Here is a 212,271-nt window from a genome sequence, read left to right as displayed (position 1 = left end):
ATAGCTGCCAAGTCTCCCGCTGAAAAATGCGGGATCAGCAGCGGCGTGGCACCGGAAGTCGCTTCTACACATGTCTACAGCAACTTCCGGTGCCGGCGGCGCCCAATTTCTGGTGCTCATACATGGGTAGCGCGGCACCGGAAGTCGCTTCTATGCATGCCCGGACATGCGTAGAAGCAACTTCCGGTACCGCTCTGTCTGATTTTCAGTTCCCAGGCATGGGCGGAGCGGCACTGGAAGTCGCTTCTACGCATGTCCGGACATGCATAGAAGCGACCTCCGGTGCCGCGCTACCCATGTATGGGCACCGGAAATCGGGCAGCACCAGGACCCAAAATGGAGCCTCCCTGGTAGGTAGGAAATCCGGGGGATTTATGGGATTTTTTCCAATCCGGGCTGCCTGCGGGAAACGGTTTAAAATACGGGGTTTCCCCGTGAAAAACGGGAGACTTGGCAGCTATGCCTTTGTTGCTGCTGGTGTCTTGTCTATGTTTCTGAGTACTCTAATCACTGGGTTGAAGGAACCATGTGGAAATGTGTTTCCCCTATCATTCAGCATGTGCAGGGAAGGAGTTCTCAAGGGTCAGGTAAGTGCAGAAGCTCTTGCAGCTTGACTAAAGCTCTAGAATATTCTGTGGATGGTTTGTGCCAGTGCAGAACCCTCTTATTGTAGAATGTACAGGTAAACCATCTTTCTTTTGTTGCATAACAGCCACCTCTGCTTTTAGATATGAAGGCAGACAGCTGGTAATTTTACTAAATTTTTAGGAGTATCCTGTTATGTTTTGGTTAGCTTTTCCTAGTCTTGGCACAAAGAATGCATTGGGTGTATCAAATTAAGCTTTGTTCAGAACAGCCCCATTTAAATTGATGGACATGGCTAGCTGGGTCCAGTAATTGCCATGGCTGTTTTACCATGTAGAACTTAATAGGATGCAACCAACTGTCGTGTTATAATTGACACGTACTGACGCGCAGTGTAAATTAATAACACAGAGTTTTCTTCAGTAAAAGAATAAAAGCTTTACTGAGTTAAAATAAACTTGTTTGCAAATAACAGCGTAGTGAACAGAAGATTAAACTAGCTTCAGAGCATACACAGAGTTTCCCATTGAGCACACACACAGACTGAGGCTGACTGAGTGAGAGAGACACTGAGTCTGCCTGCAAGCAGCTACAATACGTACTTATACAGAGAATGAGTCATCCTCAAAATGAGTCTCAGTGATTCAAGCACACTAAATGATTCTGCAGCTTTTCAGCATTTCACAACATTTCTAGACTCCTTTATTGCTTCTGCTCTCAAATACCTTTGTCACATGACACATACCAACATGCAGGTATTCTCTATAGCTGTAATTCCACATGCTGCAGAAATCCATCAATATTTTTTTTTTAAAAAATATTTCCTATAGGTGGAATTCAATTGTTATGCTATTTACAATGTTCTGTTTGCCCAAGCATATTGGCTTGACAGGTGAAATGATCTCCCCTCCCTCCACCTGCTGTTTCCAACCCCACCCAGCCAACTTTTTCTGGTGGGGAGGTGTTGCCCTTCTGTTCATTAAGTGAATCCCACCATAAATGTAGGGGGATATTTTTTTTTTGAAGGAAACATTCCTTTTCTGCCATCTCTTCCCTTGGAACATCTTTCATAAGAGAGATAGCTTTACAGCTAAGCTTGTTATATAAATTTTAAAAGGCCAATTTTTGACACACACCCCCAAAAGCCACCTTAAAAAATCACCATACCTTTAGTATGATATTAGGAGCTTAAAATAAGTTAGTTTCCTTCCAGAATTAACCTTAAAACCTTAATCCTGCTAAATCCCCTGTTTTATGTCTTTTGCCAAATTGCAGAGTTGCCTTCTGAAAAGCTTCCAAATAAGTTTGACCTGGCAGAATGCCTGTGGGGATTTTTAAAACCAAGTGTTCCTTGTAATGAGGGCTTAATGGCAGCTACAACAATGGTTCCCTGTTGGCACCACGCAAGTTCTTCCCTGCGACTTCAGGTAGACATTGGCAAATTATATTCTGGATTACATAAAAAATAAAAAGGGGGGAAATGTGCTGCATAGTTTCAATGAGCAAAATTATTTGCTATCTAAATAATTGTAGGTTAGTGGGGAGCTAGCGCCACATTGCTTATATACTTAGCAATATGGGATGATTTTGCATCATTACAATTCACAAGGGAATCTATGGGCAAATCTATGAGCTTAGAAAAACTGGCGTTTAAGTTCTCTTGCTGGGATCCATAGAACTGCTTAGCTGGTTGTACTAGCTCAGTGGGATTTTTCTTTTTACCTCCAGAATGTATCTGAAACTAATTTTGAAGTTCCCCTCTAGTTCATAACCACTTTTTTATGTAGCTTAGGTTGCTTCTGTTTGAGAAAAACAAATATAAAGCTACTTGGCTTGAAATTCAGGGTTCTTGGAAGCCTGACCCCTCTCCTTTGATTACTTGGCAGGATTCTATTGGCTCAGGGCTGGCCCACCCATGATGCACATAGCTGCCAGGTTCCGGATAGAAAAATCCGGGACCAGAAGCGGCGCGGGACCGGAAGTCGCTTCTACGCGATTTCCGGACACGCGTAGAAGCAACTTCCAGTGCCGCTGCACCCATTTCCAAAATGGCCGTGGCGCCAGAAGTCGCTTCTACCTATGTCCGGGAGTGCGTAGAAGTGACTTCCGGTGGACTGTGCCCATTTCCAAAATGTCTGCAGTGTCAGAAGTCGCTTCTATGCACTTCCGGACATGCATAGAAGCAACTTCCGATGCCGGCGCCGCCCGATTTCCAGTGCCCATACATGGGCAGAGCGGCACCAGAAATATGGCTGCCGGCAGGAGCTGCTTTCTGGGGGATTTACGGGATATAAGTCCATTCGGGAGACCAGCGGGAAATAGTAAGAAAATACGGAGGTTTCCCGGGAAAAACGGGGTACTTGGCAGCTATGATGAGGCAAGATGAAGCAAATTCTTCAGGCGGCAGAATCCACAGGGGCAGTAGATCCCTATGTTGATCTTTATTCCCTCCATGTTCCTGGGTATAGATCTTCACTCATCCCTTCTTCCCTGGAAGGGAGGTGTGCACCATTTTGTGGTTCACCTCAGATGCCAACATGTATTGGGCCGGCCCTGTACCTGTTGGATAGTTAAACTCAGCATCTCTAAAACATGCCAGCTTTCAAGTACTGGGAGAAGTCCCTTCAAATAAATAGTGGGTCCAAAATTTTCTTACTGAGGGTCTCCGTTATGGCCTCTTAGAGAGTCATTTTGCTCTTATGTGGAATCCATACTTTCTCAAGTTTGGGCCTTCTAAAATGTGCAGTGTCTGAGTGATCCATTGAGGTATAAGTGGGTAGATTTTTGCCTTGTTAAGTCCCCCCCCCCAATTTCATCTATATTGGGGCTGGAGTGGAGCTCTGCTTATTGGGCACTGCTGTGGGTGAAAGCTGGGCAGGATATATATTTTAACCTTTCACCCCACAGCCACTGTGTTCCCCCCAATCTGCTTTGGAGGTTTGGGGGAACCCTTCACAACCAGCCGGGTCCTGACAGGGAAAGGGGGAATGTTCTGGAATCTCCTAGAACTACTGTATAAATTTGAACAGCTTTAACACAATGTATAATCTTGGAATCTACTATGGCAACCATTGTATCAGATGTTGGTTCAAGTTCCTCATGTTGTGTATCCTCAAAGAACCCAATGTTGACCCCAGTGCTCTCTGCTAGATCTCGTATTCAGAACCTTATTTTCCACCCAAGCAAACCCAGCTTCAGAGCAAGCCTCTCAACTACATTGTGTGTACATTTTTGATGTGGTAATATGCAACAAACAGTTAAAACACAGTACTGTATGTCCAGACAGCCTTCACGGACCTGGGGCCCTCCAGATGAATAACAATAAATAAATAAAAATACAGCTTCCCTCAGCTCCAGCTAGCATGGCCACGTTGACTGAGGTGGATGAGAATTGAAGTTCAAGGCATCCGGGTTCGTGAAGGCTGTGGAGAAATGCTGATGTGCTTGCTGTCCAGGAGTCCTTTGGGAGGAAGTGTGGGGTAGTAATTCAATAAATAATAATGAACAGAAAATTGTGGCTCGGTATTCTTTTAACACCATGAAGTAGCTATGCTTGCATTTTGGACTGTGTGGTCATTAACACCAAGTATTTTTTTTTATTCTGTACTTGGAATATGAACCTTGTCTCCCCACCCCACTCCTTGGTAAATAGAAACAGATGGCATATATCAGTAAGTTAAGCACTGACATTGCTGGATACAAACATCAGGTCCTGCAGACAAAACATTTCTGCCTCACTACTTCAGGAGATCAAGGAAGCCAGGGAATGATCTAGATATTCTATGCTGTGTCATGTTGACCTCGCAACTAGGGTTTCAGCTGGCCCTGAGGCTAAACAGCTGTTTGAGTAGGAAACTTGATATACCCTTAGTACAAAGACACTTCTATGGCTTTGCTTCAGGGCTCCCTTTATTCCTGCTGTCACTCGCTGTTCCCCTTCCCCATGTTCCTGACCTTTGGGGATAGTGACCTATTTAGCTGCCCGATCATGCCAACTGGTTAGAATTCTGACAGCAGAATTAACTCCCCCCAGGCATGTCCAAAGTCCATTTCGGGGGCCTAAACTGGACACCACTGATTTATAACTTGACTCTGACTCATTATTAGGAAGGATTCATCCAGACTTGAACCATGAACTCTACCAGTGTAGTTGACAGTGGGTTTTTTTTAAAAAAATAGTCACAATTTTTTTTAAAAGCCTTGCATGTTCTAGCCAACTGTACATGCCATGAATATTTCAGAGTGGAAGTGGTTTTTTCCCTTGCTTAACAGTTCTCAGGCAGGACAGGGTACAGTGGGTACAGGCAGGACAACATGAGAGACTATAAACAAGATCTCCTAGTGAATAGGTGCTACACTAATTATTCCGTTGCAAGTGAGCAGCCATCTGGCTACTGCTGCTGTTATAACTACCAGGCACTGTTTGGCAAAATTCTACTACAATTAGAAATCTCTATGTGGGACTCTATGTGAGAAATCTCTATGTGGGACAAGAAGCTACAGTTAGAACTGGATATGGAACAACTGAGTGGTTCAAAATTGGGAAAGGAGTACGACAAGGTTGTATATTGTCTCCCTGCTTATTTAACTTATATGCAGAATTCATCATGCGAAAGGCTGGACTAGATGAATCCCAAGCCGGAATTAAGATTGCCGGAAGAAATATCAACAACCTCAGATATGCAGATGACACAACCTTGATGGCAGAAAGCGAGGAGGAATTAAAGAACCTTTTAATGAGGGTGAAAGAGGAGAGCGCAAAATATGGTCTGAAGCTCAACATCAAAAAAACCAAGATCATGGCCACTGGTCCCATCACCTCCTGGCAAATAGAAGGGGAAGAAATGGAGGCAGTGAGAGATTTTACTTTCTTGGGCTCCTTGATTACTGCAGATGGTGACAGCAGTCACGAAATTAAAAGACGCCTGCTTCTTGGGAGAAAAGCAATGACAAACCTAGACAGCATCTTAAAAAGCAGAGACATCACCTTGCCGACAAAGGTCCGTATAGTTAAAGCTATGGTTTTCCCAGTAGTGATGTATGGAAGTGAGAGCTGGACCATAAAGAAGGCTGATCGCCGAAGAATTGATGCTTTTGAATTATGGTGCTGGAGGAGACTCTTGAGAGTCCCATGGACTGCTAGAAGATCAAACCTATCCATTCTTAAGGAAATCAGCCCTGAGTGCTCCCTGGAAGGACAGATCGTGAAGCTGAGGCTCCAATACTTTGGCCACCTCATGAGAAGAGAAGAATCCTTGGAAAAGACCCTGATGTTGGGAAAGATTGAGGGCACTAGGAGAAGGGGACGTCAGAGGACAAGATGGGTGGACAGTGTTCTCGAAGCTACGAACATGAGTTTGACCAAACTGCGGGAGGCAGTGCAAGACAGGAGTGCCTGGCGTGCTATGGTCCATGGGGTCACGAAGAGTCGGACACGACTAAACGACTAAACAACAACAACTACAATTAGAGAACATCCACTGATTTTTTAAAAAATATTGCTGGCTGCTAGGCATATCTACCTCCTCTCCTCATCAGATAGCTCTCCCTGTGTGCAAACAGTCATCATTCTTGCACAACCTCTTTTTGCAGCTAAGCATGTCATTCAGCAAGGTCTTACTGCTATGTTTTAGGTACACAACGACCTGGTTTGTTTCCTATATGCTAGTCATCAACATGATGTACCGTCTTCTCACACGATCTTATTTCCTAATCCTGTGCTATAAATATCTCCTAAGATTAAATAATAAGCAGGTCAGACTTTGAAGGACGTGGTGGACCGCCTTGAAGATGTAACTAATTTCTGACACCGAACATTGCAGGCAGGTTCTGGGGTGGAAAGATTTTTACCCTTGCCCCAATAGTGTTACAGCGCCCTCTACTTCCTTCCATAGAACCAAATGGTCCCCACTAACTTGTATGGCTGAAAGTAAATATAGCTCATTCTACCAATAGGCTTTCCCCACCCCCTCCTCACACCTCAATAAAGTGGTGTAACGGTTTCTACAGAGTTGTAAGACCAAAGTATCACAACATCATTTCAGGGTTGCTGATCCTAGCAAGGCTTTCATTTAAAGTCTGGATTCATAACCTTCATAATAGAGGTGGTTGCAAGCGAGCAAATGAAGAGTGAGGTGGGAAAATCATTGTCTTTTTGATTGTATTAATACTGTAATCCATTTTTGTACTTGCCTATATTGAGGTGTGTGTATTATTACTTATACTAATGGTCCCAATCCAGCAGGGTTCTTCTTCATCTTTTCCTGCCTTCCTTCTCCATCCCTGAAAGTTTTTTTTAAAATGCCCTTTTCTAGTAAAAAAGCTGGCCATTATTTTTCTTACTTTTTAGTGAAGGCTGAGTTTTCATCAAAATCACTGTCTATTGCTAAAGTTTCAGCTGAGGGAGACCTCTGCTGTTAGCTTTGAGCATCGGTTCCATGCCTCCAATAGCAAACAACGGACTGGAGACCCAAGATATGTGCCTGCATAGCAGTAAGTGAATTAAATTACTAGCTGGCTTCGAAACACTCTCCAAGCTGGAAGGCAGCCCAAGTGCAAACAACATGACATGGTCTGAGCTGCTGAACAAGGCTGGCAATTCCTTGTAAAACCACAAAACATATAATGAAATGAGGACGTATCCTATAAAAGGATCAAGGATTGGCATATAGCGTGTATATAAATAAAGGTCTTGTGATATTAGCAAACTCAGCATGCTACACAGTTAAGCACTGAGTGGATGGCCTTTGGTTAGTGTTAAGTCCCCTCCATGGAAAGGTGGGATCATTGGTTGGGCACCCTGATTCCTGACCATTTCTCATAGTCACTTCAAACCTCTCACACACCTGACACTTTGGAGACTATAGGTCAGGCATCCCCAAACTTCGGCCCTCCAGATGTTTTGGACTACAATTCCCATCTTCCCCAACCACTGGTCCTGTTAGCTAGGGATCATGGGAATTGTAGGCCAAAACATCTGGAGGGCCGCAGTTTGGGGATGCCTGCTATAGGTGAATGTAAAAAAAGAAAGGAAAAAGTTTGCTATAGGTCATAGTCCTGTGCACACTTCCCCAGGAGTAAATCCCATTGAACTCAGTGGGACATACATTGGATTAGTCTATTCAGCACTAAGAAAATGCTTCAAATACCATGCCCTGGAAAGGATTACTAAACCAAATTAGCAACAAAATCCTTAGAATGTAGGGTGGCCGATTTAGATATGCAATGACTGGCAAGATGTGTACCGTACAACTACTGCCCCCCCCCGGGCAATCTTTCCTCTCCTGCTGATTTCAATTCCCTTTTTTCAAAACTATCATCTGGGATTGCTAATGGGTTGTGCATCTTGAATTATGCACTCAAAGTGCAACATGACATAACCTGGAAATCTGGATTCTTCTTTGAGAACCAATTAAGCCATTATCCATATGTATGTTGTCTTCATTATACTAACGAATTCTAGTAAAAAAGAAGAAGAATTGTAGTTAAGCATTTGGGAAAACAATTTTGGAAGGGGTTGTTGGCCTCTTCCTGTCTTGATAGTGTGCCTCCGGGGTGAAGCCAAACAGCCTAGCTAGCAGCAGGAAAGTGACCTCCCCGGGGCACAAGCCTGGACAGTGTATTTGGAGCTCCTGGGCTGCCCAGACAACAAGACCACCCTTCTTGGCCTTGCTGATGTGATCCAAAGGAAACAAAGTGTTAGGTACTAAGCTTGGGTATGTTTCACAGAGCAATACATTTGGTGCCAGCTTAGCTGCAGGAGTTGCCAAAGTAGCCTCGTATAAGTTGCCATCCAACAGTCTTAGGGACTCCACTCTGGATTTGTGTAGGGTTACTCCTTAGCCTTTTCTTCTCCCAAAGATATCCTGCAAGGCAGCAGAGGTTTAGGACCAGAGTTTTCCCTTTCCTAGATGGTCTCGGTGGAGGGTTGATGGAGTGTTAGGGGGGGGTATTGCCTCTGGTGTGGGACACGGCATACTTCTTCTGCAGTAGTTTGTTGGAAAGGCTAGAACCAGGCAGAGGGCCTTCTCAGTAGTGGCGCCCACCCTGTGGAAAGCCCTCCCATCAGATGTCAAGGACAAAAACAACACTCTGACTTTTAGAAGACATCTGAAGGCAGCCCTGTTTAGGGAAGTTTTTAATGTTTGATGTTTTGTCGTGTTTTTAATATTCTGTTGGGAGCAGCCCAGAGTGGCCAGATGGGCGGGGTAGAAATAAATTATTTATTATTATTATTATTATTATTATTATTATTATTATTACATGAAATCACATATATGGTACAGAGGGTTCATCCATTCAGGACTTCATTGAGGCACCCATCACCTCTGATGGGAGACACCAGCATCCAGCTTCTGGATATCACATCAGTTCTTGACCTTATAGGTGACAAATCTGTTTTGCTGATTCTAAGCTTTCCGGTCCTCATGGTTATTAGCCTGTGGTGTATGTGTGGAAACTAGAAAATCATATAGACTGGACCAAGCTTCAGCAAAACCTGAGGGCCACTTGGGGGAGTGCAAATGAAGAGGTGCCTAGGATGCCACAAGGAGCATAATAACCTTGACTTTTTGTGGTGTTTGGTCTGAGTCTGTATGTTGCAACTTTCCCCCAGTAAATCAAACTGAAGCAGAATGATTTTGGCAGTTTACTCAGTAGGTGGCAGCATTTATTTAGGACTTGTGCTATTAATCCAGACAAGGCTATTTGCAGAGGGAAAGACCTTTCTACATACAGATTAGATCTACTGGTGCTCCTGTACAGAGAAACCCCTTTGCACTCAGCACCTAGCCTTGCTGCGCCCATCCCATGCAAATATGCACCCCCAAAGAAACCTCCCTCAGACTGAAGCCATATCAAAGGTGAAATCCCAGTGTTTCACAATAGGAAAAGTTATTTCCAGTTTTTATCATCTATTTACAAAAAGCCCTGAGAAGTAGGTCATAGTTATACCCATTTTACAGATGGAAAAAAGCATCCCAAACAGAGCAAGTGTTTACTAAACTAGATATATATGCATATAGTAAAAGGCTAGCAATTGAAACCAAAGTACTTACATGGATGGTGAAGTGATCCACCCACACCTTTTACTTCCACGAAGAGTTTCAGCAAATGTAATGATATTCCATGGGGCTTTACACATCTCTGGCTCACCCATTGCATCCACACTAATAATGGGTGATGGGTGTTTGTGAAGTGCTTTGAGATCCTCAGATGAAAGTCGCCAATGAAATGCTCCGCTGCTGCTTTGATATTTTCGCTCCTTCAGCAAACCTCCTTGTTAATGAGGAATTGCCAGAGCAGATCATCAATGGAGAAGAGCAAGTGGGAGGAGATGAAATTTCACATCTGCAGACTAGAAGCAGACTATGTGGCTCACTTCATCCCATGAAAGCATACTTCTGCTACCGAGAGGATCGCTGTCTCCGCTTCGCTTCTACAAATCTTTTGGAAATGCTCAGGGTTGTATTCAAAGCAGTGCTAATGTTCTGTCAGTGCAAGGAATGTGTACAAAGGGCAAATCCAGCAAAAGGAGGCTTTCAAAAAAAAATGTTATTCACTTAGGGGGCAACCTTTGGCAAGAACCATTGGAACGAGCTGTTGAGGATGTAGATCCTCAGTTCCAGAGGCGGATTTAGGGCAGTGCGACCGATTCTGCTGTACTGGGTGCTGAACCCAGGGGATGACACAGGGTGTTACAACTATGACAATTGAGCAGAATGGAAGGCAAGAAGTGGGAGGGCACTTCTGAAATTTGAAAGACCAAAGTCTGCCCCTGGCAGTTCAGCAGGCTACTTCCTGGTTCAGCCAGTGTAAGTCCCCCCAAAGGGAGATTATGGAGGCATGGCATGGGACCAGAGAAGCAGGACTTGGGCTGGATCTGAAGCATGTGCAGCTTGGCCATGTGACCTGACAACCCAGCACTGAGCACTATTTAAAAGGTTTGATTCCCCTCTGCCAGGCCTAGGCAGAGCAGCAGCAGAAGCCCCAACTGCTGAACTGGTTCTGGATTTGGTATAACTTTACACTGGCTCAGTTTACACCAGCTTCTGGTGTATAGGATTGCTCCTTTAGCAAGGGACTCCAGCAAGTACTCCTGTCTTGTGTTTAAAGGGTGGGGGCTGCATGAGCTGTACAGAGAGAAACTGTTCATGCAGTGAAGAGCTTATTAAAACACATTTTATACCCTTTGAAAATTCCAAGAATTGTGTGGGCTTGGGAAAGGAAGTGTGTCTTTCAGCATCAGTGACATCACAGGTGCTAGCCAGTCAGGGGGCTTATGATAAATCACCCAGCCACCACTTTCACGGCAGTTTTTTCTTGCGCTTGGGAATCAAGCTGGAGGGAGAATCTGATTGAAGCAGAAACCACAAAATCACGCCGGAGCATTGGGAAAACAGCCTCAGGGGCACAAGTTAGAAGGAAGTTGCTTCTCCTGGAACCACATAATTGTGGTGGTAATACCGTCATCTCTCACAAAAACGCAGCTACGGAGTGAGGTGCGATGTGAATAGTGGTGTCATTTGGCTCGACTGTTTCTCCCACCAGGGAGTGTGCAAAGTATGTGTGCTACTCTGCTCTTTCCATCTCTCAGAACCTAAAATAGGACTTGGGCTGGAAACATGTGGTGTGCTGCTTAACTACAGCCGTTTTGGGTTCCTCCAGGTGAAAACAGCCAAGCTGGAGTTTCCAAGTTCCTGCTGCAATGCAACTTGGGGAATGCCAACAGGGTAGATAGATGACGACATGACCAGAGGGCTTCCATTGGAGAAGAAGGGTCTGTTGTGAGGCTGCCGCAGAGTTCCTGACTCTAGGTTAATAATAACAACAACAACAACAACAACAACAACAACAATTTATTATTTATACCCCGCCCATCTGGCTGGGTTTCCCCAGCCACTCTGGGCGGCTTCCAACAGAAATATTAGAATACACTAGTTTCTTAAAGATTAAAAGCTTCCCTAAACAGGGCTGCCTTCAGGTTGGATCTCAATGTTCCCTTCCTCTGACGTGAGGAGTGCTTCCCCCAGTGAAAAGACTCTTTCTGGTTGGAGGAATTCTGCCTGTCTTATGGGACAAAGAAAATGAGCTGATTAATGATAGAATAGTAGAGTTGGGGGAGACATCCAAGGTCATCTAGTCAACGGAGGAAACCACTGATAGTTTGGCCATGCAGCCTTCTGTTTTCATTACCCTAGTTTTCACTTATTGGGTGTATATATCTTATCATTAGGCTGGTGTGTTTTGGTTGCTATGTTGTTGAAAACAATGACATTTAATCGAAATTAATGCATGTTACAGTTTTAAAAACAAAAACAAAGCTCAAGCCAAGGAGACAGATTCAAAGGTTGAGGAAAGACAACAACAACAACCATTTATTTATACCCCGCCCATCTGGCTGAGTCTCCCCAGCCACTCTGGGTGGCTTCCAACAGAATAGAACATTAAAATGCAAAAGTCTATTAAACATTAAAAGCTTCCCTAAACAGGGCTGCCTTCAGATGTCTTCTAAAAGTCTGGTAGTTGTTTTTCTCTTTGACATCTGGTGGGAGGGCGTTCCACAGGGCCTTTGCCAACGGAGGAGTGTGCCTTTGGGAATGAAGTCAAGCTGTTGGAAGGTTTCAGCACCTGCTGTGGCTGTAGAGACCGGTACAGGAGAGACATGTTTTGTTGCATCTAGGGCAGATGAAGGCGTCCAGTTGTGCTGCTGCAGATGCACCATGGCGTTTCTTCTCTCTGCGTTCCTCCAAGCGGCCTTTTCTCCTCTGGTCACTCACTCTGGATACACAACTTGACTGCCTGTCTCCAGGCAGTGTGGTCCATCTGCAAGGGATTCCCACATGCCAGGGTTGATGTTGCCAGCCTTCCTGCCATGTTAGTAGACATCTTTGTAATGCAGAGTTGGTGTGCCAACAGGTCTGGTGCTGGAAGCCACCTCCTTGCGGTGTAGGAGGGCTGCTGATATAAATGTGCTTCAACTCCCTGTACGCATGTACCTATGTCTCTTTAATTCCCATAGAAGCAGCAAAGCTGAACTGAGCATCTTTCAACCTGCCATTGTCGCTTTCAGCTCAGGGAATGGGAATGCTGGCAGACAGTGCAGAGAAACTGAAGAGCTACAAAGCATCTGCTTTGCGTACAGGAGGTCCAAAGTTCAATCCCGGCAGGAATCCATCTATCTCCAGGTAGGGTTTGGAAAAGACTCTGAAGTCCTGGAGAGCCACTGCCAGTCAGTGTGGACAATACTAAGCTCAATGAAGTTGATACTAAGTCAGCTTCCTAGGAAACCTAGTCAGAAACCAGCCCTGTTTCGCTTGTTGTCAGCACACCCAGAAGCCAAGAGTTAACAGGGCCGAAAATCCTTAACACGCAGCAAATTCACAGCAAAGAGAAGCATCTTTGTTCCAGTTCACTTCCTGAATGCCCTTCTTTCTCCTGGAACCAAACACTCTGCAGGCATCACAAACCCACACAGCTGGTTTACTTTAGCTCCTCAAACAATACCTCCATGGTCTGCCGGTTGCTCATGCTAATGATGGAGTTCAGCAATTCCACCGAGAGAGAAACACGAGCCAAGGAGACAGTCGGAAGGGGAGCTGGCTCCTCTGGGGATTACTTAGTGCCACAGAGTGGCATTAGCATAAAATAAGTGTGCTCATACCTACAGAGCAAGGCAGTTACGTAATATTAGACTGAAGAGAGGAGCCCTTCTTTAGTGTGCTTAACTTCACTGACTACAAAATGTGGCAAGGCCTCCTGCCGTTTCTGCCCCACAGTCCTGTCCTGACTGCGCCACTGGAAGCAAAAGAGGCAGGTTGTCTTTTCAAGTCAACAATGCTAGGGCTCTGGGGTTACCTTAACGCAGTCAGTAGCACTAAAACCTTTCATTATGCAGATCTGCAAACAAACAATCAAACGCCACCACAAGCTACACTTGCCAATTCCATCTGCAGAAATACAGTTTCAGGGCTTGTGCCGCGAAGATCTTGCTCCGAGGCTGAGACCTAACCAATCATGTAACCTGGTGTCAGGGTTGTTGTGACTACTCTTGAGTAACGACCTTCCACATGCTTGTCTTTCAGACGTTTTTATTGGTGCACATTATTTACAGTGTAACGGATTGCTCATTTCATGTCTACCCGCTGGAGTCAGATTCCTGCACTGCCCCCCTCCGCGTTCGGGACCAGCATAAAAGCCTCAGAACTGAGCAGCGCCTCCCTTTCCTCCTCCTCCTCCTCAATTCCGGCGTCGGGGGGATGGGTCTTCTGTCTGACCTATTCCTGTCCACTCTTTCCGCCTCCCTCTCTTCCTGCCTATGGAGCAGGGGCTCTTTGATGTTGCCAGACTCGTGGCACTCCTTCTCCATTTCCTGACTCACCCCTTCAGACCCCTCGCTCTCATGACTGCTGCGAGACGGGCTGCTTCTGATGAGGGGGGAGGGTTCTCTATAATCCCTCCCCCTTACACCCGGCATAGTTTATTTGATCTAACCATGCATGCTCAGGTGCCAGTGCTCCTCTTCAAGCATCCAAGAAAACAGGGCGGTGCAATATCAGTCCTGGCAAACACCATGCGGTTCCTGGATGGGCCAAGCTCCCTAGGAATATTAGATGCCAGTCATAAGGGCATAAGAAGAGCCTGCTAGATCTGTCGGCTCCGCCTGTCATTGGCTCTGGCTTATGGGGTGGAGTTTGGGCTTTCAAATTCCAGCAGTGCCCTGTGTGACGCCAAAATTCAGTGCCCCCTGGCCTCTAGCCTTCCATGGTTCATCCTTGTTGTGACGCGCTCTGCAGTGCCCTCTTGGCTCAGTGCCCAATAGGGGGTGAACCAGTCATGTTCTGCTAAATCCACCTCTGATGCCACAAGTCCCAGAGGGCGCCACCAGCCACCCCTGGACACAGGGCTGGCCCAATGCATTTTGCTGCCTGAGGAATAACCGTAATGGCACACCCCTTCCTCTGTCAAGGTGAAAGGTACCAAACACTACCCAGGTGATTTTGGCATCTGAGGCAGGAAGTCTCACAAGAACATTTCTCCCTTTCTGGTGGTAACAATGCCATCATAATAATTTACACGATTTACCATTTGCTGCCCTTTAATGACCCAGGTGGCGCTGTGGGTTAAACCACTGAGCCTAGGGCTTGCTGATCAGAAGGTCAGCGGTTCGAATCCTTGCAATGGGGTGAGCTCCCGTTGCTCGGTCCCAGCTCCTGCCCACCTAGCAGTTCGAAAGCACATCAAAGTGCAAGTAGATAAATAGGGACCGCTCCGGCGGGAAGGTAAACGGCGTTTCCGTGCGCTGCTCTGGTTCGCCAGAAGCAGCTTTGTCATGCTGGCCACATGACCCGGAAGCTGTCTGCGGACAAACGCTGGCTCCCTCGGCCTATAGAGCGAGATGAGCGCCGCAACCCCAGAGTTGGACACGACTGGACCTGATGGTCAGGGGCCCCTTTACCTTTAAAGATACCTAAAATGAGCTGTCTGAGGCAGATGCTTCACTCTGACTAATGGTCAGGCCAGCTCTGCCCATACAAATGGGCAAGTATCAGAACGTTTGTAAGATTACTTCCCCACACCCAAATCCCCTGGAATGCAGATGGTGCCCTGACCAGGGAGGAATCTTGTTCAGTCCTGAGTAAGTCTATTGTGTGGTGTATATATAAAAAGAAAAGTTAGCATTCAAATAGCTTTCATTCTTGACATGCTCGTCGAGTTTAGCATATATGTTCATTTTTCACCTCCCTCCTCCCCATCTGCCATCTGGGGTAGATGAAAAGGGAATCTGAGGTCTAAGGGATCAAATCTGCTGATCTCTATAATGGGACTTTCGTAAACCCCAGATTATGCCGCTGCCCATCAGGGTGAAAGGAAAGGAAATCCAACTGGGCTACTTTGCAGGCATTTTACATCTTAGCAGTTACATTTTAAGTTTATAGTCAGAAGACAGAACAACCACTTTCTTTTTACCCTAAGACTCTCTAAAATAAAGTAGATCCCACATATATGGGGTGGGATTGGGGTGTGTGGCAGTCAGTCAGAGGAAGGAAAAGACTTTGGGTTAATCCAGACGTCTGCTTGTCTCACGGCTTTCTCCCAGAGAAGCTCAATGTTTACTGCTGTATCGGAGCAAACATCAATCAGGTTTCTAGGCACAGGAAAAGCAGAAGTGTGGACGAACCCTTTGAGTTTGGCATGTTTCATTTTAGAAATCAGTTCTTAATTTATAAAATGAAATATGCCAGAACTCAGACCTGGGAGATGTAGCATGCAAGAGACTACATATATGCTTTTTGTTATATTTCTTTGTGTTCCTATGGATCAAAGTACACTCTTGTAATGTCAGGTAAAAGGCTGAGCTTTCATTCTGCAGAACCTGGGTTATCTTTTGTTCTTTCCATATCCATACATCATTTTTATCCATTATCCACACACACACACACACACACACTGCTTTCCCATTGCACAGGAGTTGCTCAATGTGGCACAAAATATAAAAGCAAACAGGAAGACCAAACTATCAAGCTATTAAAAGACAAACGATAAAAACTATAAACAGCAGTGAAAGAAAAAAAAAGAAAAAAAAGGAAAAAAAACAACCACCAGGTGCACAAAGAAGAGTGCTTACAATCAATACAGTAAGGCAGAGGGAGCCAACCTAGTGCTTGCCCGATGTTGCTGAACAACAGTTCTCATAATCCCTGACTATTGGCCCTGGTGACTCTAGTGGATGGGATTTGGAGTCTCAACAACGTATTCAGGTAGCCAAAATGGCTTGTTTAACAAGTAACATTTCCAATTGCCAGAGAAACCCAGGTAAAGAAGGAAGGTAACTTAACATCTTGGGGCAGGCAGTTCCACATACAAGAGGCCACCACAGAAAAAGCCCTGTCATGCATTACCACCAGTCTTGCCTCACTAAGCCAGTGTTTCTCAACCTTTATTGGGCCACGGCACACTTGTTCCGTGAAAAAAATCACGAGGCACACCACCATTAAAAAAGTTAAAAAAATTAACTCTGTGCCGCCCTATATTATAATTATGACTGTAAGAAACACTTGCCAAATATTGCTTTCCGGCGGGTCAGCGCTGCGTATTGGCGGCTGCCAGGCTCGTTTGCACTGAGCTTTGGGAAAGAGGAGGAGAAATATTGCTTTCCGGCGGGTCAGTGTTGTGCATTGGCGGCCGCTAGGCACGTGACAATGCAAATCGCCCTTCTCGTCGCCGCACGTCGCGGCACACCAGCCAGCGTCTCGCGGCACACTAGTGTGCCGCGGAACAGTGGTTGAGAAACGCTGCACTAAGCAATGGCACACACAAGGGAAGGTTAACAGCTGATGTTAAAGCATAGACAGATTCCAGTAGGAAGCATAGGGCCACAAGAAGCTGCCTTCTGCGGAATCAGACCATTGGTCCATCCATCTAGTTCAGTATTGTCTCTACACTGACTGGCAGCAGCTCTCCAGGGTCTCTCCTAGACCTACTTGGAGATGTCAGAAATTGAACTAGGGGCCTCCTGCAGGCATAGCAGATGCTCGTCCAAGGAGCGAGGACCCTTCCCCGCAATAAGAAGAGACAGTCCTTCAAGCGGCTTTGTCTAAGCTGCATAGGGATTTATAGGCAATAACCAGCAGCAACATGAACGGCACCAGGAAAGAATAGCCAGTGACTCTTGTTTATGTTTAATCATCTGCCTGGTAATTAGTATATATAGTATGTACAGTACATGAAGCTGCTACTGAAATCAGCTATGAGCTCAGACGGGCGAGTCATAAATAACGCTCAGCTTTACTTGTGGAATATCCTGGGGGTATTCCCATAGCTGTTCGAATCGCTATGAATACGCAGCAGCGAATCAAGAAGACACGCCGCCGCCATCCCTTTCCTTTAATGGATTCATCATCACCATCAAATTTATACACTGCTTGTTTAAAAAAACAAAAACGAAGCACCAAAGCGGTTTGCAAAAGATAAAAAAAGAAAATTCACGACCATTCCTGAAAGCACTAAAAAACATATTCATTTTTTAAAGTTAAAATAGCCTACTAAAGCAGATTGAAATCAGCTCATTTTATAGACCCTTATACCCACTTTGAATGGGGAGCTGCTGGGAGAACCCCGCTTAATTTTTTATTTTTTTTTTTAAAAAAAATGACACCAAGGCCTGACTCGCAGCACGAGCGATCAGATTTCCCGGGCTGGCCTCGCTCGGCGCCCGGCGCGGCAGCCAATCGGAGCCCGGCCAGCCTTCCTCGCGCCGCGGCCCCGGTCCGCGAGGACCGCCCTTCTTTGTTGCGGCGGCCAATGGGGGCGCTCGGAACGTCGGCGGCTGCCGGGTAACATGGTTCCATGTCAGAGAGCAACACTTGATCATGGAACATGGGCTGAGGCCGGGGCGGCCGAGGCAGCTGCAGAGGCAGCATCAGCCGCAGCCGCCGGGAGAGGATCCGGTGCAATGAATCGCTGCGCGAGCAGGTGAGGCGGGCCGGGTTTTGCAGGGAGGGGAGCCCGAGGATGGGTGGGGTCGCCTGGCGGCCGAGAGAGGGAGGAACCGTCTGCTTTTAAAAAAGGGCTTGCGGTTGTCGCAGCAGACAGGTCCGCCTTCGTCCCTGCACCTCTCCAAGTGGTCCCGGGATCCCGAGACCGGTGCCAGCTCGCCTGCATGCGTGCATGCACCCAGCCTTCCTACCTGCACCATCCGAGGCTGTTTGCCGCATGCAAGCCCCGGAAGAACGAAGCGCGCCGCTGCTACTGCTGAACGGCAACGGGGCTCGCCGGGATGCTCTGCCGGATCCTCGTTCCGACGGCCTTAGCGTTTCCCTCCGCCCCAAGTCAGGCTCCATCCAGGCGCGGAGCCGGGTAGCCAGACACAGAAAGCAGGGAGATCTGGCGGAATCCAGCCTCGCTGTGGGGGTGACAGATTTATGACCACCCGGGACAATGTTATGCGGGAAGAGAGGGATCCAGCTTCTGCAGCAGCAGGCTCCCGCTTCCTTTTGTGTGACAGTTCCCAGAGGGTTATTCCAGGGTGTGCGTATAAATGTGTAGATGCGTGTCCTTAGAGGGAGATCAGGATCCCTCTTGCCTTCTGCCGCCCTCCGGTGAGAGAGAACCTGAGGGGGGGTGCTGAGGAAGAGGGGGATCTGAGGGTCCTCCTCTTTTGTTTCATAGGTGTATCCGGTAAGTGTCTCTGCTTTGATTATTGCTGTTCCATTGTTTCCCATTTCTGGCTGAGAACAACGGGAGCCTCTGCCTGATGCATCTCGCTTGGTAGCTCTCCTAGTGGGAAACGGGCTGTTTCGTCTGACCATGATACTAACATGTGCTGTCTTGCACCTTCTGTTGTTATTTTCGAATAGATTCTGCCTGCAAGAGGAGAGACCCTCCGGTGATCTGCTTGGCTGCTGTTAGCAAGCAACTTCATGCCAACCTGATTCCTTGGGGGGTGGGGGAAGAGGGGATGGGGAGTGCTACCTGTTTGGGACACTGAGCTGTCCGTCTCTTCCTGCTTTGCCCCGGAGAGGTGCCTCTCGTCCCTTTGAAGGCTCAACGATGACGGGGTCCAGCACCAATGTTTCCCGCCACCCTAAAGGAGACAAAGGGGGCCGTTCGAGGAGCTCGCATGCCCGGACGGTTGGCCTTGCCAACAGCGGGGGCTCGGAAGAGGAAGACAAAGATGGAGGGGTGGCTTTCCTCGTCAACAAAAGTGGCTTCCCTATTGATGGGAAGACCTGGGAGAGGATGTGGGGCCACGTGGCGAAGGTGCATCCGTCGGGCAAAGAGATGGTGGAGACCATAAGGAATGCTGACAACCTTGCAAAAGTAAGTTATGACTGCAGCTTCCTTTGTCATGGGCTTTATTCTGCGGCAAGGGTCCGCAGATTCTCTAGCCCAGACAGGTGGCTAGTCTATAGATCTCCCAATGTTGTTGGGCTCCAAATCCCATCAGCCCCAGCCAACATGGTTGATGGTCAGGGGGATGATGGGACATGGAGTCCCAGGCGGCATCTGGTGGGCCAAAGGTTAACCAACTCTGCTCTGGCCAGGTGTGTGAATCAAGCTCATGGGTGTGTGTATTTACTCATTTGCACAATCATTTCTGCTTTCCCCAGTGAGGGTTTCAAAGAATGGTAGAGTTGGAAGGGACCACAAGGGTCATCTAGTCCAACCCCCTGAATTGCAGGAATCTTTTTGTCCAACGTGGGGCTCGAACCCACAACCCTGAGATTTAAGAGTCTCATGGTCTACTGACTGAGCTATCCCTCAGGCTAATTGAGGGTTGGTAGCTCTTTCTTTTGCAAGCAAAGGATTAACTGTAAGGAAGCCAGGCATTGGGTGAGGTAGCCATGGAAATGGGAAAAAGAAACCCCAATTAAATTAATGGACATTACTATGCTCATGCGTTCCAATGGGTCTGCTCTGAGTAGGTCTAACATTTGACACAACCCACCAGCTCTAAACAGGGCACTGAAGTCTTGCCTAGGGACCAGAGCATGCCTTGCTCAGCCTCCTGTGGTCTTTGAGACTTTGCCTAGGTGCCTACGTTTCCAGGCCTTTCCTGTACCATGAGGACTAGTAAGTTGCTTTAAAAGAAGAAGCTTGTACCAGTTTGTATGCATGCGTGGAGTACTGTGGTGTAGTGTAGAATATTCCCAGCCTTGGTTATACTTGCATTAGTATACCTTTGAGACATCTATAAACGCAGCCCAGCAGCTGTACATTTTCATCCCTGGAGGAAATGCTTGTAGTTGCACATTAGAGCGGAGGCCAGAGGTGGTTAACAGCGACAGTCATCTGGGCATTTCCATGCTAAGCACTTAATTTTGAGCAACGAGAATCACTTTCCATGCATTTGGAAATGCCGGGTCTCGTCTTTCCCTCCATGAACAGTTGTGAAAGTTTGCAGCTCTCTGCTAACAGCTCTTGTGATGAAACGAAATCGCAGGTGGCACAACAGCTGCAGTTTGGCAGGAAAAATGACACTCGGCTCAGGATTGTGTTGAATTTCGGATTTGATGCGATGCAATGAGAAGTCTGTAAAAACCCTCAAACCCAGGCAGTTTGGATGGTTTCACTCTGACCAGCTGCTCCAAGCTTGTTCTGTGCACTTACAAGTACTACAAGAAGCTGCCTAGGCCAGATCATCGAGCTAGTCTTGCCTACCTTGACTGGCTGTGGCTCTCCAGGATCTCAGAGTCTTTCCTACAACCTAGAACTGGAAATGTTGGAGATTGAATTTGGGATCTTCTGCATGCAAAGTATAGACTCTACCAATGAGTTATGGTCCCTTTTCTATCAGATGTGCTCTGCTAATGAGCTACAGTTATCTTCAGAGGCTGCCCTGGAGAAACAAAATTGCACCGTTGGTGAGCAAAGAGGCTTGCAGTCATGGCAACACTAAGGATGACGGACTTCAAGATGGATTAAACCCTATGCAAGGTCCTCCACACATACCCAGCGATATAAGTTGTTTGGAGAAGTGCATTCAAATGGCCTCCAGGAGTTCCTTCAGAATTAGTTAAGAACTCCGTGTAACATTTGGGAAGCGGTATTATCTATTTATATATCACATTTATAACCCGCCTTTTTCTTCCAGGAGCTCAAAGTGGCACACATGGTTTTCCCTCTCCTCATTTAATCCCCAGAACAACCCTGCGAGGTAGGTTAGGCTGAGAGGCAGGGACTGGGCCCAAGGTCACCCAGGGAGCTTCGTGGCTGAGTGGGCATTTGAACCCTGGTCTCCTAGGTCCTAGTCCAGGCTTCCTCAACCTCGGCCCTCCAGATGTTTTTGGCCTACAACTACAACTCCCATGATCCCTAGCTAGAAGGACCAGTGGTAAGGGATGATGGGAATTGTAGTCTCAAATCTGGAGGGCTGAGGTTGAGGAAGCCTGTCCTTGTCGGACACTACTAACCCACACGGGCTGTATTTGGACACTACTGCAATCCTATGCACATTTAATTAGGTGTAAGCCCTATTGTGCATGAAGAGGATTGTGCTGTCAGCTTTCCAAGAAGCTGCATCCCAGGACACTAAGTTATCCTTAGAATAGACCCATTGAAATTAATGGACTTAAGTTAGCCCTGTCCATTTCAGTCTACTTGGGGTAAGCTAACATCAAATGTGGGCTGCGGGTGGCGCTGTGGGTTAAACCACAGAGCCTAGGGCTTGCTGATCAGAAGGTCTGTGGTTCAAATCCCCGTGATGGGGTGAGCTCCCGTTGCTTGGTCCCAGCTCCTGCCCACCTAGCAGTTTGAAAGCAGTTTGGAGAAATAGGTACTGCTACAGCGGGAAGATAAACGGTGTTTCCGTGTGCTGCTCTTGTTCGCCAGAAGCGGTTTTGTCATGCTGGCCACATGACCCGGAAGCTGTATGCCGGCTCCCTCGGCCAATAACATGAGATGAGCACCGCAACCCCAGAGTCGGTCACGACTGGACCTAATGGTCAGGGGTCCCTTTACCTTTACCTTTAACATCAAATGCAACAGGCTTACATAAGATGATTGCATTATGACTCTACCAATAAGTAGGATATATTTACTAGTCCTCAAAGAAAACCTAATGCCCTACACCTCTGATGCCATGCATGCCCCTCCCCAATGAATTTGGGGCACTTAGAATCATAGAACCGTAGAGTTGGAAGGAACCACGAAGGTCATCTATCCAACCCCCTCCAATGCAGGAATCTGCCCAACATGGGGAGCTTGACAAAGACTTTCCTAATGCAGCAGGGATTTTAAAGTGGTTTCTACCCGTGTCTACACTGAATTTTAATCTTATACTTTGTATAATCAATTTCTTTTTAACATTCTATGTACACAGCTTAGAAATTCTGAATATAAAGCCACATATAAATGCCTTAAATAAATAACAAAAATGAAAATATAGTCCCTTAGCCATACTGCCCAGAATCTGTTGTGTATTTATTTCAGGATTCCCCTTTGCTTTGAAAAATGAGGGTGATAATTAGGGTTGCCAACTGACCAGAAAAAACCCCCGGCCTGGCTTTCTCTTGTACCTGTCACGGCAGCTTGAAGGGCATTGAGTGAAGCATCATGCAGATAAGCATTACCAGCTATAAATGTATGACAATCAAACCAGTAAAGGCACAGGAGCAACACTGGGTTGAAAGAAAGAGCTGGGTTTTTGTTTTGTTTTGTAAGATGGTTGGCAACCCTATTTCCAATCCCTCCATTTTAATTCATCAGCTGCTAGATCCAATTGAAATCCTTGTAAACGGACTTATTCAAAGTAAGTGCTAAATTGCAACGTATGGGAATCTGGCATATGCCACCCAAATTAAATCTGTAATTAGTGATGATTTTCTTATTAGCGTGTCAGAGGCACGCTATTTCCTCTTGGCCAGAAAGGAATCGGGATTTGGGTTTCAATGAACATCCCAGAGCCCCAGTTGCTCTTGCAGGCGGTCAAGGCAGATGCTTCCTTCCCTCAGCTTTTTCCATTCTGAATTCTAATTCTGCACCATGTGACTTGTGGCTGGCCTGCTGATTGATGAAACAGCTGGCGACGGAGACAACCTGCGATGGAAACTCTCCAGGGATAGCTGCCCTTCCAGCCACCTGTTATGTCTGCAAGGCTAAATACTGTGGGGCCCTGAGGAGACTTTCCTATTAAACTCCCTTGTGTTTTAGCAGTCGTGAGCAAGCATGTCATCTGTCTGGACAGGTTGGCATTTTGTTATGTGCCACAGAGTTGCTCTGACCATTTGTTTTTTTTATTTTATACAAATAAAATAAAAAATCGGAAACCTGGTCTGATACCCACTGGACTGCCTGATCCTACAGTAGATCCCTGGGTGGCAAACTAATTTTTAAATATCCTGTGCACATCTGGGCAAGGCAATTCCAGTGCAAACCAGGAATTTACCCCTTCTGTCACCATGCCTGGAAATCTGCCACATCCCGGATCAGAGTATTTATTGTGATGTCAGGTGATTGACAGGTGGGCACAGTTGCCCACCATCAAACTTGGCCCCCGGGGGATGGGAGAAAAAACAAATCTGTTACACTGTCAAGATCCAGTACTCCATCTCTGGTGAATTCAGTCGAGTGCCTGTGGTCCTCTAGTCAGGCACCCCTAAACTTTGGCCCTCCAGGTGTTTTGGACTACAATTCCCATCATCCCTGACCACTGGTCCTGTTAGCTAGGGATCATGGGAGTTGTAGGCCAAAACATCTGGAGGGCTGCAGTTTGGGGATGCCTGCTCTAGGTGTTGTTCACCTACAGCTCCCAGCATCCCTTGCTGACTGGGGCTCATGGGAGTTGGAGTCCAGCAAAAATAAATATGGAGGGCCTCAGGTTCCCTGCCCTGGTCTGCTCTGACTAGTAGGTGACCTTCTCTTCCTTAACGAGCCAGTGTGGTGTAATGGTTAAAGAGCGTCAGAATAGAACCTGGGAGACCAGGGTTCAAACCCCGACTCGGCCATGAAGCTCACTGGGTGACCTTGGGCCAATCACTGCCTTTCAGCCTAACCTACTTCCTAAGGTTGTTGTGAGGGAAAAATGAGGAGGAGGAGGAGGAGATATAGCTATGCTATATCACCTTAAGCTTCTTGGAGAATGGGATGCAAAATGCAATAAACACAAATAAAGAAGTTATAACTTCCTTAAACAAAATTAGCACCCTGGGGGAACAGAACAGCAGCATCTAAGGGCTGGGGCAATATTTAACATTTTTGGAAATCGGGTGTCCCATTTTTAGGAAGAGGCACGATGCAGAGCTGCGACAGTATTGGAATGCCTGACTGCTGACATCAGATTGTTAAGAGCGGGTGCTCGGCATTCTTTTGTAAATCTGTTATGCAGCTCTAAATGGTAAACTTCTTTAAGAAGTTGTTCATAAACCAAGCATGAGATTCTCGTGGCAAAGGAAGCTTGTCTGTGTTTCAGACATCTGGTCACTGGCTCCTGTCACATATGCCAGCAGTCCGGCTGTTGAAGGCATGTGGCCATGTCCGCTTGCCGATTGCTGGCACAGAAGAGTGACATGCGGCATCATAACCAGCTCCCTTTGACAGTGCCACAAACAGCTGTGGTGAATATTCTGGGGAAAGTATGGCGTAGGGAGTAGTGCTGAGTGATGGGGAACTGTCTTCTGTGCATTGCAAGGCCAAACTAAGAAAACAGTTACTTGATTTGGCAGAGCTGGCCTGACACTGGAATGAAGACCAAACTGAGCTTGGAGAAGTTGGCTCTTTGCAGCACTGAATGTGTACATTCTGCCCAATCTTATTGTCACGAATTGGCTGGAAAGAGAGAGGAATGGTGGGAGGCTGAGGAACCCCAAAGGGGAGAAGGCCCCAAACCTGGGGATTGGTGGTGGGACGCCGATGAGTGGTCAGAGGGAGCAAACTGGGAGGAGGAAACTGAAGAGGTAACAGGGCTCAGTGAGAAGGGAGAGTCTTAGGTAAAGAGAAGTTCTGAATTGGAAGCTGCAGGATAGAGGGATGAGGGGAGCCAAGAGGCAGAGATGAGTCAGGGTGGTGAAGAAGCTTCCCCCTCCCTGGTCTCCCAGGACCAGGAGAGGCATGAAGTGAGAGAAGTAGAAGCAGACATGCCAGCGTAGTCTCAGATTGCTTGGGACAGACCTGGGAGAGGATGAGATTTTGACAGTTGTAGGAAGGTGGGGATCCTCAGTCTCCACAACTGCCTCATAGGGGCAAGACCTACCAAAGAAGAATTGCTGTGCTCATTAGACCTGGGAGACTATGCTTTTAATAAAGAGTTAACTTTGCTTACTCCATATGATTTATTGCTGGCTGGCTCCTGTCACTTATGCACTTGCTATAAGCCAGGAGTGAAGAATCTGTGGCCCTCCTGATGTGGTTGGACTCCAGCTCCTATCATCTGTGACCATTGGCCATATTGACTGGGGATGGTGGGAGTCCTGCCACATCTACCAGGCCCTAGACACCTAGATAATCATAGGGTCGGACTGCATGAACTTCCTTAGTGTAAACCAGTGGTGCTGCTGGCCAGTTGGGACATGAGGCTCAGGAGCCATATATCTGCATAAATGGAAAGTGTGTCTTGGTGCAAATTTGAGAGTATGTGGCTAGGGTCTTCCTGGCATTGATGAAGGCCAGTAATCCTGTTGGCAAAGCATTTTTTTTATTAAGAGAGCATTTGAGGAAGAATGGAAAATGTTTAGAGAACTTTGGAGCAATAGTCAGAGAGATGGTTAGTTGGACAAGACACCTTTTGCAATTTTATGAGAACATGGGAATATGATACTTCTTCAACAAAATATCATAAATGTATACATTTATAAATCAAAGGGCCCAACCAATACCTCCCCCTATTAACTTTATTAAGTATGTTGGTTTCTTTTTCTTTGCTCCCCGCCCCCCCCCTTTTAAATTTTTGTCCATTGATATTGGTATTTTGGGTTATAATACAAATCATAGTTATTTAATGTTGACTTGCATTTTGATGTATCCTGTCTAAACTGTGCAATTATTGTGTGCTTGTTTCCATATCAGTACTTGCATTTTCAATGTACTCGAATATACCTATCCATATAAATAAAAAACAAATAATGGTAAAAAGCAGGGAAGCGAAGAGTCAAGAGATGTGGGGCCGCAAAAGACCCAGGGCTTGAGCCACCCCATAACCGGATCTCTGGTGTGAGCAGAACACTGTCGTTCTGAGGTGATTTCAGCTCTGCCTCCTTCCTGCTTGATTAAGCAACAACCTCTCAACATTTCTCTCTCTCTCCTCGTTCACAGCCTTTAATGCCATCCTTGCCAAGCTACAGGGCTTCCATGACCATCCCTGAGTGGCTTCAGGCAATACAGAATTACATGAAGATGCTGCAGTATCCTTTTTATGTGTGTTCTGGAGACCCAAATCTGCAATATTAAGCTTTTCCATTGAGCTATTGAAGAATGGAGGGAGGGAAGGAAAAGGGTAAAATGTGTCATGAGTATGGAAAGCGAAGGAAAGGTAAAATTCTCTTTGCTACCTTTCCCCGGCACTAGGGAAGATTTGTGAGGCCCCCTAAGCCTTGGCCTGCTTCGCTTGGTCTTGAGGGCCATGCAATTAGCTTGTGCTGACACTGATGAGGATGTAATTGAAGAGGGAGATTTAGCACCCAATCGATTGAAAATGCCCTTTGTGAACTCTGCTTCCAAGGTCATTGGGAAGAGAATTTTCATGTCTTTGTGGTGATGAATTGCTGCTGAGGAAGAGAAGGTGGTGCTCATACCTTTGAAATGCCGGAGCGGCTTGTATTGAGCTGAAGGGGGCTGTGAAGCCTGAGGAGCTTGGTGGGGTAGATCATTAGATGGAACAAGTGAGATCTGCAACAAAACGTTGCTATTCGCCTACACCCCCAATCAGCACTATTCTGTGACTGCTGAGCATGCTCAGTACTCCTTGAGCTGCTTCTTGGGTTCCCTGTTTTTGCAAATTTTGGGTTTTTCTCAAGCCTACTGGTGCTATCCTCTTGTACATGAGCAGTGCCATAGCGGTTCACAGCCTGGAAAGAGAGGAAATGATACAATTTAGCAAATTGGAGTCCTGTAAGAAGGACGCTGAATTTTCACCTAAGGAGAAACCCACACCATATATTTACAGACCATGGCGCTGTAGTTTGTTAAGGGTGTGGTGGGTTGGAGCTGAGTGAGAAGAAGACTACAGCATAGCTGTCAAGTTTTCCCTTTTCTCACCAGGAAGCCTATTCAGCATAAGGGAATTTCCCTTAAAAAAAGAGAGAGAACTTGACAGCTATGCTACAGTTCCCAGGATTCTTTGGGGGAAGCCATGTGCTTTAAATGTACAGTGTGGATGTGCCCAATCTATCTCAGTATTGCCTACCCTGACTGGCAGTAGCTCTCCAGGGTTTCAGGCAGGGCATCTTTCCCAGCTCTATCTGGAGATCCCGGGGATTGAACCTGGGGCCTTTTGCATGCAAGGCAGATGCTCTACCCCTGAGCTACAGCCCTTCCCCAGATAATCGCCTGCAATTCAGACTAGCATATTGGAATATATGGATTGGAGGGGGAGAAGTGTGCGTTAAGTATACAAAGCATTAAAGATGTCTTGAAATATGAGTGAACTTTGTTTGATGTTGCAATGAACCTGACCAGCTTTTAAATAAATTGACCATTCTAAACCTCCTGAGGATCTTCCTTACAAAAAAAACACAAAAAACCCACTCTAAAGCAGAGCCAGCTCTCCAGTTTCCCACGCATCTAAAACAGCAAATTAACCTGATGCTTTGCTTCCTTTTTGACACATCGCTCCATTACAGTTCAGCTCTCCATGCTGGAAACAGATGTTCCCATTGGGCTATTAAGAGGCCGTCCTATGTCTGGCTATTAAGCTGCATCTCTGAGTCAGAAAGTGATTTAAAACACTGCCAAAAAATAAACCACTGTATTGGCCACAGCAAGGGAACTGCCAGAAGGCCCTCAGAGCTGGACCTCAGTGTCTGGGCTGAACAATAAAGGTGGAGATGCTCCTTCATGTATATAGGGCTGAGGCCGTTTAGGGCTTTAAAGGTCAGCACCAACACTTTGAATTGTGCTCAGAAACATACCAGGAGCCAGTGTAGATCCCTTAAGACTGGTGTTATATGGTCCCGGCAGCCGCTCCCAGTCAACAGTCTAGCAGCCGCGTTCTGGATTAATAGCAGTTTCTGAGTCACCTTCAAAGGGAGCCCCACGCTCATTGTCAAATACATCTCCATTGTGTGTGTTTCTAAATCTGTGATTACACTGAAGGTAATAACTTTTAATAGGTGGTCTGCATTTTTAGAAGTGATGATGGTCATATCACTTGCTCAAACAAATCGTTTTCTCCTCCCTGCTTTGCAGTTCCTTTGCCTTAACCAATAAAACCCAGATACAATCACACAGGGACTCAATTTTTTGAAATTAGGAAATCAAGACCTCTAAGTGGGTAAGTAACAATTGGGCTCATGCTGGGTGCTCTGGTGGGCTTGGGTTCTTTGATTTTTAAAGAGAGCTCCTAAGGTTGGGCAACTTGTCTGCATGGATAAAACAGGATGGTCCATTTAGCCCAGCATCCTGTTCTCACAATGGCCAACCAGATTCCTATGGGAAACCTGCAAGCAGGATGCAACCACAAGAGCCTTCTCCTCTCCAACAACTGTTTCCAGCAACTCAGAAACTTTGGCATGTGAACGGAGGCTGGGAGTGGAAAGTTACAATCTGGTCAGGTCTGTACCACTGACAAGGCCGGTTGCCTAGCCAAAAATGCCAGCTTGTAGTTGCTTCATCATGGACCAACACTATGTGATAAGTCATTGCATGAATTGCCCCAAAGACTGCATTATATGGCTCATCTGCTGCAGCAGACAGATGTTGGTTATGACTAGTGGTGTATTAGTAAGTTTTGAAGTGTAGGAGCTTATGACAGCCCCATAGCCCTGCTTTTGAGGAGAGACAAAAGCACGGTTTCTGTTACACACCCACATAATGGCATAATACCTAGTCTGTTAGATCAGCAGCCCATGCCATCATATGCAGGACTTCCTAGGAGTTAGCTCCAATGAACTCAGTAGTGTTTACTTGCCTAGGATGCATTCAACGTGAGTTACTTAGGTCTGTTAATTTCACTAGGTCTACTCTGCGTAATAGTTCGCTGTAACTATAACCCGTAGGCTCATCTTGAAAAACACATCGAGACAAGGTTTAAACCAGGCTTCCTCAAACTCGGCCCACCAGATGTTTTGAGACTACAATTCCCATCATCCCTGACCACTGGTCCTGCTAGCTAGGGATCATGGGAGTTGTAGGCCAAAAACATCTGGAGGAAGCCTGGTTTAAACAAAAGATCCCCGTCTGCTAAATTGCAACCTCTTTAGCTTTTGATTGGAAATGCAAACCATCCTGCAAAGAAGGGTTTCCATTTAAACTGCTAGGGAGAAGTAGGAAAGGAACAGAAAGAAGAATCCAGCCTCTCCTTGATTATTTTTATTCTTCTCTGGCCTCCTCTATACTAATTTGTCACAAATAATCTTGGAGACCCCATTCACTTGCCAGAGCAAGAAGACTTCATTAATTACCCTGCTTCACTGGCCAATGATATCACTGCTCCTATCCTGAAAAAAGTCCAGAGCTGCACTCCTCCGTATTTCCCTTCCACAGTGCTGCTGTTTTTTTGGCTTTAGAATGTAACTCTGTTGCTGGATCGATGGTCCCACAATGGGGCAGAACAGTCTTCTTTGTGGAACGAGTGGCAAGCATTTGTTCTGCTGACTTCAGTAACAACCCCAGATCACTGGATGGAATAATGCTTTAATTGCTTTTACAACGTTTTTTTAACTAATTGCTTTGATATGTTTCTAACTGTAATTGCTTTTAGAAGCTTTTAACTTAAATATATATATATATTTTCATTACTGACAAGTCCGGCAGCAGGGTATTATATCATACCATATAAAAGTGTTTAACAATTTTTAGAATGGTTTTGCTTTTGCTTTTTAAATTGTGGATCTTTGTGCCACCCTGGGTTTTTCTGGGGAGGAAGGGTGAGATATAAATGAAGTAAATCAAATCAATCCATCAATATTTGTGCAAGTATTGTGTGACCTGACAGACAACATGTGTCTGCTTAAATTAAGCTAGCAAAATGCCTGGCACCTTGGATTTTTAAAATCTGCCTTCGGTATGTTGGTGAGCGGAGGATCCAGATAAGTGAGGTCTTGCACTGGAAATGGAGCATACATTAAAACATGAATTTGGTATTTCGACAATAAGGAGGATGAGTTGCTGCTTGCCTTTGCTCTGCTCAGCTGGTGAGGACTGTCAGGCACTGAAACCATTAATATTCTGCCCACCCTGATGGCTTCAGGAAGCGGGGATAATAATTACCATGTTGTAAAACCTTGTATTGAAAAGCTGCCAAGACGCGCTCCTTTTTCCCAGCTAGCAAGGAGACTGTTGCACATGGCTTTGCATGCGCATGGCCTGCTGCTTCTGAGCCTGGTGTCAGAAGTTCTCAAGGCAGGGGGCTCTGAAGCTCCCTGTGGAGATCCGGAAGGTCAGCTATTATTTATCCTTCCTAGCATGTCTTTACCCAGGCAGGAAGCTGATTGACAACTAGCCTCTACTTCCTCCCAACTGGTGTAATAGAAGAGCTTTAAACTTCCACCTCTCATAGTATTTCTACTAAGTACATACTGTAAGAAGACGTCTGTGCTGGGATAGATCAAAGGACTACCTGGGTAAAAAGGTAAAGGTAAAGGGACCCCTGACCATTAGGTCCAGTCGTGACCGACTCTGGGGTTGCGCGCTCATCTCGCATTATTGGCCGAGGGAGCCGGCGTATAGATTCCAGGTCATGTGGCCAGCATGACAAAGCCACTTCTGGCGAACCAGAGCAGCACAAGGCAACACCATTTACCTTCCCGCTGTAGCGGTTCCTATTTATGTACTTGCATTTTTGACGTGCTTTCAAACTGCTAGGTTGGCAGGAGCTGGGACCAAGCAACGGGAGCTCACCCCGTCACAGGGATTTGAACCGCCGACCTTCTGATCGGCAAGCCCTAGGCTCTGTGGTTTAACCCACAGTGCCACCTGGGTCCCTATATATAGCAAAACTGTATAATATAAAATAGAACCACAGAGACTGGGAAACTAATGTCTCTGCAGATGAATGTCATCCTTGGACATTCAGTGGCCTTTTAAATATGATTGTGGTGGTTGCAGCGGTGGGGTTATTGTTTTGTCCTTGTCCTTGTTTTTGTCTTATGTATTTTGTGTTCTTATTTCGAATTTTTATGTTGCGAACCTCCCTGGGATCTTCAAATATTAAGGGTGGTATACAAATTTAATAACTAAATAAATAATAAATGCAAATAGTAATAGTAATACTACTACTACTACTAATAATAATATAATTAATAATTTTGTTTATATGATGGAACATTGCATAAGACACAGCAGTGTAGATGTCTCAGCTCTGCAGGGTCCAGCACTTATTTTGCCGTTTTGGTTAAGTCTCAAGACAGGACTGGCTGGAAGACATTTGTAGGAGACATATTGTTCAGTGTTACTTGGGGGGCCTGTTTGTGCCAGCTCCTCCCAGCACAGCAGGTTGCTTGTCTGTGCTTTAGCTGCTGTGTTTCCTTAGTGTGATCCCTGATCTATGAATAGGAATTGTTGTGAACATGGTGAGCCAGTGCCTGTAGCAATGCTCAGAATGGGGACCTTGAAAAACGCTGAAGCTGTGTCTGTAAGCAGCTTTGGCTGTGATGACAGATGGGATGTGGGGGGCGGGGGGGGGGAGAGAATTGTTTCTCTGTCTCCCTGCAGGGGAGATGCAGACATGCCTTTTTTTTTTAGTGAACTGGAGAAACACATGGACAGGTATTTGTGCTTCCTGTTCCTCATGCATCCTTGTCACATCTGAAGCTTCTGTGAACAAAAAACACATTGCTGTCTAGACTGGGCTAGTGTGATAACTAAAACAAGGCTTATTCTCCAACTCCACCTATCTACTTACAGGGAGCTTCTCTGAGATGTCCTGTTTGGGGACTCAATTGTTTACTGCCATGACTTTTGTTAGTATAGAGCTTGCTATACGCCTAAAGCGTCCCTTATGAGGAATGGTTGAGGGAATTGGGTATGTTTAGCCTGGTAAAGGGGACGTGGGTGGCGCTGTGGGTTAAACCACAGAGCCTAGAGCTTGCCGATCAGAAGGTCGGCGGTTCGAATCCCCGTGATGGGGTGAGCTCCCATTGCTCGGTCCCTGCTCCTGCCAACTTACCGTAGCAGTTCGAAAGCACATCAAAGTGCAAGTAGATAAATAGGTACCGCTCCAGCGGGAAGGTAAACGGCGTTTCCGTGTGCTGCTCTGGTTCACCAGAAGCAGCTTTATCATGCTGGCCACATGACCTGGAAGCTATACGCCGGCTCCCTCGGCCAATAAAGTGAGATGAGTGCCGCAACCCCAGAGTTGGTCAAAACTGGACCTAATGGTCAGGGGTCCCTTTATCCTTTACCTTTAGCCTGGTAAAGAGGAAACTGAGAGCAGCTATGACAGCCCTCTTTAAATATCTAAAGGCAGGGTCAGCAAACTTTTTCAGCAGGGGGCCGGTCCACTGTCCCTCAGACCTTGTGGGGGACCGGACTATATTTTGAAGGGAAAAAAATGAACGAATTCCTATGCCCCACAAATAACCCAGAGATGCATTTTAAATAAAAGCACACATTCTGCTCATATGAAAACACACTGATTCCTGGACCGTCTGTGGGCCTGATTTAGAAGGCTTTGGGGCCGGATCTGACCCCCGGGCCTTAGTTTACCTACCTATGATCTAAAGGGCTGTCACCTCGAAAAGGGAACAAGCTTGGTTTCTACTGCTGTGGAGGGAGAACCCAAACCAATGGCTTGAAGTTAGAAGAAAGGAGATTCCAGCTAAACCTCAGGAAGAACTTTCTGATAGTAAGTGCTGTTTGGCAATGGAACACTCCTTCTTTGAAGGTTTTAAAACAGAGGTTGGATGGCCATCTGTCATGAATGCTTTAGCTGAGATTCCTGCACTGCAGGGGGTTGGACTAGATGACCTTCAGGGTGCTTTCCAACTTTACAGTTCTATGATGCTATGAAAAGAGGGAATTGCTATTTTATGCCTGGAAAGTGGCACTCAGTTGAATGGGAATGTTACTTCCTGCACTACAGCAACTATGCAACAGCCACTGGTATGAATAGAATCCAGGGGGATGAACATAGGGCAAAAGTGCAATGTGCAGAAAGTCAATTGCAATTCAGCTTGCAGTGAAAGAGGAATGTTTATGAGCACTAGGAAACTTCCCATCTGGAAGCAGACAAGGTTCAGCAGGCAACCCACAGAGACGTCAAGTCAGAATTGCAGGACTATAATTAACATAAGAGTATAAAAAGAACCTTGCTGGGAAAAGCAACTGGAGCACTTTGGGAATTGTTCTAACTTTTATTGTGTCTGAAATTTGTTTAGCTGCAGGAGTTCTGGTGTGCTACTTTAACAAACAGTCTCCATTGGGAATTAAACTGACTAGACCAGAAAGGGGTGAAACATAGGAAATGGTCTAGCCAGCCCGATACTGAATGTTTTTTGCAGCCCAAGATCTACATTACTTTCTGGGCAGCCTGGGCAGAGCAAGGAATGCAAATGTTATCTATGCAACACAGCTATGCCCTCCTTTGGCCAAAGAGAGCAACAGATCCCCAGTGGCGAAGCTTCATGCGCCGGCACGGGAGTGGGACTTGGAGGGCAGGCACGTCCTGGGGGCATGGCACTGATCCTGGGGGTGTGGTGCCCAGCGCGGGCGGGGGAGCAGCTGCGATGACACCCTGCTGGGGGAAGTTTGCTCCTCCCGCACTCCTCTTCCTCCGCCAGTGATATTCCCAACTGGTTTGAGGACACGGAGCCTGTTATCACTGCAAAATGTGAGGCCCTTGTGGACTACAAGGGTGCGCCCTGCGAAAAGGCACTTGCCACACCGAGAAAGGCCCAGCAAGATTGCCAGACAATGTGCCAATGACTACTGGCTAAAGCTTTGCACAGTAGGCTGGCCTCTAAACACCCACCCACCCCACCCAATTTATCCAGACAAGCAAGAGGCATCATCGGAAATCAGGGACACATCTCAGCCAGGCAAAAACATTCAGGGTGCAAAGCAGCGCTGGTGAGGGGGCTGGCCTGGGGAGAGTTCAGAGGGCCAGAAAGAGAGGATTGGAGGGCCACATTTGGCCCACAGACCTGAGGGTTCTTCACCCCTGGTTTGCAGGGTTTCAGACAGGGTTCTCTCCCAGCCCTGTTTGGAGATGTTGGGGATTGAAACTGGGGCATTCTGCATACAAAGCGATGCTCTGCAACTGAGCTGCCATCCTTGCCCTGGCAAGCCAATACGGTCGGTTTCACAACTCCAGTTACTTATGTGGAACTAAGTCATGATGAGGAATGAGTAAAACAGTATAAAACAGGCTGCCCGCTCCACAGGACTCCTCCACAACTCAGTTGGGTTTGTGTAGTCATGAAGTCATCAGTGCCAGAACAAGAAGTTCTTAACATTGTTTTCTTCTGAAAGTTGCTTTCTCTGAGTGACTATAGCACATGGCCATGGATTTCAGGCATAATGATTCTTGGTCCAACATTTGTATAAATGATTTGTTTTCTTTTTCCTCCCCTGCTTTTGTAGGTTAATGGAATCAGCAAAAGAAATGACCAGGGAATCTTTACCTATCAAATGCCTTGAAGCAGTTATCCTGGGGATGTATCCTTTTATCTACAGGTTCTTTGCTCGGATCTGTTGTTGTTGTTGTTGTTGTTGTTGTTGTTGTTGTTGTTGTTGTTGTTGTTAATAATAACAATAACAACAACAACAACAACAACAACAACAACAACAACAACAACAATAATATAATGGTAACCTACACTTCTTGGATGCTGTGTAACAACACCAACCAAAGGTGAGTTTAAACAGCTGATTTTGGGAAACTGCATCCTTCCAGATGTTGCTGGACTACAGTTAATCACTCCAACAACATCTGGGCTACACATCTGTGAGGCAGAGGATTGATGGAAGCTTGACTCCTTTTCAATATGCTTTGAAACATCTCTAATGGCCTAGTTTTCTTAGATTACCTAGGAGCAAAGCATTCATTTTAAAATAAAGCAGGGAATTGTGATGGAAAACCCAGGCTTTTCACATCAGTCACTTTGTCGCAAATATATTTCCCCCAAATATGGCATGGTCCAGAATAAATCCACCACTCAGTGCTAGGGGCGTACCTAGGAGTTAGGTAGGTTGGTCTCCACCAAGGGTGAAGTCTCTGGGGTGGGGCCCCCACAAAAATCGCATGTTTCTACCCTGGCTTGGTGTCACAGCATTCCTGAGGGGGCGCCTCCCCGGCTGGCCGGCAGTGCTATTAGCTCCTTGTCAAGGTCAATACACTATTATTGCACACATAACATGTTGCAGGATATATCCATCAAAACGCACCAGTCGGGGGGGGGGGCTTAGTCAGCAAGAAATTAGCACTCCCCTCCTTTCTGAATGTCAAGATCATGACTGAGCTTCCCGAGACCCTCTCTCCTTCTGTGGAAATAAGATCCAGGCAGTAATAACCTCATTACGCTGACAGGGCTCGCTGCTGCTTGCATTCGGGGCAGGATCACGCCAAAGCAGCAGTGCTTAAAAAATACGGGAGCTTCCCAGTGCCAAGCAGATTACTGAGTTGTCATTTTAATCAGGTCTCTTGACAGCTTGCACTGTCAGCTTTTACAAGTGATTTTCCTTCTTCTTTTTATATAAAAAAGATCACTTCTGTAATCTCTTTGTGTGTCAAATTCGGTTTTGGAGCACCCTCTTCCTGCTTAGAAGCCTCTTGAAGTTTTGTGAGGCGGTGAGTTGAAGCACTCAATTCACTGCAAGATCTGGGGTTGGTTGAAGGCACAGCTGATGAGTCCTTATCAGACCTCCCCCCTCAGGATATCAGACTCTCAGTAAACAGAGCAGGGGAGATTATATGGGACTCTCAGTAAACAGAGCAGGGGAGATTATACGAGTTGTCTGGCTAGAGATTTCTAAAGGAATCCAGACAGCTTCCTCTCCTCATCTGCTTGTTTGGCCCGCTAAAGGTAAAAAAAAGGTAAAGGACCCCTGACAGTTAAGTCCAGTCGTGAACGACTCTGGGGTTGCAACGCTCATCCCACTTTACTGGCCAAGGGAGCTGATGTTTGTTCGCAGACGGTTTTTCCGGGTCGTGGGGCCAGCATGACTAAGCCGCTTCTGGCAAACCAGAGCAGTGCACAGAAACATTGTTTACCTTCCCGCCGGAGCGGTGCCTATTTATCTACTTGCACTTTAACGTGCTTTCGAACTGCTAGGTTGGCAGGAGCTGGGACCGAGCAACAGGAGCTCACCCCGTCGCAGGGATTCGAACCGCCGACCTTCCGATTGGCAAGCCCTAGGCTCTGTGGTTTAGACCACAGCGCCACCCACGCCCCAAAAACTCTCCCCCAATCATAGCCCTCTTGAGATAACAAACATGCTCAATTTTGTTTAAGAACACAAGAGCTCTAGTCCAACATCCTATTCTCACGGTGTGTTTCCTTTGGGAAACACGCAAGTGGGAACTGAACCCAATAGCACGCTCTCCACTTCTGAATCCCAGCAACAGGTTCCCAGAGGCATATTGCTTCCGCCATGTCTTCCCCATGTTGTGCACTGGCCCTGAACTAACAACAGCCATGCAATCTTTGGATTTCTTTATACTAACTTGGATCCAACCTTTGGCTTCTGCAGAAAAAAGGCTTTTGATCCAATGTAGGGATCTCACCAGCAGAGTAGAGGTGGCTTTTGCTGATACCTCCCCTTCTCCCTGCAGTCCCCAGTGCCACACCAGCCCACACCAGCTTTTCCCAACCAGGTGCCCTTCAGATGTTTTGGACTGTAACTCCTATCAGCACCCGCTACGCGCATAGCCTGTGGTCAGGGATGATGGGAGTTGCAGTTCCAAAAACCTGGAGACCACCACCAGATTGGGAATGCTGCTCTGTTCAGTTGTGGAGGGCTTCCCAAACCCTGGACACATGTGGAAGGCGGTGCTGGGAGCTGCAGGGGGAATGGGAATCCATCCAATTCCTACCCCCCTAGGGTGCTAAGTCTAGATACAATCCTCTGCATTAAAAAAATAAAATATTGCATCCTTCCCTTTTTTAAAAAAACCCAGGCAAGACCATTTTCATTCTAAAGCAAGATAAAATGTCACTAAAATTGAAGTTTAATTCAAAATCAAACTTTTGAAGAGAAGCAACCAGAAGTTCAATCAGCAACCAATGCAGTCATTTCAGGCAAATATACTTACTGAGCCAAAATTGAGCCGATAAAAAGGCTGGCAGTGTAGGTGAGACTTCACTATTTTCTGGAAAACACAGGGGGGTTGTGGCTTAGGCAATGAATCCTGTATTTGTAGAGCAGTTACGAGCAGTACTCTGCTCTTCGGTCCTTCCTGATCTTGCGTCTTGGCTAAAGGAAGCACAGAACAATGTCCCTATCTTGAAGTTAGTGTTCATGAATGCTCACGCAGATAAATATCCCCTGATGTGCACAGCATCAGACTCAAAACATGTCCAAATTTATAAGGTTACTATCCGTGCTTTCGACGTCAGCCGCAAATTCTGGTGAGCTCTTGGGCAAGACGGTCACATGGAACTCCACCCTGTTCTTCACATCTATTCCCTTGCTACAGCAAGTGCAAGGGGCTCTTGTCAGTGGGGCCCATCTGGGGGTATGGGTCCTCAGCAGATGCCTAACTATGCTGACCCCTTGGCGCCATCCCTGAGTGGTTTGTATCAGGATCACCCTGTCAATCATGAACAGTGAATGAGAATGGATGCCCTCTGCCCAGCAAAAGCCACAGAATTGCACTTACGACCAGCTGAAAATTCTGTACATTTCTGAGACAAGCCCCATATGGGTGGAGGGCTAACTTTACTTCTGTTTGTGTACATCGTGCAGACACAACATCAGTGGGAAGCAAGCTTTCTTTCCTGCCGTTGCTGTTTCAGAGTAGGCTCAGGCTTGCTCTGTGTCTGGTTGTACTGTATTCATTTCATTTTTCGTTTCAAAAAAGAGGTTGACCCCGGCCATTGATTTCACTAGGTAACAAAGCTTCCTATACCTGAAAGTGCCCTTCTCTGGCTATTGTTTCTGTGGTACACAAGAGTGCAAAGTCAAAGGTGGTTCTCCTCCTCCTAGTTAGAATTTAATGGGATTAAATAACAAGGACTTGAGGAGCTGAAGGCTTTATGGCTCTGACACAAGGGCAGATGGCGATAGGGGGCAGCTGTTTAGACTTAACAGAGATCTGCTTGTAGTCAAATGGAGTTAAATTCTTTTGAGATGCAAGGAACAATTGCAACGGATCAGATCAGTGCCTGAAAGACTTGATAGATGCTAACAAAAGAAAGGGCAGATCTAGAAGTTGGTTACATAGAAGAAGAAATGCAACTGGCTTCAAAATTTATCCCAGATGAAGTCTGCATTTACTTGTCTTCTGGTGACCCCAAAGCACTTAAAGTTCTAATTAGCAAGAAGGCATTTTGATTTTAAGATCCTAAAACTAGTTGAGAGCTGTATGAGAGGCCTTTGCAGGCCGCTTGAGTTCTGCTTCGCAAGCAGAGAGTGAGGTCTCTGCATGGGACAAAAGTAATATTGCTGGGTGTGTGTGTGTGTGCGGGGGGGGGGGGTCTGCCGACAGAAAACTCTCCCAGCATAATGTCCCATCTGTTGTGTCCTATCAACAGTGTGTGTGTGTGTGTGTGTGTGTTTAATGGTGTCAGAATGCTAATGGATCTGCAGGATTCAAAGCCTCTTAATTCCCCCCAACATACAAGGTTGACCTGAAAGAACGCCAAGCATATTCTGTTTGGGTATGTGTTGCTATTCAGTAATTTGCTTTCCACACCAAGTGAGCAGAGCATGATGATTATATGTTTCTGTGCTGTGTAGCTTTATCTTCATCCCATAATCACTCCTCCCTTGCCCTCCGCTACCCCCTTTTTTTTTGTTCTGGGCATGTGCACAGCTATTTCTGTACCTCAGAAGTGTACAAGAGCACAAGAGCAGATGTTACCAGCCATTAGTTATCATGTTTCACAGTAGACAAAATGAAGGCTTGGGCTCTCCTCCCCTATATCCATTTGGTGTCTGTGGTTTTTTTTAAAAAAAGAATATTTCGGTCCTGTACCAGAGTGATATAATTTCACTATCTTGATATACTGCTTGCTTTGGTGGGGACTGGGAGTGGCGGCACTATATCTCCCTCAAACTAGGAATACTCTATAGGCCCCCATAGCTATTAGGAGCACAGCCACGCTTCTCCCCCACCCCCAATCCAAAAAACACACCAGCAATGAAGTTCTGGAATTCTGATATAGAGGTTTTGTGCAACATCTCCAGATGTCTGTGTATGTGTGTATATATGCACACTTGTCTTGATGTATGTACTGTGATTACCGTCTCTGAGGTAATCCACCACATGTGTGGAGATCCTGAGTGTTATAAGAAAAACTGCTCCCTTTCCCTATATGGACCCAAGAGTCCGTATAGAGTCCTTATGTAGGTTCTCTATCGCTAGGAGAAAATAACAGAAGCAACCAGAGAATATTGAGAAGCAAAGCAGCTAGTAAGCCTGATTTTTATTAAACTATTGCAACAGGGTGCTCACCCCACCCCCACCCCCCATGCAGGAGGGAGGAGGAACCCAGAACAATGGTGTGCAAGCTCTTATACAGTGGTACCTCGACTTACAAATGACTCGACAACCGAATTTTTCGACTTACGAATGGGGGCAATGGCTGCGCGCTTACGAATGTCTCGGCATCCGGAAAAACCCCACGGTGGTTTTAGATAGGGATTTTTCGACTTTCGAATTTTTAGATAGGGTTGCTTCGACTTACGAATTTTTCTGTTTTCAATGCATTCCTGTGGGAAATTGCGTTTCCAATGGCGTTTTTTGACTTACGACGTTTTCGACTTACGAAGGTGCCTTCGGAACAGATTAAATTCGTAAGTCAAGGCACTGCTGTATAGACTTTTGAAATTGCCACCCTGTAGCTCAAGACCACCCCGCAATGCATTTCAGAAGGGGCGGTCTACAGCAGAATCGTGTCTGGCAGGAAACCTGGAGAACCTGGCCATTATTTTGTGATGATAAATACTTAATTCCTGAGTCCAGGTCACAGGCGCACCCTACTGTGCCCTTATGTGCCCATAAAGCAGGATTTATGAGCACATAGACAATGGGGAGGCTATTCCCATTCGCGTCCAAACTGCAGAGGAATATTTGAGGTCACTGAAAGAATCAAAATGGCTTTAGGACTGTTTTCCTGTACTGTTTCAGACATGTGGTTTATATATATATATATGTATGTGCTTGCCTGGTACATTTATGAACATTTATTTTATATCTTAAACCTTATAACTCTCATAACACTGAGAGAACAGTTATTCTGAACTGAGAGGTGTGGCAATAGAACCCATCGAAACATCAACACACAGACGTGGTGCTCACCCCCAAAAATGTGCTAAAGAGCTTCCACATTAGTGGTGACTAGGGTTTCATAACAGCTTCTTTTTACTTGCTGGACTTTCTGTGCAATGGGGAACCTCTGAGTAAAAAGGACAGGTTAGCATTTTGATGCAGATGATGTTATGTGGATGATGTGAAAAGCCTCCACACATGAGCCGTATCGATTCCACAACCAACTCCTGCCTGGAAGCAGGCATGTTTTTGCTTCTGATTTGATGTCGGATCTGGGGTTGCGGTGCGAGATGAGCGCCGCCCTGGACCTAATGGTCAGGGGTCCCTTTACCTTTAGCTTACCAAGCCTTGTAGGTCTATCGATAACCTTAAGTGACAGAAGGAGGAAGGACGTGTTTGTCGAACTATGACGTATCCTGCATTCCCTGTAGCCTTTGCTTAAGGATCAGTAGGAGCGATGTTGGAAAACCATGACTGCAAATATTGCGGAGGCCTATAAATTGGTTCTGATGTGTCCTAGAATGATATTGTGCTAGCAGTGGCACACAAAGATTAGTGTGCACATGACACATATTGATCTGGATAAAAAAAAGTCTGCTGAAAAGTCCTTCCATTTTTAAGTGCTTTCCTGGCACTTTGGGAATGCAGAAGAAAGAGCTGTTCATGTTTATGTGAGAATGGATTGGAGGGCAGGTTTCTCTCAGCTGAGTTCCATGCCATTTCAGTTAGACAAAGCCTACTGTTGTTGTTTTTCATTTTGCAAAGGCGTTTTGCAATGTGGGGAGTGATGGAAACGCGTTAGCTCCTGAGGTCACTTTTTTGTCTCCTTAGAGTGTACCTTGAGTGTCATAATTACCCAGACCCTCAGCTGGGATAATTACTTGGGGAAGTAGTGTGTGGGTGAAAAGAGGTTGCGCAGAGTGTTTTAACAGTACAATCCTTGTACTGAGCAAATATACATGGATATTAAAAGGCTCTGGGTTCCCTGGGACTTGCTCTCTACGACTGCAGCCCAGTCATCTTGATAACTTTGAATTCTAAAAAGATGAATAGAGCTTCAGATCAGAATTTGGCCCTCATAGAAGCTGCATTCAAAAGGCAACAGTTCCTTTGCAAACTCCTTTGAGGTGAGGTTAAAGGCAGATAGTAGCTTACAGACAGTTGCATATAGACTATGCATTTAAAGCACACATCCCCCACAGAATCCTGGGAACTGTAGTTCACCCCTCACAAGTCTCAGCATCCTTGACAAACTACAGTTCCCATGATTCTTTGGGTGGTGACGGAATGTGCTTTAAACATATGCCATGTGCAGCTAAGGATTAAAAGTGGTTTGGCAAGGGCAATGAGACCACACTATACACATAAAGGACCCACACTATGCTTGTGCCTGTGTCTTGTTTTAGACTGTTGTGATATTCTACTTTAAATGGTTGTAATGCACCACAGGACCTTTCAGGAAGGTAATACATAGAAAATAATAATAATTTTTAAAAATAATCTTTTGTCCCATAGCCTCTATTAAACTGTTCTTGCAGGTTTCATTTATACTGTTTCATACTTTTATAAAACCTGTTTAAGCCGAGGTGAAAGAACTACCTGTGAGGGACAATCCTTTCTTGAAACTGCTTTCCACACTCCATTAACCAGCTGGTTCGAAGTGTTTCCAATTAGGTTGGAGAATATACATCTCTCAGAACTGATGGAGTGATTGTTGCTCTTGAGACCCCTCTGAACATTTTGTGCTTTATAGAACAAACACCATCTTTATAAACTTCCTTCCTGATTTTCACTTTACGTACGCTGTGATCTTGAGTCCTTTCAGCAGCAGAAGGCTAGGGCAGACTCAAGCATTTTGGCAACTGAGGTATAAAACCCAAGTACTGACCCCTCATATAGTTATAAATTGAGTGATACCATCTCTTTAATGGTGGTTAAGATTTGCTGCCAAACTGCCTAAATTGGTTGCCCTGTAGAAGGTAATTGGCTCCATTACACACACATTTCATGTATTGTAGAAGCTCACAGGTTCAATCTCTGACATACCCACTTAAAAGGATCTTCAATGCTTAGAAAACCCTTGTGTCTTGGCGGGAGAGGCATTGCTAATTGGAATACGGTAGATAATATAGGGCTAGAATGACCAATGGTTGCGTTCAGATGTCACAATAAAATATGGCTTATTGTGACAGGAACAAGCCTAGGAAAGCACTGGCATTCTACACTCCTCTCCTCTCCTTTCTTCTCCTCTCCACCACCTGTTTTTATTCTAACTACAGTTTGTGATGTCATCTGACACAAGCCACCTACAAGCCGTGGGTTATGAAGATGGATTGTTTCAACAAAACACAGTTGAGAGGTGAACCATCATTTGGATGTAATGCTAAACTGTGGTTAGCTGAAATGGCTTCTGATCTCTGGGTCACAGTAGGAGGGAGAGTGTATGAGCTCAGGGCTCACCTAGGTTTGTTCCTACTGCAACAAACCATAGTTGATCATGGATGTCTGAACACAGCCCAGTATATGCAAATGTTATATGTGTATCATATGCAGCATGGAAAACATTTCTCTCAACAGAGGGTCTTTGTTGCCTTGACGGTAGCCTTGCCAGATACTTAACTAATGGGCAGCCTTCAGTGGAACGATTCCCAATCAGTTTTAAATCCCACTTCTCAGGGAACAATTTTCATCATGTGGTGCTTGGAATTTATTTCAATGGTCGATATGGATCTCTGGGCATGAGCAGAAGATCGGAGCTGATGGACAAACCTTTGATTTTCCGAACTCTGAGTGACCTCATCTTTGAATTTGAAGATTCCTACAAAAAGTATTTACACTCTGTGAAAAAAGTGAAAATTGGATTGTATGTCCCCCATGAACCGCACAGCTTTCAGCCCATCGAATGGAGGCAGTTGGTGCTCAACGTGTCAAAGATGGTGAGGTCAGAGATAAGGAAGGAGCTGGAGAAATATGCCAGAGATATGAGAATGAGGGTATGTGCCCATTTTGTGCGATGCCTGGAGATGGTGTGTGTGCAAGGGAGCAAGAGAGAGGCAATTACATATAAAACAATTTTAAAAAACCACTGACGACAATGAAGTATGTATATAAAACCCAACAGACCCCTAAAATACACCATATTTTATGGTGTATAAATGCTGAATGATAGCCCTCCTTTAAGTCTTTATATTAAGGTTGTCCACCAAAAAGAGCACAACTAAGGTAAAACTAATAAGCAGAGTCCATAGAAGGCTGCGGAGATCACAAGCTGAATCACAAGCCAGCAGCAGATACATTCAGAAGAACCCCAAAATACCCCTTTGTCTTTGTCAGAGTAATCTGTAACAGAATGGAGAAGAAAACATTCAGCTGTGTTAAACCACAATGCAGTTTCATAAATGAAAGGTGCACTCTCTCTCCTGTCCAACAATGAACTGCTTGCAAGGGAAAACTTTTCTTAACCCACCCATTTCCCTCTTTCAGATTTTGAAGCCCGCAAGTGCCCAATCTCCAGTCAAGCAGAGAACACGGGGGAAGTCCCTCTCCCCCCGAAGAAGGCAAACCAGCCCACAGAGGCGGGCCTGCCGAAGAGACAAATCGTGAGTATAGTCATGTTGAGTTTTGCACTGCTGACTGGGTCAGATATTTGTGGAGAATATGACCTCCAATGCTTTTTCAGGCTATATTCTGACCTGGGAAACCCTGAGCCTCCTTGTAAACTTCTCAGGTGTTCTCAAACAGAAGTAGTGGTAGAAAAATCTTTGCTGGAAGACGGCTTGCCTATTAATTAAGATTTAAAATGCATTGCATGCCTTACTTCCATGATGGAATTCATGTTGAAAAACTCAGGTGGTTTCCCATCCTAGCACTGAATGGCTGGACTTCAGCAAGTTTGCTTTCTCCTATACCTTCAGACCAAACCTCTCCTCCACAACATGCAAATCCAGAGGGGCAGGGAAGACTACATTTTAGGGACGACATGGGCAGAAGTTAGACTTGGTTCTGCTGATGGATCTCTAGGGAATTAGCTGTAGATCAAAAAGAGTTTCTGAGTCCCAGTCATATACTAGCAGTGAGCTCAGATACTGTCCCGCATTTCTGCCCCACCTTGCTTCCATCACTGAACCCAAGGCGGGTTCTGACCAGGCCTGGATATGTTTAGCTTCAGCAAGGTGGTGGCCTCATAGCCTGGCTGATGACTATGTAGCTAAAGCTTGGTTGCTGACAAAATAGGAGGCATCAGCCTGCTTGTGTGCACTCCAAGGTTTGCTGGAGTCATATACAGTGGTGCCTCGACTTACGAATTTAATCCGTTCCGAAGGCACCTTCGTAGGTCGAAAAATTCGTAAGTCGAAAAGCGCCATTGGAAACGCGATTTCCCATAGGAACACATTGGAAATTCGTAAGTCGAAGCAACCCCATCTAAAAATTTGTAAGTCGAAAAAAAACCCTATCTAAAACCGCTGCGGTTTCCGTTCGGATGTCGAGAAATTCGTAAGCATGCGGCCATTTGCCCCATTCGTAAGTCGAAAAATGCGGTTGTCGAGTCGTTCGTAAGTCGAGGTACCACTGTATATGAAAAACCTAGGAGGCAAGTGCCCTTTCCAAAACAGCCCAGTGTGGAGTCAACATGCTCAGTGGCCACAGAATGTGAAGCATCTGTTGCAAGTGGAAAATTGGAGTTTCCTGGATGGTGGAAACAATGAATGGGTGCATCCCACACCACCATTTTGTTGCTGTTCTGAGTTGTTTAATAATAGCAACAACAAAAAGCTCCTCCCACCGGAATGTTCCACAGTAGACAGATCTTCTGAAAACCAAACTTGACTGAACACCAAACTTGGTTGCAACTTAATGCTTTTCTTAAATGGTGCCCGAAGTTGAAGCTGCTTGAGTTTAGTTACACTTCAGACCTAACCTAATTTAATTTAATTGTCGTAGAGAGAGAGGAGAAGAGATGAAGTTTGAAATTTCAGCCTTGTGCATAATCACTTGGGAGTAAGGCCTACTGAAAAGAATGGACCTTACTTCTAAGTGTACATGGCTGGGACTGCGCTGAATGTCGCACATGTAGTGGATTTAAAGCAAAAATATGCATCCCACAGCAGATTGTGCTTTCTTGATCTTTTTAGGCAGAAACTGAATCCTATCCAATGGACTGGAGACTTCAGGTATCTCGTGACATCACAGGTTTTCATAGTGAGAATGTTCAGAGGTTTGGAAGAAAGAGGAGATCAGATACAGCCTTAATTTCTAAGACGAAAAATGCCAGGCAGTTTGTCTTGAAGTTGTACCCTCTGATTTAAAAACCCTTATCACTGCTTTCTCTGACGCAGAACTGGAGTCAGCACCTGGCATCCTTGGTTAGCTGCCAGGGCCTATGGCTGGTGCCAGTCCTGGGCCCCCTTGAATTATTTTTCAGGCCCAGCTCTTCTGGCAACGCCAGGCTGCCAGATATAGCCATGTTCCAATTTCCCACAATGCACCTGACCTAGCATTGTTCTACTAAACTGAAAGGGTGACTGGACCCATCTGGCTAGTACTGGCTAGAGCATTGCCACCACAGCCAGGTATGCCCACTGTTAAAGGAGGGGGCCCTTAGAGCAATGCCATAGCTACGTGGGGGGAGGGGGAGGGGAGGGCTAGCCGGTTTTATTTGACCTGGGTGAAGCCTCCAGAGGGGCGTCACTGGGACTCCCAACCTGTGTGTGTGTGTGTGTATGTGCAAATGCACACGGTGTGCGTGTGCCAAACTGGGTCTTTGACCTGGGTGAAATAAAGCCTAATTTCGCCCCTGCCTCAGATGATGCTTTGCCCAGGTCCCCTTCAAACCTTACCCAGATCCTTGGGGTTTGATAGGACCTTTGCAGAGGTGAGAAGAAGACATTCTGCATGTGCTTAAAGGCTCCCTTCTTACAGTTTACACCATATGTCTCAGGTCTAAGGCACTGGATTGAAATGACTCTTCAACGGAGGCAGGGTGCCTTTGAGGGATTTGGGGCGTGCCAAAGCGGGTTCTGTACAAGGCTGCGCAAGTTGAAGCGGGCAGCCCTGAAGCACTTTGTGGTGCTTTGGCGATCCAGACATTTAAAAAATGCCGTGTGCGAGTTATAATGCGTCTCTTAAGTTTACAATGCAAGGACAATGTCTGGGTACAGGGGCTTTGCAAGAGCGAAACTTATTCATCCATTATGTATTAAGGATATTTTTAACCAGCTGATCCCAGCGCAGGCTACAACATCCCTTAAACCAAACAGCAATCTACACTTAGAATTGTTTCTTAGAAGTAGAATTTCCAGCACACCCAAAGCAGCAGTGGAGTAACACCCGCAAATGCCCGGGGGCATATTTCAACCCACACCGAAATGTTAGCAATGGTCATATTACAGGGACACCTGAAGGGGGACAGGTTGCAGAAGGCTGGCTTATTGTGATGCGATTGAGCCACAGTAAGCCTCGGCCTTGCCCACTCTCCTCTGCCCCTCGCCTACTCTGGTGAGGATTTCCTTGCAAGTTGGTTTATTTCAAAGCTGTAGCAAAGTGAACACAAGGCAAATTGGCCATGCTGGAGGAGGAGACAAAAGGGGAAGGGAAACTGTATAAGCCTGGAACTCACTGAGGTTTGTTCTGGCCCTTCCATGTCTTGTTAAACGATGGTTTAGAATGACATCTGAATGTGTCTGTTAGGTCCATAATTATTATCATTATTATTATTTATTATTTATACCCCGCCCATCTGGCTGGGTTTCCCCCACCAATCTGGGCGGCTTCCAACAAATACCGAAATACATTAAAATATCACAGATTAAAAACTTCCCTAAACAGTGCTGCCTTTAGGTGTTTTCTAAATGTCAGGTAGATGTTTATCTCGCTCGGCGGGCGCCACTACCGAAAAGGCGGCCTCTGCTTGGTTCCCTGTAGCTTTGCTTCTTGCAGTGAGGGAACCACCAGAAGGCCCTTGGCGCTGGATCTCAGTGTCCGGGCAGAATGATGGAGGTGGAGACGCTCCTTCAGGTATACAGGACCGAGGCCATTTAGGGCTTTAAAGGTCAGCACCAACACTTTGAATTGTGCTCGGCGGCCGCTCCTAGTCACCAGTGTACCTGGTGTACGATAGTTGCATTTTAAGTAAGTCTGCGGAGGGGTCTCTTCGCAGTTTCTTAACAGCGAAAAGTGTTACTAGACTGTCTCTCTAAATATACCCCAACGTTCCTCGCAGCTGTTGAATTAACCACACGCTTCTATTTCCCCCCACGAATTCATACTATCGCTGCGCCACCAGCATTCTTGGGGGCCTCTCGGTAGGAGTGCCTGGCCTCCTTTAGTGTCTGGATAATTATAGTTGTCAGAGGTTGCAAATCTCTGTGCGAGCTCCTTCCTCCTGCCTCATCGCGCCTACTTTAGCGGGGTATTTTGATCTCCCTGTTTCTGTGGCTGTTTCCGCAGTTGCTAGGGTGGCACAAGTGTTCAAGGGGGAGGTGTGTGTTTGACTAAGATGTGTCAGCTGAGCGCCAACTGCTGAGCCAAATGCCAGGTGCACTGTTGCTAGCTCCTTTCCTGCTTTTAGATTTCCCCCAGGACAGGGGCAAGGGAAATTGAAACCCATCCCTTGGCATGGCCATGGGTTGCAACACTTCTGGCCCGCAGGTAGGCTGAGGGGCTGCTTGGCTCTTGCTGGTCAGCAGCAGGGTCAGAACTCCAGAATAGTGTGTGACTTAGTTCAGCCTTTGTGCAACTCCCAACAGCAGCTCTCTAAATGTTCCTGGACTACAGTTCCCATCATTCCTGACCATCAGCCATACTGGTTGGGGCTGATGGTAGTTGTAGTCCAAAACAGCTAGAGTAATGTTTCCCAAACTTGGGTCTCCAGGTGTTTTTTTTTTAACTACAATTCCCATCATCCCTAGCTAGCAGGACCAGTGGTCAGGGATGATGGGAATTGTAGTCCCAAAACAGCTGGAGAAACACTGAGCTAAAGGGTGAAGACTGTTCTAGTCCTTAGAAGCAAACGTGACAGGATCCTATGGCGTATTTAAAGTTTTAAAACAGTTTTGGAGTAGGATGAGCTTGAGGATCATGAGCGAGGATGGGGAACCTGTGGCTTTGTAAAATGTTGTTGGGGACTTCAGCTCCCATCTGTCACATTAACCAGTTGGACCAATGGTGAGGGGTGGTGGGAACTGGAGTCCAACATCTGGAGGGTTCCCCACCTTTGCTGGGATGGTCAAAAGGTCCATTTCACCCAGAATTCTGCTTTGATGGCGGCCAGCAAAATGCCTCTGGGAGACTCATAAGGGGACTCTGAAGGCAGCAGTACAGTAGTGTTGTGATTTACACGAAGGCCCACCAATTGGCTCTGTGCAAATCCGGCTTCCATGAAAGCTAGAAAAAAATAGTTCTCCCCTAGTTTCATTTGAGCATGAAAGCTGTACAAGTGTTTAAAAGGTACTGAGTACACTGGACTTGCCACTCGAATGATAAACTTCTGGATGCAGCCTGTAATTTTCCGTCTACACCCCAACCAAAAGGAAGTGAAAGTAGACCCAAGCATGTTTGTTTTTGCTCACTTTCATGTCTTGGCTCTCTTACGCATCCTCTCTCTTTCTGTTCTCCTTCCCCTTTGAAATGTGTAAGCTCCTTGGAGCAGGGATCTAGTGCTCTTGGAGGCAGCAATGCGTCTAAATACCAGTTGCTGGAAGCAGCAGGAAGGGAGAGTGTTCTTGTGCTTGGACCACTGTGAGAATAGGATGTTGGGCTACTGTGGATAGATGGGCCATTGGCCTGATCCAGCAGGCTCTTCTTGTGTTCTTATGTTATAAGCCAAATCCCATAATGGTGCTAGTTCTTAATTTCCGGATACCTGGTATATCAGAGTGGCTTCAAATTCCTAATCGGATGGTAATCATTTTCAAGCTGCCTCCTTCAGGCCCCTTAACCCAGAGGGGAAATCCTTTAAATGTAAAGGGATTTAGCAAAATGAATTAGGAGGATGCTGTTTCCTGGTTCCCCTCACTGACGCAGCTAAAATAATGAATGTCTACCAAGGTTGCTTTGCCTCCTTAATTATGTTTTTTTTAACTTGGGGATGCTAATTAAATCTGATCAAGTGACAAGGTAGGAAACAGGCCCTCAGTCAGCACTTTCCCCGCTTTCCCCTGGGCTGCATAATTTCATTGGCAAGGGCTGAATAACAGACTTGGCATTCCCCACAGGGAAGCTTCACCTTCTTAATGGAGAGCTGTGATTAGTCAATGCCTTTTGTCAACAATTAGATTACGTAAGCCTCTCTCGGGGCCAACATTCACGTTTCCATTTTTTGAAAACCCAAGTACCCGTACAAAACACGGCAAGCCTCTTATCAGATACTTTTGTGGACTCTGGCTGCCAGACAGCCCTGTAGGAAGCCAGCTACACCTTCTGGCCTTATCTGGTAGTTGCTGCCAACACTACCTTGTGAACCCTGCCTCCCCATGCCAGGAGGGACCTGGGGTTGTCCAGTTAATGACTAGATCTTAGGATCCTGGACCAACACATCTTGCAATTCCAGCCAATACTTTATAATTTACTTAGAGTATCTCTGCTCTGGAGCAGCTTCCTGGTCTTTACCAATGTTGATATTGAATTCCACGTTGTAAAGACTGGTCTCTAACACCTCCGATGCTAAACTCTGGGCTCCTCTACACTTCATCCTGTCCTACTGCTTTCCGCTGGGGAAAACCGCTCTTTAGTGCTCAGTCAAAGCAAACAGCCATTTGGGTTTTATCTGGATTGATGTTTGCTCCTATTTAGCACTAAAGTCCCCTTCATGGATCAATGCCTTTTCGTGGTGAAGGGCTTGAATAACTCAGAGAAGCTATGAGCTATGCCATGCAGGGCCACACAAGATGGACAGGTCATAGTGGAGAGTTTTGACTAAATGTGATCCACCTGGAGAAGGAACTGGAAAACCACTCCAATATCCCTGCCGAGAAAACTCCATGGGCAAAGACAACAGGCATATAAAAGTTATGACGCTGGAAGATGAGCCCCTCAGGTCGGAAGGCGTCCAACATGCTACTGAGGAAGAGCGGAGGACAAGTACAAGTAGATTCAGAGCTGATGAAGCGGCTGGGCCAAAGCCAAAAGGTCGCTCAGTTGCGGATATGCCTGGAAGCAAAAGGAAAGTCCGATGCTGTAAAGAAAAATATTGCATAGGAACCTGGAATGTAAGAACCATGGATGGAGGTAAGCTGGATGTGGTAAAAAATGAGATGACAAGAATAAATATTGACATCCTGGGCATCAGTGAACTAAAATGGAAGGGAATGGGCGAATTCAGTTCGGGTGACTATCATATCTACTACTGTGGGCAAGAATCCCGTAGAAGAAATGGAGTGGCCCTCATAGTCAACAAAAGAGTGGCAAAAGCTGTACTGGGATGCAATCTCAAAAATGACAGAATGATCTCGATACGAATCCAAGGCAGACCTTTTAACATCACAGTAATCCAAGTTTATGCATCAACTACCAGTGCTGAAGAAACTGAAATTGACCAATTCTATGGAGACTTAAAACACCTTCTAGAAATGATACCAAAGAAGGATGTTCTTCTCATTACAGGGGATTGGAATGCTAAAGTAGGGAATCAAGAGATAAAAGGAACAACTGGCAAGTTTGGCCTTGGAGTTCAAAATGAAGCAGGGCAAAGGCTAATAGAGTTCTGTCAAGAGAACAAGCTGGTCATCACAAACACTCTTTTCCAACAACACAAGAGACGACTCTACACATGGATATCACCAAATGGGCAGCATCAAAATCAGATTGATTATATTCTCTGCAGCCAAAGATGGAGAAGCTCTATACAGTCAGCAAAAACAAGACCTGGAGCTGACTGCAACTCAGATCATCAGCTTCTTATAGCAAAATTCCAGCTTAAACTGAAGAAAGTAGGAAAAACCACTGGGCCAGTAAGATACAATCTAAATCAAATCCCTTATGAATACACAGTGGAAGTGAGGAACAGGTTTAAGGATTTAGATTTGGTGGACAGAGTGCCTGAAGAACTATGGATGGAGGCTCGTAACATTATACAGGAGGCAGCAACGAAAACCATCCCAAGGAAAAGGAAATGCAAGAAAGCAAAATGGCTGTCCAACGAGACCTTACAAATAGCGGGGGAGAGGAGGAAAGCAAAATGCAAGGGAGATAGGGAAAGATACAGGAAACTGAATGCAGATTTCCAAAAAATAGCAAGGAGAGACAAGAGGGCCTTCTTAAACGAGCAATGCAAAGAAATAGAGGAAAACAATAGAATGGGGAAAACCAGAGATGTGTTCAAGAAAATTGGAGATATGAAAGGAACATTTCGTACAAAGAATACCATAATAAAGGACAAAAGTGGTAAGGAAGTAAAAGAAGCAGAAGACATCAAGAAGAGGTGGCTAGAATATACAGAGGAATTATACCAGAAAGATATGGAGGTCTCGTACACCCCAGGTAGTGTGGTTGCTGACCTTGGAGAGTGAAGTCAAATGGGCCTTAGAAAGCACTGTTAATAACAAGGCCAGTGGAAGTGATGATATTCCAGCTGAACTATTTAAAATTTTAAAAGATGATGCTGTTAAGGTGCTACACCCAATATGCCAGCAAGTTTGGAAAACTCAGCAATGGCCAGAGGACTGGAGAAGATCAGTCTACATCCCAATCCCAAAGAAGGGCAGTGCCAAAGAATGCTCCAACTACTGCACAATTGCACTCATTTCACACGCTAGCAATTCTACAAGGCAGGCTTAGGCAGTATGTGGACCGAGAACTCCCAGAAGTGCAAGCTGGATTTCGAAGGGGCAGAGGAACCAGAGACCAAATAGCAAACATGCGCTGGATTATGGAGAAAGCTAGAGAGTTCCAGAAAAACGTCTACTTCTGCTTCATTGTCTATGCAAAAGCCTTTGACTGTGTCGACCACAGCAAACTATGGCAAGTTCTTAAAGAAATGGGAGTGCCTGATCACCTCATCTGTCTCCTGAGAAATCTCTATGTGGGACAAGAAGCTACAGTTAGAACTGGATATGGAACAACTGATTGGTTCAAAATTGGGAAAGGAGTACGACAAGGTTGTATATTGTCTCCCTGCTTATTTAACTTATATGCAGAATTTGTCATGCGAAAGGCTGGACTAGATGAATTCCAAACCGGAATTAAGATTGCCGGAAGAAATATCAACAACCTCAGATATGCAGATAACACAACCTTGATGGCAGAAAGCGAGGAGGAATTAAAGAAGCTTTTAATGAGGGTGAAAGAGGAGAGCGCAAAATATGGTCTGAAGCTCAGCATCAAAAAAACCAAGATCATGGCCACTGGTCCCATCACCTCCTGACAAATAGAAGGGGAAGAAATGGAGGCAGTGAGAGATTTTACTTTCTTGGGCTCCTTGATCACTGCAGATGGTGACAGCAGTCACGAAATTAAAAGACGCCTGCTTCTTGGGAGAAAAGCAATGGCAAACCTAGACAGCATCTTAAAAAGCAGGGACATCACCTTGCCGACAAAGGTCCGTATAGTTAAAGCTATGGTTTTCCCAGTAGTGATGTATGGAAGTGAGAGCTGGACCATAAAGAAGCCTGATCGCCGAAGAATTGATGCTTTTGAATTATGGTGCTGGAGGAGACTCTTGAGAGTCCCATGGACTGCAAGAAGATCAAACCTATCCATTCTGAAGGAGATCAGCCCTGAGTGCTCACTGGAAGGACAGATCGTGAAGCTGAGGCTCCAATGCTTTGGCCACCTCATGAGAAGAGAAGAATCCTTGGAAAAGACCCTGATGTTGGGAAAGATGGAGGCACTAGGAGAAGGGGACGACAGAGGACGAGATGGTTGGACAGTGTTCTCGAAGCTACGAACATGAGTTTGACCAAACTGCAGGAGGCAGTGCAAGACAGGAGTGCCTGGCGTGCTATGGTCCATGGGGTCATAAAGAGTCGGACACGACTAAATGACTAAACAACAACAACAAGCACTAAAGAGCAGGAGGATGCATGAAAAAGCGCCTGCAGCTGCTAGGTGTCAGCTGTTAGATGGGGAGGCTGAGCAGACTAAACAGAGCCCTGCTGTGCCTCCAGTCTCCTTGGGGCTTCCTCTGCCCTCTTTGGGCTCTGGGGAGAGTCTCCTTGTGAGCCATGAAGACTCTCCAGCTCTCTCCCACCATTTAATTGATCTATTTATTTATTTCCTGGTGCCACAAGTGTATGTGGTCATGCGCAAGTCGATAGTGGGGGAGGGGACACCTGTCTGTAAAGTTGGGTTCGCAAGCTCTTAATGCTCGATGGTGCTTATATACCGAGCACAAGAGGAGCCTGCTGGATCAGGCCCATCTAGTCCAACATCCTGTTTTCAGCGGCCAAGCAGATGCCCATGCAAGGACATGAGCGCAGCAGCACTCTGCCCCCTGCGATTCCCATCAACTGGTATTCTGGCTGTGGAAATAAAAGGTTGCTGCCACTTTGTCCAACATGGAGACAATTGAGTATGGCAACTTCGATTGCTTGAGGCTTGATACCTGTGTACTGTACCTGTTGACTAGCAACAGGAACGGCTGAAGGTGGGGATACAGGAGACCTCTCGTGAACTGGGATTCATTGGCTTCCATTCCATTTTCAGTCTGTGTGTTTATCTGTGATTTAACTCCGCGACTTTGTGGTTATAAAATCAGGCAACGTTCTTCTGTTATTAATCTTGAGAACTGGAAGTAACAGCATCTCCAGCCGCAGCTGCTTGGAGAATGTCACTTAGCAGAATCGATTATCTTCACATTTGATTCCAATTGAAGTTTTGGAAATGCATGCTTTGGGAGTGCGACAGCAAAGTGAGCTTCTGCTTAGATTGGGTTTGTTATGTAAGGTGGAAAATATGTTCCCCCCCCAACCTTCTTTGCTTCAAGCTATTGCATGTCTAGGAATGATGACCCTGTGTTCTTCTTGATGGAAAAATTTACGAACAGGGTGGGAGAACCTTGACCCTCTGTTGGACTCTAGCTTCCATTGGCCTCAGCCAGCATGGCCAATGGTCAGAGATGACTGGAATCATAAACCAGATTCCCCTCTCCTGATTTACAACATCAGTGCCTATCTGACAAGTTGTGTGCATGTGAGTGATTGCTATATATACCTATTTATAATCTCATACGAGAAGGATAAATCACATCAGTGTTGTGCAAGTGTAATAGAAATAAGGCATTTAAAACTTCATATGGGGTGCTATTTGGTCTAGGGCTTTGTGCTCAAATCCTGCTTGTGGTTTCCCCATAGGCATCTTGTTAGGCCACTGCGAGAACAGGATGCTGGACAGAATCATATAATTGTAGAGTTGGAAGGGACCCAAGGGTCGTTTAGACCAACCCCCTGCAATGCTACAGCATCCATGACAGATGACCATCCAACTTCTGCTTAAAAACAATAGCCATTTGAAGATGGCTATCTTATCTCCTCTTATCCAAGCTAAACATACCCAAGATGAGCCATTGGGTTGATACAGAAGACTCCTTGTGTTCTTATTAATACCCAAAGTTGGCATTATAATCCACTCCCATTGGGAGATGCTGTTTGGTGGAAATGTCACAGATGTGTGGTGAAGTAGAGCATCCTGTTAAGATTGGTCAGGGATGATGGGAGTTGTAGCCCAACAACGACAAAAATCAGCTGGAGAGCACCACATTGGCTACCCCAGATTTAGATGGCCACGATAGCCCCCTGCTGGTGGTATAGACTGGAAGACCGCAGGAGCCCTCTCACATTAATAAATGACTTGGTGATGTTTGGTGTTTAGGAATAGTGGTGCATAACTCACCACCTGAAAACACCACCACCATACATTTAAAGTACTCATGTACCACTTTAGGAGTCATGGAGAATCCTGGCAACTGTAGTTTGTTATAGGTGTTGAGAATTGTAGAGCTGAGAGGTCACCTCTTTTTTTGAAAATAAAATTAAATCCATGACTGTTAAAACGGAATACAGTCATACCTCGGTTTAAGTACGCTTCGGTTTGAGTACTTTCAGTTGAAGTACTCTGCGGACCCGTCTGGAACGGATTAATCTACTTTCCATTACTTTCAATGGGAAAGTTCGTTCCAGGTTAAGTACGCTTCAGGTTAAGTACAGACTTCCGGAACCAATTGTGTACTTAAACCGAGGTACCACTGTACGAGTATTTTAAATATTTGGTGGGGATATGACTTTCAGATACAACTCTGAAACGCTGCTGGGAGTGGTCTCATCCTAGGGAAATCTAATCATTTGCTTTTGAACATCTCCTCTTCCCTTCTTGATTCTAGGCCCGCTGCGCTGGATAAGAAAGTGGGCGATCTCTCAACACTGAACGATGTCGGCTACCAGCTCCGCATCTGACAAAGCCAGAAGCCAAGCGAGACAGCTTCCAGGGTGCTTTTTCCTGAATTTTACCCTGCGATCTGTGGACAAAGGGGTGGAAAGAGGGAGCTGCGACTATTTATTATGAACATGAGGATTTTATTTAAGATCCTAAGAATTAGGGATCCTAGTAGTGACAGTGGTGGGTTTTTTTATTTTTATGTTTTATTTTTCAATTCGTGAAGTAGGAATCAAGGAAAAAGGGAAATGGGGAAAACTGTTTTTTTTGTCTACAATAATGTTGTTACTCTCCATCAAGCTGAAAAGGGGAGAGGTGATGTGGTTGTGTGGCTTTGGTCCGTCCCCCCCACCCGGTCTGGATTGGAATAATTGTTTCCATGGTGGCTGTTTTGCATTGGAGTTCGGAGTGTTGTGTGGTGTCTGTAGAGTTTTAGAAACCGGCGACGACGAAAGTATATCCCCCCCGCGGTGTTGGAAAGGGCTGGGGTGTGGTCGGTTGCTTGCGAGTCAAAGGAAGCCATAGTCCAGCGGGAACTTTTGTTGCACGACTTCCATTGGAGTTAACGGGATCTGAGCAACCCCCTCCCCATTTCAGTGGAGCTCAATGGAAGAGGAAGAGGCCAGCAGGCTATTTGTCTCTCTGGTCTGGTGTTTAAATGTGACATTCAGCAATAAAAACAACAAGAGCAGCAGTCCGGAAAAGTTATGCGAGTGGGTTTTTCCTCTCTTCGGAATATCACTATTACCTCAAGAATCTTGACAATAGATATGCAAAGCTGACAGTATTTCGATTTTATAATGGATTTGTACTGTGTCCCCAGCTTTTCTGGTAGCAGAGCATTCACTGGGCCCTTTCTGACCCCACCTCTTCCGCCTTACTCCTCGTATGTGCATGTGTGTGACAAAAGAAAGTATCATGATATGCAAGGGTTTTCTTAAGAGCTCTGAAGTCTTACAATTATTCTGTTAAGGATGCAGCTAACTGTTGAAGCAACTGTTTGCCTGCCATAAGGGTAGCCAATGTGATGACCTTCAGATGTTCGTTGACCATTCGCCATGCTTGGCTGGGCCTGGTGGGACTTGCAGTCCAGACACACCTGGAGAGCATCATGGTGACTTCACCTGCCTAACAAATGACTGATACCTGGGTTTGTTTTTTAAAAAAAAATGTTTTGAAAATATTTTGTGTCAGGCTATGCAGGGGTAGCCAATGTAGTCGTGCCCTCCAGATGTTGTTGGACTACAATGCCCATCAGCCCCAGTCAGCAGAGCCAATGGTCAAGGATGATGGGAGTTGTAGTCCAGCGATGGCTGGAGGGCAACAAACGTTGGCTATCCTTAGTCTTTAAGCACAAGTGGAATGGCCCAGTGGTTCTGGTGTGTATCTGCGAGCTGTCAGGTTTGCGTTTTGCTCTGTGCATGCAGGTGCTGGCCCACTGTCTTCTGTGCAATGGTGAGTCCTCTGCGCATGCGATGAGCATTGCCCATTGTGCTTGGGGAGCATTCCCAAGGGAGAAAAGACTAGGGCGTCTGGCTTGTGCCACAGAGCCCTAGGGACCTTTGGGTCACGCCGAAGAACCATAGATGGCTGTTTTGTACAGATGAGCCTTCTAGTAACAGTCATATCAGGTATATGTGTTGAACATTCTTAAAAATAATGTCAGAATCTATGGGCTTCCCTCAAGAATGTACTCTTTTCCCTCTGTTTGTATGCCTATAATATTATTATTGATAATAATTGTTTTCAAAAGGATGGACACTTCCAAGCTGATGATGTCTTGGCATCTTATATTAAGATCAGACATCCTGTATGCAGTTATGGCCAAAGTATTAGGGGAAAACAGCCATCTGTACCGAGAAAAATGAATGAGGGAAGAAACCCCTGGCCAAGGAATTGTCTTTTAGAATGCACCTTGCATTTGGACAAATATTTTGTTTTTTGCTTATTGGGGTTTGGAGAGGAGCAGGCTGCTGGGAATGACTCTTTGGCCTGATGCAGAATAACACTCTTGGTCTTTTAAACACAGTTAAGAGATCTGTCGCTTCAGTCCAGTCTTCCCTGGAATTGTCCTCAAATCTGCATTGTCCTCAAACCTTATGCATGCTGACTTGGAGGTAAATCCCAAGTTCATGCGTAACAGGATTGCAGCCTATGAGCAGGACACCCTCTGGCAAACTCTCTTCCTTTCTCACCTTTCCTCTCGGATTTAATTATCACCTGCCTTCCCAGCATATAAGGCACTGTTGCATCCTGACAAATCAACATTATTTAATGGGAAACTGCTTCCAAAAATGTGTGTATTAGCCAAACAGCACACAAAAATCTGCGCCAAAATGTTAGTGAATTTTTATGCGGATTTCCCCATGCCCCTGAAAAACAATCCAAATTGCAGGGATGTAGAAAACTGAATTTAAGATTGGGAAAATGAGAAAGGGAGAGAACCAGAACGGATGTATTTGTCCAGCCCTAACGTGGAACCGGGATGCGGGTGGCGCTGTGGTCTAAACCACAGAGCCTAGGGCTTGCTGATTAGAAGGTTGGCATTTTGAATCCCCGTGATGGGGTGAGCTCCCGTTGTTCGGTCCCTGCTCCTGCCAACCTAGCAGTTCGAAAGCACGTCAAGTGCAAGTAGATACCGTAAATAGGTACTGCTTTGGCGGGAAGTTAAACAGCGTTTCCGTGTGCTGCTCTGGTTCGCCAGAAGCGGCTTAGTCATGCTGGCCACATGACCCGGAAGCTGTCTGCGGACAAACGGCGGCTCCCTAGGCCTATAGTGAGATGAGCACCGCAACCCCCCCCCGAGTCGTCCGCGACTGGACCTAATGGTCAGGGGTCCCTTTACCTTTAATGTGGAACCAGGAGCATGGCGACAAGGGAAAGGAGGGAGAGCAATTGACCTAAAGAAGGGATGGAGCGGTGGAAAGAAGCATGCCAGCTTTTACCCTCTTAACTAAGGTTAAGAGATCAGCAGTGATGTGTCTGCACCAGATCTGTGTGATCATGGAAGAATCTCACATTCAAGGAAATGGCCAGGTGTGTCGCAGGGTCTCACCCAGTGTAGCCCCTGCTGAGAGCCAGCAGGTGGAAGGGAGAGGCTCAGTGGACTTCCTGCTTTGTGACTGCATTCCTGAAAAGCTTAGCCTCCCTCAATTCAGATTTCTTGGACTACAACTCCCATCAGCCTCAGCCAGCATGGCCTGTGACCAAGGACGATGGGAATTGTAGTCCAGGAAGATCTGGAGAGCATTCACACCAATGTGTGTGGGCTAAAAGTGGAGAGTGGGCAGGGGGGTGCGCACGTGTCCTGCACTCAGCACCCCCACATGCTCATGCATGCCCTGCCCCCAACAAGCTCACCTGGGCGAGCTCTGCATGAGATCTTCCCATGTTCTCCAAGCATGCTTAGAAGATCCTTTCAGATCTTCCATCTCAACATAGAAGTTGTGTGTTTGGGGAAGGCTGGAGCATGGCTTAGGTGCTCATCCTCCTGCCTGAATTCTCGTTTTTTAGCCCACACCCCTTCACCCTAAATGCCTGAAGAGGGCTGCTGTCGAAGGACAGATTTCCCCCCCAATAAGTGTTAAGTACCACTGAGGGCTGATTAAACGTGACACTTTTCTTACTGCAGTGATTTTTTTAGCAGTGAAATGCAGAGTGTTTGGATTTCAAAATAAAATAAAAAAGAGGCTGTGTGTCATAGAAAGAGCTGGTTCGCATGATTAAATGAACCAAGCTATGGCTTAGTGGGACCATCTGAGTGTGGGGGCTACTGGAGGAGTTTTGCTGTTCCCTGGTCCTTTTTACGATCGTGCTGCGCCGAGGACAAATATGGTTAGTGAGGAGTGAGCTTAACCACGGGTCCGTTTGGACGATGTGCTGCAACAAACCCTGGTTTAGCTAAGCACAGCAGTGGAAGACCAGGAAGCAGATAGAGTGCAAGCTTCTCTTGGGACCCCCCATGCTTGTCTGGGCTTGCTAAACCATAGTCTGGTTTACTGTGCTGTAGGAACCAAGTCCCATTCTGAGTCTGGGTTTCCTCTGTTTTTTTCTAAAGTACTATAATGTATGTCTCTAATATATGTGAAGTGTTTGGGGCATGATCCACCATGAACTTTACTTGCATTTGTTCTTGAGATGAACACAGCATTGAGGGTTTGCACCATCCATTTAAAGTACGTTCAGCACACACGGACCCCGCTCCCCAAAGAATCCTAGGAACTGTAGTTTTACTCTCCTTGAGCTTTGGTTCCCCAAACCCTTAATAAACCAGTTTCCCAGGATTTATGGGGTGGAAGCTACGTTTTAAATGTGTGTTGGTTCTGCTTTATTTGTATGGTGTCAATCTGGATTTAGCCCCCCCGTCCCCCATCCTGGTCCAAACCTCCCAATGAAACTTTTCTAATGTGGATGAATTATTTTGTATCCGGGCATTGTTTTCCTTACGTACAGATGAATCCTATTCTATCACAACACATACCTGCGATTTTGAAAACTTAGTAACTGTGATTTCAATGACTAGGTTTCTCTATTGCCATAATTTTTTTTGTCAAATGCTGTTCTGGGTGAGAAATGTGCATGATTTCTTTTTCTGTTTTTCTCCATCATTTGTATGTTTAGTGCAGCATGGAACTTTAATAAAATATCTTTAAAGTCTTGGGTTTTTTATAGCCTCTTGTGATTATTTTTTTTAATAAAGAAAACCAACTTATCCCACAGTGACAGAATTTGCTGATTAATGTTGGCTAGGAGACACCAAATGGTCCTGATGCAGCTGAGTGTGCGCTGTGGTTTGTTTTTTTAATGCAGTAACTGTGCCAAGTATTTTATTTATTTATTACATTTCTATCCTGCCCTTCCTCCCAAAGGAGCCCATAGCTGCAAACACAAAAACATTAAAACAATACAACAGGAAGAGGAACTAAATCCAGCTCTCCAACCAGGTGATCAGTGGGGTTACTGCTTTTTAAAGAAAGGCTCTTTCTGTAAAAGAAAGGGGAAGCCCTCTAGCTGTGGTTTGGACTACAACTTCCATCAACCCCATCCAGCTATGGTCAGGGATGATAGGAGTTGTAGTCCAGCAAGATCAGTGGGCCAGTTTCCTATCCAAGCTTTGCAGAGACCTAGCAGGAGGATTGAAAACATATGCGTAGCTCTTGTTGCATGCAAGTTGTCAGGAACCTCTGGCCCTCCAGATGTTCTGGGACTCTAGCTCCCCTTAGGCTCAGTCTGCGAGGCCAGGTGTATCAGGGATTATGAGAGTTGTAGTCCAGCAATTAGAGCTGGGCAATCGATTTGATATATCATCCAAAACTAGTATGAAACCCATATTGTGATAATGGTTTCATAATTTTTGACCTGGCAATGTGGGAAAAACCATGAATGAATGCAGCTCTCCCCCGCCTCATGTAGGAGGCAGTGAATCACAAGAGTAGGCGCCCCAGCCAAAATCACGATGCAGGAAAAACCTTGAAGCCAGCCAGTGCCTCTACATAGCTCCATCCTTATTTCAGACACTGTGGTATATCGGTATATCACGATGTTTAGCTGGTGATACACAGTCACAGGGAAAAGAAAGTATACCCTCTTTGAATTCTGTGGTTTTAACAATCACCTGTTCCTTAGCAGGTCTTAAAATTAGGTAAAAACAAGCTCAGATGAACACCACTACATGACATATTACACCGTGTCATGCTAGAGCCATGTAGACAATATTGAGCTAGACAAGCCGGTGGTCTGACTAGATATATGGCTGCTGTCTATGTCTTGCGTGTGTTCTATTAAGCCATTAGCATGAGGGTTATTTTTTAAGCTGCACTGCAGAGTACAGAGTTATAACTATACAGTCGTACCTTGGTTCTCAAACGCCTTGGTACTCGTCCGTTGCGGCTCCTGAACGCCGCAAACCCGGAAGTGTTCCAGTTTGCGAACATTTTTTGGAAGCCGAACGTCCAGCGTGGCTTCCGATTTGAGTGCAAGGAGCTCCTGCAGCCAATTGGAAGCCACTCCTTCGTTTTCAAACATTTAAACTAATGATTGAACTATGATGATTAAACTAATGAACTGTGCTTCCATCTGTTTGTTTCAAACCTATGGAGAAATGCAGTCTTGGTGTTTGGTTTTCTGCCAAATGCAAAGGTTATTTCAGGTGTATTCCTCATTGCTTCATGTGCAGTTAATTAGCTACTCTGAGCTCTCTCCCTCCCTTTAAAAAGGAAACGGAAAGTCAGCAAAACCTGCAGGGACATTGTAGAACATTTGTGCTGAAGAACGGCTTCCAAGGGCCAAAATAATTGGAGAATACAGCAGAACTGCCAATCAGCACCCCCCCTGCTTCTAGTAGAAATCAAGTTCTAAGTTGATGGGTGATACGGCTGCCCCAGATTTATTTGCAAGGCAAATATTAAATAGGTGTGGCTTTGCAAATCGCTGTGGCTCTGTGCCAGGGACAGACACACCCTTTCCATTTTTACACACACAGCTGCCCTCAAGGCCTAATTGTATCTTACACAGATTTGTGAAGGAGGATTTCCTTATATTTGACCCTTTGTTTCAGGCTGTTTACCTGATAGAAAACTACATTTTGCACCCCTGCCACTATGAGCTCCACGGACACAGGTTCGAGAAACAGGCACCCAACCCACTGCCAAAGTTAGAAGAGGCAGTCAGACCTTTGGGGAACTTCACGAGAGCAAACTCAGGTAGAGACCCTTTAGGAACATGGCCGCAACCACAAAGTGCTGCACTTGGATGTCAGAAACTCAAGTTCAAATCCCGGGCACAGCCCTGAAAGCCCATATGGTAGAAAGGGGTTCTCTTTCATTACCACACACACCTCTCTGGGCTACTCAGAGGATGAAAAGAGATAAAGATATAATGAAGCCCATCTCCTTGGAAGAAAACAATTAAATCAATGTCTAGAACAGGCATCCCCATACTGTGGACCTCCAGATGTTTTGGCCTACAACTCCCATGACCCCTAGCTAACAGGACCAGTGGTCAGGGATGATGGGAATTGTAGTCCAAAACATCTGGAGGGCCGAAGTTTGGGGATGCCTGGTCTAGAAGAAATGCTTGCCTGTAGGATTAAGGGAGCTCCATGAAGGCTATAGCTGCAACGACGTGTGATGGTTTTTACTTGTTTTATTGTTTTGCTGCCTTGTTGACTGTTGCCCTGGACTCCTTTGGGAGGAAGGGTGAGAATCAAAATATTAAGAAATAAAAATCTGATCATTTCTGTTTTAAAAAGCACTTTATACGATCTCTTTGATGAACAGTAAATATATATATATTTAAAAAAATTACTGCACAAATGCTTTCCATTATTAAAAAAGGAATCCCAATGTAAAACTCCAATTTGCTTTTCTTTATATCTGAGTAGCTGTGATAATTTACAATATATATATATACCTGTATTTAAAACCCATCAAGGAGACATGCACTCTCCAGTCCCTTTTGATGTTGTAGAATTAAGGAAAAGGAAAGTGGAACGATAAAAGACAGGTGGGTCATCATTATTTTGGTGTTACTCTTCCAGCCTGAACTTGGCTAGGAGAGGGAGATGGTCAGAGGAGATGGTTTCATTGGGAAGCCCATTGACAGCCCAGAGATCTTTTTCCGTCACCAGTGATAATCGGCCAAGAAGGTTCAGGCGTCCGTCAAAGGCATGTTCAGCTCCTGCGACAGAAAGAAGAGGCTTTCAGGTGCCTGTGGACAATCCAGAGGTTTAAAGAAAGGTACGCAAGCAAGTAAATTACATCACACAACTGAGCTGGCACCAGGGCCTGGATGCATCATCATGCTGTTCTGAAATAAGCAAGCAGGGAATCACAGTTCCCCAATTGGGCTTTACAGACCCTACATTCTGGGGAACTTTCAAGTCGACGTAAACAATACTGAACATTTATACGATGCTTTCAAGTGTTCAAAGCGCTTCACATGCACTTCCCCAACTTGCTCCCCTCCAAATATTATGGACTTTAATGCCCTATTCCTGACAATTGGGTCATGTTGGCTGGGGCTTATGGAGGCTGTACTCCAACATCAGGCTGGGAAAAGCGACATGATCTACTTGTTTCATAGTTCAGTGTCTTAGGCACTCTGCCACACCAGCTCTCCATTTAACTCCCAGGTGTGTATGTGTGTGTGTGTGGGGGGGGATGTGTGATCCTTCCCCAAATATAACATGGTTTACCTAAGGTCAGTTTCATCACTGGGTTGAAATCTGAAGCGAGAACGTCTTTGTTCGCATCACAGTCTCTTGGCCAACATGTCCTGCTAGTTCTCCTGATCCCCCCAGTTTAAACAAACACAGACTTAATATTCCATCCAGTGGATTTTGCAAAGATGCACAGCGTTGAATATGTGCAACCAAGACAAGCTTCAATCCTGACTTAGCCACCAAGGAGATCAGCTTGAAGGCACCTTTAGCATTATGGCACCATCTGGTGAGTTTTTGCTGTAACTGCTATTGCTTATTATTATTTTTTTAAAAGGAGCTTGGCGTAGTAATCTTCTACATGGCACAATGTTGTCAGGTAAAATGCATGTAATAACGTGAGCATAGGCTTTGCCACACTGGAATGGTAAACTTTTAAAAAACAAACTGGTCCTGTGCCTTTTCAAGCAGTTTGATCTTTAGAAATTAAATGGAAATGTGGTATCTCTTAGCAGTGAGAAGCTCCACTTGCTCATCTCTATAGATCCAGTTTATGTTAAATGCATGTGAACAGGCTGGGCTGGTTTATTTGTGATCCACTGGCAAGCCTGAAACTGAACTGTGCAGAGAGGGAAGTCAGTTAGCATTACAAAGACAATGATGCAAAGAAGATCTGTTGGCGCAGGCCACAAATGCAGGTAGTTAAGTGGTGATAAACCTTCTGGTAGGGAATGCAGCCTTGCCTGAGCTAGCCAAGCAGCTTCTATATTGGACTGAGCTGTTCGTTCAGTCAGCACTGAAAAGCAAGAGAAGTCTGCTGTCCAAATCAAGTCCCTTCTCTTAGTATTAGTGTTTTAAGAATGTGGAATAAAGAACACCTGGAAGCAACAAAGAGCCATGTGTCTTTATGTGTGGGTGCTTTAAAGAGGCTTTCCTGTGCTGTAAAATTTTTGCCCATTGTGCAGACTGGGTGAGCACCCAAGCTAGCCAATCATTAGTCACCTATCTGCTCTAGAGTCACTTGCCTGGTTCTGCAGCTCTGTTCTCCTTTGCCGCAGAATAGAAGATGTAATCCACAGTGACTGCACTCCTGGAGTGGCAAGTGGTGACTTCTGGGGTTCCGCTGCCTGGCAGATAATGAGTGTAGGCCGAAGACAAGGGAAAACTGTGGTGCAAATATGTGGGAGACCTAAAACGGGACAAGTGTTTCAGAAGTCACCAGCGTCTGCTGAGACAAAGGATCACAGATGAGGCCACGCTTACAGCAGGGAGAGTCTGCAGGCTACTGATGTTTCAGATGTTCCACTCACAATTGTCCATCTGGCCCAGAGCTGCTGTGTCTTTTGTACCCAAGCCACATACTTTGACATGACAATCCAGACTGAGAATGCTATCGCAGCAAGGCAGGGCCACAATTGTTTAACAAAGGAAACATTTGTCCTGCTATTGCTCTTCATCCACTTCATAGTGGACATAGCCTAAACCGTGCCCTTCATGCTTTAAATACAATGCTGTATTTTATTCCTTTGTTAATTTTATATCCTGCCCTTCCTCCCAAAAAAGCCCAGGGTAACAAACCAGAGACCAAACTATGAAAAATATCTTAGAAACAGTATCCAGTATCTCAGAAGCAATTCCAAAGGCCCAGTTCCTATTTCGCACAGAACAAAATCTCTGGTAAGACAGTATCTGCAAAGTTTGCAAAGTTGCTAAGAATTATATCCAGGTTAACCTCCAGCTTTGCTCACACCAAAGGCAAAACCAGTTTGGTAACAGGGGCACAAGACTTGGATGGTGTGCTCTCCTTTATCCCATCAGAATGGCCATATGGAGATTGGAAGCATTTACTGTTGCATCCAAACCTGGTCAAAATATGGTTTTAACTATGGTCTCTTTGAAGAAGCCAACTTTGAACTGGGGTTGGTTTGGCTAAACCATGGTTAACCCTAACCACCATATGTTGGATATTCACAAACCATTGCCAGTTGCAAATTTCCAATCTCTTCTTCCTTAGTGTGTTGGAGGATGAAGTGGGTAGTGCATATATAGCATTTTAGTGAGTAAGACTTTCAGCTCCCTGTTTATACAGGTCCAGAGTTGTAGGAGCTGATGCCTGCAAACAAGCTGACAACCGCAGTGATGTCAAAATTTACCGTTTTGCTACTGTCATGACCTCTTCTGGATTTTCCAAGCTTGCTTCTTTAGTCTCTTTTCTCTCTGAAAACAACAACAACAACAACAATCATAGAAGCCTAGGAAGCTGCCATTTGTTCATTTAGTCCAGTATTATCTAGTCTGCTTGATAGTGAAGTCACCAGCAAGACACTTTCCACCCCTCATCTGTTATCTGGTCCTTCTATAACTGGAGATGGCAGAAATTGAATCTGCAAAACAGATGATCTATGTAAGAGCTATGGCCCCTACCCTATATGAGAGTATGTGCACAGAACTGCAGCTGCTGCTTATCCATTCAGCCCAAACTTGCTCATGAGTTGACCTGCAGCTGAGCGCTTGGAAAGAACCAATGTGACCAGTCAACTCTACTAAAATCACTTCCAAGGCTTTTGTAAACACCCACAAAAACTTTTCACCTACTGATGAATTCCCAATGACTTTGTATTTTTAGCTTCTCTGGGGTCAGACACCGCCTGTAGGACTTGAACTGCCAGCATTGTGTGATTGAATTGCTGAAATGCCACACAAAGGAACTGCTAGGTTAAATTCAACTGTAAACATCTGAGGGGAAGTAACCTTTTCGGAAAAACACTTGGGTTATCTGCACTGAAATTTACCTCTCTCTTTTTCTAGCTGCTTCTGTTGCTCCTCATACATACAGTCCTGAGAAATGCCGAGGCTTTGAGGCCAAATGGGGATAGTGAGTATCCTATTGCCCCGTGGGGACTGTTCCTGGCCAGACACCTTAAAAAGCAAGAAACAAAACAAAACCACCAAAGAGAAATATGTGCATTTCTAGAAGATGCTCGACAGTGATTTCTGCTGTAAACCAAAACCCACCTACGTAGAAGTCATTTACTTTACAAACCTAAAAAGGTCTACTCAGAGGTAAGCCCCATTAACTTCAATTGGACTTACTTCTAGATAAATGATTTTAGGACTGTAGTCTTAGGTTAAGCCATCTAGCTTGGAGAGCTATTTCATGGTAATTCATAGTTAGCTTGAGATTTTAGCTTTCAAGATAAACCATAGCTGCCAAGTTATCCCTTTTTTAAAGGGATTTTCCATTATGCTGAATAGGCTTCCTCGCGAGAAAAGGGAAAACTTGGCAGCTATGAGATAAACTAGCATTATATATTACCTTACTGTTCACTCTCAACTCTGGATCAGTTTTGAATGTTAAAGAGCACCTGTCTTAACACAAATCCTTTCAATGACCCAACAGTTTATTTCTACTATTGTGAGAGCTGCCACGTTTATTTTTAATTTTTGGCTTCCCATTTAGCTGCTTTTTGAGCCATAAAAGAACTCCTGCGCCACAAGTACTCAGTTTTGGAGTCTGGTTGGTGAGAGAGCTGGCAAAAACGTAATTACTTTACGTTTATTATGTGTTTGTATGTTCCTGTGTGGTACCACCCCCATTTCACCCCCATTGGTACCACCCCCATTTCATGCAAAAGCAACAATGCTCTAGATGATTTTTAGATTATTTACTGTGCTACCAGTCAGCTGATCAGCAGCACCTGCAAAAGCACTATGAAAAGCATTCCACAATACCCTTGGGTCTTCCTTTGCAAAGAGGCTCAACAAGACCAAACTACCAGCTGACTGACGGGTCACGTGGAGTACTTTGCAAATTGCTCTGCAAGACCCATGTGGGCAAAAAAAGGGTCACCTGATGCCAGGAGACATCAGGTGATATACAAGTGGGTGGCCCCGTTACCAACCTGCCAGACCTGGCCCAGAAGGGGCAGGAGAGAGAATGATTCGGTCTGCTGGTTAGATCCAGTTCACCACCAGTGTTAGAAACTGAGATATGAAAGCTAGGAGCTAAACGGCAACTGAAACATAGGTTATGGGCACCGCAATGGAGTGTTTAGGTGTGCTTTTTTATAATGAGTACAAAGCTGAAAATGAATGAACTGCTGCTAAAATCTTATGTTCATTTTTCACACTGTCCAGTCCTCATCTGAAGACTGCAAAAAACAAAGCCATACTTCCCCTGCTTGCCGCCCTCATATTCTTATGAGGGTCCCTTCTCCAGTCTTCAGAGAGTGGCTGGAGGTGGGGAGGCAGAAAAAGGCCATCCTTTTCTTCCAGCAGTGTCAGTTTTCATCTGAAATCTTAGGTTCAGTACTGCTCCCAGAGCTCAGAAACTGCTCACGCTAATGAAATTCCCTGTCACAAAATGCGCTAAGAACAATGGGAGTTTCAAATGCTGTTCACCACCCCTGCCCAAAGCAATGCTTTGCAAAGTCCTACTCTTCAATGAACACATCCTACATCACATTTTCCGCATCACCTTGTCTACTGCGGAACTCCTCAGCATCTGACAGAGAACCTCTGCTCATCACAGGAAGAGGAGCAGCAAAGGCATGTTCCAAGGCACTCAGTGTCTTAGAAACATTGGCCTCACCACAGTCCAATGGTGGGCCTTGGAATGTCTTCCACCCTCTTGTGGGCTGAAAGCTCCAGATTAATGGCTGCAACAAACTACTTCCCAAGAACACAGTTTGAAAACCTCACACCTGCACTGGCTTTGGACCACACAGCATATTTTAGAAAGAACAGTAATGCAAATTATCATCATGGAAACTCCACAATGTTATAGGCAGGGACATCATCTTTTGCGTGTTGTCTACCCATTATTTTTACACACCAACTTGACAAATGGCTACCTACTTTCCCTATCGCCAGTCCTTCGTAATTCAGCTTGCCTTCCCTTAAGAAATTGTACAGGGGAGAGTGAGGGACGGAATTAAAGTCCCCGCAGATGATGAGGGGGCAGAAATGCCCATCTTCCTGCATAGCCACGCTGGTAATTTCCGCCAGCAGCATGGCAAGCTGGGTGAGCTTAATGTCCCCCCGCCTCGGGTTATACAGCAGGTGTGTGTTGGCCACGCAGATGGCGGCCGAGGGGGCCTTGCAGGAAAAAAGAGGCTGCAAGAGAACCACCAGGCCCACGTTATCTCTGTCCAAGAGGGGGATGTTGCGCCGAAAAAATTCCACTGGATTCGAAGAGAGGAGATGGAACTTGGAGGCCTTGAAGCAAATGGTGCAGCCATCTGGCTTCCTTCCTGTCCTCATCTTGTACTCACAATGATAGCCTGGGGAAGGGAGAAAAAAGGTGCTTCAAAATGTGTCTCCTTTATACTCTAAGTACACATGTTTAGTATGTTCTGGTCCATTTGGCTGTATGCCGGGAATGGGGAACAAGCGGTCCTCCATAAATTGTTTGATGAAAACTCCCATCAGCCCCAGTCAGCGTAGCCAATGGTCAGGGAAGGTGTGAGTTGGAGTCCGACATCTGGAGAGCCACAGCTTCCCCGTCCCTCAGCTACACAGCAGGGGTGGGGTGGGTCTACCTCTTATAGCAGGGATGGGGAATCTCCTGCCCAAAGGCCAAATATGGCACACAAGGCTATTTCCACCAAACCATGCACACCTGCCCTGTACTTGCACATGAAGTGTGAGACAGGTAAAGATGCAACTGGATTGGCTGTGTTATTGAATTCATTGTGAGGAACTTGATTGCAGAGCGCACCCCTTTGGAAAGCAGGCTTGAAGTCATCACCAATCAGCTGACAGGTGGTGATTTCAAGCCTGCTGATCCGCAGTACCTCAAAGCACTGTGAAGGGCTCTTTCTAAGGAAGTCCCAACCCCGCCTGCCTACCAGATTTGGCTTATGAAGGATTAGGGAGATAAGGATTTTGTCTACTGGCAAGACTGTACCTTGGTTCTCCCCATACCTTCCTGCTGTCAATTTGCTCATGGAGATGGTCTGGGGTTAAAATGGCCAAAATCAGTGAACCGTAGGGAGGTTAGCTGGGGAAAGCATGTACTGTATTTTTCTGTGTATAACATGCCCCGCCCCTGTGTATAAGATGACCCCTATTTTTGGGGACTCCAATTTAAGAAAACAGGGGGAGATGGCCCAGAGTTGTTGAGATTTTTTTGGGTGGGGTGGGGTTGTTGAGCTTTTTTTGGGGGGGGTATGCCAAAAATCACTAACCCGACTGACAAACGCTATAAATTGCAAGCGTCGCCGAAGCCACAAAGCGTCTGCCCGCTCACCAACAGCAGCCGGCAATCGCATACCCAATTGCCGCAGCGACAGCCAATCCACAGCAGCCCTTGCCACAGCCACCAATCACCCACCAAATCGCCGCTGACAAGCTCCTGCTCACAGCTGCAACCAATAGCCCGTCCCCCCTCTGCACTATCCATGTACTGTATAAGACGACCCCCAATTTTAAACATTATTTTAGAGGGGAAAAAACCCTTGTCTTACACATGGAAAAGTATGGTATACTGGACAGTTTATACCTAAGGCTTCCAAACTTGGCTTGATCTCTATTCTGTAGTGGTCTTCCTGTACCTCTTGCAAACAAAGTACCTGTTGGGAGGAAAACAGGCGATCAACAGTAGCATACTTCCCAACAAAACTTGGCTGACTTAATTTTAGAAACTGGCTTACAACTTTCAATAACATTTCTAAGAAGAAATAATAATGGTAATGCTGCAACTGAAAATAATTTCAGGTTATTTCGCAGTAAAATTATGTATTGTAAGACTGTGTCAGATTCAGGCAAATTCAAGCTTTTTCAAGCCACACTGATTCCTGATGCTTAGCTCTGCCAGTGAAATCAACGTGCTTTTAAAAGGAACATTAACGTTATAAACTGATGCATGTCTTGGAAGTAAATACCATTGTATTTCGTTCAGCCCAAGGTTGCAATTTTATATTCACTTGAACTAAAAATTATTTACTTCCAAAGAAACATGCAAAGGACTGGGATGTAAGAAAATAAGACCAGGTCAAAAAGGGGTTTTTTTTAATAGAAGGAATCTGAATGGAGAGACATGGCACCAGGTACATGTTCACTATACCTAAACATGAAGTACATGAAATAACCACATGCTCACTTATGGCAGGTGTGGGAACTTCTTGGCCTCTGGATGTTGATGAACTACTATTCCCATCAGCCTCAGCAAGCATGGTGAATGGCCAGGGATAGGAGTTGTAATTCAGCAACATCTGGAGGGCCACAGGATCCTCATGCCTGGCTTACAGTCTGTAAAAGATTTGTCCTCCTATGAATTGCTTTTTTATTGCCAACTATGAGGTAAGCTTCCCACTTACATCTGCATCCAGCCGTTTGATGTCTGCGAGAATGTTGGGAAAACGATAGTTCCAGGCTAGCACATGCCGTTGGCAGTGCCTATACAGGTGAGAGTTGTCTTCTAACAAGTCTTGGGAAAGGATGTTGTATGACATTATGGTGAAATCAAACTTCTCCAGTGTGTCTTGACGATCCTGGTTGATCAGCTTATCCTCTTCAAGGACCTTCATCTTTTTACTTTGCTGGCAAAAATATTCCCAGTGTCTCTTGACCACACCTGCTGAAACACAACAACCAGGCCAGGAGTGGTAGATTGTTTGCATTCATACTTTTGCCTTGAGCTTTTAAAGTCCTGTACTGTACAAAACAATTTAAATCCTGTTTTGGGGAGCCTACAAATTAAATATGAACTGTCCAGGTCTACATTAGGGCTTGTTCCCCTTCTGAGATCAGGCGTGTACTGATCAGCAAGGCAGCCTCCTTAGTTGTAGAGTTCTGCCTAGGTACATCTCTGCTCAGAAAAAATCTAGGAGGTAGCAGGCTAAAGCCTTTTTCTTTCTGATAATTTTGTTGAACTGCTGCATTTTTATCTCTCTTTGGGAAAGCTTTCTGAGGGTTGGGGTGTACCGTGTTTAAAATAAGAATAATAATTTTAAGTGTTTCATTAAGCAGGACTTCTAGTAATTTGGCAATAACATTGGCACCTCTTTAAATAGGAAGTACCTCTGTTCTTGAATTGTTTAACAACAATAGTACCAAAAGAGACCCATCTCTCTCAGGAGTAGCTTTAGTATATAACAGAAAAGAGGGTCACTACACAAAAATGATCACTCTAGTAAATTTTGTTGGCTTATTTCATCAGTTGTTGTCAACAGTGCAAAAGAAAGGTGTGAACAGCTTGTTCATAGGACCATAAGCTGAATATGTGTGGTTTCTGAGCAAGTTGAATTCAGCATATACTGTATAATAATATCACACTTTTATCTCATCCTTTCTCCAAGGAATTCAAGGCACCACAAGAATCCAATGATGTAGGTTAGGCAGAGATATTGACTGGCTCACTGAGTAAGCTCCATGGCCGAGTGGGGACTTGAACAAAGGAACCCTAGACCACATTGGCTCTCTTCTCTCCTAGAAAAGTAACACAACCATGTAAATATTAAGAGCAAAGGATCAAGGGAGTAAGATGCCACCATACCTCTTGGTTTTGGAGTGCTTCCTTCTTTACACTGAGGTTGAGGCGGAGACCAGGATGTTTCATCTGAAGGTGAGGTACACAGTTTTTCATTAGGGCTGTGACAAATGTCCTGATCCCCACTATGTCTTCTTCGCTTTACACATGGCTCATCTCCCTCAGCTTTCATTGTAGCAGGACAGAGATGGATGGAAGAGTTTTGTACGAGGCTAGGAAGCTGCGTGCTCCAGAGCAGAGGAAGCCTACAGCTCCCTGGGCAATCCCAAGGGTTCAAGGGTGAGTAACAAGCCCCAAAACAGGATGCGATTCTCTTCATATGCTGGAAAGCTTGACCATCCCGGAAAAGTCTCTGAGCAACATTCCATTGGCAAACCCAATCTCTGCCAAGCCTCTGTACACGATGGGACAGCATGGGATATCTGGAAAGAAAGCAATGTTAGGACAGATCCTTTGCAGATCTATACAGAAATGACAACTAGACAAAGGCCTTGTTCTTACTGCAACATGGCTTCCCATCTGGAAATTGCATCCTCCTGGCTATCTCGGATGCTGCAACATTACACTCCTCCATTACTTGAAGTCTGCAATTGGCTTTATCCTCAAATTACAAATATTTAATCTCATTAAATAAGGGCATTACGTTTTCTTCAGGAGAAAAGAAACTCTGTCCACTAGCTATGAGCCAGGCCTTGATTTGGTTTCTTAGATGTCTCTACCAAAAACACATTAGGCTGCAATGGGCAAATGCTTTATGCTGCTTTTTGTTTCCAGGTGCAGTTGGTTATGACACAAGGCTGATGAATTTTGCCATATAGAAGCAGAAGTGAAACAGAAAGCAGAGTTTGAGAATGACTGGCAGATACCAAACATATTCACTAATGCTCAAGTTCAATCAGCTACTAACTTAAACATCCATCGCCACCATATCAGTTTACCTTGCCCTGAAGCTTCCTATGCTCCTGTGCCTTTTTAGTAGATCCCAGAAAGCTTTACTCCCACCCTGCTTTTTACTTTCTGAATAATGCTACCTGCATTGTTTATATATTTAGATCTTATACATACTGTATATATACAGGGACGCGGGTGGCGCTGTGGGTTAAACCACAGGGCCTAGGGCTTGCCGATCAGAAGGTCGGCAGTTCGAATCCCCGCGACAGGGTGAGCTCACTAGGTTGCTCCTGCCAACCTAGCAGTTCGAAAGCACGTCAAAGTGCAAGTAGATAAATAGGGGGAATGTAACAGCCGGAAGGTAAACGACATTTCCGTGTGCTGCTCTGGTTCGCCAGAAGCGGCTTAGTCATGCTGGCCACATGACCTGGAAGCTGTACGCCGGCTCCCTTGGCCAATAAAGCAAGATGAGCGCCGCAACCCAGAGTCAGTCACAACTAGACCTAATGGTCAGGGGTCACTTTCCCTTTACCTATATATACAGAAACATCAATGGGCTTATCTCTGGACTTCTCATTAATGGACTTTCCCCTGTCTAAATGTTTTGTCAGCAAAGCAAAATGTGTAACACTGAAATCCTACGATCATTTCTTTGTTAGTGTGTATACTGTACATAAATACATACATACAAGGACATGAAGGCAGCAATCCTCTCTTGTTGTTTGCCCCTAGCATCTTAATACTCAAGATATACACATTATGCATATGGACGCTTCACTTAGCTATCATGATCAATAGCTGTTGATAGACTTGTATTCCATAGAGTACCAAGTTCCAGGGTATGACTGAAAGCACTTTGCTTAAGCTATGCAGATCTGGGTCTGGTCAGTGCTAAGAACAGTAACAGAAAACGTCATGTATGCTGCCTTTCATGACAGAAGAAAGGTCAAGTGCAAATGTAATTATTTGAGCAACATTTACACGAAACGATGACGTCAAGCGGTATATAAAGTATCAAAATCAAGAAATGTCCCTTTCTTTCTTTCACGGGACAGGTAAGCACAGGAGGTCCTAATGCTCCTCACTGCCACCCTTCAAAACCAGGGTGGGGAATCTGTGGCCCTGCCAATGTTGCTGAACTCTCCTCACCCTCGGCCACACTAGCTGGGTTCGACAGGAGCAGCAGTTCAGCTACACCAGGTGTGCCAAAGGCAACACCTGCCTTGCAGCCACGGGTGGGGTGGGGAACCTGTGGTCCTCCAGATCTTCAGAACCTAAGAGGAGCCTGCTGGATCAGGCTCACCTAGTCCAGCATCCTGTTGTCGCAGTGGCCAACAGCGCGGGAAGCCCAGGAGCAGGAAAATCCAAGTTAAATAGCGCTCTCCCCACAGGCAGCTTTCAGAAGGATGGCGTTTTTATACCGCAAGCTGTCTTGTGATCCGCAGATGAAAGGCGGTATACGAATTCCCTAATAATTCTGACACTGAAGGCGGAATACAGGCACCAGGGTTGGCAGTCCCTGGCCGCCGTTTCCTCTACGAGCTTGTCGAATCCTCCCATGTCGCCAGTGTCGGGGATGATTCGGAGGGCCACAGGTGGCCCCCTCCAGCCTTAGGCCGCCCACCCCGGCTGAGCCGCCGCCGTTACCTCCAGGTGGGACACCTGCCCTTTGCCTTGCCAGGCGGCCCCGGCAGGTTCTCTGCTCCCCGCTCCGGCCCCGCAGAGGGCTCATCTCAGAGGGCCGTGGCCGGCGACTCCTTCACCACACGCGCTCCAGGTCCGGCTTCCCCCGCGCAGCCGCATCCAAACAGGCCGGACTTAGCTGTCGCTCCTCCCCTCACGTAACGAAGGGCCCTCTCGCTTTGGTTTCCGCGGGGGTCCATGGGACTTCTAGTTTCGCTTCCGCAACACACGCTGCCCTCGCCGGCAGACTCATAGATTTATAAATAGACCTACTGAACACGAAAGACTTCCGGGTTCCTTTAGACTCTTCCCTTTAGAACCTGCTGCGATATTGCGCGAAAACGGGGAGGTTCCATTTCTCCTGCGGCGGAGACCAAAAACTTTGCTTCGTTGTTTTCTATCAATTGCCATTTCCGTGGGACGAGTTCTACTCTAAAGGCGAGTTTGGAAGCATCTTTAGACAGAACTCCGCACTCTAATTTTTCCTATCTCTATGGTCCGTGGATAGATGTCGTCGTAGAACGCTTCAAAGAAGAGCGGGAGGGTGGGGCGAATAAGCGCGCGCTCTCCCTCCCTCGGGAACCATCTTTCTTAAGGGCAACATTAACGCCTCCGCCGCCGCCATTTTTGTGCAGGGAAGAAAGGCCCTGAGGGGAAGATGATGACAGTCGGTCCGGCTTGCTACTGAGGCGGAGAGAGGCGCCATGCCGCTGGTCGTGCTCTGCGGGCTACCGGGGAGCGGCAAGACCCGGCGCGCCGAAGAGCTAAAGGCGGCGCTGTGCGCCGAGGAGGCCTCAGAGCGGCGGGTCTTCGTGGTGGCCGAGGCCGACTTGGACGCCGGCGGCGGAGACTGCGTCGCCCGGGCTGCTCTGAGGGCGGAGGCCGAGCGCCTGCTGAGCCGCCGCGACGTGGTTCTGGTGGACTCGGGCGCCGAGCTGAAGAGCTTCCGCTACGAGCTCTACTGCCTCAGCAAGCACGCGGGGACGCCGCACTGCGTGCTCCTGTGCCCGGGAGGCGCCGCCCGCCCGGACCGGCCTCCTTTGGAGCCGCCCGACTCGCGCCACCGCTGGGACTGGCCGCTCTTCGTGGCGCCCGACGACCCTGCCGAGCCGCTGCCTTGGCCCGAGATCCGCGCCGCCCTCTTCGAGCGCCGTCCGCCGCCGCCTAACCAGTCCACGCGCTCGCAGCCCCTGCAGGCCGCCGGCTTCCTGCACCGCCTCGACCGCCTCACGCAGGACGTGCTGGCCGCCCTCATGGCCGCCCAGAGGAACGGAGCCCAGCCGGGCCAGTTCTTGCCTCTCGTGGTGGACGGGCTGTCGCAGGCAGGCGGAGGGGAGCCTCCGGGGCTGCTGCTGACCCGGCCCGTCAGCCTGGCGGAGCTGAGCCGGCTCCGGAGGCAGTTCCTCAGCTACGCCAAGATGCACCCGGGAGAAGGCGAGGGCGACCTGCCGCAGCTTGGAGGCATGTTCCTGCAGTACCTGGGACGCAACCTCCAGTGAGGAGGGGCTGGAAGCCGCCGACTCGAAAGGAAAGCAAGCCCGAGGGGGACGGAGGAGGCACGCCGTGGGATTTTGGGGGGAGACCGCCCGCTATGCACGCGCGAAAGAGCCTCCCCGACCATGAAAGGAGTTTGCTGCTGGAGCCTTTGGCCCTGGGTCGTTTTTGCCGTCTAAACCCGAGAGACGAATGCACCTCCTGCCTATCATTTTAAGTGTGTCGAACTGGTCCGAAACGGATCTTGGCAAAAGGGGTTCAGGATTATTGTAAATAAATGAGTTTCTCCTCTCCGCACATCACACATCTGTTTGTATTTTAAGTTGCTCATTTGCTTATTTCATTTTTGTTATGCTTCCTTGCTGCAGTGGGGGTTGGACTAGATGACCCTTGGGGGATGTCCAGGTCCCTTTCAGTTCTATGATTCTAGGATTGTGGGCATGGTTCATTTACAGCACTCTAAGGGGGGTTGTATCTGGTGGCACAATGAGTCAATGTGCCAGGTTGTTTTAACAGAAGGTTGGTGGTTCAGGCCCCCTGGAGGGACACTAGATGACTCAGAATCCTATCCAACTACAGTACTTACAATTCTATGACTGAGAAACAGTGGCCAGTCTAAAGCCTCCCAGTGTGAAGCTAATGTAGTCAGACCACAATTCTGATGTAAACTGAGTGTGTTCTCCTGAGTTTCTTCATCATGGATTGGACACAAAGCCACTACAATCAACTGTTGGACTGTGTGTTGCAGGACCACAACTACCAGTACTTCTGTTCTTCTTTACAGGCAACTACCGCACTACTGCCTTTTCCAAGAGTAAAACAAAAAGGATGAGCATCAGGGCTGGCTCAAGATATTTTGTACCCCTGGGGGGCGGGGGCGGTTTACATGTATACTGCTTTTGTAGATTTGGTGTTTGAAACTTACCTTAAAAGTTATTGTAATTCTGTTTTTAATTGCAAGCTGTCCTAATAAGGTATTGGAAGGGTGTATAAATAATCCCTCATCTTACTTAGTAACATGGAGCATGGTGCTCTCCCATATGAACTGCACTAAAATGAATGGGAATTAAGTGCTCCAGTCCATTTCAGTGAGGCTAACACAGGAGACCCTCTTGGGAATTGCTCATAGTTCATGTGCTATCACTCTAGAACAGGGGTCCCCCAAACTACGGCCCGGGGGCCGGATGCGGCCCAATTGGCCTGCCAATCCGGCCCGCGACGCCAGGAAGCTGGACTAGATGATCCTCGTGGTCCCTTCCAACTCTACAATTCTGTGACTTAAATTTTTAGATAAACATACACAAAATCCACTAACAGAACAATCAAATGAGTTTTAACTAGCTAAAAAACTCACCTTATGGCCATGATGCGGTTCCACATCTAGTTCTAACTTTAAATGAAATAGTTGGCGAACTGTGAGGGCAGAATTGGTCCTCTTGGAACCAAATCACAATTGCCATGGAAACCTGTAGTGCTAGACCTAGAACTTTGGAACCATTGTTCTATTGTGATCACAAAAAAATTCCAATCTTAACCAGTGATGTGGGTTTTCTGGAAAATTTAGAATTGGAAACTTTTCCTAAACAAATTAGGTTAATTTGCATCTGGATTTTTTTCAGTCTGCATCAGAAAGTTTTCTGATGAGTGATCTAATTCAACATTTTTGCTTTATTTGTATTTACTAAACAAAACAACTTTGAAATTGGTAAGCTTACCTAATAACTGTTGAGCTCCTTAGAGGAGCTCCTAGAGGAAAGGTGGGATTTAATGTAATTAGAAAATAAATATAAATAATATATAAATAACAAATTATTATTAAATGAACTCTAAATGACGCTTATAAGTTCTGTGCAAGTGGTCTTTGGAGGAAAAATAAATGAAAAAATCATATATATGTTAAATTATGCAGCTAATGAAACTGGCAAAATACATAAAAAAATCAGAGTAACGTGATTTACCTCACTGATCAGTGCATGATTATGAAGAGGTGGCTTTGATTGCATACCCAAGCCATGGGGGTAGTATGTTCACAGTTAACTTTTGACATCAAGATTTTAACTCTTTACCTGTACCTGAAGATGCCTTGACCAAGGTACTCCATGCGCTTGTAACGTCCAGATTGGATTATTGCAGTGTGCTTTACAGTACATGGGACTGCCCTTGAAGACAACTCAGAAACTTCAAGTAGTCCAAAGTGCATTTTAAATACCGTAGTTGTAACAGTCTCTGGGATCTCCTGGTGAAGGGTGGGTAATATAGCGAAATCAATAATTGCTTATTTTTATTTCTTTTGAAAATTTCTAATCAGTGTCTTTATACAAAACATGGATTTCTGGATGGTGTACATTAAAATCAAGTATCAAAACAGTATTGAAATGATTAATAATAATAATAATAAATTGAGCTGAAAAGGAGTTAAAGTGAAATAAGTCTGTTGCTTTAAAAGGGAGTACCTAGCCGAATGGCAAATAAATCATGTGGCAAGCTATGGATGTGGATAAACAGTGACCTAGTAATCTAAAAACACACACCTAGTTACAATAGCTAACTGAATTTGCAGCATAGTGCTATGTATAACATACTGGCTAAAATGTGGGTCTCGGACTGGGGAGTCCAAGGTTCAGATTCTCACTCGGGTGACCTTGGGTCAGTAACTATCTCTCAGTCCAATCTACCCTACAGTTGTGAAGATAGGAGAGTATATTGCAATCATTGGACAAAAGGTAAGTATAAGTGCAATGCATATTTAAATAGACACATAATTCCTAAACTGGACCTGTCTGTATGGCTGTGGGCTTCGCACCTGACATGTAGTGATCAAGCATCAGTACAAATATTGTTTGTTAATCGGTTCTTGAATACAGACTTCTCTTTCCACCCTAAATCATGACTGAAGAACTAGGCCCAAACTAACAAAATGAATTTCAACAGGGACATGTGTCAAGTTCTACACTTAGCCAGGGATTCCAGTGCTGAAAGTGTGACCTCCAAGCAGAGTTATGCTCCAGCCGTTCCCCACCTTTAAAACTCGACAGACTGCTCACAGTGCTCACATACCGAGATGCGAAAAGAGGATTAATAGTAGGTGCATAGAAAAGTTACAGGTAGGTAGCCGTGTTGGTCTGAGTCGAAACAAAATAAAAAAATTCCTTCAGTAGCACCTTAAAGACCATCTAAGTTTTTTTTTTGGTATGAGCTTTCGTGTGCATGCACACTTCATCAGATCAAAAATAGCACATCGGAGACCACAAAGCCTTTCCTCCAGAGGACAAATTGTAGTCTGTAGCTTTTAGGGGATCCTTTGGAAAGGATATGCACTTTCTACGAATGTCAGAAGAGCTCTGCTGGATCAGACCAAGGGCCAACCTAGTCCAACATCCTGTGGTTGACCACAGTGGCCGACCACAAGCCCATGAGATGCCTGCAAGCAGGACCCGAGTTCAACAGTGCTCTCCACCCCGACAGTGCTCTCCCAGCAACTAGTTATTGAGGGGCATAAAGCATCAATGACAGATGGCCATCCAACCTCATAAATACTAAACATTCTATAACCTTGGTAGCTATGCTTAGATGTAAGTAGTCATAAATGCTGGGGGGCAGACCTTTTGTTAGGGGGGTGCAGAACCTCAGTTTGCTATGTATTTTTATTTAATTTTATTGGTGGGGGACAGCTGTCCCTCCTGGCTACGCCCATGCATAAATACAGGGGTTAATTCAGTCTTGGCATCGTTTTTTCAATTGCAAGCTTAAACCCTCGCACGTAGGAAATAAAAATAGACTTAAATTGCCAGAGCAGGTGCAGAGTCTATGTCACTCGCCACCACTGAATAAATACAGAGAACTGATGTGGCCTACTAGCTAGACATCTGTCCTGGATTTTCTAGGTGGCTTTAGTCTCTCTCTTAAACGCCCCCCCCCCCCGGAATAATAATACAGATCTTCCTTGCAGGGTTGTTGTGCATAGGCCTACATCAAGACAGTGTGTATGCGGCATGCCAGGAACATGATAAAATGCTGCATAAAACGCATTATTATTAGAAATCACGAGTCAGGTTTAAGAGTCAGACTGCACATTTACGCACCCTTTCATTTGGGAGCAAGAAGCACGGAATTCCGCAGGACTTACTTCCGAATAAACATGCTTAGGCTTGCGGAAAGAGCGCCCCCAGAAGCGGAAGAGGTAGTGGGAAAGGGCAACAACCCCGACTTACAACCCCGACTCTTCGTGCTACTTTCTCTCAAATTGAACTCTCAGCAGAGGAACGTTTTTTCTCTCGATCCTGAAAAGGGTCGCGCGCGCACAGTCATTTCATGCGCCCCTGGACACTCCGGGGGACAATCCAGCCGGCCTGACTCTGCCGGCGCTGCTTCTTCAAAGGCGGCGGCGGCTCCATCCTGACCCCCGCGGGAAGGATCGGGCAGGGCGGGTTGGGGAGGAAAGAGTGGCAGGCCGGCGAGCTGCGTCGCGGGGGCCGTCCTCGCCTGCATCGCGCGCCGGATCCACGCGGAGGAGAGGAGAGGCGCTGCTTTAGCGGCTGGCGCAGCCGCTGCTCCCTCTCTCCCATCGCTTCCGCCGCCGGCTCAGGCCTGACCCGGGAGTGGATCTTTGCAGCAGCCTTGCGGCGCTGAGCCGGCGCCAAGGAAGCCACGGCCTCCGCACCTCCGGCCAGCCCGAGCAAGCAAGGATGATCTCCCCGCAGGGACGAGGCGGGGACGTGGCCCGGTTCTACACGGTCACCGAGCCCAAGCGCCATCCTCGGGGATACACCCTGTATAAGGTCACCGCGCGGGTGAGTGAGCTTTGGGAAGAAAGGGGAAAGAGAAAGAGAAATGGGAAGGCCGTCTTCCGTGCAATCTTCGATTAGGGTCGGTGGTGACGACGAACGGGATCCTTCCCGTTCTGATCTCCGCCACGGGCAGGGAGATCCCGGGAACCTGCCTGCATGCAAGTAGGCAGGTCGTCGGTGCGGCTCGCGGGCAGCGGCTTTCCGGCATCTTCCGAAGCCGGAGAAGGCAGGATTGGAACCCAGGGCCTCTTGGCAACGCCCGCAAGCAGATGTCCAGATCTCTCCCCCCATACCATCTGCTGAGAGGAGTGAGTGGGCGGCCGAAAGAGCACCGATTCTCTTTCTTCCCCGACATCTCTATCCATTTTTCCTCGCTCTATAGGATGGAAGGAGGCGCATTTCTACTCGGACCCCACTCCAGAAGTACTCAGTTGGGGGGGGGGTAGGAGGGATCATGGCATCTCCCTTCCATTTCAGATCCTCCTCCTCTCTCGTTTCCATGCATGTGGGTTTTATCTGGAGGGGAGGTCAGCACCCTCTATCTTCAGAGGAGTGGATGGGATGTAGGAATAACACTGCAATCCTCTGCATGCTTAACCTGGGATAAACACGAACATGGAGGGACTGGCTTCTTGCACATTGGTTCAGGGATGTGAGCTTCCCCCAGTAGAGATGTGTTTGGGGAGAGAGCCAAAATCTGCATTATGTAAGGCTAGGTCAGAAGGGACAGCCATCACTATAGGTGTAGAGATGGGAGGCAGTTTGTAGTTCTGCCTGATTTTTCAATGGGCCTGGTTGTCCAAAGGGCAGCAGGAGGTTATGGTTTGATCTGGGCTTCCAGCTAAAAGGGCAGAGCAGGCATCCCCAAACTTCGGCCCTCCAGATGTTTTGGACTACAATTCCCATCTTCCCCGACCACTGGTCCTGTTAGCTAGGGATCATGGGAGTTGTAGGCCAAAACATCTGGAGGGCCGCAGTTTGGGGATGCCTGGGGCAGAGCCAGGTTTTGATGGTATAGTAGCACCCATTTATTTCCTAGACCTTGTCCTTGAGTACAATGCAAAGATACCATGTCCTCTCATCTGTGCTATTGAAAATGAAGGAGGAGCTGTTCTTTTGCACAGATGACAACCTAACTCAAATGAAAGTGAAAAAAATAGTAGCATTTCCCATGTCTTGATCTCCCCACCCATATTTTAACATTGCCCTAAAAACATTTATTTGAGACCCAGTGTGGCATAGTGGTTAAAATGTCCAACGAGGACCTGGAAGATGAGGTTTCAAATCCTTACTTGGCTATGAAGTTCAATGGGTAACCTTGAGCCAGTCACTGGCTCTCTGCCACACCTCCCTTACAGGGTTGTTGGGATTAAATGACAAGGGGGAGAACTATGTCAAGAACTCGAGCTCCTTGGAGGAAAAAAAAAACATAGGATATAAAAGCAACCAATAAGTAATCAATAAATAATAGATTGGTACCTATCAGAGATTAGCCTCTTTTGAAGTTCCGTGCTACATTACGTCTCCAGTAAGAGACAAGGGCTCATTCAGACATTACTTGGGAGAAACCTTCATCTGCTAAGAGTCTTGGACTCTCATCTCTCTTCTTCTGCAATCCATCCCACATTCTCACTGCTGGGAGAAAGTGGCATTTTATGCAGGCTCTACTGGTGTTAATTTAATATATTTATTTTGCAAGGTTTATATATCTTTTAACAAAAAACAACCTCCAAATGGTTTCCATAAAATACTCATTTTTTTTAAAGGGGTGAAATCCACCTGATTCCCTATCTGTCCTTGGGAAAAATGTGAGTTTTCAATCGTGATGACGGAGAAACTGCAGTCAAATAAACCTGCTACAGCCTGGATTAGATGCTGCTTTCTTTTCCCTTCAGTAGTTGTTACAACAGTTATGTGTGTGTGTGTATCCCAAACTGTGGTCTGTGGATAACCTGCGATCCGCAGGCTTCCATGACATGCCTGCATTAAGTATTCATAATTATTTTACGTTGCATTACTATTGCTGCTTTTATTTCTTACATATTTTATTTTTTTTGTATTTTATTAACTTAAGAAGAGCCTGCTGGATCAGGCCAATGGCTCATCTAGGCCAGCATCCTGTTCTCACAGAGGCCAGCCAAATGCTGATGGGAAGCCTGCAAGCAGGACATGAGGGCAACAGCAGTCTGCTCACTTGCAGCTCCCAGCAATTGGTATTGATAGCTGAGATAGCCATCATGGCTAGGTATTCATTGATAGCCTTGTCCTCCATTGACTTTCTCTACTCTTCTTTTAAAGCCATCCAAGTTGGTAGCCATCGCTGCCTTCTGTAGGAACAAGTGCCATAGTTTAACTGTGTGCTGCATGAAGAAGTTCTTTCTTTTATCTGCTCTTCTCCTTCTAACATTCACCAACCTGCTACTATCAAAGGTGCACCAGTTTAACAAACATTTAAACTCTAGTTATAACTGCCTCTACTTTTTGCATCTTGGTGCCCTTTGGACACCTACCGTATAATTTTTCTTCTTTGTATACTTGCCAACTAAGATTTCGCTTTGTGCATCTGAGGATGTGGGCTTCAGCCCATGATGGTGTTTGTCACAAGAGGTTTCTTAGTCTTTAACAGGCATCCCCAATCTTTGGCCCTCCAGATGTTTTGGACTACAATTCCCATCTTCCCCGACCACTGGTCCTGCTAGCTAGGGATCATGGAAGTTGTAGGCCAAAACATCTGGAGGGCCGCAGTTTGGGGATGCCTGGTCTTTAATGTACCACAAGTCTCTTGGGCCACACCCAAACCCTACATTTAAAGCTGTATAATACAATTTTAAACAGTCATGACTCCCCTCCATCCCAGTCCTAGGAACTGTAGTTAGTTAAGGGTACTGAGAGTTGTTAGGAAACCTTTATTCCCGGGGATTTTATTTTCAGCTGGAACTTTCCGGAACTCAGTTCCGGCACCTCTCAGGTGGCTGCCTTTGCCATTATAAGAGAACAAGGGAGGCATTCATAGTGAGTTCTGGCATCTCTTTTTCTAGAAATATAGCACTGCTTATTCCCCTCAGAAAACTCTGGAAACTGTAAGGGGAACCGGGGTCTCCTAACAATTCCCATCACTCTTAACCAACTACAGTGTTTTCATTGCTGGAACCTGTCTTGTGACCTGGCAGGGGTGATGTTGCTTTCCTGTCATGTTTGCAAACATCTTTGTAACACAGAGTTGGCCTGCCAATGGGCCTGGTGCCGGAAACCAGCTCCCCATAGAGCACTCCTTTGGGGGACCTGTTGTCTTCCATTCTGTGGACGTGACCAAGCCAGTGTCAATGTTGCTGAGATAGGAGTGCAAACATCCTGGGATTATGGGCCTGGGAGAGCACGTATTTGCTTGAAACTCTGTCCTGCCATGTGACACCCAAAAACTTCCTGATGCAACACATGTAAATAATAATAATAATAATAATAATAATAATAATAATAATAATAATACAGTTACTAGGATCCCTTGGGGGAAAGCCATGACTGTTTAAAGTGGTATGGTAGTACTTTAAATGTAGAGTGCAAAGGATGGGCCCTTTGTTGTCCATTCCTGGTGGTAAATTCCACAGTGCCTTTCTCTCAAGAGATAAGAAAGCAGGCTTGTCCAGGAGGATGGTAGATAAGAAAACCCGGCTTTTAAATTTCTGAGACAATTCAGTTACTTCATTGTGAGCCTGAGGTGGTGGGGTATATGTGTGTGAGAGAGACAAAGAGGAAAAGGGGCGTAAAGATTGTGCAAGGCATGTGAACTGTAAACAGCGAAAGCCAGAGCTGTTCCACAATTATAGATAAATGCTCTTAAATCAATATATTAAAACCTGCAGGCCCTTGCTCTTTAAGTGAATTGGATTTTAAATGCACTCGCCCAAGCAAGGTTAAAGAAAAGACCCAGCGCACCTGCTCACGCCCATGATAACAGTCTCCAAAAGAAGCTGGGATTCCTGTCCTCCACCTGCTCATTGCATCATGCTCCCTTGGTTTTATTTAGTTCCTGAGTAACCAAAGCAAATGCACCCGAAGCTTCAAATACCAGGGGGATAGTGCTTGTTAAAGTAATGTTAACAACAAGCATCTATGTAAGGTCTCCCCGTTTTTGTCACAGAATAGAGCCAGCCAGCAGTACAGAGTTTAGCGCTGGTGGCGCTTGAAGCTGCTGGTATGAACTGAGCTTACATGTCAACATGCTGCAATTGGAGTTAAAACTTTGACGGTAAGGTTCCTTAGAATCTTCACAGTCTTCTCAGGTTGTATTGTGAAATGAGTGATAATCTGAATCAGCCTTCCTGTGATGGTAGGATTGCTTAGTCTTGGGAATTGTGGACTGCCATTGGTTGAGTTGCTGAGGTGGAACACTGGAACATTTTAATGACTGCTGACCACTTGCTGCAAGTACCGAACGCTTTCCTTAAGAGTTGATTGGAGTTGCCTTAAGGGTACAAAGGCTATTGCCCTGATCAATGACATACAAGCTGCCTGCAGAATTGGGTTTGTCTATAGCCCCTTTCAATTGTTACTAAAGTGGGGCAGTGGGGTTGATGAATGCACAGTACTAGCTCCGCACCTTTCTTTTCTTTTAAATTGTTTCTATTAAAGATTTTCTTGGGTTTCAAAAGTGCATACAGCGTCGCTGCTATCGGTTCATAGAGGTCTTTCTAACAGATCATTCAGTCCTCCAAGAAATATGCAAAATAACAGCAGCAACAACAACAACAACAAAAACGCACTAGAAGCCACTCCAGAACTGGCCCTACTGAATATTTTCCAAGACAATAACACACTCACACTACAAAGAACTCATAAGCCACCTACTCCAAGCAGCCAGGAATCATAGAATTATAGAGTTGGAAGTGATCATCCTGCAATGTGGGGCTTGAAAATGCAGAAATAGGTTGCCCAATGTGGGGCTTGAACCCATGATCCTGAGTTTAAGAGTCTCATGCTTTACTGACTGAGCTATCCCAGAGGTAGCATCATAGCTAGACACGGGAGGGACCTGTCAGGAGTAAACATGGACCACTGGTACCAAACTATATGGGAAACAGTAGGGGACAAACAAAAGATGATGCCTTCACCCCGGTGTGGCTCCCCTTTGTTACATACACAGCCCAACAAGACAACAGCAGGAGCCTACTGACAGCCTAACTCAGCACCTTTCTTGCCCTCAGCACTTTTCTTGCCCTCCTAACTTGTGGAAGCTGACCTTCTGAATCCTGGATCTTACTGTGCTTGTGAAGGTTTCTTTGTTTTAAAAGGCTGGAAAATCAGCCTTTAAGAGTGCAGAAGGCTCCCCATTTCATAGGGATAGGGATAGCCTCCACAATTGGAGGAAGGTGAGTGGAAATAGCTCTTGGTTGTGTTAACTCTCTTTAGTAACACCTGAAGAGGATTTGTATAAATCCATACTGAGCATACTGAGGGTTTGGCTGTTTTTCTTTTTTTGGCCTGCTTTTAAATGGGCTCTTAAGACTGCTTCCTTTCACCAGGCATTTTTTAATTGGAGCCTGTGGGCTGATGCATTTTTATCTGCTGTTCCTGGTGTGTGTTGTTGCGGTATTTTATTGGAGAATGCTGCTGTGCATTTTAGCATCCATCTCTATATGCCATTATATCTGTAAAGATTCTGCATGCCACCTTGATTTGGCACAAAAAGGTGGAATATAAATGCCAAAACGGAAGAAATAAATAGCTTGGGACTTTTTAGCTTTAAGAAAAGGTGAATAATAGAATCTTAGAGTTGGAAGGGACCCAAGGGTCATCTAGTCCAACCCCCCCGCAATGCAGGAATCTCAGCTAAAGCATCCATAACAGATGGCCATCCAACATTTGCTTAAGAGATAACATGCTAGAAGTTCATAAAATTATCTCTGGTGTGGAGAAAGTGAATTAAAGAAAGGCCCCCTGCCCTCATAATATTGGGCTAGCCTTTGTATCACTGAGCACTGCAGTCTGTTTGTGGCCTTTTAAGGATTGGGGCATCTAATTAAAGAGCTTGTGGCTCTAAGGTCAAGCTTCCTGTATGGGGGATCTCAGACCTGGTATCGGCAGTGACCACTGGGACCCCAGTAGTTGCCTAAGATTTCAGGTGCTGCTGCTTGTCCTGCATGCCAACCAAAAAACATCAGTAGGTTTGTAAGCCCAGAAATGGCGGTTGAGTGAGGTCCCAAATACAGTTGTACCTTGAATCCCGAATGCCTTGGTACTTGGACATTTTGACTCTCAAACGCCGCAAACGTTTGCGAACGTTCTTTGGAACCCGAACGTCTGATGGGGCTTCCGTGGCTTCCGATTGGCTGCAGCCAATCAGAAGCTCTGCTTTGGTTTCTGAACATTTTGGAAGTCGAACAGACTTCTGGAACGGATTCCGTTTGACTTCCAAGGTAAAACTGTAAGGAGGACCGGTGATTAAAAATTACAGAATATGCAGAGGTGGCAGGTCTAACAAGTAAAATAAGAAACAAAATTAAAAAAAATTCATTCCATTAGCACCTTAGAGACCAACTAAGTTAGTTATTGGTATGAGCTTTTGTGTGCAAGTGTGCATGCACACGAAGCTCATACCAGTGACAAACTTAGTTGGTCTCTAAGGTGCTACTGGAAGGAACTTTTTTATTTTGTTTCAACTACGTCAGACCAACACCTACCTGTAAGTAAAATAAGAGAATAAGAAGATCAAGTATATAAAGAGGAATGGACAAATTTTGTTTAGTATTTGGAAAACAACTGTAAACGTGTGAAAACGTTAGCCGGATTAAGGTAAATTCAACAGTATAACACATAACAAAGGAATAAGGGAGTTAAATGGCTATACAAGAATATGCGGGGAAATTAAAGGTACCAGGGAAGGGGAAGAAGGGAAGTCGTAAATGATTGGTTTATTTTAAAGAAAGATATGAATGAGGAAATGTTTCTTTTAATGTGAATGTGGTTTTGAAAAAAATTGTAACATTGAAAAATATAAATAACATTTTAAAAAAGAAAAGAAAAACCTAAGTAGGTTCCAGTGTATGCATTCAGGCTGGTTGGTTTGTTTCACCTATACAGTGCATCTCTCCTTTCACCTGCAGGCTTCATTTCGGTTGTTCTCCCATCCAGTGGGAAAGACCAGACAGATACATTTCCAGCTTTAGTAATTCAGCAGGTGACATTTGGATGCTTTCTAGGGTGTACCTTCGTACTGGCCAATGCTGAGGTCTTGGCCTGCTTGTCTTGTGAACTGATGATTCACCTTAGAACATTCCCTAGAATATGGCAAAGTACAGGGAGCTTCTGTGTTGGACACACAGGGGCTTATTGGTAGATTGGTGTGGGGAAAAGGTGAAAATTTGAAAACTACTGATGAAGACGGAAAGAGGGAGGATGAAGAGGAAAATGAGGTTTCTTCTTATTGTGCGGTTGAACTCCATTGTTTAACGACTTGCCTTTCTGTTCCCTTGCACGTCTGTATTTTTGCCTACGGTACAAAAATACGCTGAATGTGGAGTTGTAAATGACATGTTGTTTTGAAGACAGTTTGCAAAGGCGAAACACACTGAGAGTAATAGGATTGGGTGCTCTTGCTCTGCCTTGCATTGGATCACGATGTTCTCATACGGTCCGAAGTACATTGAATTAAATCTGCGTAGGCGTCAGCTGCACCTTCTATGGGACTCACATGAATTGGTTTCTATGTGTATAAACCCCTCTGCAGATACGATGCTGGAATGTGTGGATATCAAGACTGGGATGGATGAGCGTAATCCTAATCAAGCAGAGCCCCAAATAAAAACCGTTTTAAAAAAATCAATATTAGATCATTGGGCGCTTTTGTGTGCTCTCTCTTTGTTTCTCATTAACAAATTCAAGCACTAACAGGGCCTTTGCTTTTGTTTTTCAGATTGTTTCTCGAAAAAATCCAGAAGATGTCCAAGAGGTAAACTTTTTTCTTTTAAAGCATTTTTGGTTCTAGCATAGGTATGGCACAAACTGTTTTGTCTTTTTATATTGCAAAATTGAACAAGTTTCTGTTCCTGTTTTAGTGACTAGATTGGCAATTGATGGCTAATCTTGTTTCTGCTGCCTCAGTTGGTCATTTGCTCGCAGGCTAAGTCTAGGGACCCTCCTGTGCAGGTGTGCACACACCTGTACACGTACACACACGCACGCACACACGTTCCTCATCTTCTATCTGATATTCGAAAGAGAGTCATAATGGATTGTGAAGGAAATGGGTAGCAATGCACTTTTCTCTTTCAAGCTACCATTGTGTAATAACTGCTTAGCACAGTTCTAATTAAATTAGTGAGTTCCTCAGTCCTACCTTGGGGGTGTTACCTACCCAACATAACTGTTAACTCCTGGTGGCCATGAGGTTTTCCCCAAAATGACAAATACAGTACACACACAGAGAGGGGGGGGGAGGGAGAGAACAATACAAAACCCCCAAAGCATAAGCACAGCACCACTTTCTCAAAACTCAGGGAAAGTACTCAATAGCCCTATCTACAACAAATACCAGAATGATGGATGGAGAATTGGAGAGAGATGTGATCCATAACCATCTGAACACTAGACAGTAAAAGTGATTATGTAAGATTAACAGGATGCAAAACAGAGTTGACAAAAGGAGAAACAAGGATAGGAAGGTAGGAAACTGTCTTCTCTGATGGGCAGTGGCTCCCTAGAGCAGGCATCCCCAAACTGCGGCCCTCCAGATGTTTTGGCCTACAACTCCCATGATCCCTAGCTAACAGGACCAGTGGTCAGGGAAGATGGGAATTGTAGTCCAAAACATCTGGAGGGCCAAAGTTTGGGGATGCCTGCCCTAAAGCCTCAGGTAGAGAGGTCTGTCATATCATTTCCTACTTTTTGTCTGAACATTTCCGGGATTAAATCTTGAGATTTTATTCATTCACATCATGTGCTCTACCACTGAGGTATGGCTTCTTTCCCAAGGGGAGTCGAACAATCTAAAATACTTGCAGCTGAGAAAGGCTTTACATAAACCTTCGGGCAAAAGCTTTGATGAGGTGCTAGTGGAGGAGGGCTGTTTATGAGAACACAAGCAGGCCATTGGGCCCATTCAGGTCACATCCTTGCCATACAGTTAGGGCACATGGCTTCCCCAGAAAGAATCCTGGGCACTGTATTTTCTTACGGGTGCTGGGTTTGAGGGATAAACTACTGTTCCCATGATTCTTTGGGAGAAACCATGTATGGTGTGGATGTGAAAGCAGTTCAGCATCTTCTTGTCATGGTGAAGCCTGCAACGGGACCTGAGTCCTGCTTGCAGCAACTGGTGTACAGAAGCATACTGCCTTTGGCAGTGAAGGCAGAACATAGCAATCATGGCTAGTCGCCACTGATAGCTTTATCCTCCGGGCATAGGCCAGGAGGCCGCAGGCTGTGAACAGAGCAAAATAATTCCACTTCTGCAGTTTTGGGGTGGGAGATCAGGGGCGTAGCCAGGATGAAAATTAGGGGGGGGCAAGGGGCGGGACCAAGGGGCGGGACCAAGGGGCGGGGGGAGGGGCCACAGCGGGGCAAGGAAAGCTCCCTTCTCCCTTGCCAGATTTCCCTCCACCCGCCCCGGCGATCGCGGAGGGGGAGGAGGGGATCGGAGCAGCACGATTTCGGGCTGCTCCGACCCCCTCCTCCCCCTCATCGAACGGCAGGGGCGAGGGGGCGCCAGGATCAGCCCGAAATCGGGCTGCTCCGACTCCCTCCTCCCCCTCCGCGATCGGCAGGGGCGAGGGGGCGCCAGGATCAGCCCGAAAACGGGCTGCTCCGACTCCCTCCTCCCCCTCCGCGATCGGCAGGGGCGAGGGGGCGCCAGGATCAGCCCGAAATCGGGCTGCTCCGATCCCCTCCCCCCCCTCTGCGATCGCCGGGGCGGGCGGAGTGAAAGCCCCAGAGCCGCGCAAAGCGTTTGGCTGGCTTTCCCTCCGCCCGCCCCACAGCCAGCCGGCTAGAAGGGACCTCTCCCTTCTCCCTTGCTGGCTGTGGAGCGGGCGGAGGGAAAGCCAGCCAAACGCTTTGCGCGGCTCTGGGGCTTTCCCTCCGCCCGCCCCACAGCCAGCCAGGGAAGAAGGGAGACGGCACCGGGCGGGCAGCGGGGCAGGCTGGCCAGCGGCCCTGCTTCTAGGGGGGGCAATTGCCCTCTCCTGCCCCCCCTGCCTACGCCCATGTGGGAGATGCTCAGCCCCCAAACTGCTGAAGTGCTCATCTGGCTGCATGAAACAGAAGAAACAATGTTTCTCAATCTTTCTTGCCACATTCCTCACGCAAGGCTTCTGCCCGAAATGTTTTACATGAGAAAGACATGTTCTCTTTAGATCGAAAGCTGTTCCTGACGCAAGGTAGACTTCTGGGCATGATGCAAGAAATCAGCATATAGGAAGGTGCTGGCAGAATCAGACAAGAGGGATGGGTCTGTAGGCAGAGGGGTGAGTGACAAAGGGTGAGTAAGGTCAAGGAGATTTGGGAGTCCTTAACACAAGGTTCTGGCAGTATGCTGGCAGTAGAGGCTTAGTGAGAATAAAGTGGGTATGATTTCAATGAGATGGGATTCTAGCAGAGGCATTTTGAAATGATGGAAGACGGTGGAAGGGAAAGTTGGGAAGATGGTCAGGGTAGGTATATTGCAAAGCCTTCTTCCTTGTGGCTTCTACAGTATATTTAATATTTCAAAATAAGATCTTTTCTGTAATGAAAGATGCATTATGCACTTCCACTTCATCCACAATCTAGAAATAAAGCATATTTCATAGACACAGTTGGTTCACCTATTTATAGCAAATTTAGTAAGATATCTATCTATCTATCTATCTATCTACGAGGGAATTTTGAACTTGAAGCAGCCTGATCGATTTTTGACAGTCTTTGGTTATAGATCATTGAGTAAGAACAAATACTGTATAAAATGGATTAATTACAGAAACATTATCCCAATACTGTCAAATCGTTTGCTTCCTACTTTCTGCGTGCAAGGGTAAAACCAAGTTGCCAAATCTTTTCCTTGCTTGCCCAGTATAGGGGGGGTGGAGAACCTGCAGCCTTCCCAGATGTTGCTGGACTACAAATTCCATAATCCCTGACCCAGTGGTCATACCGGCTTGATGTATTTCAGTGTATCTGAAGAAGTGTGCATGCACACGAAAGCTCATACCAATGACAAACTTAGTTGGTGTCTAAGGTGCTACTGGAAGGAATTTTTTTATCGCATGTCATTGTAAGTTTATCAACCATTCTGTTGCTGTGCTACCATCCCCAAACCTTGACATTTCTCCAGGGCATTGTTAACAAAGCATAGTACTGCATTTCCTTTCTGGCCCGTAATGGTTTCTGAAAGTGCAAACACTAAGATGCCATACATGGTAAATCACCAGGGAGTTTTAATTTATATAGATGCAGAAGGCAGATAATAATGCTGGTATACAAAAAGCATTTGTTTGCAGCAGCAAATGCTGCTGATGTGAAAGTTTGCAGCAGTTGACTGTAAGACATTTACTAATTCAGACTGATGCCTAAACTTTTCTCTGCATGAAATAAAATTACAGTACTTTTCAAACGGGTTCGGCTTAATGTCTTGTGTGAACCAGTTCATTGCACAGGCTCTGTTTTAAACAGAGATGTGATTCTGGTGGGATTCCCCCTCCCCATTAATCTGTTGGAAATGGAAACAAGACCTTCTGTTCCAGGGGTAGTGAACCTTTTTTCAGCTCAAGGGCCGCATTCTCTTCTAGGTAACACTCTGAGGGCCACGGGTCTGTGCTAAGTGGGGGCCAGGAGCAAATGCTAATTTACTCACACATCCTCCTCTAATCCCCCATGTAGGCAAGGAGAAAGCACTTATCAGAGTTCAAATACACATTGTAGCCTGGCAAAAGCACTCAAGGAGGACGCAAAGTATGACCAGGGAGGGATGTGGCCTTGGGAGAGTCCTGAGGGGTAGATAGAGAAGCCTAGAGGCCTTCATTTGGCTTAGGGCCTCTTCTATGTTCTTAAAGCAGCAACAACAGCACACATAATTTATAATTTTGGAGCCATTAGTGTCTTTTGCTTCCAAACAGTTGTTCACGTGTAAACTTTGGCCCAGGTACAAAATGTGCTGTTTGTTGTCAGAAAATAATCTGTCATTTGTCCATATGGAATGTCTGACTTCCAAACTTGGGAGATGAGGGAAATTATCTGGCAAATAGATAGTGCAATTGTGTTTAAGTTGTTTTGTTTGATTGCCAGTTGGCTTTGCTTAAAGCTTATGTGCAGTATATTTAAAAATATATATTACATAATCATCATCATCAACAACAACAATAAATGAACCAAGATCATCTAGATTTTACTTTTAGGATTAGAATTGTCAAGACCTAGAAAGAACAGTATCTCCCTTTCTGTTTTTCCAATTCTTTGGAGAGAAAAAAAGTAAGTTAAAAACCACATTGTCAATTGCCACTGGAAAGAGGCAACGCAATGTGCAAGGCACTGAGGCCCTCAGCTATGCTTAGTCCTAACTTTTGGTGTGTCCTGGTGCTTGCTGGGTCCTGCTCAGTCTGCTCTTGATTATTGCTCTAAAAAAAGGAACAGTCCACATCAGATCTTCTGAATTAGCACTGAGTTTTCTCACCAGAAAGCCTATTCTTAATTTGAGTAGTATTGCAATTCGAGTAGTCCAGCAGCTTCTATGTCTAGTTGCTTTCACAAAATTGTTACCATGGGCAATTTAAGTGGGTGGCTATTTAGAACTTTGTGGCAGGGCCGTCTTGAGGGGAAGGTCAAGATGGCGGCCGTCTCCATTTCACCTACAGAAACTGACTGGACTGGAAGTTTACTGTTACCTCAACACTAACACTTCCACCACACCTGATGGTGGCACGTTAGCTTAAGGAGTGCAGGGCTGGCTGTGTGGCACACATACCTCTGCCCCCAGCAGAAGGGAGCTTCTTCTGATGCTCCTCATACACTTCAGTATCTGCCACCTGAGGCAGCTTCCTCACTCTGCCTTACAGTAGGGCTGGCCCTCCCTGGTAAAGTGGCAGGAGCTTTAAAGGGACGAGTCTTGATGTAAATCTTTGAGGTGATTGTCCTCCCTCAGAGTATGAACCTTTCATGATTCAGTTTTTGCAGTGAATTTGGGTCATTGTATTTGCTCACTTCAACACCTTATCAATTTTATCTACTCCCCCCCCCCTTACCCTAAGAACTGAAGAACTGGCAAATGTTTCTTGTTTTCATCTTAACCAAAGAGCTGCTCCAGTTCCTTAATTTTCTCATTCCAGCAAAAATGTTATAACTAGGTGGAATAGGCACAGACCACTTATTCTTAGCATATCATTATTTTTAGTGGTTTGGTTTTTTGTATAATTTGTATAATTTTGATTTGCATTTGTGTTACATTGATTTGTATTGATTTATGTTGAGTTAAGTTGATTTTATGGTAAATATGTTTAATATTAAATAAAGGTTTTAAAATTAAAAAAAAATTTAAAGAATTATTTTTAGTGGTGGCTTTTCTGTTTCTGTTCTTCTCCCTTTCCTTTTGGTTGTTGTTAAAGAATTATAATAAGAAAGAACCCATTTGTCATGCTTAGCATTCCTTGTAGCACCCTCCTCTTCTGCTGAATCATCCGCTCGAAGATGCTGCAGACACTGTGGGATTCTGTTAGTTTGCTACATAACTGCTGCAAATGAGGCCGAGGTTTTGAACCAAGGGGTAGCAAAGGGCTATAGTAGCTCATTGTTGTTCCTTAATGCTTCAGTAGTCAAGCTGTACCAGCCACCATTTTTGTTAGGGGTTAATGGCCTGCAGTATGGACAGGGCCCAAACCCAAAGTGGATGGGACCAAGTCAGGTTTGCAGACATTGGCACACACATAGGTTTTGAAACAAAGTGCGCAGAATCCAGCTGGACTGGCAGCTGAATCTTATTTCAGCAGTTGTGGAGGACAGTAATGGAGTGTGGCAGGCTCTTTCAGGGGGCAAAGGCATATCTCTGTCCCTTGATACCTTGCCACCACTGCCCAACCACCTGGTGCCTGAAGCAGCTGCCTCACTCGGTCTAACGGAAGGGCTGGCGCTGGCTGTGCTGCCAAGAGTGCCAAACTATTTGCCTTCAACTATGGGTTACTGCAGGGGTGGGGGTTGGCAATGCGGGCTGTTGCCCCTTCAGCAGTTAACTGTAACCTCCAGATTCCAAGCTTTCGGTTTTATTTCGTTCTTCAAAAAGAGTGTTTTCTAGCTTTCGTTGGGATGAAAGGCAAATGTTCTTCTCACTTTTGTGTGTGAGAAATTAGAAAATAGACTGTGCCCCACTGTGTTTTACTTTGTTTTACTTACTGTGTTTTACTTTGTCCTGGCCTGGAAAAACACCCCGCAAATGCCCAGGCCTCCAGTCTTCGTTCTGCCTTTATATTTGTAAGTAAAACAGATATTACAGAATGCTGCAAGTCCCCATTGATCTTTCCTTCGAAAGGAAGTCATATCCCCAGGTTAGCGCTATGCCTGGAACTTCTTCCTGCCCAGCAAAGTGAGGGGCATGTGATAGTACAAAGTAAAATTTATATAGCAGAGACTAGGCAACCTGGAATCATTTTATGTGTCCTGGGGGTGTCTTTTCCTGGTGTTCGACATCCCATGTTTATACATATTGCATAACGTTTGAGCTGCAAAGGAGGAATTGAGAGAAGGGCTGTGGTTCAGTGGTAGAGCCTTCCTTGCATGCCATATGTCCCAGGCTCAAATCCCTGACATTTCCATGTAGGACTGGGAAAGAAATGCTGGTTGTTGTTATTGTGTGTGTGTGTGTTTGGCAGGTTTATTCTGCAGCATGTCCTTGATTTAATAATAGAGTATCGGGGTGGATTTGTACTGGATAGTCCATGCATCCTTCTGCTTTATTCATTGGCTTTGCAGTGCTCCCGCAATGTTACTGCTACTATTGCTGTTTGGAGGGGCACCGTTGAGTTATTATTGTGCAACAAAAGCGAGACACCCGCCTGTGGGGATGTTCATGATATAAAAAGTCACAGGATTTTAGCAGGAAGCTGCAGGATATGAACGTACTGGGAATGAGGCAATATGCCTACCTTGAAACCTTTGCAGGTGCAAATAGTATGGAAAGTAAGGTCGTGTGTAACTGCCCTGATACCACAAATCACAGAATCATAGAATCAAAGAGTTGGAAGGGACCATTAGGATCATCTAGTCCAATCCCCTGCAGTGCAGGAATCTCACCCAACGTGGTGCTCGAACCCAAGACCCTGAGATTAAAAATTTCATGCTCTGCTGACTGTGCTATAATCATGAATGCACAATACAAAGCAAAGTGAAATGGGGGGTGGGGGGGGTGGGAACTGTCCTGAAACCATGCAGAGCTGCTGCCACTCAGTGTAGTAGACAATACTAAGGTAGATGGACCAGTGGTCTGACTCAGTATAAAGCAGCTTTCTACTATTAACCAAAATCCACAAATGCCCTTTCGGTTGATTGGGGTGGAAATTGCTAATTAAGTTCAAGCACAGCAGCAGCTTGTGTGGTTTAAGTAGTTTATGGGCTGCTTGGAGATTAATTGTTGCTTAATATATTGGCTGAATGATACTTCGCAGGGATGCGGGTGGGTGTACAGCAAGGGCAAGATTTGAGTTAAAGAGTTTTAGTGACTTTTAAAAACATCTCATAGGGCACGTATAATATGCTACTGTGTTGGTTTCTGCCATTCTTGGTAAATGCTCAATTAGCAGGAATAATTGCCTCATGGGTGTTTGTTTTCTGTTTTCACTTCAGATAGTCGTTTGGAAGAGATACAGTGACTTTAAGAAATTGCACAAAGAACTCTGGCAGATTCATAAACACTTATTCAGGCAGACAGAATTGTTTCCTCCTTTTGCTAAAGCAATAGTATTTGGTAAGCATATATACTTTTTAAATTTTTTTTTGCTAAAATCATTTGGGAATGATTGGTGAATAAATCTGGATTTTCAGAGTTCTGTATTGTGCTAGCATTGTTTTGATTCTGCCAAAAGCAACATAGTAACTGAAGTATATTGTGTGTGATCAGTTTAATAATAATAATAATAATAACAATAATACCCCACACATCTGGGTGGGTTTCCCCAGCCACTCTTTTAAATACTGTACTAGTAACTGGTGTTGCATAAAGAAACAAAAACCCGCAAACCTCTCTTCACCCCCTACGCTGGGTCTATAACATTTGCTAAGTTTTAGTAGTGACTGTAGAAACTTAGACATAAATGGTAGTGCAGATCTGCAAGCTTGGCAGGGAGACACTTCTGTGGATTCAGTGTAGACCCAACACTACCTAATCTTTTATTTTATATTTAATATTTTCTTTCGTATTTTCATATCCAGGAGCTTCTTAAGCTTTTCTTGTTACTTCCATCTTTTGTGGAGATTCCCCCTCTCTTTTATTTTCGAAATGCACCAAGGGTTAGCTGTTAACCATAATTTCTGCATGGTCTTTTTTTCTTTTATTTTTAATAACCACGTGGTTAGCTCCAAACCACAGTTGGCTGTTGTGCTGATCTGTGAGTTGAGACAACTGTGGTTAGTCATGTGTTAGCTCAGAAAAATGATTAGGAAAGCTTGAGGCTGCAAGGCATTCCTGGTATTATAACCCCAATTGCATGGAAAGGGTTTATCTTCTTAAAAATAAGAAAGTTTAGTATTTCTTCCAAGTTAGGGCAGAGGGGGCTCACCTGGCGGGTCAGAGCCGCAGTGTTAGCTTCTTGGTAGCAGGGTTGGTGCTGCTTACCAGGGAGGTGGAGAATATTGGGAGGGTGGCATGGTGCAAATGCACTTGTGGAGTGCCGGATTGACTTCACCACTGCCCTCACACACTGCACTGACCTCTCTGCTACCTCCCCTTCCCAGTAAGTGACAGCAATGCCGCAGCCAGAAATATATCATTGTGGCTCTGCCCGACTGGGCGAGCTGCTGTTGAATTAGAGGTGGCAAACATGGTGCCTTTCAAATGTTGTTGGACTGCAATACATATCTTCCCTGCCTATTGGCCACACTGGCTGGGACTGATGGGAGTTGGAGCCCAACATAAACTGAAGGCCACTTTGTTGGCTACCCTTGTACTCAATTAAACAAGAGAGGAATTGGTATGGCAAAACAACCAGGATAAGAGAGAGAGCTAGCCTGGTCTCACAACTTCTGCTAGCACCAAGAATGAGCCTTGTATTAGGCTGCAGAAAGGCTTTCTTTCCTTTGAGCTTTGCAGTTTGTCTGGGTTTCTTTGTTGCAGAATAACATACTGGCTCAGACCCAATGGTTTATTTATTTATTTATTTATTGCAAGGCTCATGCCGAGGCTAGAACAGGATTGGGCCACCGAATTGCCACAGAGTGTTAAGTTTTTAAAAATGTTTTTAAAGAGCTCAAGGACACGATGCTGATGTGCCCAAAAGACTTGGCAAGGAGAGAGGGGGGCCAACCTATTTCTATAATGTAAAAGTCACCCTGGTTAGTATACAGAGCTGCTGAGCAAGTGGTCCAAAAGCAAGTGACAAAATTATTGCATCGCTGAAGTGGCAGGCAGCTGTGACGTTTGAAATACATGCACCAGGGCTTCCCTGATTTCTTGTTGCAATTGCACCTCTTCCTGCTGAATGCAAAAGCCATATTTGTGGTGGGGACCATAGTTCAGTAGAAGAGAACCTGGTGCCATCTTTGCATTCTTCTGTCAGGTAGCAGCGATATGAATCACCTCTGTGCCACACTCAGTAGAGGCTTAAAGGTAGCAAGTCGAGGACCCACTTAGAAATGTGCCATATGTACAAATAGTGATGCTACCTGTCAGGGGGACTCCCTACAGGGACCCTCCCCCAGTCACCCTGACCAGCACTTCGTCCAGTGACAGCGTGAGCAGCGAGTCAGGAGGAGGGAATGAGGAATGGAGCGGAGTGGAGAGGGGGCTCTCAGACGTATCGGAGCCTCGACACCGACCCAGCTGGCCAGAGGAGGAAGGGCAGTGCAGGATGGTGTCGGAGCCTCTGCAGCCAAGGGACAGGAGAAGGAACTCAGCCCCTTCCGGCGCCCAGTTCCAGACGCAGGGCAAGGGGGCGGCGTTTTGGGGTTCCCATACTATTATGCTGGCGCAAAAGCAGACAAGCACCATTGCCGGGTTCTGAATCGGACTAGGCAGTCATGTTTTCTGATATCTCTGCACTGTAAATAATATGCACAATAAAGCTCTTAAAGATAGAGTAGACTGGAGCGTCTTTACTCAAGAGTAGCCACAACAATCCCCTGACACCACCCATCAAACTATATTCATTATTAGGGACTTCGCTTTTGCTGTCTTTGCTCACCACCCCCACCTGCCCCCTACCAACCCCTCTTGCCAAAGCCACACACTCCTTCTGCTAGAGCTCCCTAAACTTCCTCAGTTCACCTGGGCTTGCCCCACCAACCCACCTCTTCTAAGCACCCACCATCTCTTGAGGGGTTTCTGAGAAAGAAGCCTGCTAGCCTGGAGGTGGGGTGGGTGGGTGATGAAGGAGAGAACAAAGCTTTTTTCTCCCCTTCATTTATCCCCAGTTTGTCCTCATGTTGCAGTTCACTGCCCCACCTGTCTGTGGCCAAGTGAACTTGGGAATTGGGTGAGGGCTGCCCTCTTCTTTTCTTTCTTAATAAAAAAAGGTGAGCTTGTTTTTCAACTGCTGATCCTCAGATAGCCAAAATGGCACCATCTGTACCCCAGAGGAAGATGCTGGCAGGCTTGGAGGAGTTTCAAGGTTGGCAGAAGCACAGATCAGCTCAATGAGAACTGATCATGCTCAGGGAGCATGGGATGTTGAATGTCTGTTGGTGGTGGGGGAAGCAGGGAGGGTGGAATTGGGTGTCTTGGAAGAGGTCATGACTGGCTGGCTAGGCTGGTGCTGTGAACAGGAGCACTTGATGCTGCAACATTTTGTTGCAGGCCCCATTTCTCTAATGGAATTCCCAGCATGCTTGTAATAATACAGCAATTCTGATGAGTTCCCTAAAGGAAGCAATGATAAACAGAACAGCCCCCCCCCTTCAAACCATCATCTCCTCACCTCCCTGGATGCTTTTATTGAGTTGCATGAGCAAGATTAGAAGCCTGGGTAAAATGTGCTCTGAAAGTGGCATTGTTTGATTTCTCTGCTCAAGCAGAGGTTGTAAAATATTCAATGCTGTGATTGGGTTTTGTGGGTTTTGGATGTGTGTGTGTGTTTTTTAACAACAGCTTGCATCAGGAACAAGAGTTGGCAAGAGTGAGAGCAGAATAGAAGGGTGGACGAATATTTGGAAGGAGGAGAGTAAGACTGGAATGTTTTTCGCATTTGGAATAGTAAAATTAAGGAAATGCGCCTGACAATTATTGCTTGTTAGTTTTCTCTCATTTTTTTGAAAAAGCAAAAACTAATTCCCTGCTTTCAAGACATTTTCTAACACAAAATAGGGGCGAAAACCTATTGTTATGTGCTCCTTTGTTCTGTAGACTTTCCCAGTCAAGGATGATGGGGGTTGGAATCCATTTGGAAGATACCATGTTGGCTAGCCCTGTCTTGGTGTATATATGGAACAGAATATCCACAGAACAGTTAACCAAAGTGCCCCGCGTTGAAAGAAAGGGCTGTAGCGTGGAAGGCAGTGCTAGTTACCACTGGACCAGAGCCCACCAAACGTCTGCAGGCCACGTTCATGAACCTAAACGCATTCCCTGAGTGCCAGTCCTCACGTCGCGAGGCAAGTTATTAAGCCTTCAAAAACTACTAGGGGCCAAGCTGATCTTCCCTTTATGGAAATAATCTCAAAAAGAGGGGAACACAGTCCTCTTCCAGCAAGGCTGAGTTCTCTGGGTGATGAGGGAAGCCAGAGGGTGCCCATTCTCCTCTCCTCACCTCCGTAGCCGCACAGCAACTTGAATAAATGTTTTCTAAATACTTCTGTAGTCTGGAAGAGCTGCTACATTCCTTTCTCTTTACACCCTGTCCCCCTTTGCAAAATGGGCGGAGAGCTAAGAATTCCCCTGTTCCCACAAAGTTTCAAAGATGGAAAGCCAATGTATTGTTCTTTTGGTGCTGCTACAATAGAGACCTGTTCACCATAGGGTTATAATGAACCCTTTGATGATGTGGAAAGAGTTCATGCTGCTTTCCTCAATTTTGCTCGGACTTTTCCACCTTCTCCACCGGATAGACAATGCTGGCATGGAGCACGGAAACCAAAAGTTAATGACAATAGACCCAGCTGCTCAGCTTTCTTTGATCTTCAGTCCTGCTCCCAGATCTAGCTCCAGCAAAGTAACTTACAACCCCGTATGCACCTACTCAAAAGTGAGTGCTTCTGAGTTACTCTTAGGTAAGTGTGCATGTCAGAGGGTAGCCTTAATCAATATTTTAAATTCCTGTTCCCCTTCCTTGTGAGGTTGTCTCCAAGTGATTACAAATGTTACATGAAAGGTCCTTTCCCTCTACAACTTGGTCTCTACAGCTCACGTCAGCCCCAGCCAGAATGGCCAATGCTGAGGGATAATGGGAGTTGGCTGCTACTACCACATTGGCTGCTACTGCTTTATTCATTCATTGAAGAGACAGCTAATACACAATAACAAGCAATGATCCTAGTCAATGTGGCACAGAGCAATAATGTATCTCTCTCACTCAGAGGCAAAAGTCTTCTTAAAAACCCTAGACTGTGCAACTTTTCTAAATGGCCAAAGTGAATTTGCCATAGTAACTGGTGTAGTCTTTTATATCTGACCCACGTTAGAAAGTCAGATACAGTCATACCTCGGTTTAAGTACGCCTCGGTTTGAGTATTTTCAGTTTTAGTACTCCGCGGACCTGTCTGGAATGGATTAATCCACTTTCCATTACTTTCAGTGGGAAAGTTCGCTTCAGGTTAAGTACAGACTTCCGGAACCAATTGTGTTTGTAAACCGAGGTATCACTGTATAAAAACAAGGCGCCAAATGGCTCCTAAAACCAAGGTTTCAGTCGCCAGAACTGAATGTCTAGTTGCCATTTTTGGGCAAGCTGACTGTAAACATCATTTTTCAAATGATGGACTGACTGTGATTGATTCTCAGTTAAACATCTGGCTAGTTCAGATGGGAATATAGCTGCCAAGTCTCCTGCTGAAAAATGCGGGATCAGCAGCGGCGCGGCACTGGAAGTTGCTTCTACTGCATGTCCGGACATGCGTAGAAGCGACTTCCGGTGCCGCGCTTCCCATGTCTGGGCACTGGAAATCGGGCGGCGCCGGCACCCAAAATGGAGCCTCCCTGGCAGGTAGGAAATCTGGGGGATTTACAGGATTTTTTCCAATCCGGGCTGTCAGCGGGAAACGGTTTAAAATAAGGGGGTTTCCTGCAAAAAACGGGAGACTTGGCAGCTATGGACGGGAAGCGGGTGGCACTGTGGGTTAAACGACAGAGCCTTGGGCTTGCTGATCAGAAGGTCGGCAGTTTGAATCCCCACGACGGGGTGAGCTCCCGTTGCTCGGTCCCAGCTTCTGCCAACCTAGCAGTTCGAAAGCACGTCAAAGTGCAAGTAGATAAATAGGTACCGCTCCAGCAGGAAGGTAAACGGCGTTTCCGTGCGCTGCTCTGGTTTGCCAGAAACGGCTTTGTCATGCTGGCCACATGACCTGGAAGCTGTACGCCGGCTCCCTCGGCCAGTAACATGAGATGAGTGCCGCAACCCCAGAGTTTGTCATGACTGGACCTAATGGTCAGGGGTCCCTTTACCTTTACCTTTAGTTCAGATGACAAACTTGAGCTAGGCTAAGAACTTGGAGAACTTCAAGAAGAAAAGCCACTTGACCCAGGGACAGTCCACAAATATCTTGGCCTATTCCTAACCCTCTCTTTTAATGGTGACACAGACCATTCATAACGTAAGAACATTCTTCACAACTGTGAGCGGGGCAGTGGGGTGGGTTAAGTGAAGACAAACCACGACAGTTAACTATAACGTCGTTCACTGAGCTCCTACTCAGGCTGCACAGAAAAAGCATTTTGGTTCCTGCAATTCATTCTGATTGTGCAGATAAAATATAACGGATAGAATTCTACAGGGTGTGGTTATTAGTGTGTGAAAGCAGTCCAGATCCAAGGATCCCCAGGCAGGCACCTCCGGATGGTGGAGATGTTGGACGCCAACCGAGCGCCCAGGCATCTTCACTTGGTCTCAAGCGACTGATAGCCAGGTGCAAAATGCGCCAATGCCTGGCCAATTTCAAACACTGATTATGACACTACAGTGAAAAGTCCTTGAAGGGCTGTTTCAGTGTACAGTGGTACCTCGGGTTACAAACGCTTCAGGTTACAAATGCCTCCGCTAACCCAGAAATAGTACCTCAGGTTAAGAACTTTGCTTCCGGATGAGAACAGAAATCAGTGGCAGCAGGAGGCCCCATTAGCTAAAGTGGTGCTTCAGGTTAAGAACAGTTTCAGGTTAAGAATGGACCTCCAGAACGAATTAAATTCTTAACCAGAGGTAAAAAGGTAAAGGTAAAGGGGCCCCTGACCATCAGGTCCAGTCGTGTCCGACTCTGGGGTTGCGGCACTCATCTCGCTCTATAGGCCGAGGGAGCCAGCGTTTGTCCACAGACAGCTTCCGGGTCAAAGCTGCTTCTGGCGAACCAGAGCAGCGCACGGAAACGCCATTTACCTTCCCGCTGGAATTTATCTACTTGCACTTTGATGTGCTTTCGAACTGCTAGGTAGGCAGGAGCTGGGACCGAGCAACGGGAGCTCACCCCGTTGCAGGGATTCAAACCGCCGATCTTCTGATTGATCAGCAAGCCCTAGGCTCTGTGGTTTAACCCACAGCGCCACCTGTGTCCCTGGTAACCAGAGGTACAACTGTATAAAGTTAAGAACACAAGAAGAGGCTGGCTTCTGGATCAGGCCCGTGGCCTGTTTCATCCAACACCCTCTGCTCATAGCAGCCAGTCAGATGCTAACAGGAAGCCTGCAAGCAGGACTCCAGTCGCATTGGCACCCTCCCCTCTCACGGTTTTAGCAACTGGTATTCAGAAGCACAATGTCTCCTGCTATGGAGGCAAAGCATAGCTATGGTGGTTAATCTGTCACATTCTTTTTTAAAGGTTGTATTTTTATATGTTTTCCCAAAGAGATACGTACATTGCATGGAAAATAGCATAACCAAGGAACATTACAGCTACAATCTAAATAAAAGTGTCTTTCCATCAGGGTTTGGGAAGTGTGTTTCTGCTAGTCATGTGGAGTATGCGAAGCAAGACAAAGCCTTCAAACTGCTTCCATGATGGCTGGAACTTGGCCACTCCTGTAAGATTTTGTCAGGCATTACCCAGAGCCTTTCAAGCCTATTTCTGCAAAGATAAGGGACATAACACCAGTCTTGAAAGACCTGCATTGGCTCCCAGTACGTTTCCGAGCACAATTCAAAATGTTGGTGCTGACCTTTAAAGCCCTAAACGGCCTCGGCCCAGTATACCTGAAGGAGCGTCTCCACCCCATTGTTCAGCCTGGACACTGAAGTCCAGCTCTGAAGGTTTTTGGGAGGTTCCCTCACTGCGAGAAGTGGGGTTACAGAGAGCCAGGCAGAGGGCCTTCTCGGTAGTGGCGCCTGCCCTGTGGAACACCCTCCCGCCAGATGTCAAGGAAGTAAACAACTATCTGACTTTTAGAAGACATCTGAAGGCAGCCCTGTTTAGGGAAGTTTTTAATGTCTGATGTTTTATTGTATTTTTAATATTTTGTTGGAAACTGCCCATAGTGGCTGGGGTATAAATAATAAATTACTATTACTATTATCTTAGCTACAAAGGTGAATTTATAATGTTAGAAATTCATCATAAAAATGTGCATTAAAAAGTGTAAAGCAGCAAACCAAAGTCTGAAAATTTTAATTGGGAGCTGTATTTTTTTTATAGCTTTCCCCTCCCATACTGTTTTTTATATCTCTGTAGATCCAGCCATGGTCTAAAAGCTTGCTTCCCTCTCACCCCCACAATGAAGGCTGGTGGGGTTGAGAAAGATGAATTTATCACCCAATGCGAAAGATAAAGTATTTATGTAGCATTTCAGAATATAAATCTTACTACCGTTTTGTGTTCTTGTTTTGGCCATCATGGTCATATTAACCACAGGAAAAAAATTGAAACCACTGTTAATATTATCTTTACATTAAAATTGACCAAAATACTACTATTTTGTATTCAACATACAAAAGATGACAAAAGAATAAAACGAAAATATGCATTAGAGTACAAATGGTCAAGAGAGCTGATACATTTAAAGGCATCTAGATAAATGTTAAAATCAAATCATCCAATTAAATTACCGTGCTTTGCCACATTAGCCTCCATTAGTTTTTTTCCTCTGCTTTTGGGCCGCCACTGCAAATCTCATAACTCTGTCTTATCTCGAAATTGTCAAAATCAGACAGCAGATACGGAATACATATATATTGCAATGAACCACACTTTTTGGAAACAAATAAAAAATAAAAAAAGACGACTAGAACATTGCTGTGGAGTGGAGGACTCTTATTCACATAAGAACTTTTAATCCAGTGGGGGCTCCCTTTGATGGGGGGAGGAGGAGGAGGTGCCAGTTTCTGACTATTCCCATTTCCCCCTGCAGCTCCTGCACCTCCAACTGTTCTGGGCAGTCCTCCAGCCCTCCGGAGCAGATTTCCAGGTTGGGGTGGGGGATGCACAGGGGCTGCAGGTGGGAGAGGGAACCGGCGAAAATTGCCTTTCCTTCTGATGGGAGCATCCCATGAGCAGAATTCCATTCTACATCCATTCAAGCCTCTGCCTTTATGTTAGCTGAGGGCCCAACTACGTGTGATGTTAATGATGTGATTAGTAATCGCGCTGTGTGTCTTTAAAATTAAATAACTGTCTGGGGGGGAGACCCACACCTGGTACCAAGATTGCAGCGTTCAGGAAGGTGAAATAGAATCTTTCCCTCTCCAGCTGCAAACTCTGTAAAATCCGCCCCCCCTTCACCCTAATCCTGGTGCAGCAATTACCATTAAGGGAAGGGAAATAAAAAGAAGAAGAATCCCATTGGCGCCTGGTATTTAATTTTTAACAATTGTGTCTTTGACTTACACGTGCAGTTAGAGCCTTTGCTAGGTGGTGATCCAGTCTGCGCAGGGTTAGGCCTGTAGCTAAGGCAGAACGTGGCCATCCATAATGTGACAAGGAGGATTAGAACATTTAGCTTCTGGAAACTGATGGACATATGCTTGTGTCTCTTGGCTAATCCGGAGTGTTGCTTCGCACGTCTTTTGAAGAGGCTGGAATCTTGGGTTCTGCGAGCCGCTGCCAGATTATATCATTTGATTGCAGGAGGCAGGATTGTAAGGGGGCATTTTGAGAAGTGTGAAGCTTGTCACTGTCTCCCAAAGCGATCATGCGTCGTCTTCATAGATGCGGGGCTTTCTTCTCGTAGGGTGGTGGGTTGTTTGTTTGTTTTTTGACAAAGCAAGGAAAAGGCTTAATTGTTTCTCAGAATGTTGATGCTTTTTATGTTTCAGGGCGATTTGAAGAAGGCGTGATTGAAGAGAGGAGACAGTGCGCAGAAGACTTGCTTCAGTTCTCTGCCAACATCCCGGCGCTCTTTAACAGCAAGCAGCTTGAAGATTTCTTTAAGGTTAAATAACTTCTGAGCCGCTCCACGCCTCGTTAGTGACACAACTAGGCAGAATAAGCAACACCCTTGCTCTTTAAGGCAGCTACTCTTTGAGAGTCAGGTCAAGTCAACGTAAACAGGATCTCCCCTAGGGAGGGAGGAGGAGGAACCCGTTTAAAAAGGTTTATATGTGGGGTGGCGTTTGGCCAAGATGAGCTGAGAGTAGACCCATTGAAATGAAAGAAACCTAGTAAGTTACTGGTAGGTCCATTAATTTCAGCTTGTCTACTCTTGAGTAGAACTTAAGCCACATTCGCACCATTCATTTAAAGCAGTATCATACCACTTCAAGCAGTCATGGCTTCCCCCAAAGGATTCTGGGAACTGTAGCTTGTTAAGGGTTCTGAGCAGTGCTTTTTCTAGAAAAAGAGGTGCTGGAAACTGTGAATGCCTCACTTGTTCTCTTATCGTGGCAGTGGTGCCCACCTGAGAGCTGCCTGATCTGAGTTCTGGCAAGTTCTGGCTGAAAAAAGCCCTGGTTCTGAGAGTTGTTAAAAAGGTAAAGGTAAAGGACCCCTGACAGTTAAGTCCAGTCGCGAACGACTCTGGGGTTGCGGCGCTCATCTCGCTTTACTGGCTGAGGGAGCTGACATTTGTCCCTGCAGACAGTTTTTCCGGGTCATGTGGCCAGCATGACTAAGCTGCTTCTGGCGAAACTGGAGCAGCGCACGGAAACGCCGTTTACCTTCCCACCGGAGCGGTACCTATTTATCTATTTGCACTTTGATGTGCTTTTGAACTGCTAGGTTGGCAGGAGCTGGGACCGAGCAACGGGAGCTCACCCTGTCGCAGGGATTCTGAGAATTGTTAGGAGACCCTTATTTCCCTCACAGAGATGCAATTTTCAGAGTGGTTTAACAGTCAATGCCTCTTCACAAGAACTCTGGGAATTATAAATCTGGGAGGCAAACAGGGGTCTCCCAACAACTACATATCCTAGACAATCTGTAGTTCCCATAATAATTTTGGGGAAACCGGGATTATTTCAAATGGTGTTAGTGGCCAAGGGCTTTATAATTCAACATATTCACATGCAGAGAAGAGGAAAATAATTAGAGCACCTCATTTGAAATCCTTGGATAGTTAGATTAGGTATTAACATGAATAGTTAATAGTTAAAAATGCAGCCGTTATCTTAATGATTAATATACCAACTGAAATGCAATTAGATGATAATAAAAAATATGAACCGCAACAATATAAGGACTGCATAAAAAATGATTAAGGAGCGCGGGAAACCACTTTAATTAAATTGTATAAATTTGGAATCAATTGGAGTTATTTTGACATTAATTGGAATCTGTATAATTGGCAAAACTGTGGTAATATTGGGTCAATATTGGAAAATCAATTTTTTAAATAAATAAATAAATAAATAAATAAATAAATAAATAAATAAATAAAGTGGTATTAGGAAATACAGCTCTGAACCTTGGTTTGCCTGCATTTGTGAAAGCTCAAACCAGAGTTTCCCAAACCTGGGTCTCCAGCTGTTTCTAGACTACAATTCCCATCAACCCTGACAACCGGTCCTGCTAGCTAGGGATGCTATTCATTTCCTATGCATGTAGGCATGAATGGCATATGCCTGTCTTTAAACACCCATATACCAGATTCTGGTAACCCTTGCACAGTTAGCATGGTCAGTAGGACGTTAAGAAGAGCTCTACCTGGATCAGACCAAAGGCTCATCTAGTCCAGCATCCTGTTCTCACAGTGGCCGACCAGATGCCCGTGGGAAGCCTGCAAGGAGGACGTCCGCTTGCAATAGCACTCTCCCCTCTTGCAATGCCCAGCAGCTGGTGTTCAGAGTCATCCTGCCTCCGACAGTGGAGGCTGTCATAGCTAGACATCATGTCTTAAGTTGCTACCTATGTCTTCCCCACGAATTGCAAGAGGTGCTGGTGTGTTGTATATCACTCGATATATGAATAGATGGGAATATAACAGCTTTGCCCGCAAAGGAGACACTTGTGTGCAGCCAGAATGCCACACTTGCTTCAGAACTGCTCCCTTTTGTGGAATAGGGCTGCAGGCAAGAAGGGCGATTTAAAGTAAATGATATTTTTCTTCACTGAGCAGGCTGCTTAGAATGTGTTGCTTATGGTAGCTAGATACTTAGGGCTAAACTGCACACTCATGAAATATGTAGTTGGCAACTATGAGCTTAAAAATATACCGTTCAAGTGTGGGGGGCTTCCAGTGTGGGGAGGGGAGGTATAACTTTTCCTTTCCCCCAGATGGGTGAAAATACCAGTGAGCCTTTTATTTAAGAAGTTTGGTTTTGAATGGGGAGAGTATGAAGCCTCTGTGACTTGGCCACGTTTTTCTATAGCTCTTGTCTTTTTCTCGCTGAAAGTGGAAGTTGCATTAATTCATAGTAAGTAACAGTTAAGTAAGTCCTAATTTCTCTTTCTCTTTCAAGGATGGAGAAGTACATGCTGGCTCTGAACTGATTGGCCCTGCAGATCCTCTGTCGGATTCCCTGACAGACAGCCTATCGGTCTGCAGTTCTGAAGGTTGGCTCCCACCGTGTTACCTCTCGTAAATTTTGCCTCCAGCCCAAGTTCACCAAGTAGGGTGATTTATAGCATAGTCAAGGAATGTAAAAATGCACCTTTTCCCTCCTCATCTCCTCTAGATGGCAGCATTAGCATTCCAGCTATAATTTTTTGGTCCGCGCAAACATGTAAACGTAGTTGGTGTTAGCATGCATGGAGTCCCAAACCTTGCCGCTCTTTGCTGATATGGGATAAAAACCTGCTAATGCCAGAGATTGAGATACCTTAATGCAGCTGTCTTTCTGTAAAAGGCACTTCTAACACTTGCGACCCTAAGCCTGCTTGTTTAGGGTGTAAGCCCTGTTAAAAAAACTGTGTGGACTCTGAGCAAAAGTGCCTAGGACCATGTTGTAAGTCTGTAGTTTGGCATATCTACAATGTCTTTAATAAGCATGTGATTCATTTATATTGTTTTTGTTAGTGAGGGGTTGGTTTCTCAGACCTTTTTCCTCACACCATTTAAAGTACTGTGCTACCACTTTAAAAACTCATGGCTTCCCCCACAACTGTTTAAAGTGATGTATTATTGTGCTTTGAGCTATGAATGCGGCCAAGGTCGTTTGATTTCTACACAGATTAGAGAAAGGGCTCAGTATATCCCAGTTATAACACATGCAGGTGTCATCTCAGGAGTTGTGACTCGTCCCGGCCTACGGAAACTCACCCACTTTCCCTTCTATATATTTCCCCTCTCTTCCCTCCCTTTGGTTTCAAGCTCGGAAGGATGCCGGTCTCCTCGATGACGTGACACTCAGTCAGTCAGAGTATGGAGGTAAGCGTGAGTAAGGAGTGGTCGATTTGAGATTCAGTCGCGCATGTAGCAGTGTCGTGCCAATGGTTGCTTCTGTGATTAGCTGAAATCTTGGATTGTGCCATGTGAGGAGGGAGGCAGGGGTTGTTTTTGCCAGTGCATTCCCCTCAGAGAATGTGCTGGCGAAGCAGCACCCAGCAGGACTGAACTGTCTGCTCACCATGAGTGGAGACTTCAATCCTGCTCTAGGCAGGGGCCTGCTTCACCAAAAGGATCAAATCCCGACCCCTTGCCTATCAGCTGACATCACTCAGTGACATCACCTGAATGACACTTGGACATGGGTCTTGCTGGCCAAATTGGAGCCTCTGGCAGCCAATATTTGCCCGCGGCTGGAAGATGCCATGTTGGCTACCTCTGGAGTAGATGACCCAGCAGATTCTTTCCCAACTCCATTCTCCTTCTGCCCTTCAGGTTTCTCAAGCGACAGCGACCTGATCTCTTTGACCGTTGATGTGGACTCTCTTGCTGAGTTAGATGATGGAATGGCATCTAACCAGAATTCCCCCAGCAGATCCTTCAGCCTCAGCTTTCCCGCCGAACCGCTGGCCTCTGCCATTTCTGACCACGAATGGAGCAAGCCTGATGGCGAGAGGGAGAGCCGTGGCCTGTTCACTGGGAGCTTAAAGGCCAAGCTTGGCAGGCGAGACTACCTGGACAAGGCAGGGGAGCTGATAAAGCTGGCCTTGAAGAAGGAGGAAGAGGAAGACTATGAGGCTGCGTTTGGCTTTTATAGGAAAGGAGTGGATCTGCTCCTGGAAGGGGTGCAAGGTATGGTTTTACATATTGTGTTTTATTTTATTTTTGCTGCATTTCTTGTTAACTTGGTTCAGCTTTTGCCAGCCTGCTGCCCTCCAGATGTCTCAACCTCAGGTGAGAGTTGCCTCTTCTCTTTCGCCAGTTGGAAGATCCCATGAGTGGAACTCTGTCCAGGGGATTCTCCTGCCAGTGGGAGGAAACTCAATAGCTGCATTGTGTCTGCATAGCTAGTTTGCTAAGTGCTCAAAAGAGTCCACTTAAATTATTAAGCCTGAGGTTTGTCTTGAACTAGGTTTGGCATAAGGTAGGAATGGTGCGGGTGGCGCTGTAGTCTAAACCACAGAGCCTAGGGCTTGCCGCTCAGAAGGTCGGCGGTTCGAATCCCCGTGACGGGGTGTGCTCCCGTTGCTCGGTCCCAGCTTCTGCCAACCTAGCAATTCGAAAGCACGTCAAAGTGCAAGTAGATAAATAGGTACCGCTCTGGCGGGAAGGTAAACGGCGTTTCCGTGTGCTGCTCTGGTTCGCCAGAAGCGGCTTTGTCATGCTGGCCACATGACCTGGAAGCTGTACGCCAGCTCCCTTGGCCAGTACCCCAGAGTTGTCCGCGACTGGACCTAACGGTCAGGGGTCCCTTTACATTTCCTAAGGAATGGGGGGGGGGACTTGCAACTTCCTAGATGTTGCCGGGCTCCAACTCTCATGATCCTTGTCGGAGAACTACAGATTCCTTATCTGTGGTGTAAATTGAAAACCACCCTGTGAGGACATCAGAGTAGCCCTGCTAGATCAGACCATCTAATCCTGCCTCTTCTGTCCATTGGTAACCCTGAACATGACCTCTGACTACTCACAAGTATGGCCATTCCTTGGTGTCGTTATCTTCTGACTCCTGCTGTTCCAAATCTATTTGATTTGATTTATTGTATTCCTAGGCTGCATTCCTTTCAAATGAATCCTGAAAGCGGCTTACAAACAATAAAGAGCAGGAGCATATGATGGAACGTAACAGAACATCACAAATGCAGCACAAATCAAATGGAATAATTAGCAAATCATCAGTGTAAAAAATATTAACAGTCCATAAAACACTGATAACAAAGCAACAACTAAAAAAAACCAAGCTAAACATCGCGATTAAAGCAAAAAGTCATATTATATGCTTTAACTACTTTGGAGAGGAGGAGGAGGAGGAAAGGGACTGTGTCACTGTTGGCGCTGGGATGCCGGATGCTGACCAGAAATGAGCCAGGAGGAGAGGGATGGAGAAGCCTTGGGGCCAAAGGACAAAGCAGGAGGTAGGACTGAGGGACAACCCAGGGATCAGCACCGAAGGGCAATGAAAGGATATGGGAATGTACGCCAGAGCTCAGGAAGTGCTTGTTCTTCAACTGGAACAAGAAGCTTCTTCCATAGCTTTCTGCCCAGGAGGATCCAGAGACCAGCCTGGGTGGGTGGAGCCACTCCAGGGCCTGAGGGTATTTCACTGAGAAGCTGTCACCTGCATTTCAGAGGCTCAGCGTGGGGCAGCTGTCCACAGATCACAGCTGCTCCTGGCAGTTAACCAGCCCCATAGGAATCTGTATCCTGCCTCACGTTGATTTTCGGAGCGGGCTTCCTCCGAGCTTGATCTAGGGAAGAAGGCTGTGCAGCTCAGTTGAACGTGCTTTTGCAGTAGGCAAGCTGGCCAAAGTTTTGCCCCTGTTGGATATGCATCCTTTTTGCCTATATTCCAAAAAGAGAAATTCCTTCCCAGGTTATCGGTGAAGAGGGCCGCCTTGATGCTGTCAAGTCCACACAGGGGCCACTTAAAACTCAAGTTCTTCTGATTTTCTTTGGAGTTAGAGGAATCCTTTCCCTTGGAACATTAGCTGAGACCGGAAACTTTACAATTCGTGGCTTCCTCAACCTCATTCATTCGTTCCCTTTCTTCAAAATATTTCTAGGGTCGAATGATCTCAGTAAGCGCAGGCTAGGCTCCACTCAAGCAGGGCTTCCCTCTCACATTTGGTTTCTTATATTATTAAATGGGTGCGGTTTGAGCACTACAGACCCTGGCTTTTCAACCTTTATGTGTAAGCATTCCAGAACTGCACAGCCAGGTACAAAAGGTAGTGTAGTGATGGAGCTTGGATGGTTTTGAAAAAGCCTTATCCTCCTTTCATTAGTCTAATCCTATCAACGGCTACAAACAGTGATAACTATTTTCTGCTGCTGTGCCGAACACGAGTTGCTGGAGAACATGAGAAGGGAGAGTGCTGTGGTTCTTATGTCCTGCTTGGGGGCTTTCCACAGGTGTCTGGTTGGCCACTGTAAGAACAGGATGCTGGACTAGAGGGGCTGTTGGTCAGATCCGGCAGAGCTCTTCTCATGTGTTAATGTCTGTCGAAAGTAATGTGGGTGCATGAGAAACAGTGCAGTCTTGCAGAATTTACATATCTGCATTAATAGTTAGGAAGCTACCTATGGATTTATCAAATGAGTTTATTCTTCCTAGTGGGCTTGTGTCAGGAGAAAACTTATCTCAGGCTTAGGCAAACTTGGCTCTCCAGATATTTTGGAACTACGACTCCCATGATCCCTAGCTAACAGGGCCAGTGGTCAGGGATCATGGGAGTTGTAGTTCCAAAACATCTGGAGAGCCAAGGTTGCCTATTCCTGACTTATCTTCTGCTCGCTCCCTTCTCTCTGTCTCTTCCTGTCTCTCTCTCTCTCCCCCCCCCTTCAAAGATGTATAAGAGGCTACTTCACCCCCCTCACCCCCACTGCCTCTACTTCACAGTTTGGACCCCAGGAATAGAAGGATTTACACAAGTGTTGGAATGTTTTTGCTTGTGAACCAGTTTCCATTCTTCATTGATGGAAAAAGTGGCAATACAGATTATTGCCACATGGTGGCACCAAGTAAGTGGGATTTGAAGCTTCCAAACTTCAGTTGCTTGAACACGGAGAACAAAAAACCAAAAGCATCACTTCTTGATTTTTATCTTTGCTCTTAATGATTTCTGCTATCAGTTGATCTAGAGCACTTTACTTCGCGGTGTGCCTTGCAGAAATCTCTCCTTTCCTTGCACTGTAATAGTGCAATAGCCTCTTAACTGCTGTCTCGTTTAGTTCACAGCATTAAGTTTTATAATTTATATAGTCCAAAAGGCCACTTCTCATGTCCTCTTGCAAGAATCTCATGGTGACATTACATATGCTGTACGTGCAGTGAGTTTAAGAGGTACAGCATTGCCAGTTCAGGTGATCTTTTCTTGACTTAATATACTGAGATGTGAACAAGCCTTTTGCCATATGTGTGGGAGCGAATTTGGGCAACCCACTATCAAACTAGGAAGCTTCTAATTAGCCACAAACTTCCAGGTTTTTTTTCCCCTGAACGGGGAAACTATCATTTTCAGTTTGGGAACAAACCAGGAAATTCAAAGCTGCTTTTGATTATGTATGGGTTTTATAATTGATTTTATACTTGGAAGCCATTTGGGCAGGCAAGCAGTATGTAAATTAATAAGCAATGATGAATAATGAACTTCACACCATGGTTTAATATCCTTACTGCTCTGAAGCTGGTAACTGTAGTCCCCCAAACTATGGTTGGTTGAAGACTTCCTAGTTTGTTTGCTTGTGCCACAAAGGGGCTGCAAGCACTGACAAAAAAACTTGTTATAGCAATAATAATAATAATAATAATAATAATAATAATAATAATAATAATAATGGAGATGTATGATCTCCTAAGCACAGCCAGTGCATTAGAAGGGGGTATATTTTCATGAGCATTAACTTTTGGAACTCCTGAGAAGTTCTCTCTCTTCCTCTGTGGAGTTTGCATCAAATACCAAACGACTGCAATAAAACTTCAGATTGGTTTGCATATGATGCCTTAGTAGTTCGTAGTACTGAGCTGTTGCCATCCTGCCAACAATGCAACATTAGTGTGAAAATCAGATGAACGCAGCCTTTTCTCAGTATCTCAACCAGCATTTATTCTTACTGTATCTGTAAGTTGCTAAAAGGACTCTTCCCCACCTGCTTTGTTTAGTGCAGTGGGGATCTGCTTCCCTTCCATTAATTAACATAGGCACATACAATCACCTCGTTTATTATCCAAATGATAGAATAGAATACAAAAAGAAAAAGGGAAGCAGACTTTTCAGTGCTCTAGACTTTTTTTTTAAATTACGCTACTGCTGATGATTCTGTTGGCTGCTGGATTTGAAAACTATTAGGAATCATAGAATCCTGGGACCCTGAGGGTAATCTAGTCCAACCCCCTGCAATGCAGGGATCTCAACTAAAACATCCAAGACATTCAGAGGCATTCAGATGTATGGAAACATAGGAAGCTGCCTTATCCCAACTCCTCTAAACTGCTTAGAGGTTTTATTTGCAATTAAGCAGTTTACAAATTCAATTAAATACATAAATAAATAAATAAAATCTGTTTGACCGCCTTGGCCAGTACAGTGGTACCTTGGTTCTCAAACTTAATCCATTCCTGAAGTCTGTTCCAAAACCAAAGCGCGCTTTCCCATAGAAAGTAATGCAAAATGGATTCATCTGTTCCAGACTCTTAAAAACAACCCCTGAAACAGCAACTTAACATGAATTTTACTATTTAACGAGACCATTGATCCATAAAATGAAAGCAATAATCAATGCACTGTACTATACAATAAATAAAACAGTATTGTAGATGATGAAAATTAAAATTAATTTTTTTCTTACCTGCACTGATGATAGTCATTGTTTGGATGGGGGGCTTTTATCCATTTCCGCAGTCAGTCACGCACTCACTCAGTAGCTGAACTGGGACCCACACAGCCACAAAAACAAATTAACTGAAAAAGCCCTTAAAACAAACAAACAAACAAACAAACAAACAAACTAACTAACTAACTAACTAACTAACTAAAATAAATAGCAAAAACAAAAGCACCAAATATAAGCTCCAAATATCACCTCAGAACACTGCAATCGGAAACAGAAGACTTGAATTGCAATGGGGGCGACGCAAATTAGCAGCTAACAGGAAACACAGGGGGACTCAAAATGGAGCATGTTCCAAAAAAAAAGTTTGAAAACTGGAACACCTACTTCCGGTTTTTGCAGCATTCGGGTTCCACGTTCGTGAACTGAGCAGTTCGAAAACAGAGCTACCACTGTATTGTCTGCTTAGACTGGAAGCTGCCCCGGGTAGTGGAAAGAGGTTTCTCTCCTTGCCTGCTACCTGATCCTTTTAACTGGAGCTCACCGGGTTTGAACCTGGGGTCATCTGGATTGAAAGCATGATAGAATTCATACTGCTATGTAGTCAAGGATGGGTAATGGCCATAAATGGTCAAGGGGATGGGGGACAGGACCTTTTTCAGAGTGAGGGCCACATTCCATTATGAGCAACCTCCTGGGGGCCACAAGTGGGCGGGGCCAGAGGAAAAGGTAGGCAAAGCAGAAAACCCATAAACCTTACCTGTGAGTGGCAGGCTTGTTTCTACAGTACCACACACCCCTCCATCCAGGCAAGCAAGGGGCATTCAAGGGCAAAAATGCTCAAGGGCAAAAATGCTCAATTCCTGCAAGGCAAAAATGCTCAAGGAGAGTGGAGTGTGTGGCTGAGGAGGTGTGGCCCAGGGAGAGTCCTGAGGACCAGATAGAGAGGCCTGGAGGTCTGCATTACACCCTCAGATGTGAGGCCCTGCAGCCTTGATACAGTCCAGTCCTATGCCAAATTCCACTCACAGGAACAACATTTATTCTGACTAAAATTCAGCCTACAGTGTGGCTCAATGAGAGCGCCAGACAGTGGGAGAGAGGCCCCCATGCACTTAGGAGAGGAAGGGCTTCTTAAAAGAGTCTCTCTAACCGATGTTTACTAGAGGTGTATCAATATAGGAAACTGTGGATTAAGGTTATTTTGGACATATTGGTTTTGTATATGAGAAAATAATAATAATCAATTAAAAAGAAAGAGTCTCTCCAAACCAGGGGCTCTCTGATTTATTTGGCCTACTGCCCTCTTTTCAGAAAAAAATAAATACTCAGCCCCCCCCCCCGAAATCTACCACCTTTAAGTGAACAAACAGGAAGATGCAGTGACAAATATGCGTTCTTTTTTATGTACCTCTATTTCTACCTACATCCTACGACATGGTAAAGAAAGATGTTGTTGCAAAGAAGACACCTTGAAGCTTGAAGTGATAAAATTATTTATTAAAATGAACCATAGTAACATTCGCATTGCACACAGAAAGTTAAGACAATGAAGGATAACGTTAACATAAAAATTATGAATAGCATTGAAAATAATCCTAATGAGAAGGACGAACCTTCTTTCTTTTTGCTTCTGCTGCCCCCTTATTTTTATTCAACGCCCCGCAATGGCACCCAAGGCCACTACCGCCCCCCTGGAACATTCCAGCTCCCCCCAGAGGGTGGCAGCTCTCATTTCAGGAAACGCTGCTTTAAACCCATCAGTGTAAACCTCCCCGTTTCTTGATAACCAGAGCAAAGCCTCTTCATCACTCAGCGCTCAACAGTGGAAGCAAGCGTTGCTATTTTCTCCTTGGATCCACCGTCTGAATTGGCCTATGAAGCTTTGGTCCATCTCCATGTCTACATCAATTGGCAGCAGGTTGAACCTGAGACCCCATTGTGTGCAACAGAGATGCTCCTAGCCGCGACCCTCCCCTTGGTGTTAACGTTTATGTGCTTTCCAACCAAGAGAAATTGAAACTCAAGGAGTTGTGCCTATATCTCTGTGGCTTCACCCTTTCATCCTGGGTATAGTTCTACCAAGAAATGCTGGCCATGGTGCCAAGCTGCTGAAGAGAGCTGGATCTTCTGAGGCACAGAACTGTCAAGGAAATTACCCTTGCTTATCAGTGGATTTGGAACCCTTTGGTGGTACAGCATTGTTGCTGTTGTTTTTCGCCATCCCTCATCGCTCTTCTGTCACATGGTTTCCACTTACAAGTCTCTCCAAGAAAACTGATCTGCCTGTCGCTTCAGGGCAAAAGCGGTCGCCTGCCAGTCTCCGTTTGGAAGCTGGAAAACTAGTAGCGCCTGATGGCTGCCCAAGGCTCAGGTACAAGGAGTGAAACCTCTTGGCCCAAATTCTGTTCCTTGGGGATGGTCCAAGGAGAGAGAGCGAGAGCGAGAGCGAGGACAACAGTGTCCAGCGAAATAACAAGAGAGCAGGACCAGACGGAAGGATTTTATTTTTGCTTTGGCTTGGAAATGATCCAGCTGTGTGTTTATATATTTGAAATCCGACTTAACCCTAAAGCACAGGCTGGGTAATGACCTTCAAAACAAAAAACAAAGCAAAAGCATGATAGATAAGAAGAAACCTCTTCGTGTCATGGTGGCGGTCCTAGGGCTTTGACTAGGGAGATACTTGGCAGGGGTAACATGGGGCCCCAGATGTTGCTAAACTACATCTGTCACACATTTATCTATTGGGAACCCTCGTGTGTGAAGCTGCCACTCATGTTCCCCTTTCTCCTATCGCCCCTAGCTAGCATGGCCAATAGTCAAGGCCGATGGGACCTGTAGTCTATCAACATCTGGAGGGCCAAAGCCTCCTCACCCTTAATGCAATTGCATGGCTGAGGCCCAGAGTTCACAACCCTGCGAGATGAGTTACTTCAGGGATGTCCGGCATGATTGTCTCCAGGTGTTGCTACAACCCCACTTACCAGGCTGGCTGGGGCTGATGGAGACCACCGTCCTCTTTAACTACCACTGGCATACACGGCAACAGCCAGAATAGGGATAAGGAACCCGTGGCCCTCCAGATGTTGCCAGGCTCAACTCCTGTCGGCCCCAGCTACCATGGCCAGTGGGCAGGGATGGTGGGAGTTGTAGTCCACCAACACCTGGTGTGGCATAGGTTCCCCATCCCTGCCCTGGAGCTACGCTGGCTCTGCTTGCCCTTTGCAGCTCCAGTTGTAAAGAAAGACACGATCGGGCCTCCTGTAGAGCTGATGGTGCCCCTCCTGTCTTTGATCAGCTTGCAGAGCAGTCTGAGGTCGGTTCACCCCTCCAGGCCCATTGATTGCCCTCTGATTTAGTGAGCAGCCTCCTTCTTAATTGACCCTTTGCAGTAGTCCTCGAATGACCCATGTGCCACATAACTACGTTGCCCTCCCTGTCTTCAATGTTGATTCAAAAATCAACAAGCGAGAAATCTGATTCCCTTATAAGCAAAAGCAGTGGCTTTCCTATTTGTTTTTTCCCCACCTTCAGGGAATTCTTCCCAAGTTGACATGGTAGTGTTTTATTATTTGGTGAGGTGCCTTGAGCATTTTAGAGGAAAGCAGGGAATGGAAACTATTTTAAATAAATAAATATTGGCTGCGGAGTCTCTGCTTGCCACAGAGCATCCTGGGAATGTTCTGGGCCCCTGTTGCCAATTCTCACAGAGCACTGCATGGGCTAATTGGGTAGTGTTTCCTAGTAGCACCTCCACTGCCCTTCTCCTTGCATCAGGTTGCTCTTTATTTATTCCTATTTTGTTTTATGTATTGCATTGATCTTCCACCTTTTCCCTGCGAGGAGATGAAGGTGGCACACAAAATTCCCCAGTCCTCATTTAATCCCCACAACAACAGTCTTGAGGTAGGTTAGGCCGAGAGGCAGTGGTCTGGTCCATGGCCGCCCATTGAGCTTAATAGCTGAGTGGGGATTTGAACCCTGGTCTCCCAGTCTCTAGGCTGACACTAAACACCAAACCAGCTCACAATTTCCTACATGGAAGAGACTTGTCTATGGAAGTTTGGCAATGTGTGAAGATGTCCTTGTACAAAGGCAGCAAAATACACCCAGTGCTATGGGTAGCTAATCTGAGGCCCATCAGCCCCAGTCAGAATGGTCAATGGCCAGGAATTATGGGAGTTGTAGTCCAAAAGTCTAGAGAGCCACAGGTTCCCTGTTTTACCCTTTTTTTGCAATTCAATTTGCAAAAAATGAAAAAAGAAGATACTTCAGTATCTTCCAGGAAGCATGTAATACAAATATTTTTCCTGCGGCCCCTGTATCTAAAGTTCTGTTTGCTGTTCAAGCTGCTGTAGCTGGTTTCCCAGGATCAGGCGTCTGCTAGGTTCCTCTTTGTTGCCTAACAAGTTCCTTTTGTGCTGCTCTGATTCTTGGCCATCTCTGCCTTTGCTGGATTGAAAGCTCTTCCAGAACAGAATGCAAAGGGAACTGGAAAATATCGCGCCTTCCTTCCCCACTGTTCAGAGGTTGTGTGTGAACAACCTCAGAACATGGCTATGAAAACAGCCTCCTCCTGTTTCTGTAGTCTTTATGCTGGAACACGGAGCGCTTCTGGCACCATTTTGTTTTCTTGTCGGCAGTAAGAAGCCGTTGCTTCTCCCTCCGTGTTTTGTCTTGATCCAAAGCCCAGATTTGAAATTTCAACCAGCACAATAAAGCACCCATTCTCACAGAACCAGCTAAGAAGAGGAAACAAAATTATCTTACGTCACCTTTAACCAGATCCTTTAAATGCCAGCCTAAAGAAAGAGGCTGTAGTGATTCTGGGAAGTGCTCCATCTTAGATTTTGAGAGATAGTCAAAGGAAAGTTTCCTTCTCCATAGAAGGCCAAAACCTTATTTACATCCCGAAGCAGCAGCGAGGGGACTCCTGTCCTGTGGCATGAATCTCATGCTGCTGTGATTTGTGGGCATGTGAATTCAGCAGCTATGTGGGTGTTTAATTGGAAAAAACCCACCTCAATGGGTCTTCCTTAAAGGGCCTTGGCCCTTTGGACAGTATTTCAGAGCCATTCGAAGCATCCGATGAAGCTATGCCGAGCCTCAGCTTGCTTCCCCCTTTCTCCACCCCTCTCCCCTTTCCCTTGTGTCTTTTTAGATTGGAAACCTGAGGGCAGGAACTGTCTTACAGCTGTTCTTGTAAACCGCTCAGCAAGCTGTGTGTGTGTGTGTGTGTGTGTGTGTGTGTGTGTGTGTATACTAAAGAGCTAAAATATGTATGTACTAAAATACATTGAATAACTAGATAAATGAACGTTAGGAGTGGAATTTCAACATTACAGTAGAGCATTTCTTAGTTTTCTAAACGGAGCTGCTGCAATGCTTGGTGGTGGTGGTGGTGGAAATGAGGACACCTTCCAAGCAGGTTTTGGGGCACAAGTGGAACGGGGTGGCGGAGGACGGAGAGGAAAAGGAAGTCCCACTGGGACAACTGAACCCCGCTTGCACAACCTTAGACATTGCCTGATATCCTGTCATAGGATCCAATACTCTTTCTGTGAGAAACAAGGGGACGTGCAGAATGGCGCCTGGCGTCAGTGGGAAGACTTATCTGAGCTATAGTTTATATCACATCTCCAAAACATTTTCTGTAAATCTTTTAGTCTAACCTACATGCACTGGAGTCCTCAAGTTGGTGTCCTCATCCAGGAATCCTCAAGATGTTTTGGACTGCAATTCCCACCAGCCATTGCCAGGGGTTAGGGGTGATAGGAGTTCTACTCCAACAACATCTAGAGGACATCAGGTTGGGGGAAGGCAATTCTAGAGGCTTCTAATCTTTTTATTATTATTATTAATGTGGCTGGCGTTTATTGATGATCAAATGCTACTTCCCTCAAATGGCCTCTCCTGAACAAATGACTTCCACACAGAGAGCGCCTCATCCCTCTGCTTGCAGTTGTCAAGCCCCGAAGCCTCTACTGTGAAATTAACAGAGTTCTTTATTGATAAAAACAACAACACAAATTGATTCTCATTTGCTTTTGAAGCCTACCAAGGAATGTAGTTGACATGTACCATAAATGAATGAATGCAACTCTCATCTTGCTTTCAGTTAGTGTGCTTTTATAGGGTAGTTTTTTCAAATTATTATCTTATTCCTGTAAGCAAGGCTCGAGATGCAATATTAACTTTCTATACCTGGTTAGTGCTGCAGTTTTGACCCACCATAGGTCATGCTGTAATTCAGTTACAGTCAATGTTTTAATGAATTATTAAGCTTAAACACTGGACAGATTAAATATTCTGCGCATCATACTTGATGTATTGGCTGTACAAAAAAAAACAGTGTCAAAACTAGTGTCGTTGCAGGAACACTGTTCCTGCATAAGGTTATGAGGCAGGGCTTGGATATTTGAGGCAGAAGGAGGGGGTGAAGAATGAGACAGGTTTTTCTGTTTATCTGCATTGCATACAGAAGATCCCAGGTTCGATTGGAGAAGGAGGTCTGTAGCTCGGTGGCAGAGCATCTCATTTGCATTCAGAGGTTCCCAGGTTCAATCCTCACTATCTCCAAGGTAGGGCAGGGTTGGGGTATCTGCACCACATAGACCCAACTTTCCGCAAGGCTAGTTTGGGCAAGCAACACCCATGTACCCCGTACCTGAACTCATACATGGGTGAGGCTTGGCCCTGCCGATCGACCCCCTTCCGCAGCTTCCAGGGTGCCTGACAACCAGTTGCGGCAACCAGGGGCTGCTGAAACATAGCAAAAAGCCTTTTAGCATCACCTTGCTGCCTGCCAAGCGCTTTGAAGTCCCAACATGCTTTGAAACCCCACCCACCTATCATATTTAACCCTTGAGGTGGATCCTGATAAAGATCTGGCCCTTGGAGACAAAATGGTCCCCAAGTAGATAGGACTTTGGGCTGCCCCTTACTAAAACCCTGGAGAGGTGCTGCCAGTCATTCTTGAGAATACTAAGCTTGATGTACCAAGGGTCTGACTGCCAGTACAAGGCAGTGACCTCTGTTTCTGCGTGTCTGTGGCCAAGAAGAATTCAATTTGACCTGACCAGCACAGTTGCCGATCCAAATAAAAGAAAGATCAACCCTTTAAGCGTAATAAGATGGTTTGCGATGAGGGGAAGCAAATGGCTAGAAGCCTGTATACGTTGCGTAGTAAGCTGTGTAGAGTCGCACCCCCTCCTTTTTTTTAAATATTCTGTTTGCAGTAACGGTGAACAGAGCATCTAAAATAACCACTTTCACATTGCAACAAACACATCATCATTTGCTTAAAAAGAGTTATAATTACAGTTGACGAAGCATGGCCACCATAAAAATGCATTAGTTTAGCTTGACACATTAATTACCTGTTTTTGCAGATGTTTTTATATATTGTTGTGCGAACAGTTTACAAAATAATTACAGGAAAGTCATATGGAAAACAAGCTAAGGGGGTGGTTTCTCTCCCAAATATTTTCATTCATGTGAATTTGTGTGAGGCACAGCTGCTGTATAGCAAATGGGGAGGGAGGGAGAGAGAGAAAAAGAGAGAGAAGAGGAATCTCGAAGGGTTTTTTTTTATTTGAAGGTCTCTGTCATCAGCATTAACACACTTTTTATATCTTCAGAGGAGGGTAGTTTTTTTCAAACATTTAAAATGACACTGCTCATTTTCTTTTCTTTTTTCGAATCTGACTGATTTAGGTGAAAAGCTTTGATCTTTATCAAATGAAACACAAATATCTGCTGGTATCTAGGAAAACAACTAAATAGAAAATGAATCTTTTGTTTGAAGTGGGGTGACCTTGCATGATCTTGCCATCAAGAAAAATTAAAGGCTTTAACGCAGTTAACACTTGTATTCCTATATACATATGAACCCACAAAGCTATGAAAAAAAGAAAGCACCTTAAAGTGAACTTAGGAAGACCGCCTATTGAATATCTCAAGATATGTGCTAGAAATATGAATTTTTACAATTTGATAATAATTAGCAATTTCTTTGTCTTGTGTTTGATGTTTATGCAATGAATAGAATCGGAGGCATGTGCAGCATGCTAATTTCTAGCTGTGACAAACTCAAAATATATTAAGCAGCAGTCTCTTTCATTTAAAGAAGAACAAGGAAAATAGAATCCTCAACTTTATCCTTAACATCTCAAAAATTCTAAGCTAGAAAATGTTACCATTGAATGAGATGTTAAATTGTATATGCGTGAGTGTATGTGAGTGTGTGTAATAGATGTTAATGTCCAGAATTGGTGACAACGACAACAACAACTTCATTAATTCTATACCGCCCATCTGGCTGCGTTGCACATCTAAAAATATAGTAAAATGCCAAACTTCCTGATAGAGGTGAATCATGCAAATGCAAACAATTTTATGGATATCTGTGATACTGAAGCCAAATTGAGCCGTAGTAGTTGGAGATTATGTAAATACTACTAGCTAGAATTACTTAGTAGTTGGAAGCTTCCAGCAACTCACAACTATGACAAATGGAAAACCACTGGTTTGTCACCAGCACTGAACATGTGGTATTCCGCTTGCACAACTGGACTTCCTCTTCTCTCCCTGTGCACCCTTAAAATCTTCTCCACAAGGTCCTCCAATCCTCTGAAGCAGATTTTGAGGCGGTGTGTCGGCTCTGTAGGGGAGAGGAGAGAACCACTGCACGAGTGGAAGTTTACTGAGCTAGTGGAAAAGCAGCCTTGGATGCAACCCATTGATTTGAGCTGAATCAACAGGAAGACAAAACCTCAGAGGTGGCAGATTTTTAACACTGTTGTCTTATATCACACAGGGGAGTCAAGTCCAACTCGCCGCGAAGCAGTGAAGAGGAAGACTTCGGAATATCTGATGAGAGCAGAAAAAATTTCAAGCCTCTATTGTAAACCCTCATCAGAAGACGGTTCGGTTTCTGGAGTAGGTTCTTTTCTTTTTACAAAATGCAAAATAATGTACAATTGTACCTCGGAAGTCAAACAGAATCCGTTTCGGAAGTCCAATCAACTTCCAAAACGTTTGGAAACCAAGGCGTGGCTTCCGATTGGTTGCAGGAAGCTGCAAAACGTTTGACTCGCAAAGGCGTTTGGCTTCCAAGGTACAACTGTAATCTCTCCTGGTGTGTTTGTATGTGCACCTTGCATAGCTGTTTGCTTCTCCTTATGAATTACAGAAGCAGGATTCTGCCAGATAAGCAAATAGTTTCAGCTCTGGACCAAAGCATTGCAGAAGTGGAGAGGGAAGGCTGCCCATAATTAAGGCACTATTCTTGCCATTAGAGAGAAGGAAGCAGCTATCTCAGGTGGCAGATTTGGGGGCAGGGAATGCCACAGAAACATAGCTGTGTCTGCCATGTGGCTTGCACTGTGCCACGTGCTGTCCTCGGGTGTAGGAAAGGATGGTGTTTGGCCATCAACACTGGGGTCAGATTCTGCTGCCAGTTTTTGTGCATGGTCTTTTGGGGTGGTGGTGGGCACCATCTTGACTTTTGCTTTAGGCAGACCATAGCTTCCCTGTCCTGTTTGGCTTATCAGCAGTTATTTAGCTTATTCATGGATTTTCAGCTTAAGAAAGAAGAATGCTGGATTAAAGATCACAATTCACAATTGAAAAATAAAAAAAAGATATTTTTTTTAAAAAACCAAACCGCCCAAGCTAAGGCCAGTACTAAGTATTGAGCGCCACCTTCAAATATCTAAATGGCTGTCACATGGAAGATTGAGCAAGCTTCTTTTTCCTGCTCTGAAGGGTTAGGATCCATACCAAAGGATTAAAGTTTGGTGACTAAACATAAGGAAGAACTTTCTGACAAAATAAAAAAAATCCTTCCAGTAGCACCTTAAAGGTAAAGGGACCCCTGACCATTAGGTCCAGTCGTGACTGACTCTGGGGTTGCGGCGCTCATCTCGCATTATTGGCCGAGGGAGCTGGTGTACAGCTTCCTGGTCATGTGGCCAGCATGACAAAGCCGCTTCTGGCGAACCAGAGCAGCACACGGAAACGGCGTTTACCTTTCCGCTTGGAGCAGTACCTATTTATCTACTTGCACTTTGACGTGCTTTCGAACTGCTAGGTTGGCAGGAGCTGGGACCGAGCAACAAGAGCACACCCCGTCACAGGGATTCGAATCACCGACCTTCTGATCGGCAAGCCCTAGGTTCTGTGGTTTAACCCACAGCGCCACTTAGAGACCAACTAAGTTTGTCATTGGTATGAGTTTTCGTGTGCTTGCACACTTCTTCAGATCCATGTACACGAAAGCTCATGCCAATGACAAACTTAGTTGGTCTCTAAGGTGCTACTGGAAGGATTTTTTAAATTTGGTTTCGACTACGGCAGACCAACACGGCTACCTTCCTGTAACTAGAACTTTCTGATAGTAAGAGCTGTTTGACAGTGGAACGGACTCCCTCAGGAGGTTATGGACTCTCCTTCCTTGGAAGTTTTAAAGCTTTAAATGCTTTAGATGAGATTACTGCATTGCAGGGGGTTGGACTAGATGACCCTTGGGGTCCCTTCCAACTTTACAATTCTATGACTGCATGATTCTGAAACGGGGGGCACAAAAACGGCAGTAGCACCACCCTCTGAGGAAAGGCTTTTAAAAAAGTCTTGTTTGGGCAGGGTGAGAACAAGGAAGTTTGTAGGTGGATTTCTTCAGGTGTTAACTTCCAAACTGTAGATGCAACAATAGAAAAAGCACAATCTCGCATCCCAGCTTTTTTTTTTAAAAGTTGGAAGTTACGGAGGAGCCTCTCCTCCTGATTTGGAGGGGAGGCGAGCAGACAGGATTGCACAGGAGAAGATGTTCTTTTAAAGTAATGATAAGGGACACCTTGGTGATATGATAGTCTTTGAACATTAAGGCGCTTCTGAAGCCATCTTCAGTGCGATCTTTACATGGGGATTTTTCCAGCAAGGAGTGATCGTTAAAACATTTGCAGGGACTGGGGTGGTAGCTCTTGGACTTGGAACTGAGAGAACGAGATACATCCTTTAACAAATCTTGACTTTGCCCTTCTTCAGCAACAGCCAAAAAATAAAATAAAAGATTCCCCGAGGACCTTTCTGTTCTTAGCTTAGATGTCTTTTGCTGCAGTCACACAAAACTGTGTGTGATTGTCGATGACTGCTCTCATGTAGTAAACGTTAAAAGTTCCAAACTTCCTGTCTGTCTACATTTGTATCACAGAAGGACAAAAAAGGGCAAATGAGTCTTTCATCTTACTTTGAACAACCCTAAGAATAGTTGAAGGCAGCTAGTTGCTGTGAATAGGCAAAGGGGTAAATTAATCTCTGCCTCGCTGAATGGTGATTGCCTTTTGTTGTTGTTTTCTGTTTTGAGGGAAGGTTTTTGGGGGCGAGAAAAAACAAAACAGGGAAAGGAAGCCTCTTCTACTCCAATAGAACTCCCCAGATGAGCTTTGGAGGACGTTTTTCACCCCACCTAAGGGCTGCTTAATTTTTAGTGGTATATTTGTGCATTGGGATGTTATGGTACAGGGTTGGCCTTAAATTCCCTTCAGGTTCTTTCCAAGCCTTGAATGGTCCCCATGTAGGGAAAAATTCCATGTCACACTGTGTCAATCATTCTGTCAGGACAGGCGTTTCGGCTGGAAAGCTGGAATGAAATCCCCTCCCCTCCCCTTGCTCACTGTTCCAGGGCTTCTTCCAATCCCCTCCAACCCAAGTTTGTGGAACATGGAGGGAGTAGAGTGGGGAAGGCCCCATTTTGCCAGCGGAAGTCCTTGTTCTGCCCTCTGCCGACAGGATTCGTTGATTGAACCCTACCCATTGTGTTTTTGAGGGCTTATGAGAAGGGAGGTGAGAAAGAAGAAAAAGACATTTGTTTATTTTTGCCTCCTGCCCTCCTGAAACCTCCCCACAAACTAGAACCATTTCCCCCCTTTTAAGCAGGGCAAAGAAAAGCTGCACTTCCCTGTAGAGATTTCTGCTGTTCATGCAGACACCAGGAGGAGCAACTTCTCAGAGCATAAAACGAGGAGAAGATCTGTTTGGCTTAACCTCACTGCTCTCTTGTGCATTGACACAGAAGCAGACGGTCTGAATAGAGGTATTGGGGTGGGTTATTACTAAGGCCACATTCACACCACACATTCAAAGCACTTTCAACAATCATGGCTTCCCCCAAAGAATTCTGGGAGCTGTCGTTTCTAAGGGTGCTGAGAATTGTTAGGAGACCCCCAGTTCCCCTCACTGTAGCTCTCGGAGTAGTTTAACACGCAAATCCCTCCTCAAAAGTTAACTGGGAATTGCAGCTGTTTGAGGGGAATTGGTGTTTCCTAACATGCGGGTGACGCTGTGGTCTAAACCACTGAGCTGCTTGGGCTTGCCAATCAGAAGGTCGGCAGTTCAAATCCCCACGACCCCACGACGGAGTGAGCTCTGGTTGCTCGGTCCCAGCTCCTGCCAGCCTAGCAGTTTGAAAGCACGCCAAAAAAGTGCAAGTAGATAAATAGGTACCGCTCCAGCGGGAAGGTAAACGGCGTTTCCATGCACTGCTCTGGTTTTGCCAAAAGTGGCTTAGTCATGCTGGCCACATGACCCAGAAAAATTGTCTGCGGACAAACGGCTCCCTTGGCCAGTAAAGCGAGATGAGCGCCGCAACCCCAGAGTAGTCTGCAACTGGACTTAACTGTCAGGGGTCCTTTACCTTTTTTAAAACAACTAATCTAATTAGGGAATTTCTACCTTCTGTCAAAATGTGACTGATTTGGGTTTGTGGCAGGTTAACTCTCTCTTCTGCCCCACTTGGAGCTGTGACCACTAAGTGCATCTCCTTGGAGGGAAAGGATGTCCCTTGCTTATATGTTTATAGTTGGGGAGCCAGAATTAGGTTCACAATCCATAGTTAGTTTAAAGTCAGGCTATTTAGCAAATCTCTTTTCTGGTTTTAGAGGGTTCCCCCCCCCCCCCTAATGAAAGTAAAGACTGAATAATTGCACAAACCATTGCCGGTAGTTTCCCTGCTATACTTTTGTCACTCTTATTTTTGTTCCTCTTCCTTCAAACCTAGAGTAATGGATACGGGCAATGTACCCGAGATTCCTTGCATGCACAAAGAACTAAATTCTTAATATATTTTTCTTAAAATATTAATATTCCTTTTTGCCACATTTCCATTTTCAGTGTCCCAGCGATTTATTTACTATCAACTCCCCCTGCTTCCTTTTTTGCATTAAGGACAAACAGCAAACTTCTTTCATCTTCCCTCTCTCTGATTTATGATAAATTTAGTTTCCTTCAGCCTGGCATTTGCTCCAGCAGGCAGTCTTCCTTCAAGTACCACCCTGATTGATGTTGTAATCTTTGATATCTTCCATTAGCCTCCAGGATCACTAAGTTCAAGGCCCTCTTGGAACCTAAGGAGCCCTGCCGAGGAACTGAAGGCCTTTAGAGTCCTTGGGGTGATTGACAAGGTAATTCTTCAGTGTCTCTTCAAGAGTTCAGTCATAAATCGACTGCATGCTGACATTCTGTCTTTGAAGCTGCGGATCTTAAGGATATGAAACAAAGAGGGAAAATGACTCAAATGCATCTGCACTTTAAAATAACAAAAGTAGAAGGGGGGGAGGGAAAGGCTTTTATCTAAGCAATTCATGTAAGGTCATGCAAAATATATTTGAGCTAAAGAATATGGTGCCAGTCTGCAAAAAGGGCCCAGTGAAATTTTTATATTTTTGAAAAAATGCTATGCCCCGGCTACTGTGCTGTAGCTAAAAATATGCCAAATAAGGTGCCAGGTTGCTGCCAGGAATGGCAACTTTGAAAGAAAGTAAGATGGAAAATTGTGCATCCTGTTCCCCCAAAATATGACGTCCCCGATTTTACTCAAAAGGTAAGTGTAAATGCTGCAAATGCTGACAAACAGGTTCTCAAGGCATGAACGTTTCGTTTTCTTTCAACCTTGGGTGCAACTTGAAGGAAGGCTCAGAACTAATTACAAAACAGGAGTTCCTTTAAGACGGGTCCTCCCTCCCCACTTGCTATGCTCCAGTTTTGCCTCCCACCCCCCCGTATTGGAGCTTGGCAAACATTTTGTGGCTGCGTACACAGCATAAGTACAAAGTACATGACTTCCCCCAAAGAATTCTGGGAGCTGTAGTTTACCCTTCACGGAGGTACAATTCACAGCACCTTTAACAAATGACAGTTCCCAGTATTCTGTGATGGGGAAATACAGTGGTACCACGGGTTGCGGACCCAATCCGTTCCGGGGGTGCCGTTCGCACCCCGAAAAGTCCGCAACCTGAGCTGTGCTTTTGCGCATGCGCGAAAGCGTGTTAGAGCACTTCTGCGCATGCACGCGCGGCAAAACCCGGAAGTAAACACTTCTGGGTCTGCTGCGTTCACAACACATAAAAAACGCAACCCGCAGCGGGCGCAACACGACGTATGACTGTACTGTGTTTGCTGTTTTTCTTATTATTATTTTATGTTACTTTCAAATGGCATGCCTTGAGTGTTTCACTAGCAGCAAAAAGGTGGGGTATTGTGTTTGCCTAGTGAAGAGGTGAATAGAAATGCTGTCAAATTTCCAAGGGTGGGGGGGAAATTATCCCTCATGTGTGCTTGGGGGAAGCCTTTGGTGGGCTTGAGGAATAAGGCTTCTGGACGATAAGGCTCTCAGTGGCTACTAGCCACAGTGGCCATGTTCTACCTCCACTGTCAGAGGCCTTATGCCAGGCATAGGCAAACTTGGCCCTCCAGATGTTTTGGGACTACAACACCCATCATCCCTAGCTAACAGGACCAGTGGTCAGGGATGATGGGAGTTGTAGTCCGAAAACTTCTAAAGGGCTGAGTTTGCCTATGCCTGCCTTATGCTTCTGCATACCAGTTGCTGAAAGCTGCAGCGGGAGGAGAGTGTTGTGGCCCTTGGCTCCTGCTTGTGGGGCTTCCTGTTGGCATCTGGTAGGCCGCTGTGTGAATGAGATGCTGGACTAGATGGGCTACGTACCCTGATCTGGCACAGCTTGTCTTACATTCTAGGAAAGACTGCAGTTTTGGTCTTTTGGTATTAGGTGAGACGGAAACATTGGGGGGGGGGAAATATACGTTCAGTGGAGTTGGTGTGAGAGTCTGGGGTGTTAGTTGGAGGTTTGCGGGTGTGTGTGTGTGTGTGTGTGTCTCAGGGCAATAGAGGAGAATAAAAGTGAATTTTAAAAAGGTGTTTCTCCTTGTTCTTTTCAGTCCCCCCAAGTTAAAAACTATGGGGAAGAAAATGATGGTTCCCTGCCTCCTTATTTTTAGTATATGTGGGATAAAATACACCCAGATTCCATCCAGGGTAATTTCGTTTTGTCTTGAGTAAACAATTATGAACAAGATGTGGCTCTTGTAAGCCTAATTGAGAGACCAAAGAGATGATGCGATTAAAGTGACTGCCCTGGTTAAGTACAGCCAATTAGTGATCCAAGTCAAACTTGGGTGACACGCTAATGAAATGGGCTGTTTAACTTTTAAAGGCGCACTTCTTCATTCGGCATTTAATCTGCCAGTCTTTTGATGGCTCCTTGTAGTCACTCAGATGAGGTTTATTTCTTTCATTTATTTGAAAATTTTAAATCTGCCCTTTCATACTGTGTGCATTTGATCTGTACTCTAAATTCTGGGTTTAACACCTCAGTTGCGAGGTGGAAATGCCTGGTTCATCTGCCAGTTCAGTCACATACTCTCACAGGATAGTGTTACCAGGGACAGAGAATGTGTGACCTGCAGGGTGTGTTTGTGTGTGTGTGTGTTTATGTGTGTTTGTGTGATGGAGAGAGAGAGAGAGAGAGAGAGAGAGAGAGAGAATTGGGTGTGGCTGTATGCTTTCCCACAGCAAGCTCCTCCTACTCTTGCTGTGTTGCTGGCAACTATTCTCCAAGGGAATGTGACTCTTAATGGTGAGCGGGGAACTTCTCTATCTTTGACTTAGGTAAACAATCCTCTCTCTTTCTTAGGATAAGCATACTTACACAGTTATAAGAATCATTGAGATAACGAATAAGAAGCATGAGACCTGCTATAGAAATAACACACACACTGCAAATCAAGAGTCTTCATATATTATATATAAGTCAAGACTTTTGACTCGGCTACAGATGCCCAACCCTTGGATATCCAAAATACTGAAAATGCCAAATTCCCAAAGCATATGAACTAGGCCAGGCATAGGCAAACTCGGCCCTCCAGATGTTTTGGGACTACAACTCCCACCACCCCTAGCTAACAGGACCCGGTGGTCAGGGATGATGTTAATTGTAGTCCCAAAACATCTGGAGGGCTGAGTTTGCCTATGCCTGAACTAGGCTCATGCACTAGTATTCTGGCTGGTGAGACTGTCCTCTGTTTGCTAGAAATGGAGATGGCTGTTGAGGGGAGGGAGTTGGATATGTTAAGCTGAGAAGGAGGGAGGGAACAGGTTTCTTTCTGTACAACCCTCCCAGCCAAGGTCCCAACACTGTTTGGATGTTGGAGCCATTTGTGACCCATTGCCAGATCAGAACTTTGCAAGTGGCTCAAATTTATTATTATTACTATTATTATTTAATTAAATTTCTATACCACCCTTCATCTGAGGATCACAGGGCGGTTTGCAATACAAAAACACAAAAATACACAACACAGTAACAAGCAAAAACAACACTCCTCACAAAACTGAACTGAAGCCTTCTCCAATAACCGTTGCCTCTCATATACCTCTGGTGTTCCCCTGCGTCATATTTCATGCTGTTAGCCTATTCAGGCAGGGACTACTGCTGTTTCTTCTTGCTACCCTGTAAGGGACCTTGTGCACTGATAATCATGTTCTTATTGCACTGTGTCCATGTTCAGAAATACGATCGCTGTTGGGAAGGAGTGGGCAACCCACTGCTTGTTGGTCAGAAATAAATACAAGAAAGAAAGACACAAGAAATGAATACAAATACCTGATGGATGTCAGTGTGGTAAAACGTGTGTCCTCGGAAATAACTAGTAACACCTCCCTTTCCGCTGTGATGTATGGTGCATTAAGCTTGCAACGCTAGGAGACCTCTCAGTAATGTCTTGCCGCCTGGATTGCAGACCTCTTTGGTCAGAGCGCTTAGATTCGAGTCAATTTAGTTCCATTTCCTCCAGTGTCACTAGGTCAGGCTTGTAAGTCAACGTCTTTTTCATTCTCATCTGCTTACATCTACTTATAAGGGTCTGATCTGGTCTGGTGTTCCTTTCTTTGCGTATTTATTAAAGAGCCTAGACGGCAAGAGCAATTTGACCAAGCCGATGATAGCTTTCAGCTGTGTATACTGTATAAATCTGTAAGACGGTAGGATGGTCCAGGAACGACTTAACCTCCTAATCCTTCACCAGGAGGGATGGAGCAGATAGCTGCAAGTCTTGGGGTGCATCCATGTGTGGGATTCATCCACTGCTGGTGCACAAGCCAGAACTGTTTGCATAGGAGCAGAATGGAGCTTGAGCACTTCAGCGGCGGAGACCTATGAGATGCTGGCAGTCTGTTAGCGGAAGGCAACAGTCACTGCCTTCTAGGCCAGCCTTGCAAATACGGGAAAAACAGAACCCAAGATCAGCAAATACAGAGATTGCCAGATGTGCTCAGTTTCTCCCTTGCTCTCACTTGCTGGCAAGCAGAAATCAAGAGGAAGAAAGGACAGCCAGCAAATGAGGATTTTTTGCTGCCTGAAGGAGGTTTTTGCAGGTGGTCTAGGGCCAGGAATAGCCAACTGGCAGCCCAGAGGCTGAACCAGTTTTATTTAGCTCCTTGTGGTCTTACTTTTCTTTAATCAATGCATGGCAAAAAAAGAGAGACAGAAGATGACGAAAGCAAATTGCAAGGAAAGGAAGGGGGTTTCCCACTTTGTAAGATAAGAGCTTCAATCCCCATTTAATATTAAATCTCTCTTTGGATTTGCAATTCAGTGCCCTGGCAGTCGTGTCTGCGAGGAGGCCAGTTTGTGTGGTGAAAATACACCCCTCTCCATCCTGCATCAGGGGAAAAGTTTCCAGAGATAGAGAAGTTGGTTGCTTTAGGTGTGGGCCACGCAGCAAACATTACATGTCTCATGGTGTTGCCCAAAGAATCCTGGGAATTATAACTTCGCAAAGATGCTGTTCATTCTCTGAGTTCTTGGAAAGAGCATATTCCTGTATGGTGCCCTTACGCCCCTTTCCCCTGGACCTAACAGCAGCTTCATTGTATGTGGAGCAAATAGATCGGGGTGGTGGCGGCATGGGGGAAAGGGGGTAAATGCGTCCCCTGCAGCACTGCTTCCCCCTATCAGATCAAATTAGTATCTTGTGTATCTGCTTTGAAGTAAAGAAGGTGATGCAGGGGAAATCCAGTCACAGGTTTCTTACATAAAACATGTACTGTACTCTGACCCTCAGTTTCATAGAACACAGAACTGTAGAGTTGAAAGTGACCACAAGGGTCATCTAAGCCGAACCCTCTGCAATGCAGGAATCTTTTGCCCAACGTGGGACTTGAACTCATGAGCCTGAGATTTAAGAGTCTCATGTTTTACCGACGGAGATATCTTTGTGAAATTTCTTTCTCTTATACTCCCTGGGTCCCCATTTGGGATTCTGTTTTACACCAGCCAATGGAAAGTATTGAGGTGCAGATAATTGGTCCATCTAGCTCAGTATGGTCTACTCTTACCGGCAGCAGCTCTCTGGGTTTTCAGCCCGAACTGGAGACGCCAGGGATTGAACCTGGGACCTTCTGCATGCAGGGCAGATGCTCTGCCACCGAGCTACGCCTCTTCCCATAAAGCTCTGAATGTCTTATGGGATTTTGCAAACAAAAACTGATTCAGGGAAGCGGAATTAAGTCCCTGTGGGGTGTTTTACTACCCCCAGATACGCAAATTGTCCCTCCAAATCCATCCATGCAAGTTTCTGTTGAAGGAAAAACCGACTGGAGACAGGCACATTTTATTCTTGGCTCGTAGTTCATCTAGTTGTGTCCCTTGCGACCTTGGCTGGGAGTTGAATAAGGTGACTTCGCGATTCGCCATATTCCCTTTTTCTGGTGGCTTGCCTGTTGCCCGCCTCTGGGCTTTCGGCTCCCCTCCCTTTCTGCTGACTTCTGCAGCATTCCTTCTGTCTCTTATCTTGGCGCTTTGATGCATATGTTCTGAAGGTGGCCACCGTGACTTGGGGTGGCAGCAGATGGTAAACCTTCAGGCTGCCACCAGCTAGGCTGGTGTTAAGTTGGAAACTTTGCTTTTGATGAAGAGTCAGCAGTGCATATGAAAGAGCTCTTGCTGCAGAAGTATCTTTTAATTAAAAAAAATTAGCATACCGAAACAGTTGCTAATTTCTGTGTGTTTAAAGGTTTTTATTTTTTTTAAATCAACTCTTTTCTTTAGGCTAAATAGTGGTTATTTTCCAGCTTAAAAACAAATAAACAACCCTCCAGTTTTTATTTTATAAAAATGCATTTATTTATTGTCACAAAACTTGTCTTCCCTTCTCCTGTTTTTGGTAAACAAAACTGTTCGATCCCAATTATTTTATTTTATGGGGACGGGGTGGAACAGGGAATAATTTAGACTTTGCCAGCCTAAGTCTTCATGTGGAGCCAAGGCTGCAATGCTGTGCAGTCCTGGGACTGAACCCCATTTATTTCAGTGGAAATGTTTGTAAAAGCATCCATATGGGCTGCAGGTTCCTTGATTTCCAGTGAAGTACCGTACTTTCCTGTCTATAAGGCCCCCCCTCTATTTTTGGGGACTCAGTTTTAAGAAAATGAGGGGAGATGGCCCAAAGCTGTTGAGCTTCTCTCCCCATGCAGCAGGAAACACTCCCTAGATCATTTCCTCGCGCGCAGCGGCACCAGCGGCACCAAGCCCCCCCCCCAATGCCACTACCCGTGTATTGGACGACCCCAGTTTTTAACACAATTTTTAGTTAAAAAACCACCTCTAATCCACGGGAAAATATGGTACACCTTTGCACAGTAAAGTTACAATTGCAGTATTTGTGTCGATCCTCAACTTTGGGAACATAAAAATAAAATGGGATTATTTCTTTATTTCTTGTTTTGCAGCCCTGCCCTCTTCCGAAATTACCGTGTTACTGTCTTAGATATCGTTAATGTTCCCTTGCTGCTCCACTTACAATAATTTGTCCTAATTTTACATGCAATTTTTAGAGCTTTGTACTGCTGACTTGGAGACTGAAACTACTGTCAAAGCACAAAGAGGCCTTTGAAGGCATTGACTTGGTTTTCCCTCTTACTGTTTCAATGTGATCTGCATATTTGTCTTTAAAGCATTAGTAAAGGTTTTGTAGTCAGCTGGTTTTTATATATATATATTTATAAAAAACCTCACTAAGTTATCGGAGAGGCAGTTGTGCAGTTTGGTCTTTTTAGGCTCAGTGCTTAATGGTCTTAATGGGGACACGGACACACAGACACACACACATCCTGTTTAGATGGTAAAGTGGATCAAATTGTTCGCTTCTAAATGCGGAACTCCGGCTCTGCTGTGTTTTCTGGCCCTTCTGCCCCACGCTGTGGAAGGACGTGTGGATCCAGAATTGGCCTCCACAGTCACTTACGGACTCATTGTTAGAACCATGTCTATGGAAGACAATCTTACTTTGCTATGAGTGATCGCCAAAAAAGAGGCAGCACCTGCTTCTATGCTATGTATTAAAAAAAATGAAAGGAACGCAGGTGGCGCTGTGGTCTAAACCTCTTAGGCTTGCCGATCAGAAGGTTGGCAGTTTGAATCCATGTGACAGGATGAGCTCCCGTTGCTCTGTCCCAGCTCCTGCCAACCTAGCAGTTTGAAAGCATATCAGTGCAAGTACCGTAAATAAATAGGTACCCCTGTGGCAGGACGGTAAATGGCGTTTCTATGCACTCTGGCTTCCATCACAATGTTCTTATGTGCCAGAAGTGGTTTAGTCATTGTGAGGGACAGGGGATATCGCGAAGTCCCTCCCCTCCTGAGTTCCAGCCCATCCCCGAGCGCAGGGGAAAGCAGGGAGAGTTCCGACGCAAGTGGGGAAGCAGGAAGCGGTGTCCGAGGCTCAGGCAGGGTAGAGGAGCCATCGTCCCAGGTGGGACAGGAAGGGGAAAGCAAGGGGGGCAGACCTATCCCCCCAACTCCGGAATTGCGCAGAAAACGTAGGGGGAAGAGGCTGGGTCTCCCCAAGTTGTTATGTTGGAGAAAAACGCGCCAAACGCCATTCGGAGGTTCTGACTCAAGCGGATAAGATGTGTCTCTGTAAATAGTATTGCCTTTAGCACTGTAAATACGCAGCACCAATAAAAAGATAAAATGCAGAGCAGTGTGGAGTCGTTACTCTGAAGTAGCCCACCCAGGCCACTGTGACAGTCATGCTGGCCACATGACCCGGAAAGCTGTCGGTGGACAAACACCGGCTCCCTCGGCCTGAAGCAAGATGAGCGCCACACCCCATATTCACCTTTGACTGGACTTAACCATCCAAGGGTCATTTACTTTTACCTTTACTAAAATAAAAAGGTTGCTAAAAGGAACAGTTCTGTTAAAACAAAATGGAAGTGTGTCTCGTTAGGGTTGGCTTTCCTCTTTTTAGCCTCACGGGCGAATTTTGAGCATAGAATTTTCACAGTTGCAAGTAAATTGGTGCCTGCTTCCATCAAGGCCTGACGTGAACAATAGGAAGAGATGGAAGATTGGTGAGCAGTGCTTGATGAAGTGGTTGGCCATTGTTTCCAGCTTTGAGTTGGCAAAGCTCAGCAAAAATGGCGCTTCTGCAGTTGGCAAAAATAGGATGTGGGTGAGCTGTGCTCAAGGTCATTTGTGGAGTTTCTGGGGAAGAGTTGGATTATGCCCCCGATGGTTGCATGTGGCTTGTGGTCAACGTGACCTACTCCTGCTTGGACAATTAAGAGCCACCCCACATACTAGTTGGGAGGTACAGGAGGAATTAAAGGGAGCATTCTTTTAATGGTATTTGTCCCAATAATGATATGCTATCAAAGGTAATTATTTCATGATGGCTTGCTTACAGCAGTTGTTTTATCCTGAAATGAAAGTCTGTGTTGGGCGCTTTTGATTGGGAAGACGATCATATCAAATTAGTCCAAATTAGATTTTTGTCTTTATAAAGGTGAGCAAAGCCATGAGCAGTGTTATTAAATTGGTATGTTCTAGCCTACAAATGATCCAGCCCTCTTGTGGGTTAAAGAAGCTATTATTCTGTCCTTTATGCTGACGGCTTCACTACCGATTAGCCTCGTGTTGGTATTCCCCCCCCCCCAAAAAAATAAAATGCTTGGCTCCTTATGATCTTTGTGTACGCAATGATAATATTAATACAGAGTCGTAGGCCCATTCATTAAGAAATGACTCTAAAATGAGGTTGCTTCATTTAAAATTGGAGAGCTGCAGATGTTGTATGCAGACGTTTCTTTTTCGGAATTAGCCGTATGGCTTATAATTTCCAAGTGGCTAAAGCTCTTGTTAGCAAGAGTGCTGGGGTGTTAAGAATGGCCCTATAAATAACTTTAAGAAGGGAAGTTGAAGGTGCTTCTTTTTAAAGACTATTGTTAACTAAACATTATTGCCAAGCAGATGGAAAGCATTCACCAGCCTGATGTTTTTACTCTAATTATATTATCTCCAGTCCTGTACGGCTCAGTTGAAGAGGTGTATCCAGGGGCCAATTTATAATCATTTAACCAACACCTGTTTGGGAAAAATTGACAGTCAAAGGGCACATTTTAAAAAAAATCACATATGTTCTTGTATTTACTGCCTCAATGTGAATGTTAGCTAGCTGAAAACAAACTTGGTTGAAAAGACAAAGTCCCTGGGAAAATTGATGTATCACTTTCTAAGCATTTTTATCTATTTTAATTTGGCCTGTCTTTCCCACCCTTGCCTTGTAGCCAAACAGGGAGACCACAGCTCAATTTTCCTGCTGTGATTTATCCTATTAGTTCCTAGTCTGCTTTTAAATAGCCCTGATTTGCAATCTTATAAAATCTTGATGGGAAACTCACCAACCTAGGGACGTAAAATCAGCACTTGTGTGCATGTTTATGCTAGAAGTGAATTCATTTGTCTGAGTGCTGTTCCTCATGTAGCCAAAATGGCACTACACGCCTGCAAGGAAAAGTATCATCCTGCTTGGGAGCGAACCCTAGCGTTTTCCGAAGTACAAATAATATTTCCAATGAGTGGGGAGACTACGGGGAGGGAGAACACCTCAAAAACACCATGGCAAGGACTGAGCCTGTTCAATGGGCAAAGAGTGATGACTACAGTGGTACCTCTGGTTAAGAACTTAATTCGTTCTGGAGGTCCGTTCTTAACCTTTAGCTAATGGGGCCTCCTGCTGCCGCCGCGCCACCAGAGCACAATTTCTGTTCTCATCCTGAAGCAAAGTTCTTAACCTGATGTACTATTTCTGGGTTAGCGGAGTTTGTAACCCGAGGCGTTTGTAACCTGAAGTGTTTGTAACCCGGATATTTTAGCCGCTTCAGCAGATGAATCCCGGCTATGTCTGGGAAATTCCAGACGTATGGCAGCCCTACTATATATGAGGTCTTTAAATGTCAACATACACATATGGATCATGCTCTGAATGGAGCAGAAGCTTTGGGAAAAATCTTGGTATGAGGATCAAACAAGATTCTGGAACTTCTGACCACTTGCAGGTTTCTGCGTTCAGAGTATCTGGATAATTGCCACTGGATAATAAGGACCAAATCTAACCATGGGCTTCCCTGTAGCAAGTTTACACTTTGGATATTCAGTAAATACAAGCCCAGTATAGGTGTCATCACCCAACCATTTATCTTTGCCTGACTATGAGATAAACCAGGACATTAGCGGTTTCTTTTTCTTTTTCTTTCTGCAATAATTTTCATTATTTTTTTCCAAATATCTTAAACACAATACAGCTTAACAATATTATTCTCCTTTAAATCTATATCTTATCCGAATTAACTTTCCTCCACCCCTCTTCTGGCTTCTCTACATTACTCTTTCTTGAGCGTGTTTACTATATACAGGACAAGGTAATGCTAACACATTGGGTGAGGGGGGTGTATCTGTGGCTGTGTTCATCATATTTGAGAAGAAAGTGGACTTCTCTCTATTTTGGCTTTTAGCTGATGCAATCATGTTCTGCAAAGTTCTGATTTGCACAACAGATAAGACTCCTATTAAAAGTTGCTTCTTCCTCTGTAGCTCATACATTGTTCTCCTGCTATGGTGAACTGGTTCTCTGTAGTTTTTGTTGTAGTTTAGTCATTTAGTCGTGTCCGACTCTTTGTGACCCCATGGACCAGAGCATGCCAGGCACTCCTGTCTTGCACTGCCTCCTGCAGTTTGGTCAGACTCATGTTGATAGCTTCGAGAACACTGTCCAACCATCTCGTCCTCTGTCATCCCCTTCTCCTTGTGCCCTCCATCTTTCCCAACGTCCTGACGTCTTTCCCAGAGAGTCTTCTCTTCTCATGAGGTGGCCAAAGTATTGGAGCCTCAGCTTCAGGATCTGTCCTTCCAGTGAGCACTCAGGGCTGATTACCTTCAGAATGGATAGGTTTGATCTTCTTGCAGTCCATGGGACTCTCTAGAGTCTCCTCCAGCACCATAATGTAATGCCCCTCTAAAAACAAAGCGGCGAAGTCAGTGGTCCCTGGGTGGGAACATACACATTATTAAAATAGTAGATAGCAAACACCCTAGTGGGAGTTTGGGAGTTGTGTACTGGTGTGTAAAAGCTGATACACCCCACTTTCACATTGCATTCTTGAATGACCCACTATCTTGTTAAGCCTTTGCAGCATTACTGTTTTTCTAAAAATGCAATGAGTTGTTGCCTATATTCGAGGGTTTTTGTAGAGTTCCTTTGCGGGGGTCTTGTTCTCCCTGATATGCAGAGAGGAAGCCATAAGAGCTGTTCCGTGAAAGCTCATACAAATTGCCTGCATTTTTGTAATTGCTGGTTTCATTTAGGTTTTGCTGGTAATGGATACTAGGACACAGCAGACATTTATACTGAAGGTAAGTCATTATTTTTTCCTACATCACTTGGGGCGCTGATGTTTGTCTCCTCGCCTGGCCACAAATTCAGTCAAAAAAATCAAGACTCCAAAGTGCCACAGGCACTAATTGATAAAGCCTTGAACAACTTAGGTCCAGGGTACCTTAGGGGCCCACCTGAACCCTTATATCCCAGCTTGATCACTGAGATCATCTGTCAGAGTATTGCTGGTTGTCCCCTGAGTTGGTGTGGCTCAGTTGGCATCAACACAAAATACCGCCTCTTGCTTGTTTGCATGGAGGATAAAGAGGTATGTGTGTAGAAACGAGCCTCAAGGACCACCTCTCTCCATATGAACCTGCTTGGACCCTGAGATCATCTTCTGAGGGCCTTCTTCGTGTGCCTCCTCCACGAGAGCTCTGGAAGGTGGCAACCTGAGAATGGGCTTTTTCTGCAGTGGCTCCGTTTGTGGAATGCTCTCTCCCGGGAGGTTTGGCTGGCGCCTTCATTGTACCCCTCTTAAGTGCCTGGCAAAAATGTTCCTCTTCAACTGTGCATTTGGCTGATTGAACATCTGATATCCCGTTAAATGTGTTGTGGAAGGGGAGGAGTATGTCTTTGTTCTTATTTTTATGTATTTTTATATTGTAGCTTTATGTTGTGAATTGCTCTGAGATATATGGTTATAAGGGACGCGGGTGGCGCTGTGGGTTAAACCACAGAGCCTAGGGCTTGCCGATCAGAAGGTCGGCAGTTTGAATCCCCGCGACGGGCTGAGCTCCCATTGCTCGGTCCCAGCTCCTGCCAACCTAGCAGTTCGAAAGCACGTCAAAGTGCAAGTAGATAAATAGGTACCGCTACAGTGGGAAGGTAAACGGCCTTTCTGTGTGCTGCTCTGGTTCGCCAGAAGCGGCTTTGTCTGTACGCCGGCTCCCTCGGCCAATAACGCGAGATGAGCGCCGCAACCCCAGAGTCAGTCACGACTGGACCTACTGGTTAGGGGTCCCTTTACCTTTACCTTTATATGGGTATAGGGCAATATGCAAATTTAATAAATAATAATAATAATAATAATAATAATAATAATAATGAACAAAGTATTGCTTCTGGCCTTTTGCTTCTGGCCTTACCAACTACTGGCGTGTGGCTCTCCAGAAGCAAATATGAGCCCTCCTGGTTTCCATCCTGTTTGTGGAGTTAAGCGCACAAGGGGAAATCTCATGACACCATCAGGTTGAAAAAAGTTCCCCACCCTCTGCATTATTCCACTTTCAGGATATCCACCTCCCCTGAACCATCTATGATGCCTTTTATTGTTGTGCCCGAGATTATGATAGGAAAAGGTGTTCCGTGAGGTCTGTGTCAGCTAAGGGTGGCAATGCAACACCACCTCCTCCTGTCTCCTCTTAGCAAGTTTGTAAAACAAAATGCGCAATGTGAAGCCATCAAATGGATGCTTATGACCTTTGCGTAGCCTTTGCCAATCTGGTGCCTTCCAGATTTTTAGGACCACAGTTCCAAAACATCTGGAGGGCACCAGGCTGGCAAAACCTGCCTTAGTTTCCTGAAGCACATTTTTATCTGTATGTTTACCAGCAGCAAGGCTCCCCTCATCACGCTTTCCTTTGCCCGTGCCACCTTTTGAAGTAATAACCTCTTTAGGAAACAAACCGTGTCACGCCATCAAGCTGAGGGAAAGACAGAGTAGTGTGTGTGCTTGCTTCTAACCCATTAAAAGTGGTTCGGAGTGTGTGTGTGTAGGGGGGAAGGCTTGCCTATGAAACGTGGTTGGGTGTAAAAATTTGCACCTTACTCTCCAACTTAAAAGTACGGCACCCACCCACCCTCCAAAATAGATTTTTTTTTTTAAAAAAAAGGTCACGGGGAAATAGCAGAGTGTCATCCTGATGACTTGGTTTGCGAGAGATTCTAATGAAAACATTGACCCATGTAATTGATTTTAATGGGAGCTTTGTGCCATCTTCTGTTCTCTGGACCTGCGCCAGATGCCATCAGCAGGGCCTCGGGGGACCGAGGGCCATAGAGCAGCAGATGAGTGGCTTCTCTGAAGCCTGGAGTAACTCAGATAGATTAGTTTGGTTGATAAACACCGAGCACAGCATGCTGCAAAGGCAACTGAGGGTACAACTGACCTTTTTGTTCTCTGTCAGGGTCTAAGGAAAAGTAGCGAGTACAGCAGGAAGAGAAAGACCATCATCCCCCGCTGTGTGCCCAACATGGTGGCCCTGCACAAGTACATCATCTCGGAGGAGTCGGTCTTCCTTGTACTGCGCCATGCGGAAGGTGGGTCTGCCGCTTCAGATCTCTTGCAGGAGGGATCGGGGAGGGGAGGAGGAGGAGAACGATGCTGGCTTTTCAGTCAGCGGCATCCCGGAGTTAGAGGGCTGTCTTTCGAGCCAGAGGTTTCGGAGGCACGGCTGCAAAGCACATAAATGCCGCGCGCCTCTTTCTGAATTGCATGCTATGTGCAGTTCCCACTTTTTGCATTTTTGCGCTTTTCTTGGAAGTTTCCCCCAACCCTCACGAAGCACCAAAACACAGGAGGGCAACAGCTCTCAGTTTAAGAGGACCCCAATACCAGTTAAAAGTTTGGGGGAGGGATGTGGGGAAGCCTTTTTCACCACTGCTGGCATCGAACCCCAGCCAACCTGAGCATTTGTACTGCCATGCTAACTCATGGCTTGTTTTAGTGCGTATGAATCTCCTATGCAAGTCATGCACCTGGGATTTGTAATGTGTTTTTGAAATATTTCTGAAGCAATGTGGTGCACTTGCCATGTTTCAACCCATCTTGAGCGGCAGCAAGTCCCTGTCCTGACCCGGAAATTTTTATTGAGTTTGATTTTTTTTAAAAAACTTTGAGGAAGTTTCTTAATGACAGCAGAACCCTTTTGGCTTTCCAATATGTTGCTAGTTGCTGCATTTCAAAAGTGGCAGTGCTCAAAACCCCCATCCCGGCTGTGAGTGTGCAAGGCGATGGCGTGTGCAAGGTGGCTGCTTAATCAGCCTTCAGAATGAAGTGTGTTGTGCAAAGCAGTGATGATATTCTCAGATAGGTTGTAGCCCAGCTACATCTGGGCAGCCACATGTTCCCTGCTCCTGCCATTAGACTGTAAGGAGAGTACTCATGGCTCAGATCCAAAGTTCCATCTGGTCCGGCACCCCATTTCCAACTGTAGCCATCCAGATACCTCTAGAAATCCCAAAAGCAGGCTCTGAAGGCAACATCTGACCTCTGCCGCTCATGTCTAATTCTTAGAGCCTCTGAACATGGCTCTGTTTTAAAGCAGCCTGGTATATAAACCCGCAAAACTCCCCGGCCGGCAAAAATAGTTAACTTCCTCAATACACAGTTGCTGATGATGAAGTGAAGGGCAAGCTGGTCCCCCCTACCCCAACCCCCTCATTCTATGGACAGAAACTGACCATAGTCAGAGTGGAAACTTACTTCAGCAATGCTGATGGGGCAGCGTCCACCTCACCAGAGAGCAGCAGGTCAGGGGGCACAGGGCAGGCTTTGTAGCACATACAGTGGTGCCTCGCTAGACAAATTTAATTCGTTCCACGGGTCTTTTCTTATAACGAAAAAATCGTCTAGCGAATCCCATAGGAATGCATTGAATTTTTTTTTGCCCATAGGAACGCATTAATTGAATTTCAATGCATTCCTATGGGAAACCGCGATTCGCTAGACGATTTTTTCGTAAAGCGAATTCGTCTAGCGAGGCAACCTCCACTAGAAAAAACCTTTCGTTAAGCGGAAATTTCGTTAAGCAGGGCATTCGTTAAGCGAGGCACCACTGTATAGCTCTTGTCTCACTCTCACACTCCCGGCACCTGGCATTTGAGGCAGTCGCCTCACTTTGCCTAATCACCCATTCCCACCACCCTTCTGAGTAATACCCCTCCCCACCGACTATACATAAGGGCCTGGTGACTTCTGTTTCAGTGTATCTGAAGAAGTGTGCATGCACACGAAAGCTCATACCTATGACAAACTTAGTTGGTCTCTAAGGTGCTACTGGAAGGATTTTTTTAAAAAAATTTGTTTTGACTACGTCAGACCAACACGGCTACCTACCTGTAACTCTGCCTAATGGTTAGGGATGGCCCTGCTTACCTGTTGAAGGTTTGCAGAGGCAGGACAAAAAACTGTTCGCCTTACAGCAGCCTGCTGCATTTCTGTGCTGGATGCTGGGGTTGAGGACTTCCTTCTTTGGGCAACCCACTTGGTTTCCTTGCTGGATGCAGACAAGAGACAGAGCACTCTGCCCTCCCTTCACTAGCCCATGCACTTGTTTTGCATGCAGTTCCCTGAACTCGCCTGCATACAAGTCCATATTGCCCTTGGCTACCAGGCTAGTGCTTAAATGCATGGCTGTTCCTAACATGGGTGAAGTTAAACCCCTTGTAATCTTCGGCAAATGAGCCGGTTTCTGTTGTGTGGTTAATGCACCTAGCATCCATACAAGAATAATCACTGCTGCTTTTGATTATTTATTTATTTATTTATTTAATCTTTTAAAAGCAAGCTTTTGTTGAGTTTCCACAGTCAACACAGCAACTGATCTGGTTTTCTAAAAGGAAAAATAGCCAATGGCATCACATAGGAGTTGAAAGCAGCACAGCAGAGTGGTGGCTTCCGTGTCTTTAGGAAATTTGCTGGTATGTTCAGGGAACAGGTGGCAAAGAATAATTACTTATTAACTCCCCCCCACCCACCTGAATAACACGGGGATTTAAATATTTCTTACATTTAATTGACCCTTTTGTTCAGAATGGAATGGAGCCTTAAAAAATTACATTGCTGCTAATATCTCTATACAGCAATCCCTCAGTCTGCGTCGGGTTACGTTCCGGGCATTGCCCCTAAAGCCAAAATCTTGTGTAGTCAAAACACATTGGGTGCAATGGTGGGTGGGATTGCCAAAGTCTGTTTCCTCTTGCCCACCCCCTCTTTCCCCCCTTTTACTTAATTCTGGAATATATCCATCCAGTCATGTTTTAGAAATCCTGAGCTGCATTCTGGAAACCAGACTCCAAACAATAGAAAGCAGCAGTGACAATGTTTTTCTTATAGTCGTATCCAGACATCATAGATCAATCTAGTAGAACTATATCTCTTCTCTCTTCCTCCCCCCCCCCACTGTCTCTCCCGCAACATCTTGGTTACGATGTATTAAATGTCTTGTTAAAGGCGAGGACATCCACAAAGTGTCTGTTAGCTATGTCACAAAGCACTTGGCTAGATGTAATGTGATGGAAAGCCAATCTGAGGCTTCACCACTACTTAGTGCCAGAAATGGTTGAAACAGATGCTTGTTTATGCTTAAAAAGAGTTGACACTTCCCAACAGCCACTTAGACGTCAAAGCCCTCCCCATCCCTGGCCCCCCAGACTCTTAACAGTCTGAGGGGCAAGGGGTGCGAAGGGCTTTGACGGATATCAGAGTTTAAGTGGCTGTTGGAAAGTGTCAACTCTTTTTAAGCATAAACAAGCTGGAGTTCATATCCATCTGGAAAGCACTCAAACTTCAAAATGAAGACGTTTCCTGTTAGCAGACGCTAATATTGTAGCAGGACAGTGCTATAGTAGCCTTATATCTTTCCTGTCTACAGTCTTAAGGGTCATGTGTGTGGATGTAGAAAGGCACTGTTTTCCATTCTGCCGTGTCTTCGTCTCAGTGCAGCACTGTTTCTTTAACACTGCAGTTCATCTTCTGCCCCAAACTACATTATTCATTTCACATTATCTTGTCGTTAAATTATTCTGACCTGTTCATTTTAGTGCAAAGATAGCACACTGTAAATTGAGTGGTGGTGGGATAATCAATTGTTTATTGGGATTGATTTCTGTTCCAGACAGGGGACAAATAAATGAACCTCCTTCAATCTCTGATTCCCATTCTCAGTAGACTTCTCTGACGTCTCTAGTCAGAAGTACTTACTGCCAACCATACATTTTGTTCCATGGACAGGAAGCAGGAAGCATGTGTGTCTGCCCCCCTCCCCCCGACTCTTTTTTAGCTTGACACAAAAATTGTTCAGTAAATATAAACCGCTTTTGAGGGATGACCCTTACCTGGATCTAGCTTGGTAGTGTGTCTCAAGGCACCTTACAACATGAGAAGATTTACATAATTACAAACATAACAAAAGTAGTCATGAATAATAAATAAAACATCTAAAAGTTGATGCGTCTTGGTGTCCATCTGCCTCAAGAGACAATGGAGTGTCCCTTCAGGGGTGAAGTCAAACCACTGTGTTAGCAGCACTGGAGTGACCTTTCCAGGGTGCAAACTTGGGTGGTGTGAATGGAGATCCTGGGCTGCCCAGATAACAATACCCCAATCTTAGCCTCACTAGTTTGTGGTCCAAAGGAAAACAGAGGAAAAAAGTACGCAAGCAAATAGAACAATATCCATATAAATCATAAATCGTAAGATCTAACAGTAAAGATGCAAAAATGAATATCAATAGTAGCAACAGTGTGCCCCCCCCCGGTAGGCAAACCCCCAGCCCCAAAGTCTGAACGACTGAAGGGAAGCTACATGGATATTTAGATGCTGACATGGAAAGTGTCTATTAGACAGCTGATGCAAGGGACTGGACCTGGGACCTTTTGCATGCAAAGCATGCCCTCTACCCATGAACCTTTCCTAATTGCTAATAAGGTGCAATATTTAAGGAAACTCCTTTGCATCAATTGATTTCCCCAACCCCCTGATATTTTTACATGCATTACATGGCCAGTAGTGCACCAGCTCTGCCTAATGCATTTAATTGATCTTATCCATCGCAGTACAAGATAGAAAAGATTATTAGTGTGTCATTCATAAAGACATAATTACATACCCAGAAGGAAATATTGCTCCTCTGTAACCTAGATTGGGCATTTTGAGGTGCCTTTGTATGAAATAAAATCATTGATTCTGTTTCTCTCTAACCCAACTATTTTATTTATTTTTTAAAAAGTGTTTACATATTTTTACTTTGGTGCCTTTCCCATAACATTCATACAGAAATGATGATACATTCAAATGATTTTTATTGGTTGAACTGAAGTGTGCATCAACATCGAAAATGGGGTTTTCCTTTATTTTCACTCTCATCTTCTAAAAACAGTTGTGCGGTGGTTTCTTTCTAACTTTTGGGAGTGCATTGATCAGAGTAATGACAGGTTTCAGAAAGCATCTGAAATTAAGAGCTTAGAATTGTATTTATGATGATGCCAATTATTTATAAAGCGGCATCAGTAAACATGGCACTTTGTAGAGCAAAATGCAGGTCCCTTTCCCCCAAGAGTTTAAAATCTAAATTTAGATGGGCAGGACACATTGAAAGGAGGCCTGGGAAGGGGAGGGGGAATAAATAGCTGAAAGCAAGCAAATCCAGTTGCACATATTTAAGCTTTGTTTCCGCTAGGTATGAATTCTTAAGGAATAGAATTCTTGCAGATAGAGCACAAGCATTGCATGCAGAAGGTCTCAGGTCCCAGCAACTCTGTTTAGAACAGTGATGGCGAACCTATGACACGCAGAGCCCGCACTGCTGGCACGCGCTCCATCAGCCCATTCGCGCTGTTGTTGTTGGTTGTCGTCCCCCCCCCCCAATTTGTTCTCCCGCTCCTCCTACAGCTTGTCTCTGCTACAGCTTTTCTCCGCTGTTAAAACCCGGGTCCTTTTTTGTTGTTGTCGTTGCTGGTAGCCAGAGATTGTTTTTTTAACCCTTTCTGTGCTGTGCTGTTTTTTTTATGGTGCTTTGGCAGACTATGATTGGATGTAACAGCGTTCATTTTTTAACCCGTTCTGCGCTGCGTTTTTTGGCGCTTTGGCAGACTATGTCGGTGCTGCGTGTTAGTTCCAGCGAAGGTATTACAGTATTCGTCATTTATTTATGTTCTCTTTACCCCCCAAAAAGTGCAGCAGCTTTGGGGCATCCCCCCCCAAAAGCAAAGCAACTTTTGCACCCCCCAAAAAAACCTCCAAAACTTTGGTCAGCAGCTCCCCCCAAACTCTGGGCACTTCGTGATAAATAATGGGTTTTTGGTTTGGTTTGGTTAAATTATTAGTTTTTGGTTTATTAAATACAGTTATATATTACAATTATACATTTTTGTTAATTAACTATAAATATCACAAAATTATGGTTTTTTTTCTCAAAGTGACACACCACCCGAGTTATGCTCGGTTTTTTGGCGAATTTTGACACACCAAGCTCAAAAGGTTGCCCATCACTGGTTTAGAAGAATAAGGTAGGAAGAGATAAGAATGGCTACTGCCTGACACTAGCCAGAATACTCAACACAGGGCTACTGTAGGTGGGTTAAAAGCCTGATGTTATAAGGTAGCATCATGTGTTCATAAGGATTTAAGAACTGGAAAACCTCCATGGAAAGGAAGGGACACAATGGGTAGGTAGGCGAGTTTGTAAAAGTAAATGTTAACAGTTGGACTTTAGGTAAATACATGCCCCTCATGGGAGCTCAAAAGAATTTCTCGTGATATTTCACATTGTATTCCCTACCCACCTATTAATATGAATCAAACATCCTCTTCCTCCTCTTGCTGCTGCTGCTCCTCCTCCCCGCAGAATGTTTATGATTTGTTAAGCTTGTTAGGTGCTTGTTGCCTGAAGGTCTCCTACAACACATTTAAAAACCTAAATATAAAAACCAAACCAAACAGGTGATTTCAGATGATTGTGTCAGACTTCACAAAAGCTTTCTTTGAAGTGTGACCTGGTTTGATAGCATTCGCTTATTACTGCCTGGTGGCATGGTATATATTTTTATATAAATCGTGAGATTTTATGCTTTAAGTTTCATACATGCATATATGCCATGCCACAATTAATCCCAATTACTTTATTTGTTGTAGGAGGCAAGCTGTGGTCTTATATCAGTAAATTCCTCAACAGAAGCCCCGAAGAAAGCTTTGAAGGCCCCAAATCCAGAAGATCGAGTTCTACCAAAATACATTTGCACCAGGCAACTCCTAGCCCTCAAGATATTGGCAGTAGCATTGAGTCTAGAGGAAGCAATGGTGGTAACATGCTGAAGGTGTTACCGCTGAAGGCCAGTCTCACTCCAAGTTCTCAAGATGGCAGTAGTAATCAGGAAGATGGCCAGGAAAGTTCTCCCAAGTGGATTGATTCGGGGTCTAGTTCAGAGGAAGAATGCACTACAAGTTATCTAACCTTATGCAATGAATATGGTCAAGAAAAGGTCGACCCCGGATCGTTAAATGAGGAGCCTATTCTGAAAACAGACGATGGCATTCTCATTACCAAAGAACAAGGAGGCATCAAGGCACGTGATGAACCTGCCAGTGGGAATTTGGGGTCCCCATTCACATCTCAGGAAGTAAACCTTTTTGCCGACGACGTTGATCAAGAAATTGCTAGCCCCACCCGAATATCAGAATCTTTAAGTAAATCCAAGAACAGTCCCATGGAATTCTTCAGAATTGACAGCAAAGACAGTGCCAGTGAACACCTGGGGCTGGATTTTGGAGATAAACTTTACAGCTTGAAATCTGAGTCTTTGAAACAGTTTTTGTCCATGCCAGATCAGGATAAAAGCCTCGATGCCGTAGAAACCAAACTGGGCCCTGCCTACCAGGACACGATCAGCAGGGGCTCCAATGACTCAGTGCCAGTGATCTCCTTCAAGGATGTCGCCTTCGACGATGTGAGTAGCGTGGACGAAGGAAGACCTGACCTTCTGGTCAACCTGCCAGGCCTCACGGAGCAAACGAAAGAAGCCACGGCAGACGGGCCGGCTAAGCTGGCGGAGCAGAAGGGTGACAATTTGGAAAGCAAACTTTTGGAAACCCCTGACGTCTTGCAATTGAATAACAGCACAGAGCAATGCAGAGGAGGCCTTGAGCCAAAGGTGGAGCAGGTGGTGGGAGAAGACACTCAGGAAGCGGTCAGGACATTCCACAGAGCTGCTAGTGACCCAGTTGGCTATGGGGATAGGACTCTCTTTCAAGGGCTTGGAGGAGCCTCTGCGTCATCACTGGACACGTTCAGTGCACAAGCGGGTGCTGAAGAACGCAGCTTAGATTTGGACAACGAAGCTGTTCTGCTGTTTTCTGATCAGGTGGAAGACTTGAGTAAAGAGGAAACCGGCTCTGCTATGTTGCACAACGCAGAACACAGAGAGTCGGATGAGAGGGGCAGAGGAGAGAATGAGATACACCAGATATTTCAGGACCTCGACGTGAAATTAGCGCTAACCTCCACATTTTACCTCCCTGAGGACTGCGTTCAGAGATGGGCAGCTGAAATGGTTGTAGCCCTTGATGCCTTGCATCGAGAAGGAATTGTGTGCCGTGATTTGAACCCAAACAACATCTTATTGAATGATCGAGGTCAGGAACTTCTGCAAATGCATTTCTTTTTATTCGCTGTTGCTTCCAATTAACTGAGTAGGCGTTTTATCTTGTAATTAGTATCTTCATTTCCTGTCTAGAGCTTCATTATCAATGCAGCAAATTCACCCCCAGTAATAGCTTCTAGTACTTAATGATGCCATTATTCTTAATGATACTGTTTTTAGCTACAAAAGGAGTAATTACAGTTCACTTCTGCAGAAAATGGAAGGGAAAAATGTTTTGATTTCTCCTGTCGTTTTGTTTTTAGGACACATTCAGCTAACGTATTTTAGCAGGTGGAGTGAGGTTGAAGATTCCTGTGACAACGATGCCATAGAGAGAATGTACTGTGCCCCAGGTTAGAGCAATCACCTCAAATGTTTCACTTGGAAAACAGATTAGCAGCTTTCATTTTCTCATGGAGCTTTCATCCCACCCCACCCTCTGTTCCTTGGGAATACAAGCTGTTCAACATCTTCTAGCTCTTTTTTATTTTTTATTTTTAATACGTTATTTTGGAATACTGAAATGCTGATAACTGAGCATTGTTTAGCTGGAGAATGTCACTGAGAATTGTAGATTTAACACATATGCATTAAGGTTCTGAAAAGCCATGTTCTTGTGTAGTCCAGGGATGGGGAATCTGTGCCTCCGGTGGTGTTGGAACTCCTATTCCCATCAGCCCCAGTAAGCATGGCCAGTGGCTTGGCATGATGGGAATTGTAGTCTAGCAACATCTAGAGGGCTTGAGGCTCCCCATCCCTGACATAATTCATGGAAATGAAGGGGTTGTTGTTAAAATATATCATGCTTTGGGGGACATGTCGAAAATGCATTATGTGCCGCCTTGTGCTATCTTGCACAAGAGATGTTCCCAGTAGACTGTGTCTCTGTGGTGCCGAATGTGCCATGGATTCCCAGTACATCCAAACACAAGTAACCAGGGGTGTACAAGAAGCGGTCTTTGTGACCCTTAAAAGTTCTAAGGATAATATAGCGACAATACAGTGCTACCTCTACTTACGAATAACTCTACTTATGAATGTTTCTACTTACGAATGGAGCTCCGTCCGCCATCTTGGATGCGGTTTAGATAGGATTTTTTCTACTTACGAATTTTTAGATAGGGTTGCTTCTACTTACGAATTTTTTCTCCCAATGCATTCCTATGGGATTCGACTTACAATTTTTTTCTACTTACAAATGTGCGTTCGGAACGCATTAAATTCGTAAGTAGAGGTACCACTGTATACTTTGTGTAGACAAATTTGCATGTCAAGTAAGCTGGGCTCCAGAGGAGGAAGGCTTAAAGAATTGTGGTGTTTCAGATTGGGAAGTGCTTCTTTGTAAAAGAAAGTACTTCCTTGCACAGCACGTAGTTAAACTGTGGAACTCGTTCCCACAGGAAGCAGGGGCGGTGACCAATTTGATGGCTTTAAAAGAGGATTAGACAAAATTCATGGTGGTAAAGGCTATGCTTCTGAATACCAGTGTCTGGAAACAACGGTTGGGGTGGGTTGGGGAATGCTATTGTGTTCAGGTCCTGCTTGTGGGCTTCCCAGAGGCATCCGGTTGGCCACTGTGGGGACAGGATGCTGGACTAGATGGGCCTCTGGCCTGATCCAGCAGGCCTTTTCATAGGTTCTTATGAAGGAAGCCTGAGAATCAAGGAAGTGTCTGCTGAACATCCATGGGGAGGCTCTTCTGTAAACAGGGCTCCCCAGTGGAAGAAGACCCCACCTAATGAATGAATAGGGAGATGCTCGGAGAGGAGCTTCAGAAGTTATCTTAATAGGCCCGGCAGATTCACATAGACAAAGGGCCTCTTAGGACTTTATAGGTCACAGCCAGCACTTTCGCCCAGAAATAAATTGGAGGCCAGTGTAGTTTGTTTCAGCACCAGTGAATTATGGTCTATCTGATTAACATTTGTCAATATCCCAGTTGTTGTATTCCGAACTAGTCATATTTTCCCAAAACACATTTAAAGCACATTGTGCTAATCTAACACAGATTAGATCAGATAGGTCTCTCTCAGGTGCAAGAGCCAGTGGGGTTCTAGAACTAAACTTCATAATCTCTTTTGATAAATTGCAAAGGGTTGGCCTGTGCCTGTCGGGGACTTCTGCAAACTTGTTAGGCAGTACTGCATATTCTTCGCTTTTAATCCCCTATATTAAGATGTAACGCAGTTAAGGAGGCATTGCTGCTAGGAATCTCTTCTTTCTGGAACTTTGATCTTATTTCTAAAAGCACAGATTGCGTTTGCAAACTTTCAGTTCTTAAAGTCATATATGGAAGCATTGCTTTGAGTAATGTTTACATGAATGAATGAATTTGAGTGGCACGTGCCAAACTCCCAATATGTATAATCACATTGTACAGCTCTGGCTGTTTGACTTAAATTCTCTCCTCCACCCTGCTCTGGCATGTACGCACACACAAAGACACACACATACATCCTGTTTTCCCTCTCCATATTTTTCTGCTGGCTCCTAATGCTTCAGGTAGCATCATTTGGAATTTTAATACTGTCAAGCCTTTTCCAAAGGCTACTGGCTTCATAAAGATGGAGCTAACTTTTTGTGAGCATTTGTTTGTTGCAAAGTAGAAAACAAGAAAGCTCGCTACAGTCAATATTATAATAATATCTTATTATTTCTGAAGCATTTTTTTTAAAAAAGCAAGGCACTGTACAACATACTAACATAAGATTAACTGTGACAAAACCCTATCTGCAGACTAACAATATAAATAAACAGGTCTGTGAAGAAAAGCAAGGCAGGGGATGTAAGGCAAGAAACTGCTTAAGTATTTCTGGATTTCTAAATCTTGATTTCTATTTTCAGAGTTGGGATCTTGCAGCACTTCATCTCATGGTGCAGGAGATAATCTAAAGCTGCCTTCCCCAACTTGGTGGTGCCCTCTGGGCGTTTTGGACTCCCAGCATCCCCAGGTGGTATGACCATAGGTCAGGGATGATGGGAATTGTAGTCCTGAAGCACACCAGGTTGGAGAAAGCTGATCTACAAGAATGCTCACATTCATGGATGGAACTATAAGCTATGGTGTAGAATCAGGATTTACTTAGCGTGTTCTTCTGTGATGGTTGCTACATCAGGCACAGCTTGGGCTGTCCTTAGTTGTACATCTGGTGGATCTTGAGGCAACAAGACAAAAGACGTTGAGCACATAAGGCAGGGGCAGCCAATGTGATACCCCCTAGACATTGGACTACAGTTCCCACCGTCCCTGCTCATTGGTCATGCCGGTTGGGACTGATGGGAGTTGTAGTCCCAACAACAGCTGGAGGCAGTGGTGTAGCTTCATGCTCCGGCACTGGCGGGGGCGGGGCTGGCGTGCATTCCGGGGGCGGGGTGCACCTCCCGGAGGGCTGTGACGCACCTCTCTGGGGGCGTGGCGCATGTTCCGGGGATGTGGCGCGCTTTGGCTACCCCTGCCCTAAGCAAGGTCCACCACTTATTCCTGCCTTACCTACCACTTTAAAGCAACAAGTACGGCAGTCCAAGCAGCACTGGGCAATTAGGTCTGGGAGCCGCCATTTTGATTTCTCACAGCGATCTTAAATGAAGCATTGCTCTCAGGGCATTGTGGGAAATTATGAAATGACTCCGAGTCACTTGGCACTGCTTCCTACCTGCCAAGACCTGCCCACATAATAGGGCCACCAGAGTACACATTGCTAAGGACTGTCCTGAATCTGGAGCCTGCCTTGATGAGACGAGGAAAAAAAATAGGGGGCAGATACTGAAAATGGCAGCCCTATGCCAAGTTCACTCTTCTCGCTATATAATGTGAAGTAATAACAATGTGTGAGATGAAGCTCACCACCTCACATTTTCCTCCTCCCCTCCCAACTACAGCCAATGAAATGACTGGGGGAAATGATGATGATTCCTCATCATTTGCTCTTCGTTTTCGGGGAGAGGAAGGAGTCAATGCTGGGTTGCCATTTTTGCCAGGAGTATCCCCATGCTCTTTGCCACGCTTTGCCCTCAAACTACCCTCATCTTTTTTGCCTGGCTTTATGCTGGGTGGATATAGGATGGCTCCATGGTTGAAAGGGATCAGGTGGCAACACAGCATGAATGGTCACACAGGAAAGAAAAAAAGAAGGGAAGTGATTGTCTGCTACTCCAAGGGCTCTTTAGTTTCATCCTAGGGCATCTTTCCAAGTCGAGAAAAGATGCTTTGAGACTCCCCATCTGACAGAGGAATTAGCGAGAAGAGCTGCCTCTTATGTCTCTTGGTGTGGGGTAAAACAGAAGAGGGGTGAGGTTGGGGGGTCCCGTGTCAAGCTTTCCCTGACTCTTCTACCCCACCCACCCCTTCCTAATTTGAGGGACTGGACTGTGTCCTTTATCAGATGTAAGGCATTTTCTCCATTGGAGCCAATGCAGTCAATGTGTTTTTTGCAGAGGCATGAGAAGGGGACGGTCCTTTCCTCTTCTCTTCATGTAATTTGTTAAATAGATTTCTATGCTGCTTTTTCGTTTGCGGAAAGGAAAAAGAAATACCAAAGCAGTTCAGACCTTAGCAACAAAGCAAATAATAAAAACTCCCCAGTTATGTTCCAAGGCACAGAATTGTGGAGTTGGAAGGGATTCCAAGGCCCATCTAGTCCAACCCCCTGCAATGCGGGAATCAGGGTTGCTGCAATCAAGGATGTGCACAGTATGTGAGATTGAAGGCCGTGGTTGGCTTGCCAGGAAGGACCTTGTTCCATAGCAACGCAGATGCACAGTATGCCATCTCAGTTGTAGACAATACTGAGCTACATGGAGCAATGGACTGATTTGATGTATGCTGTGGTTATACAGTGGTACCTTGGGTTACAAACACTTCAGGTTACAAACACTTCGGGTTACAGTAGTACCTCGGGTTGAGAACTTTTGCCCCAGGATGAGAACGGAAATTGTGCAACAGTGGGAGGCCCCGTTAGCGAAAGCGCACCTCAGGTTAGGAACAGTTTTGGGTTAAGAACGGACCTCCGTAACAAATTGAGTTCGTAACCCGAGGTCTCAATGTATGGCGGAGCACGTCCTGGGACGTTGTACTGAGCTTTGGCGTCTTGAAACAGGATCAGACATTCATGGCTATGTGGCACAAATGGAACCTCCATGTCCAGAGGCAGTATACCGTCAAACATCTGATTCTGGGAACAAATGGAAAAGCAGTCACTGCTGAGGTTTGGCTAACCTCTACTGGAAGCAGTATGCGGGGTGAGATGCGCTTTGGTTTGATACAGCAAAACAGTTCCCCGGCAGAGGAAAAGGTCCCAGTTTGGCCTTCAAAAACATACCCATGCCTGTGCAACGATACACTGGTTCTGCAGTTGTTTTGCTGCAACCCACTTGGGGGCAAAGCCCCAGCACATGTGGACTGCAGGGTTGGTGCTTCTGTTTCAGCCCAGCTCCATTTGCCTTTTTAAAAATAATTTGTCTCCTGATCCTGGAGAAAAGAGACAGTGTGGAGAGAAGCAGGCCGCGTTTTATTTCTCCAACTTGTCTTTTAAAATGCCCATTAAAAAAACTCCCACTTTTGGAGGACCAATACAGTATTCCACATACCAAAAAACAAAAAAACCCCGAGCTGGCTGCAGCTCAAAATCACAATGAGGTGAACTGAATTTCAAATGTGCACCATTTTAATCCTTTCCATGCCTGCCATTTCTGTGCTCCAAAAGTGCCGCTTCCGGCGGCTTTTCAGGTAGGGGTGCCAGACTCAGTAGTGGACAGGACTTCTGTGCCTTTAATTGCCCTGCTCTCTCTTGAGTTTGGAAACCTGAAAGAGAAACCAGCAGACCCTTTGCTTGAAAATTAAACAAAGGGTCTGCTGGTTTCTCTTTCAGGTTTCCAGACTCAAAAGAGAGCAGGGCAATTAAAGGCACAGAAGTCCTGTCCACTATTGAGTCTGGCAACCCTTTTTTCAAGACAGGAGTGTTTGGAAGGTAGCAAGTGGGAGTGGGAAAGCAGTCGGCAGGGAAAGGGTCAACCCCCCTCCCCTGGTTGCTTTTCCATAAACAAAGCAGCCCCCTGGCTTGGGATGTGTGTGACCAAACCCAGAATATTCATTTGCTGGTAGCATCTGCTTTGGCCCTCAAACAGCTTTTTGCCAGGGGAATTCTTTCTTGAAGTTGGCCAGTAGGTGGCAACCTACCATTAACTGATTTCTGTGGTCAAGACGGGGGCCTAGTATTTCCCCCCAGATCTAGATGTAGAGGAGCTTTGTTGTAATTGCTTGTGCTCATCTGCTCTGTCGGCTGTGCGAGTTTCTGAGTATTCTAGTACTATCACATATCAGGCCATCCCTTTAGTTCCCAGAGTCCCAAGGACAGGTTACGTAAAGAAGTTTAAGCTGAAATAAATAACTATAATGCTATTTGCAGAAGCTCTCCAAGTGAAGCACTTGCCAAAGCGGAAAAGGCGTGCTGCCCAAACAAAAGTCAGATTTTTTTTTAAAAAAAATTGACTATATTCCGTAGCATAATAGGAATGATTGACTCCAAAATCCATCCCGGTAATTAATAAAAAAATAAAGAAGAAGAACATTTAATAATATGTTTTATCTCCATAAAAAGCAAGGCGGCTGCATATGAAAATTATAAAACACATGACTGCGCCCAAAGGCTTACAATCACAAGAGCAGAACTATATATTGTAAGAAATGCCGGTGCCAAAAATAGGGTTATAGTCCGCTAATCCTGCTCAGAATAGACCCACTGAAATTGATAGATGCAAGCTAGTCATATCTTTCAGTTTATGATTACATAATTCCCACAAGTCTGCTGAGCGTATGATTGACGCAGGATGCAGCCTCATGGACTCGTGTGTTGCCCTCCTTGCCTGCAGAATGTATAGCACAACTTACTCAGTGCCCTGATGAGATTATCTAGAGGGTTTCCCCATCCTTTGCACCATCAGCTAGCGATACGGAGTGGAAGGCACAGGAAAAAAAAACACGGCTCCATATTTCTTAAAATGCAGATCGGTTGTGACCAATCAATAACATAGCGGAGAGGGAGAGAAAGGAAGAGGTAAGGGAAAGCAACAGTAGTCTCAGGCTGCATTTACATTTATTATCTTTTCCTAACATTTCTCTTAACCATTAATTTCCACATCGTATCTGAGCTTTCACGAGACATAAAAGCAACCTCCAGAGATGCAGCAGAATATAGCACAAGTCTGGCGCTCATTTCCCTCTTCTTCGTTTCCAGGGAAAATTCTATTTGCAAAGAACACGCGGCTTCTATGTCGTGTGGAAGCTCAGATACGTATAAAGTGGAAATTAATGGCTAGGCAAATGTCAGGGAAACAGAATAAACTGCTTTGTGAATTCAGTTACTTCTGCTGATTAGCCAAAGCATGGGCTATTGTGGGATGTGGGAGGTATTCAACAAAATATTTGCAAGGATTAGCGCTGGAGCCCCCTCCTTCCTCCCCCTGCCCCCATAGCACTATCCCCATATCTGTTCTGGAGAGTTGGAGGAACCCCCAAAACTGATTTAGGGGTGCCTGGGAGAAGGGGAGGGGGACAACGTCCCATTGTCCAATAAATCCTTGCACTGACAGAACTTTTCCCTTAGCACTGGGTTGAATACAACCTTATATTCTTGACAAATAATATCGTAGTATTTTAGAGCACGTATGTTCTGGTTGAACAATCTTGAGGGGTTTTTATTTTTTATTTGCAAATTAGATACACATCGCTTTACTCGTTGCAGAACATGGCAGTGGGCAGGAGCAGCTTTCACAAAATAGCAGATACTATTCTGCATCCAGGCAGTGATGTTTATTTTTGTATTATTGTATCAAAAGTTTATTGCATTAGCCATATAGCATGGGCGTACCCAGCGAGGGGTGGGGGGGGCAGCTGACCCCCTGAAGCAAAAAAAATATTAAATGGTTATAAAGTGATGAAACGAGGAGGAACAATCTTGAGTTTTATCAGGAAAGACAACACCAGAGTGGATGGCCTGTTTAAGGCAATTTCCTAATAGCAAGTTAGTAACCAGTGCTTGAGAGTTTGCAGCACATCGGTAGCTCCCAAAATGCTTGACGTTCATTCATTTTTTAAAGAAAGAAAAAGAAACCCACTATATATATATATATATATATATATATATATATATATATATATATATAGAAAGTAATGTAAGCATATCCATGTATGTGGGTGGTGTTTGGATAAAAGGGCAAAGTTGTCCTGAACTCATGATGCAAATGTTTCACTTCTGTTTAAACACCCCTTTGCTCCCAGTGTCCCCTGGGAATCCTTATCACATATTTGTGCTAAAAAAACATTAACCACCTGCCCTGTGCTTTGTAATATCAGCAACCAATCTTTTTATCTCTTGGTTAATGTGCCTTGGTATTTTGAAAGGGGGAGGAGGGTGGAGTGGGGAGGGGAGGGGAGGAGGAGGAGGAGGAGAGCTGAGGGAAAAATTCCAGTAACATTCGATTTGCAGGGACCGAAAATTTTGAGCAAATGCCAAGCTAGCAGGGGGGCCATTATTCTGCTCTATAAATAAGTTTGAAAAAAGAAACACAAACACACTCACACATAAACCTTTTAAATCAACATGTTTTGGTCTAATTGAGCAAGAAAGATAAATTTTGAAATGCAAATGATCGCCTTCTGTTATTGACATATTCCTGCAACCGCTCCCCCCCCCGTCAACATTATGATCTTGGATTTTAGAGAGTCATTGCAGTGTTAGAAACTGAGATATGAAAGCTAGGAGCTAAATGACACCTTAAACCTAGGTTATTGGCACAACAACGGAATGTCTAGGCATACTTTTTATAACAAGAATACAAAGCTGAAAATGAACTGCAGCTAAAATCTTATGTTCATTTCTAACATGGTCTAGTCCTCATCTGAAGACTTCAAAAAACAAATACATGCTCCCCCTGCCTGCCCCCCTAATATTCTTTAAAGGGTCTCTTCTGCAGTTGTCAGAGAGTGGCTGGAAGTGGGGAGGCAGAAAAAAGTCCTCCTTTCCTTTCACTCTGCAGACAAGCCCTGGATTCTCCCTATACACCCTTTCCTTCATACAAATATATCTTTTTGGCACCACAATTGACACATATTAAAGGCCTATAGAACTGATGGCAGAAATGCCTACCTTGAGTGTCCAGTTTGCAAACCTAAGACTTAAGGGTCCTTCAGTGACCCCACTCCAAAATTTGTTTGGATTTTAAGCATCACTGTGAGAGTCTGAGGTAGATAATGCTTTAACATGCACTAATTAAACCATCATAACTAACTGGCTAGTATATTTCAAATTAAAAGCATACGGTATTTATTTTTCCTCAAAAAAACCACACTATGGCTTATTTTCAGGGGATGTCTTATTTTTTCCCTCTTTCTCCTGCCGCGGCTGGCATTGCTGCTGCGCCTATCACTATGTCTTATTTTCGGGGTATGGCTTATATTCCTTGAATGCTTAAAATCCCTGCTATGGCTTATTTTATGACTACGTCTTAAAATAGGGGAAACAGGGTATCTCATACATAAAAAGAACACTAAACAAGGTAACCAAAACCTAAACAAAACATGTTGGGGTTAAAAGAAAAGAAAGTTTTCAGGTTCCCAATCTATTCATATTTTCCTTGGGAGGAAGCCCCATTGAACCTGACTGGGATTTACTTCCAAGTATCAGCGGCAATTTTAATCTGAAATCTTTGGCGTAGTACTGCACCCAGAGCTATAAAACTGCTCTTGTTTATGAAATTCCCTGTCGCAAAACACGCCTAGGACGATGGGAGTTTTGAATGCTGAGCCATTGGCAGCAAAATAAGGCAAAAGGTATAAGCTGCTGCTGGCTCACAAACAATACAAAGTTTATAAAACTGCAGTTTGGGGACTTGGTTCGGGAGAGGCTAGCTGGTCCTTTTGTTCTTATCCAAGGCTACCCTCAATCTGAACATCAGCGCTTAATTTGTTCCAAGAGAGGATCTTGGTGTCAATATCAGGACACTTGTCATGTGAAAGAAATTCTTCCTCTTGTCATTTATTACCTGCTTTTCACCCCAAGTCCCCAGGGAGGCTTACAACAATTAAAACACAATATTAATATCAAAGCACCGTATTTCAAAAGATTAAAAACAGTTTAGAACAAAATAACAAAAACAAGGCAGGTCCTAAAAAGATACCTGTCAGGTGTCAGAAGCCAGGGTACCACATACTGTACAATTTAGAGCAGGCACCCTCAAACTTTGGCCCGCCAGATGTTTTGGACTACAGTTCCCATCTTCCCCGACCACTGGTCCTGTTAGCTAGGGATCATGGGAGTTGTAGGCCAAAACATCTGGAGGGCCGCAGTTTGGGGATGCCTGATGTAGAGTCACAGCAGTGCTCCATCTGCCATAGCACTGAATGGAAGATACCTGGGAACGTCCTTTTCCAGTGTTGCCACCTGTTCCTTTAATTGGAGATAAGAAGAGTTGAACCTAGGGCCTTCTTCATGTGCAATGTGTGCTTTACTACTCAACTATGATTCTTCCCCTCGTTTCCTAGATTATTAGCATCATCAGTTTTAGCCGAGACCTTTTTCTGTCACATGTCAGCTAGGTGGTGGAAAAAAAAACCCTCCTCTCTGGATGTATGTACCACCCCCCTCCTCCCTGCTGAACACCCTCAGCTATTCTCTATCATCTAGGATTATGGGATAGGGCTTCCAGTTCAGCGGGCTTGTATTTCAGGGCAAGGTTGAGTATCGTCGCATCACATGTTTAGAAACTGACACATCAGGTCAGGTGAGATATCCTTGGCCCTTACCAAGTAATGCCTTTCAAAACTCTGTTGCGATACATTTTAGGGCTTGTTGCTGCTGAACAACAAACCTTTGTGCCCTTAAGTTAAGTCATATTGATTCTCGCACGTTTTGGCATTTCAGAGAAAGAAAAGTTGTACGGGAAAGTGGAGTTCTATTTGCACAGAAATATTTTTTTACAGGGGAGGTGGATAATCCAGAGACCTAGGTACACATGGAGCATCAGTAAAGAGAGCCAGTTCTATGTGTAGAGAATTGACCCTCCATTGAAATGAGTGGGGGGAGCCCATTGGCAGGGAAGCTTTATGTGAGCACTGGAGAGCCCAAATATTAGTTTGGCATGGTTGATCTTCGATCTACGAATTCCACACTGTTATTGTCAGAAGAGCAAATGGATTCTAAGTGCTGTATTCTTAAACATTGCATACAGCAAATTACTCGTTTTGTATTTCTCAAGGCACTAGGAACAAAGTGCAATCCACATTTAAAATGAAGCCGTAGTTCTCAAAGGGAGCCACTTATTAGGTCACAAGACCTGAATGTAGTAGTTCTATGGTTTGGGGTGGGGTAGTTGCTCTTCTATATAATTGAAAGGAGCTAAAGGGCAGGCTAGGAGTGAGTGTTTATCATCTTTGATAACACGGCACTAAACAACTTTGTCCTTTTTATATTGCCAGATGGCTTTAGAGGAAGTTTTAAATCCATCCTGAGGGCAGCTAACAGGAAGAAAAAGAAGGATTCCTTCTATTGCCATTAGTCTTTGTCTTAAACGACACAGGGATTTTTAATTTTTATTTCACAAAGCGGAATGTAGATGCTTGTATGTTTTGAAATGTAATGCTTCCTATTTTTCAGACCTTCTTTGTTGTCAGAAGTTCCTGGACATACATGCATATGAGAAAGATAATTGAGTACAAAATTTGCAGGAAACATTTTGGTTAATGTGGATAGAAAAAGACGTTGCAAAAGTGTTTGTCTGATGAAAATTAAGGGAGGAGCTGGAAGAAGCACAGCTAGTTGGAGACAAAGTCCGAAGAGGACTTGCAATCAGGAGAATTCCTGGTATGATGACCTGATGACAAATTCGGCATATTGTGACGTCTGGATGGGGAAAATCAAAATCAATGCTGAGGAACAGCTCCAAGTTGGCTGTTCAAAGATCAAGGACAGTGTGGGTTCTGTAGGTGGAGCAATGACCTGATTTGGAGTATGGCATCTTCCCCTGCTTCTCAATCCAGATAGCCCCACGTTCTTCCCTGAATGACTCCTGAATGGCTTGTGGAGATATCTGTTGGAACGAATTGCAGTGATAGGAAAGCAAAGCAACTGGTCACTTAAGCTTGTATGTCGCTGCCATTTCTTGTGTAAATGACTTGGGTGCTGTGAACGAAATGGCTTCATTATTAAGAATGGGTATTGGGTTTAGATTTACTGCAACATTAAAGCTTTTGGGGGGGGGGGCTGGGGAGAGCATTTTTGTCATGTAGAATGGCATTAGCTTGGACAACGTATCACGTGAAATCACACCACAATCTCTAGTTTTCTAGATTTTTCTTCTTCTCTCCTGGGATGCCTTATTGAGAGAAAAGGTAACCTTATTGATGTGATATACTGAGCCTATTACTATCAATAGATTGTGGTGGCAATTATGTGACCCATTCAAAGGAAGGGAGAGAATATGGCAAATGTTTATCTGCCCCTGTCTCCTTGATTATGGAAAGTAAAGGTAAAGCTACCATTAGGTCCAGTCGTGACCGACTCTGGGATTGCGGTGCTCATCTCACTCTATTGGCCGAGGGAGCCGGCGTACAGCTTCCAGGTCATGTGGCCAGCATGACAAAGCTGATTCTGGCGAACCAGAGCACATGGAAACACCATTTACCTTCCCGCTGTAGTGGTATCTATTTATGTACTTGCACTTTGATGTGCTTTCGAACTGCTAGGTTGGCAGGAGCTGGGACCGAGCAACGGGAGCTCACTCCGTCGTGGGGATTCGAACCGCCGACCTCCTGATCGGCAAGCCCTAGGCTCAGTGGTTTAACCCACAGCGCCACCTGCATCTCACTTTAATTCTGAATGTGGAAACAGCCAGCTCTGAGAGGCAAAGCAGGGAGAATGAAGATATTGAGGGGTGGAAGGGTAAAATAAAATTATATCAAAGAGCAACTACCCATTTGGCCAAAACATCTAAGATCTTCAAGGCTGCAAATCTTTGCATGCTTATCTTGAATGTTAACTGAACACAGTGGGGTTTTCCATTGAGTAAACATCACCCTAGGCTATTGGCCAGGCTGTTGGGAGTTTGATTGGAGCAACACCTGGAGGGCCATAGGTTCCCCACCCTTGATGTAAAGACTGATAATATACCATGGTTCTGCTGTATTTTGTGTGGGGCGAGGGCAGTGCTAACCAAGATTAAGGCAACATACTACCAGCTCCATGTTCATGTAAAGAGACACTTATGCACCCAGGAGACTGTAATATGCTATAGTGGGCATGTTCTTTCCTTCAGTGTGCATGGGGAATTCATTCCTCTTCATAAAGATTTGTGGTGGAGAGAACTGACATAAACCCATAAGAAGAGTCAGGATCAGGCCAGTGACTCATTGAGTCCAGCATCCTATTCTCACAGTGGCCAGCCAGATGCCTGGGGAAGCCCTACAAGCTGGACCTGAGCTCAATAGCACTCTGCCCATCTGTGATTCCCAGCAACTGGTATTCTGAAGCATAATGCCTCCGACAGTGAGGAGAGAACATAGCCATTGATAGCCTCATCCTCTGTGAATTTGTCTAATGCTCTTTTAAAGTCATTCAAGGTGTGGGGGGTGGGGGGAGGTGTTTAGGAGGGAGCAGCAGCCTCTGTTGACATTCCAAACTGAAGAGTAAATTGTTTTGTCTGTAATGATGCGTGTCTATGCACTAGGTTGTCTGAAGGGCTTAGCTTCATATATGCTCCACTGGCATCTGTGTCTCCTTGTAAATACAAGTTTCAAGGTGCACACATCGCTTAGATTTTCATTGCAAATGTCTTTCATTCAGAAGTTGGCGTTGTCTTTGAAGAAACGGAGGCCTGCGATTGGTGGAGTCTAGGTGCTTTGCTCTTTGAACTTCTGACGGGGAAGGTGAGCCATTCTGACCATTATTTAGCAAAAGGGGTTTGCAAGTAACAGAAACTTTGAGAAGATCAGCAATCTCTTTATTGAGAGTAACTGAAGTGCAGGATGCATACTTCTGTACTGCACAGAACTCTTCAACAGGCAAAGGCATCCTGACAAACAGATGATGCTAGATTATCTCACTAGAGATGCTCTATTCTTGGGGCAGAATGAAGCATTGCTTGTGTTAATGTAGACACTGTTAATTAAATTCACAACTGACCATTCTGGTAAGATTCATGGCACCAAGCGTCTTTCCAGGGACAATGAAAAAGTTACGTTCTTGAAAAGGTATCACACAGGAGCAAAATTTACAATGAATGTTTGTTGCAGGATGTAAACTAGGGGTTAACTGGCTTGTGGGCTTCTAGGCTGACCATTGTACACAGTCCGCTGATATATCATGTTAACTCCTGTATTTTTCATGTTGACTCTTGTATTTTGGGGACTTTGTAGAAGTCCAGGAAGGCAGAGAACAGATAAAGGCAAGACAGTAATCTGGTTTGCACGCCACACTAAGCCAAACCATGGTTTAACGTGCAGGTGCTAGGAGAGGAAATCAGGGCTGTTCTGCTTCTCCTCAGTCATTCTGCTGGTTAGAGCTAATCCGTGAGCCTGATTCACGATGTCATGCTGAGTTGAACCATGTCCTCCTCCATCTCTGAATGTAAAATGAGATTCTGAGCATGCTCATTGAGCCAACTGTTTGGGAGACACATGTGCAGAGGTTCTGTAGCAGAGCACTGTGGTGCACATTGCTCTTCTTTTCCATCATTATATCACTATATACATTAACAATATTATCATGTTTCTTGTTGGTTTGCGATAGACTCTGCTGGAGTGCCACCCAGCAGGAATAAATACCCACACTTGTCTGAACGTGCCAGATCACATCACAGAAGAGGCAAGATCACTCCTTCAACAGGTACATTCCTGGAGAATTTGTGTATGCGATTTCTACACACATACATGCCAGCTGGTGGTTCTCTGTTAAGGGGTCTGCATCAACCTTTGCCAACCTGGCTCTCCTTTCTGATGTTTTGGATAACAACTCCCAACAACCCCCTGCTTGTCACAGCCGTACTGGCAAGGGCTGATGGAAATTGTAATGCAAAACATCTGAAGGGTCCCAGGTTGGTGTAAACCTTTGATATCACACGCCCACACCCACCCACCCACACACGACCTATGTTTTCAACTGAGCCAGGACTGCAACCAGTGGGAGCTTCCCACTCAAGCAGAAGCTACAAATGGAAGCTATGGGAGAGCCTGATCCAGATCAGACTCATGGCAGAGGCAAGGCATTAAAGCAGGGAGTGTGGAACTTCTTACATTCCGAGGGCTGCACTCCCTTTTGGGCAGCCTTTAGGGGGCCACCTACCAATGGCAGGAGGTGCAGAGGTAAAAGTGGGCGGAGGAACAAATAAAAATTGCACCTGTGGTTTCTACACACAGTCCCCCCCCCACCTCTCTATTCTATATCTAGACAAACAAGGAATCATCAGGGTTCAAGAACCTAATCTACCTAGCAAAATCACTCAAGGAGGGTGCACAGCAGAGCCACTAAGGGGTGTGGCTTGGGGAAAGAAGGTGTGGCCTTGGAAAGGGGGTGTGGCCTCGAGATAGCAGCAACAGAGGGGCCTGGAAGTCTGCACTTGGTCTCTAGGCCTGAGGCCCCCCACCCCAGAATTAAAGCTCCATTCCACAGTCATAATCCCTGATTGCTCCTTTGGCCGCTGGCATTTACTTTTAGGAAAACATGCATTTAATGTTGTGAATGCATCATGTCTGCTTGTGCCATCTTCTCTGGAAAGTCCTTAGGGGGTGTTTAACATCTACTTGGGAGCCCCCATGAACTCAAAATCTGAGAAGTGTGCTCAGAGGTCTGTGGGCTGTCCTGGTGGAATGAACTGCATCTTTTCGCCACAGACACTCACTTTCTTTCTTGAGCATCCCAGCAAACAGACAGGAGCAACTAGAACTACACCTACGTCCTTTAAAAGTGGGGTGGGGGTGGGGGTGGGGAGTGCAGCCAAGAGCGGAGAAATGAATTATTAACAAGGATGCCCTACAAAAGTCACATAGCCATTAAAATGTGTAGAGCTGCGAATGGACATGCTTTTCCTGAACATTTTTGTAACTGAAGGTGGTTCATCTTGGAAAGAGGTTAAAGAGTTGTTGAAGGTTTGGCATAAGGGACCTTCACAGCCGTGGTCATGGCAAGTATAACTGTGGTCTGAATTTACTGCGAAAATCAGGTGATTTTTTTAAAATAAAAAATTAGGTCTTTAATAGTTGCTGCAAGTCACCCCTTTGACACCTGACATATATATTTTCAGGACACTCCCTAGTCCTGCACCTTTAGTTTGAGTTAAACTGTTTTAATATTGAACTGAACTGTTTAATATTGAATTTAATATTGAATATTGACTCAGCCACGCAGTCAGATGGGCGGGATACAAATGAACAATAATAATAAAAATATGATGATGATGAAGAAGATGAATTCTTTTTAGCCTGCCCTGAGACCTTATGATGAAGGGCGTGTAAAAAAACTGAAATAATAATTATAACATTAATAGCAGTAGTAAAGTAACAGTACTACTGCTGCTACCAATAGCAGCCTGTCCACTGTACCAGAGTGAATGTAATACTTCATAACTATGCTCATCCAGTACATAAAATCTCATAGAAGGCTGAGTGCTTCCCCTCTGTACATACAGACATTGAAAATAAATGGAATTTTACCACTGGCATCTTGGAGACCTTTATTAAAGCAACACATAGCAACGCTCATCTCCTGTGGGACCTCTTAAGCCAGGCCATTTGCTATTTCCCTCCTCTCCAAGTTCAAAGTCACCCGTGTCCTAGAGGAAGCGTTCCAGCCCTAGGCTGCACGTGGCTGACTTTTGGGTCGAAGGGTATGCCCCATTGGCTAGTAAATCAACCTTCTGTTGTGTGTCTATCCAAGGAAACTACCATTCATATTTGAGGAAGCTTAGTCAGGAAAAGGAAAAAGGGGCTCTTCGCATGGCTGGTCATTTGTCATTGTAATTTTCCTCTTCCATCCCCTCGCAGGGTTGCTTGGGTCAGCCCATTACAGAATGCTTAGGAGAGGAACAGTGTGCAGATGCTGTGCCAAATGTGTCTCATGACACAGCTTCCAAAACCAGTGACCTCATTTTTTAAACCCCCCCCCCATTTAGCCAACTAAGTATTCTGTAATTCAGAGGTGTTATTATTTATATTTGGATGTCTAAATCTTTTTAGATGAAGTTTGGAAAGGCTGACTTGACTGGCATTTTGTCTACAAGATCTTTCTCAAAGGTTGTCTCTTTGCAAAGCATAATAAACCCGTGTGTTTTCCAGCCATGTAGATCCAGCACAATTTATTCTGCATTTGCTTTCCAAGATTATAGTTCTCTCCTTGCAGAAAGGGGAGAAAGCTTCAGAGCATAATTTTCTTTGCACTTAACTTCCCCACCTGCTGTCACTTGTTCCGTTTTCCAGGAAGGACAGCAGAATGGCAATGCCTGCGACTGTTTTTCTGTCGGCTCATGTATATTCACAAAGGAGAGGCTTGTTTTTGCTTTCCGAGTTATCTCTACCAAGTGAGAGGTTTGAGAGATTTTAAGTGGCAGAGCCAACTTAAGATGTGCAAATGAATACATTTTATGGGGAAATTTCTCACTTTGATTATGGGGTTGTATGCATTCGAAGACACACCGCCCAGAAGAATACAGAGCACTACTAAATGACAATGGGATGTAGGGAGTTGCATTATACAGGAGTCAGTCCTTTAGAGGAAACCCAGAAACGAATTTATTCTTTTGAACTGTTTATTTGAATGCGACAGTCTCATAAGATGGCAAAATGTAAACTTCAGCTCCTTTATCCTTGGTAAATATTTTCCTGCCTCTTTGCTGGTTACTTCCTTTCAAGCAATCATTCTCCATCAGAATTTGCAGATATGAAGAGCTGGCTTCACTTTCTACATATATTCAGCTCCCCCCCCCTTTGAATATATTGTAAGTTCTTCAATGCAAAATAAACAAGCTGCTTAGTTTTCATAATTCTGGCAATCAGCTGCTCCATTTTCTTTAGACTTGGTTTTAGAGCATCACTAGTTTCTAAAGTTTACCAAGACTTCCTTTGCACATCTCACTCTCCCTCCTCCCTCATTTTGCAACATACACCTAAAAGTGTGGCTGCAACAAGAATGAAGTTTGTTAAGATGGGGGTCATAATTGGTATGTTCATCATATTCAGGGATGGACCACCAAGACTGGCAGTGGTGGCTGCCTGTTGAGCCTGCACTTGGTGTCTGTTGCCACACAATGTGTGGAATTGCCCTACGAACCGGAGAGGCAGGCAGGTACCATAAAGTGAAGCTTAAGAAGGGCTTGGATATAATGGAAGAAAGAACAAAGTGCACAACTAATTGGCTATGGCAAGGACAGTAGCAATTCAGGGAAGGAATTAGAAGTTGCCACTGAATGTCTTGGGACCAAAGTATCTTCTCCAATACCAACCATCTCAGGCCCTACAATGGGCAGGGGCAGAGGACCTGTTGATGCCACCGCCACTGGGAGTTGGAGGTGATCCCTGATGGGACTTTTTCGACGCTAGTTCCCCATTTGTTGAATGCCTTCCCTAGTGAGGCGTGCATTTGTATGCTGCTCAATAGCTAAGTTCTCTGGGAAGCTTACAGGAATGATACAATCATAAACACAATGTCACAGACTGTACCAAGTCCGTTCTGGTATGCTTGCTGAGTTCTTTTATTCCTATGGTTCATACTAACTATGTACATTTTGCCTTAAGCTTTTGCAGTTCAACGCTGTGGAGCGTCTTGGTGCTGGAATCGCCGGAGTTGAAGACATAAAATCCCACCCCTTTTTTGCCCCTATCGACTGGGCGGAATTAACAAAGTGAAAAGGTGCGACTAGTCCACTGCCCATGTTTACAGATACCTTTCTTGGCTGGCTGCCATCATAAAGGTTCTCGGATCTCTTGGGCAAGGATGAATAAAGTTGGAGACTGGAAAGGCATCAAAGAGAGAGCAGTTTCAGCCAGAATTGAGGACTAGGCCAAACTAAGGTGTGGTCTACACTACACTGTATTTAGTAGTCCTTTTTGGCCAGGATGAGATGTGATGCTGATCACGCCCCACTCTCTTGTCTTCGTTCTGTTTTGGAAACACAATGCTGTACATTTCCTCACCCTACTTTTCATGTTTTTGGCAGCCGTTTTGGGATTGGGTTGGAGAATGCATGGGAACGGGGAGCTCAACACAGAACGGGAAGTTTTTGGTGACGACCTGTGTTCGTGATCCCATCTGGTTTGGGCACTTGGGAATTATGTATAATGGAATGCACTTTTTGTGCTTCTCTTTTAAGTCATGACAGAAGTGCGGCACTCCTGTTGTACAAGCTCCTCTTGCATATGCCAGCTGGAAATAGCCCTCCCCCTCTTTTTATAGTGTCAATGTACTCCTTCCCTAAGCTAGACGCAGCTGAGGTTGGGGAATGGGGAGAAGAATAACTTATTAATAACATATACTAAATAAAATGCTATGGTGTTTTTGCAAAACTTGACATGTAATATGTATATCTCTCTATGTTTGCTGAGTGAAGGGGCGGAAGCTGTCTCATAGCATCATGTAATGTAACTCCAGAATGATTGCCTGACATCTGTCAAAAGATGGAAGAGGGCAATCCGGCTACTCTTATCTTGTGCACGTTGGTTGGCAATGCTTGTTTTAAAGCACTAACTCTAACCCCCAGTGAATTATATGTTTAAAGTCACTACAAGACAGGCTATCTCTCAGCCCGATCATGATTGCTTTAGTAGTTGAACTTGGAGCAAGGGAAGAAGATGCTGACTAAGTGTGCAGATATAAATGTTTGGGTGCACACCCACCCACACCCACACCATATTTTTTAACAAAACTGCCACATTTCTGTTTAGGCTATTTTAGGTCTCATCTGTAGAGGCAGATAAAAATCAAGTGCTATGGAATTCATTACCTGTCTCATCTCAGATTGCAGGTGGGGAGGCCTTGGGATGCTTCCCCATTTCAGAACCTCCTTGGACTCTCCTTCCTTAGAGGTTTTTAAGCAGAGGTTGGACAACTATCTGTCATGGATGCTTTAGCTGAGAATCTGGCATTGTGGGGCAGGGGTGGTTGGATTAGATGACCCTTGGGGTCCCTTCCAACTCTACTGTTCTATGATTCTATCACCATGGAAAGCTAACACACCAAGCATTAGTGCTGGCCCACCTCTCCTCCCTACCAAACAAGAAGAAGAAGGGCTTTTTTTAATGTGCAAAGACAGTTGTGGTGTTTTGTTTTGGCTTTTTCTTTTTTCATGTGGGAATGCTGAACTGTGCAGGATCCCACCTGCAAAATGGAATTGTGTACCACACGATCTATTTGCATGTGCATATTAATTCGGAAAAATTAGATTTTACTGCTGCCCTGTTTCTTCATTCAGAAACACTCAGTAAATGTGTGTTTGTGTCTTACCTATGTGTCTTACCTATGTGCATCCCTCCTAAGGAGGAGAGAGCCTCCAAATTGGCGTGCTTAGATTTAGGATGGGGTCACCTTAAATTGCTTCACCAAGAAGCACGTTGGAAGCCTTCCATATGCAACAGCATTTTACCATTTTGAATTCCATGGCACTTGCTGTGCGCAAGTTTCTAACTACATGTATGGGCTGTCCACAAGAAGATGGCTGTCCTTTCCTGGAAAATGACCGCTCTTTTCAAACAGATTATTCACTAAGAAGCTGTTTCAGGTGCTGCTTTCCTCCTGGTCCATAAAAATCACGGTAGTTCTGCCATTGGTACTTAAAACATGTTGGTAATTTTGCCGGAGGGAGAAAAAAAAAGGAGACGATACTGCAGGCTGTAAATGTTTTGGGGAAAGGGAGTAGGGGAAATAAAGCACTCAAAGTTGATATTTCTATCTAAATAAAGAGATTTTCTTTTTAAAAAATGCTTTAGTTTTATTAAATTTATAACCCACAGAGAGTTTTTTTAAAAAACAAACAAACAAACAAACCCCAAAACTTTCAAGGTACCAATTCAAAGTCTTCAGAGATAAAAACTGCTATGAGGATATTCCTGCGCTGTTCCCAGATTGCTAAGTGCATGCTGCAGAAGATGCTTTTCAACATTGCCTCTGAGAGTTGCTTTGGCTTTGAAGGAAAGGCGTTCCAGAGCTGGGAGCTGTCACCACCTGCAAGTTGGCATGTGCCCTGTTGATATTTGGTACAGGCACCCTTCCTTCAGTTCACTATAAGCAACTGGGAAGTGCTCTCTCTTGTGCAAGCCCAATCTTTTGAAAGCTTTGGGGGAGGTCTTTGATGTACAGTGGAACCTCGGTTTATGAACAACTCGGTTTACGAACGCCGTGGACCCATCTGGAACGGATTAATTCACTTTTCATTACTTTCAATGGGAAAGTTCGCTTCAGTTTATGAACGCTTCAGTTTATGAACAGACTTCCGGAACCAATTACACCCATGCTTCGGGTTAAGTACGCTTCAGGTTGAGTACTCCGCGGACCCGTCTGGAACGGATTAATCCACTTTCCATTACTTTCAATGGGAAAGTTCGCTTCAGTTTATGAACGCTTCAGTTTAAGTACTCCGCGGACCGTCTGGAACAGATTAATCCACTTTCCATTACTTTCAATGGGAAAGTTCGCTTCAGTTTATGAACGCTTCAGTTTATGAACAGACCTCCGGAACCAATTGTGTTCATAAACCGAGGTACCACTGTAGTGCACTAGTGCACGTCACTTTGCTAGAAAAACTGCATTGCAAAAGTGCCAATTTCAAATGCTGGCTGTGTTTTGCTTTGCCTCTCAGAAAGTGTGTGTTAGGTAAGTTTGCCTTTAAAATGTGAACTGAATCAAATTTCTCCCCGACCATACCTACAGAAACTGTTTCTGCACCTTTGGTGCTCGCTGCAGCTTCCAAACGGGAAGTAGAAGTAAACAAGAAACAACAAGAAAGAAACAACCCACAACCGGGGGTGGGGTGGGGGGTAGACAGAAATGAAGTTCTGTGCTTCATACCCTACTGGTTCTTCTTCAGGGAAATTCAGAGAACAGTGGTTCAGAATTCAGAAGTGCTACCTCTTCTGCTTCCTGTTCCTTTTTGGAGTTCCCATTTTTGCCGCAGCCTCTGCACATCACCTGATCCCCTGTACATTTTCTCTGAAGTAATTCCCAGTGTTGCTTTCTCCCCAGGACGTTTGGCAAGGGTTGAAGCCTTAGGATTACCACCTGCTATATATTTGCATGTGTAAGTGCGACTTGCTGTCATCGTAGCCTCAAGCAGTTCTCTCCCGCAACTGGTTACTGCTTTAGAGAAACCCACTTTTCAAAGTGAAAGATGAAGCCCACAACTTTGAGAAGGGTCACAGCAAAGAAAAGAGTACCGTATTTTTCAGTAGGGATGGGCGGTTCTATCAATATTAATCTCAGTTTCTCATTTTACCCGTCTTAAATTCTGTCCTCTACATTTTCATATCTCTGATTTTTTTTAAGTCCTCATGAAAACTTAGCAGCTTTTTAGTGTGCCCCCCCCCCACTTCCAGTATAGGCAATTTGGCATAGGATTAGACATTTTTGCAAAGCAGTTTCTCCATATATAACACATTTTTCCCCATGTTAATATGCAATTTTATATGCACATTACCCTAGCATTTTTGTACATGTTACTTGGCTGGAGAACTGCGCTGCAAAATTGAGAGTCAAATGCCGATGTCTAAAGATGGGCGTGTTTTGGTTTGTACATTGTTTCGGGAAGCGTGGATTTGATTTGAGTCGCCTTTAAATGTGAACTCAATTCAATTTCCTCCCCATCCCTCCTTTTCAATTCTCTCTGTCAGGGAAATGTCTCCCGCAACATGGGCAAAGTTGTCGGTTCACACACAAGTGAGAATTGGAACAGAAATAATTAGCCGATATGCAGGTTGGTCATCCCACCATGTTCAGTTTGTAAACGCAAAACATCACCAGCCCCTCCGAACATTCATAGAGTACATTGGGACGCTTGTACATCACGATGCGTTAATATCTCCCGCCTGTGCATTCTTTCCCCCCAGCTTTATCCGGAGAACAAAGGGCAAATTCCTTTTGTTAAAGGAGTTTTCAGGCTTTTCAACAACTCTTGCTACTCATCCTAGTTCATGGGTCAACCTTAGATTTTTATGGGTTGTCCCCCAAGTTCATCTGAACAGACTGCATCTGTTAGGCGCCAGGACTGTGGTCACATAATATGGAAAAGGAAAAGAGTTCATTTAAGCAAAGGAAATCTGGAAGCTCTTTTTTTTCTTTTCTTTTGAAATTATTCTGCTCCTGTTTCCCCACTCCTTCTCTCCCTTGTGATATAAACACAAGCCACGGGACTGTAATAACAGTGTAGGCTGCAACCAGGTCACCAGTAGAATTACTACGATGGAGGGCTCTCCAAGATTACATCATTCTCCAAAACTTCCTTTGAGCAAAACTATTCCATGGCTACATAACAGGAAGTCTCTCAGGTAAGCCGCAGCAACAACTTCCTGTGCTGAGAGGTGAGGAAATCTCTGAAGTTGAGAGAAATATAGTGTTTCCTTCCAGCAGTGTCCCCCCCCCCCATTGGTTTGGAAGAGGATCTCATTCTGAAGGCCACAATCCATGGAGTCATTTGATGGACAGTAATGATACCAGATTGGAATGGTTGGTCTTTTTACCACATTGTGGAACAATAAGTATTTGCTTCAACAATCAAAACAAAATGGTTCTGCACTTGCATCCTTCTCATTTTGTAATTCTGTATGATATTTTAATTAAAATATAAAGGATGATGTTTAACAAAGTCATACTTGGGGCAGACCCATTGAAAATCCAGTGATTGTTGTTAGGAGGCCTCTATTCCCCTCACAAAACTTCAATTCCTGGAATTTTCTGTAAAGGGATTTCTTAAACCATTCTGGAAATTATAGATCTATGAGGGGAACAGAGGTGTCCTAAGACCTCTCAACACCCTTAACTACAGCTCCCGGAATTATTTGGGGCAAGCCATGACTGTGTAAAGCGGTACCATGGTGCTTTAAACATATGGTGTGTACACAGCCATGTCAATAACAGAATAATAATAATAATAATAATAATAATAATAATAATAATAATAATTTATTATTTATACCCGGCCCATCTGGCTGGGTTTCCCCAGTCACTCTGGGCGGCTTCCAACAGAAAATTAAAATACAACAATCTATTAAACATTAAAATCTTCCCTAAACAGGGCTGCCTTCAATAGTGGTGCTGGATTTATACTGGCGCATTTATGCATCATTCCACTTTATTATTCCCCCACAGGCACCTGACCCTGAATATTTGTGGTATGCGGAGTTACAGTCCTAACCAATAGTGATGACTTGGTTAGTGGGGTAGAAGTGGCAGGATCATTAGGTGGGAGTGACCATGCTCTTCTGGAGTTTATTATCCAGCGGAAAGGAGCAACCAAGCATACTAAGGTCCAAATTCTAGACTTTAAGAAAGCCGACTTCAGAAAACTTAGGGAAACGCTGGGTGAAATCCCATGGACAGTAATACTAAAAGGGAAGGGAGTTCATGATGGTTGGGAGTTTGTTAAAAGGGAGATATTAAAAGCACAACTTCAGGCAATACCAATGAGATGGAAACATGGAAGGTGCCTAAAGAAGCCAGGCTGGCTATCTAAAGAACTTTTGACTGAGTTAAGATTTAAAAGGGATATGTACAAAAAATGGAAAAGGGGGGAAATCTCCAGAGAGGAATTCAAACATATAGCCAGCACGTGTAGAGACAAAGTCAGAAAAGCTAAAGCACAGAATGAACTCAGGCTCGCCAGAGAGGTTAAAAGCAACAAAAAGGGCTTTTATGGGTATGTCCGTAGCAAAAGGAAAAACAAGGAAACAGTGGGGTCACTCAGAGGAGAAGATGGTGAAATGCAAACAGGGGGCAGAGAAAGGGCAGAACTCCTCAATGCCTTCTTTGCCTCAGTCTTCTCCAAGAAAGAAAACACCCGACCTGAAGAATATGGAGCAGATGATTCAGCAGGGGAAACACAGCCCAGAATAAGTAAGGAGGTAGTACAAGAATACTTGGCTAGTTTAGATGTATTCAAGTCTCCAGGGCCAGATGAACTACATCCAAGAGTATTAAAAGAACTGGCAGAGGTGATTTCAGAACCACTGGCAATAATCTTTGAAAATTCCTGGAGAACAGGCGAAGTTCCAGCAGACTGGAGGAGGGCAAATGTTGTCCCTATTTTCAAAAAGGGGAAAAGAGAGGACCCAAACAATAACCGCCCAGTCAGCCTGACATCAATACCAGGAAAGATTCTAGAGCAGATCATTAAGCAAACAGTCTGTGAGCACCTAGAAAGAAACTCTGTGATCACTAAAAGTCAGCATGGGTTCCTGAAAAATAAGTCATGTCAGACTAATCTGATCTCATTTTTTGACAGAATTACAAGCCTGGTAGATGAAGGGAACGCTGTGGATGTAGCCTATCTTGATTTCAGAAAGGCCTTTGACAAGGTGCCCCATGATATTCTTGTAAAGAAGCTGGTAAAATGTGGGCTAGACAATGCTACCATTCAGTGGATTTGTAGCTGGCTTACTGACCGAACCCAAAGGGTGCTCATCAATGGCTCCTCCTCATCCTGGAGAGTAGTGACTAGTGGGGTGCCACAGGGTTCTGTCTTGGGCCCAGTCTTGTTCAACATCTTTATCAATGACTTGGATGATGGGCTTGAGGGAATCCTGAGCAAGTTTGCAGATGACACCAAATTGGGAGGGGTGGCTAACACCCCAGAGGACAGGATCACACTTCAGAATGACCTTAACAGATTAGACAACTGGGCCAAAGCAAACAAGATGAATTTTAACAAGGAGAAATGTAAAGTACTACACTTGGGCAAAAAAAATGAAAGGCACAAATACAGGATGGGAGACACCTGGCTTGAGAGCAGTACATGTGAAAAGGATCTAGGAGTTTTGGTTGACCACAAACTTGACATGAGTCAGCAGTGTGATGCAGCAGCTAAAAAAGCCAATGCAATTCTGGGCTGCATCAATAGGAGTATAGCATCTAGATCAAGGGAAGTAATAGTACCACTGTATTCTGCTCTGGTCAGACCTCACCTGGAGTATTGTGTCCAGTTCTGGGCACCACAGTTCAAGAAGGATACTGATAAGCTGGAACGTGTCCAGAAGAGGGCAACCAAAATGGTCAAAGGCCTGGAAACGATGCCTTATGAGGAACGGCTTAGGGAGCTGGGTATGTTTAGCCTGGAGAAGAGAAGGTTAAGGGGTGATATGATAACCATGTTCAAATATATAAAAGGATGTCATATAAAGGAGGGAGAAAGGTTGTTTTCTGCTGCTCCAGAGAAGCGGACACGGAGCAACGGATTCAAACTACAAGAAAGAAAATTCCACCTAAACATTAGGAAGAACTTCCTGACAGTAAGAGCTGTTCGGCAGTGCAATTTGCTGCCAAGGAGTGTGGTGGAGTCTCCTTCTTTGGAGGTCTTTAAGCAGAGGCTTGACAGCCATCTGTCAGGAATGCTTTGATGGTGTTTCCTGCTTGGCAGGGGGTTGGACTGGATGGCCCTTGTGGTCTCTTCCAACTCTATGATTCTATGATTCTATGATTCTAGGATTTCAACAAGACCATGAGGTTAATCCAAGGCACAATTATTGCTAACTGAAAACTTTCCCCGCTGCCACAAATTATGCCCTCAATGGGGCATGCACCCCTTGGGAACAAAGCAACATGTCCAACCCCCAGACTTTTGCAGGTGCAGACAGTGTTGGAAGTGGGATTGCGCATAAGTGCCCTGATGCCATCATGCGCCCCAATCATCATGAATGCGCAAGAAAAAGGGAGTCAGGGGGGTCCCCTCTTTTGCATAGCCTTAAATGACTCTCCAGTTGGTTTGCAAATTATGAAGTCCTTTAAAATGTCCCTACAAAGAGATTCCAGTTGGTAGATTTTGCATCAAGGGAGGCCTGCAGGTTATTCCCATAACATGTTTAGACTAAACAAGATGCAAGGGAGTAGGAACTCAAGTGACTGTAGATTTCTTGTGAATGTCGTTCCGATTGTTTTCTCAAGGACGCCAAATGGAAAGCTGAAGAAACAGGAACTTCCTCTTTGGCAAGATTTATGAGAGTGATTTAAGTAATAAAATGAGAGCTTATTTGCTTTCGTAGCCATCAATACTTTTTTTCTTTTAAAAAAAAGTTACAATATACTGCCGTTCAGAAGGAGATTTAATCAAGAGATGACTGTAATCTAAATGAGAAGCACTGAACGCTCGTTCTCTCACAATTCCCAGGCACATGCGATGAATGAAGCAGGCAAGCAGCAATGTAAAATTGAACTTATCATGCACTTCTGTCAGTTTTATCTGCCTTACGGCTTAAGACTGCAGTGTTTTACAAGCACTGCGTTGGAAAAGACGGGGAAGGGCCCTCTGCTCCCCACAGTTGTAGTTCTTTTCTCCAACCATCTCAAATGTCTTCAGGTGGGGTGGGCAGACTTTAGGCTTGTGGGAACGACTTTGTTTTAATCCAGAACTTCATGGTCCATCTCCATGATTCAAAGAATAGCTTGGAATCGGATGGCTTGGAGGGCATCCATCTGAATTACTGCAGATCAGAGAATCTAACAAACTAGTTTTCTTTGGTGGGTGGTGGGTGCGTAAGTATGAAAATAATACTGCCTTTTTGTTATTATTAAAACAATTGTCAGGAACTCTTCCTGAGCCACTGTAAATGATCTAGCACTCTATGTGTAGCTCCTGGGTAGATCTTTTGCCCACTCTCACCTTGAAGGGTCTTCTCCTTGCTTGGTGCTTGACACAAAACAGAAAAGGTGGAAGAAGTTCTTTAAAAAAAATGCATTCAGGCCAGACCCCATGTCAATACGACGCAGTCATTTGGATGGTGGGACATGCCCTGGAACAATGGCTATTCCTATCTGCAATGGAGATGGGGTAGACCTCAGCCAACCCTTTGTTCAGGCCACATAGAAAAATAGTTAAACCATACTGCTCAACTGTTCTGATTTAAGTGGAACATCCTGGAATTACAGAAGCCACGCCCGGCTTCTGATTGGATCCTGGAGTGTCCTGTATTTTGGTCTGGTGCTCCGGTGCAAGTCAGCTGGCCAGACCAAAAAGGCATCGTTTTTTGGTCTCTTTCGCGCCAGAGCACTGGACCAAAAGGCGCTCATTTTTTGGTCTTGCGCTCTGGCACGAAGTCAGTTGACTCCCATGTGAGTTCAGGACTGAAAAAACGAGTGTCCTGATTTGGATCACCTGAATGTTGGAAGGTCTGGTTAAACATGTGTAAGCAATATGTGAAAAGAGCCCTGTGGAAATTTACCCTGGAAAGTCCCACTAAACCAGTGTCCTACAGCAACACTGAAAGAAAGTGACGCACCCACAACTTCTGGATTAGCAGTAGGGACTGGGGGGGGTGTTGATTGCTGTATTAAAAGCTGAACTTGTCAAAGTTGCACTTTCTGAAATAATATGATAACAAAAACATAGCCATCCTTTGAAATTTGTACTTACAGTATCTGAATTCTGATTTGTGGAAGGTTTACTAGTTAACCTTTTCTTCTCCTGAAGATATCACAAGGCAGCAGAGGTTTAAGATCAGAGTATTCCTTCTCTTACCGTGTTTCTCCAAAAATAAGACACCGTCTTATATTTATTTTTCCTAAAAAAACAACACACAGTGGCTTATTTTCAGGGGCTGTCTTATTTTTTAAAAATTAAGTATGGTACAGTTTAACCTACAAGGTTAAACTGCCTATCACTATGGCTTATTTTCGGGGTATGGCTTATTTTCGGGGTATGGCTTATTTTCGGGGCATGGCTTATTTACGGGGTATGGCTTGTTTTCGGAGAAACACGGTAGATGGGCTACCCTCCCAGGTTGACAAGCCCCATCTGCCCCTCACGTCGCCCTACAGCACATACAGAAATCATCTTCCTGATCGTTGGACACACTGTTGGTCTTGTCCGCTCAATCCACCGGAATCTGTCTTCACATACAGGGGAATTCCATAACTCACTGAGGGTTTGAGACCCATCAGCTACACTCACTTGCTTTAGCTGGCCAGTCAAAGCCATTCCTGGGGTGTGGCTGCTGTCGCATGCTGACCGCTTCTAGGAGCCACAGGTGAGAAAAGAGAATAAGAATACAATATAACAATAGTCCTGCTGAATCAGGCAAAAAGGCCCATTGGGTTTAGCATCCTGGTCTCACAGTGACCAAGCTGATGTCCACGGGGAGCTTATAAGCATGACACATGGGCAACAACACTCTCCCCCCTTGTGTTCCCCAGTATTCAGAGGCCCACTCCCTCTGACACTGGAGGCAGCACACAGCTGGTCCAGGATGGTGTTGGTGTTAGTGGCAGTCATGAGTCCGTTGCCGTGCAGGATGAATTACATTCCTTGTGTCCTTACTGTTGTTCCAACAAGGACTAAAGTGGGAATCAAAGAGATGATGCTTCTGTGGATGGGTGACGGCTTAAGGCAGTGGTCCAGCTGTTGGGGGACCACAGGCAATGATTCACCAAAGGCAGCTCTACCTCCATCTTTTTGGCCAGCAGAATGCTCAATGCGGATTAAAGCTCTCCTGCTGGAGGGTTGATCTGGCCTTGTGTTGGGCACAGGAAGGAGGGGCAATCACCCCAATTCTTCTGCAGCTGTAAACCCAAGATCCTAGGTTTGGCTGGTTTGGGAAAAGCCCTTCTGGGGGAAGTAAACCACACTGGCCAGCTGGCAAATGATCTGGCTAGGGAAGCCTAAAACTGAATTAGGGGAGGACCAGCCAAGAAAACAACAGATGTCGTGATGGTCAGAGGCTCTTTCGAAAAACCGGCAATGCAAAACCTCTTTCTAATTTGACTGGGGGTTAATAAGCGGTGCATCTCTGGATAGTCTTGCCTTGGCACCGCGTGAACTTCTGAGCAATTCTCTTTCCCAAATATGATGGAAAGACAAATTAATTGAATTATAGGCACTAATATGCAGGAAACTGTTTAGTTCATCATTTTGTCCGGCAAGGTTTCATACGGCAAGGACAGGGAGCGGCCGCCTTTGTGCCCTTTTGTTTATCATTCCTGTAGCACTTCTGGAGTCACTGTGATTTTGCAAAGAACTTTTCAGTCTGTCCTGGCTTTGATCTCTGGGCAACCCTGTGAGCCGTATTAATGCTTTCCTTGTACTGTGCTGCCCATTTGGATAAAGAAGCTACTCAGATGACCCTCAAAATCACACTACGATGTAAGCGAGGAGATGAGGCATGGAAGCATGCAGTTAGACATTCTCCTCAGTTGGCAAAACACAAGACAGAAGAGACTATGGTCAGGTTAGGGCCTCAGACCTGGGAACCCAAATGCAGTCCTCCAGATCTCTCAATCCAGTCTTTGGGACTCTGCCAATGCCACACACACCTCTGGAAGCCACACATCTCACCAACCCTTCCTCTCTGTCTCCTCAGGTGCTTTTGCCTGGCTGGAATGTGTCCTTGAATGGCAATACAGTGGTACCTTTAGTTACAAACTTAATTCATTCCAGAGGTCCGTTCTTAACTAGAGGCGTGCTTTTGCTAATGGGGCCTCTTGCTGGCCCACGATTTCTGTTCTCATCCTGGCGCAAATTTCTCAACTCGAGGTAACTCTTCCAGGTTAGCAGAGTTTGTAACCTGAAGCGTTTGTAACTTGCGGTACCACTGTAATGCCTCTTGCCTGCCTGGCTGGAGAGTGGTGAGTATAGTATAGTAACCTCAAACTTTTATGTGGCTGGAATGTCACCAAGAATAAGAGTGACATCCATTGCTTTGGATGCTGGGCCCACCCACTTTCACTTCTGGCTCTGCCAGCCACTGGCTCCAGAAGGTTCCCCATAAGTGAATGAGGCTGGAAAAGTCAGCGTCAACAATACTGAGCTAGATGGACCAAAACCCCGACTCGCTATTAGGCCTCTTCCTATGTGTCCTGCAAGTAACAATACAGCTAAGAACCAGTTAAGCTGTAAAAGCAAAATTCAGTTAAAATGCCTGCTGAATTTTCAAAGTCTTCAGTAGGCACCAGAAGTTCAATGGGGAGGGGTGATGTTTGACCGACCTCAACTGGAGGGGAGTTCCCTACAAACTAGAAGGGAGTTCCCACCTGTCTGTGTGCCATGTGGAGACCAGCAGGAGATGATTGTGGCCTCGTCTCAGGGTAGATGAAGATCGTGAAGCTTTTGATGCGGAGAACGAGCGCTTCTGATCTCTGACAAAAACCCTGCTCAGAACTCTGCGCTGGGGCTTTCCCACGCACGTTTATTGATGAACTTGGGGCGAATGGCAGGTCTTACAAACTCAAAGTGGTCCCCAGTGAAATGATCCTTTGTAGATGTCCCTGGCTCCCCATTTCCTCCCCCCCCGCCTCCTCTCCTTTTTGTCTCCTTCAGCAGTCGGGAGCAGCATCCCCAGCCAAACGGGAGAGAGCATGGTAGCCGTTCCAGACCCCAGATGCCAATATGTGACAGCATCTGGCTCATTGGCAGGCATCGCAGACAGTTGTGCTGGCTGCTCTTGAGCCTGTCGTGTGGCTTATTTTGCTGTCAGCCACACTGACTCTTTGAGAAAGTGGTCCCAACTGTGCGAACAAAGAGCGAACGGAAGAAAAGTGGCGCCGGCGTAAGGAGTGGGTGGGTGGGTTGGGAATGGCCTGCGCATTAGAGATGCAGCTTACAAGGTAAGGTGGCTGGTGCTGTGGGATGCTTCCCCTGTTCTCGCGCCACCGAACATCCCATCCCGACGCGTCTCGAATATCTGCACCTTCTTGCGACGTTACTGTTTTTGCAGGTGCCTTAAGGCATGGAGCTCCTTGAAAGAGAAACGCAAATAGCTCAAAACGGAGAGATAAATCCCCCCCCCAAACCCCTCTCTCCTTAGAGGCCATGTGTTTGGCTTGGGAAACACACGATAACAGCTTGCTTGAAGAAGGTGACATTTCTACTGAAAAGCTGAATAATAAAAATAAAAATAAAAGAATGCCGCTATAAATGCAGCTCGCCCGTGTCTTCAGATGGGGACGAGACTTTTCTGATGGAGACAACCTCTTTGTTGGATGAAATAAACTTCCCCATTGAACGACAGACATTTAAATTTCTGCCACCCAGCTGGATCCGAGCGAGGTACGTAAGGGGAAGGGTAGAGAAATGTCACCTGTTTCCATGGTGCAAACCAGAAACGCCGTTCCTTCCGGGCTTTTGCTGGGTGCTGGTGGGGGTGGTTCTGTTCTCTTCTGTTTTGTTCAAGTCTTGTCTGCCTAAAGAGTTTCTCTGAACAATAACACAGCAAGGATTTCTGGGGGGCGTTTTTAATAGCATGCTTTGCAAGGGGAAACAAAGTTTAACAAGACTTGTGGGAGATGCAAGCTCTGTTCACTCTTACCACTACCCAGGATTAGACAAATCCATGCAGTGGAAGGCTACTAGCTGCAATAGCTGTGCTCTAACTCCACTGCCAGAGGCAATACTCAGTTGCTGGGGAATTGCAGGTGGGAATTGCAGGTAGTGCTGTTTGACTCAGTCGTGGCAGATTTCCCACAGGCATCTGGTTGGCCACTGTGAGAACAGGATGATGGACTAGACAGGCCATTGGCCTGATCCAGCAGAGCTTTCCTTTTGTTCTCATGGCATCTTACATTAGCACATTACCTGTGCCCTGTCTGCCAAAGAGGCTGGACTCCATTAGAGATGACAGCCTTGTAAAAATGCCAGCCAGGGGCGCCCTGCTTAACAACACTGGGTTGGATCCGGACTTAAGTCATGCTTAGAGGAGACCCATCAAAATCAATGGGACTCAACCTTTAAGACTCATTCATCTTAATGGGTCTAATCGCAGCTCTGTCGTCTGGATCCACCGCATCGGGTTGTAGCCAATGTTTAGACCCATTATTATTATCATTTCTCTATTCTGTTTATATACTGCCCTTTATCAAAAGATTCCAGGGTGCTGTGCAACAGTAAAAATGCATTATAGAGCATCAATAAAAAAAGCATAATAAAAAGCATAATATTATGGGGCCTAATTTGAATAGTAGAGTGCTTGCTATCTGGTGGGCGGGGCTTGTGTGTTTTGCTCTGGAATCAGTCCCTCCCTTCAATGTGTGTTCCGTTAAAGATGTCGGTTAAGAGGGACCAACTGCCTCTTCTTGTTTTTTGCCTCAGACTTGCCTCATGTTGTATTTAGCTTCTCTCATCATATTATTTTGTTTTCTCTTAGTTTATTACTGAAGCTTGTTCACGTTTATGTGACCCACTTATTTTTCTCAAAGAAAAAGAAATGGAATACCCTAAACTTGAGTGAGCGAGGGAATATTCCCACTTTGCCAGGACGATTGAAGTTGTTAATCATCCACCTACCTCCACAACAATAATAACAATAAAATAATCATAATAACAACAACAGCCCCTCCGCCCCAAGCTTTAACAGGCCATAGGTCTGGGTAAAGAGGAATGTTTTTGCCTGGCACCTAAAGACATGTAATGATGGCACTAGGTTAGCCTCTCTGGGGGGAGCATCCCACAGTCGGGGAGCCACCCCAGAAAAGTGCTCATTAACCCATTGAAGTTAATGGACATGACTAACTCAGATTCATTAATTTCAACCAGAGTAGTTGAAGACAACCCACTGCCTTTCCGTCCATTTTAGATAGCAAGAATGGACAGTTTGCGTGGCTCCCCCATTATGTAACTCACTTCTTCTAGAGACTTTCCCTTTAAGCCTGATCACCCTTTGAAAACATTGTTAGACTTTCTTGTTTTGGCTGGTTTTCAAAGGTTCAGCCAACAACAACAACAACAACAACAACAACAACAATTTTATTATTTATACCCCGCCCACTCTGAGTGGCTTACAGCATATATAAAACATAGTAAAGCATCAAACACTGTTAACTTCCCGATACAGGGCTGCCTTTAAAAGTCTACTAAAAGTTATGTAGTTCTTTATCTCCTTGACATCTGAAGGGAGGGCGTTCCACAGGGAGGGTGCCACTACCAAGAAGGCCTCCAGTGTCTCTGGGTGGGATTTTAATGCTGTTTTGTTCTGCTTCAATGCCATTCTGCTTTATTCTATTTTAATAAGATATTTATTACTTTGCCCGCCCTCCCACCTGACCCTTTGGGATTGGGGCGTGCAGGGGAGAACATTATCAAGGTACACAAATATGTTGCCTTACTACTGAGACCTAAACGTTACTGTTGAAACAAACTCTTTGTAGGGCACACACAGAAATTTTCAGTCTCCAGGCTTCAGATTAGTAGCTGGTCAATGGGTTTCCTGGAGGAATAGGTACTGGAATAGATGGATCAATGGTTTGACCCAATACAATACAGCTGCTCATATCCATGGTTGGAGATATGAGAAGGCATTTCCCTGACCAGTTAGTATTTGAACTATCCTCTGTGTGAGGTTCTTATGATGCATTGATGCTCTTTTACTAGTGTGTGCATCTATAAATCAAGTCATTAGCAAACTTTATCTTTCTGGGTTTGAAACACAGATCGGCTTTGATACTTGGCAGTCTCCATGCTGTCCGCTTGAGATAAGCTAACAGGAGTCGTGAATGGCCCCTTTAGGAGTTCCACCCATTACAGTGCAGGGGCTCACGTGAGCCTCCTGTATGTTTTGGTTGAGCTTTTCTGGCACAGCTTACGGAATCTGTGGAGCGTCTCGTGGCCATCATTCTGGGGATGGCTTTGTGACCTCCCCTGCCGTTTCAGAGCAGCATCAGCCACGATGCCAGCACACGCTCTCTCTCTCTCTCTCTCAGTCACATTGTTGGCAAGGCCCCTGGAAATGTAGTATCTAAAATTAAAGATTTGTATCCGTTTTGGAAAATCTGAGCTGACCTTTGCCACTCCAAAGAGGAGAGGGTGGTTAGGAGGAAAGACTTGGCTCTACCCAGGGTAATTAGGAAAAATACAGTTTGGAGCAGAGAGACGCTTCGTACCTGAATGGAAGCGAAGGATTAAAAATCTTGAAACATCATTATCATAATCGCCATCCTCATCTTCACTGTTTTGGATTCTGCTTTTTCTCCAAGCAATCCAAGGTAGCACATGTGGCTTAATCTCACTTACCGGTAGATTTGTTTTCGAGAGGTTAAGAAGAACAAAAGAGGAGCACTACGGGTTGGGACTCCTCTATGCCACATTCACACCTTACATTTAAAGCACTATTCTTGGGAGCTGTGGCTTGTTAGGGGTGCCGAGAGTTGTTAGGGGACCCCTATTCCCCTCACAGAGCTAATGTTTCTTAGAGTGGTTTAATGGTCAATTCTTCACAGGGAACCCTGGGAATTGTGAGGGAAATAGGGTGTGTGTGTCTCCTAACAACTCTCAGCACCCTTAACAAACTTCAACACCCAGAATTCTTTGGGGGAAGCTATGACTCTTTCTAGTGACATAATAGCACTTTTAATGTGTGGTGTGAGTGTGGCCCTTGTCCAACAACCAGATGCGTATGGGAAGCCCACAAGAACCTGAGAGCAACAGCGATCTCCCCACTTCTTCAACAACTGGTACTGAGAAGCATGCCACCTCTTATTCTGGAAGTAATATATATATACTAATATATATTTAAAAAATTAAAAAAATAGTCCAGTAGCACCTTCGAGCTTTCCTGTGCATGCACACTTCTTCAGATACCTGCATGAACATGAAAGCTTATACCAAGAACAAACTTAGTTGGTCTCTAAGGTGCTACTGGACATTTTTTAAATTTTTAAAATATATTTCGACTGCGTCAAACCAACACAGCTACCTACCTGATACTATATACTGTATGACTACTTGTTATCAATAGCCTTATCCTCCATGAAATTGTTCGATTGCTTTTAAAAGCCATCATTTGAATGTGCAATAGCAGAAGTGGAAAATTACAAAAAAAGCAAAACAAAACGCAGCTACCTTTTATGTGAGGTCATGTGGTATTTCCTCTCAGGGAAAGTGTGTGGCTTTGAGCTTCCCCCGCAAGGGCTGGTCCTACTAGCAGGCAGAGGAAGGCAGCTGATTTTGGGTGTCATGAAAGGGCAGGAAGTTGTTAAGTTACATGATTTGTTAATGTTGTATTTTTCACTGCCAGAAACTAGCACTTGTGGGATTCGTATTGTCAAAATAATTTGGCCACCCTCAGATAGTGTGCACCTCGGGGCCTTCTTGGGATTTCCAGCAACTGCTATTCAAACCACTGAGATTCTTGGACTTGCCGATAGGAAGGTTGGTGGTTCAAATCTGCACAACAGGATGAGCTCCCGTTGCTCTGTCCCGGCTCCTGCCAACCTAGCAGTTCGAAAGCAAACCAGTGCAAGTAGATAAACAGGTGTCCTGTTTATCCTGAGGACAAACGTGTCCTGAGGAGGGCAACCAAAATGGTCACAGGCCTGGAAACGATGCCTTATGAGAAGCGGGAAGGTAAATGGTGTTTCCATGAGTTCTGGCACTCGTGATGGTGTCCCATTGCACCGGAAGCAGTTTAGTCATGTTGGCCACATGATCTGGAAAGCTGTCTGCGGACAAACACTGACTCTCTCCGTCTGAAAGCGGACACGAGCGACGCACCCCATAGTCACCTTTGACTGGAATTAACCATCCAGGGGTGCTTTACCTTCAATTCAGAAGCATCGCTGCCTCTGACCATAGCCACTATCCCCAGTATGCATGGATTTATATAGGCATATTGATGTGTAAGGACTTGACATGAGTCAACAGTGTGATGCAGCAGCTAAAAAAGCCAATGCAATTCTGGGCTGCGTCAATAGGAGTATAGCATCTAGATCAAGGCATAGCTGCCAAGTTTTCCCTTTTCTCGCGAGGAAGCCTATTCAGCATAAGGGAATTTCCCTTTAAAAAAGGGAGAACTTGGCAGCTATGGATCAAGGGAAGTAATAGTACCACTGTATTCTGCTCTGGTCAGACCTCACCTGGAATACTGTGTCCAGTTCTGGGCACCACAGTTCAAGAAGGATACTGACAAGCTGGAACGTGTCCTGAGGAGGGCAACCAAAATGGTCACAGGCCTGGAAACGATGCCTTATGAGAAATGGCTTAAGGAACTGGGTATGTTTAGCCCGTAGAAGAGAAGGTTAAGGGGTGATATGATAGCCATGTTCAAATATATAAAAGGATGTCATATAGAGGAGGGAGAAAGATTGTTTTCTGCTGCTCCAGAGAAGCGGACACGGAGCAATGGATTCAAACTACAAGAAAGAAGATTCCACCTAAACATTAGGAAGAACTTCCTGACAGTAAGAGCTGTTTGGCAGTGGAATTTGCTACCAAGGAGTGTGGTGGAGTCTCCTTCTTTGGAGGTCTTTAAGCAGAGGCTTGGCAGCCATATGTCAAGAATGCTTTGATGGTGTTTCCTGCTTGGCAGGGGGTTGGACTGGATGGCCCTTGTGGTCTCTTCCAACTCTATGATTCTATGATTCTATGACTGTAGATAACGGATGTGCTTGGCTACACATCCATCCCCTTTGAAACCCCGAAGTGGAAATCCCTGGAAATTCCTTGGGACATTCAGTCTTAATGGTGCCCCCAGCCACCCACCCACCTGGCTCAGAAAAACATCACATTGCAAAAGAGTTTATATTGTCATCTGCACTGGCAGGGCACATGAAAGGCTCTTTCCATGCGTGGAACTCTCTCTCTAGATCGAGATGTCTGCTGCTAATAGTATTACATGCGCAGATTCTGTGCTTCTCACAGCAACCTATTCAAATAGTGGGGGAATAGGGAGAAAAGGTGGAAAACAAGTATTTCTTTCTTTATTTCTACCCCAGCCTTCTCCCAAGGATAGAGATGTTTTCTAGAAAATAAATAAATGGGCAGATGAACAAATAAAGGCTAAGCTGTTCACGAGTAGATAATAACTTGCATTATTAGACACTTGTATTTCGCAGGGGTTATGGAGTTTATTGCCAGCTTGAAATTGTGAATAATTTGATGCTCCTGCTTATTATGCATTGGTTATTATGTATTATGTACTGCATACTCTTATGTACTGCTTATTATTATGAACTGTATTTAAATAACTTTTCATTTTTGGATTTGGCGGATATTACGTCCTATTATTATTATGTTGTCTATCCTGTTACCGTGTTGTAAACAACACTGTGGCCTTTTTTACTAAGGGTGCTATATAAATATCTTAAACAAATATAACAAATAAGCATGATCTTTTCAGTCATCGGCACCTGCTCTTAAAAGGGTCAAGGGGAGCATGGCTGGAAACACTCGAGATCTTTCAAGACTCTCTGTGGGTGGAAGCAGGTGTGCGGAAACTTTGCTGAACTACAACTCCCATCAGCCCCATCAAGGACGGCCAATGCTCAGGAATGTTGGCAGTTGTAGTTCAGCAACATCCAGGGGCCAAAGGCTCCCCAGGCGGGAGTTTGAGTGCGGCCAGAACTGAGTAGGTGGACCAAGGATGGCCTCTGCTGCTCCAGAGAAGCGGACATGGAGCAATGGATTCAAACTACAAGAAAGAAGATTCCACCTAAACATTAGGAAGAACTTCCTGACAGTAAGAGCTGTTCGGCAGTGGAATTTGCTGCCAAGGAGTGTGGTGGAGTCTCCTTCTTTGGAGGTCTTTAAGCAGAGGCTTGACAGGCATATGTCAAGAATGCTTTGATGGTGTTTCCTGCTTGGCAGGGGGTTGGACTGGATGGCCCTTGTGGTCTCTTTCAACTCTATGATTCTATGATTCTAAGCCATTTTGCTACCTGAAGCAGACAAGATGGCCTCTCCCTGTCCTCCTACCTGTTCCAGAAGCTGACCAGGGACGCAGTTGAATCTTTCTTCAACACTGCCAAGGGGACAATTGTTGGGAGATTCATTCCCCGTGTGCAGTCATAGGTTTGTTGTCTATCGTATGACTGTATGTGTTTTCATTCCACAGAGTGGAAGTGACATAGACAGGATGTTTGTCTGACTGTGTTCCTGAAGTGGAACTGTTGTTCCATTGTTCTTTCTCTTTGCTGTCTGTGAAGCTAGAGAGAGGCAGCCATGATGAAGAGCTCCGTGTGTGTTTATATGTAAATACAGTAGATTAGCCAAGATGCTGTGCTACTGAGGTCTGTTACGCAACTGCGCAAACCTCTGCATATCTGTGAAGTGTGCTGGTGTTCGTCTGGCGCCAGTCGCTGTGATGTTTGGGCTGGAGAATGCTCCCAAACGATCGCCCAGGAGGGGGAGAACATGCCAGCTGGGCATGTGTCTCTGCCAGCGCCCTACTCGTAAGCAGGCCTTTTCCTGACAACAGTGTCCTCTGCTGCATTTGAGGGCAGCAGACTAGCTTAGGGGGTGCGTGCAATTGCTGCCTGAAGCGCCTGCCTCCCCCAATCTAATGATAGGGCCGGCCATGCACTGACCCCAGTGTGTAAAGCAGCTTCTGTCCTCCCCAACACCCATTTCTGTGGTTAAGAGAGGAACTCTCCTAAAGGTGTTTTTTTTCTTTAAAGTTTGCTTCAGGTTGAGGTATTTTTGAACCCGCCACAATTTTTTTTTTGGTTGTTTGACAGACATGACAGCCTGTCCTCATTATTATGGAAAATATAGGGTTGGTGGTAATTACTATCTGAATATGAATGGGTACAGAAGTGGGCACTGCTGCCACTGGCCTTTCTTTGACAAGGCATAACTTTCTTCTGAATTTCTGCATTAATTAATGCTTATTTAAAAACCACTTTAATTGGCAGTAAACACCTCAACTTTTTGTACTCGTTAAAATGCAGCCATTGATGTGTGATGGATTTTTTTAAAAGCTTAATTAACTTTTCTTTCTGTATATATAACCTATAATAATGACAAACATTGAAAACGGCTCCCGCCCCCCCCCTTGCATATTGCTATCACTTCAAGAAAAGGCTATAGAAGCAGAAAAAGCATCTCTGACTTGGTTAGGATCAGATGGCATTTGGAAGATTAACACGGCGCATCACATCAATGCTAAGTGAGACATTAATAGATCAGACACCGCCTGTATCTGTGTGACACCTGCCACATCAAGTATTGAATGAGGGACCTCCCAGTTTAAAAGCACAAAATCTGTGCGCTTCAGCTGCAAAGCTGGAAAACTGTAGTCAGATAGCAAAAAGAAAAGGAAAAAAAAAGTAATGGATACAAATGGTTCTCTGAGTAGGAAGTCTGTGAAACATATGAACTAGGGAGACACAGTTCGTTTCAGGAGCAACAGCTCCCATCACCCTTGACTGTTGGCCATGCCAGCTGGGACATTTGGCTGGCCACAGTGAGAACAGGATACTGGACTAGATGGGCCATTGGCCTGATCCAGCAGGATTCTTCTTGTGTCTTTATGCAGGCATGGGGAGAGGATGATCTGCAGGTTTCGAATCGCTTAGCAGCCGCTCACACATCTGATAAAAGAGGGGCATTAATGCCAGGCTTCGTGCTGGTCTCAAATTTGAGGAGACCCTAAGACATGACTGCCAGTGGAGCTTCTTTCTGCAGTGGGTTTGTCTCCTCCTTGCTTTGGTTCATTCACTCAGGGGAGAGAGAGAGAGAGAGAGAGAGAGAGAGAGAGAGAGAGGGAGACGGTGGTGGTATTGGAGAGGACAGGGCATGGAATCACACTCACAGGGCATGCAGAGGTTATTGTTCCTAAACCAAGGCTTCACTGAACCTTTGACTGTCGGGCATACGGAATGTTGGCCCTCCAGATGTTGTTGAACTCAGTGGTGAATGGTGCTGCTTGGCTGCCCGGAGTGGCACCCCCTGGGGGCAGGGCGTCGCTCCACAGTGCACATGCATCCTGACGCATGCGTTGTGATGTCACAATGCACGATGCATGCACCAGGATGAGCCAGGACAGACTGCGCATGTCCGCACATGCGCAGTCCGTCCGGGTTGGCGCTGCTGCTCTGCTCAGCCGGCACGCTCTGAAGCAGAGTGCGCTACGGAGTGGTTTGCTGGTGCCGCCGCCCGGCAACCCGCTCCGTAGCGCGCTCTGCTTCTTCCTGCTCAGGCGGAGGAGGCAAGGGGCGGGCCAAGGGCTGGGGGCACTGCCCCCGCCAGAGTGGAGCTAGGGGCGGCCCGCCCCCTTCGCCCCTCCCTTGTTACGCACCTGGCTGAACTATAACTTCCTGGAGCATTTGGTCTGATGGCCAATGTAAGTTCTTATGTACAATACCTTCTTCTTCTAGCAAGAAGTGTCATGCTAGAAGTGGGGATAGTTTCCAATGCATTAAATATTGTCTACGGAGCCCCAGCTTCCCAATCGACCCTTTGGCTGCGATGGTCACTGGGTCCTTTACCTTTTGCATCCCGTCACAATTGCATTCAAGAAGGCTGTGTTGTGTTGTCGCCAATGTTAGAATCATGACTATATCTCACCCCAGGCCTGGATGGAGGAGTTTGCTTTTGCCATTGTGACGGACATAAATCTGGGTAGTCATTGCAATTCTGTAAAGTGCTTGGCTAAGAAAAGGAACTAGGTATAAATCAATAGCCATACCTTGATTCACAACTGGTCTTGTTCACCAAAACATGTCAGCATCTATTACATACAACTGAAGTCTGCATTAATAACAGAATACGTTAAGTCTACTGTCACCTTGACCCGCCTGATGCTATCCTGTTTGTCTTCCACCAGTCTGCATGTTGTCATCATCCAAGACGGACGCTGTTTAGAACAAGGACTGAATCTGCTTGTAAAAACTTTCTATGTGCAATGCAATTTCAATTCCAAAAGACCCCAGTCAACCACGAACCTTGAATTAGAGTCACTCGCTATTGGTTTGAATCAAGATGCAGCATTTAGATCAGAAAGATTCAGTCTGTGATGCAAATGGGTCACAATTTTACCTCCAAGACATTCTATTCTCCATGGCAGGGGGCAGAGAATCTGTGACCCTTCCTTCAGATATAGTAGGAGTACAACTCCCATCATCTCTCATTATTGACTTGCTGACTGAGGCTGCTGGGAATTAAAGTCCAAGAACTCATGGAGGGCCATAGGTTCACCACCCCGGCTCTGTGGATATGTTGCTCTAATAGATACAGAGGCAGATTTCGGGGAGCACAGCAGGTTTGGTTGCATTGGGCGCAAAGCCTTGGGACCGCTGCCGAGGAAGGCACAGCTATGACTTAGAATGGAGTGTGAGAGGTGGAGGAGTGCTGAATTTTGGCATCACACATGGCGCTGCTGAAATTTGAGACCCCAAGACCTGCCACTGATATTTACCTCTAAGATCAGGGCCGTCTTAAGCATGCCCGGCGCCCTGGAGTGACTGATCCCTCCGGCGCCCCGCCCCGTTTCCCAGTGTGGCGGGCGGGCGGGCACCGCGCGCAGCTGCACTGCGCCACCCAGCCTGCCGTAGGGCCGGCCCTGGGCCAGGGGGCATCGCCCACCCCCTGTTGCGACGCCCCTGCCGGCGCGGTGGAGCCGGCCCCAGGCTCACGTGCCTCCGGAGAGCGGCCTGAAGCCGCTGAACAGCAGCAGCACGCCTGGGGCAGCCTCAGCCGCGCCTCTCAGCGGGCGCAGCGGCGCCCCTGGTGGCCTGGCGCCCTGACGCCCCGTGCCACCGGAGGCGGGCCTAGAGCCGGCCCTGACTAAGATAATGTGCAAATTGTGTCTTTCTGTCAGGGACTGGACTGAGGAGGGATGATGAAGACCATCCCTCCCTCCTTCTGCACTTCCCAGAGAAGAGGGAGACAGTACAGATTTACAACAGTGGTTTGCAGAAGGTCACAGTTCAGAGGCTGCAGAGGGGAGAAGCTGGGAAATATTGGGAGAAGAGCAGGAAGAAGAGGAAGCACTAGGGGGGAGACAGCTGACAGACTCAGTGTTTTTAGAAAGCATTCCAGGACCCCCCCCCCAGAACCTGGGGAGTATTGAAAGTAGGAGAACAGAAAGCTCAGAGGCAGGAAGCACAGGTCAGCCAATGTAGCGATGACGTATAATAGGAGAGACGGAGGGCGTGGGACTTTACTCTGAGCAACGCCATTATCCAAGAGAGATGGTGTTTGTACGTCTCTCTCTGTGAATATTGAATAAAAGACATTGGTAAGAGCTTCCTGTCTTTCCATTACTGGCAGACTGCCGTGAAGGAGGGGGTGTCCCTGAAGCCTGTGTCCCTGAAGCCTGACACTTTCTCAACAGGAAGCTGTAGCCAGTTGTGACTGCCCAGTGACTATTGGTACATGCCCATTTTACATTTTAAGGCAGGGTTAAGCTTAGGGTTGGACTCCAAATCCCATTAGCGCCAGCCAGTATGGACCATGATCAGGGAGTATATCATTCTATACGTATATCACTTAATGCAGGCATAGGCAAACTCGGCCCTCCAGATGTTTTGGGACTGCAACTCCCACCATCCCTAGCCAACAGGACCAGTGGTCGGGCATGATGGGAGTTGTAGTCCCAAAACATCTGGAGGGCGGAGTTTGCCTATGCCTGACTTAATACCAAAATAAGAGGATGGAAGCTGTAGTCTAGCAACATTAAAACATAACATCAAAATATAGAACGCGAATGTGACATTTTAAGAGGTACGCTTAACAGCACAATCCCATTCGTGTCCACCAAGAAGTAAATCTCACTGGGTTCACTAGGTCTTTATTCTCTCAAACATCATAGGCATATAGCTAAAAATGTGGTGGTGAAGGAATAACACGGCCTGTATGTGACTAATTAACATTTCATGGACCATAAAGAAGGCTGATCGCCAAAGAATTGATGCTTTTGAATTATGGTGCTGGAGGAGACTCTTGAGAGTCCCATGGACTGCAAGAAGATCAAACCTATCCATTCTGAAGGAAATCAGCCCTGAGTGCTCACTGGAAGGACAGATCATGAAGCTGAGGCTCCAATACTTTGGCCACCTCATGAGAAGAGAAGAATCCTTGGGAAAGACCCTGATGTTGGGAAAGATGGAGGGCACAAGGAGAAGGGGACGACAGAGGATGAGATGGTTGGACAGTGTTCTTGAAGCTACGAACATGAGTTTGACCAAACTGCGGGAGGCAGTGCAAGACAGGAGTGCCTGGCGTGCTATGGTCCATGGGGTCACGAAGAGTCGGACACAACTAAACGACTAAACAACAACAACAACAACAACATTTCATGGCTCTGTTGTCCTCTTCTATAGCTGCTGGCTTTCCCAGTTTTATCGGTGTATATAGTACAGATGTGCTACACGTTACACCAGTTGTGCTAAATATGCTCGATCTTGGCAGAGGAGCACCGCTTCCAACTGTGAGCTTAACTGATCTATATCACATAAGCTGTAGTTTTTGGAACCAGGTTTTCAGCTAACAGAACATTCTCAAGGGACAAGAAATCGCACCTGGGACTTCTGGGGGAAATTTCATGTGCACTGCACAAAGCCTGGCTTCACTTTCAGCTTAAAATATTTCCCTGGAGTTTTCCATTGTAGTTACAGTATTAAGTACATAAACATTACAAAGTTACACAACTTGGTTATGACTGTGTCAAATGTTTGGGAGGTTTTTTATTTGAAAATTACCATCTGGAGGAGGCAAAAGTGGCCACCCCACCCCCCACTTTCCACTCTTTCACACAATTTTTCCACACCTGCTTAGAGTCATTGTTTCCCTGATCTGGTGCTGTTTTGGAAATTGTGTGTGTGTGTGTGTGTGTGTGTGTGTGTGTGTGTGTGTGTGTGAGAGAGAGAGAGAGAGAGAGAGAGAGAGAGAGAGAGAATGCACAATATTTTTCACAGCACAAGCCCAACCAATCAAGGATCATGTCCTGAACATGATAACCTCAGTGGCATGTAGTCAGGAAGATCTGGCAATGTGATAAGGGAAACTGAAGCCCTTTGAATGTGGGGAGGCAAAGGGAACTCATCCCTACAGCTCAAGTCATCATATCAACAATCCCTGTCTTGCCTATCTTTTAACCTGAACATCTAGGAATATGTGCTTTAATAGCTCATCCAGTATTTAGAGACCTAAATAGTCCAATCAACAGTATCGGCTCATCTGCTCTGTACAGAACCGAGCAATTCTCAGCCTCATCATTGCTGCCTTATTTGGGAACACATGTCCACATTTTGCGTCTCCTTGGCATAATCCACTGGGAGGTTCTCCTGCACAAGCCCCACTGGAATGAATGGGCACTGCATGGATGGAATGGTAATTCTGCTGTGCACCTTTCGTTCATTTTAGTGGGACTTGCCAATGCATTGTGTCCCTAGTCACCTGCGGATGTATATACTAATGAACAAAATATTGTGTGCAGTCCTTCATGCTAAGCAAGATACTTCAGTGGAGAAATGTATTTCTGGAGCCACATCTGCAGGTCTTCCTCAAAGCAGGGGAAGGGTGGTTTTGAGCCGCAAAATGCTGATCCCAGGCAAAACCTTTCGGCCACAAACAGGCTGCAGTAATCTTTCGCTGTTGTTGTTGAATTTTCCTTCTAATGCAAAATGAAGGAGAGCTTGCCACTTTCCTCAAATTTCTCCCATGATTGAGAGATGAGTGAGCCCAGCAACTGCGATATCCGATGGCTTTGGCGATTCAAGGATATGATGACTGAGTAATAATGCCCAATTTTGCACACTTCAGATCCATTAGTAGCAATTACCTTCCCCGAGGTGTTTTGAGTTAGTTTTAGTGCAGCATTCTTGCAGTTGGTGGATAATGAGAGTAATAATGTATACAGCATTTTCAAGTCGCAGTGTTTTTAGCTGCAATAATGCCATTAGGATGGCTATTTAACAAATGTGTTTCAGAGTCAAAGTTAAGATTTTTGTTAACAGCTCCCTCTCTCCCCTCCCTTCGCCGTCTCGCCATGTTGTTTCACAACAGCTAGATTTTCCTTTTAAAAAATAAAGTTTGCAGGTAGGGATCAGTGATTTTTGCATTTTATTTTATTTATCCCCTATAGGGCAAAAATTGAGCCCATACTCCATCCCAGGGGTAGATTCTGCACAGACGGGTGGTTGGGGTAAGCTTTTTTTAACCCCCTGGAAACACCAATTGGATATATGTTTATACCGCTGAAACTAAAGTAACAAGCTAGGAAATCACCAGAGCAATTCTAGACTCAGCTGCGTTCAACTGCATAGTTCAACTAGTACTTATAGGATCCCAAATCGCAGTCTAAGAAACCTGGCACAGAGTAGCAGTTGTTGGAAGTGTGGGTCTGGGGAATGCAAATTACGATCACTGCTGCTAAGTTCATAAAAAGAAAAAAAGTAAGCTGAGGACCAAAGAATTGGCTCACGAGTCCATCTAGTCCAGCATTCTGTTTCCAGCAATGTCTCCCGCAATCAAGGCATGAAGGAAACAGGGTCCTTTGTTGTTTGTCCCTAGCACCTAGTATTCAGCCTCTGATGCAGGGTGGTTACCTAAGAGGAAATGCACCACTTTGAATTGTTCCCAGCAGTGAATCAGCAACTTGTGTGGATGTTCTGAAATGGGTGTAATAGGCTCACACACCCATGTTGCTGTGAGCATCCTAACTGCCATATTCTGTAACCGACTTCACAAGTTTGTTGCGAGACTTAAAAAGGCAGGGGGAGGCATGTCCTTAAAGCCTGACGTTCATACCTAACATAACAAGACAGCCAGTGTAGCCAGGGCCGGTGCTAGGGTTTTTTGCGCCCTAGGCGAGATCACCTTCTGGCGTCCTTCCCCACCCCCCCCATTTCCCAGAGTTGTTGACCTTTTTTTTAAAGAAAAAATAAAAGTGGAATAAAAAATAAAATAAAAAAATAAAAAATAGAAATAAAAAACAAACAGCTGAGAGGTGCGGTGAGGTAGCCCCTGTGCACCTCCGGAGCTTCATGCAGGGAGTGCGAGCCTGGGGCCGCCTCCACTGCACCTGTCAGCTGTTAAGCGGCTTCAGGCCGCTCTCCGGAGGCACGCACGCCTCAGGAGAGCGGCCTGAAGCCACTCAACAGCTGACAGGTGCAGTGGAGGCGGCCTCAGGCAGCACCGGGGGGCGGCGGGCAGCGGTGGGCGGCAGGCGGTGGGCAGGCTGGCCAGCGCCCCCTCCATTTTGGTGCCCTAGGCAGCTGCCTAGTTCGCCTTAATGGATGCGCCGGCCCTGTGTAGCATAGTAGTGGTTAATGTGTTGCCTAAAGAGAGCCAGTTTCAAATGGGACTGGGTGCCCTTGCCCAGCTTACCGCAGTATGTGATGATGAAATAGGGAGAGGAGATGCTGTCCTTGGATGGAGGGTCTGAAATAAACAATAAAATAAAGAGGACTGTGCACACCTAGGCCTCAACCCCCTTCCCCAGAGACCTCCCACAGGAAGAAGGGAACACAGAGGTCTCACATCAGTCCCTGTGGTTCTCTGCCACAGGCGTACAATTCTGTGGTGAGAGCTAGCATCCATTTTTTATGAAGGAAACTTGGAATCAAGAGTTCCCCCTCATGTGCTAAATACCATCTTTCACCACAGGAGGGGGCATTCAAATGTAATATATACTATGGGACTCTCATGTGGCGAACGTCTCTTGTAATTTTAGCCCCAAAACAAGGCTTCCCCCTCACCAGAAAGGCCCTCCTACAAACACCAGCCTCAGAGGTACAAGGCCAACGCTCAATTCATTAAACACACTATGTGTGTGTGTGTGTGATTTAAACTTGCTAATCCAAAAGTCTATGAAACAGGGCAATGAAAGCATTTGCTGGCAGAATCTGCTATGGACAGAAATGGGTGAGTTTGTTCACTCGGTGAAGAGGCTGATGCCTTAATTTTCCAATAGGGCTGAAGCCTTTCCTTGGCCACCTCAGGGAATCCACTTATAACTCTATTACCTGGCAAATTAGCGAAGTGATTCAGTCAGGTATATTTATCACGAAGAGAACTGTAGATAATTAATACACTGCATTGAATGCAAATTGCACCCACAGCACTTATCTCATTTTCAATTAGCACAAATGTTACAGCACTGCAGGCTTGTTATAGTTTTTTTTTTTTTAACCAGGAGCTGGGTAATTAATTTCTGTGAGCTACATATCAGACACCTGATAATGTCGTTTATTAATAAATGTCACCCCAGGTATCTGTTAGGAGAGGTAAATAAATTAAATGTTCAGTTGCCTGCCCTGCACAAATCTATTCTTACACCTCATTGCATCTCCCCCCCCCTGTTTGTTTATCAGGTGGAATGGCTGCAGAGATTATGGTTAAAAACAAAAGCGATATATGTGACCGATGATAATCCGTAGGGTTGGTACTGTGTTTTCCATGGCAAATCCCTGTGCCTGTAGATAACCACATGTTGGACAGAATCCCAACAGGTAGAACTCCCCCCCCCGCCCCCAAAGGAGCGTAAGGTGACGAGGAAATCCTTCACCTGTTGAATTTCTGCTTGCTCGGCAGCTGTTAAATATACTCTACCGGCCTTTCCAAGACCAAATGACAGCTGTAGTGATTGTGCTGAAAATAGCAACTTTTCCAGAAAACTATAATATTTCCAGCCTTGGAACAGGGAGATAACTGGCAAAGGAATGTAAATACACACACCCTCCAATGGTTCACCAATGGAGAAAGGGACAAATTCAGGGTGATTGTAGGGCCTACTTTGTGAGGACAGTCCTCTGTTTGAAGTTGTTCTCTCTTTGAAGGGCTTTCTGGCCCACGCCTGGTTTAAAGGCAAAGAACTATGTGCAGGGAGAGCAGGAGCCCTGGAGTTGCCCATTGGCCGTGAGTGGCTGAACAGCACCCTCAGGTCAGCAGGCCATATAGTCTTCCCCACTCTGGTGAGCTGGGTTATATTTCTGTTTAAGCCAGTAATGCATGGTGGAGTGAGGGAGCAGCTCTCGCCTGACATCTGGTCAGTTGCAGCGCTGCTGTTTCCTGGGAGACAGAGAGGGATGGACAAACAGTAGTGAGGTCAGCACAGTGCAAATGTGCCAGCAGAGTCAATTCAATACTCACTCTGATGCATTTGCACCTCACTGACCTTGCCCAGGAACATGGAGCGGACCACAAGCTTAACATGAGTCAACAGTGTGATGCAGCAGCAAAAAAACAGAAGCATCAACAGAATCCTCCCCCACAACAGACACCCTGTGAGGTGAGTGGGGCTGAGAGACTTCAAAGAAGTGTGACTAGCCCAAGGTCACCCAGCAGCTGCATGTGGAGGAGAGGAGACGCGAACCTGGCTCCCCAGATTACGAGTCTACCGCTCTTAACCACTACACCACACTGGCTACACCACACTGGCTCTACACCACAATGGCTTCAAGTTGCAAGAAAGGAGATTCCAACTAAACATTCGAAAAAACTTTCTGACGATAAGAGCTGTTCAGCAGTGGAACAAACTCCCACAAGAGGTGGTGAGCTCTCCTTCCTTGGAGGTTTTTAAACAGAGGTTGGGTGGCCATCTGCCATGGATGCTTTAGCTGAGATTCCTGCATTGCAGGGGGTTGGACTAGTTGACCCTTGGGGTCCCTCCCAACTCCAAAATTCTATGATTCTATGCAGTGCTTTTTTCCTGGGGGGGACGCAGGGGTGTGCATACCCCTAAACATTTTGTGAATCTAAGTTTGGCCTCACTGAGGGGCAGTATTTCAATATGAGTAGGAAAATGAGTGTATTCCTAAACATTTTTTTAATAGAAAAAAAAGCACTGATTCTATGATTCTGTGATACAAACCTCATGGCCCGCGGCATCTTTTCCAGGAGAGGCTGTGTGGAAGAGAGCTTCCTCACTGCTTTCTATGATCCCTCTGCTTTCCTTGTGGCAAAGCTTCCTTGTAAAGGAAAAGTGTGGAGGAGACTGGCAGGGAAGTGAGCAAAAGCGTGGCTCAACCAAATTGAGTGCTCCTATAAATGCTCCAAAAACTCACTCAAGGTTTTTCAGCGTTCAACAGCGATGCTCAAAAAGATCGATTGGTTTTTAGAGTATACTGCAGGAGACTTACACATCATAAGTTGCTGTATGTATCTGAATCGCAGAGTCTGTTCCCTAATAAGAGCAATGATCTCCATTGTGACATTCTGTTAAGCATTCTTAATTATTTTTATAAGGAATTTGTGATACTCTGCTGCTTCAGAAGCCAGTCTATTATAGAGTAAATGAATACATCATGTAGGCAAGGAATAGAATTGGATAGCTCTGGCAAAATGCAATTATTTCCCACCCTGTTTTCTGTGACCTCTGATACCCCCAATGTGTTCTGGTAAATCATCCAGGAATTATGTGCAGCATACAGTGCTTGGTGGCAAACCCACCATTATATTAGCACCACATTTTAAAAGAACATTTGACTATTTATCATGAAAGAAAAATATGGATGTCACTAAAACTTGAGTTATCTTTGCAGGCGTTGGTTAAAGCATTCTGCAGGTGCCTTCAGAAGGTCCAGTGAAAAAGAAAATAATGTATGTATTTACTATGCACGTAACTGGTGCCTGCTTTTACTGTGTATAAATTAGCTTGCCAACCAACACAATGTCTTTGTGAGACAGATCATAAAACAGACGGAGCGATTAGTCCATTCACGATTTGTGGGAGAGTTCTTGAGGTCTTGTATTTCATTCACTACTAGGGGGCCTATCCATTTTGATGGTCCAAAAGTAGGTAGTCCACTTGCACATCACTAAAAATAAAAGAAGAAACATGCCATTTGGACCCCTTCCAATTCGGATTCAGGCCCCATCATGGGGCTGAAACCGCTTTGGTCATGCTGGTTGATGATCTCTCATGGCCTAGGAACAAAGGTGAAAGCTGTTTCTTGGTTCTGCTGGATCCCTCACTGAGACAAGTAAAGTTGCAGGGAACCAGGCGGAGGGCCTTCTTGGTATTCGTGCCCGCCATGTGGAACGCCCTCCCATCAGATGTCAAAGAGATAAACAATTAAAAGACCTTCCGTAGATATCTGAAGGCAGTCCTGGATCGGGAAGCTTTTGATGTTTGGTGCTGTATTTTGTTGGGAGCTGCCCAGAGTATCTGGGGCAACCCAGTCAGATGGGTGAGGTTAAACAAACAAATTGCGTGCCGAGGCCCCAGGAAATCCCCCCAATAACTCACACCACACACATCATTGTTTGTTTGGGTTTTTGGCATTATTTTGGCCACAACTTTATTTAAATTACAATTTAAATTTGAGTGTTGGCTTAGGCTTTGGTTAATCTTCTGTCCCCCGCTTGGGACAGGACCAGTTCCGACTTTCCTACGATAGGAAAGTCAAGTAAACACCCCATGTGAGAGGAGATAGCTGTGCCCAGGCAGTCTCCCCTCGACCAGAAATGTTCCCCAAGGCTTGTGCTCTGTAATGGCCCCAGCCCCGCACCATTGCGGGGGTGTATGGACTAGAGCCCCGGAGCCCCAGGATTCCTTTAACGGAATGCTTCTATAAGGAGCATCACTGAGGGGTATGCACCTCCATGCGATACCCCTCCACCAAAATTTATCAACCAAAGCCTAACCGCCAACTTAACAAAGCTGTGACGATTTGCTAAGCAGTAGGCAAAAACCAAAAACCAAATGGCAAAATTCCTACCGGGCCCCTGCAAAAGGCGACCCCATGAAGGCAAAGCAAGGTCACTCTAAACCTGTAAGGAAAAAGAGGTGGTTGGGAGGGAGATTCAAAAACCTAGCAAGAGTGAAACTAAACGAAGACGCTGATTTTTTTAAGGGACTCGACCTGCCAATCAGAGATTGATACATGCTATTTTCCCCAGCAACTCACAGCCCCCAATCACTCAAGTTCTCTCTCACTTAATCCCCACCCCTTAACACCAAGAGGATTTCCTGTAAGGCCCTTCCGCAACCCTCATTTCCTCCTTATAGGGTTAATGAGCTTAAACAAACAAAGACAAGAGAACACCAATTTGCATAAACGTTTGCACACACCAATTTCTATGTATATATGAATACAGTGGTACCTCTACTTACGAATTTAATGCGTTTCGAACACACATTTGTAAGTCGAAAAAATTTGTACGTCGAATCCCATAGGAATGCATTGAGAGAAAAAATTCATAAGTCGAAGCGACCCTATCTAAAAATTCGTAAGTAGAAAAAATCCTATCTAAACTGCATCCAAGATGGCGGACGGAGCTCCATTCATAAGTAGAAAAATTCGTAAGTAGAGTTATTCGTAAGTAGAGGTACCACTGTATTGAGAAATCATAGAAACGCAATACATCTCATCGTGATTGTGATCAGGTGACCTGGGTGCCTATACGGGCTACCCTCTAGGTGCTAACTGTTGATGGATAATCTCAAGGCTCCTAAAGGTAGAGACCTTCTTGCCAGTGATGGCTCATTGGGACTGGTAGGGTGGAAAGCAAGGAGGCCAACAGTAGGTGGAGCCAGAGCCAAGACAGATAGAACCACCCTCTTCTTGGTTTAATTATGTGCACATTTTCCACGAGGCCTGGTGCAGCATGCCAACAAGAGCCAGTTGTTATTCACCTTAACTGCTCAGTTTGCATTCCTCCTAACATATATATATGTATTTGCAAACCAGGAGCTGCAACTTTATGCATCTGATTAGATGGGCCCTCCTAATCAGTCCAGGAACGCTTATACCAGGCATCCCCAAACTTCGCCCCTCTAGATGTTTTGGACTACAATTCCCATCTTTCCCGACCACTGGTGCTGTTAGCTAGGGATCATGGGAGTTGTAGGCCAAAACATCTGGAGGGCCACAGTTTGGGGATGCCCGGCTTACACCATAAAATAGTCTTGAAGGTGCTACCAGAGTCTTGGTTGCTTTTGCTGGGAGAGATTAATGCGGTCACCTTTCTGGCAAGAAAAACTGCTTATGTGCACATAAATAAAGGAAGTTATGGTCCACTGAGGGGTAAGGCATGGGCTGGTGAACATTTCTGAGGCCTTGGGAATCTGATAATATTGCTTTTAAGTATAGGGCTTTCCTCACATAGATACAGGCAACACTCATGATGCGACTCGCTATTAGGTGGTGCAGGATTTTCGCACGCCTCCCTGTAGGGCGGCCCACAAGGCCTTCCACCTCCTGCTCTCGCAACCTACAAGCTTAGCAAGGCCTGCTTGGCTCCGTATTTGGATATAGGATTTGCAGTTAAGTGCTTCTTTAGAAAGATAAAGTCAGTGCTTGAAGGATCAGTTCAAAAAATGCCTTAGTTGGATTAGTGATCCCTCTCCAGACAAGTCTGCATTTTCAAAGGCCACATGGCTCGTGAGTATCGGTTAAGAGAGTCATTTACTCTGTGAAGGATGGTGTGTGAAGCCAGCGTCTAAGCGGCAACATAATATCCATGTTAAAAAGATTAGGAAACATGGATTTTATACGGCTTTCCGCCCCCTCTTCCCTCTCAGGTATACTGGATTCTGTGACTTTGGAGCTCCCCGATGCATAATAGAAGTTATGTGAGTAGCCACAGGCAATTTTCTCTCTCTTCTAATTAGAGACTCGCTAGCTACTGCACATGATATAGGTCTATACCTAGGTTTCCTCCCTGGCACTTGGCCCAGCCATATTTGTATTGGCTTTACTCAAACCCACATTACCAGATCCCCTGCCAACAAGAAAATCTTCGCAAGTCACCAAAGAGGCTGTTGCTGAGAAGATCCTTGAGGCTAGTCATGCTGTTGAGGGGTCAATACAATACAATACAATACAATACAATACAATACAATACTGTACAGCTGTACTGTGGATTCCGAACGCCCTGGAATTTGGACATTTTGGCTCCTGAACACCGCAAACCTGGAAGTGAGTGTTCCAGCTTGCAAATGTTCTTTTGGAACCGGAATGTCTGAGGGGGCTTCCGCGGCTTCTGATTGGCTGCAAGAGCTTCTTGCAGCCAATCAGAAGCCGCAATTTGGTTTCCGAACGTTTTGGAAGTTGAACGGACTTCTGGAATGGATTCCGTTCAACTTCCAAGGTACGACTTGTACAGTGGATGCTCGGGTTGCGAATGTGATCCGTGTGGGAGGCACGTTCGCAACCTGCAGTGTTCGCAACCCGCAGCAACGTGTCTGCGCATGTGCGGGTCATGATTCAGCGCTTCTGCACATGCACAAAGTGCAGTTTAGTGTATCTGCGCATGCGTGAGTGCCGTAACCTGGAAGTAACCCGTTCGGGTACCTTTGGGTTCGCGCTGTGCAACCTGAAGCGCCTGTAACCTGAGGTATGACTGTACTCTATTTATGTATTGCATTTATATCCCGATCTTGCTTCCATCATGGAACTCAAGGTGGTGTGTATTATTATAATCTATCAATTATCTATCATCTATCTATCTATCTATCTATCTATCTATCTATCATCATCTATCTATCTATCATCTATCTATCATCTATTAAATTTGTATACCGCCTTTCATTCAAAGATCACAGAACGGTGGATTCCCACCCAAGCACTGACCACCTTGCTTAGCTTCAGCAAGATGGCCACCTCATATGCTTTTAGACCACCTCTGTTTTTAATAGGTTTGTTTGTTTAAAAAGCATCTCCAAAACCAATCATTAAAAAAAAAATCCTGGACAGTATAGAAAAACAACATAGAAAAAACAAAACAGTATAATCAAAACAGTAAAAATAGCGTTATAAAGACAGATTGAAAACAGGAAAAAAGGGATTTCAGGAATAATACCGTCTGGTCTTACGGGTCAGGGAAAGCCTAAGCAAAAGGATATATCATCACAAATTGTGTGAAGCAGCTAATAAGAGGTGCAGGGACAATGGCAGAAAATGCCTGTTTGGGGGCCACTGCCCAGTGTTATTCTGTAGGGGTGTGTTGCTGTGAGTAAAATTCCTTGACATGAGTGATCTTATAGGCCTATACTGGAGCAGGCAGGATTTCAGGTAATCTGCCCCCACGTTGTTCAAGGCTTTATATGTTATAACTTGACCAGGGATATACATTGATGAGCCTAGTCCAGGGATATTCAATGTGCTGCTGTCTGGTTATTTTGGGTTCCAACTTCCATCACAGAATTGTAGAGTTGGAAGGGACCCCAAGTGAACCCTCTGCAACGCAGGAATATAGAGTAATAGAGTTGGAAGGAAGTCCCAGGTAGCATGGCAATTGTCAGGGAAGAAGGGTGTTCTAATAAAAACACATCTGGAAGTCATCATCTTGGCTGGCCTTGGTCTAATAATTGATTGATTAATTGATGGGATTTACAGAATGCCCTGTCTCAAGGGCTTGGGGTTGCCCACCCTATCCCTTCCTTCTTTCCGGATGCTATAAACCAGTTTGAATAAAAATATCTCACATCGCTTACAGAACATGTACAGACTGGGCCTTTGGTAAATCTCCAATGACACAGAATTCTAAAGTTGAGGGAATGCTTCTCTCCTCATGTTCTTGAGGATCTGATTTGGCGCATGGATGGCAAACATGAGAGCGTTTTCCAGGTCACTCTTAAAGGTCATGGAGAATCTTTAAGCTGCCTTTCCCATTTATTTGTGTGCTTCATTGCATTTCTGGTCAGGTCAAGATTCTCCTTATCATTTTGCAGGACAGCACAGAGAGTAGATTGAGCAGTTGTTAGATCTCTAGGCCCTTAACCAGAGCTACATTTTCTAGAGCTCCCTGGAAAGATGGTTAAACCACCCTGGAAACTGTAGCTGCATGATGGGGAAGGGGGTCTCCTAGCCACTCTCAGCACCCTTAACAAACTACTGTTCCCAGGATTGTTTGGCGGAATCCATCACTGTTTCACTTTGCAGGATACTGTTGTAAATGCACAGTACAGATGGGGCCTTGGAGTCAGAAGGAATCATGGAGGTCATCTAACACAACTTCCTCCTCAGTGCAGTGTTTTCAATGCAGGAGGCACCTATAGCACCACTGACAGATATCTGTCCAGACGTTGCTCAGGAAGGCTATTTTAAACTGATCAGTGTATATCGAACTATATAGCCCTTTGCAATATTTCTGTAGTTATTGGTGATGCTTCCAATTCCCAAGTCAACGCATTGATCTTTTAAAAATAATAATAATAATCCAAAACCAAATGAAACATTATTCCCACTCAGGGCTGACCCTATGGCAAGGTTGGGTGGCGCAGGGCGCCAGGGTGCCGGGCCGCCAGGTGGGCACTGCGCTAGGGGACGGGGCGGGGTGGGGGCGCCAGAGGGATCTTCGCACCACGGCTCCAGGGCGCCAGATATGCTTAAGAAAGAAAGTTCCTCAAAGCTCAATAAAACTCTGTCCTTAGTTATCTGTGCATGGGATTGCAGTCTTAATTAGTGCACCTCTATATACTAAACTGTGGAATGCGGGTGGCACTGTGGTCTAAAAACCACAGAGCCTAGGGCTTGCTGATCAGAAAGTCGGCGGTTCAAATCCCCGTGATGGGGTGAGCTCCCGTTGCTCGGTCCCTGCTCCTGCCAACCTAGCAGTTTGAAAGCACGCAGTGCAAGTAGATAAATAGGTTCCGCTCCGTGTGCTGCTCTGGTTCGCCAGAAGCGGCTTTGTCATGCTGGCCACATGACCCAGAAGCTGTACGCCGGCTCCCTCGGCCAGTAAAGCGAGATGAGCGCCACAACCCCAGAGTCGTCTGTGATTGGACCTAACGGTCAGAGGTCCCTTTACCTATATACTAAACTATCACATGCCTTTTTATGTTACATGGGGCTTATTATAGTCAGGGAAATAGGCACTGGGCTGCAGCTGGATAAATGTGGTAAGGCAATGCTTACTACTAAACTGAAACAGAATCCAAGATGCTAAATGGTCCAGTGATGTAGGAAACATCCATAGCAAATTATATGCTTTAGCACAGGGGTCAGCAACCTTTTTCGGCCGTGGGCCGGTCCACTGTCCATCAGACCATGTGGTGGGCCGGACTATATTTTTTGGGGAAAATGAACAAATTCCTATGCCCCACAAATAACCCAGAGATGCATTTTAAATAAAAGCACACATTCTACTCATGTCAAAACACCAGGCAGGCCCCACAAATAACCCAGATATGCATTTTAAATAAAAGAACACATCTACTCATGTAAAAACACACTGATTCCCGGACCATCTGCAGGCTGGATTGAGAAGGCGATTGGGCAGCATCTGGCCCACAGGCCTGAGGTTGCCTACCCCTGCTTTAGCACATGAAATTAATAGTCCATTGATCATGGATGTCCAAGGAGTTTACTTAAAATCCTGCTAAATCACTACAAGAGAGGTATTTTTTTTAAGTCCCTGGTAAATGCTACAAGGACAATTGGTTTCAGTAATACAAAGTTACCATATTAAAGTTTTAGCTATTTATCTCAGTAAATTTTAGGAAGAATTCATTATTTTGGAAGGTTCTTTTCTCATATACAATCTAAAGAAGGGTTTTGTATTAAGGCAGAAAAGCATGAGAGGGAATTTGCGTTAGCAAGTGATCGAAGCATAAAAATGAAAGGTTACCTGTTTGTTTGTCAACAGGATGAAATAAAGAATAGTAAAGGGGGAAAAAAACCTTCCGAGACACCAGTCAAAGGCAATCAAATATGTATTTAATTAAAGCAAACATAAAAATTAAAGTTACATGTTGAATCAATAAACAGCACTTTTTTCTACATGCATTTTGAACAAGACAGATCAGAATCTTGCATGATGAAGACATAACGTGTCATAATAATTAGGAGCACAGACAAAGGAACAGCTAATCAACATGCAAATGTATGCGGTTCTGGCGATTCAGATGAGGCAGATTTCTACCTCTCTTTTTTTTTTTTTGCTTGATTCATCTTCATTGCTAATCATCTGAAGGCTGCCAAATGTTCACTGACACTAATGTATTATAGGTCAAGAGAGGCAGGTCTTCACCTATTACCCCCACAAACAATATGCTTTCCTACCCTGTTTCCTCTTCAGGATTTTCAGCAATTACTGCCAGATGCAATCAGACTCCTTGAATAGGAGCAACTGGGGCTTGTTTGTGGCTTGGATTCATTAGAATCAGGAGGATGAAGAAAGGAATAAATTACTTAATTGCACAAAAAAGTTGCAGCCAAAGTGATGGCGAGAGAAGCTGATTGTGTGGATGTGTATGAGGCCACTCTTGGAATGGAGGATCTTAGAATAGCTGGTAGTTTGGCCCGGCAGATTCAGACAGACTTGGGTGTCCTCCAAAACAGATGGCTCCACATACCATCTATTCTTCCCTTTGTCAGGTTTTACCATTTATTTGATCTTGTTCATCTACGATGCTGGTTGTATTAGATGTAACTCAAATATGCATTCAGATCATACCCATTTACTCTTGCCTCCCAACTTTCTCCCTCTCTCCCTTTTTCTTTTTGTCTTTTTTGATGAGATGATCAAGTTGAACAAAGCCCTTGTTGTCCTCTTTCGGCGCCCGAAAGAAAGCGCTGCAGAATGGGGCTCTTGCAGCCCTTACGCGCAGCCAGATTTACCCCTGGAGTTTAAGGATATGCTTCAAATTTTCTTATATTGTTATGATTTATTATTATTCCTGAGCAGACATCATTTGGACGTGTTCGCGAACGGAGCAATGATCAAACAAAGCAAATAATTGTTCCTAGGGTTCCGGTGAACATGAAAATTTGCATCTGCCTAGGCAAAAATTGCTTCTCTCTCCCTTCTTCTAAGCAGACCCCTCCTCAAATATTCTCTTCAGGTTCCAGTCCATGTGTGATGCTCGCGGGTGGTCTTAAGATCTTAATAAAACACACACAGACAGGCTGCTCTGTGAAGTTATCTATCCTCGGGTATAATAAGCTTTTTTTTATATATAAAAAAAGAGTGTAGTTACTGTTACAAAACTCCCCTTAGAACTATATGCTTCATTTTCCCTTTTCGAGAACGATCAGAACTTTATTTCAAAAACATCAACAGTCAGAGCAATGCCTGAAATCGCCATTTTGTTAATCAAAACAGTACTTTGTCCTGCAGTAAAATGGAACAATTAGGTTTCAACTTTTGATTCCTGATTTCGAAATGTATGTATATTGTCGGCAGGGTTGTTGTGGTTGGTGCTAGGCAGAGGGTGTGTGTGTGAGGTCTCCTTTTATTGATTGATTGTCACCGTTAAATATAGTTGCATCAGACAGTGTCCCTTTCTCTTGAGGAAAATTGTGCTACTCTCAAATACTAGTTTGGTGGCAGTAGCCCATGTTGCTACTGCTCCCTCACCTCCCATTTTACGATATTTGCCTGAGATGATAAGAAAGGGGAGAGGCCATGGCCTCAGTGGAAGCACATCTGCTTTGCAGGCAGAAGATCCTGGGTTCAATTCCTGACACCTCTGGTAAAAGGACAATGGAGCAGATGAGGTGGAAGACTTCTGTCCTGTGACCTTGAGAGGCCCTGCTAGTCAGCATAGACAAAGGGTGGGCAGAAAGGAAATGGGTACATCTCCAGGTGATATGAAGCTGACCAGCCAGTATTTCGGACTCCCAATTCTATTCACAATGGCAATTGTTGTGACGTGGGGTTTGTGATTTCAGCTCTCTTGACATAATATGCTGGAGACAGTTCTCTAGTAACACTTTATTAAAGCAAACAAGACTGAGCTCTGAGAAGAGGAAAGCTACATTTATAGGGACAGGGGCCTAGCTAGAAAAGGATACATTTTGGAGGGAACAATCTCAGGCAATCACAGTGCTGCCTTTTGGAGGAAACCAATAAGACAGAGGATCCAAATACAGCAGCTTAAATGAACCAATAGTAGCTGTACCTTCTGGAACCAAAAGGCCAGCAATAACAAAAATGCCTCTCCCCACTCTAAAACATACAGTGGAACCTCAGTTTACGAACGCAATCTGTTCCACGGAGGCTTTCGTAAACGAAGGCATTCACTCCCCGAAGGCACGCTTCTGCACACGCTGCACAGATCACTTCTGCGCATGCAGTGATTTGCGCATCCGTCTCCGCAGAACCCGGATGTAAACACTTCCGGGTCCGCGGTGTTCGTAAACGGAGGCGTTCATAAACAGAGGTAGGTGTAAACCGAGGTTCCACTGTACTGCTCATTCAGTTCTGGTCTTCAAAACAAGCTCATGGGCTCAGAATTCTGTCTTTTATAACTGTTAAGAATTTCCCACCTGGCTCCACTTAGTGGATCTGAAGGCTCTTTTTAAAACAACAACAAAACACAACAAAACAAAACCACAGGCAGCGGCACAATTGCTCATAGCAAAGAACTGGAAAGGACTTGATCGTCTACACATCACACAAGGCAAACAGAACATATGGACAATTGCTTTATCTGAGAAACTAACTAAGAGTCTGCATGCCCTGAATGATGCAACTGGTAATGTTGATTTTGTAGTAATATGGCACCCCGCTATAAAGAATTCAAGTGAAAACCATGAAGACTAGCACCCGCCAACTACACATACAAATTACTGAGGAAATTTGTAGTACAGGCAACCCCCTATTTAAACGCGCGTTCAATGTGTGCACGACCGCGCACAGGCACACCACTCTGAATCTGGAAGGTGACCCTAAAAACATCACAAAAACGTTACGGAAAGGGGTGGAATGGGGCAGGGTGGAAGGGTTTGTTTGCAGGCCTTTTCAATGGTATTCTTCTACATGTAATTTCACTGATGCGCGTGGGGCCTCGGAACGTTATCCCGGCGTAAATTGGGGGGGGGGGCTGCCTGCATTAGTCTTCTGTCCTGAGGGAGGGTTAAAACCAATTGTTTTGATAATGTTATGTGTATGCTTACATCTGTTTCTTGAAAATTAATAGCATTTATTAAAAAAGCAAAGCAAAGCAAAGCACCTCCTGCAAGTCTGAAGTTCCTGGCAAGTTCTGGCCTGGAATATGATGTGTTAGATGAACCAATAGTCTGACCTGATGTAAGGCAGCTAACTATTTTTTTAGGCACAGCT

At 45.2% G+C, this 212,271-nt stretch overlaps 4 protein-coding genes and 1 long non-coding RNA gene across 14 annotated transcripts; 3 read left to right on the top strand and 2 right to left on the bottom strand.

The window, feature by feature from the left end:
* Positions 1-17,922: 17,922 nt before the first annotated feature.
* VASH2 (vasohibin 2) lies at positions 17,923-57,126 on the top strand. Of its 3 annotated transcripts, none has more exons than XM_088666708.1 (9): positions 17,923-18,057; positions 18,942-19,404; positions 26,332-26,420; positions 28,451-28,507; positions 34,756-34,830; positions 43,218-43,542; positions 44,090-44,205; positions 45,739-45,777; positions 55,917-56,132. In XM_088666708.1, the coding sequence occupies exons 2-9, from the start codon at positions 19,135-19,137 to the stop codon at positions 55,987-55,989; spliced, it is 1,044 nt and encodes a 347-aa protein (XP_088522834.1). In that variant the 5' UTR covers positions 17,923-18,057; positions 18,942-19,134; the 3' UTR covers positions 55,990-56,132. The 3 variants fall into 3 exon arrangements, with proteins under 3 accessions (XP_088522834.1, XP_034967184.3, XP_034967186.3); XM_035111293.3 differs by having other exon boundaries at positions 43,218-43,599; XM_035111295.3 differs by lacking the exon at positions 45,739-45,777 and having other exon boundaries at positions 43,218-43,599; positions 55,917-57,126.
* LOC148686354 (uncharacterized) lies at positions 43,778-46,534 on the bottom strand. Its single transcript, XR_015949136.1, has 2 exons — positions 46,444-46,534; positions 43,778-43,945 (listed from the first exon to the last, which is right to left on the bottom strand). It is a non-coding gene; the product is annotated as an uncharacterized LOC148686354 (long non-coding RNA).
* Positions 57,127-63,202: 6,076 nt separating the features above from the next.
* On the bottom strand, positions 63,203-75,310 carry ANGEL2 (angel homolog 2). 6 transcript variants are annotated; one of them, XM_088666707.1, is made up of 9 exons: positions 74,813-75,310; positions 72,625-73,040; positions 71,447-71,703; positions 70,630-70,699; positions 68,985-69,409; positions 66,920-67,046; positions 66,281-66,344; positions 65,153-65,316; positions 63,203-63,646 (listed from the first exon to the last, which is right to left on the bottom strand). In XM_088666707.1, the coding sequence occupies exons 2-9, from the start codon at positions 73,031-73,033 to the stop codon at positions 63,495-63,497; spliced, it is 1,668 nt and encodes a 555-aa protein (XP_088522833.1). In that variant the 5' UTR covers positions 73,034-73,040; positions 74,813-75,310; the 3' UTR covers positions 63,203-63,494. The 6 variants fall into 6 exon arrangements, with proteins under 6 accessions (XP_088522833.1, XP_034967191.1, XP_088522832.1 ...); XM_035111300.3 differs by having other exon boundaries at positions 71,447-71,706; positions 75,157-75,310; XM_088666706.1 differs by having other exon boundaries at positions 75,157-75,310.
* Positions 75,311-75,354: 44 nt separating this feature from the next.
* On the top strand, positions 75,355-79,100 carry KTI12 (KTI12 chromatin associated homolog). The gene has a single exon (XM_035111302.3). The coding sequence runs from the start codon at positions 75,897-75,899 to the stop codon at positions 76,689-76,691; it is 795 nt and encodes a 264-aa protein (XP_034967193.1). The 5' UTR covers positions 75,355-75,896; the 3' UTR covers positions 76,692-79,100.
* Positions 79,101-80,853: 1,753 nt separating this feature from the next.
* RPS6KC1 (ribosomal protein S6 kinase C1) lies at positions 80,854-172,400 on the top strand. Of its 3 annotated transcripts, XM_088666705.1 has the most exons (18): positions 80,854-81,476; positions 89,383-89,418; positions 97,266-97,386; positions 107,018-107,133; positions 109,598-109,691; positions 110,449-110,505; positions 110,959-111,315; positions 124,835-124,956; positions 129,384-129,476; positions 141,018-141,065; positions 143,217-143,349; positions 149,945-151,441; positions 151,713-151,802; positions 165,282-165,364; positions 166,227-166,322; position 166,523; positions 168,247-168,335; positions 170,222-171,340. In XM_088666705.1, exons 1-18 carry the CDS (start codon positions 81,372-81,374, stop codon positions 170,330-170,332), a joined length of 3,249 nt encoding a protein of 1,082 aa, XP_088522831.1. In that variant the 5' UTR covers positions 80,854-81,371; the 3' UTR covers positions 170,333-171,340. The 3 variants fall into 3 exon arrangements, with proteins under 3 accessions (XP_088522831.1, XP_034967195.1, XP_088522830.1); XM_035111304.3 differs by lacking the exons at position 166,523; positions 168,247-168,335 and having other exon boundaries at positions 170,222-172,400; XM_088666704.1 differs by lacking the exons at positions 97,266-97,386; position 166,523; positions 168,247-168,335 and having other exon boundaries at positions 170,222-172,400.
* Positions 172,401-212,271: the final 39,871 nt, after the last annotated feature.

The sequence above is a fragment of the Zootoca vivipara genome, chromosome 3 (assembly GCF_965207765.1).
Source record: "Zootoca vivipara chromosome 3, rZooViv2.hap1.1, whole genome shotgun sequence".
In the NCBI taxonomy this organism is placed as follows: domain Eukaryota; kingdom Metazoa; phylum Chordata; class Lepidosauria; order Squamata; family Lacertidae; genus Zootoca; species Zootoca vivipara.
This window is presented reverse-complemented; position numbering and strand designations above follow the sequence as displayed.

What these genes read in the sequence shown, in the direction of transcription:
- RPS6KC1 (XM_088666705.1), top strand. Translation starts at nt 81,372, where the DNA reads ATGATCTCCCCGCAGGGACGAGGCGGGGACGTGGCCCGGTTCTACACG. An exon ending in CAGTCAGTCAGAGTATGGAG is followed by an intron (nt 110,506 to 110,958) that starts GTAAGCGTGAGT and finishes TCTGCCCTTCAG; the next exon opens with GTTTCTCAAGCGACAGCGAC. An exon ending in TCCTTGGGGTGATTGACAAG is followed by an intron (nt 129,477 to 141,017) that starts GTAATTCTTCAG and finishes GGTTTCATTTAG; the next exon opens with GTTTTGCTGGTAATGGATAC.
- VASH2 (XM_035111293.3), top strand. Translation starts at nt 19,135, where the DNA reads ATGACGGGGTCCAGCACCAATGTTTCCCGCCACCCTAAAGGAGACAAA. An exon ending in AAATCAAGACCTCTAAGTGG is followed by an intron (nt 28,508 to 34,755) that starts GTAAGTAACAAT and finishes CTGCTTTTGTAG; the next exon opens with GTTAATGGAATCAGCAAAAG. An exon ending in GCCTGCCGAAGAGACAAATC is followed by an intron (nt 44,206 to 45,738) that starts GTGAGTATAGTC and finishes TGATCTTTTTAG; the next exon opens with GCAGAAACTGAATCCTATCC.
- ANGEL2 (XM_035111298.3), bottom strand. An exon ending in AAGCACTCCAAAACCAAGAG is followed by an intron (nt 71,707 to 72,624) that starts GTATGGTGGCAT and finishes GTTGTGTTTCAG; the next exon opens with CAGGTGTGGTCAAGAGACAC. An exon ending in TCAAACGGCTGGATGCAGAT is followed by an intron (nt 70,700 to 71,446) that starts GTAAGTGGGAAG and finishes TCCTCCCAACAG; the next exon opens with GTACTTTGTTTGCAAGAGGT.
- KTI12 (XM_035111302.3), top strand. Translation starts at nt 75,897, where the DNA reads ATGCCGCTGGTCGTGCTCTGCGGGCTACCGGGGAGCGGCAAGACCCGG.